General features: G+C 43.8%; 3 protein-coding genes and 2 non-coding genes across 7 annotated transcripts; 3 read left to right on the top strand and 2 right to left on the bottom strand.

The window, feature by feature from the left end:
- The first annotated feature begins 5221 nt into the window (after nucleotides 1-5221).
- Nucleotides 5222-8377, top strand: GNRH1 (gonadotropin releasing hormone 1). The gene is made up of 3 exons (XM_006193988.3): nucleotides 5222-5639; nucleotides 6969-7064; nucleotides 8210-8377. The coding sequence occupies exons 1-3, from the start codon at nucleotides 5475-5477 to the stop codon at nucleotides 8246-8248; spliced, it is 300 nt and encodes a 99-aa protein (XP_006194050.2). The 5' UTR covers nucleotides 5222-5474; the 3' UTR covers nucleotides 8249-8377.
- Nucleotides 8378-9678: 1301 nt separating this feature from the next.
- On the bottom strand, nucleotides 9679-9750 carry TRNAA-GGC. Its single transcript has one exon. It is a non-coding gene; the product is annotated as a tRNA-Ala (tRNA).
- A 2120-nt stretch (nucleotides 9751-11870) lies between these two features.
- On the bottom strand, nucleotides 11871-188473 carry DOCK5 (dedicator of cytokinesis 5). The gene is given in 55 exon segments (XM_032471059.1): nucleotides 11871-15987; nucleotides 16567-16670; nucleotides 17601-17739; nucleotides 18412-18580; nucleotides 24142-24308; nucleotides 25740-25877; nucleotides 26512-26595; nucleotides 30496-30672; nucleotides 32627-32713; nucleotides 33151-33235; nucleotides 34380-34423; nucleotides 34425-34462; nucleotides 35463-35493; nucleotides 35495-35605; nucleotides 39226-39330; nucleotides 40812-40901; nucleotides 44266-44385; nucleotides 45694-45784; nucleotides 46448-46488; nucleotides 47275-47434; nucleotides 49586-49671; nucleotides 50433-50587; nucleotides 50890-50948; nucleotides 53395-53495; nucleotides 54832-54910; nucleotides 56151-56245; nucleotides 59652-59750; nucleotides 64330-64425; nucleotides 66329-66409; nucleotides 66411-66466; nucleotides 68343-68449; nucleotides 69080-69150; nucleotides 69832-69943; nucleotides 73954-74088; nucleotides 76445-76545; nucleotides 78151-78240; nucleotides 78474-78571; nucleotides 82345-82528; nucleotides 83554-83657; nucleotides 86092-86164; nucleotides 87475-87573; nucleotides 88969-89093; nucleotides 93426-93551; nucleotides 95785-95927; nucleotides 99626-99698; nucleotides 101897-102026; nucleotides 104416-104497; nucleotides 104705-104862; nucleotides 105923-106058; nucleotides 108560-108708; nucleotides 118689-118785; nucleotides 120644-120699; nucleotides 125986-126026; nucleotides 141050-141133; nucleotides 188343-188473. Coding segments are annotated over 55 exon segments (5610 nt in total). The 5' UTR covers nucleotides 188386-188473; the 3' UTR covers nucleotides 11871-15882.
- Nucleotides 74319-74391, top strand: TRNAT-AGU. The gene has a single exon. It is a non-coding gene; the product is annotated as a tRNA-Thr (tRNA).
- LOC116660798 (vegetative cell wall protein gp1-like) lies at nucleotides 188381-189583 on the top strand. Of its 3 annotated transcripts, none has more exons than XM_032471067.1 (3): nucleotides 188381-189035; nucleotides 189140-189242; nucleotides 189444-189583. In XM_032471067.1, the coding sequence occupies exons 1-3, from the start codon at nucleotides 188384-188386 to the stop codon at nucleotides 189559-189561; spliced, it is 873 nt and encodes a 290-aa protein (XP_032326958.1). In that variant the 5' UTR covers nucleotides 188381-188383; the 3' UTR covers nucleotides 189562-189583. The 3 variants fall into 3 exon arrangements, with proteins under 3 accessions (XP_032326958.1, XP_032326959.1, XP_032326960.1); XM_032471068.1 differs by having other exon boundaries at nucleotides 189447-189583; XM_032471069.1 differs by having other exon boundaries at nucleotides 189361-189493.
- The last annotated feature ends 98775 nt before the right edge of the window (nucleotides 189584-288358 follow it).

A 288358-nucleotide genomic window follows, 5' to 3' on the forward strand; every position in this document is an offset into this window, starting at 1 on the left:
TTCCATTAACCCTAGCAATGAGACACGTTACTACACGTAGTTTAGTTTACGTAAAAACAGAGTTGTTTGGGGAGGGGTGGGAAAGGGCTAGAAAAAGGTTTAACCTAAATTACCTAAGTATCCACACAGAAAATTCAGTACTCGTGCAATTGTTTAAAGCGATGCATATTATGCTGTAATCCAGTCTTTCAACTACAGTTTGACATTTTAGTAGGAAATATTGTAAATCCATTTTCTTAAGAAGTTTACTGTCATAAATCCAGACTTGGAATATTTTCTCCAACTGTTCATTTTATGAATTGCAAGTAAATCTACCCCAAGTCAACTTTAAATCATCTTTAACATACGAAAAGCCCTAGAATTTTCTTAACTCTCCAAGGAAGTACTATCTTTAAAAGGTACCACTCTACAAAGAAAAGCAGTTAACGTTACTTTCCGTATGAAGCATCTTATGCAAGGATTAATTCTCTAAAACCTTTTCACAACCTTGGATATGTCAGCAGGAGTTCATGAGTCCATCCTGCTGAGATTTTACATCAGGACAAAAAAGGTTTCCATCTGTCATTCAGCAAGATTACTAAATCATTTTTGTTCCATTTTACTATTTTTGAGGTGCATCCCTTGATGCTGAAAAGCCATTTTCTCTCTAAAGCCATACTTCAAAATTTGGGAAATTTCTAAATTTAGGGGGAAAATGTATAATTATAGACATCCAATTATTTAAACCCAATTTACTAAATTCAGCTTCATGGTCAATTGCTCCATCCTTGGAGCTATGAAAACGATCTAAGTTTGTCACTAAACATCCAAGTTCCATTCATTGCATATTTGTTTGATACCCTATTTGTGTGCTGTAGAAAATAAGACAAGTTTGGCTTTGCCCTTGAGATCTATGGCCATGCTAAGGCAGACTTTGCAGGCATGAAGCGTATCGAACGAATTCATAGACCATGTGGCTACGTTCATCTAAAAATTTCAAAGCATTTTTCAAAAATTTAATACCAACTGATAGAAATAACCTACAAGAAATCCAGTGATGCTTAACCAGAGATAAGTGATTAATGTGACAATAAGGATCAGCAGTCTCACCTCCCCGTTCAGGAGCCCTAAGGAAAGACCATATCTGCTTGAGCAGCAGTCACTGTCAGAAGCGCATCTCCTCCAGCAAACAGGAAATCAGCTGGACAGTTTAAACAAACACCCATTCAAACATAATGGACTCTTGTTGAAAACCAACCTCTCACTGCCTTTATCATAGTGAGATGGGATTCTACCACTTCATGTCAGAATGGCACTACACATTTCTCCAGTGAAGACATACAAATGGCCAATAGGCATATGCAAAAATGCTCAGTATCACTCATTGTCAGAGAAATGCAAATCCAAACTACAATGAAGTATCGCCTCACACCAGTCAGAATGGCCATCATTTAAAAGTCCACCAAACAAGAAATGCTGGAGAGGGTGTGGAGAAAAGGGAACCCTTCTACACCATTGGTGGAAATGTAATTTGGTGCAGCCACTATGGAAAATGGTAAGGAGGTTCCTGAAAAAACTAAAAATAGACTTACCATATGATCAGCAATCCCACTCCAGGCATATATCCAGGGGAAACTCCAATTTGAAAAGATACCTGCATCCCAACATTCACAGCGGCACTATTTACAATAGCCAAGACAGGGAAGCAACCTAAATGTCCACTGACAGATGACTGGATAAAGAAGTTGTGGTACATATACACAAGAGAATACAAAAGCCATAAAAAAAGAATGAAATAGTGCCATTTGCATCAACAAGAATGGACTCAGATTATCATACTAGGTAAAGTACGTCACACAAAAACAAATATCACATGATATCACTTATATGTGGAATCTAAAAACATGATACGAATGAACTTATTTACAAAACACAAACAGACTCACAGACATAGAAAACAAACTATGGTTACCAAAAGGGTAAAGTGAAGGGGAGGGATAAATTAGGAGTTTGGGATTAGCAGATACAACTACTATATATAAAATAGACAAACAACAAGGACCTACTATATAGCACGGGGAACTGTATTCAAATTCTTGTAATAACATATAATGGAAAAGAATATGTAGTCATTTTTATGGCTGAATAGTATTCCACTGTATAAATATATCACATTTTCTTTATCCAGTCATCTGTTGATGGATATTTAGGCTGTTTCCATGTCTTGGCTATTGTAAATAGTGCTGCTATGAACATTGGTGTGCAGGTGTCTTTTGTGAAGTAGGGTTCCTTCTGGATATATGCCTAGGAATGGGATTACAGTATAACACCATTTGCAGCAACATGGATGTCCCTGGAGAATGTCATTCGAAAGAGAAAGAAAAATACCATATGAGATTGCTCATATGTGGAATCTAAAAAAAAAAAAAAAAAAAAAAAGAACATAAAATACAAAACAGAAACAGATTCATAGACATAGATACAAACTTGTGGTTGCCAAGTGGGCGGAGGGTGGGAAGGGACAGACTGGGAGTTCAAAATTTATAGATACTGACATGCATACGCAGAATAGATAAACAAGATTATACTGTATAGCACTGGGAAATATATACAAGATCTTGTGATAGCTCACAGTGAAAAAAAATGTGACAATGAATATATGTATGTTCATATATAACTGAAAAGTTGTTCTCTACACTGGAATTTGACACAACATTGTAAAATGACTATAACTCAATAAAAAGATGTTTAAAAAAAAAAACCGGACACCCCAGTGAAAACTGGATGCATGTCATACGTAGATGATTCAAATTTACTTAGAGTCAATAGTAAAAACTACATTTAAAATTGACTACACTTCAATAAAAAAGTAAAAATTCTTCAAAACTTGCAAAAAAAAAAAAAAAGAATATGTATATATGTACCACTGAATCACTATGCTGTACACCAGAAGCTAACGTCACTGTAAATCAACTATACGTCAATAAAAAAAAAATAATGGCACCTAAATTATTTGAAGTTTCTAAATGAAATAATTAAAATAATTTAAGTGAGATAAAGTAAATCACTTATGCTCTAGTTTTTAATTCCTCCTCTATTTGCATTTATACTTTAAAGTTTATCCTCTTCTTTATCCTACCACGGATCTGACAACCTCCACAGAGGTGTCTGGGCAAAGCAGGAGTTTCTTTGGGCAGAATAAATATTGCTCTTTATGCTGAAATCCTGGCAACTGTAATCATTCCAAAGACACTGGTCAACAACTGACTCATTCAGCATCCTACTCAAGGAGAAATGGCCAATCCCAGCTCAGAAATGAACAAACATCCAGTTATTTTTAAATGTTCTATTGCTTGGTTAATGTAATAGGCCTGACATCCAATTGTACATGAAGGTTTAATTCTGTGTCAGATAAAGCACAGCTCTGATGCAGAAGTAGAGGATGGGTCTAACCTGGTTAAAAGCTTACTTTGCGGGGGGTGGGACAGCTGAGTGGTAGGGCGCATGCTTAGCATACACAAGGTCCTGGGTTCAATCCCCAGTACCTCCATTGAAAAATAAATAAATGTGGAGAATTAAGAGGTACAAATCATTAGGTGTAAAATAAGCTACAACGATGGGGAATATAGCCAATATTTTATAATTACTATAAATGGAGTATCACCTTTAAAACTTTGTGAATCACTATACTGTATACCTGTAACACATATGGTACATCAACTATACTTCAATTAAAAAATATGATATTGTAAAACAAATACATAAATAAATTTTAAAATGTTTTTTAAAAAATAAATATATAAGCCTAATTATCTCCCCCCCAAAATAAATAAAATTAAAGAGGAAGAGCAAATTATTCTTTTTTTAAAAAAAAGTCCTTACTGTGTATTCACTCATTCATTCATGTATTCTTTCAAATCTATACTTACTGACTGCTGACTGTGCTATGGATTTGTTAACAGATACTTAAATAAGATGGGGTCCTTGAATATCCTGAGTTACAGCCCAGGGGTAAATCAGGGGAAGACAATCATGTGTTTAAGTAAATGTAATAAAGAGTAATGTTTCTCGCTTTTTCAAATGCTTGTGCTGTGTAAATAAAACGTCCAAGGGCTCACTGCTGGCGTGGGACATCTACCTGTAAAATTTGGATAATGACCCCCCTTTGCAGGACTATAATGATGAGCGAGGCTAGTCTCACTCACATGCCAGGTAACTATTATTTCTCATCTTTGTACTCCCACCGCCTTCAGTACAGGGATTCACATGTTTTAACTCAATAAGCATCTCCCAGACATCCTGACTTGACGTCTTTAATTATTACATGGCCTCGTCTGTGAAAACTTCTATGTGAGCATTTAACATCACTTATTCTAAGACGGCTATCTTCCTTGAACTCTTGATGGGTCTGTCAGTTTTCTCAAGGGAATCCTACCTGGCTAGATGTTAATCTCTCTGAATTGTAAAAGCCTTAGTCATGGTTTTAATGGCCAAGATTTAAATAAATTTACCAGATACAGCAGTGGGTGCTCCAATTACATACACCATTAAAGGGTTTTATGTGAAGATTAAAAAACATTTACTATTAAAACAACAACAGCACAGTCCATGTGCAGTGCAATTTACCAGCAGGGGAGATTTCAGTGTCCTGGAAAAGTTCCATATAAAAAGGACGCTAGAAAAATGAAAAGTCAGATTCAACACACTCCAAAGGAAGCTTGAGACGTTTTCAGCTCTCTACTCTCAAACAGGTAAAATGCTTTGTATTTCTAGCACTTTTTTTAGACTGCATGCCACTGTCTGTCTATAGCACATTTTACACCCTAAGGGCCAGGAAAGGTGTCTAAAGAAATCTTGAACTTCAGGGTCCTTGCCACCCCCAGCTACACAGATCCAGCCTTTGGGAAATTGCAACAGCTCATCAACCAGTGTTGGATTTTGTTTTTAGCCTCTTCCCCACCAGTGAAAATTCATTTGTGAAAACTCCACATGTCATCAGATAATTCAAGGCTGCCTTGGCCAGGGAGGCAGCTGGTCTGGGACCCCGTGCTTTGAAAAGTGTTGAGTCCTCTCTTACTTTCACAGATGGTCCAGCCAGCAATAATGTGTGCAAGACCAGGACAGATACTCAGCAAAATGTAATTAGCACCGCAGTGCAGTCATTTAATGTCAAGCAACTTACATTAGCCAGAGATTCCTGGGAGGAGCCATTTTCCGAGCAGATGGCTCAAGTCTCTTATTCCTGGAATGAAAACCAATCACAGAGTGGGGGGTGGGGAGTGGAATATTAAGGCAAAAAAAGCAAACTTGATAAAGGAGGAATCCTGGGATTTGGACAACCAAATAAATAAGAAACATTAAGACAGTTCAGTTCTAAAAACTACTCAACATGTGAGTTTAAAAGACTGACTCTAGATGCCTCCCACTTCCATCTTCTGCAGAGTTAGTGACACAAACCAGAGGTCTTTGCTCAACCCGGTCTGGATCTATTTTTGATGGTTGCATTGATGTTCCTTAGAATGGAGCCGATTTCCAAACTTCTAGCTGGACTTATTCTGCTGACTCTCTGTGTGGTGGGCTGCTCCAGCCAGCACTGGTCCTACGGATTGCGCCCTGGAGGAAAGAGAAATGCTGAAAATGTGATCGATTCTTTCCAAGAGGTAAGTGGTAAGTGTGTCTCAGCTTCAAAATGAAACGTGGCTTATGGGATTCCATCGAACTAACATCCTGTGTGCCTTCAACAGTACTCTCGGCTCTAACGTAGGGATTCCAGGGGAGATAAGGCACTTACAAGGTCCCATTCCTGCTGTAATGCAGACAGGGACCAATGAGACAAAGAGCGGGAAGAATTCCAAGAGGAGCAAACGCAAGGGAGTGTGCCATTCTCTGAGGATACAGAATTGCCAAAGGAATTAGGAACCATGGGATGCAGTGAAGGTCTCTGGTGCAAGATGATCCTTTGGGATTTGGAAAGAAAATCTCAGAATTTCTGCTTATTTTTTTAAAATTTCTATATAACCTTTTAAAAAATCTATATTAGGTCAGCAGTACATTTTTAGAACATAAATAAATATCCTTATTAAAGGGGCATGCGCTGTAATATTTTTAATGATATGAGCCCTCAAGCAAAGAAGTTGGAGCCCCTAGAAAAGAGGAGTTAGCAAGCTCAAGGAGACAAAATATATACTGGAAAATATGCTGAGTCTGACTTCCTATAAATCAGATTTCAGCACTAGTACCAACACCAGCACAGAGTACTTGATTTTTTTATCTAGAAAATGTGACTTCTTGGGGCCCTGTGAGGATTACAGAAGAAAGGCCATGTATCTTGGCTGGTTAATCCAAAAAATGTTAGTGGATTAATGAAAAACATTTGCAATTTTTTTTTTTTTTTTTTTTAGTTAATGGGAAACAAACTAGGCTTTCAAGGATGAATGATTCAGGGCTAGACACTCAGTATAGGTTGGAGAACGGCAAACATAAGCTAGAGAAACTTAATACTATTTAATTTTCATTAAAAAGAAACCTCTCTTTTTATGAGAAATAGTCAAGATAATAATTCAATAGGAGATAAAGAAGCCCAGAATTTGAAAAAGTCTCCTTCCCACAGACTATATGTGAGCAACTCTCTTAACTATGACATATTTAGTAAAAACTAGAAAATAAAACCAACCCTATTCATAACTATAAATTCTTGTATTTTTTATATACCAGCCCCTCCTGAGGCTCCAAGTGCTTCATTCTCGTCATCTCCAGGGAGAAAATTTATCCCTCCTTACCCTTGCCCATTTCCTCCAGAACCGCACACCAACCTATAAAAATGCCTGACAGCAAACCGACGTTCTTTTGAAGTCCCCATCCCATTTCGCCGCCTTCTCAGCCCCACAATCCCCATGACTTCACTTTCCAGACACAATTTTTGGTGGAAACGGAAAATACCATTTCACTTCTTTATCTCCATCTCCAAGAATCACGTTCTTTTTCTGCAGATAGCCAAAGAGGTCAATCGACTAGCAGAACCTCAGCGCTTCGAATGTACCATTCACCAGCCCCACTCTCCCCTCAGGGACCTGAAAGGAGCTCTGGTGAGTTACAGTGTTAATAACATGGAGCTTTGGAGACGGATGGGCCTTGGGTACCACCTTTTGGGTCATCCACTTGGGACAACCACCTCTCAGCCACTGCGATGCTTACCTTCCTGATTGCCTGAGTTCCTCCTGCACTGGGCCCTCACCATTTCAAAACACTCTTTCTCAGTGGTTAGACAGTACTAATGGTTGGAACCTTGTTTTTCTTTCTTAAACTAAATTGAAATCTTGCAACCCGTATCTCCTAATCTCGGCTCTCGCCTTTGGGATGACTAACAAAAACCAATTTCTTCCCACTGCTACATGTCAGTTCTTCAGGTATGTTCATCAAACCCCCTAGACTGTTCCTCCCTAGGCTAATTCATACCTTCCCACCGGACGCCTCAGTACTTCTTGATATGACATGGTTTTGCCTAGAAATGTAGAGATCAAAAAAGGTGTTCTAATTGTTTCCCCTTTGCAATAAGCATTTCCAAACTAGTACACTCATAATTCAGAGCCACAGGTTTGACTTCCAGTTTGCTGACTGGACTATAACAATTTTCCAAATTCCCACCAAAGACGGAAATCTACTAACCCAATGTAAGTTTTTGATTAAAAAATTAAATATATATATATATAAAGAGAATTGAATATAGAAACTGAATCTTGAATTCAATGTTGGTGTTCTCGGAGCTCCGTGGCCCACTTATTTGCAGCAGTTAGAAGGCATTACAATTTTCAGTTACGCCCAGGAACCGAGAAAGTCTGAATAAATCATATACGAAGACGAGCGAGTTTTTATTTTCTCCATTGACTTCAACTTCTACGCCCATAGGACAAAAGAAAATGTGGACAGACAGCTTTACTTCCCCTTTTTAATCCTGCTGACCTCATGAGAAAAATGATAGCAATTAGTGAAAATTTCTAAACATGACGTTGGAAGGAAGGAATTGAGGAGAAAGCTCAGTTAATAACAGATGGATAAATTCGACCTTTCTTTTACCTGTCTTCACACCCTTCAAACTGTTTATTAAACAATGTGTAGACAAATGGATCTATTCTTTCTATATCAGTACATTAGAAATTAAAATGTCACAAACATAATGAAATTCAGCTCATAAAATCAACCTTGATATATTTGTTACTCACGTATTTTTCAGGAAAGTCTGATTGAAGAGGAAACTGGGCAGAAGATTTAAATCCGCTGGGCCAGAAAATTTGACAAGTACAATTCTGACTGAAACGTGTGACTCACTTAATGTCTGTTAACTGTGTGAACTTCAGAAATTCTTAACACCAGGTTGCACGTTTCATAATCAAGTGCTGTGCTGTGAATAAAGTAGCATAAATGTGAAGTCTTCCTCTGACTCAGAACTCTGGTGGGGAAGGGACATTGGAAGCCCACACAGGGGCCCCCAAGTGTGTCTACAGTGGGTGATGGAAGGTGGGATAACAAAGTCAACGTTATTATTGGCTACAGGTATCTCAAGGCTCACCTCCACCACCAACACCCTGCACCCACAAGGACAATGGTCACATATCGGTCTGGGCCCAAAACTGATTCAGCTACAGTTTTCTCTGCGGTTGTAGCTTTATCTTTGACCATACCCTTCAGAAGCAAGATGGCGCCACGGCCAAAGCTTCCTCCCCAGATTGTCTCCAATCCCTTTGAAAGTCAATGGAGGGGGAGGGTATCGCTCAGTGGTATAGGTTGAGCTTAGCAGGCGCGAGGTCCTGGGTTCAATCCCCAGTACTTCCATTAAAAAATACATGAATAAGTAAATCTAATTACCCCCCAAAACAAAACAAAAATAAACAAACAAAAATCATTCAAAAAAAAAAGAAAAAAGAAAGAAAGTCAACCGGAACCTGAGAGAGGCCTCGGGGAAGAGGCTCCACTAGGCTCCTGGTCTGACGCTCCTTCTGGCTCCACAGGGTCCAAGTTCACCATAGCAAGCCGTGCACACCAGGTTTGGGACCAAGGCCGAAAAACCACAGTGTGCCCCTGCCTGATCTCTTCGGTATTTCTCTTAAGTGACACTATGGCCTGCAGTCAGTGAAGACAGGATTCAGGTGTTCCCATGTCCCCGGGTCAAACAGCACCGCCACCACGCATCCTCCAGAACAGGCTAGAATATGTGCTGAAGTATTTTCATTAACCTTCACAGTGACCTTGGAAAATAGATATTATTGCCTCTCCTTTAAAATGAGGAAAACGGGGCTCTAAGAGTTTACAAGACCCACTCGGTTCTGTCGGGTTCCAAAGTCAGTGCTCCTGTAATGCACTGCGATAAGCAGCCAATGGACTTGAACGTGGAAGCCCAGTTTTTTGGTTACTTGGAGTTGAAACAGGATCCTGGGGCGCCTGTGTCAACCTAATTTCACTGGTGACCACTTCTCCATGTGGCCCCAGATGCTAGGACACTCCTGTTCTCCTTCATCCTCACAGGTCCCCAGTGACTATGAGACCATTTGAAAACCTCAAATTTCAGATAACTTGCCTGATGTCACAGGAACTACTTATGCCTACATCTCATGGCGAAGACCTAGCTAGGCTTTTTTTCTTCTTTTAATCAGACATTGGGAACCTTCTTCCTTCCCTTCAAAAAAAGAATTTTTTTTTCCTTAACGGAGGTACTGGGGATTGAACCCAGGACCTCGTGCATGCCAAGCACATGCTCTATCACTGAGCTATACCCCCCAGGTGCACCAAAAAGACTTTAAACAGGCGTCAGAAACCCCCCATGGGGGAGAAAACCCCTACTTTTTAACACAAATAATTGCTACTGCACAATGCTAGATTTCCCAAATATCTCCATTTGAGAACTCTCTAAAATGGAATCCAAAAACTTCTCCTCCCTCCTTAATGAAATTAGGCAGTGAAGTGGTCCACAATCACCTTAGTTTTTTTAATGGAACAGAAGGCAAAACTGCATTATTTCATTAATCAGCTCATATGACACAGGATGAGAGGCTTTTACGTTGCCAAACACTCAGGAACTATTTTTTACTATATAAAAACAATCTAATTTACAATCTTTACATGAGTTAACACATTACAAAATTAAGCCCACACACCTGTTTATCTAATGCATCCTGTTTGGAAAATCAGGTTTCCTTGGCCAAAGCTTGTCTTTGGGACAATTTCTTTGGAGACAGCTGTGGACATTGCTGACTTGGGTACCAAAAAGATGCTCTCAGCCCAGCTCCCTGATGCTGAAGTCAGAGGCTGGCGATGGCATCAGGTTATTCGCAATTTATGTGAACACGTCAGATGTTTGATTCTCCAATGGCCCAAATTACTAGGGGGAAGGAGAGAAAATGAGCCCTTTATTAAAATTTTAAACATTTTCCTGAATCTGAAGAAGTCTCTAACTCATCAACGTAGCTTCAAAAAGAAGTCTGCATCCTTTCAAAATAAAGGATGAGGAAACATACTGAATGATACACTTAAAAAGTTCTCAAACATACACAGCTTTAAGTGATCAACTAACAGAAAGAACGGCTTGAAGATAGACCATTTCTAGCAAAAGTTTTAGAAGCGAGGTGACTGGGGCAAAAAGCTAAGAATCACTGCATGGGGTAACAGCACTTACACATTTTGACAGTGGAAGATGCTCTCAAGTAGCATTTCTCAGTGGGGACCCTAGATCCTAAGATTACCCAGGTTGACTGACTTAGTCTTTGGAGCCCAAGCCATCTGCATTTTGAACAAGCCTTCTGGTGATTCTTATGTACACAGACAGTGGAGCATTATTGCCCTAAAAAGCTATAAACTGTACAAGTTTTAAAGCACTGGGATGCCTTCTTTAAAATAAAAAAAAAAAAATCTATGCATAAGCCCAGGATTTAGAACAGCAGTACACTCATAGACATAGAAAACAAACGTATGGCTACCAAGGGGAAGGCGGGGAGGGATAAATTAGGAGTTTGGGATTTGCAGACACACACTACTATATATAAAACAGATAAACAACAAGGTCCTACTGCATAGCACAGGGAACTATATTCAATGGCTTGTAGTCACCTGTAATGAAAAAGAATATATATAACTGAATCACTATGCTGTACACTAGAAATTAACACAACATTGTCATCAGCTATACTTCAATTAAAAGCCAAAACCAAAAACCAGTGGTGCTACGCTAGCTGGAATGCAGCTGCCCCTTCTTTCCAATCTGACCCACCAGCAGCAGGGAGTTTAAGAAATGCACCTTGAACACCAATTTTCTAAAGCTGCTCTTTCCTCTAAGGCATTGGTTCTCAACCTTGGCCTAATACTGGAATAACATGGGAGAGACTTAAAAGAATACTACTGCCTGGGTCCCACCCCCTTCCCTTGGATATTCTGATCGAATTGGTCTGGGCTGTGGCTTCTTCCCAGGTTCAACCTAGTTTGTTCAACTTAGTTTGAGAATCAGTTCCCATCCTTTCCAGGGAAGTTATTACTAAATATCCCTTTTAACCTCTGCATTTCTCCCTTTCCCTCTGCCTAGTTATCTGTGGTGAATGAGTGGAGAAATAGAACTTCTGTATTAAACTAATTGTTATAAGAAAACTGTCAGATCAGATGCCAAACGGATGAATGGGGTGTGGGCGGAGGTGGGGGAAGAACCAAATAGTTTGCAGTTTTTATTGCCTCCCGGCAAAGATGACTCGATGACCCCACAGTACAAGTTGAAACAAACAGGACCTGTAATGAAATGAGACCAGAAGGAACAGTGGGTGTGAGGTTGTGAAGGAGCAACGGTAAGAAAGAGTTCAGGAATGATTTCATTTCATGAACGTAAGAGTAATTAATAATAAGCTAAGTACACAATGAACTTGAAAATACATTACCATTTTTAATTTACAAAATAAATAACAGCAAATCTGAACAAAAATTCTCTAGTTCAATGCACATCTTCTTAATGGTTCATGTTTGAAACCCAACTCATTTACAAAATCATGGCTACTGAGACTTTTGACAAAGTTTGGATGAACAACTCAGAAAACGTGACTGATGGATGAGTCTGGGCAGCATAAAAAGATGAGGCTTGCCTGGATTATAAGAATCTGCCTGAAGTCATCAACCTGAAAACTTTTACCTTCTGTAGATTAGAACTGATGGTTGCACTCTCCACCCACCCAAAGAGGAACTTACCTTTTCCAACTTAATTTTAAAATCCCACTTAGGCATGGTGTATAGCTCTAAAAGCCTTTGAACAACAACTTTCCTTCTCTCTCTCTTTGATTTACTTATAATAAAAGAGAGCTAGGGCTGGAAGGATTCTAAAAATCACGTAACCTCAAACATGTATTTTTTTTACACGAGGAAACTGAAGTCCAGGGACTGACTACAAATCGACTTGCCCAAAGCTATATTCATTAGAGTTTTGTTCTGTGTTGATGGTGCGGTTTTTCTTCCCTTTTCATTATACCTGAAAAGTGAGAAGAAGGAAGATACAAAATTGAAGGGCCTTTGAAATACCTTTTATAAGATGACAATACCTTTTATAAGGGACACTTCTGTGGTGCCGGAAGCAGTCCACGGGTCTGGGAGGTGGTGACGTGGGTGTGCGCTAACAAAGAATTCCATCCATCTGTACACCTAAGATCTGTGCCTCTAACTTGCATATAAGTTATATCTCAGTTTCAAAGCCCATAATCTGGGGGAAGGACTCTCGAAACTTGGAAAGAGTCAGCAAAGGGAGATCGTTATTTCTAACCCGGCTTCATCTCTGGTTTTGTCTTAGGGACCTGAGGGTGGCAGTTGTTCTTCATGGGTCTCTCTGATTGAAGACAATGACTGTAACTCTGGAATCAAGGTGTGAAGGTGGAGGAGGGGGAGGCAGCCCACGGCCCAGCAGCCTTATTTAGGGTTTCACTTTCCTTGAACGCCATTCTCTTGCCAATCCCACGGCACACCACAGTCCTTGTACACTGGGGCTGTTTCCTTTGGACATGCTGAACCGCCATATCCTGGGGGTCTAGGATGGTGTCTGGCATTCAGTAAGAGCTTAATATATGCTGAAAAAAACAATTCTTAAAAAATGACCTCAAAGCAATACAAGTCACCAGGATAGAGAAAGAGGGAAAAAGGGATTTAAAAAAAAAATCCCATAAATCAATACCCACAAGGTTGTGACAATTTAGGGGCTACTTCCAACGTCTTTCAATATTTCAGAAAGCTTACCAAGGAAACTAAAGACCAGGTCTTTCTCTTTTCATTCCCTGGCCCTCATCTCTCCTAGATTTACAGTAATCACAAGGCATTTCTTTGCCGTCTCCATCTTTGATTTCAGGACACACATTACTTAGGATCTTTTGTTAAATATGACTCTTTCTGACCCAGTGGCTTCCCAAGGAGATGACCCTTCCAGTGTCTCCCTGTGACCTACTGTTCACAACATTACTTGGAATCCTTTGTATTCAGCCAGGAGAGATCTAGTATTTCCATAACTGTGGGAAGGGAGTCCTATGGAAAAACATTTTTAAAAAGGGAAGGCATTTGGGCACTGGTGTATCTGATGTCCCAAGCCTCTGACCAAAGCCAGGCTGCAGGACTCACCCCCACTGCTCGGAAGGGATGTGCTTCTGGTCTGGTTTCTTTGTGACCTAGTCTACATCCTTCTATTTTAACGGCAGCCTGGAAAGTGGGGTGAGGTACACGAATCCCTGCCAGCCAGTCTGCCCAGCAACTTCTCAGAAGCTGCTCCCAGCTCCACGTAAGCCCTGCAGAGCCCATCCGTTCCTTCTCATTCTCTTTTCTTGCCACTTAAAATCCTCTTCAGGTCTTATTAATGCTTTGTCTCCAGTTATAATTACATGAGATGCCACCTTTTGAAGAGGAACTGTTACGCGCAGCGCTAACCTGCACTCACGTTCCAAATGATCTCGAAAAAAAAAACAAAAACAAAGAATCTCAATCACGTGTTGAAAGTTCCCGATCTTACTCAGGCCCAGCAGAGACCACCAGAAAGGCCCATTTCATGAGTACCTACTGCACATATTCCAACTCAGCTGAGCCCCAAAGCAGCCTGTGTGGCAGGGATGAGCCCTATTCTGAAAAGCGAAGAAATGAAAACTCCAGAGAATTTCAAATAGTTTGCGGGAGTTTGCAAAGCTGAGAGATGACATAGGTGGGTGGACTCAAACCTGAATGGGTTACTTCCAGAGCCCAGGTTCTTGCCTGGTACAACACCTCACTCTCAGGTGGAGCAAAAACAAGAAAGTAGCACTTTTAAAGATGCATATGAATTTCTTGAGTAAGGCTGGACACATCTCAGAGGTTTTTTTGTTTGTTTTGTTTTGTTTTGTTCTGTTTTGACTTCCCTGACCCTATGATGAATTAACACGTCTCTCCTAAAAGAGGTGGAGGCCAGCAAGCCCTGATTCTCGGAGGTAAACTCTCTCCTTCTCTCTCCACCTGAAAGGAAAGGTGACCTGGCCAGGCTGTCCCCCAGAGAGCCTACCCAAAGGGTGGCCCCCGGGATCTACATTCAAAAAGTTTTCTATTTTGCTATAAACACCTAAGTGGTATAGAAATAGCTGGGACATTTCCACTGCTGTTCCAACTCGGGGTAGGGATGGAAGAATCTGTCAGGTTGCCTTCTAGACGTCACCTGGGGATAACTCTGGTCAGCAGGATGGATTAGTAGTGAGACTCAATATTGCAATTTTTTTTTTGTGCGTAGCCTCAGTTTCCTTATCTACAATGTGAGGGTGTGTTTTGTATGAACTTTAAGTCCTTTCCAGGTCAAAATGTCTTTAACTTTGTGTGGCTGTTTCTGTGTGTGTCGATAGTATTTGATCCTCTCAATTACCCCATTTTTTCCTTCCGAAAAGAATATTGACATTGGTACCATAAATATGTAATCAAATCAATTCCACAATCAAGAGGAATAAATAACCAAAGAGAGATATTGCACTGTATTCTCCAGGGCAAAATCAGGTTGCAGCCAGGGGTCACCGAGACACCCAACTGAGATCTGGAAGAGAAGCAGTTGAATCCAGGCTGCCAAGTCCCTCAGATCCAGTGATTTGAGCTCAGATGAGGTGACGGGGAACTGTGTACAAAAAAAGGAGCTTCAAGAGTCCGTGGGAGGAAAGAGTGACTGTTGGGCAGTGAGGCCATTAGTTGGGAGTGTGGGGGACTCCTGGTGGGGGATGTGAGGGGCAGCTTTCCCAAGCCACAGGTGGATGGGGGTCAGGGATGCAGGAGCTCAGGGCTCATGATGGAGTCCAAGTTCTTTCAACGATGATAGCCATTCTTACTTGAAAGCAGCCCATCTCCCTTAAAAGGATGTTCTTTTCCTCCAAGAAGACACAGCAGACCTCAGAAAGATAGACTATTCTGGCTACCAAAGTACTTGTCTCAGTCTCTTTCAATAGGTTCTGAGGAATAGGGTATGTCCACGGGAGAGAACTAAATCTTACGCACAGCTCTTCAGAAACCAAGCGAGAAATTCCTCCAAGGAGTAGGTTACGGGGGTGGCTCCTCCACCACCACGGTGGGGGAAGAACTTCTCCAAGTTCTTGGAGCCCCCGGTGGCTCTGCACCAGAGGCTGCAGTGTAGTAACGGGGAGGGAGATCTCTCCTTTGAGAAACACACAGGATCTGGCCAATTCCAGAATTCCACATGGACTGGAGGAGATGCGGCAGGGACCCAGGCATCAATCAAAGGGAAGCTTTCGAAAGAATGAAACCAGTTCTGAGCTGGTGAACCTCAATCCCAGATCAGGAGAGGCAGCCAGCGGGGGCCCCATGCAATGAGGACACTGCCTCCCCGAGGCCAGCTCCCAGGCATCAGTGGTCCAGGGCACTCAGAGTTCCAGAGAGAGGACGAGATCCTTACTGGGATCCAGGCTCAGAAGAAAGGATGCCAGATTTCCGAGCTTTTGGAGGTGGAGGGGGTGGGGCTTTGGCTTCTCTTCGGACAGGCAGTGGGGGCGCAATCTGGTGGAGCAGACACACGGAAGGAGAAATGAGTCTTACCTTTCTCCCTAATTCTGCCGTCTCCTCCACATTTCCGACTTTCTGCGTTAGCTTCTAACTGATCTGAGTTTATCTACACAGCCTTTGCAAGGTGAAAAAGGAAACAAGACTGATTCCATCTCCCCCTTTCTCTTTGCGTTAATGAGATATACACCAACACTGCTGCATCCCCAGTACTTGAGGACTCAATAAATATGTGTTGAATGAATGAAGGAAATCCATCAGAGGCCATTCCAGAATGTTCACTCGGAGGAAGTAAACTCTTTAAATGTGAACCAGAATTCACTTATTTCACTTGCCTGTACCCAAGGTGAGGTACAAAAAAAGCTCTACCTTCAATGTGTGAAAGGTCTACTTGCACATGGTTCCTTCCCACTGAAAACTCCCCTTTCATGGTTTCAGGATTGAACCAAGACTCGATTAGAGTGAAAAATGGATGAGAAAACCTGCCTACTAAAAACCTTGGGACATCCAGTGCTGCATCCCCATGAGTTGGGGGGGAGGCGCTCTGGCCCCCTATGACCGCTGTGGCCCCCCTACCTCTGTGGAGTTCCTCTGGCTGCTCTCGTAGGGCTTGCTTTTGGGGGGCGGGGGCGGTGGGACAGTAGGAGTCATCTGCTCATCCGTCTGCAAAGATGGGGAACCTGGAAATGACACAAAGTGGATGAAGGCAGAGAGAATTCATCAAGGAATCTCATGGGACTTCCAACCTGGTCTATCACATCACTAAGGTCACACTCTATTGCTTCTGTGGACAGAATGGAAAAGATCCCTTACCCTTTGTGAAAAATGCAGCGCCCTTCACTCACCAGAAGGCTTCACAAGACGTTCTTGAGTAAAAAATCCCATTTTGGGTTCAGGGCTTTTACTATTAAGCTGAAGATGAGAACACTTTCTAGAACTCAGAGTATTACTCTGTTCTCTGACATATCCCAGTGCTTAGAAAAAGCATCCATCACATACTAGGTAGTCAATAAATACTGGTTCAATTGAACTGTCATAGTTCTATCATGTAAAGGGGGCAAGATCCACTTGCTCCAGGAAAACTTGCCTGAATTATCTCTGACTCTTGGCTGACCATTGTCCCCTGTTTGGTACGATGGTTTCCCCCTCTGCTGTTCCTTTGTGCCAAGGGGACCTTATAATTCTTCTCAGGCGTTGTGTGCTGCTGATTCCCCAAGCTTGGCTCTTAAGTACTATATAGAATGGGTCTATTTCTTTTCCTTATTTTGGACCCTTGGCTACATAAAGTACACGGCTATCTACCCAACAGTTCCCAGGTTACTCACTTCCTGTCTGGTCCTTGTCCAGATCTACCTCACTGATACCTTCACAACTAGAAAAGGGACAGTGAGACCCTGTGGATCTCTGTACAGAAAAGTTTAATGACTCTTACCATCCTAAGGACACCTTGCCAGACTCTAACTGAATTCTACCCACCATCCCTGAATTAAATCAACTTCACAACAATCTCATACACCTTGTGTCTATTTTGGCTAAAAATGGTCCAGATTCACCCACATACTCCATCCCCTAAAACCACAAAGACAAGGGGTCTCTATAGGGGAACTTACTCAGGGTCCTGGTAGCTTTAGGAGTGAGTGGGGGTGGGCTGAGGGATGTCGACTGAGGCGGCGAAGAGCCATGAAACGGTGTCAGCCGATTGTCCGATAGCTGGAGACTCTTCGGCCTTTGTGCTTTCCTGGTTGGACTCTAGTCGGGGGATGGGGTGGGGAGACACAGCGAAACGTTCTCATGGTGAGGAGGGCTGAGCTCATCAATGCTCGGAACAACCCTCTTACGGGGCGGAAACTTGTTAAAAGGGCAAAACTCCAGGAGCCCTTTCTAAGCTTATCGCTGTTGGGGGGCACGAGGGCAAAGACACTGACAGGGAATCAGGGGACCAGGGGACCACAGACAATTTTCCAGCTGGCCACGGACTTGATTTCAACCATAGTGTCATTTAGGTTGGAAATAAGCTACGCTGACTATCAGAGAGAGCTGGTCCTGCCACACTTAACAACTTGATGTGGCTTATGGAAGAAAAAGTACCTGTTTGGTTTTTTTTTTTTTTAAGTAAAAAGAAGAGAAATGACAATGTTTGGACAGCCTTATGGAACACAGTGGCAAGAACCACACTCCAAGCATCAGCCCACATGTTACACTGTGGGTAAATCTTACGCCACTATTGATTTAGACTCTGATCTCTGTCTGCACTTTTCTCAGCACAGCCTGAGATCTGACACCCTCACAGGCTGCCACGTCCTGAGAAACCACACCAGGCTTCCATCTGGTGACCCACAGCTGTGAAGTGGTTGGTGAGGTGCCCAGCTACAGGGAAAGCCCTGTAAACCTGTGGTGCTGTGTCTGGCTTGTTTCGTTTACCAGCAGATCAGGCTCCAGCGCTTTCTCTGCGATGACCTGGGACTTGCTCAAGCTCCAGTCTTTTCTCTTGAACTTGCTGACCCGGCTCTCGCCGTCCTCGCGGAGGGCCAGCTCTTCCACTCGGGCACCGGACGAGGCCCTGCGCTCCAAAAGCGGCTCCAGGATGGACCTGTCGGCCACAAACAAGGACAAAATCAGAAAACACTGATCACACGACAGTCAAAACTGACTCCAAAAAGACCAGGGGAGATGCTCCTCAGCCTGAACTTGACCCATAGTTTCCCTCTCAGGTTCTAAATCCGAACTCTCAACTGCCAGTGACTATCTCAGGGTCTGCGTGTACAGAAATGAGACCATCGAAGTAGGGAAAGAAAGCACTAGTGGATATTTATCTTATCCCAGGAAGACATGGTCTTGTTAAACTCAGAGGTAAAGACAGAATTCACACAGTAAAAGATGAATAGGCAGCTTTATGCAGTGGGTAAGAACACATGCTCTGGAGACCAACAGCCTGGGTTCAAATCCTGCCAACACTTACTTATTGGGTGACCGTGGGCAGATAGCCATTGTGTGCCTCAGTTTTCTTATCTGTGAAATGGGGGTAATAATACTACCTACCTCAAAGGGTGACTATAAAATGTTTAGCACAGTGCCGAGCAGCTAGGCGTACTCCTCAAATGTTTTTTAATGACAATGAGATTTTCAAGCACCACAGTGAAAAGTGATTCATTCAAGAATCATAAAACTGCAATCGAAGGGAAGAGCTTGCTGAGAAACAGGAGTGTTTCAAACTATCTCCCCATAAAGTACTTATTAATTACAAAAGGGAAAAATAGGAAGTACTATTTTATTTTAAATTTTTTTATTTGGGGGGGAGGAGGGAGGTAATCAGGTTGATTGATTGACTGATTGATATTTATGTATGTATTCATTTATTTTTAGAGGAGGTGCTGGGGATTGAACCCAGGACCTCAAGCATGCTAAGCATGCGCTCTGCCACTTGAGCTATACCCTCCCCGCCAGGAAGTACTATTTTTAAAATAGAAAAGACAGCGGGCAAAATCTTACCCTCATGGTCCATTAACATCACCAATAAGGGATGAACGGACATGATGGGTCTCTGGATATCATACTTGAAAAGGACACGACATTGCACAAAAATGGATAACCTGAATCCTAAGCACGAGGAAACATCAGGCAAACCCAAACGAAAAAAAATTCTATAAAATAACTGGTCCACCATCTTCAAAAATGTCAATATTATGAAAGACAAGGAAAGGCTAAGGAAACGACTTCAGATTAAAGAGGAATGAAGAGACATGGTTACTATAACACGTGATCCCGACTGGATCCTGCACCAGAAATTGCTACAGAAGACATTACTGGGACAGTTGACAAAACTGGAATATGGGTTGTAGCCTGAAGTATCGTGTCAGCGTCAAACTTCCTGAATTTATAGACTGCGCTGCATGTAGTAAGCGGCCATGGTAAGACGATCCACTTGTTCTACAGCCATGATTTACGCAACCCCCTCTCAAAGGGCCGAGTTGGGGAGTGGGGAGAGACAGAGAGAGAAGGAATGAACGTGGCAAAACGTAAAAAAAAAAAAGGGGGGGGGATGAAGGGTTAGAAATCTATCTTTATGATGTATATTGCTAACAGCTTCTGAATGGGTATTTAATGAGCTCTGGTTTGATTTTCAATTGGTACAGGAGGGGAGGGTACAGCTCAGTGGTACAGCGCATGCCTAGCACGCACGAGGCCCTGGGTTCAATCCCCAGTATCTCCATTAAAATAAAGAAAGAAATCTAATTACCCTCTCCCCAGAAAGAATCACTTCAAACAGTTAATTGCTCAGGGACAGAAAAAAACCACCACCCAAGATCCTACTGGGTCTATTATCACTCTACCTGAGACTGAGAATGAGAGTGAGTGACTGCTGACACCAGCTCGACAGGCGAAGATGTGAGTTTCAGGAGGGCCCAATTACAAACCAAACCAAGCCATGAGATAAAGACAGTGTAGGCTCACAGTGTCTGTGGTTTTTTTTTTTTTTCCTACACTGACTACTTCAGTGATTCTCCTGAAATACCAAAGACTAGTCTTTTTCTAAAAAAATTTTAGTTTGGGGCCTCTGCTCTGCTGGTGCTCTGGGCACGTTCTGAGTGGACATGCAGTGCAATCCCTTCCGGCTTCCCTTATCACAACGCCCTCTGTTTCAGCAAGTAATTCTCTTTTGGGGCCTCAGCCGCCCGTTTGCCAAACTGGACGGGTGCATCCTAACGGGAAAGAAGTGACTGTTTCTAGACGGCACACCCAACAACCACCATGGAAGTTTCAAGGAACACTATGACGTAACACTGCTAGTAGGAGAATCAAGGTCATTAGGTGGGGATGTTTGAGCTAAAGAAACATCCTGATTAAATGTTGGAAAAGAGTATCAGTGATGCCTTCTTACTCGCCGGGCAGATGTGGGCAAGAGCAGCGACCCACCTGTCTGGGGTCACGGCGCACAGCGGACCCCAGGCATCTATCTGTCTGTTCCCTGCCCTAATGGAACAGCTATTATGGTGTCTCTGATTCTCAACAGCTGCTTGAAAACTTCCCTTTTTTTTTCATGATACAGAGTTTATTTAAGAAAAGAGTCTTACTGAGCAGAAGAGAACTTCTATGCTTTCCACAAAGTACATAGTAGCACATTATGGCATGAAAAAAACCACAGAAGGAAAAAAATAAACAAGTGAATCATTACTTAATACATCAGAATTCACAAGATTAAAAATAGTCCAAATACTTAATATGGGTGAATATCATTATGAAAAATTATATAGTCACTCTGACATTGCATATGGCATCGCACGTTGGTATTTGTGTGATTACTGAGAATTTAAAAAATAATTTCACCCTCTGAGTAGGTAATATATGCTTCTGGAAATGCACCCTACACTTGCCCTTAACCAAAGGTGGAGATGTGATCTGGGAACATATCCCAAATAATCATAAAACTATATGTACACATGTGTTTGCTACAATTCTTAATAATATAAATGCATGTTACATTGGTGCAATCGAAACGTTTTTGTATTAAGTTTAGAATGAACTTCTATGATTATCTGTTTAGAAATAATGACATGATAGCTAAAATATCCTATAGTAGGAAGAAGAATTAGTTACGACCCATTCATATGATGCAATGGTAGATAGCCATCAAAAATGACAACAAATAATAAAAAAAATTATATAGCAACATGGCAAATGCTTATAATAAAAAGATAAAGAGGAAATGCAAATGCCAAACTGTATCTGTGCTATAATTACAACTCTGTAAACATATTTATGTCAGTGGGGAAAAGAATGGATAAATTATTTAGGAAGTAATAAACATTTGATTTTTAGGTAGAAGGCCATTCGTACAGGTTAATTTTTGTGGTATAATTATTATTATACGGAATATCAAAATTATAAATAAATGTTGAGTCAACTGATTTAACTTATATTCAACACTAAAATACACAATAATGCTAAATACTCATCATGTATATTAAATGAGGCAGTGGGTCACGAAATGGTACATGCTTTTCCCACTTGAACACAATTATAAATTGACTCTTTTAAAATATTTGAACATATGGAAAGGCACTCCATGTTTCTGGCAACGAAAGCTCAACATCAAAAAGCCATAAGTTTAGCCCATAAACTTAACAAGATCCCAATAAAAATAACAATAGGGTCCCAGACAAGGTAGTTGAAAATAAGCAATGAGTAAAACTAGCCAAGTTCTGGGGAAAAAAAAAAAAAAAAACCTAGAAATTAAAGACCTTTAAAATATGTAGTAATTAAAACTGCATTAGCAACGTACATCAACTACACAGGTAGATGTAAGAAACAGGAAAAACAAAAGTCCATAAACTGACTAAAGGACATATTGGAACTTGATTTTTTTTTTTTTTTAATAAGCCTGACATTTCAAATCAGTAGAGAAGACAGTTTGCTCACTAAATGTTTCAGGGAGAACTGGGGTAGCCTGTAGGGGAAAAAATTGGTGCTATACCTCACACTTCACATGAGAATAAATTCCAAAGAATCACAGATTCTATTGTCAATAGTGAACCCCGAAAATTAGTTTTTTGTAGTCTTATCGTGGGGAAGGCCTTTAATTATGATATAAAACCCAGAAGCCATGAAATCAAGTATTAACTTACCTGACTGCATAAAAAAAATTAGCCCAACTAAATAAAAACTTAGAAGTGAAGTCAAAAGAAAAATGGGGGGGGGGGGAGGCGGATATTTCAACTCATAATACAGACAAAGGGCCAACATCCAACAGAAAAATGTACAAAATATTTGACCACAGTTCGCAGAAAATAAAATACATACAAGCTATTAAACGAATGAAGAGACTTCACACAACTTCACACAAGAGAAATGAAACAAAGACACAACATAACTGTAGAGCACAGAGAAATATATACAATATCTCGGTGAAAAAGCATGTGACAATAAATATATGTATGTTCACATATAACTGAAGAATTGTGTTCTACACTGGAAACTGACACAACATTGTAAACTGACTATAACTCAATAAAGAAAAAAAATAAAGTTTTCAGAAAGCAAAACCCTCCCCTCCACAAAAAAACCACAATGTAACAAAAACCCCATTCCAAGAAATTATTTTCCATCTATCAAATTGGCAAAAATTAAAAGGACTGATAAAGACACAATTTAGGGGCAAGGTGTGAGTGACCAGGCACCCTGTGTGTTGCTGGTAGGACTGTAAATGGGTATAACCTCCCTGGAGGTCAGTTTAGGAATCATGTTGAAAACTGCACTTATACATGTTTGACAGAGCCATTTCACTTGTGGAATTTTTCTCATATTGATATGCTTGAATATTTATAAAATAATACACATATATTTAAGGTTACTCATGGCCATCACCGCTATGATAGGAAAAGGCTGAAATCCACTAAGTGTCCATCAACAGACACTGATGAAATGCCTCGTGGTACAGAGATATGGTAAGATGTCTGCAGCTCAAAGAAAAGAGGAGGCTCTCTCTGTTCTGAAATGGAATGGTTTTCAAGATACAGTAAGTGAAAAAAAGCAAGGTAAACAGAGTATCATATGCTGCCATTTATATATCAAAAACACATAGGGAAGGCTATATATCTAGGAATCGCTCTGAACAGTACAGAGCTGCTGAGAAAGCACCCAGAACAAGAGCCTGAAAGCCAGCATCACTTGCCCTGGGAGCAGTGGTCCAGGTGAGCGGCGAGTCAGGGACGGATGGGAGATTTTTCATGATACATCCTTCTGTACCTTTGAAATTTCATATGTGATTATATGACCTATTCCTAAAGTAAATGTAAATTTTAAAATTACTTATGAAAAACTGAAATAATGTAAAAAAAAAAATCAAGCAGTAACTGCAAGTTATTGTGGAAAAAAAACAAAGTCAGGATGTGATGGTGGGGGTGACTGGATGTGATAGGATTATGAGTGATTTTCCCCCCCATTTATCATAACTGTTGTTGCCACCGTGTAAATAATGATATTTCTCACGAGGGAGATGAGGAGAAAGACTCAAAGGCTAATAACCTAGGAACTTGGAATTATTTCCCTTATGAAGATGCTGTACCCATACTGACCAAGTCTCACTCTGGTGACCAAAGGCAAACATCAAGGAGTTTCCCCACCCCTCCTGGCCGTTAAAGATCAAAGCCTTACCCATTAGAGCCTGGTCTGGAGGGGGCATTATCCGATGAGTTAGAAGAGGTGGAGATCACAGAGGAAGTCACCGAGGTGACGGACAGTCTCCGCAGTGTAGACAGCGTGATGTAAGGAAGCACCATGGACCCCGTGCGGCTTTGCTTCCTCTCGGTCAAGTTGGGCGGCTGAGGGAGACATGATCCCTCAAGGTCAGCTGGCTGGGAACTCAGCCCATATGAACTGGCACAGCCCCCGTCTGTCTGTGGCGCATGCCTCCTGATTTCGCCGGGACCCCCTTCTGACGGCTGGTGCCTGACACACATTAGTTGTTAAATAGTGCCAATACTTCTATCCTTAGTTACAGACACAACTTAGGTTAAATCTTCCTTGTTTCTAAGACTAGAGAAAAATTCACCCTCATTTTCTGCCAGCCCCATGAGAAAGGAAAACCAAGATTTCATTACCCACTAATAAAACACAAAACCCTCTGTCTGCTTCTCCAGATTAGCTCCTATCAAGCCATTTAAAAAACAGAATAATTGGCCTAATAGAAGGGTTTTGGGTTGAAATGGCACACCTGACACTTAACCTGGTGACTTTCAGGACGTAAAGGAACACTGATTTACTCTTAGGAAATTTGTCTTTGTCAACTAGGAACTTGTATAAAAGACAAATGCTCCTAAAAGAAAACTCTCAACCAGCAGTAGGTTAGAAGGTAAATTCGTAGGAAGGCATGACAATACTTGGATGGGTGAGAGAGATGATCAAAAAGATTCTCGGGAGAAAAATGTAGCGGAGATGGAGGTATGGGGACAGGGGACAGGAGTACATGAAAAGAAACTCAAGAGTTTTGATTTGAGGAAGGAGAATTTTTGAAAACCTAGATTCAAGAAAAAGACTTCTAAAGAGAGCAGGATGAACTCCTGTTTTACAAAGAGCAGACAAATGAAGCTGGAACCAAGCATAGCACAGCTGTCAGAGTGAAAAGGTTAGCATACAAAAGCACCCCTCCACCTAAATTCTTGGGAGGAAAAAGGAAAATTCTGAGAAATACGTTACAACCGTCCAAAAAAAAAAAAAATCATGAAATCAGCTACATGCATTGTAAAATGTAATTCACAATTCTTTCTCCCCTTCAAAAGTGTGAAGGATATGAACATTTCACCAAAATAAAAATAAAGATTAGGGAAAAGCTCTAAGAGTAAGGCTGGACAAGACAGGGATTAGCGGTGTCCGGCATTAGGGAAACCTCAACTTTAGTAGGTGGTCCCCAGACCCAGCAGTAGCACCACCTGGGGGCATGTTAGAAATGCAAATTCTTGGGCCCCATCCCAGACCAGCTGAATCAGGAACGCTGGGGATGTGGCCCAGAGAAGCGTGTTTTCACAAGCCTTCCACGTGGCTCCGACCATCATTCAAGTCTGAGAGCCGCTGTCCAGCACAACAGTGGCTGAAGGACACCCAGAGCAGACCCCGCCTTCTCTGACCTGCACCCCAAAGTGTTTTCCTGCCATTCCTTTGCTACTTTGACTCAATTGGCATTTGAAAAACTGATCAATATCATAAATGGTACAAGAGACCAGAGAAAGCTCACAGGCTATGTAGACAAAGCGTACCAGCGTGATAACCCCATACAGCTTTTCCACTTTCTCCTTGAGTTCCCGAAAGCAAGAAGACAGCCGCTCGTGCAACGGCTTCAGCTGCTCTGTCAGCTTCTCCCCGTGGATGCGGATGCCCTCTGTCAGCAAAGGCATCTGGAAAAAGGGGCATGAAAGAACAGAATATGGTTTAGGAAGAATTCAGATTGGGAGGTTGGGGAAGGACGGAGGGTGGGAATGGGCAGATAAACCGGTGGACAGCATTGTATCGAACGAGAACGCTGCTTCTCAGTGTAGGGCTTGGGAACCGGACGCCCTTGGGTCAGTGACGCAGAGGAACACGCACACCGAGGACACAAGCAGCCGGGGAAGGGCTGATGGGCAAGGTAAGTCCACGTGAGCCCAGGGGCCCTTCCGTGCAGGAGAAAGGACAGGTTTCAGCCTTGGACTGAACTGGACGGCTGCACTTCCACTGTTCATTGAAATAGTGACAGAGAGAGAAACAGAGGCCGGCATCTCTCAGCTGGAAACACAAGCCAGCAAACCAATTTGGGGGCTTTAATCTCCCCTCTAGGAAGGCCTCTCCCAACACTGCAGCTTAATGGAATATTCTTCCTAGGTCGCTTCACCAGATAAATAAATAGGTTGTGATTCCAAGGGTTAAGGAGAAAAAAAGTAACCCTAAACATGGGCTTGTAGATGGAGCCCTAGAGAGTATCCTGGTGTCATGCGTTGTGATGACCCACGGACTGCGGAAAGCTGCCCGGCCATGCACCTCCCCTGAACATACCTGCAGCGCTATCAGTCGCTTTAGCAGCTCAACCTTCTCCTGGTCTTCAGGGTGCTCCTGCAGGTACTTTTCTGTGAAAAAAGCCTAAAAGCAGAGCATTTGCAAGCAGTGATTAGAACACATTCCTATCTGTGTATCTGACCCGCAAAAGAGGCGGAGGGAAGCCTGGAGGGGTGAAAAATGTCTTCTGCTCTGTCTGATCACCCAGAAATGATTAAGTAAACACTCATCCCTTTCTTGGCAGAGACCCGCAGCCACCAGAGTGGACAAGTCAAAAAGGTATGGGTCACCGTGTCGTCTTTCTGGAACCATGCAACTCCTAGCAAGAGTTCATTCTCAACAGCAGCTACACACGCACACACGCACACATGCACCCACGCACCCACGCACCCACACACCAAATCATCACCAGCAGAGCAGAACGTCATTCATTAAAATAACTTCCCCAAAGAACTAAGGACAGACCAAATGACAACATCTAAAGGTTCTTCATTAGATTAAGGGCCTAAATAATTATAAAGGAAAGAGCAAGACATTAATAGGCCGAGGATGGGGCTGAGAGCTCATCTGCTCTGTCACAGGTTCCAGGCTGCCTCACCATTTCTGAAGATTCAAACCTGCACTTTTTTACTAATCACCTATCTGAAAGGCTACTTTGAGGACAACATGAGAAAAACGATAGATGTGAACATGTTCTGAAAATGTTAAATGCAGGATGCATTTATAGGTCAAGACCGTGTCACCCATAATATCATCAATAAACATTCATGGAAAGGCCCTAAAATAGGGAAGTAAAACCCAAACTCAAACTATAAACATACGGGTTACACAGAAGACCATTTTGAAGACAGAATTCATTAGAAGAGGAAAAATTAAAGTCTGGAGTGAACATCTGAGCTCCAAAGAGTTCAGAATGGGAGTTATCTATTTTCTCCCTTAAGCATCATTTCTGAGAGTGCTTTCAAAGACCAGTCTTCAGGGGGAAGGTATAGCTCAGTGGTAGAGCACATGCTTAGCACGCACGAGGTCCTGGGTTCAGTCCCCAGTACCTCCATTAAAAAAAAATCTCAAAGACCAGTCTTCAAAGTTCCCCCTCACTCTTCTGCTCCACTGCTATGAAAGTCACCCCATTACATGAAACCCCAGAGTTCCTGAAACTACATGATACGGTAATAAAAGTGCTCAGCCCACTTTACATGGAAAACAGAGTATGTATAAACTCTTTACTGTGTGGGAAGATGTTATGGGTTGAACTGTGCGCCCTCCTCCAATTCACAGACTAAAGACCTAATGAGCCCTGGAACCCAGAATGTGACCTCAGAAGGACACAGATTTGTTGCAGATGTAATTAGCCAAGATGAGGTCACACTGGAGTAGGAAGGACCCTTAATCCAATCTAACTGGCTGTCCTTACAAAAAGGGGACACGAGGAGACAGACACACGTAGACAGGGAGAACACCAAGTGATGAGCCAGGGAGAAGACAGTCGTCTGTCAGGCAAGAAATGCCGAAGACAGCCAGCAACCCACGGAAGCTAGGAGAGAGGCCGGGGACAGACCTCCTCAAGGTCCTCAGAGGGAATCAACCTGCGGACACCTTGGCTTCAGACCAGTGGGTCAATTCCTATTGTTCAAGCAGCCCTTCTAGTTACTGCAACACTAATTCAACAGAGAATATGGATCTATGGAACCCAAGTATCACAAAAAGGAGGCACATTCACAGAGCAGCTCACTGTAGCACATTCATACCTGGAGGGACTGTCAATATAAACGGAAACGTGGTATTAGATTAAATCTTCATCTACCTTTACCTTTCAAAATACAAACAGTTTAAATTCTAAAAAACTTTTTTCTTTGTTGCTTTTTTTTTTTTTTAAGGGGAGGTGGTAAGTAGGTTTATTTATTTACTTGATGGAGGGACTGGGGATTGAACCCAGGACCTCATGCATGCTAAGCATGCTGCTCTACCACTTGAGCTATACCCTCCCCTCTGAATTTTTGAAAGTTGAAAAAAGTTTGATTTTTTTTTTAAGTTTTTTTTTTAATGAATTTATTTTTTAACGGAGGTACTGGGGATTGAACTCAGGACTTTGTGCATGCTAGGCATGCACTCCACCACCGAGCTGTACCTCTCCCCTAAAAATGTTTGATTTATGATAAATGCACTGAAATTCCCAAAGCATCAGTGGAGTCGGGGGACATTAGAGCAGAGTGCCCTGAAATTAATTTTTCTAGCTGAGTCCTGCCTCACAACAGAAAGGGATGATGAATTACAGCAAACAGCTCCTGGGTTCCGTTCATGCAGGCAATGATTAAAAAGCTGCCTGAAAATAGGTCGCCTGCATCACGTAGGTAATGATGGGCTCCCCAGTTGATTGTAACAGTTCAAGGTGATCGATGAGTTTACCTCTTTCTTATGTTTAGAAATGTACAAAGTCATGTATATTAATTAAAAGTATAAACTATATTTTTTAAAAGTTCCTGAAATGTATTTGTTTATATCTTTCTTTTCCTTTCCTTTCCCCCAACCATTTTAATTAGAAGATGGTCATGTTGGAAAAAAGGTCACGTACAATTATGTAATATTCACAGATATTGGCATATATGAATCAGAATTCAGGGGCATTCTGAAAAAATATGAGTACTTGGAAAGATACATCAAAATTAGTACCAGACAGCTTGTAGTGAAAAACACACACTGACACGATTATAGCATAAAACCTGTATTGTATTTTGGGTCCTAGTTTTGTACTGAATTCCACTGTAACACTGGAAATTATTACTGAAACCTAACATTGGCAAAGTAGAATTTCTCTCTGGTGTTGAGACTTCCCTGGCTGCTGAGAATAATAAGACTAAAGGAGGCTGAGAGGTTGACGAGAACAGAGAAGAAAGATCACTGTAGCAGCAGCCAGAGCAGAGGTAAGCACCAGACATGAAGGACACTCAAACCACACATCTGTTCCAAGTAGGCAGAAGGAGGGAGGAAGCAATCCAGCATCAGTCAAGCCTCAACTACATGGCAGGCGTTGTATGATGTTCCGTATTTTAGGATATCTCCCTTATGCCCCACGTCTCTCCTATGAGTTATTTATTTTCCTTGCTTTTTTTGAATATGACCCTGGGGCTCAGAGAGGTTACATATCTCGCCCAAGAGCACACCATGGCCAATGGGAAGCCAGAACCAGTCATAGAAGCAGCTGATTCTGAAGCCCCCGGTCTTCCCAGGACACTGTGTACAGATGGAAATAAAAGAATCAGCCCACTTAACCCCTGCTCGCCCTTCCCATCTAAGTCCTTTCCTTTCCACTCACTCTCCACGCTACTCCGCAGGGGTGTCTTGTTTATTGATATTCAAGAAGAGGACGCCAAAATTATTTAGCCACTGGAAACATAGTTAACAATGAAAAGTCTTGTCTCTGTTAGTTATATATACTTCACTGAATGTTACTTACTGAGTACATTACCTCCACTTTAAATGGCGCAACATCCAAACCATAGGCAATGGATTCCCACGTGGTGAGCATCCCTGTCCTGTTTTTCCAGAGTAACAGACACAACACGTAGCTGAACTAGCTTAACTGTAGGGCCAAGGCCAGCATTTGTCCATACAACCAATGGCACACCAAGTCGGGCCAGAGGTTCCTAGAATCTAGTTCTGAGTAGAGCGTGGCTCTGCGTTTCCCATGGACGCTGCTTCCCTTCCAGAGCACCCTCAGGTCTGAGGTCCACCCGAACGCTTTCTACCTCCCAGGGGAGAGCGGGAGTGGGAGAGCGAAGAGCAGGTGAATCAACCCGGGCTGGGTGGCTGATGGTCTCCAAGGGGTGGGAGGTGAGGGATAAGTTTTCATTAATTTCATTTGTCCATTCATAAATAGGGGAGTGTGAAGTTGTAAGAAACGAATGCTGCACAATGCCACCGGAAGAGGCGGGAGAGATACGCCAGACCTGGTGGCCCTGGAGGGGATCCCGGGACACAGCCTACCTTCTCGTAGTTGGAGTACCCCCCCATGACAGCCGGGTCCACGATGCCACTGAGCAGCATGGAGAGGGGGTGCACGGAGAGGGACCGGTCCCAGGCGTGCTGCTGGACACAGTTGCTGATCCTCTCGTTGGTGAGCTCCATGGTTTCAATGGCGTTTTCCAGAGGACTGATTTCCTCCTGGGACAGAGTGCATGGGACAGGAGGGACACTGTGAGCTCCACAGCCAAGACCAGAAAACACCTAAGTGTTCCCCACAAGAGGCACACAATTTCCACCAAGTTATGGAGGAGTGGTGTTCTGCTTTTCAAGGTCATGTTTCTTACTTAGGACAGCACACTTAACTTGAAATGGTGTTGGCAAGCTGCAAAATAAGCTTTTTAAAATCTTGTTAGAAAGTACAAGGGTGATTTAAAGGTTGGGGCTATGGTAATGATTACCTCTTGCGGCAAAGCAGCCACAGAAATTTTGAGAAGGCAAAATTGGAGCTGTAATAATGATTGTTTCTTAGGTAAATCTTCCTCAGTGATTTTTTGAGAGGATCACTGACAACAGAGTAGCAGTATTATCTGATCCAAGATGCTTCTGCACAACCAAAAATATTCACTGGCAGGCGGAGTTGATGTTCCTTCCATGAGAAAAGGTAAGTGATTTTGAAAGACGAACATTCAGACCATACATTAAGTCACCTCAGTATAGGTTCTGTGGTTTACAGAAGTCAGAAATAATGGGATGTATTAGGTGTCACAGATGTATTGGGCTGAATTACTGATGAAAATGAAACAGAATGCAATACAGATTCAGAGAGAGGTCCTCCTGTGGAAATGTCCTCCAAACCAGCTTTCAAGAAAAATTAATCTCCTTCTTCGTTTTACCCATTATCAGCCAGCAGGAGCTTCTCCAGACCTGATTCCAAAAGTCTCTGCCCAAAATCATATTCATGCTTGAAGAAAAATAGCTTATTACTAGTGGTATGGAACACATCAAACTTCAGATCTGTTCAAGACATATTTCTTGAATGCTTATTTTATGCAAGTTGTATGCTATGCACCACTGTTACGAAAGTGATTAAGATTTTTTTTTAAGTGACGAAGATATAATTCATGGCTGGGAAGAGGTTATGGTTTTACAAGGCAGTGGGGCGGGGTTCGGGGCACAGTGTTTCAAGACATGTAAGCACCGTAGGTCACTCTTTAGAAATAAGCCCAGTTGTGACAGGGTACAGAGAAAGGGCATCTAGCCCAGCTTGGGAGTTTCAGAGATGGCTTCCTGGAGAAGCTGGTACCTAAACTGAATCTCAGTGGGCGTTAGGTTGAGAAGTGGTGGTGAGAGGGCACTGTGGGCAGAGAAAATGACCCAATGTGATGGAGGATTGAAATAGCATGGAATGAGCAATTTAGCTCCAACAGACTTCACGGGAGATGAAGTGGAAGAGATGAGTCACAAAGATCCCGTACGTGTGCGCTAAGGAGTCTGGGCTTTCTAGTCTGGGCACTGGGGAGCCACAGCAAGGTTTTAACCATGAGAACGGAATGGTTTTCACCACAGAATTCACACTCTGAGGCAGTGAGGAAAATGGACCTGAAAAGCCAAAGCAGGGAGGCCAATCAGGAGGCACTTTCAATGGCATCAACCAGAGATGAGTGAAGCACTAGAAACAGGGTACCATCGTAGGAGGGGCCAGGGGAAAACAAAGACAAAACGGATTTAATAATAACACTAAAAAGGTAAAGCGAAGAGCTCCGGGGAGTGATGAAGACAGAATAATCTAGGCTGAATGGTGATATGATTAGCTGAAAATGAGAGGAGATGTTCTGAGAGAGAAGAGTGTGACTGACAGGAAACATGAAGGAGGAATTCCAAAAATGTTTTTGGGCGCTGGCGGGATGGATGTGGAGACAACACTCATTGGGTCATAAAAGACTCATTCACTGTGGGTAACCTTTAGGGCTGCGGTTGTAACATCAGTTTTACAAAGGAGTTCTATTCTACAAGCATGTCTTCTATTTCTCTTTTGGAAAATGAAGAAGGCTGGCCGACCAAGCTAGGGAGAACCAAAGGGGGAATTTAACAAAGGCTCTTACTATGTTTGGAGACAGATTTTTTTCTGAGTTCCCATTTTCAAATGACTTACTGTTGAGATCTGCTTGACTTCAAACCACTTGAGGATCCCAGGGAAGGTATAGGCAGTGGTATATGTAGTCCTTTCAATCCACATGGTCTGGTGGAAGGAAGGAAAGTAGGATATGCTGGTTAATTCCCAGGCGAAACAGAAGACTCACCGGTTTAGTGGAATGTGATTCCATTTTCAAATGCCTCCGTAGTGAACGGGGCATGCGTTCTCCCAAACTTTGAGGATGCTGAGTGTTTAAAGTTGAAAGGAGTTATCTACTGGGGCCCTCTCACCCTCTTTGATGGGAAATTTGAGGTCCAGAGAGACATGACTTGCTCACGATCTCAGTGGTTGCAGGCTCAGAGTCCAATTTCTGGACCCCTAATCCAGAGGTTTCCACTGAGAGGATGGGCTGCTGTCTTAAGCTCATGGAACCTCTACCCCCAGGGCTGCCATCATTCCTGCTGCAGACACCGGGGAGGTGGAAGGCTGCCGTTTTGCATGTCAATGTCATCTCGGTTGAGAGGGAAAGGGGGTGCACTCACCGCAAACTCATTGTCGGGGTCCTTCTCTCCTTTCCGGAACGGCCGGGAATACGTGAACTGCTGCACTTCATTGGCTCTGTAGTAGCTGGGGAAAGACACGGCCACCACGCTGTCGCTCCCTCCTTGCAACAAGCACTCCCTGACCTGACTCCAACAAAGCCTGGGACGCACCTCGCACAGACCCGGTCCAGCCCACCACACTATCTCAAAACTCACAGTCTCCACAATGTAAGGCTGGAGGTGGTGCACAATTCAATTTCACTGCACATCTTGATTTTATTATTGATGGCTGCACATCACAGCTCACAATTTTGAAAGGTCTATGTATTTATGTCCATGTTTGTGATCTCAATTGTGCATTTTCTTACTTTGTTTTTTTTAGAGGGGAGAGAATTAGGTTTATTTATTTAATGGAGGTACCAGGGATTGAACTCAGAACCTCGTGCATGCTAAGCACATGTTCTACCACTGAGCTATACCCTCCCCCCTCATTTGTGTAGTTTTCTAACAGTTCTATCAATCCTACTAGCATTTTAGCTTCTCAAGAGAAGGAATTAGGTTTTTAATCATGGGGGAACTCACCAGGCAAGGTGAGGTCAGCCGCTGCTGACCAGTGAATGCCTCTGAGAGGAAATAAGGGCTAGGGGGGTTGAAACCTAAGAACGAAATGCCTTGTTTCCATCCTTCTGCTTAAAAAAACCAAAATCCCCCAATTCCTTTGCGTTACCAAGCTCTTATACTGAAAATGGAATGGGCAGTCGCTATGGTCCATATGTTTGCATCCTCCCCCAAGTTTCGTACGTTGAAATCCTAATGCCCAGTGTGATGATGATAGGAGGTGGGCCCTTTGGGGGATGATCAGCTCATGAGGGTGGAACCCCCACAAATGGGATTAGTGCCCTTATTGAAAAAGAGACCCCACGGAGCTCCCTCACCCTCCCTACCATGTGAGGACACAGTGAGAACGCGACCATCTGTGAGCCAGGAAGAAGGCCCGCGCCAGACACTGAACCTGCCAGCGCCCTGACCTGCACTCCCCAGCCTCCCAAACTGTAAGAAATAAATTTTCGTTGTTTATAAGCCACCCAGTCTTTGGATTCCTGTTACCACAGACCACTGGATGAAGACGACAGGTCTTCCCAACTGAGGCTTTGGTTTTGATGAACTTGCTACATGAAGTGTGCGAGAGAGGCCAACGGTTTAAAACAGAAACCCCAAACCCCACTTACTTTAAGATCTGCTCCGGAACTGGTTTATCCTTATAGCCGGGAGGGCAGGCTCATTACAGGCTTCACGGTGAAACACTGCATGTCTGAGGAGCTCATTAAGGAAGGAAAAGGGCGGGGCCAGGCAGAAAGGACCGCCTGTTTCTCTCGCTTTACCGATGGAAACAGCACCTGCGCTGATCATTCCTTTGAACCAAATGCCAGGACTGCATCGAAAATCGGATTCCCTTAGGTATTACCAAAATGCCTCAGTAAGTCATAATCTCAGGACATCTTTTGGTCAGACACATGGGAAGGAGAAAATAAGGATTTATCCCAGAAAACCTTTCTTTCCCAAGCATCCACGATGTATTAACAGGCCACTGATGGCTCTTGTTCGAAAGGCGTGTCTATTCCATCTACCATTATTACCGTCTTTCTGTAGCTGCTAATCAATCTATATCAATAATCATTAACATATACTGAACTTTCATTATGTACCAGGAACTGTTCTCAGTATTTTACATACAATCTTTACAAGAACTCCAAGAGGAAGATCATTCCCACTTCATAGATGAGAAAACTGAGGCACAGAGGGATTAAGTACTTTGCCTAAAGTGACACAGTGACAGAACTGGGACTCGAACCGAGGCAGTTTGCTCCACAGGCCCTCTTATTTCCACCCTGCCACACTAGCCCTGTCTCTCTGACCTCTTTTAGAACACTGTTCGGTTTTATAGTATCTTTATGTTTAAGAAAGGATGTAATTGATTTTTCAATAAGACATTATATGTTACCAAAAAAAAAAAAAAAGCTATGCATCTTTATCCAGAATTCAGAACAGGAAGTCTATATTCTCCTCCCCCTGTGGCTATAACTCACATCCCTTCATATTCAAGACTTGATTATCATCTCTCTCTCCTTTAGTAACTTTGTAGCCACGAGCTAAGGACATTAGGTTCCCAAAGCTTTTACACAGAATGTGAAACTGAGTCAGGATGGTTAAGCGAGTGGTCCATGGACAGGACACGTCTGCCGGCAGGGATGGGACTGAACCCTCAGCCTCTGGGGCCAGGCTGGGGCTGCAGGGGCGCGGGACAAGGATACGCTGCTTGGGGGAGGACTTGACGTCCTCTCCCTGGGGGCGTGGTGCTGGTCATCTTCTCGGCGTTGGGGAACTGGGTCAGCAGCCGCAGGCTGAAGTCTTCCCGCCTCTCGTACTCCTTCCCTCGGTAGATGAAGATTTTGTTCTGCGGGTCAGAGACAGCAAGGGGAAGAATTCAATATGAAGATGAAGGGGCCCAGGGGGATCCTGGTCTTGAGGACAGCACTGTCCTCCCCAGGCGAGATGCAATCCACCACTGCGTTCTCACTGAACACCTGCCACGGGCCCCACAGCATCCATCCAGACCACATCACCAAAGAGCTCGCGGTTTATTTGGGGAGTTAAGTCCCAGGCATAAAAATGCTTTGTGCAAATAAGTTCATTTGTGTCATTTTTTTTAGATTCCACATATAATGACCCTTGTCTCTCTCTGACTTAGTTCACTTAGTATGATCACCTCTAGGTCCTACTGTACAGCACAGGGAACTATAGTCAATAGCTTCTAATAACCTATAAAGAAAAAGCATATAAATATATATGTATAAATGAGTCTCTACACTGTACAACAGAAACTAACACAACATTGCAAATCAACTATGCTTCAATTGAAAAAAAAAAAAGTTAAGCCAATAGGCACATGAAAAAACGCTCAATATCACTAGTTACCAGAGAAATGCAAATTAAAACTACAACGAGGTATCACTTCACACCAGCCAGAATGACCATCATCCAAAAATCCATGAACGATAAATGCTGGAGAGGGTGTGGGGAAAAGTGAACCCTCCTACACTGCTGTTGGGAATGTAGTTTGGTGCAGCCATTATGGAAAACAGTATGGAAATTACTCAAAAAACTAAAAGTAGACCTACTATATGATCCAGCAATCCCACTTCTGTGCCTGTATCCAGAGGGAACTCTAATTCGAAGATACATGCACCCCAATGTTCACAGCAGCACTACTTACAATAGCCAAGGCAGGAAAACAACCTAAATATCCATTGACAGATGACTGGATAAAGAAGCTGTGGTATATTTATACAATGGAATACTACTCAGCCATAAAAAAGAAGAAAATAATGCCATTTGCAGCAACATGGAGGGACCTGGAGATCGTCATTCTAAGTGAAGTAAGTCAGAAAGAGGAAGAAAAATACCACATGATATCACTCATATGAGGAATCTTTAAAAAAAAAAAAAAAAAAGGACACTATGAACTCATCTACAAAACAGAAACAGACTTACAGACTTAGTAAACAATCTTACTGTTACCAGGGAAAGGGGGTGGGAAGGGATAAATTTGGGAGTTTGAGGTTTACAAATGTTAGCCATTTATATAAAAAATAGATTAAAACAAAATTAGGAAAAAATCCTGTGGGGAAAAAAATCTTTGTGCAGTGCTTCTCACAGGGCAGCCCCAGGATGACAGCTGGTATGCAGGCCACACTGATCCACAAGGAGGCACGGAGTTTGTGCCCTAGTGGGCAACTGTGACGTCACCAGGTATGCTGCTTAGTTTAGCTGATGTTTCATGGCCAGAAATTCTCAACGAAGGAAGGAAGGGCATTATAAGGTACAGGCTCCCTTCTCATCATGGTCCACGAACAGTCAGGGAACCAGCACTTTGAGTGGCACTGCTGGAGAGAACTCAAAAGTACGAGAGCATCCAAACAGCCGATGCTGGACAACACCTCCATCTCCTGAAAAATAACTGCTCTAAATACCTTTCTCTCCGTTCCCAACTGCAGTTTTCTTCTCTTGAATAAAACGAATACAAATTGCGTTTTTTTAAAAAGAAATTTTCTAGGCCCCAAGCGTAGGTGGGATTGGCCTCACAGCGGTTGTAAGTTCAAATGTCGTCATGTTTCGAAGGTTCCTGCTCCTCTGACCATCCCTCATGTAAGTACTCAGCATTTAAGGCCCATACGTGATCCATTTTGAACTAAAATCTGGGCCCACGTTGTCCCATAAAATGTTTTTAAAAATCACCTGTCCATTCATATAACAAGTACGTATCGAGCAGACAGAAAATTTGAGAACTTTCTCCGAGCAAGCAGAGAAATGCTAGATGCCATGAGTATGATGGTGACCTTGCTTTCACAAAACTTACCTTCCAGTGGAGAGAAACAGGAATCAAACAAGGAAACAAGTAAGTAAAGATGATAATTTAGACAATGTAAGTACCGCAAAGGTAACACCCCTTCTAGGCTCAGCACAGAGGGTACTGAAACTTGCCAGAGCCTTTGGAAGAGATGACAAAATGCTTCCAGGCTGGGGAAGAGTTATGTGACCGGTACGTGCATTACGAAATTCCATCATTCAGGCCAAACTGTGGCGGGCAAGGGACCCGAGTACAAGAAAACACTGATTGTACGATGTGGACAGTAACTGAAAGGAACCCGACGAGCTGAAGGTCGGCACAAAGCAGCTCATCGCGAAGGAAAAGGTTTCAAGGAGGACCTGGATGGACGGCGAGGGTCAGGAGAGGACAGGACCACCTGGCACGGAAGCGAAAGGAAAGGCAACACCCAAGGCAGGAAGCTCAGAGTGCGCGCAGAAGAAACAGGCTTGGACAAGCCAGGTCATGGGAGGTCTTGAAAGGCAGGTCGGTGGTCCCAAGGCCCCGGAATTCACCGGAGGCTCTGGAAGGAAGGAGCAACGTGATGAAGACAGAAGCGCAGACAACCTGATCTGCCCAACAGTAGGGATGCAAGGCAGGACCCAGGGGGAGAAGGAGGAGCTACGGGGCCTGGCGTTTGGTGAAGGGAAAGGAGATGGAGGCGTCCGTGAGGATTTCCCCTTGTCATCACCCTTGAGGGACGTCTGAATTATAGCCAGTCTTTGGCGATTATGAATAACAGTGCTGTAAACAATCACATACAATTTTAATGCGAACATAGGTTTTTGTTTCGCTTGGGTAAATACTCCTTGCTTAACCAACTCATCCAGCAGAGAAGACTTTTACATCGGTTTGTGTGATTATTTAACTAACATCTCACCCATTAGATTGTGAAATCCAGGAGAGCAAGGACCATACCTTATGATAAGCATAATGATATCTCTAATGCCTAGTGTGTGCCTGGCACACAGTAGGCCCTCAGGAAACAGTTACCGAATGAATGCATGAATAAACTTCCTTACTAGGTGCTATAAAGAATGTAAAGTCCTTTCCATTTTTTCTTGTCTCTTTTTAATTAGGGGAAGGAAGATGCATAATACATGTTTAAACATAGCTCAGCACTGAAAGAGGTTTCTTTTCTGTGGGAGAAGGTAAGGGTTTTTCGTTTGTTTTTGTAAAATCAGTATCACATTATAGAAAACTTTGAGAAGGAAAATAAACATGGTCCTTCGCAGCCTTACAACAAAACCATTTTTATTTTTGTGAAACTTTTGCCGTCTTGTCCTGGAGATTATTTGCTTTCAAACTAGCTCTGGCTGGAAATAAAATAAACAATCAGCTACATCCATCCACACATTTCCCCAAGCCTGACCTGCCGCAGCAGACCCTCAGAGGGGATGGTTCTGTTTTTCCCTTTTTCATTCCACCTGGGAAAAGTCATTTTACAAAAGAGCTGCCAGAATACCAGAGGTGGCAGGGGTGCTGGGGTGAAGGGACCGGCCGCTCAGGAAGTGGAGTCCCTCCCCGACCTCCCACAATGAGAACACGGTGCTCCAGCTGCTAGCACTCCAGACGCATCTGGGAAAGAGATGAACGCCTCCCTCCTTGAGACTGCGCGCGGCTTAACGGACCACCCTCAGGCTCCTTACCCGCAGGAAGGAAGGAAAGCCCTGTCCGTAGTATCCAACAGCAAAGTATTCAGGCTGGGGCCGCATCGCCTTAATGATGTTCTCATAAAACGAGGCCCTTTTTTTCTGGAAAACAAAACAAGCCATTCCTTAGGGAGGTTACAAGGGCACCGTTAGGGTGGTAAAAAAAAAAAAAAGATCAGGTTATTTGCTTTGTTATTTCCCATGTAACACACAGAAATGAAAGGTCTTGGAAAATATCTTGTGGGCCAAAGAGTTATCCTTTCCTTGGCTCGGAGGTTTTGGACCTGCGTCCACAAGTAGGCCTGGGAGGGTCTGGGAATCCCTGCAGTTGTTCAAAAACACACGTGTGCAGTCATCTCTGGAGGGAGGCAGGGCTTAGCTTTGGCCAGTTTCCTGAAGGGGGTTCAGGACCCCTTAAAGGTTAAGAAGCACTTTCTGAGATTCCCGGAGGATGGCTGCACATACGAGAAAAGAAGTTAAAGAACTTTCTGGTTCATGCAGGTGGTTTGGATTAAAGTCCTCGGCTCAGCTCCCAGTGCCCAGAAGGTGGTGGTGATGCTCTGTTTTTCAGTATCTGGTACCACTCCTGTCTTTAATTCTTCCCCTGGGGAGAGGCTTCCCAGCTGAGACGTAGAGGGTCAGCCTTAAAGAAAGTCTAAATAGCCAGCCAGGACGGCGGCTTGGAGAGCCGTCTCCTCCCACAACGGTTATAGCTCGACTGTCCATGAAGGTTTCCATCACAGTGTTTTCTTAGAAGGGTAACATGTGACTAACATCTCAGCTCAGTGTAGTTCACGAAATTCACAGGTGATGTTTTGCATGCTGGCAGGAGCTGCTACAACACACTAGCAAATTCTTTTCAAAGTCATCTTGACAACTACCTCGTTCGATTATTACACGACAATGGGTGACCTGACCTTTTGTGATTCCCCCAGTAAGAATGACCACGTGTAAATACTGTGCTGGCCTCCCGTTGAGCATGTAAAAGCGGATTTTCATTTTGCTTGACTGTTTTGTTTTTGTTTTTGGTGGGGAGGTAATTAGGTGTATTTATTTATTCTTAGAGGAGGTACTGGGGATTGAACCCAGGACCTCACGCTTGCTAAGCATGCACTCTACCATTTGAACTATACCCCCCACCTGGTTTGCTGTTTTGAAATAGGTGACCTGTTTCAAATAGGTGACCAGGCGTAACATACAAGTTCAGGAGACTGGAAGGGTAGAGCACTACAGTGACATTCAGAGCAGGAGGAAGGCAAACTTTGAGAATCAAAATGAGGCAGAAGCATTTTACAGCTTACTATAAATGTGCACCAGGGCATCTTTGAAACGGCAAAATAAGGCTCAAAGATGAGCAGTTCATACATTCAGGGCCCTGAGGAGGTGGACCACAGAACAAGTCATCTGGGGACTCATGATCACAGCTTTCAGATCTTATCTTTCTTCATTTTGATTTCAAGCAAGGCGGACTTCTCCACTGAAAAGAACAGCCTCGATGACCTTCTCAAACTGACGAAAACATTTTCACAATCACCATACTCAGCCTCCCTGCCGGAGGCGCGACATCTCCAACCAGGACTCACCAGGAGATTGCCAAGGCCCTCGTAGTCAAACACTTTGCTCTCGTAAGTCTCAGCCAACTCTTTGCTCAGCTGGATTGCCTTCTCCCACATCTTCAAAACAAAAAGAAAAGCAGGCTTACAAGAAGAAAGAACGCAGCAGTCAGAGACCCAGCCACAGAAGCCACTCAGGAGTCCCTGGCAGTGACAAGGGAGGTGAGGGGGTTGAGTTTCTGTGCAAATTCCCGCTATGCCTCACCTCTTGGATCAACGAAACCTGCCCTCTGACATCATGAAGCTACTGTTCCCTGGTGGCTTTGCCGGGGGGGCATTTTCTGTTAACTCTGTTTGTATCTTGTGTCCCTGAACAAAGGCATACTGAGCTTAAAGGGCAAAGCACTAAATACCATTGAAGGCGGAGGGGAACCAGTTCCAAAGCCTAGGTCTTGAGAACAAGAAATTCTTGTTGGAGGGGAGAAGTTGGTGTGGGCTCTCGTTCTGCTTCTGGCATGTGCGTGTGTTGAGTTAGGTTGCTGGGGAGGAGGTAGAGTGAGAGAGAGAGGTCTAATCGTACTGCTGTGTGGAATTTGGGAAACTCTCTCCAATTTAGGGCACTGATTTCCTATTTCTAACTAAACTATCTACTTAGTTAAAGATTAAGAGCTTCGGGAAATGCCCAAGAGCATTTATGACCATGTAAATTACAGCCTATGGCACATATCTGGTGTCTGAGGCTGGCGTCCCAGACTGACGGTCGCCTGTTCATTTGGGTATCTCATAAACATCTCTTAGCTGGATGCTACTCACAACGCAGCATCTGGAAATGCCCTACTTTAGTCTTATTAATCAGGTGCTACGTTCCATTGTTTCTGGCTGCTGAAGGAAATGTGCCTGCCATACACATACAACTGTATGTGCCACATACAGTTGGAAAACATTCTAAACTTACATCTTTTAATATTATCGTTTGCCAAACTTGCCCCTTCTGAAATCTCCAGGCCTGGATCACTGAAAAGGCTCTGAAATGTGCCACATGGAAACCACTCCAGCTCAGCTGGTAAAGGAACAGTACCATGGGGCCCAGTTCTCTCCTCATTCACCAAATGCTAAGTGATGTGGGAGACAGCCCAGCATAGCGGTTCTTAAAGTGTAGTCCCTGGTCCCTGACAGCCCCCAAGACGCTTTCAGGTGGTCCATGAGGTCAAAACTATCTCCTCAGTAATACTACTAAGGTTTGCCTTTTTCCAACGCTCACTCTCTCATGAGGCTACAGGTGGGAGTCTCCCAGAGGCTATGGGATGTGTGATGTCACGGCGGATCAGATGTAGCAGCAGACATTTGAATCTTGTTGTTTCTAACGAGCCAGATGAAACGGAGGCTTGCAGAAATGGCAAACGACGTGTATCACTAACGTTTTGGAGGATATAGTCATTGTTCATAAATAGGTCTGATTTCTATTAAGAGGTAGTAAGTTTCTTACTGCTGTTAAAAGAACGAGCAACTATTTAAAAATTTTGTTTTAATTTCTAAGTGTATAGCCCGTCAATACACATAATGCATGTGAACAAAACCTCTTGGTGGTCCTCAAGGATTTTTAAGAGGGTAAAGGGATGCAGAGATCAAGAAGTCTGAGCAAATATACTTGTTCTTGGGGCCTCAAGTTCTTCATCCGTAAAATAGATGTTGTACCTACCTTATAGGGTTATGGGGAAAATTAACTTAGAAACAGTCTGGAAATCACTCCAAATAGTAACTTGCACTAAATAGATGGTAGTTATTTTATTGTAATGATTGTGTGGCTTATTTATTCAATCAACAGTTTTCACTAATAAAACAGGAATGGTGACTAGGAGAGGCAGCCCTCAGAGCCTCCAGGCCTCTGAAAACAGTCAAATATGGAATCTGCTTTGTTTCCATAGCACACACATTTTTACTTTCTCCCCCTACCCTTTCTATGTTTTGTTTGTTTGTTTGTTTATTTTTCACAATTTTCAATTTAAAAGCCTTCCAGCTGGACACACTTTTCTCCAGCTGATCACAGATTCCACAACTTTGTGGCCTAGTTTACTTGGTTATTTTACTTTCTCTGCCTTGTGGGCATTTAAGTTGTTTGTTATGTACAGACTATGGGGTGAGGCAGGAAGGGACCTGGGGACGGGATGTGCCCCTGGTGTCAGCCAACCACCTCTGGAGAATGCACTGAAAATGATGGTACTAGCTCCTGGCCCTCAGTGACATTTAAAATGTAAAATTATGATTATGGGGAGTGGGGCCCTGGGCTGCCCACTGTATTCTCCCACTGGGTTAAGTTAACTTAAGATCAAGATACTGGGGTTGGTGGGGAGGGAGGTATAGCTCACGTGGTAGAGCACATGCTCAGCATGCACAGGGTCCTGGGTTCAATTCCCAGTACTTCCTCCAAAAACAAGTAAGTAAGTAAAACCTAAGTACCTTCCCAGAAAAAAATTTTAAAAAAAAGATCACGATACTGATCTCTATTTACTGTCCTTTCTTACCTTAATTTATCTATTCATTTTCTCTCCCATTAAAAATACCAGAATTCAAAGATACATAAGAGAATAATAAAGATTAAGTCATGAGTCATTGTTACATAACAAAGAATAATCTGTCTGGTCTTTATCCTGGATTCCTGGGAGGAAGCTTCTAAACTCTTGGAATTTCCCCAGTGACAGAAGTGTCTTTGTTCCTCATGGTGAACCCTCAGACCACCTGGGAGTTCATGCTAATGACGCGAATCATGGTGGACACATAGCTAGTCTCAGAATGGGGGCTGGCCTGGCCAGCACCACCGCCCCCCTTGTGATTGGAGGGCTGACGTCTTGAGTGACACCATATCAGCCAGACCTCCAGGGAGGAGATGGGGATGTGGGATGTAGGGGGAGGCAGGAGGGGTGGGAGGTGAGGGGGGAGGTGGCTGGAGATGGAGTTTATTCATGTGGCTGATGTTTCAGTCAATCCAGCCAATATCATGACACCCCAATAAAAGCCCTACACTCAGAGCTCAAATGAGCTTCCTGGTTGGTGAACACATCAATTCGCCAGGAACATGATGGGCCTGAATCACGGGGAGGGGACACAGATGCCATGTATTCGGGACCTTCCTAGACCTCACCCTGTGCATTTCTTCATTTGGTTGGGCCTGATTTCTGTCCTTTAAGTTAAAACTGCAATCATTAAGAACAGCATTTGACCAACTTTTGTTGGTTATTCTAGCATATTATCAAATTGGGGGGCGGGGGGTTTATAGGCACTCTCTCCCCAAATTTATAGTCAATTGGTCAGAAGTGTGGGTGGCCTGGGGACCCCCTGAACTTGCAGCTGGCGTCTGAAGTTTGGGCTGTCTTGTTGGGGACGAGGCCCTTAACCTGTGGGCTCGGCACTAACTCTGGCTGGTGAACGTCAGACCTACAGTAGTGCAGTCTTCGCCTCGTACAACAACAAACCACCGAACACTCACTTTGCCTTTGTCAAAATATGATATGATTTCTTGGTACAGCTTCTCTTTCAGCTCTTGCTGGGTGTACACGTAGTAACTGTCCCTCTGAAGCAAATGGGGTACACAGGGCTTGTCAGACCACTGAAAAACACACAAAGCAACGAAAGAGATTAACGGAAACGCATCACTTCATTTAATTAATTGAAGGCGATGAATGTAACAAATATTCAGCTGAAAAAATTCACAAAAATATTGGTATGTATCTTTGACTCACCCCTACTGTGTTTTCGATGATTTAGTAAACACAGAAATTGCATACACTCATACACCATACACACGCCAGCTTCAAAGTAAGCGTCATGCGAAATGGACACACCCTCAAATCATTTCCACCAAGGTCAGGAACAAGGTGAGGCTGCCAGTCAGCATGACTGTGACTGTGCTGGAGGTTAGCATGCATACAACCAGGTGAAGGAAAGAAATCAGAAGTACAAAAATGAAAAAAAGGGGGTAAAACTGTCACATGATAGCAATGACTGTTTTCTTCAAAATCAATCCCTTTGCAGAGGGTGCCGACTGAAAAACCGCCACAAATAAGGAGAGAATGAAGCAGTGGGATTAAAAAAAAATTAACTCATTTAGAAATCATTTAGAGACAGACTTCATATAAATTATAAGTGTGCTGAAGACACCAGAAGAAAAGACCCCAACAAGAATAAATCCACAATGACCAGGTTCCCAGGCACAATGATGTGAATACACCTAGTGTCACTGAACTATGCCACGGAACCACTTAAAAATGCCTCAGATGGTCAACTGTCTGCTATGTGTATTTTACCATAATTAAATTAAAAAGAAAAAGATATCTAGGAATCAACATAACCAGGAACACCCAAGACTTCAACACAGAAAACGTTAACATGCCATCGAAGGGCACCCAAGCAGACTGTGACAAATAAAAAGTCACACCACGCTTTTGGATAAGAAAGCACTCTTTCATAAACATGGAAATTCTCCCTAAATTAAATTATTTGATATTAGTTAGAGCTAGAAATAATTATTTGGGATTCATGATGTATCGATGTATTTGTATCCATGACACGGTAGAATTTACTTAGTGAGAGAGCATAGATGGGCAAGTACTTCTATGGTTCTATTTTTATGTACAACTCTGCAGTTTTACACATTTTTTAAACATATATTTAATTAGCGTGTGCTTTGTTTTTTAATTAGCATGTCAATACTAGCAACCTGAAAGCTGTGCTCTGCTTCTTAAATAAAAGACATTTTCCCAGCCTTGGTCTGAAAATTCAGCTGTGCTGCTAGAGAAGGTATAAAAATATTCTTGGATGAAAGGGTCCCCCCTTCAACAGGGATGGCTTCCAACAAAATCATAATGTGGCCCCAAAGGGCCGGGCAGCTGACATCCTGCATCCCTGAGCCCCTTACCTGCAGGAGCTCGGCGTGGAGGAGGAGCGTGTAGGCAGCTTCGGTGTAGTTCTCACAGTCCCGGTGCAAGTCCCGCAGCTTGTACAGGTATCTGGTGAGGAGCGGAGAAAGGAGGCGCTTTGCCGCAGGGGGAACCGACAGAGTGTTCAGCCCGCGTCCCAGCCGGACGGCAGCTAACCATCCTCTCTCCTCTGCTCCACGTGAGCGCTTCCTTACTCTTAGGCAGAAAAGAGTTCGTTCCTATTCCTTAAAGTCTCTGTGCTGCTTCCGGGCTTTGTGTCTTTCTTAATCTACTGGTTCCACTTTGCACTCTTCTTTTAAGGCAATGATACTTTTTATTTGCTCAAAAAAATTTTTTTTAATGTCAGAGTCATGAGAAGTTCAATGAGAGCTATGGAATCTCTCCCCAAGAAGATGCATATCGGTTACGTTCAAGTTTGTTCCATGTTCAGGGCTTCCTGGACCCCAGGCTAACAGACCTTGACAGAAGGTGAATTTCCACGTCTCCCCTTTCCCGATCGCCTGGCCAGAGTCCTCTACCCTTTCCCCTAAATCCCAGCACAGTCCTCCCTCTGCACTTCTCTGTATCGTACTTAATTGTATAAAGAGTTCACCCTTTTAGGAGGCAGGGAGCATTTCAGATACTTGTTGGTGTCTCTCAAAGCAGGAAGCATGGTATTGGGGCTTATTATTTGTTTAATGGAGAAATAAATAATAGAGCCAGATGCAAAAGCAGAAATTCCCTCCATCTTACCTTATGTAGATGTCCTCTCTCTTCTTTTCTTTGTAAAAATTCTACAAAACAAACAAACAAGTCACAAAATACCAGTGTCAATCTGTTATTGATGAGCTTGGCACAAAAATAGCCAACCTGTGACTTGCATTTTTCAACACTGTCCCTTTTCCAAAGATGCTCTTCTTTCCCTTTTAACAAATACTCCCCCCAAAAATATGGAAGTGACAGTTTACAAAGAAGAAAAGTTGAAGGACGTTTTTAGGACCATGCTTCTGAGAAATGTGAGGGAAATGTTCCGCGTGAACCGACAGCCAGGGCACACCCATGTCACACGAGACTCTGTTTTCTCGGGAGGTCAGAGGTGGTAGGTTCTCGATTTATCTTAAGCAGAGGAGCGTGTGGCAGCCTACACCTCCGAGGTCTGTGGTCCAGGTACAACTGTCTAGGGAAAGGCAAGACCACAGAGCTCTACCATTGTGAGGACTGCATGGACTAAATCCTCTACTCAAGCTATGCTGTTTCTACTGCATTTTTGTTGAGTCATTCTAACAACAAAGCAACCACATATAAACAAGACAGAGAAACAGGCTGAGGGTGGCCTTCAGCAAGAGAGTTAAGATCTGATGCTGCATTTTGCATCCCTGTTTCTGCATTTATCCTCAAGGTCTGAGGCAGCTGGTATCTGTGAGTTCAAAGCTGAGTTGGCCATTCTAATTAGACTCAGCAGGACACGGACTCCAGAAAGGTGGTCCCGAGGTGCCTGCTGGATCTACTTTGTGCTGTGCTGAGGGGTACAGGCGTGGCCCGGCCCTGCCCTCCCGCCATCTCAGGGGTGGGGCACGTACCAGCACATTAACGGTGCAGCTCATGCGGTTCTCTTTGCTTTCGTCATGCATGATGATGGTTCTGTAGTCTAAGAGATTCTCTAAGAGGCTGCTGACCAGGAGCGCGAATACTTCCCCGGAGCTGGAGAGGTATTTATGTTTCCGGCAATGTTCTAGGAGCCTGGAGGGTGTGAAGGAAGAAACAAAAGCCCACATCCCACTTCGCCATTGCAGCACCACTTATGAGCGCTGTCCAAGGTCCTAGCAGCAGGTGGCACCAGACGAGGAGACACACACCCTTCGGTAACTCCATCCTATCCTACCCCGGGGCCTTCACGCACAGGGCTCCTCTCTGGTTCTATGTTTTCTTTAGGTCTGTAGCTCAAATCCCACCGTCACTGAGAATCCCAGCCCGTGATGACTTTCTTTGAACTCCTATGAGTATCTGTTTATTGTTTTTATCTTCTGTCAATACCACAGAAATGAGAACCTTTGCCCAAAAGGTCTCTGTGTACTATCTGATCCTTCTATTCATTTAAGAGATCATCTTTTCTCTGTCTTTATTCTCCCTAAGGCCGAGTACCTCAGGGCATCCTGAAGGCACTCTGGCGAGCCTCGGATTGCTGCCCAGCCTAGAGGAGCCTAGGAATCCAGTACACATCCAGACATATGGCACTTCAGATAAAAGTGTTATTTTTCAGGAAAAAAAATGCACAGTTGTAAACAAATAGACTGAGGTTAAACTTTTGGTCTAAATCCTCTCCCTCTGGACCCAAATAGAGCAAAGCTTCTATAGAAGCTTCCTAGATTAGGCAGTTAGAAGAAATCTTGCAGAACAGAAGAAAAAAAGAGGGAAAAAAAGGGTTCAAAGCATTAGTCCAGACTCTCAGAATTATTCTTGTCCTTGAGCACTGGAGATTTGTGCAGTCACATTTTTCTGCATGTGTGATCCAAGAAGAATGAAGAAAAAATAAGATCTCCGGGTGAAAATTCAACTGTAGGGTTTTTTCAAAAGTGTAGTTTTATCATTTGTAAATGTCGTGTGTGTGTGTGTTTGTATGTGTGCATAACTTCTGCATTTAATTTCTGTACAAGATCAGAATTGGAGAAGTGATAAGTTAAAAGGTTTGAAGCTGAAAGGCAGACCTAGTGCAAACAGGAGGAAAGATCTATCATCCATCACAAACAAAGTAAGAAGGACTCCTAGTTCTTTAAAATACAGATGAGTCATCAGTTGCATTTCTGAGTACCCAGTGTGCTGGTTTATTAAAAAAAAACATTTAAAAAAGAAAAACAGAGCTGAGAGTCCCTGTCCTCAGACTCAGTCTAGTGCCCACCACCCCACAAAGCAGGTAAGTCCTAGAGCAACCTAGGTACCTACCCAATCAGCAGGTTGCCTGATATCGTAAGAGTTCAGAGAACACAGGAAATGGACAGTCTAGGGTAGTTACGACCCAGGAAGATGTGAGGATCCTCAGATAATGACAGTAACAGACACCAGAGCAGCTGACGCTGACATCAGCCTGAGCTCCGTGGCAGACGCTGTGTTTATGCATCATCTCACTTAATCCCCACTAAAACACAGATTCGACTATCACAGATGAAAACATTTAAAAAGGCGTCAGGATAAATCGTCTGTCCAATGTCAAAATCCTAGTATGTGGAGAAATGAGATTTGAAGCACAGTCTCTAACACCAACATCCAAGGGTTTTTAACCACTCTTTTTATGTTGTAAGTCCTTGTGTGCAAAGGGGAGTAAGAGGACTGGAAGGTGATGGGGTGAAGGTGTGTGGGGGTGCAGGGCGGAGCAGTGGGGATGATGTGAGCATAGGGAAGGAATGAGTATGTTGGGTTGAGCAGAGGGATGGGGGACGGGGGAGCGGGGAAAGGGCCACCTGGCTGGAGATGTCCCTGGTGTTCTCAGATATCCTTTACTGGGCATGAGGTATTTTTAAATGTAAGTGGACCTTGAAATGCTTTTCCTTTCTCCTTTAAATTATTGTTTTGAAGCCATAATTAGAGGCGCTAGCACTTTTGTTAAAGTTCAGCAATTCAGACACTGGGCTCGATGCCACCACTCTGTCCATCCCCCCCTCTCCTCCATCTGCTCTGTTCTCCAGGGCCGGGCTGGCCAGGGGAAACACAAACATGTGACTCACATCAGATAAACACATGTCAGCAGTGGATGGTGTAAACTCCATGAACCCCACCGAGCACCACTTGTGGTGGTGGCCCCAGCGATGCTAAGATTACTCAACTGGCCTGTTAAGTGCAGCAGTTGATGCAATCAACTTGAGATTTTGTGTGTGTGTGTGTTTCTGAAATACTCACAGTTTTTCCAGAAGGACCTTGTATTGTTCATCTCCTCTGCCTCCTTCTACCTCTTGGTCCAGCCTTGTGATCAACTCATTCTCAAACTGAAAGCAGAGTCAGAATTTCACAGAACGCCATATTCTTAGAAGAAGACACGAAAGACATCCAGCCAACCTTTCTAGGTCTGGTCTGACCCCTTTACTGAATTGTGAACTATTTCCAACATGCACAGAGGAAGACCGCACTTCACGTCGTCCATTAACGGTGCACCAAGGCCCCAGCAAAACTTCCTAAAGCAGTACATTCTGCTACTTTGTCCTCTGCTTTATGTTTTCAGAAAAAAAAAAAAAAATTTACCCTAAACATTATTTTCCTATCACAACTATGAATATAAAAACAACTTAATGATTTTAATTTCTTATTTTATTTTTGGTTCTTGTCGATGTCTCAACCACAGGATTATTCGTGCAGAACTTGGTGGCTGTAAAATCTTCCCTTCAACATGAATATACTGCAGAGATAAGGAAACTGAAGCATCGACAAAATATATCAGACAAACTTTGGTCTCAAAACTAGAAATCTCTGCACCATTCCCTTAATCCACTGAATATTTGCAAGAGATAGGATTGAAATGCAAGAAGTCAAATTTTAATTATCCAGAGGTAAGAGTGATGGTTTAGGAAACACAGGTAGCAAAAAGGCTGCTTCTAGGGACCGAGGTGGAATATCTGATTCTACGTCTAGTTGCTTTACAAACTAAAATGCAAAATAAAAGTAGATCAACTTGGATTTACATTATTTAGGCGACTGCTCCTCTATGTAAAAGAAAATAAATAAGTAAGATTACAGGTCTACTGCTCCTTACCATATGGAAATTGCCATTTCCACTGAAATTGAACTCACACTGCATCATATCAAAGAAAATGGGGATGGTAGCTTTCCGGAGCTCGACTTCGGGGGTCAATGTGACCTCCAGAATGGGACCCACCATGGATGGGATGAATTTGATTTTGTGGGGACCTGGAATGAAAGTTAAGAAAGGGTATTAAAAAAAATAATTCACTGGAAGTAAAGTATTAAAATCTCCCTCCACAGGGCCCGTAAGAAAAGAAAAAGCTTATGTGGGTAAATCAACTCAATTCAGAAGTGAGTGACTAAAGATTGTATTCTGATTTAACATATGGATGTCATAGGAGACTCACGAGTCAACTTTCCCTTCCAGACACACACAGACTAAATAAATCTCAGGGTTCTTGGAATTACAACGATAAAGAATTCATCGCGGGATGCATGTCTCACAGGAGTTTGGGTCATTCACTCACCCAGGTTATACCACATGTCCCGGATCCTAAAGCCAATCTCCTTTCTCATGTCCCCGTATCTAGGAAGAAGATCACACACCACGAGAAAGATTACAGAGGAAATGAGTACACGTAATACAGTGATGAAGGGAGCAAAAAAGAGCCTGCATTCCTCTCGGTCACAAATAAGGCAGGTTTTGAGGCAAAGTCATGTTGAAAGATTTGGTTGCTACCTAAACAAGCCCCCAAAGAACTGAGCCACAGAGAAGTGGGGGGAACTTTCACAGCAGGAAGAGGACCTAAGGAAGTGCTGAAAATGACTCAGAGGGTGAGACTGACAGGCTTACTGAAGGGAGAAGAGAGAAACACGCTGGTTGCTCTTTTCTTTCTCAAATTTTTAATTTAATTTTAATTTTTTGGAGGGGTAGGCAATTAGGCTTATCTATTTACCTAGTACTTTTGGTGGAGGTGCTGGGGATTGAACCTGGAATCTCATGCTTGCTAAGCACACTGCTCTACCACGGAGCTATACCCACCCTCCCCCAACGAAATAAAACATAAACACGCAAGAAGACGAAGATGAATGAGGTGTGATTTACATAGTAATGTGGCTGATGTCTAACAAACATGCTGCCTTTAAAAAATATATATATATATATATATATATAATTGAGTAACCCTTATCCACACCAGTTCACTCTTCAAAGTGCTCACACTGGAACACAGTAGATACACATTCTCAGTGGGAGCGACAGTGTCCCCAAAGGGGTGAAAATTGGTTTTGGAGAGGGCAAAAAAGCTTACTGTTTTTCCATATCAAGTACAGAAATACATTTGGTACATAAAGGGATAAACAGTCTATCTGTGGTATTCATGTTTCAGGGCAAGGATGTGATTAAAAAGCAATTTCTGAAAAGGTTCTTTACAGGAGTCGATAACGAAGGAAAAACAAGTAGAGATCTAGACAACGGTGCTTGGGTGGAGGTGAATCAGAGTCCCCTGGAAATCTCTCAAGGAATGCATATGCCTGGGGCTGCCCTGGACCACATACCGTATCAGAGGCTGGGGGCTTGGAAAACTGCATGAGGGTGGGTCAAAAGTGGATACTGAAAATGTTCCCAGGGAATTTGAATATGGACCTATGACCCATCCTATCAGCATGGTTCCACATCTTCTACTTACGCTATTATTGTACCAAACATTTTTTTCAAATTCCTGCTTTGGAAATGCCTTCAGAAGCTAGTATAAAAACATACTTAGAATTTTTAAAAATTAGAAAATAACAAAAATCCTATTTAAAAATTTCTCTTACTACTCCAATTTAACAAAAGTACCTAACCTAATTTTATAATTAATATTAGACAACGTTATGTGGTCCATGTCTGCCTTAGAACACACATTAAATGATGACTATTCTTATTCTTTATTAATAGTACTGTTGATGCTACTTTTAATAAAAATAAGAGGAGTCCTGAGAGAAAATTCACTCACATTCCTATGACCTTAATATAAATGTTATTTCCCAAGGTTTATCTTTGCCCAGATGCATATATATTTTAACAAGGATTGTACTTACAGTCACACTTCCCTTTAACCAAAACCAGAACCATTAATCACAACTAGCCACTTTATTTACCAGACTTGGTGTCAACTCATTTCACTTATGGTCACTGAACCAAAATCAAATCCAGTCCTTGAATGAAGTTATGTCATTTAAGGCATTCCAAAGAATGAAATTAAGGTATTCATCTTAAAAATCAAATATCTCTTGATGCCCACCCCACAGGGAAGTCTACAAAACAGGTTTTACTTTTATCTTTTAAAGTGCAATCACTAAATCTCAATCTCTGGGCCACCAAATTTAGCATTTTAGGAACCAGAGGGGTCCTAAATAATGTGCCTAGAATTCCAGACATGCTGGCAAGGGAACAGAACTAAAATTTCCCAGCGCTTTAAAGGATACATTTTCTCAAGTTCTTTTTAACTACAGTCTTTGAGTTTCCAGACTCTCAATGAACTCTGAAACAGATGTGAGATGAAAGCAATGAAAAATTTCCCTACGTCTCTCATCACTCTTACACACAAGCCCGTTTTGAATTCTGAGCCAGGAATCTGGAGGGCATTTTTACGTTACGTGTTAGTTTTGGCTTCTCTGCTAAGACTGAGAGGTAGATCAACGGTGCCAGAGGAGCCTGCTTTGTGAAGAAATGAGTGAGAGAGGCACTATGCCTGCAATTCGGAAAAGCTGCCAGCAGAGGGCAGCTATTCTCGGAGACAGGAGGACTGGCTGGCCTCAGTGCCTCCCCATGTAGAGATTCCATGAAAGAAAGCGATGGTTGATGGGAAAATAAACGGGGCCTTGAGAAAAGAGATGTGAATCTGGGAAATCTGAGGTCTGCTAAATGACTGTTTTAAGACCTACATCACTAACTACCTGAATAGCCAGTGAACAGTAATTTCTGTGACATCAAAAATCCTGCTCTAAACAGAAATGATAGAATCAAGCAAGTTTAAGAGGACACTTACTTTTTTACAATTTTGTTGCGCTTGGCTTGAGAGAAGGTTTCCAGCTGAAGGGACTCATGGGTGAGAAATGCCACTGCCAAATGGAAGTAATTATTCCAGAGCTGTTCAAAATTAATTGTGTGGGTGAAAAGAAATGGAAAATCACATTAATAAGGGTCATAATGAAACAGTGCCACATGGTAGATTCACTTGCCAGAAATTACAGAAAAACAAAATAAAATCCTGCAAGACTTCTTTTCCTCTCTAGTGTTTCAATTATTCAGCCCTGGAAGTTTTAACACTTTATTAATATTAAGGTTTATTTTTTTAAAAAATTCAAACTATGATTATTTGTCTTTACTCCTGGGATAAAGAAAAGTTGCTGCCAAGAAGTGTACCTATTTTGTAGGTAGTTTGGCCATACGTATCAAAAGCCCTAACTTGTCCTGCCAAAGTTTTGAACTAGTAAATACTTCAGGGCTTTCTCCTGGCAAAATAAAAATGGGTATTAAAAAAATCTGTTTAAAACAAGGAAGGCCATCACAGTGCTATTTAACATAACAGAAAATGGGAACAATCTAAATGTTCATAAGAAGGAGGGAGGGTAGAGCTCAGTGGTAGACCACCTAGAATGCATGTGGTCCTGGGTTCAGTCCCCAGTATCCCCATTAAAACAAAATAAATAAGTCTAATTACCTCTCCCTTCCCCCCCCCAAAAAAAACAAGCAAACAAAATGTTCATAAGAAGAATTTGGTTAAATAAATCATGATCCAGCCATATAATGGACTGTATTCAGCCATTAAAAATGTTGTGAATGTATTTATGATCATTGAAAAGATTACAGAAAAAGTAAATAAAAGCAGATCAATAGGTAACCAAAGAATTGTATAGCTTGATTCTGTTTCAGTGTCTGTGTGTGTATAGACACACACGTATGTATACCATTTTGACATACATACACATACAAACACACATGTGTATGCAATATGTATATATAATCTCCTCTGCTTGTGACTCTCCACTTGAAAATATCCACAAATACAAACACAGGCCATGACACAGCAAAAGCATGTCACCAAAATACACGCTGGAACGGAAGCTTCATGAGAACTGGATCTTGTCTGCCTTCACCAGGGCCTAGACTGGTGCCCTGTACATAGAACTCGCTAATATTTGCTGGATGAGTGAATGAAGGAAGGAAGGAAGGAAGGAAGGAGATGGCGCAAGTTGTCACCTGGATTGCTATCACCTGGACTTTGAAACAGGTGTGTATACGAACCGCTCTTTGCACACTAAATTGTGTGCAGGCAGAGGGATGCCTGAGTGCTTACCCGCAAACACGCGTGTATTTGTGTGCTTTTGTTATGATAAAATCTGGGGTGATGTTTTCCAAAATGAAGCAGTTCTCTTGCTTTGGCTGAGAACTCAAGGAACCCGCAGGGGAGTCGCACGCCTACCTGAAGTTCAAAGCTTGCCTGATCCATGAAGAACCTTGTGAGAACCTCAGCAAACTGGTTTATGGCACGGAGGAAAACCCTGGGGGAGGAAAAACACACCAGATGGAGAAGGCAACTTCATGCTCTTTGAAACATTTTCCATACACGTTAAAAACCGAAGCCAACCACACCTGGACCTGGCAATGTAAGACCCGTAGGTCTATCAAGGTCCTTAAGACCAACAACAGCACAGTCGACACAGAAGGTCAGCTTCTAGAACTGACTACTAGCACCGCTCAAGGCTGCACCTCGATGTAGCCAGTGCAGGGTACAGCTGAGGGACAAGCCAGGGGGCGCCTGGTCCTCAGATCTCTCCCTCTGTAAGTCTCTCCCTCCGTCATGATTGCTTGTGCTTAAAAGTCTAGGACTTTGGATGCAATTGTTCCTCTAATCTGTACATAGATGGGAAGGGTTCTTCTAATCAAGGATCAGGGCCATGTAGACTTAATAATGTTTACCATAATGATCTCCTCTATTTAGCTCTTTAAAAATCCCAAATCTCTTTTAATAGAGTATCTGTATTCAGTTCACTTTCCTTTCATTCAACACAGCTTTGTTGCTTACCAGCAACTGCAAAGCGCTGGGTCAGGTTTTGCTTTGAAAGAGGTGGTTCCTGGTCTCAAGAAGTCTACAACCTGGTGAGGGTCATTTGCAACCTGTACATCTAACCACGACCCAAAAAGGATATGGAAAATTCTATGCAGGGGTGTCAAAGAGGTATGGGGAATTAAAAGAAGAGAAGATGACATCCAGGCCAGACAGGCTTCTTTTGGAGATGGCATTTGAGAAGGACCCCAAGGAATGGGTGGCGTATTGATGGCCAGAGACGATGGGGCAGACACTTCAGATGGAAACGGCAGCTTGAGGGGAAGTACAGAACATGTTCAGGGACAGAGAGAGGCCAGTTTGGTTGGAGGGCATGGAGTATACACAGGGAAACAGTGGAAGATAAGGTTAGAGAAGCAGGGTGGGCGGAGCTTGAATGTTGGGATGTCAGGATAATGATGGCTGCATGGAGCCACTAAAAGATGCCACGTGGGCTGACACTGATAATCAGCACGGGAGTGACAAGGAGGTTATAGTAGGAAGAAGAAAGTTGAGTCCAAGTCAGAGCAACGGCAGCAGCCAGGGTGAAATCAACATGAACCCACAAACCAGGATCACGAAAGCGGGAGGACCCTTACTTTCCAGACGACGGACTTGAGCTGAAGAGATTCACAAGGGTCAGAAAGCTCATTACCAGACCCAAGTGCCTCAGGACCCATCACGGGCAGTCTCACCTGCTCTGCGTCATATTCATGACCATCCAGTCTTTGGCATAGACATTCTTTCCAATCAGATCCTTAAACATGATGAAAGTTTCCATGAGGAAGTCCTGCAGAGAGCAGAGTAGAAATGGTTGGGGGAAAGCTGAGGTTACACTTCGTAAGTCTCTCCCCTCTGCACATGGGCATAAAGGAATGCTGGCTGTGTCAGAACAAGTGGTCCCCTGTCCCCCATGACAGCCTGCCTTTTGAGGAAGGTTTACAGAGCATTCTTACAGCCATCACCTGATTTGACTTTTACACCAGATAACCCGATAAGGAAGACAAGGATGAAAAAATTGTCTACATCACACAAATGGTAAAACTGAGGATGTGAAAAATTAAATGACTTGTCTGAGGTCATGGAAACCAAGCAGCAGGGGAGCTGGGAAGAGACCGTGGGGCTCTGGATCCCAAGTTTAGAGCCATCATATCTGTAGTTCTCTGCTGCCATGTGTTGTCTGAAAAGATCTACTGCACTTACAGCGAATCCACCAATAACTATTGATTAAAAAAACCTGAGACTTAAAAAAATAATCTTTAAAAAATTGAGTTATAATTAATATACAATATTATATTAATAAATTTCTGGTGTACAACAGTGATTTGATAATTTTATACATTATGAAACGATCATCGCAGTAAGTCTAGTTGTTTTTTATATGGTTACCATCTGTCACCACACAAAGTTGTTACAATATTATTGACTGTACTCACTATGCTGTACATGACATTCCCCCCGATTTATTAACTTTTGGCTGGAAGTTAGGACCTCTTAATCTCCTTCACCTCCTTCATCTGGCTCTCTACCCTCCTTCCCTTTGGCAACCGCCAGTGTTTGAGTCTGCGAAAACGGATACTTCTAACAACTCTGAGTCCAATCCTCCTTTATTATTTTTAGAACAAAACAAAAATGCTATAAAATGAGAAACAAAGCCATGATTCTTCCTATTCCAGGAATGTTACCACATGTAGCCTGGGAGAAGGCTCCTAAATGGCCCTTAAAAAAAGCTTAGGCAGCGGACCGTGATGGCTGTAACAACAAATAAGGAAAGTCCAGCATCGGGAAAACAGCTGCGCTGCTTGAAAGGGGGCTGTAGCGAAAAAGGAACTCAGAACAATCGGACTGAAAATCAGAACTTCTAAAATTTATTCGTTAGTTAAATTTAGACATTTTCCACTTAGATTCCTGAAACGAAAATCCAGTCCAATTTCTCAGGCACTAAAGCGTGCCGTTCTAGCGTACGGATTACATCACGTACAGAAAGAACACGGTGCTTGGGAGGCAGGGGGCCTGGGTTCTGTTTCTAACAATATCCCCCCGAGACACTGATCAGGTTGGTTAATCCGGGCACTTTGGATGCCAAACGGCCCAGGAATGGGAGCGATTCTGGCTCTGAAGTCTGCACCACCCTTGAGTCTTCCCTCTGCTTCAGGGGAGAGTCAAACTTTTCTACCCTCCATTCTGAAATCAGAGACAAGAGTTCACAAGTTTTTCCACTCTTCATCATACATTTTACATGCACCCATTATTTATTAAGCATTCTATTAACTTGTCCCGTCAAGTCGAGGGTTCACGGTTTGTGAAGCAAGGATGAAATGTGGATGCCGGTTATCTGCTTCTGACACCAACTCAACATGCAACGCTTGATGCTCTAAGTTAACTGTAAACAGTGAGGGCTTAATAGAGGCAGTTCACAGATAATGCAGGATCACTTTATCTGCCACTTCCCCAAATCTTTCAAGTGATTATTCAGAAAGCAGCAGGAGAGAGAGAAAGGACAGTCTATCAGAAGTCGGGAGGCCCAGCTCCGCCACTGATGACCGTAGTCCTTCACAGGGACAACAATCCCCTTTTAATTAGGTGGTACAGGAGGAAGAGCTCACCACTGTCCTGGAAAACAGGAGTTAAACCTGGGTTTTCCTGCCTGCTAAATGGAGCCCAATTGTCAAGACTCTGGATTTAGTATAACTCCTATTCTACCTGCTTTCAGATGGAAATATGGGGGGGAAAAAGTCACTGAACCATTTTTATATTAATCTGTTATACAAAAATAAAAAGTAATTTTAAAAATAGTAAAATTATCATTAGCAGTAGCTGGCCATCTTAAGTATTAACTACATGCCAAGCACAAAGCTACATATTTTCCAAGTGTCAATTCAATCAAAATTGATGTTAGCCCCCAGGGAGGGACTATCTTACAGATGAGAAAACTGAGGTTTAGTGAGGTGCAACAGATCTCCCAAAATTTTGTAGAGGAAAGTGAACCACCCAGAATTCAAACCCAAATCTGGGGTTTCTGAAGCCTGTGTTCTTAAACCAACACCACCATCTTCCCATGGAGGAGAAACCCTACCACCCTCAGCTCCCACCTGTTTCCACCTCTCCCCACCTCCTAATCCTCTTGCCTAGATCTCTGTAAGTACAGCTACATAACGCTGTGTGTTCCTGTATCCACGCCACCCACAGAGCGTGGCCTGAATGGAGGCCCACCTAGCCCTGCAGATTAAGCCACACGGTCCAAGGACAGCATTCTGAGAGTTCATCACTGGGTCAATGACAACCAGTAATAATAAACAGTACTTCCTCTGCCATTCCTTGTGTGTTTTTCCATCATGTGGACCTCACAGAAAGGAGGGTGATTGGCAAGGAAGGAGCTGGATATCCTTGGCTGTACTGGTCACATGCTATCAGCATAACATAGGCAGAAAGTGGAAAATCTAGAGCATAAGGAAGACTTGAATATGCACGAATGACGGGAAGTTCTCCGGAGCAAAGACCAGTGCAATGAGACATCAGACTGTTAATCCAGTACCATGTCCAGCCCACCGCTTCACCAGACAAGACGGTACCTTCAGGGATGTTTTAACAGCCGGTAACAATTCCCTGAAGAGAAGGATCCTGGGAAGCAGCCAGAGGCCTCACTTAGCCTCTGAGGCCGCCTTGGGTTGTGTGCTTAATGGTAACTATCAGAACAATTTTCTTGTTAAAAACAAAAGACAATGGAGTGTGTTCCACTGAAGATAACTTACAAACGTTCCAAAGGGCAAGCATTACCTCCGTCTCCCTATCCAGGGGATACGGAAAACGATGACACCAAGCACATCTTAGAAGCCCACACACGCCTCTGCCTCCTAAAATCCTGGCCACGGCATGAGTACCTACTGTCCCCGAAAATGAGGGCAAAGAGACCTCCCAAATGTTTCTAAATACGGGCTCGCTCTAAATCCAAGATCCTTCGTGGGGCTGCGTGAGGACCTCCTGGTCCATGCAGTGTTGTCTTCTTCAAATCCTACTGCAGAGAAACAGTAAGAATCAACACGCTCCTTTTCATGATCTCTGTGGAAACCACGCAGCCCTGGAGGTGTATGGGGAGAGAATCTTGAACTGCTGATGATGCTCAGTTTTGGTCAAGTGTTTTTTTTACCAAATACAGGAAGTCTTAAAGTTTCAAGGACCCAGTGAAGTCAACTTACAATGATGTCCTGTCTGGTTTTGAAAGTGCTGATGTAATGGCTGTAGTGGCTGTCATCCATCTGCCGCAGGATGGCAATCATGCAGGCGACAAAATTCCCCTGGAAGGAGACAGAGAACACACATCCAAGCTCCTCAGACCACCGACAAAATAAGATGCAGGTGAATGTGCTGTGGTCTCCCCCATCCAATAACCCACGCAGGGACCCCTCCACGCTGCAAACACACTGCATTCTAAAGGTCCAAAGGCACGTGCTTGGCTGTTTCTGCTTAAAACAAGCTCCTTCCAGGTCTGAGTTAAGGAACGTGGAGGGCTTCACCCATCCTGTTAACAGCTGTGATCTGCGAAATCCTACAGGTCAGGGGATACGGGCTCTTAAGATCTCAGCCACATTACTAGTTAAGCTAGAACAACTTGTAGACGTTGAGTTTCTCGTTGAGATAGAGGTGTAGCAGAGAAGTCCGCGGAGAAATGTCTGAAATACTTAGAGCTTTTAAAGAAATCTGAGCTTAGAGGAAAGCAAAGAGGAAACAGAGAGGTAATCACACTCAGAGCGGAAGAGCAGAGAAGAGGGCAGGAAAGGAGAGCTCCCTGCCAGAACACTTCAATGTCATTTCTCCAGCTCCAGAATCCTTTAGCCAGGGATGCTGGGCATCACTGGTATGAAGAAGGGGACCTGGTTTGAAGAAAGGGGTTGGAGAGTTGGATGATTACCATCATTTCTATTTTTGAGGTCAGGAATTACGTATTTAACTTGCTTTCCCCTAGTCCAACTATATAGGAATCATAGATTTAGACCTAATAGCTTCCTGTATTCATACAGTTACGAAAACAACACACATTTCAATGAATTTGGCACGGAGATGAAAATACAGCTGCTCTTGGGATGGAGAGAATAACTTCCTAAATACGAAAGCAGTGAAAAGACTATCCACGTACACCTCTCTGAATGAATGTCTGAATTAGCCTCTTTCGTTTAGAAAAGTTTATTCTTCTAATTATAGAGTAATGTAAATTCATTGCCCTAAGGCTTTGATATCTATTGCCAAACCAGCATATAGCTTGCATTACCATCAGCACCTAACACTGGTCGTTTCTCCAGGCATTTGCTATTCTGGGCACTGGAGTTTTATTTAATCTCATTCTTGGTTAACTTGCATTCCCTTTGTTCTGAATGACACATTCTGTCCATGTTTATTATCCATATGGCCATTTGTGTTTTTTTAACTTTGCTTTTTGCTTATATTCTTTACCCATTTTTTAAATTAAAATATCTTTTTTTAGTGGTTTGCAATAGCTCTTTGTATATTAAGGCTATTAGCCATTTTACAATGTTTATAGTTTGGTGCTTGACATTTATTTTACATATATTTATCACATACTGGGGTTTAAATTTTTTACTTAGTAAAATCTAGTTTTTTCTTTTATAGTAGCCTTTCAATTTAAAAAAAATCAGGAATCTCTTTTCTCTTACAAATAGGTATGTACTTTTTTTTTTTTTTGGTATGTGCTTCTAGCTGCTTATGGTTTAATTTTTTTTTTTTACCTTGAACTCTTGATTACATCTGAAAATTTTGTGGGTACAGCATGAAATAAAATGTCAGACAAATTTTTTCCACATTGCTCATATATTTTGCAAATCACATTTATTAAATATCTTCACTTTCCCTACTGAAAGGTACCAAAATTTCCATATAATCTAAAGTCTCTTTAAAGTTTCTTCATTTCGTTCTACTGATATATATCCTCCATTCATGAGTCCAACACATGTTAATTAGAGTAACATTGTAATGTTTTAAAATCTGATCGGCAAGTCCTCCATTTTTACTTCCGTTTAGCTATTCATTTATGTGTATTTTTTTATTTCTTTTTGCTCTCCCACTTTTGTGAGTAAATTAAATGGAAATTTTTTTTTTTTTTACAATCTCTAAATAGGTATGGCTGCTATACAGAAAAGCCACTGAATATTATTTGTTTGAGACTGGTTAGTTTAATACACTGCTCATTAGTTTTATTAAAATTTCAATTAACTCTCTTGGACTTCTCAGATATGGTAGTCATCTCAGATAAAAATAATGACAATTATGATCTTTTTTTTAATATTTATATGCACTGTATTTTTGTCTGTCTTACTACATGGGCTAGAATTTATAGAAAAATGCTAAACAGTGTTGAGGTTTGACATCTTGATTCTCCTTTTTATGACCATCAATATAATGTGTTACCTGTTAACTGTATGCCCAGAACATCTCCTATTCTTAATTTGAAATAGATGTTATATCTTTCAAATATATTTTGGCATTCAAGGTGAGAGCCTTTTTCCTTTTATTAAATTGATAAATTTTATTACTGGATCCTCTAACATTTAATTATTCTTGAATAAGAAAAAATTTACTAAATTTATATTCATAAGATATAAAAAGTACATTATTGCTTTATACATGTATGGCATATTTCTCTTTGGGACTGCCTGTCCCTTGTCCCTCTGTATGTCTGCCCCTTGCTTTTTCCCTTCTTGTGTTTCTCTTTCTCCAGCATGCTCACTTGACTCCAGGCACCTCAGCCACGTCCCCTCCCTTCCTCTTATTTTAACAGAAATGTGACGGAGATTCTGCCAGTTTTACATTCAAACATTCAAATCCTAACCCTTCTCTTGGAACACAGTGAGCCAAGGTTCTTGAGTTAGCTTAAACAAGGGAGACAACGGATGATTTCACTACTAAGAGAAGCTGAATGGGTAAATTTAAATTAAGATAGTGTATTAAGTGTCACCTGTAAACCAATATGTCATTTCCTAAACAGAGTTACCAGTCTGCCTTTCTCTATAAAAAATTTTAAATCCATGGCAGAAATGGCCTGGCAAAAGCAAAATGGTACACTGAGTGTCTATGCCTTGAACACAAGATCTGAATCCTCTTGTAATGTGTTCTGGATCACCCTGAGTTGTAATCTAGCAGAGAGACACCCCCTTACTTGCAGTCATTTCTCTGTATTCTTCTTTGGGTCTGCTCTCTCAATTACATGTGAATCTTCTAAGACACACGTTAGGGTTTCTAACTCTGGCTCTTGCCTCTGCCTGGAAGGCCCTTCCCCATACATCCACGTGGCCCTCTACTTCGCTTCATCAAGTCTTTGTCCAAATTTTACCTTCTCAGGAAAGCCATTCTTAACCACCTTACTTAAATTTGTAACTCTTCTACCCTGACCCCGCTTACCCCACTCATGTTTTCTCCGCAGCACTCATCTCCTAATACCATGCAGTTCATTTTTTGTTATTGTTATTGCTAGAACACGGCTTTTTTAAGGTAGTGACTTTTTTCTGTCCTCCTTTGTTTCCTGATTTATCTCCAGGGTCCAGAATAGTGCCTGACTCACTGCAGTTTCTCAATACATACTTTTGAATAAATGAATGGTTTTTATTTACTATAGCAATTTGGGATAGTTCTGTGTCTTCTAATTAAAATCTAACCATAGCTTTTAGTAATCCCAAGTAAAAGATACTTCATTTTAACATGATATAACCTGGCCTTTCAACAGTTACCTCTGGGCTCAATCACACTTTTTATCTGACATTTCCCAGACACAGTGGATGGAGAATAAGAGGCCAGGGCAACAATGGCGTTCCTAAAAGCACGCAAACCCCAAGTTCTTTCAACGTTTTTTTCTTTGAATCAAAAAGGCTGGATGGTAACAGGGCACTGATCTAAGAGCACACCAAATATCAGGGGAAACGTGATGCAAGGGGGAAAACTGGATTTATCAGAACTCCTCTCACGGTGACTATGGCACATAACCTGCTAAGCTGCCGAGGGCTGGGCACGGCCACACGTGCAGGGCTCTCCATCCAGACTGGCTGCCTGGGGCCAAGGCCACCTCGGTCCCCTGGTGCTTGTGTAACCTAGGGCAGGCTTCTGCACATTTCCACATTTGAAAAATGGAGGCTGGTGGGAGCTTTCAATGAGATAGAAAATGCTTAAAAGGGTTTCGGGCACACACACAGGAGTGCGCTAACAGTGACCACCATGGTTTTCATCACGTGGCTGGACGTACTTATGTGATTACTGTTACCATTCTAACGAAGGTGGATCAGACAGCACGCACACACTGAGAATCACAGCCCAACTGCTTGAGGTGACAGAGGAAATGCTGAGTGCGGTCAGCTAAACCTCGAATTTTCTGCTCACAAAGGCTCATATTGTCATTAAATAAAATAGTAAATATTTAAAGAGCGTTAGGTGGAGTGGGTCTCGAGTTCTCAGTCCACCTAGGGTGCTCATATATCTCAGCGGGTCTCTGCTTTTATGTATTTTAAGAGTCTTTTGTTTCACCTTCCATATAAGCAAGGCTCCTTAAGAAGGGGTCCTTAACCCTCCCTCATTCGCCTTCCCTACCACCCCGTTGCATCATTTTCCCACAAGGGAAAATCAGCGTCAGATTTCTGCTCGCAGCAGTGACCAGGGGTCAGGCATCCGAGGAGGCTGTGAAGTTCTGGACTCCCCTCATTTCTCGAGGGAGCTATACACCCCAGCACACAGTGCAGACTAGGAGCTGGAGGTGGGCGGTGGCGAGGCCTACGTGAGTCTGGTCTCAAGATGCTGGGCCCCGAAGCCTCCCAGTAGGCAGGTGGGATGGGGCACCAGGACGCAGCAGTGGCAGCATGGCCCCTGAGCAACACTCACGATGTGGGGAGACTGTCGGCTCATCCCGATCACGGTCCGGTTGATCCTTCGCAGCAGCCGTTCCATTATCCGCTGTATGTGCGCATCCATGGGGCCCTGGGGGCGGGGGGGGGACACAGGAATGCACTCCACATCTTCAGACTCAGCTTCACCTTTCTTAAGGAAACCTTGGACTGAGGAGTTGCACCTTTAACTCTTATTCTGGTTCTTCCCCACAAAGCAACTGCTTGTCCAAAGGGGGAAATGCTTTCATAGCATGACATATAATGTTATTAAGGAATCTGTTGAAAATAATTGGTTCCAACATTTAAAAGAGGAATGTGCAGATGTGGGGAAGGAATGCCTCCCTGATGAACCAGATCATCTGGTCTCACTGAGAGCTCACCGTGGCCACCGACTCGACAAACAGTTTTAGGGGGCTCCCCGTTAGCACGAGGTACCCAGTCCTGACACTGAGTAGGTTGCCCTGGACAACTAGGCACATGTGTGGGAACGAAAGGCAAAAGTACAAAGTTCTTGCCACCTTCTGGGTAGGAGGAAAGAAACCAAGAAATTCAAGTCAAGGAGACTTGTTATGGACCAAACGTTTATGTTCAAAATTCCTACGTTGAAGCTCTGACGCCAAATGGGACGGTACTTGGAGATGGGGCTTTAGGAGGCAGTCAGGACGTGAAGACAGGGCCTGGACTGATGAGTTAGTGTCCTTATAAGAAGAGACACCAGAGAACACAGAGGAGGCAAGGCCATGTGAGGACATCGTGGAGCCCTGCCTAGACCAGAGTGTCCACCACCTTTTTTTCAATCTAGTAGGGCTCGGAGCTCCATTTTACCATTTTAATTACTGAGTTCGAAGAGTTACTTTTAAAAAATACTGTCGTCGTGACATGTTTGGTCACATGTACTTATTTGCTGCAAAGCACCTGGTTAGAAATCAAATTCCAATCACAAAATTCCTTGGGAAAATTGATTCTACTTGACAATGTGGCTTCTAGGAACACATGTAAGCCAAGAAGAAAAAAGGGAGGGGGAGTGACTTCTAATGAATAAATAGCAAATAAATCGCACAAATACTACGGAGGGGCTGCAGGAGCTCAGGGGAGGGGAGAGACAGGGGGGGGTAGAGAAAGCAGGGGTGTCCTGTCCTTCCACCGCTGAGGCGGGGACCGGCAGGGCTGCCGGCCTGCCCGTGTGACAAATAGCAGGAGGTGAGGCAGGCTGGTGCCAAGCTGGGCTGGATCCCGGACGGGGGGCTAAGGATTTAGCTACAGGAAAAGGTCCAGTGCTCTCCAGAGCCCTCAGCAGAACCGAATCTAAAGATACTGGCCAGAGAAAGGGCTCAGGCGAAACCAGGGGAGGTGTCTGGGCTCTGTGGGAACATGGCCATCATGGGGGCTGGCGACTCCGGTCTGTCTTCAACTGAACCCAGACTCGGGGGCAGGCTCTGACAGGCCTGGGAGCTGTGCAATCTCTAGAACACTGGCAAATCCAGGCAGTGGGGCCCTCAGGTACTTGGAGGGGAAGGAGATGAGATAAAATTAACAAACCAACCAACCAACCAACCCACAAAAATAACACATCACTTCCACTAGGCTCCAGAAGGAAGAATCAGTGTCAGAGAGAGTAAAAAACTGAGACCCTCTCAGAAGCTCAGGAGTATCTACAAGAGTACTGACAGGTACCAAAGGTAGAAGAGGATAGAGGTTTCTATGAAACAAGTCCAAACAGGGCTCTGGTTCTGGAAAGTCTCATTGGGGTTTTTAGTGATGGGCAAACTGGGCAAACTGGAAACACCAGCTGGGAGCAGCCCCAGCTGCAGGTGGACCTCCCTGGACCCAGATCCGCAAGGCGGGCTCGAGCCAGGAGAAGCCCCTCTAACCACCTCTGATGCAGGGGGCAGCCGGCCCCAGCGCCCCTGGGACCACGCTGCCCGGGGTCTCTCCCGTCCGCGGCCGTGGGACCAGCGTATGCCGTGCTCTGCAGCAGCGACGCCACGACTCACCACATCCTTCCGGTCCAGCACTTCCAGGATGCAGCTCAGAAGCTGCGAGCTGGCCTCGTGGTCAGGCCTGCTGGAGTTGTCAGTCTAACTGGCCGCTGAGCTGGTCTGTCAGCAGTGGCAAGAGCACGTCTCTGCACTCTGGGGGAGAAAACGCGGCCAGCTCACCGCCCGAACGGCCCTGGCTCCTTCCTGCCGCCCTCCCTCTGCCTGTTCCCGCAGTCCCCCCGCAGGGGCTCCCCCGGCCACCGACGAGCATGTGGGTTCAGGCCAGGAACCTCAGCCCTGCACCCTGATCTTAAAAACAAACAAACAAAACACTCCAAAAATTACACCTATCACAGGTATGTGCAGCCAAAGGTCGAAAGTATTTAACAATTCCTTTAGCTTTCAAAAAAAAAAGTGCCAACTTGATCTTTGCAAGCTAAGTCATATGAAACCAATAAACTAAGGAAGTTAAATTGCTGTAGTTTTTTTGAAATTTTCCACCTAAGGGAGAAAAGCTACTCTAAAATTCCTACAAATCCTGAGCTTTATCAGCACATCGCAGTGTGTTTCACACCCTGTTCCAGTCTTCGCAGGCACGAGGGCTTCATAAAGTAAGTCACCGCCTTTCTGCTCTGTCTTCCTCCCGGCATCTTCACGAATATAAAATGTTATTCCAATGAGTCCGGGATTCTGGGCACTAACAGAAATGACTGTGAATGGTGACAGTACTTCCTCTAATGGAAGCATCCAGTGCAGGCTTGCTCTTCTGCTCTGACACCTCATCTTTATTTTAATCTTCAGGTATGCCTTCTGCATCCTCAGAGGCAGAGATGATCACAGCACATTAAGAGATGTACTAACATTAGGTTTTCTACTTAAGAGCACCCACGAGCTTTCTGCACTGCCTCCATCCGCGTCCTTGTGCCAGCTAAAACGCACAGGATCAGAAAACACCAGCACCGAAAGAGGCTGCTGGTTCAGTCTAGTTCAAGTCCGTCCTTCCATGGAGACAAAAGCTGAGACTTAGAGAAAAATCTCTCATTTGTCTAAAGTTACTGTAACTAGCCAAGGGCAAGGTCAGGAGGGTTCTCCCACCAACCACCCACACAGCCTTTCCTATTTCTGGGGAGTCCTGCTGGTCCTCAGACCCGCCAGCAAATACATGCAGCATGAGTCATCCTCCGGGATCCCCGGACCTGGTGGTGGCTTCAAAGGAAGCTCCCGCAGCTGCCCCACCCAAGCGAGCCTGGGGTTGACTGGGGAAAGACCAGATACTGGACCTCCTTCCCCATGCCAACTTTGGGACAGGAACAGAGATTTACACTTGGTGGCTACGCGCTTGACTCTAGTTACAAAATGAAGAGTATTTTATCAGGGTCGAGTTTTCTCCCCTCCATCCCTCCCTCCCCTCCCAGCAGTATGCTGGTAATCCGGCTCCCCCACCAGACCCCACAAAAACCTCTCTGATTCATAGCAATAGCCAGTTTCCGTGGTGTAAGGATTTCCACCACGAGCAATTTTCAGCTACTAACGTGACTTGACCGTGACGGAGTCGAGGAGAGAGGCGCACAGCAGATCTGCTGAGCCAGCACCAGTGGCGCCGCACACACCGCTGCCCCACTGCATGTCTGCATCGCTGCCCCGCTGTATCCCTGTCTCTATCCCCCAGCCCCTATTTTTGAGGTTATGCAATAAGAATAAGTCAAAAGAGATGCATTTGTTTAAAAGGACCATCTTTCCTGCTTGCCTGTTACTCTCCAGGGTTCCAATTTTGAAGACAAAGTTTTCTAACGAATGAAAACACTTGATTCTTCGAATTAAAGATTAAAGAACACAGATTTTGCTCTTTGAGGAACTATGGGCAATACTGAACTGATTTTGCCTTCTCCTTAAAACTGGCTTTCCAGGAGGTCCTTAAGTACCAATAAATGACTGGCAAGGACATTACTGACATTAAAAAAAAAAAAAGGGAGCATTGGCTGAAAAAGACGCAAGACTGGAATTTCCGCAGTGTTTGGTGGAGACTCACCCGACTGCCGAAAAAGACTGCTCTCTACTATCTTGGTCATGCAGTTCAGTTTCTGGCGAACTAACTGGTTGTCAGGGATGCTCTGAATGAACTTGCAGAAGAGCATGCTGAAAGAGAAACCCCGGGGGTTAGTGTTCTCATTCTGCCCAGTCGAAGGCAGCATTGCACACCTCCCCTCTGCTGTGAAGTTGATTTGGGCATGGAGAGGTTTACCTGGAGTTTGCTCCCCAACGACCTGAGAGTCTGTCTAGGGAAGGGGAGGGGGGAAGGGGGAAGGGGAAGGTGGGGGAACAGGAAGGCTGTGTTCCCTGCTCACTCCAGGGCTCAGCCTGGGAGCAGAGTGGGCTTAAATTGCCAAAGTTCAGTCAGTTCCATCACTGCTTTGCAGACCCTGCTCTCACACTCAATTTCCGCACAATCCTTTTCCAGCTCACTCCACCCTGTGTCAATCACCATCTGACTTTGCATTCCTGGGGTACTTAGGTACAGGGCCGGAAGCACATGATTATGCACATTTTTCTGTAGGTAATTGTACGTCTGTGTGTTTTGTTTCCCTGGAGACAGTGCAGACCTCTCTCAGGGGCCGGCTTTGTGTCTTTGACATCTTTACCCAGAACTGAGTACAAACATGTAAGCAGTCACCACGTGTGAGAAACACAGCACGGGCTGCGGCCCGAGCCCAGCAGGGGAGCTGCTTCTCTGTTCAAGTCAGGAAACAAGGGTTTGGGGCTCTTTACCTGAGCTCAACAGGATCGAACACAAGTTTGACATCATTTATTATGCTCGGAAGGTACTTCAGGGCTGCCCCCTGTAAGAAAAACACCAAAGGCAAGCTCAGGGCAGAATCCACTGCTCGATCCCAAAGAAACGACAGATGCTGGGATCTTAAACAGTAAACTGGACACAGACGCTCTCGCGATGAAGAAGACAGCTAATGTTGCTAAACACGATCTCCCAAGATCATTTCCCCGAAAAGTCAGGAGTCAAGGCTTTCTGTCTTTACTACCAACAATCACTGTCCATTTGGAATTCATTTTTCTATCCAAGGAGGTAATTGAAAACTTGACGTTTCCCTCACAAAGTTGCCATCGTGAGCAAAAAAATAAAGTTCAGATTTGAGTCTTTAGGGATAACAGATCTACACTTAAAAAAACTGATGATGGTGATTCTGGGAGGCTGGGAAGAATGGGAGACCTAAGGATAAAACCTGTTCCCTGAAGAATCATCAGTATCGCTTGGCTGAATTCACAGGGGCCACAAAAGCATCCAAGGGACGTCTGAAAGGGTAGCTTGTCTTTGGCAAATCGACATTTGCAAATATAAATGCTCATAAAAGTTAAAACGCAAGGATTTCCTTTCTATAAGTCATTCTAACATTAACAAGCTTTCTGGGAACTAACTTTCATTTTTTTTTTTATCTCCCACCACGGCCAGTTCTCCGTTGTCCCAGAACAGCCTCCCCACCAACATAGGAGCTACCCAAGCTGACCTTGATCTTGACAGCTTCCTCCAGGGGCCTGTCCATCAGCGTATTGAAAGCGATAAATAACTGGCGGATTGAATTACTAAATTCATCTCCATCTTCGCTTTGGCCATAAAATCTTAACAGGAAAAGGAGAAAAGCAGTCAGATTTTCCATCTTTAAAAGAAAAAATTTCAAATAGATTTGTTGCTGAAACGATGCTGGAGGCCCAGGGCCACCACTTCACGCTGCGCATGGAGGAGTCCCAGGATGCTCTAAGGTGGCTCAGGGAGGAGCCCGGTGGCTAGGACGCTGTCACCACCTGGGCAAAAGGAAGGGAGTGATTCATAAGTAAAGTCCTACAACAGAGCGCTCCCACTGGCCCCCAGAAGCCATCTGAAGGCCAGCCCTGGGGATGTCCTCCATCCCCGTGGCGAGTGGGCGGTTCTGACACAGAAGAGGGGACAACAGGAAGCTGCTTTGCTTCAAGTAGCAGGTGAGCCCCACCCTCCTTAGCTCATTAGCGGAACATCCAATCAGCAGGGGCCCCCTCCCCAGCTAACCTGCCTGACACCCCACTCTGGCCACATCTTCCCCTCCCAGCCTCCCTCATTCTCTTCTAATCATTCTGTCTAATCACTCTGGCACTGGAACCATTCTGCCTCCTCTGATCCAGCCCTGACCACTTGAGCTTAAGTTTCCGACAGTGGGTAGAGAAACTCCTCAACCCAGGAACGATCTGAACCCAACCCAGTCTGCAAGCCCAGTTAGTGTCACTGTATCCACTGAGCTGGCCATGCTGGCGCTGACCTCCTAGGACACAGGCCACCGTGGTCTTCACTGGTTCCTGCTTGTTTGATTAAAGTGCTCTGCTTGCCTTGAAGACCTGTCCCTCAGCTGGAAAGCTGGTTCTTTCTCAGAAGCAGAAATCAGAAGGTCTTTGTCCCGTTTCTCAGAAACACAAAAGTCCCCAAATAGTAATTTAAATGCATTTACACTGGTGGCAACTTTACCACCAACTGGTCAGAAGTAAGGATGGTTTGAACTTAGAACTTCATACACACACTCAAATGCATACGTACAGGCATGTACAGTATTTATATTAGCTTCCTCTTTTCACCTACACCTTATGTGGTACTCAGGGAATCTGAGCTCCTCTGAGATGATGATTCAATCAGAGAGCAGGTAATTCTCAACTCAAGCACCCTGCAGAACCATAAAAGAACTTCATTCGCAATTTTGTCCACAAAGTGCATCAAAATTAACACACCTCAAATGGAACTCACTTGATTTCTTGTTCATCTTTAAATCGTCCAAGTCTCGGCAAACAGCACTCCAAGCCTAGAAGTCATCTTCCCTTTCTCTCGCTCCCCCACCAAATCTAACAGCAAGTCCTATGACCTCTTCCCCCTACATCAGTCCACTCTGCACCTCAGTGGAGACAGAGTCACTGCATCTCACATTTGAACTATAACAGCCTATTAAGTGGTCACCCAGGTTTCACTCTTAACCCCTGATAACTCATTTTCCACCCAAGAGATGAGATGATCATTTAAGCTGTAAGCCAGACAGCATTGCTTCTCTAACTGAAGTCCTTCAGTGGCTTCCCATTACACCTGGATTGAAACCCAGACTCCGTACTATGGCCTAGGAGAGCCCCCATCATGTGCCATGGCCCCCAGGCCCTGTCCTACCATTCCTGACCACCATGCCTGCAGCAACACCAGCTTCTCTTAATTCCTCCCAAATGCCCTCAGTGCCCCTACAGGACCCTTGCCTTAGCAATTCCTGCTCCCCATAGTTCTCTTCCGAGAACTTCAGAGGCCACCTCCTCGTCTTTCAGTCTCTACTTCAGGGCCAGCTCCCAGAGAGGTCTCTCCCACCGTCTCCCCTGGCCAATGTCACATCAGCACCTCCCCTCCCAGCCCTCATCCATCTGAAATGGTCTTATGGGTTTCTTTCTTTATCAACTGCCTCCTTGGCCTTGATGTAACCCACAAGCACCATCAGAGCAGGAACCTGCTCTCATTGGCTGCTAGGTTCCCAGCACCCAGAGCCCTACTAGGTACCCTATGTCTGTGACTTTAAAAAAGGGAACTAGTGTGACACTGAGGGATTAAGATCAAGGTTCTTGATGTTCTACTGTGTCTATCAAATCCAAGCAATCGGAGAATGCAGATTGCGACTCTCTTTCCCAGATCAAGCTCTTCTAGTTAATTTCATGGGTTAATTAACCTGGCTCTTCCCTTGTTACCATGTAATCTGACGCTGAAAACAGTGGCCCAGATGAATGCAACATTATGAACCGTCAAAGAGCTAGTGAATCATTAATGGAAAATATTGTAAAATGTCATCAATTAAGGTTTTCTGTTTATGTTTCTATGAGGATTTTTATTGCTGGACATCGGGGCTTGCTATACAAACTTTAAGGCTAAGAGAATGTTAGGACACCCTAACTGAATATGCAAAAATTCAACATAACTACAAAATACGAGGAACTCACTATAGGAGACCATTTGAAGAGGAGAGACTACAGAAACTGCGTATGACCTGTGCTGGGCAAACACTGCTTGCTTCTACTAGGGAAGGAGTTGTTGTTCAACCAGCTCAAATGTTAAGTCATTAAGCACGTTGAAAACCTATAAAAATGTACAAATTCATTGCAGAAACTTAAAAAAATGCAGGAAGAATAAAATGAAAACCTATGCAAAACTCTCTTACCTACAGTTTTACTCCTATTAAAATTTTAGCATCTTATCTACCAGCTTCCAGACCTATAATATCATATCACACTGGTGTCTTCTAAGACCTGGTTTTATTATTTAAGAACCTATCACGGTTATCTTGCCTCATTAACATACCCTACAATGGAAAGGGCTGAATATACACACTTTAACTTTCACCTCTGTTCATACCTAATTGATTTTTTTCCATTAGATAAATTTTCAGACAGGGAATTACTGGACAAATGTGATATTTTCTTTTGCTTCGTGCGTGTGTTTGCTTTTTACTCATACTGCCAACTTCTGTTGTTAAGAATTTATATTCTTATCAGCTTTAAAACACAGGGCCACTTTTTGCCCGACCTCAGCAAAGAATAAAGATTTTTCACCTTTATCGAATGTATAAGTAAAGATGCTGTGAGTGTACTGCACTTTAATAGTATAAATACATCTTTGTTTTAAAATTTATCTGACCATCTGGATTTTTCTTTTGTACATCATGTTTTTGTTTTCTACTGTTTATGGATATTTATCATGGGATTAATTAGAGCCTTTAAACAGTAAATCTATTGACCTCTGATCTATACTATATGTGGCAAGCTTTTTTCCCATGTTAATTAAGCACCTTTAATCTTATTTATGGTTTTTAAATATACAAAGTTAAAAAAATACACATGTTCAAATCACAGGCTGGAAACCCTCTTACCTAAAGTTTTACTTCTATTAACATTTTAGCATGTTATCTATTCAGTTTCTAACCCTACCTTAGAAATATATTTGAACTATTTGGAAATCCAACCATTACTGAAGGGTAGAGATGGCACTGGAATTGTGGCATTCCCAGAAAAATTATTTACTCATTCTTGATTTCTGCTGTTTTTGATAGAGCTGTTATTCTAGGAATCCAAGCTGGGAACTATCATATCTCTAGGGCTTGGCTTCACCAAGTCCCTAAGCAGGGTATCAGCAAAGAAACACACGTCTCAGGCAACATCTCCCCCCAAACACCTGCCACTCTTCCACCTATTACCAACAACAGCTCATGATCCCGGATTGTACACCCAATATCACCACCAAGCCCCCTGCGGTATTAAATACAATCTTGCCACAGACACCTGACTTCTGAAAATTACTGTCACCAACAAGGGCTTTCAACAGGTTGCACTGAAGCTCCAGCAACCCTAAGTTCTGCTGTTGTGACTGCCCAAGAAATTCTACTGATCCAAGAGGACTCTGCATGGACCTTCTCTGATGGCTTCACAGTCCACCGTTATCTTCAACCTCATCTTCAATTTCAGCCCTGAAGTTCTGAAATTTGGCAGATTCACACCCCGACAGCTGATGGGGCTGAACATGACAATGAGGACTTAGGAGAACTACGTGAAGAGAGGACGGAGGGTATCGACACTTCATGAGTCACCATTACCTCAGGTAGAGCACTCTAGACTGGATGATGAACCTAAACAAGTACTTTAAGGCTTTCAAAGCAGCGAAAAGCAATTCCGTCTTGCTGGAGTCTTCTGCATTTGCCACGTAAAAGTTCAGTACCTTGGAGAGTTTCCTTAAAAGGATGAGAAAGGAAAATGTCAATGGGGCCAAGTGGTACTTGGAGGGTTAGGGTACCCTATATAGAAGGGAACATGGCCTCCTGGGGAAGCAGAAGTCACAACCACAGTAACTGTATCTTCTAGAACATGCCCTGAACAGAGAAATTAACTCCTTTGCAGTTTAGTTTCCTCACTGCTGTCTAAGTTTAGAGCTTCCCTTCTGTTTAGAAATGGAGGATGGGGGGAGGGTATAGCTCAAATGGTAGAGCGCATGCTTAGTAAGCATGAGGTCCTGGGTTCAATCCCCAGTACCTCCTCTAAAAATAAATGAATAAACATAATTACCCCCTCAAAAGAAACTTTAAAAAAAAACACACACAGAAGAACTTAGAAATAGAGGATGGTTTCTTCCCCTTTGCAGGATTTTTTAAAAGGATCAAGAAATGAAAGTTGAAAGGACTCGTACCATGAGCATGTTTTAATCTCTTACGTGTTAGACAGGCATCTTCAGATGTTCCTGAAAGGAAGGGATTGTCTCCCTAACGTAGTCATCTTAAAAGAAGTCTAATTCTGTCCAACCCGCCCTAACTTTTTTGGGGCCCATAAACTGGAGCCAGATGGACACTTCACTGAGTGTGGGAATAGGAGGATCCCATGGTTATGAGTATCTGAACAAATAAAACTGCTCTGGGATTTTATTTGTTTGGTTTTTTGTTGGGGAGGGGAGGTAATTACGTTTATTTTTTTATTGTGAGAGAGGTACTGGGGATTGAACCCAGGACCTCATGCATGCTAAGCACACACTCCACCACTGACCTATACCCTACCCTCCGCTCTGGGATTTGAGGTTGCTCTTTGTGTCCTTCTGGAGTCCTTGGACTGGGCACTGTCTTAATCTTGGGCTAATTCACACTTTGAAGGCACTGATATTTTGAATTTTCCTTCTGGGAATCTCTGAGTTCTCCTAGTTTTAAGGAAAACCCAGAGGAATCATGTAGAAGTGGTCAATTCTTGCAAATAAATCCAGATCACCAGACACATACCACCTGGACTGCTGCACTAGGCTCTGTGGGATAAAGACCCAATGATAGGGTTTCGTCACTTGTAGATACCGCTTGCTTGGAAAGTGGGGCTACTTGGGGGAAGAACCCTTTCACTGGAGTGTCTGCCGCTTCCCCCCATCCAGGGGGCATGATATCCATCGTGTTAGGGGTCATGTTGATGACACCTCTTTTATGTCACTTATGTCTTATTATACTTCTGGACCTTCCTGCAAATAAAACCAAGAACTTTCTCGTTTAGTTCAAACACGGACAGAAGGGCTGGATGATCTGACCTGACAGAGCAGGTCAGCAGCCAGCCTGATAGATCAGCCAGCAGCAACTGGCAGCAACTGGCACGAACTGGCACAGGCCACTGTCAGAAAGATCTCTGCCCGTGTCAGCTACATTCCTGTCACTGTCACGTTGCTCTGCACAAAGGAGGGGGTGACAGGCCACATCTAACACCGTGGTGAGCTGACCACTCCAGGGAGAAGCTCAGCGTGAACATTAGGTACTTTCTTTAGTCAGGGGCTCATGAACCAAGGACAGAAAGAAGGTTATACCATGGAAAAGGGAGAGACCACTCTTTCTTATGTGAAAAGAAAGGAAGGAAGGAAGAAAAAAAGAAAGAGAGAGGAAGAAAGAAAGAAAGAAAGAGAAAGAAAAAAGAGAGAAAGAGAAAGGAGGGAAGAAGGAAAGGAGGGAGGGAGGGAGGGAGGGAGGGAAGGAGGAAAGAAGAAAGAAAGAAAGAAAGAAAGAAAGAAAGAAAGAAAGAAAGAAAGAAAGAAAGAAAGAAAGAAAGAAAGAAAGAAAGAAAAGGAAAGAGGAAAGAAAAGAGAAGAGAAGAGAAAAAAGAAAAGAAAAGACATCTTATATCCTCTAAGTAATCAATGCTACAAAGCACCTGTGGGGCAGGGCTGAGGGCACGAGCCTCAGTTCCATCACATGTGGTCCTGATTAACCCACCGTCTGATGCCCTTGGGGCCTCATGCTGATCCCAGTGACATCCACCTCCTAAGATCCTGGGTAGGGTCCTCTGTCCTTGGCCCTGCTCCTAATGGCTTCAACTCCTCACCTGCAGATGCTCTGGATTCTTAAAGAAGTACACACAGCCTTCTCGCCCCTTTAACTTCCAGAAGGCAGCGCATGAACACCATTCCTTTTCCAGGGTGAGGACACTGAGATGGTTCCCACCTGCCACCAGGAACCTCAGAACAAGGTCCTGCGCTTAGAGGCACAGCTGCTCAGCTCCCGTCCCCTCTGGTGTCCCCAAGAGCACACACACCCCACAACCCAACAGCGGGTCCCTCGCGGGCCTCGTACTTACACATAGGCCAGGGTGGCGCTGAAGTGCTTGTAAATGTAGGTCTCCAGGACAGGGTTAAAATGCTGGAACTTGATGTCTCCTATCAGTGAGATAATGAACACCTGCCAAAGGTGGCAGCTATAAATAGCGCAGCACCTCCCCAGGCTCTTCCGGCCTACGAGCCGGGTCGGAGCGCCCGGGGCCTCCTTTCCTTCCCGCTCACTGTGGCAGCATCCCCACGCAACCCTTCCAGAGCTGAAGGCCAGTCTCGGGGCTGCTTTTGAATTGAACGTGAGCAGAGACTGTGAAGGGCCAGGCACTGGGCTAGATGCTCTGAGGGAACCAACCCCAGCCAGCACCCCAGCTGCCGGGGAAAGGGGACAGTACACGAGGGATCAAGTCAGGGATGACGAGGGGACGGGAGGGAGGAGGGTGTGGGGAGGGCTCTCCTGTGGGAAAAATAAACACGAACCCCAGGATGCAGCTCATGACATCCCCCCGGGACACGGGCCTCCTCGGTGCAGTGGACAGGCCCCCAGGAGCTGAACCTCACCAGACCTTCCTCTCAGCTTTCCCCTCCCATCTTCACTCTTATCACCACCAGACACGCCATCTACAAATAACCACTTTGCACCTACTTGTGACAGAAGAGGACGAAAGAAGGGGCCCCCGGGACGTGCACACATGCCCAACGCCGGTCAGCCACCCCGTCCCCCAGGAATCTGACTCCAGACCTTGTCCCAGCAACTCATCACCATCATCTCCCTTGCCTGTAAACCTGACCAGATGTTTCACCAGCTGGGGGCCCTTCTCTCTTCATCTCATATCCTCAGCTTCACTATCCTAACCTCTTCTTTTTTTTAGATTTTTTTTTTTAAGTGGAGGTGCTGGGGATCGAACCCAGGACCTCGGGCATGCTAGGCATGTGCCCTACCACTGAGCTATACCCTCCCCCTCAGCCTCTTCTTGAATCTCCCAGTCTCTCCAAGCTGATGAATGACCTAAAGCTGCCATGTACCTTCCCCTCCTTTGCTGCATCTTTCAGGTCAAAGTCTGCACTGAACTTTAACCCCGACCATCAGAAAACGATGTCTAGTTTGGATGTGCTGGCTTCGTCCACTCCACCGCCACCTCTGGCCTTCCCAGAGTCTGACATCCCTTCCCCTCACTGGGGTTTCAGTTCTCGGAATTGGCTGCCTGTTTTAGTACTTTGTTTGGCAAATGTAATTGTCTGCTGGGTCACCTACTGTACAGAAGGACACTAAGGCTCATCTCTGACTTGCAAATCCAGTCTCCCTTGCAGGAACACACCAATGCACACATACACAACAAGCCACAATTGCCTTCGTAAACAGCATCTCCTGGTTTAGGACGAGATGCTTTTCAAGTGAGTTAAAATGTAATTTTATGTTAAAATTAAAATGTTAAATGAATCCTGTTTTAATGAAGTTAAAATGAAATCCTGATTTCAAATGTAATAAAACACCTCATCTTCCCTAATGAGAAAGAGAAAGTCTATCAAAAAGTCAGCTCTAACAGGAAACAAAGACTTAAAGGTCTTGACTGTAAGTAAGCTACTTCTGGGAATTTAGCCTAAAGAAGTCATCAGAGAGATGGAGACAAATATTTCTGAGGAAGGATTTGCATCACAATTATTCATAATAGTGAAATATCCCAAACTACACATTTGCGAGCACGAACACCCGTGAAGACGTTTAACTGCTTACCAGTGCATCAAACACAAGGAAGTCATAGGTTTCATTGTCCGACATCTCCATCATTATGTTAAACAGTGCATCTAGTGTATCCTGCAAAAACTGAAGAAAAACAGAACAGTGATTTGGTGCTTTCGGTTCAGCTCCATACTACAGAAATTGGGGGATAATTAGCTTTCAGTAGAACAAGTTTAAGCATAGTGTTTTCTTAAAAATTGGCACACTTGCTTCGCCAGGTAGATAACAAGTTTTATGTTTACAGTAATTGGTTTAATTTAAAATACTGAACTAATGATTCGGTGGCTGTGTCTCTAACCATGCATATATAAACGTACCTTAACAATCTCTCCTCCGTCCACCTCCATCAACTTCTTTAAGTTGTGTTTAATGTTCTGAGAGTTCGAACGCCAATTTAGCAAGCCTAACAGGTCAACTAGGAAGAACAACCACAAACCATAAACGTGAGACACAGATCAGCAGAGCAACCCACACCGTTTCAGGACACAGCTACAGAGCTCTCTAGAAAAGATCACAGCTCCTAATGGTGGCTAATACCTTATGCAGTCTTTTAATTTACTATCTCCTACCTAAATCAGAGAAAACCCTGTGGTTTTCTTTCCTTCCTCACAGAGGAAAAAAACCTAACCACTAATGGGCAAGGACAGAAAAGGATGCCTGAATAGAATTCACCTCTCTCAAATAACCACATCACAGACTTACAGATGGAACACTCTTAACGTCCTACCTTTCATCCGATGCATCGCTTAACGTTTCCCTTGCTACTACGTGTGCTGTGCTGGATTCTGGGGCAGTGGCGGGGACTTACGTACATGCATTAATTCATTTAAACATCACATCCATGCTGCAGATTTTACTTTTTCCATTTCTGAGATGAGGAAACTGATACTTTGTGACATTAAATTACTTGCCTTAGGTCACACAACTGCCAGGGAGTTGGTATGAATGGAATTTAATTATAGATTACTCTGATTCCAAAAAACCATGTCCTTGCTACCCTGTCATACTTGAAGTTTCCTGGAGTTCTTCAAAGAAATAAACAGATGAGCAAATCAGATAGGTTGCTATCTTGAAGGCAGGCAGAGCATTCGATGAGTGGTCCTTAGGGTAAGTCTGAGACAAAAACCTTGACATGTTTTTGGATTTAAATTGCAGAATCCTGCACCTACTGTCTAGCACAAGGAACTATATTCAATACCTTGTAATAACCTACAATGGGAAAGAATCTGAAAAAGAACAGACAGATACATGTATAACTGAATCACTCAGCTGTACACCTGAAATGCTGTAAATCAACTAGACTTCAATTAAAATTAATAAATAAAATAAAACGCAGGCTCTTGGATCTCTAAGCTACTTACAGCTTTAATGAACGTCTAGATTCTAAAAGCGTAACTAGAAAACAGAGGAGGCATCTGGACTGTCACTCTTACCATTTTGTTTAGTGCATCACTACTGTTAGCATTTACAAAGCATCACCTAGTAGAAATGGCAATATACTTTTTAATCAATGGATTTGTATGTATATACAAATATATATGCAGCATATTGTGTGTGTGCATGTGCGTATATGTATATAGCTGAAAATGTATTCTGTTCATTAGAAAAGTCAATGTGTTTCACAGTCTGTCTGTTTTATTGGCTTACAAACTGTTTAGTCCCTGGGAAGCCTCCAACGCCTAGAAACGTCCCACTGTCAACAGAACAGGGTTCCAACACCACTCACAGAGGGCAGTAAGGCCCCAGCCACGACCCTCCTATCAGCCCCATCGCAGTCAGACAGATCAACTCCATACTCTCCAAACTATGAGAAGCTCCGGAATGACTCCATGTCTTTGCATGTATCTTCCTATTGTCTGAAATGCCTAGAAAGATCATAATACTACGTGTTTGGTCAGCTCCTACTTATACTTCAAGACCCATCTCCAACTTTATTCCCTCTGGGAGGACTTGCTCAATCATTCTGTTATCTGCACGCCCTCCTCCTTGTACATATGCATTAGAACAAGTAATTAACAACACACTTGGTATCTCTTGGCTCTTCCCATAGATCTGAGACGCTTACGGGAAGGGATCATACTGCACTCATTCTTCTAGCTCATCTGAGTGCTAGGCACCTGTTAGGTGTTCTATACATGTTTGACCACAGCTTGAATAGATGGATGGAAACAGAACCAGTTGCTCCAAGGAAGCCGGCAGTGTGCTCAGTACAATGCTTCAATGTATTCATTCATTCATTCATTCAGCACCAGTCCACTAGGCACTGTCCACTTCCATCTCCCCGTCTTCTATCTCTGCCACAGGTTAGTCAACGGTACCATTACACTTGTTACTTCATGCACTGCCGCCTGAGGAAAAGGATTTCGATACTTCACCAGGGATGGAGAGTCGCTTATCAGATTCAAGTGTCTGCAAAGAACCCACTGATCAGCCTAGAGGTTTACTCCCTGGAGATACTAGCATGCCACACCACTGCTCATACTAGGAATATACCTGGCACCTGGTGAATCCTCAGGTCTCAGGGGTGTCACAGTGTTACAGAAACAGCCCCGGACTCCCCACATCTCTGGGATTCACACAGGTCAATGCCTCTAGCTCGAGTGAATTCCGTTTCCTGCCGCACAGGATTCAGCCCGTTGTACGGATGTACCGCACTTTGTTTATCCATGCTACTGTCAGTAAACAGCCAGGTGGGCTGTTCCCAGTTTTCAGCCATCACAAACAACCCTGCTGAGAACATTCTCATACGCCTCCTGGTGTCCAAGTGCAGCAGCTTCTCTGACATATAAAACGAGAGCAGATTAGATTCTAGACTATCAGGAAAGACTACTCCACCCATGTTAGATGCCACCTAAATGTCAGCCACACTGGCCCCAGTTTACATTCCCATCAGAGGCAGGTAAGAATTCATGGTCCTCTGAATAATAATCCCCAAATTTAGGGTAGTGTATACCTCTTTGGGAGAGGATTAGGGACATTTAAAAAGGAAAAGAATGACAACAGAAAAATCCTAAGTTTTCGGGTTACAAATAACTATTTTTAGACCTGAGTCCATCACTTGTAAGTTTAGGCAAAGTATTCTCGCACTTGAACTCGGCTTTCCGCTCAGTCAGCCGAGGTTAGTAGCGGCGACATGGGTGTCTGCGCATGCTAGGGTGCTGGCATGGGCCCCACACCTGCAGACCCTCGAACTCCCCTCTCCCTCTCCTGGGACAACAAATCTATTCTCACCCTCCATACGAGCCCAACAACAGAATGATCCCACATAAATCAGTCTGTTCTGGTTTGGAAAAAATTCATAAAATAACGGAAGAGCCTACAGGCTCTGTTTGTAACCAAGCCCAGGGGCTTTTAACCTTTTGGGACTGAATAGCCCTCCTCAGGCTACTTCCTGCCTTTGGTCACGGTCTCCGTGTGAAAGGAGAACCACTACCCTCTTGATCAGCAAACACGCTCCTCAGCATCCTGCTTCTCATGACACGTCGAACTGGTTCTTTATCCTTCCCATCAAATCAGAAGGAAGCAAACACAGGAACAGCCACGCTCATGGTCTGTGGCTGGGAATGCCCTGTCTCCTCTGATGTTCACGATGGCGACCCATCTTCGCACGTCTCTGCCCCTTTCCTGTCCCCGTCCAGGCTGACAGCAGGCCACTCCCCTCCGGTTTTGTTTTTGTTTTTGGGGTGGATAATTAGGTTTGTTCATTTGTTTGTTTGTTTAAATGGAGGGACTGGGGATTGAACCCAGGACCTTTCTACTGCTTGAGCTGTACCCTCCCCTTGGCATCTTTTGTTATTCACATCACACAGAGCACAATATTCGAGTTCTTTGCTGCCTAGAAGTAAGGAGACATCAGACTTCTGAATTTTACAGCCTCTGCTAATGGATGCATTGATAAGTTTTTACCATCAATGGTGTTTAACGCAATGGTTTTACCATGGTGTTTAAAAAACACCAATGTGCTTCTCATCCTGGTTGAAAGATGAAGAAGCCCCAGAAAGAGCTTCAGCTATCTGATCAGTTCTACCCAGGATGTCATGTGCAGAGCAGAGAATGGAAGCCAGAGAGCCCAGGATCCCAGCTCAGAAGACACGGCCCCATGTGGTCCAGTCCCCTGAGGCTGACAAAGGAGCCCAGGCGGATCAAACAGAAAACTCATTCCAGTGCCCCGCAGGTCACCACACCTACCGTTCTGTGTGAGCTTCGTGGAGCAGATGAGGGTGGCAATCTGAAAGCTGTCTTTGGTGCTGTCCTTGGCTGGCGTGAAGTTGGCGAGGGTTTTGGATGCTTGCAGCTCCTTTTCTTCCATCTCTACCTTGGTTCCAGGCAGGGTCAGGTAGAATTTGGCATCTTCCATTTTCTTGTTGTCGCCCTGCAAAGGATGCATGTGAGGGACACCCGATGATGGACAAAATCCCTTACATGCAAATAAAACAGCATCTCTGACGGGCACGGTGCCTTTCCGGGAGCATGAGAAACGAACTCTTATCTAATTAGGTCCCTTCCAACTCTGAGACACTATGATACCTTTCCAGAGTCGGAGCCCAGAAACCATCTCAGCACTGAATGAAAACAGAGTAAGTTATGAACTAGAAATCAGTAGCCTTGTCTCCCTTTATATGTAAATAAATACAATAAATATGTAAATAAATAAGGTTGGATTTCATTTTCTTGAACATACAAATGGTCCCAATTACTTTATTGGGTCCACTGAGGAGAAACAGCTTGCCATGGCTTCCAACACTATTTACAAGCTAAGGAGAAATTACACATCAGGTATGAAGGGAAATTCACAGCAGGGAGACTCATCTCAAAAAAGCTACCCACTGTGTGGAAAGCCTCCCGAATCCTGCTGGACCCATGAGATCTCCCAGCGTCTACTTTCTAACCTACAATCTCAGGGAAGCAACAGATCTGCAGCAGTTAGAGGGGAAGAATAAGGACCAGACTGTTAGGGAAGGAAAGGAGGTCCCACAGCAGAGGAAGGGTGCCTGGCTCACGCTGATATGAAACCCACATCCTACCACACGCACCACACGCTACCCAAGCCCAACAGTGCAACTGTCAGTGCTCCACAAAGGGTGGCGCAAAGAGCAGAAGCAGAAGGGAAGCCCTGGGCTGCTCATCTCCCCGGAGGAGATGCAGGAGATGGAGGCACCATCCCTCAGAAGACTACCTGCTAAATGCAACTTGCTCTTTCCAGAAAGGGGATGGGAGACCAAGCAGCTGGTGTGACCACAGCCCTCCAGGGATCTAGACTTGAAGGGGCAAACCCGTACAGCGCTAGGGAAGTTTCTGATGTTTATATACATCAGTCTGAAAGGAGTTTTCAGAACCAATTTCGGGCAGAGGAAACATCTCCTCAGCAGTTTGTTGAGCCTCGTTCGTTAGTACCACCTTATAAACCACCAGGTCGTGCCTCCCGTCCTGCAGAGTGGTGCCATCCGGGTTCATCAGTTTCACGAAGGCCACCCCAAAAGCTCGCTCCGATTTATCTCTGGCTGAAAAGACAGGAACACACGTCTGAGTGGTGCAGAAAGATACCAGGAGGTGATGTCCATGAGAGCTGATCTGACATTTGGCTCTGGGGTTTGGTGTTCAAACACAGTTTGGCGAGATCCAATGAACCATCAGTACCACACACGTCACAGGCTCCTTAAATGCAATATTCCCCTAACTGAAATCTTCTGGTGCCCTCAAATCAACTCCTCTTTCTGCGTTTGTGAATAAATGAGACCAGCATCCATTCAGTCGGCCCCATCAGAACTTCAGGGTTGACACTGACCCCACTCCGATGCCAACTCCGAGTCCTGAGCACCTCTGGTTGCTCTGCCCTTTCTCCCCACCCTGCTGTTCCCACCTAAGTCCAGGCCACCCTCACCTCTTGCCTGTACCCCCACAACATCTTCGTCACAGGTCTCTCCATCTCCAGCCCTTCTCCACGCAGCACTCTCTCCACACTTCTGGGATTTCCAAAATCAAACCTAATTAGGTCACCTGCCCTGGTCCCAAGCCCTCTCATGAGATATCTCACTATTGCTCTCTTAAGACAGACTCAGTATGTATTTTACTGATTATATTCTAAGGTTCATGGTGCCACCTAAGGCTTCTACTCTCCTTTCCAAGGTGGTAGCCCAGGTGCCAGGAGAAGTGGGTATGGGTGCCTCATGGCATTTGGGGAGGGGGGTCCAGCCTCCTAGGGAAGCCAAGGACCTCCCCATCCTGGTCTCCAGGTGCGGGCCTCCAAGCTCACTGTGTCCCCTCCTTAGACGTCTTGGCTGCGGTGACTCATAACCTGCTCTCACCACAAGGACAGCCCCTAGGTCTGCTGTGACTCAGTGTCCCCAGGTGGGCTGAGCAGGAATCTGCCATAGGATTATACAATACTTTACCTCTTCTCCTGTTGATGGCCGTTTGAGCTATGTCCCACTCAGGGGCACGATGACTAAGCTGTTGTAAGTATGTACCAAACCACCACCACCACCATCACCCACATAGCGCTCTTAACTAGCTCCTCCATAACATGGTTCAAAAGCAACTTCATCCTTCATGATCCGTCTCCAGCCTGGAAACAGACTGCTCAGCTGTCAATCCAGGTACTTACTAGTCCTGTGACCTTGGGCAAGTATTTAACGTCTCCGTGCCTCAGTTTCTTTATGTATGAATATGGATAAAAGTAGTGTGCACCGTATCAGACTATGGTAGACCCGAAACAAAATCGTGTACATACAGAGCTTCACATCATATCGGGTACAAACTAAGAGCCTGACAAATGCTAGCTTAGTGTAACTGAATGAGACTGCTGGTGACTTGCTGACATTTGACACTGATCGATTAAAATGGCAATTTCAGATGGTCAATCTAATATTTCTTTTTCCAGGTTTTTTTTGGGGGGGGGATTAGGTTTATTTATTTACTTATGTTTAGAGGAGGCACCGGGGATTGAACCCAGGACCTCGTGCATGCTAAGCATGCGCTCTACTACTTAAGCTACACCCTCCCCCTCAATCTAACGTTACGACTGCTCCACTTCAGCCCTACCAAGCTCACTTTGCTTTTCAGACACGTTTCTCCACCATCAGTCTTTGCTGAGCGGACTTCTGCTCACCTTCCAGGCTCAGCTAGGACGCAGGAAATCTTGCACATAAACCCCCAGACGGGGCAAGGTGCCGCGCTACGTGCCACCTTACAGCCTGTGTTTGCTGCTACAGCACGCATCGTGCCAGGCTGCACTTCATCGCCTGTTTTCCTGCTCATCATCCTAACGAGACCACAGAGACTCTTCGGAGCAGTGGCTGGGTCCCATTTGCTGTCACACCCCCCAGGGCCTGGCCTGCGGTCTGGTATGCAGGTGGTGCTCAGAACATTCAGCCTGGAATGAAGGGCTGCACTTTTCTGCAGTGCTCAGCGAGAGTGACACTTCCAGAAATTTGGGGAACAATCTGAAAATAACCAACATTCCTCCCTGTTTACACCTTAGAAAAGTCAATTCATGACCTGTGACCTAAGGCTTGACACAGTACTTTCATGAAAAAAAAATTATAATAATTTTGGAAACAACAGAGGAAACAGTTCTCTCACGCCAGGACTTCTCGGCAACATGGCAACAGACGTTGTCTAAGGCGGGAGCCATAACATACAGCATTTCTTACCCCTATTCAAGTGGGAAACCCTCTCAGAGATGTCAGAGAGCACCTACTAGCGTGTGTAGAACCTTAGAATTCACAGAACACATTTTTGGGGAAATTCTGATATAGAATGATAAACACCGATCTTGGAAGCCCAGAAAACTTCATTAAAAAAATTTCTTTAGTAGCTATGAATCTTGAAATAAAAATGTCAAATATTTCGTTCTCCAGACCTACGGAAGTGCTGTCAAGCACTGAGTAAATACTTTTTTGATGGAAATTATTTCGTCAACCTCCTGATACTTACATTCCTGAGATGACCGGTGTCGGAAGGTAAATCTTATATGACAGTGAGTGACCTCTTCTATAGCAATGGACACCTACACAATAATAAGGAATTAAGAGGTTATATAAATACAGTACTTTGCCCTCATAGCTCATTTTATAAAATGAGGCTCATTTTTGAGTAATTCCTATAGAATGAGATTTGGGGTAGGGTTTCATTCAAAGGAGTCTGAGCTATTTTCAAAAATGAAAGCATCTCCAGAGAAGATCACCCTTACAGTTTATCATAGATTCTGAAATTGGAGACAGTACGCATTCCTAGTGCTTTCTCACGTATGAAATAGGAATTATTTCAGAGGGAAAACACAAGTCCTTTCAGGTCTATACGGGAATAATTAGGACCCATAATAGAAGGAAAAGATAAAATATTGGGAACAAGAAAGCTTTTTTTTTTTTTTTTTTGCTGCTTACCTATATAGAAGGGGCACGGGAAATAGATTCATGAGGCAGTGAAAAGAGCAAAGAATTTCTGGCAAATAGTTAAAATATTCCATTTTATAATTATGGCAGGATTATAGACTGGAATATTATGCAAGTTTCTAAAAACAGATATCTAAAGAATTTTTAATGCCTTAAGCAGTTTGAAAAAGGCACCATATACATTTGTATGAATAACATGATTCAAAACCTACAAAGTATATAAAGTTGGGGGAAATGGTTCCTTCTGAATTGAGACATTAGTGATTTTTTTTTTTTTTTTTTTTAGTTTTCTAAGGAGAGCTCACAAGACTTTGAAGATCAGAAAGATCTGATGGAGCCTGGGGTTCAGAAGAAGTGGGCCCCAGTTTAGACTGTGACACTAAGTACCCAGAGGGTCTCTGGGAATCACTGAACTTCTCTGAGGGTCAGTTACCTCGACAGCGAAAAGGCAACTCTGTCTGTTTTAGTTGCAGGGCTGCTGAGAGGTTCCCATGAGACGACTGATCTGAAAAGCACTTTGGAGTTTGTAAGACATATATTTAAACTGAAAAGAGGCCCAGAAACCTTGGTGAGAGGCCAAGAAGGGGGAAAAAAAAAAAAAAAGAAGTTAGGAAACTGCTTGCAGAGTGTGAAAATCTCCATTTGGTTTTGGACCAGCTTGGCAGCCTGTTACATCATCACCGCCACAAGTTTCTCCCTTCAAATTTCAACACATTCGCGAATGAGAATGTTATTTAAGATTTCTGAAGCCTATGAAAGATTAAATGCTCTTATGCAGAATTACGATGGTCAGTTCAGTTCTTACTGCACACCACAGACAGCCCACCTACAACATCAGGATAAAGGAGGAACGATTTGGGGGTGAAAAGAAGGTATCTCAAAGAGGTTTATTACACGACCGGGTTTACAAATAGCACAGTCTCACCTTGACAGTCTCATACCAACAGGGCTGTTTGACTTGGTAATAGACCACTGACTTGTACTCGGAAATGCCTTCATATCCAGCTCCGGGATGAATCGCTTTCTTTGGATGGAAAGAACGAATTAGGAGGGGACAGTATTATCTAGAACAATCTGGGTTCTCCATGTGGCCAGCACACCCCTTACACTGGCAAACATAGGCTGATTCCATCTAGGGGTGAGGAGCAGAGTAAGACTGAGTTTCTAAGCACTTTGAGGGTCAACGTGCATAAATGCGGTGGTCGGCAAGGCTCCCAGCACCCCACTTCCTCCGTGGTATCACTTTTATTCCCTCTTCCATCCCAGCCATTCTCCTCTTTCTTTCTTTCTTCCTTCCTCAGGGAACAGAGGCCAAGTGAGGGTGTCCAGGAGCTACGGCCCCTGTGCAGACGCACCACCGTGGGAGGTCCTGTCTACACTCTGCTTTGAGGACCTGGTGTGTAGGTACGGCACGTTCACTAGAACTCAGGGCTGCGTCTCTTCCTAGCAATGAACCACCTGGTTCAGCAGAGCCGGGTCTCCAGGGGGGCACTTCCAAGCTGGTGAGCAGAGCCGTGGAGACGTGCACTTCAGCTCCCAGACCCAAGGGCTCCCCCCAGCGGCACGAGCAAACCACTCCCATCCCGTGGCGACACCAGTCTGCTTACGCCCCTAAGCAGAATACAACTTGACTTGGTCGGCTGATTCCTTCAAAGTTGATCATACCCATGGGGAAGTGATGGGGTGTGTCCCACTGACTGGAGTGGATTACAAAGCAGGTAACTGTGGCTCATCCAGGAGGGACCAGAGTCAGCTGAGCCAGTGAAAGCATCCCGTAGCCACCCCTGGCCTATCCTTCTCTTTCTTTCTTTTCAAAAAATGTTTTTTCTTTGATGTCAGAATCAAGACTCACTTCCGTTGGAGCAACAGTGCACTGGGAGCCAGGACACCTGTGTCCATTCCTACCATCACCGCTAAGTCCTGTGCTTCTCCTCTCTGGGCTGCAGTTTCCTGATCACTGCAACTAAAGAGCGTGGCATCTGACCTCGAACCAGGAGCCCTTCCAGTTTCACAGCTCCAGTGGGCACATCTCCGCTCACCCCGCTGGAGGACGTGGCCCCCACATCTCATGGGGCGGGAATGCCACTTTGCACAAGCCTCAGAGGAACTTACCAGGCTTGAAAGTGACTAAGTAACTTGAAGATGATAAGAAACCACTGCATCAGAAGCGTACACATGACATCCCTGGTGGCCTGAGGTGCTTCTCAGCACCGGAGAACTAAGAGTCTAAAATAAGGGTCTAAGTGAATTTACTAGCAAAACTGGTCATTGCTAATCACAAATTCGACAGGTTTCCTATTTTTTCCTGATGAAACATCAAATGCACGCCACAGAGGAGAACGCTCAACATCGCGCCCAAAGTGCTCATTACTGGAAGGGAGTGTGGGAGGGACGCGGGATTGCCGGGGGTGCCACCTACCTCCAGGAGCCTGCCCTCCTCGTCATACACAGACATGGTCACCTCCACATTCTTAGGCGTCTTCTTTTTCCCTTTGTCAAACTCCCCATGGATCAGGGTGACATAAATATCATTGCGAACATCTCCTGCAACATGACAAGCCAGCCATCCTGTAAGCAGTGCTGAGAGGAGTCATTTTTAACTTTCAGGATGTAACATATAAAGTGTAAGTAAAATATGAAATGCTCTGTCTTTATAATAAAACTACTCATATAGCAGAGGTTTTTATGCGTACTGTTACCTTTAGCTCACCTCATTCTACCCTTCTGTACATACCATAGTGTCTCTGAAGTACGGTTTAGTGGTCCATCAGGAGATGAATGGATAAAGAGGATGTGGTATGTATACATACACAAAGGAATACTACTCAGCCATAAAGAAGAATGAAATTCTGCCATTTGCAACAACATGGATAGACTTGGAGGGTGTCAGGCTAAGTGAAATATATTAGACAGAGGAAGACAAATACTGTATGATACCACTGGTATGGGGAATCTAAAAAATAAAACAAACCAGTCAATATAACCAAAAAGAAACAGAGTCACAGATAAAGAGAACAAACTAGTGGTTACCAATGGGGAGAGGGCAGGGGGGAGGAGCAAGATAAGGGGGGAGAAGTAAGCGGAACTTAAGCGGAACTATTATGTATACAATGAATAAGCGACAAGAATACGTTATGCAACACTGAAAATATAGTCAATATTTTATAACTATAAATGGAGTATAACCTTTAAGAAGTGTGAATCGCTATGTGCGTATCTGAAACTTACTTTTTTTTAATTTTCATTTTTTTTTTTTAAGGGAGGAGGTAATTAGGTTTATTTATTTGTTTTTAGAGGAGGTACTGGGGATTGAACCCAGGACTTCTGCATGCTAAGCATGTGCTCTACCAGTTGAGATATCCCCTCCCCCTAGAACATATTTTATGTCAAGTACACTGACATAAAAAATATGTGAGTGATGCTTTATCCACGAGGATATTCACTGTAGTGTTGTTTGTGAAAAAGACAACTTGGAAACATCTTCAATTTCCGGTCACAGGAACAGGGGGCTGAATAAATGATGGCACAATAAGATGAAATAATGTGCATTTACTCTTTGGAAACTGGACTGAGCACCGGCTGTGTACCAAGCACCGTGTTAGGTGTTTGGGGGACGGTGAGCCGTGCAGCAGCCACGTTCCCACACAGCTACAGTCTGGTGGGCGAGGGAAGCACTATCAGAATCACACGATGAGATGCATTGTTACAAATGAAGGGGAAAGCCAGGCTCGGCGAAAACATAACACCAAGTCCCGACCTTGTTTGGAGGGTGTGGGACTCCTTCCTTTGAGCTAATATGGGAGAAGTGAGTGAGAGGGAGCGACAGCAGCATGTGCAAAGGCCCAGGGGTAGGAGACACATGCCTGAAGTCTTCTAAGTGCGGGGGAATCTGGTGTGAGACGAGCTTACAGAGACACACAAGGGACAAGTCTCCCTGAGGCTTGCAGGACAAGTGAAGAATCTGTATCTTCTTCCTGATTATAAACAGAAATCATCGACATGTTTTTGGCAAGGAAGGAGTGGGACGGAAATCAGGGAGGCATTTATAAAAGCTCCTTCGTGCTACAGCATGGAGAAGAGTGCATGAGGGAGAAGGAGCAGAAACAGGAAACCAGTCAGGAAGCGATGGTCGATGTCCACGGAAGTGATGACAGTAGCTATGACTCGGGTGGTGGCAATGGGACTGCAGAGGAGGAGGTTTCCTCAAGGGAAACCTGGTGGGGCTTCTCCACGAATTTTGTACAGGGTGTAAAGGGAAGGAGGCGTCAAGGGTGACTTCCAGGCCTCTTGTCTCTGCAAGGGGATGGATGAGGGGCGATTCTCTTGGAGAAGACACAGGAGAAGAGCCAGGTCTAGATGCACAAGGGTTACACATTCCAAACGTGGGTTCTGAGTAAGAAATAACCCACTGAAGAGAAGAGTGAGCCCATCGGAGGGGGGCATGTACCTGCTAAAGTCCTGAGGCAGGAAGTAGTTGGATCGATGGTAATGGGGTTCAAAGGAGGGGTCCTGGACCTAGAGATCGGGATTTGGAGGCAATGAACACACAGAAGTGATCACCGAGGGAGAGGACAGAAGGGAGAGAGAAAGGGGCCTGTTACGGACTGAACTGTGTCCCTCCCTCCCCGAAAGTCATACGCTGAAGTCCCAAACCCTAGTACCTCTGAATGTGATCGGATTTGGAGACGCCCTTTAAGGAGGTGATCAAGGTCAAATGAGGTCATATGGTGGGTCCTGATCCAATATGACTGGTGTCCTTGTAAGAAAAGACTGGGTCACAGATGACACACAGACCGGCGGTGACCATGTGAGGCCACAGCGGGAAGGGGGCCTCCTGCAAACCAAGGCGAGAGGCTTCAGAAGAAACAACATCTCGACACCTTGACCTTGGACTTCCAGCCTCCAGAACTGTGAGAGGATAAACCTGTGTCATTTCAGCCTCGCAGCCTGTGGGAACTGGTTATGGCAGCACGAGCTGCCCAACAGGGTCAGAAGGACTGAACACTGAGGAACCCCAATATGCCAAGGTGAGGTCGAAGAAGATGAGGTGGCAAAGGAGTCCCGGGAGAGGCTTCAGGGGAATGAAGAAAAAGAGAAGAGTGTGGGGTCACCGGCAATGAGTGGGGAACATTCTAAGGAGGGAGTGGCCAACCCTGTCACGGGCTGCCCAGTGACGATCATTAGGCTAAAAATACCCACTGGACTTAGTGACGCTGTCATCTTTGCTGACTCGAGTGACAGCCATTGTGGATGGAATAGAGGGTGGCTGGCAGGTGGGAAAACAGAACATCATCACTTCCAAGAATCTCAGCTACAGGGAAAAGGGCAGCAGAGGAACCTGGAGCCTGTTTAAATAGTGATGAGAGGTGAGGGACGATGGTCCAGATCTGTATTTCTCAAACCTGGCTGATGACCAGAACCCCATGGAGGAGCCCTGGTCTTACAAACTGAATCAGAGTCTCCGGAAAAATCTGGGAATCTGTAATTTTAATGTTTCTCAGGTGATCCTAACGCGCTGATACCAAAAGCAGCATTTGGGAACCACTGTCAAGACGGTGCTTTATGCCTCTGACAGGCCTGGCAGTCTCTGAATGAACACTGTTGATTAGAAAGAATCTTTCCAGACAGATGTCAAAGATAAATTCACTTTGCCCAAAAGATAACCCTCCATATTCGATTTTGTCAGAATTCTGTCTTGCTGTAGCAGTAAGACTGCCTTCAGTTATAGGAATAGCACCATTACTCATTTCTATAAACAAGAAGAAGACAACACATTTCCCCAGAATGATGATGAGTATGTGTTAGGGTGAAATGGCTCCGGAAGGGATGAAAAAAGCAGATGGAAAACTACTCTTCATGAGAAAAGGAGAAGATAATCTCCATTCTATGGGTCTTTCATTCATTCATTCCACAGATACTCTCTTTAACACTCACTATGTACAGAAATGTGTTACACCAGGAATTGACACAACACTGTAAACTGACTATATACTTCATGTAAAGAAAAAAATACATGTAAAAAGAAATTTGTGAGGCATCAAGTTATTACTGCTCCTTAATATCCCAAAGGAGGAATAAGATCTTATAATAGTTTAAGAGAAACTGAGTTTTTAATGCAATGGATAATAGCTCAGTTTTCTAGAATTTTTCTAACATGCCAAAGATTGTTTATTCATACAGTCTATCTATAAAATATACAATGTATTCATATTTTAATATCTGTAATACATATATTTTATATAAAGTTCCTTGAGGGGATGATTGCCTGTTACCATTATAACGATCAAGAGAGTAAATGAGTTAAACCAGTGAATTCAAGAGAACGCACATGCAGATCACCAACATGTGGTGACAAAAAAGATGAAAGTAAAGCAGGAAACTGCAGAATGTTTACAGTCTTGTCGCCACAAGTACAGTGAGAGCCAGGAACACAGTTGGAGCTCAAGCCAGTGGAGCAGAAGGTCCAGCTGCATCTGAACCGGGGACGCACCGCGCCGGAGCTCCCTGGCGAGGAGCACATGGTGCTGGTGATGTCATTGTGAGAAGAGCGAATTATGCTCCAGGCAGAGAATCTGAGCTGTGTGGCTCTACTTAACGGGTGGTCTAGGAAAGTACTTCGGAGGGGCTTGTGCAGAACACGGAGAGAATGCAAACAGAAATTTCTGAGTTACTTTTAAAAGCATTAACTTAGGCTTTTCCATTCGGCAGTTTTTTAAGGTATGGAAACCCTGTCTGTATTTCCCACTGTCTTGGTATCACTGAATGCAAATAACGAAATCTTATGGCTCCAAGATTCCCATGAGAAGTAACTGCTGCCTGGAAGGCAGTCCTACAGGACACAGAACAGGACACAGGTGAGTCAAGCACAGTGTTTACCTGGAAGGATTATTTCCGGAAAGCCCATTTTCCGGGCAATCGCTGTTGATCTATCCACCAAGTGTGAAAAATTTTTCTGAACCTGCGTGAGGTCACCCGGCAATAGCTTCAAGGACACCCAAAGTCCTTTAAAGAAATAAAAGGTAAACTTTCAGTTCTTTGTTAGGATCTATATAATAAATGCACATACAGACGCTGAGAAAAATAAAGGCGTGGTATTGATACACAGACACATGATTATAAAGATGTAAATTCTCTCCCAGTTAACTTAGAATTTTAATGACACTCCCAACAAAATCACAGGACTTCTTTGAGAATTTGAGAGATGTGAACAGATGTTTAGATAGCCCCCATGAGATACCAAAATACTGTAAAGTTATAGTAACTGTGATATTAGTAACAGAAAAGATATATAAATCAATGGAAACAATGAAATCAAGTAAAATTATATATAGCAATTAACCATACAGAAAAAGAGACATAACAAATCATGAAAAATGGAACAATTTCAGACATGTGCCGGGATAATTTTCTACCTACTTAGGACAGAATTAATCTAATCTCTCACCACACATTCTCACTAAAATAAATTCCTAACACAATAGAAAAAAAGATAGGAAATTAAAAGAAAAATAAGTGTACAGCTATTAAATCTCTCAGAATGAACCATTTTTCTAAATAGAAAAACAAATGCATAAATCATAAAAGCAAGAGTTATCTATACAAACTGAAATTCTGATATTCATAAAAAAGTACAAGGCACAGTCCACATGCCTATAAAAGGCCTGGTGAAATCCTTGTAAGAAATTACGAATTTATACTCATTAGAAGAAAACCCTTAAGATTCTCACAAATGAACAGAACGTGAATAGACAACCCACAAGGAAGTACAAGAAGTTTATAAATATTTGACAAACCAGAAATTGAGATGCATGCGTCCTAAACAAGACAGGTTGTTATTTTCATTAAACAAAGAGCTCACAAAAACTGAGAAGGAAAACTTGAGAAACAAATATACATGAGGGCTAGAGAATTCAACATCAAGTTGTTTCTTAAAATTTGAGAGCGCTTTGGAAGTCGACTTTTCCCCTTTCAAACAGGTAAAGATTTTTAAAGATCAGTTTGCAAAGCAGGCAGCTGGGAATTAGTGCCCACTGGAAGAAATCTATGGGAAGCTTCTGGCAATATGTTTATGTCCAGGTTTAAGCTTGTTCCCATCGTTTGACCAAGAAATCCTACTTCTGGAATTTTCTTAGGGACGCAGTCCTAAATACAGAAGCTTCATATATAAAAGTGATCATAGCAGAATTATTTTAACTTACAATGGTGACAAATTAGAAAGGACTTAAACGTTTACATAGGGGATTCCATGCTCTAAAAAAAAAAAAAATCCAAGCAATGGACTATTACACAGCCATTAAAATTTTTTATGAACAGCATAAAAACATTCGAAACTGTTTTGTTCAGAAGGGAGAGGAGGAATGGTATTTTTTTCAATTTTGTTAAAAAAAAAATTATACATCCACAGCAATCTATCTAGTGTAATGGTCTTCTACTCTAACAAATGACATCCTTAGACTAGGAATTCCAAAACAACAGAAAACACACTGAGTTATTTACTTTCAGATTCTCTGATGCCTCACATGTATTCCTCACTCAGGATCATTGAGACTACGCGGCAAACTAAATATGCTAAAGATGTGTTTTCTAATTGCTTCCACTTTGGAAGACAATTATAGCGTAGTATAAAAAAAATGATTCAATCTTCAAAATTATCCCCAAGTAATCATCATTTTGGTATTTGAATTTTGAAATTTTAATTATTTTCCATTTCTATTTGAATTAAAAATGCACTTTCAATTAGCAGAACTTCTCTTCATTAAAACTATGTCAACAAAATGATATACAGAGGTGCTAAAAACAACGAAAAAAGTTTTGCTGGATAACCCATTATTTTATATTAATACGTATTCATTTGCATCCCTTTGGTCTCCTTCTCAATTAGAGGCAATGGAAGGCAATAAACATATTCAGAGAGTGGAACATGATGATCCTTATAACTCTTTTTCTTTGTGCATTTACCTAGAGACAGCACTGGGATTATGGGGCAGACAAGAGTGAGGAAAGACTCACAGGGAAAGAATTTGTTCTACAGAATTGACAAAATACACCTGTGGTCCAACTCCAGTCTCTTTAGTCTCCACTGCCTTCAGCAGGAAGCTGAGGTGGACAGTCCCCAGCACGGTCTGTTTTATATCAGAGGAAGATAATGAATGGGCCAGAGTCCAAGGACTCAGCTCGGAACGCCACCCCTCCCCTCCCAGAGGCCCCTCCCAGCTCAGTCCACAGGGCGGTGTACCTTGTCCTTTGTGATTCACTTCCTTGGCTGCGATCACTTTATTCAAGACTGAAGTCAGTGGCTCATTCTCTCCAATCACGTGGGATGTTATCAGGGGCGACATGATTAGCTGCCTCTGCCGGATGTAGGTTTCCATTGCAATTCTGGGAAAGTCAGAAATGATTGGTAAGGCAAAAAGAGGACCCCTCTGTAGCACAGCCTCAGATAGTGGTGGGTCCGACAGGAATAACTTGGAAATATAAACACTAAACGAGGCAGGTGAGTATAGCTCAGTGGTAGAGTGTGTACTTAGCACGCATGAGGTCCTGGGTTCAATCCCCAGTACCTCCATTAAAAAAAAAAATTTCTTTTTAAAAAATAAACACTACACGAACCTAATCACAGGACACTTTCTATCTTTCTTTTACTTTCCCACCCTGTGCCTATATCTTAGACACTGAATTCATCTTGAGATAACCTAGGGGGAAAAGGAAAAAAAAAAACCAAGAACAAACAAAACTGATGGCCACATGTTAACAACCAAAACTGAGGCAGCGCCTGACGCACTTTACAAGGTGGGAGAGGCTGTGGTATTGGAGTCAGAAGGACGGGGAAGGGACAGGAGACCCAGTTCTGGTTCTACTGGACAGTGAGCTCTTCCAGAGTGGGCCCTCTAGGGCCTCAGTTTCCTCATCCGCAAGGAAACGGGTCTGGATCATGAGCCTTGAAGGCCCCCATCCTGTGCCAACCCTCAACGTACACGAGCAGGACATATGCAGCGGCTCCCAGATGTTCTTAGATTCCAACGTGATGACAAACTGTATTTAGGGTTGTAACGGCACAGACAGCGGCAAACAAGTGTCACTTTAATGATCACATCGGGCTGAGGCTCGTACGGCGTGACCAAAGAGCCCAGCACAGCCCCCATTCTGCTGTAAGCAGCATTATCAGTGACCGAGGATCAGCCTGGTGCAGGACAATGGTCTCCAGTCTTCTCTGCTGTGGTTCTGTTCTCCGCCCAGGACACACAGGCCAGCTTTCTCTGCAGGGCTCCGATCTGTACCCTGACAATAAGCGGGGGAGCACACTCCAAGATGTTACTGGAATGTGGGACTGTGACAGTCTGAATTGTTTTCCAACGACTCTCAGACGGACTCGCAGGATGCACACACAAAACTCCCCCAGGAAAATCACTATAAAGTTTTGAGCTAAGTTATGAAAGCATCTGCCGTCAATCGTAGGAGTTAAACGCCAGAGGCTGTGATTTGCATCGTGAGAGCTTTACTGTGGCTGCTGGCCGCCCAGTGAGTGGTAATCAAATTAGGGCTGGGCTCCTCGGAGATTCAAAGCACGTATTATTATCCGGTGGAGATGATCTGAGGGCTCACTGTTCCAGCAAGGCTGCCAGATAAGAGCTGGTTCCAAAAGCAAGCAGGGAGGCACGTAACCAAAGGAAGAAACTCACAGCAGCAGTGAAACAAACATATAAAAGAAACACATCTGAGATAACGCGTATCTATAATGCTATTCTTATTCCATATATACTTATAATATTATTTTTATGGAGCAGAATAACTTTCATACCAATGAATGCTGCCCCTATTATTTACATATACATATGTAATATTATATATCAGATTATTATAAAATATTCCATAACTTTCACATCCATGATGTTGCTCTTATTACATATACATATATAACATATCTTATACATAATACATACATACAGCTATATGTGGATATATAATAGAAACAACATTCATGGATATAAAAGTTATTTATGTTTTATCGTAAGTATAATATATTTATATTTTATGTATTTATATATTCATATTTATGCTATGTATTTTATTTAATTACATTTATATAAGCTATAATATACTTGAGTTAATGTTTAAAATCATTTATATTCAATATAGTAATATCAAAGTATAATATATTTTAATATATCATATTTACTTGATGTATTTAAATCTATATGTATGTATTTATTCTGGGAGCAGCATCCATGAACTTGAAAGTTACATCATAGTTTATACTAGCACTGAGCTACAAAAAGTACTGACCTCACCATATTCTTGGAGGGTCGGTATATAGGTGGTAGGATACTGGATAAGTATATACTTTTTAAAAATTTAATAGCAGCTTCTGGATGAAGGGGAGAACTATTTAGCATAAGCTATTTGTACTGCGATATTTAGGAATGGGTCCAAAGGTGCTGGACTTTAAATTGAAAGATAAAGATTCCTATATTTTAAATAAAATTATATATAATATTTATTGTAGAAAAAAATAGAAAACAGAGTTAAACAAAAAGAGGGGCAAAATCTCCCAGTTACACCCACAAATAATCACTGTTAATTACGGAGTATATTCTTTGAAATTTCTAAATTTTACGGCTTTCATGCACTGTAATAATTTGTATGCTTATGATTAATGTTTCTTTACACCCACCAAATGCTGGATATCATATATATTTTAAAAACTTGGCCAACCCAAAAACTAAACCCCATTGTTTAGTTTGCCTTTCATTGATTCTGAATGAATTTATCGGCCATTTCTTCATATGTTTCCTTTTTATGTCCTTATGAACGCTTCCATTAATTCTGTATCTATTAAGAACATTTACCCTTTTTCATACACATTGCAAAGATTTTACTACATTTTTTTCTATGTGTAAGTTGTTTAAGAGTTTTGTGCGGTTAAACCTACCAATGTTTCTTTCTCAGTTGAATCTTTGGCGTCTGACTCAGAAAGGCCTCCCGCATGTAACTAACATGTAAAACTCTCATTTTCCCAAAGTTCCTGAAGGTTTGGCTCTTACATTTACATATGTTATCATCCGGAATTTACAATGTTATAAGTTGTGAGATGAGGCTTTAATTTATGTTTCTTAAATGGTTAGCTAATTTTCTCAATGTTTTTTTACAAAGTTTATCTTTCCCCATTGATTTTAAATTAATTTTTAAAAAATCATATATTACTTATTAGTTAATAAAACTCTGTGTTAATTCAAATAGCCTCGGGCTGGTTTTGGGAAAGCTGAGTTTGTCACACTGATCTGTTATGGTGGCTGCGAGGGTGACCAAGACAATCATCTTCTCTGACGGACAAGACCGCCCTGTTGGGAGTCAGATCCAGCACTGTCCCCATCACTCGTGCGAGGTAAGTGGCACACGGCTGCTGGAGCCAGCCAGGACGTTGGCACGCATGCTCCTTCAGAGTTATGGGGGGTGAAAGTCATTCTCCATCAGCCCCGCGGTGGCCCACCCAGGGCTCCCGCCCCTGAAGCTCAGTAAGGGGAACTCAGCACAATTCTGTGGGGAATCCTTCCACCCACTCCCGAGCTGGCTTTCTTCCACTTGTAGGAACCCAAGGATGAGACCACCCTTCACTCTCGCATCTCTACACCCCTGTTACTCAAAGTGTGGTCCCCAGACCTGCAGCAGCAGCATCCCCTGGAAACTTGCTAGATGCAGACTCCAGGCCTCCTGGATGGTGTTTGCGCTCCAGCAAGATCCCAGGGGGTTCATATGCAGGTTACAGTCTGAGAAGCCCTGCTGAATCCTTGTCTTCCGTGACACCTGTTCCTTACGACAAAGTCCAGCTAGACTTTGGCATTTCTGGCACTTAAATGATACCATCCTTTGGTAGATTTGCCCTTTATGTTCCTTTGGTCATTTCTGTAGAATCACTCAACTTCAGTTCACCCTCTTATATTGGTGTCCAGTAGGAAGGACTTTGAACAACATCTTCTGTTGGCTTCTCTCAGACAACCTGGCTCTGTGCTAACGCGCCACCCAAAGGCCTCACCCAGGTCTCAAGTCACCCAGGATAAGTGCCCAAGGAGTTTACTTACTGCTGAAAGGGAATAAAATGTTGCTTTTCTTCATCATCCACTTTGCCATGTATGATATCGGTAATATCCATCACTAGGAAAAAGAGAAACTTAATTAAAGATACTAATTGCTTTCAGGCCCCAGTGCGTAACTATGGAAAATTACAGCATCAGCGACCGCAGAACGCTGCAGGGAGAAAGATAGCAAGCAGGGACGTTTCTTTCATTTCTTCACCACCAGTGACTCCCGGCGTGCCCACGCCCCGCCGAGCAGGACAGCAATTCATCAGGAGCTCAGGCCGGAGCTTGAGGGTTCGCAGATCAACCCTGCAGACCACGCCCCTTTAAAAAATTCTGCTAAACCAAGTTACTGAATTCTTGAGTAACTTGACACTGACACTCTGTAGTAAGCCTGCGTGCAAAGGCAAGGGAACACATATCTTTGGCAGGAGTGTCAACAGAATAAAAGATTTGGGAGAGGAACTTAAGGCTTGAAGTGGTCCACTGTCCCTCTGACATCTGCTCACCTGGGGTCCATATGAACGAAGGGCAGGCAGGACACGAGCAGAGCAGACCAGGGGATCACACAGGGACCTGCTCCTTCGTGCATAAGAAGAGCAATGGAGAAAGCACGGGTCTAACCCTACCGCGCGTGCTAGCCCATTTATACCAATATTATTAGTCCTACTTTAAGAGATGAGGAAACTGACCACAGGAAAGGCAGGCAGTGTTCCCTAGATCAGAAGTTTTAGGTGAAAAAGCCAGGGTATGAACCCAACAGCAATTACAAGGCCAAACCATTTAACCTAACCATGCCTGCTGCCCAGAGAACGAATAAGAGGGCCACTCACTCTACAGTTGCTGAACTTACAGGGCTCCTGGCAAGAGGCCATCCCTTCATTAATAAATTACCATCTGGCCATAAAACACACGCCAGTAATCCCCTCCCCCAGGTAACCCATTGGGAGATTAGAAGAAGTACTGACAGAATGCAATACTATTCAGCCATAAAAAGAATGAAATTTTGCCATTGGCAGCAACTTGGATGGACTTGGAGGGTCTCAGGCTAAGTGAAATAAGTCAGCCTCACCATCCACCTGACCCACAGGTCGGCCCTGACAACATGGAGTGTCTGGGCCCTCGTTCAAGGAGCAGAATTATGACCTTCCACTGATGGCTTTCAAAACCACTTCGTGACCAACTGTCAGGGTAAGACCGAAAAATATACGTCCTCAATTTAACAAACTCCAGATGAGAACAGAGGGCCTCTTGGCAGGTTAGGGAGTCTGATTCAAGACAAGAACCCTCCCTGAAAGCAGTTCCTCTGAAGAGGAAATTTCCTAGACAGGCAAACCGCCTTCCAGGGAGAATTCTATTTGATTGAAATCAGTTACGCGGCCGCAGGCAGGCAGGGAAGATTCCAACAGTCCCACGGAGGCTTTACGGAGAGGGCCTGCTGTGCGCAAGACACAGTGCTGGGCAGCCAGGGAGAAACAAAGCAGGGCACCCAGGACCCACGAGACACTCGCTGGCCATTCCAGGCAGTAAATGCTGTGTGTCTGATACTGACGTTGACAAGCAAACCCAGCTCGCGCTGTCTCGGGGCCTCCCTCCCTCCCTCTTCTTTCTTTAATTTTTGTGTTATTGTGGAAAAATATACGTAACATAAAATTGACCATTTTGACATTTTTAAATGTACCGTGCACTGGCATTAGGAACGGTCACGTGGCTGTGCAGCCATCACCACCCCCACCTCCAGATGCTTGCATCTTCCCAAAGGGAACCTCTACCCGTTACACACTGACTCCCCGCTGCCCCTCTCCCCGGTCCCTGGGCCCCCACTGCTCTACTTTCTGTCTCTGTGCATGTGACCACTCTAGACCCCTCCTATAAGGGGCATTGTACAGTATTTGTCTTTTTTGTGACTGGCTTATTTCACTTCACATAATATCCTCAAGGTTCCTTCCGGTTGCAGCATATGACTGAATTTCCACCCTTTTCAAGGCTGAATGACAGCCCGTTATGCGGACATACCATTTCATTATCCACTCGTCCATCAACAGACAGCTGGGTTGCTTCGACCTTGTGGCTACTGTGAACAATGCTGCTGTGAACATGGGTGTACAAATATCTCTGAGACCCTGCTCTTAATCCTTTTGGGGGTACAGAAGGGGAATTACTGGATCACAAGTTCTACGTTTAATTTTTTGAGGACCCACCGCACTGTTTTGAGGACCCACCGCACGGCTGCACCGTATTACATTCTACATCCATCTCGCGGTCTTTCCATACCTGCAACCCCAAAGGGTCTTCGGAGCCCACAGGTGTGCTTTTTGCCTTCCTTGAGCTCCATGTGGCCGACCCGGACGATCTGGCACACGAGGCTGATGCGAGGCCGGATGAGGTCTGTGCTGCTGAGGTCCTAACGGGGCAGAGAGCACAGGGAGGCGGTCACACTGCGTCACTCTGCCACCTGCACTTTTTACTTCTTTTTTCTCTTCACTCTATAACACAATACCCTTCAGAGCACACTTCCTCCTGCTGAAATATCAGGACGACTCCTCTCTTCCTTGACCCACCCAAGATTATCAAGGCATCAGAGGAAAATGGCTGGATTCAAAAAAGGAATTAAAAAAAAAATTCCTCGGCTCTTACTTCAAATTTATAAATCAGATCGTGTTCAATCTCAAGTCTCTAGTTTATGCAGGGTACTTAAAAATCGGGTTGTTGCTACTTTCCACCCTGCCAAGGCATATCTGAGCATCAAACGCCTTTCAATGTCAAACGAAATTAAAACTTGCAAGACACTGATGTTTACTTGGTATCCACACGTGCTGGTGATGTTTCATTTCATCTTCCAAATAATCCTGCGGGGCAACTATAACCCGGAAATTCACATGCACTGCTTTCTGTAATTATTTACCTATTTTATGAGAGGTATCCACTGAGAGCATCTGGGTGTGTGTTGATTCATGAGAACCTTGTTGATGAAATGTCTGTCTTTTTGTGGCTTGTGTTCTATGCTTGTTTATAGCCTTAAAAACGGGTGAGTAAACCCACAAATGAGCTCACGTGTCTCACTCGCATGAACAGCAGAAATGATGGAATTGCCCCTCAAATTCTTTCCATGAAACAGCTGTCCAAGGGCCTCTTTACTGAACCAAGACTTAAACTTTTTAAGTTAATCACTCCAAATTCATCCTCTGTAATCTAGTTAACTCAGGCCTCCAAGACAGGAATATATACCAATGGTAACATCGGCCTTGAACTTCTACTCTAGGTTTTGTGAGGCTACCATTAACAAAAAAAAAGGACTCCAGGTGACAGGTTACATGAACTGTGGCACACTGATAATATTCAGTAACAGATAATCATTTAAAACGAAGTTTTTGTAGAACATTTAATGACCAAGGAATTAGCCACCTTTTATTTCATTGAAAAAGTTGGACATGGAATTTGCATACAGGAAGGGCCTAACTGACGGGGGAGTCGGGTAGGGGGATGGATTGCAGCTCTTCTAAAACGGTGTTGGTTAGAAGATGGACCACAGAGTCAGTAACACGTTCTTAAATGTGTTTTTGTCAGTGTAGACATTGACCGATAAATGCCTTCTGAGCTTAGGGGAAAAAACCTCTGCAGATCTTAGACGTGAGGAGATACTCTGCGTGTTGCGGAGAGGTTTTGGAAAGAGGTCTAGGTCTTCCTTGTCAATGTTTACTAGGTGGTGAAGATGTGGGTGGGTCAGCGCAGGGACAGTAATCAGACCATGCTTATCCAGGGGTGGGAGGTGTAGAGAAGAAATGAAGAATAATAAGGAGAAATGAATGAATGAGCCAGTGCTGGGGCCACTGCTCCTTCCTATCACTTCCTTTGCTGCTTTACCGTAGACCCTGCTTTCCTTGCTGTGAGGGCGGGAGGAGAATAAGGAGGTACAATATGGGCGTGACTTAAGGGAAAAGGGAGAAAAGGAAGCCGGTATCTCCTTCAGGCCTGATGGGAACTGGGACACCTGCCCATCAAAGCTGCTCAGAGCAGGTGACAGCAGCTCCAGGGCATGTCAAGCACTGATGTCATAAAAAAAAAGTGAGAGAGCCCCCAAAACGTTCCGAGCCCACAAGAAAGAGTCACCAGTCTCCAATCTATAGCCCAACAGTCTTCCTTGCCCTTGACCCACATACAGCAGCACCCCTCCAGCCTTGGGGATGTGGAGGAAGAGAGGACAAAGCCCATTAGAACATAAAGCAACAGGGAAGTCTAGCCCAGTCTTTGCTGGGACTGTCCGCTCGCCCTGGAATGCTCCCCGCCTTGTCTGCACCACTCACCCCTTTGCCAACTGGAAGTTCTTGCACAAAGGCCCCTCCTCCCCGAGGTCCGCCCTGACGCACCTATTTCAGACGGCAGCCCTTCCCCAGCCGGGAAACTCCCTCCCAGGCCCCCCAGGGCACTCGTAACTTCTCCCATTGCACAGAATGTGCTCGTTTGTTTGATTATTGTTTACTCCTGTCTCCCCCATTAGGATGAAAAGCTCTTTGAGAAGTGGGACTTCTTTTTTTTTTTTTTTTTTTTTTTTAGAGGGACATTTTTTTTTCTGATGTATCTCAAGCCCCTAGATCAGAGCCTGGCATCTAACAGGTGCCACTAAATCTTTGTTGCATAAATGAGCGAGTTACTCCTGCTGGAGGGATGATGATGAATATTGTTTTCATGTTTTCTTTCTTTTTTTTTTTTTTTTTAAGTTTTCCATATGGTTTACCACATGCGCCCACCAACACCATAAACAAAGGGAAGTGTTAAACGCAGCAAGGACTCACAGTGAAGACGGCTTGAAGGTTATTGAGTTTCTCTATTTCCTTGGGCATCCCGTTGCTGCCCCAGCGAATCAGGTAGTTCTCACTGGTGAAGAGGACAAAAAAACTCTCAGTGAGGGCCTAACGGGGGTGGAAACTACTCTCAGTGCAGACTTAATGGGGTCAAAAGGCGACCCCGAAAAGCTCAGTGAAATTCACCAGGCAGAACTGAGACCACGCCAAGGACCACCCTCGGGTCTCCTGGCTGTGGCCCGACCTCCTCCATGAGGGACACCCAGAGGGTCCCCACTACCTGATGAACGTGGACTGGTCCGGGTCATAGAGGGCCATGAACAACTCTGCATCTTCCCCGATGTTGCAGACAAAGTTCTTGAAGTTCACATAGAGGCCGTAGGTGTGGACAGCACTGAAGATGGACTGACCCCGCAAGTCCAGATTCTGCAGAATTGACTGAACACAGCAAACGAGAGAGAAAAGCATCTTGGTTTCAGCAAACGGGAACAAACTGGCAAAGACACTGGCCTGCACATGGAGGACAAACGTTATCACCACCCACGAGGAGAAGCGCTTACTGAAAACAAAACGCATGTAAGCAGACGGGGGACCGAGCGAGCCCCAGCAACTCAACACGTGCTGTTTACAGAGCAAGCATCTGGACGTTATGATAATTCACGGTTTTAGCGTCTTCAAGAAGTTCTCATGTCTCACAATGGCTTCGGGATAAGCCTCAAAAGCGTAAAAGTTATGGCCCATTATCCTTCTGTTCGGGCACAATTCTCAGTGCAAATAAGAGATTCCACTGGAAAGGTCCACCCTCAGGCATGGTTAGCCGTTGGAGTCAAAGACACAATTAAATATTATTACAACTGCGCTAAAGAAATAAAACCTATCAACTAAAGAAAATAACAGAAACCTTTACTCATCGGAACAGAAGGACTGGAAAAAGATAAACCAAATCATCAGTTGGGTTGGGTAGCCACATCGGTGATTTTTTTTTTCTTTTTCTGTACCTTTCTAAGTTTTATTTACTGGCCAATTGATACTTTCAAAATCTTCCAAACACTTCATTTTATAAATATTATTTTGGGAATCGTAATCTATGTACTAAATATAGACATTTACACAGTACAAAGTCTTTCCTCCCACCCAGCTCTCTTCCCAGAGGCATCCATTCGTTGTCAATTTCTTGTTCATCACTCCAGAGTGATCTGCATGTAGGCAAGCACACGTCTGTCTATTCGTTTTAAGAAACACAAATAACACTATTTTATACACACCATTCTGTATCTTGCTCTTTTCCCCTTAACTTTGCAACCTTTGCCATCTTTCCAGGTCAGAACATACAAAGCTGCCTCACTCTTTCTGTCATATTTTGCTTCTAAAACCAAGAGAGGGATGTTTTTCTAAACAACATTTCCATCTCTGTTGTCAACGACTCCCTTTCCCTCATTAAAAACAAATGCAAAAATGGAACCTCCACGGCCAGAGCCTGCTGTGCGAGGAAGCGTACCTTCTCTTCCTGGATCTTCTCCTCAATCCTTCTCGAGGCCACTTCATGGGCCTTGAAGAGGGCGACGGTGCTGGTCTCATCCGGGTCCAAGATGTTCCCGTTGTCGTCCCGCACGACCAGATCCAAGCCCAGCATCCTAGAAGGAGAGGAGTGGTCAGCTGGGTCTCCTCACCAGGAAAGCAGACCCTTTCCTGAAGAGTCTGCAGAGAAGAACCCAGAGGATTCAGGTGAAAGGTTGGGTGCTGGACAAGCCAAGATGAGAAGAGCCCCCTGACTTTTCTCCTTTCAATTTCTGCCTCCTTTCTACACAACAATGATGCTAAAAAACTTAAGATAATGTTACCCACACTCATATAATGATGTGCAAAGTAATTTGGTCCACAGAACCTCACAGAAAAGGCAAAACTGGCACTACCTCCAACCAAAATCCTCTGACCGACGCTTCTTCCCCCCAAGCATGTGTAGTTTGGCACGGGAACCATGAACGACGAATGCGCAGATACTGGTGAGGGGGTTTGCCTTGATTTTCTTAAGAGCACAGTCCTTAATTCAAGACCATCTTAAAGGAGATCCAAGAAGTAAGTCCTGGTTGCTGGTATCACAAAACCCATCTCAGAGCCTGGGCTCTGGTGTCAGCTGGACCAAGAGTCACATCTTGGCTTGAATACTTGCTAGCAAGGTGACTTCGGATAATCTACTTCATTTTGCCAGGCCCCGGTTTCCTTAGCTGTAAATATTCCCTACCCCTCAGGGCTGCTGCGTGCCTTGAATGAGAGGATGCATATAAAGCACATAATCCAATATCCAGCATAGACTGTACTCTCAATGAATGTTAGTTTTCATGGCAGAAACTGGCACGAGGAAACCCCTGGCTGCATGAAGCGCTGAGCGCTGAACCACCGAGGCTTTTACGCCCGATGTGTGCACAGAAGTAGAAAGAGTTTTGCTTAGTTCTGAGAAGTCCGGACCGTGGTGGAAACAGGACACTGCAATCTGAATGCCCAGTGTGCATTCCAGGCACTAGCAGTTTGGGAGTGGGGCTGTCCAAATGGCCAGAAAGCGCAGGGGTAACAGTGACCTGGGCCAAGTCTTTGGGAAGAAAGCACAAGTGCCTGATTTCCCTCCTGTCTGTTTACGGCATCTCCATCAATTGATTCACTCCGGTAAGTCTCCTGCTACGGCAGCCAGACCCACATGCCACCCACACTGATGAGCGAAGAGACGGGCCTCGCTGGCCGCTCAGGCCGCATCTCTGATGTCCCGATGCAGCAGCTTCATTTCTTGAGTGGCTTCCAAGGGCTGAAATGGGAAGGCAAACGCGTTCTGCTGTTTGTGGGATGTGACCATCCTGTGCCAGAGACCGGGGGCCTCCAAGCCAATGCCTTACTGTGCCAAGACCCAAAACTCCAGAGGCTGCCTATGTGCAAGGAGGGAGCAGCCTTACCCCAACTCAGCTGTTTTTTTAAGCATCTCCCCAGCACGACATGACTGGCAGTGCAACTCCTGTGGTTGGAGTCCTGAATGTCCAAGCAAGGAGGGAGAGAGAGATTAATTCCTAACCCTAGGAAGGGAGCATTAGACGCGGACTTGAAAGTCTTGGGTTCAAATTAAACTTCCCCACTTAGCAATGTATGCGACATGGAAACAACTCACTTAACCTCACTTGGTCTGTTTCTTTAACCATAAATGGAAGTAACAGCTACCTCACAGAGTTATAATCAAGGGCTATATGCGAAGTGTATGCGGAAGATTTCAAAAACAAGGGTTGAATGCTGATGTACACTCTTTACTCCAGCTCTTCCTGAATACAGCTGTCAGAGTCCATAACACTTAAAGGAGGAGGTAATGAGCGGTATTTAACAGGTCTTTGAAGTACATCCCAGGGTCCTGAAGTTGCAGAAACAGGGCAAAGAGGGAGGAAAAAAAAAAAATCACACATGCACATGTTGAAGAAATTTAGAAAATGAAACTTAAGGTCAAACAAATCATCCACAAAAACTGAGAAACCAACCCGGGATTTTAAAAAGAGCTGATCGAGAGGGATGAATCCCAGGTCACCATCAATGCTGATGAACTGACTGAATTTCTTATTTTCCAAAAAGCGGAATAATATACTTGCCTGAGCCAGTGGGAAGATTAATGAAGTGGTTAACTCTTTAGAGGTTACTGGAGACTTAACAGGCTAAAAGCATGTTTACTACTCCAGGTAAATCTGGTTTTTACACAGTGGAAACAGTGGTCCCAGTTAGGGGAAGACAGAGAGAGAGTGAGTCTGATTCTGATGTAAAATCCATTGTTAGAAGAATAGAGACAGTCCCAGGTCCCCGAAAATGTCAGCTTCAAGTGCTCGGACACTTTGAGTCTGTTTGGCAGTGCGTTTGCTTCCATCCCAGCCCCAGTTTCGCTACTCATCAGTCAGGTCCTCGAGACCAGAGATCCAGCACAGGGTCTGGTCCATGGCCGCTGCTGCCAAATTTTCTTCAACAAAATTCAGTGTTTTCCAAGGCAGAAAGAGAGCAGTCAGCACTATTCTTTGGCAAGTCTAAGATCAAGAGCTCGTGGGGAGCTGTGTCCTTAGTTAGCATGACTGTGCTCGGCTCCTTCTAAGTTCCTGGGATAAAGTTATCCCTGGCTTACCTGTTCCCGTGATCGATTTTGGCTGTGACCTTCTTCTTGAGCTCGGCCAGTTCGTCCTTGGGGAGTGTTCCAGACAGGATCTGCGACCGCCACTCGATCAGGTTGTACGTCATTTGCTGCAGCTGGCGGAAGAGTGTGACCTTGTTGTTCTAAGATGGGAAAGTGAGGCAGAAGAAAGGACCAAAAAAAAAAAAAAAAAAAAAAGCTGTGATGAAAGATGGGAACATCTTTTGACTTGATTCTTTATAAAGTGCTATTTAACCAATTATTTTTGCCATACAATGTGCTGTGCACTCTGAGTGGACCTTTTTATAACACTGAGACAGGAGGGAAGAGGGTAGGGAACAGCCATCTAAAGAAAGACACAGCAGTTAGGACCAAGACGGTGGAAGGTTCAACTCCCAGCTGACCATGAGCTCAGATACACACTCATTGAAAAACAACAGCTGCTAAATGGCCCTCCCACAGGTGCCATGACAGTTTCGAGGCTGATCGTAAAAGGTCAAAAAGTGGGTGATGGCCCAATTCCTGGGCATCCCAGCCCCTTCCACAAAGTAGTTGGAATAATCCTCCCACTTGTCAGCATATGAAGTTACTGAGCCCATAAAAACTAACAATCGCTCACCTTGTGGCCTTTCTCTTGCCTTTCGAGATGGCCTGCACTCAGCCTACGGAGCGTGCATCTCTCTGAATACACCTACTTTGACCCAAACATGGCTGGCTTTTGAATTCTTTCCTGCGCGAAGCCAAGGACCCTCACTTGAAGGGGCGCGTCCCAGGGACTTGCCTGGGACCTGGAACGTGGCCATCCCCTCGTGCCCCATTTTTCTCCTGTATCAATAGTAGGGATGGCTTTGCCCTGATCCATTCCCACTTCCTCATCTGTTGCGTCTTTTGAAGTAGACAAGCACTGGGAGGATGGATGGCTGGTCCTAACTCATCAGTGTACCAAGTCACCTATGCATTCTAAAATTCTGCCCAGGTCCCTTCTTTGCTTAAAACCTTCCAGTGATTTCCCCTGTCTTCCAGATACAGTAGATCACACTGTAAGTCCCCTCCTATCCTGTCTCGAACCTGCACTCCCACTGCTCTGTGCACCATCACCACCTCCAAAGTCTACACCCCTTCCACACAAAGCTCTGTCCATTTCTCCCAAGCGCTCGAGACCTTCTCAACGTGTGACTCCTCCTCCCCCACACCGTCCCCCTCTCAGTCACACACCACACCCTCCTCCAACTGCTAATTCTGATTCTACAGTCAACACTTAGAGGTCTCTTCCTTGAAACCGTAACTCTGGGTTGGCTGTCTCTCCCACAGCTGCTGGAATTTACTCCCATCACAGCACTCTGAACCCGGACCACCTCAGCTTGCTTTAAGTCTCCCATTAGATGGCAAGAACCCACAGGACAAGGAGGTTGTTCTGTTTTGTATTCATAGGAGCTGATACAGAGTAGGCACTCTGTAAAATGTACTGCATCCACGAGATATGGATGGAGAAATAACTGTAATTTCAGAGATAAGGGATAATCAAAAATAGAGCATGCAATATTATTTTAAAATCCTCATAAAACTGTTAAACCATCTCGAAAAGTGTCAGATCTAGAATAATTAAACCATTATTCAGGGCTTCAGGAAGGACTTCCTGTAACTGAACTAAATTACACTTATGACCCACTAAATTATTTGAGCCTCAGTCATTTTAAAAGTCTAATACTTGATGTGCATGCCATGATGATCTCGGTTCTATCTAAAAGACTGACTGATTCATTGTGTTAAACAAAACAAAACAAAACAAACAAAAACAGTCAATAAGCATCTGCTATGTGCTGGAAATAAAGTTCCTGCCCATTCTAGAAGGGGCAAGGCAGCCATAAGTAAACTTTTATACATATGTAGGTAAATATATGAAAATATACAAAATAAACGTATATACATTATGTGTAAACAATATACCTCATCAATATCATATATAATATTCACATAATGATATATAATACATATACATGTACAGACACACAAGATAGTTTCAGATTATAAAAAATACAAGGAAATAGGTCAGTGGGATAAGTGGCGAGGAGGTCGCTTTAGACAGAAAGGTCCGGGGAAAGTTTTGTGTATCCCTTTTGATATACAAATACACACTATCTCCCCCTATATACTATGAAACACTTCTTTTTTATTTATTGGCAAAAAGTCAAGATATATTTATATAGCCATAAACTTCTAAAATGATATGAAGTATTAGGATCTGCTATAAAAACAATGAAAAAAAAAAAAAAAAAAGGCTACACAAAGAGGCTGCCGATGGCTGTAAGGCATGTTCTTTAGTGATGTTATTCCACAGGAATCAGGGCTCAAAATATCTAAGATAATCCTGAACAAAATAGTCATGGAGGGAAACAAGCTCAGCTCAGGAGCAGGGACAGCGGAGGCTGCAGTGGCACAAGCAGATGTGCTAAGAGCCCCACAAGAAGTTCAAGGTTCAGTGAAAACACAAAGAGACAAAGAACTCATTTGTGTTTTTTGCCTCACCCTCTCTTAACACCACTGATCTGAAAAATACAGAACACGAAAAGCAGATGAGAACTGCGAAGCCACCTACATTTAATGCCTTTAGCATTTTCTGAGTTGCCTCCTTCTCATCAGCCAATCTTTAGAGAAAGCAGAAAAATAACTTAAAAAACAATCCCATTTCAGAAAAGCAAAGGTTAAAAAAAAAAACACCCTGCTTTTTCTTCATTCAATTCTGTATAAAATGTTTCCAACTCCTTTCCTTGTCTTTCAAACTGAGAGATTAAGCCCATAAAATTTTGCCTTTCAAAGCTGCTAAGCAGAAAGGGATCTTTTTTTCCTTTCTTGCAAGCCATTTGTCTGTTCCTAGTTGATTTTTCCCCTCAATGTTTTCTCATTTTAATTAAGATATTGGGTCACATAATACGCAAAGAAAACGCTCCAAAACTCAGGGGACCCTCCCTGAGAGACAGCGCTTTGTCTGGGGTGCTCATTCAGAAGTTCTTGGTCTCAATTATATTAGACACCACCCAAGGCAATTTAATTATTGCCTGTCCATATCAGCCTGGGTTGCCAAGAGTTCCCCCAAAGAAGGACTGAAGATGGCCATTCTTCCCTGGCTCACTGTGCCAAATTAATTCTGAACAGACAGGCTGCAACATGCCAAGGGAAGCAATTTCCCCACTGACTTTATGGAAATGGCTGTTGCCGCCACATTTCTGAGGCTGCTCTAAGCAGATGTTCTGTGTGGCACTGGCCCCTGACACTTTGTTCCTGGGGAAGCGAATGAGGACAGGTGAGGAGAAAAGAAAGCCTTCCCGTAACGCCAGGAGCCAAGCCATCTTCTCCCCCGTTACGCCCCAGCCTGCCCAGGGCAAGGTGCCTTCCCTGCCATCTCCAGCCCTCGGTAATCCCAGTCTTTTTACACCAGCAGCCACTGTCACATCATTTAGAAGGGCAGAGAATGTATGTAATAATTTCTTTGGTCCTTTCTGCAGAAGTCAGCCCAAGCCTGGGACACAGGGGCAACCATAAAACAGAATTTGACAGCAGCAACTTAAAATAACACTCTGGTTTCAATTTGAGGAACAGCTACAGAAAACAGAGAAATCTAAATATTCTTCTAACCAGGCAGTAAAGGTCTTCCTGCATCTGCTTAGAATTTCTCCTGCTTTTCTACTTGGAGATCTTAGAAGTCTCATTTTTTTATATTTCTACTGTGGGTGTCTATCTTTTTTTTTTTTTTTAAAGAATGTCTAGAGATAAAAAAACAAAGTGGCAAGAGAAAAAAACAGCTTTGCCTTCAATACCTTCAATTACTCAATCCACTGAGTAACTTACACGTTCTGGGGGCCACTGTGACCACGGCATCACCCTACCGAGTGTCAGAAAACCTGGATTCTAGTCTTACTTTCCTTCCCAACGAAAGCAGACCACAGTCAAAAGCCTCTTCTCTGGTCCTCCACCTCATTTCTCTCTCTGCTAGAGAACCAGTACTTCCTCTGTTCACCAGCCTTTCCTCTTCCATGTAAAAGTTCTCTGCTGAAAGTATGGGGACTTGGCTTCTATCGCTAATTCTATCACAACGTGCTAAGGGACTTTGAGCAAATTACTCTCTCTGGGAGACGCATCTGCAGAATAAGGGGGCCAGCACTAGGATCCATCCAAAGGATAAGCGACGTCGAGTCTACGGTTGAAACATAAAACTCAATTACTCCTCCAAGCAACTTCCTGATTAGCTGTATCTGACTCCAACCATCTCACCCCTGATGGACTCACACAGTGGGGTGGCTCTGTATCAAATTTCCCCCAATTATAGCTTTCTTCACAATTCATTTCATGTCTCTTCCATGTATCTCTAACTCCTGGGATCCCGAATGGTTTCTTGGTCCTTGCGTCCTTGCTGCACTGACCCTCTGAGCTCTGGGAGGACACATGGGCCCTGCCAGTCTTCCTCTCCACCTAGTGCCTTTTCTCTCTGCCAGAAAAAGATTTGCCTGATGAGCAAAAGCTTGATTTTAAAGGGAAAAATCTCAGTAAAAGACAGCTTTACCTCTGGAAGTAATGCAAGAAATCCTGCAAGCCAGGCACCAAAAATCAGAGAAAAACAAAACTGGAAAAACACCCAAAGCACCCCGTCTGCCCCGTTCCAGGCATCTCCACGTCTCCTCCGGCCTCCCATGAGAACCAGGCACCCAGGGAGGGCTTGCAACTCACGGCTGCAATGCCCTGACACCAGGACGAAGCTCTCTGTGGGAATTTCTGTCCTTGGTAATAAGCGATCAGATGCCGGTTTTAAGCATGAGGCCAGCTTCATTACACTTCAGAGCATGTGCCCCAGCAGCCAGGAAAAACCACCAGTTTAAAAAGATTAGACTTGAATTGCTTTAATCTGCCTGGATATGCCAAGATAGGAAGAAAGAGCGATTCATTGTGTCTGGCAAGTTCCCCCACCCCCACCTCAGTTATGGGTCCTTTTTCTGCCCTAGATTTTTATGGAACTATAGACCCACACAAGGTTTTGCTCTGCTGGCAAATTTTAAATGAGAGGGTATCAGTGCTCTCGATGAGCTGCATTTTGGCAATTAAGTTCACTAGATTCAACAAGGTGTACCAACCACCTTCCACCCCCAGGCTCTTCTGCGATCTCTTTTCCGTAAGAAGGCAAGGTTCAGTCTCCCAAACTTATATCAACAAAACAGCCTGGCTGACCAAACCTCACCACACCATTCCTCCCGTTGGGAGGCAGGGAAACAGCACTGAACTTAACCTCGGGGTGAGATGTTCGAGAGGACACTGTTGACGACTGAACATCTCAGAACTTCCAGGACAGCCCCTCTTCTGAAAATTCTTGTCCCAACGTCCCCACAAATATACCCGAACGTGTCACTTTCCAAGACCTGATTTTTAGTTCAGAAAAGAGGATAACTAGGACTTGGGGATAGAGATTTGTGCATATTCAGAAAGTATCACTGGGTTGTCACTGGAGAGGTAAACTTAGATACGATATCCATCCAAGCACATTTTTAAATCAACACACCGGCATCCGCCCTTGCTGAGAATCCTCGCATGCAAGCAGAGAGATGTGCTGTTAGCAGAAAAAGCAGCCGGAGTTCAGCTCACTGGATCCACCTTCCCAGGCTGAGGAAAACCCTAAGATCCTGCGAGGCAGCAGCAAAGAGAGGATGGAATACGTATATACTCTCCACCTAGCGTAGCTCAGTAACTCTAGGGCTGGAAGGGAGCCCACCCCGAGCCCCAGCTGGAGGACCAGTGCGCGACCCCTTCAACCACCTCAGGGCGAAAGTCCACATTCATCTAGTTCCTCCTCTGACGCTGTTCGTCATCAATCAGCTCTTCCGTGAAGCAGCGCCATAAGGGGACAGTCAGGAGCTGTCCCATTTTGACGATGACATGCAGGCACTGTCCTAGGAGCCTTACACAGATGACCTGTTGAATTCCACAGCAGATCTGCAAGGCGTGGGTAATGCATGCCACTACCACAGCAGCTGAGGAAAGAAAAACCTCGGAGGTCGAAGGGCTTGCCGTAGGCTGCAGAATCAGTCGGCTGGCGGCACACCCTGAACCAAAATCCCTGCCTACAGAATCTGCGTTTTTCTGTTCCAGTTTGTTTGTCTGCAGTAACTATTACCGGGTTTGTAAGTTGTTTCTGACTATAACTACATGCCAAGGAAGGGAGCAGGTCAGAATTTAAGCATCACCCACCTGACTGACCCCCATATCCAATTTAGCCACCTCACCCGGCCACCACCTCCTCCTTCCCAGCGTCCCCTGCGTCTCCGGTCAAGCCCTCAAAACACACCCAGTCAATGGAGCTGCAGGAGGCAAAGCGCATCTGAAACTGCAGGGAATTTACACGCTGCCCTGGCGTGCTTCCCCTTGTGGTTCTGGAATGATCCACGCCTCCTGGACTTGAACCTAAGCTAAGGAGGCTCAGTCTCCAGGGGGTGGAACAGGCAGCCTGGTTACTGAGTAGTCAAGGCCACTCCACCTGCTATGACAACACATGACAAAGGAAGTGGCCTTGGATGGAAGGGTGGACACAGATGGAGCTGCAGAGTTTCCGCGTCGGGTCAGAGGGGCACTGAGCCACGGCCAAGCGGTCCAGGGCGGCTGCTGCTTGCAGCGAAGGCGGCGTCAGGTCTCCCGGGCTCACGTGCGCAGAGCCCGCGGGGGCCTGTCTGCACCGTGGCTTCACGGCCACCGCCTCTGCTCGTACCCTCACGACTCTATGGAGTCAACGAGTCGGACTTCACAGCACTTCTACAGAGAGGCAAAATCCAGCAGACGTATGGACATTTCAAGCGCTTTGCCCGAGACCAGAGTCGGCTAGGGCGGGGCCGGGACGTGAGACCGCGCTTCCTAAGTTCGAGTCCCCTGTCCGTCTCCTGAGCTTGTTTCTTCCCCAGAGCAGGAGGCCAACATCCGCTGGGAAAAACCATTAAATGAAAAGTCAATAAATAATATTAACGTAGAGGGGAGGGTATAGCTCAGTGGTAGAGCGTGGGCTCAGCATGTGCAAGGTCCTGGGTTTGGTCCTCAGTACCGCCATTAAAATAAATAAACAAACCTAATTACCTCCCCTTCCAAAAATTTTTTTAAAAATCTAATACAACAAAGAGAAAAAAAAGGAGCGTGTGGGAGTCTCCGTTTCTTCTTTCTACTCTGGACTGGGGGGGGGGATCCCCTCTCCTCAGCACAGCCACCCCCCATCCCCTTTACGACACATTTATGGTAGTTTCACAAGGTTGCAGTCTGCTGCTAAAAAGAAATCAGAGCTCTACAAGTACCTTTCTTTTCCAGAATAATTACCGGCGTCTGCGGGGCTGGGCTTATCTGGTTAGTGGACCACATCTTCCCCTCACTCAGGACTTTAGATCAACCTCATAAATTTCTCATGAACTCAAGACTGGAAAGAAGAGAACTAACGAGGGTGTGGTAGAGAAATGGGGAGGTTCCAAGAGGCCCTTCAAAGTCACCAAGCAGAATGCCTGGCTTCATAATCTGTGGGAGAAAATGCATGGGAGATGTGAGTATTGATATGTACGAGTAAAATCTGTGTTTATCTTTACACAGACTGCAGGAACTCACACACGGAATCAGAAAACAAACACTGCTAAGTGAGTGTGTGTGTGCACATGCACGCGCGTGTGTGTGCACGCGCATGTGTGAGTCAAGGCGGGGGGTGGGGTGGGGACTGAAAGCTACAGATTTGGGCTTCTTTTACTTTCCCCCCAGTGAAGCCTTGTATGTAAGGCTTGCTACCTTGACAGACACATTTTTGAGAAAGCAGTTCAGAAATTCTGCCTGGAGGGAACTGTCAGCGCTTTGCGAAGGGGTAGGGAAGAACGGCGGAGAGCCACAATTTCCATTGTAAGTGGATGATTTCTTAATGGGTGAGCCTTCATTAAAAGCAGCAGCAGACTCTCAGCCCCATCGACTGACTCAGATCCCCACCACGAGGGTCTTTTAGTCAGCCGACAGCAGCTGTAAGACATTTCTAAATACTCGCAAATAACAAAATTATGTTATGAGATGTCAAAATTAAGATGGAAAATGTGCTGCCCTCCAAGAGGAGGGTGCATTTTGTTTTAAACTCAAAATCCAATCCTGCTGTTAAAGAGTGGAACCTCCACGTAGGAAATCCTCAACCAAAGCTTATCACCGTTCAACTACTGAGATTTGGGAACCCAAATGCATGAATCACATTTCTTCCTCCCTGGCTCACTCAGTTCTCACTTCCAGTCAACAGGGGACTTGGTACAATTGCCCGTGGACACATATTAGACACAGATAATGAACTAAGCACAGTTGTGTTTTAGCAAGAAAAAACGGTAGCTCCTTCACCCCCCCACTCTTGTATATTACAACCATGAAAATCTCATTTCCCAGCACTTATTAGCTAATACATTTCACCACCTACCGATTTCCAGAAACAATGTGTTAAGGAGCTAACCCATCCATCAACCTTGTTACATCTACCACTAACCAATCAATTAACCGGAACCAGAGAGTGCTTTCAACAGAAGGACAGGATGATGGATGTAGGCCAAACGGCTTTAAACAGCATCTCTCTCCTCCTCCAGCCCGTGATTTAAGAACTTACAGGTTAGCTCTCTCCTCGATTAAACATAAAGAGATCAAAAGATCACTTGCATTACAAGACACAGCCCAGGGGACCAGATGATGGGTTCAGCAGTTAAGTGTTCCTGTAATCCAGAAGGAAACATTATGGGTTGGCAATGTATAGAAGACACATTGTGAAGAAGAAAGACTTCACTGGGGCTTTGAAGCATGGGCAGGCAGAGAAGAACAATGTGCTTTTCCATGGAAGGGGTTGGTGACATCTACTGCTCTGACCCATCCTGGGAAACCACACAGCCCTGGGAAATGAAGCATCTTACACTATGTCTTAGAAGTTATGCTAGAAAGAGTTTTGATTCCTGTTTCTAGTATGGAGGGTCTCGAGTGAGGTGCTCCCAGTTACTTATTACGATTGGCTTTTGACAGTTAAAATGCAGAATCAACACGGACTGAACAAAAACTTAGATGAGCAAAGCCACATAAGGAAAGAGACTGGCCCCCAGGCATCGAGTTAAGTCCCTTACCTCACCGACCTCATTCACACGTCGGGCAAGGAAGTTACACCCAGCAGAAGTCCTGGACAGTCCCCGAAGCCTGGAAGACGCTTACAGAAGGCAAGACCTAGAGGTGCTTATCTGCAAGGCCTCCAGGAAAGAAGGAACTTTAGAAACCAGTGACCGTGCACTCCAAAGTCGAGCAAGGAGCTTCCTGAAGTGGACAGGGGTGCAGGCTTGCTGCCACCAGAGTCTCAGTGCTCTTGGCCTCCTGCAAGGTGGCTGCCCCAGGTGTCCTCAGTCTGATAATTACCAAATGCTAGATTTACCTTGTCTTGGTTGCAAACCCACACACAAAGCACGTGATTATGGTTCATCAGGGAGAGAATGTGCTGGTTCTTGTGTGATTTCCCACTGATCCTGGCATATCTTATTAGCATTCTGGCGTCTAACCATTGTTGGGAGAAACAAGACTATGAATTGGCCTCAAAAAGAAGACTCTTCAGAGCATGGTTCAACACGGCTTAAGTTTCCGCTGACCAAGGCAGAAAATGCCACCCTCATGGCAGCCCTCGTGTGGCTGAGAACTGAAACCAATAACAAATGTCTATTCACTGGGATACACAGAGAGGCTAAGACCATGACCTCCCATTTCCCCATTGATAAACTGGTAACAATTGCACCTACTTTATAGGAGTGTTGTGAGGATTAATAGTTGCCGGCACTTAGTCGGGATGACGTGTTTGCAGCTGTAATTATCCTTACAGGATCGCGATCAGCGTATCAGATCGGAAAACACTGTCCTGATGGTTATGCCCACTTCCTCCACTGCCCACATCACCAAGAACCCTGCTCCAGGACCATGGGAATCTGCTGGTTGTCAGCCATCGCCCTGTCCAGGTGAGACGCACCCCCCTCCATGCAGAGAGCTAACAAAAGGCCAACCCCTTGCAGCAGAACAGACAGGCTGAGGGCCCAGGAAGAACGCCGCCGGCTCCGAGCCCCAGGGATCAACTCACCACGTAGAGCTTGCGCCAGATGACAGCCCATTCTCGCAGCGTCGAGGTGAGCTCCTGCACCAGGGGGAGCTCCCCAGGAATCACCGTCTCGTGCTGCCTAAAGAGAACAGACAGACGCTACCTTCACTCTGGGCACTCACCGCTGCTTTTATTGAGATGGAGGTCATGATCCCCAATACTCAAAGATGGGAACGGGGCTGCTGGGGGCTTGAAACAAAGCATAACTTGTCTGCTTAGGGCAGGTTTCAGTAGGGACTCTTATCACATCTAAGAACCTGAGAAAAGAGAAAAGAGCTGAAAACACCCCAATTCTCAAAATGAAGTCAGTTTCTGCGGTGGAATGGTCCAGAACCCAGCCTCCATCTCCCCATTTGGCATCTTTCCAGCAGCCTCCAATACCAGGCTGGCTTCAGCAACTCCCAGGGATAGCAGCCCAAGTCCAGTACTTTAGCTGGTTCTGCCAAGCAGCCATTTTAATGAGGAAGGTGGGTGGAGACGTGTTCACAGCACAAGGGTCCTGGGGCTTGTCATCTCACACGGGACCTGCGGGTGGGATCGAGGCAGGGCCCTCTTCTGCAATGGTACTAGCTTTGCCTCTCATCTGCTGCGTCACTGCCAAGAAAATGTATATATACTGAAACCCCCACTGACTCCCAGGAGACTTCCAACAAGGGAGACCTGACATTCATTCCCATAAATCCTGTCTGGTTTTACAATTAGCAAAAGGAGACAAGGAGGGAGTGAGAGCTAGCAAACGAATGGGGATTATTGGCGGGGTCATCAGACCTAAATAGAAAGCAAGCTGTCCGGCTAGGTTTGGATTTCCAACAGGTTAAAATAATTTTTAACTGTAAGGATGTCTCATGAAATACCTGGGACACACTTACTTGAAAAAAATGGCTTGTTGTTATCTGAATTTCAAATTTAACCAGGCATTCTGCACTGGCTTTACCTGGCAACCCTAGTTCTTGGGAACATACCCCCACCCGGCCTTTCCACCAACGTGGCTGTGGCTAGTGACACTGGAGGCTGCCCGGGAACGGTCCATCGGAGAGAAGATTCTCCAGGAAGGGAGGACCCCTGGTTTTCAGTCCTGATTCGGTGTGAACTTGGGCACATCTCCAACTCTCATCTATAAAACACAGGTGCGCAACTTCTGGCTGAGAATGCTCTCCGCAGCCATGAGGCACTCTACCCCCTAACAGCCCTGGGATTCCGGGGCTGCTCCAGGCTCTCATTACTCCCTCCTTAACTCTCCTGCCTGCCTTCTCACCTGTCAAGTGGCCTCGCCCCCACTTCTGGCCAAGTGTCTCACTCTTCTGAGCCATCAGAGAGACAGTAGTTCCCAGGACAAATGGGAAGGTGAGTAAGAAACAAGGATACCCAGAACTTCATGGGTTTTATCGGCAAAGCACGTTCACACACATTATGTCATAATTTCACATCGAACTCATGACCAACATAGGGCCAGATCTGTTTTCCCTGTGCAGGGGGAAAGCCCCAGGGGCACTGAGGCCAAGTACCTCGTCCAAGGTTCAGAGCTGAACAGCACAGTGGGCAGCCTGCTCACCTGTCACCCAAGGTTCCCAAACAGGGGGCTCTCAGGTCTTAAAGGCAAAAGAGCATCAAATGGTCGTGCGTGTGCACACACAAGAGCGTGCACGCGATCGCTGAACACCTAGTGCAAGAGGAAGGTAAAGGCCCCTCCCTGTTCATTCATCCTCCATCCTGACTGCTCTGGGAAAGGATGCCAGGGAGGAACAAGCATAAAACGAGAAGACAGAAGAAGGAATTATGTCACGAAAAGGTGTTTATTCCTTCCTCTCTCACCTGAGACGTGGAACCGATGAGAGGAAACCACTAAAGCAGGGGCACTATTTCAAGACCTCATAAAGTCTTTAATGCTGTTTCACATCCTCCTCACCCGTTAGGGGTCTTCCTCCCCTAGAACTTACCCGCGGTCCTCCACAGTCGCCTCTTTCAGATGGATATACGTTTCGGGGAAAATCCCCTGCAGAGAGAAGAGCTTGGGTTACACGGCGTTTAAAAAAAAAAAAAATCTCAGCCCAAAGTCAAGAGCAGAAGCAGCAGCAAGAATGAGCTGGGGAGGGGGCAGGCCACCAGCACAACGGCTGCAGCTGGCAGTCAGGGTGGAAGGACGTCATTAGTGGCATGGCCTGGCTACCGAAACCAAGGCAGGGCTGAAGCCCCGGAAAGGCAGGCGTTAGGACAGGGGTTCAGGGCGCGTGAGATAAACGCTTCAGAGACGACCAGGCAAACACGCCCGGGTCAGCTCACACCTGCGATCATGGTGAGGAGCTGGACAGCGAGATGATCCTAAAACCCGTCCAGATCCCATCCGCCGAGAGATGCTTCCCTTAAAGGGCTTCGTGTAATTAGTGAGATGGAGGGCCATGTACTGAATGGCCCGTAGAATTACACTGATTTTTCTAGACTAATGCCTCTCAGCACTTCACTTAAACAAAACGCACCCAAAGCAATTAGGACTAGTTATCTGGTTATTTTTAGCACTTCCCAGTCTCAAATTGCTCTCCATTCTATATCCCTAAGAGGCAACCCGACCTCGTAGGGTATGGTGACATCGCCTTTGGGAAAACTAGCGCTGAGAAAGATGTAGGAGAAACCCTGGAGACTGGTCAGTAGAAACTGCAGGACTGGAGATTGGAGCTAACGAACAGGAAGCAAGCCATGGGTGTGAGTTTTCTTAAAAGCCAAAAGCTCCTGTTGTTCAACTGTGTGATATGCTCATCAATAAACAGAGAACGCGCCATCTGGAAAAGGCACCGGCTGTTCCCCGGTTTGTGGTCCTTTGCCTGCCAGACCAGGAGAGGCAGGGGAGGATGCTGTTTAACAGGCACCATGGGCTCAGTGGCTCGTCGCCTGGCACCTGTAAAGGTGCGACCATGACCGTGCAGACGCTCCATGCCACGGCAGGCTGACCCCAAAGGTGGGAGAGGGACATTCTGCTCCCTGGGGGACTGGGTCAAAGATGCGTGTGCACCCAGTGATCCGTAAGCCATTCAGAGCCAGAGACCTAGTGCATTTCAACCAGGGCTGCTCTTGTATCTCGTTCCATGTGCTATGTTTATCTGAGCATGCACAATTCTCTCCTTGCTCCCTTTTAATCCTTCGCCAATAAAACAGGAAACAGCAAGAAAACTGGAGATTAAGCTGCTCCCAGCACTGGTGATGACAGGGAGGATCCTGCCACTGCTGGAGTCACAAGCAAAACAGCCTTCCTTTCCCGCCAGGCAAGAAGAACCAAAACACAAGTACAGACGTACCTGCCCCTCCTTGCTCTGAGAAAGGGGCAGGCGGGGGGCATACGAGAGAGAAAATGCTACCCCAGTCCTGTCACTGGTAAATCCCAGGGCACACACAGAGACGACGTAACACTGACCTCTTTCAAGACAAGGACAGGATTCAGAATGACTTTGGAAAACCGATCAAATAGTTAAATTCAACCCAAAATTCAATGTGCATATCATTTCTTTGGGGTCTGACTTCTGGGGTTCTGAAGCTCCAGGTTGGTCCTGAAGATGCCTCAGGAAATTTGGGTGTTTATTCTGTTTGCTAAGCTGAGGCCAATGTTTGGCTGATGACCATCTTTAGGGAGAACCCAACAGCTGTCCAGCGCTCACCTTGAGGACAGGAGGCTAAGTGAAACAAGCCAGACACAGGACAAATACTGTCTGACCCCACTTGTATGAAGGACCTCATGCAGTCAGATTCATAGAGACAGAGTAGGATGGGGGCTGCCAGGGGCGGGGGTGAGGGAGGAATGGGGACTTGGTGGTTAACACGTAGAGTTTCAGCTTGCAATAATGAAAATGTTCTAGAAATGAACAGCGGTGACAGCTGCACAACACTGTGAACGTATGTAATACCTCTGAACTGTACGTCTTAAAACATTTAAAATAGTGACTTTTTTGTTAAGTATATTTTACTACAATAAAAAAAAATTGTCCATAACTCATAAAAAGGTGGAGCATTGGGTAAGAACGAACCACTTGAAGTAGCAGTTATAAGGAGCCATATTTGCAGGTTAAAAGAAATATCCTTGTAGATGTTTTAAATCAAGAAGATAAAGGACTGATTAATTTTTTCATGCATCTATCATGTGATGACTGGTCTCCTCCTAATAACAGGGAGAATTCCAAAACAGAAACATTCGCAACATAAATGGCTTACTTTGTGAATGTCTCAGCAGATCATAAGCAGATCATTTATACTGGGTATACAGACAGAATGATTTTCATATTAAGAGAGTATTTATTTGATACATAACTGAGACATTGTGCTGTACACCAGAAATTGACACAATGTAACTTACTACTTCAATTAAAAAAATTATTTGCTTGCAAGTCAAATAAATAAATAAAATTTTTTAAAGAGAGTATTTATTTGGTTGCATTTCCACTGTTACCACTCTGTAGGCATCATCTTTCCATGACAGCACATGTCCGCTTACAGCCATTTTAATTGCTCTGATAAATCCAAGGCTGTAGGCACAGAAAGCCAGAATAAACCCAGGCAATACATTTCTGATTTACAGCCTCTCTCGCAATTTTGCTTTTGCTTTCTCAATGCAGGCTACTCATTTGAGTAGGGGGGGAAGAAAAAAAAAAAAGAATGAATGACTTTCTAGCTATTGTCCTTATCCATATTGCCACAATCCTACCAAGATCAATAATCGGTTTCTGCAAAGCTCTTGGCTTCTTCAATTTGTAAAACCACTAGCTCATTTCATCACCAGTCTAAATGGCTAGGTCTGCTTGTAAATGACACCAAAAATCTCCATTAAAACAATAGGCCTTTCAAATACCTATTCCCCTAAAGCCTGGTAAACAAGGAAACCCCATTAGGAGAGCATTCCAAACAGGCTGGATCTCTTAATGAAGGGGTGTCAAAGCTGAGCTCTGAGTTCCCGTTTTTTCCTGGACCTTTCCACCAGGAAGATATTTCAACGTAAAAATCAAGAAGTAAATGCAGAGCCCCTGTTTGTCCTATTATTTCATTGAATCACAAAGTTTAATCTTCAAGAACTAAGAAAAGCTCTTACTGAAGTAATTCTTCTCAAGGGTGAGGTTTAAGTTTAAGTGAGGATTGTAAGAAAATAAATACCAAAAAAAAAAATTGAAAAAATAATGGAGACCCTGTCATGCAGACCCTAGCAAATCACTCCATCTATCCACTTTCCAAAGCAGACAACACATGAATTCTGATGTTTTAGGACATCCCAGGATGCCTTAAAGATGCTTGAGAAAAGAGCCTTACAAACCACAGACTCTCTGCAAGGGAAAACTGTGGTCTGGGACCTTGTTTCACTGCAATTCACACTCAGTAGTTAAAAATAAAAAATTCTGAAGGGGATGAGAATAGCTCAGTGATAGAGCAAATGCTTAGCATGCATGAGGTCTGGGGTTCAACCCCCAGTACTTCCACTAAATCATAATCATAATCATAATAAACAATAATCGTAATAAAAAGTAAAAACTTCTGTGTGCTCTTTAAATTCACGTGATCTTATCTGAGAGTGGAGTTTTATGTTTTAAAAAAATTTTTTAAAGGATTGGTAATTAAGTGACCTAAGTATTGTTGCTCTGTAATAAATGTAGAACTTCAAAATTGTTAACGCCAATCATGCTTTGAAAAATGACTACCACTTTCATAATTTTAAGTAAAATAAACATCGATGGGGTTAAATCCCAACCAAGAAGAAGGAGAGGTCGTAAACATGTATTCTTGTTAAGAAGTACCAGAAACTGACACATTGTAATTGACTATACTTCAATTTTAAAAACAGAAAAAAAAAAAGCAGCAGCATCTCAGAAGGAAAGGTCTTGGCTTTAGCCCTATCACGTTCTCATTCATGTCAGAACATCTGTCATCTTAGGTCCTTATATGAAGGCCTGGAGAAACTAAAGTCCACAAGAGATTATTCATGTAATCAAATAACGTATAATTATTTTCACTAGAATTCAGCTGCAAATGAAGACACAAGAATCTAACTGTGGGTCGAAAAATTCAGCAACAGGATGTGGGGAGGGATAAAAGGGCCCAAATTGTGGGAGTTGATTCTCGCATGAAAAACAAACACTCCTTTATCGTGGCAGATTATTAAACTGTCAGAGTTAATAAAGTGTGTGCATATACACATACATGAGCAAATGTTGAGTGTGGTCTGAGAGTCAACAACCTAGAAAGCTTGACTAGGGCAGTCCTGGCTTTCAGTGGCCTCCAGCTTACAGAAAGGTGTTTTCCTGCCCTAGGGTCCCTTCTGTCCTGTGCAATATGTGAAGAGTAAAAACTGGGGGTGTTTTGTTTTTTTGTTTTTAACTCAGCTCGTGACAAATTCTGACATGTCTTCGCTCAGCCCTCCTAATTCACTATTTTGCATGTGACCTAACTGTGAACCAGGACGGCCCTACCAACTTGGTTCTTTCAAAAGGAATGGCTGATGCGCTGTGCGGGCCCCAGCCAGCTGCATCACAGGAAAAGCGCTGACCTGACCTAAAATCAACTGAAGGGGTATTAACATAACCCACAGATTTTCTTTAGCGTGATCGTTCGTGGCTTTGGCACTGGGAAGAAGAACCCATTGAAGGTCAGTATTTTTCACTATTTAGCCACCAGGAGACAGCCACCCAGGACTACTGTCACAAAAGAGAATTCAAAATACCCAACATACTGTAAAATATATACCTAAAACAAAAGTTTCACAAAACAGTACTGAGCATGGCACTCCATTTTCTTTTCTATTTTTCAGTTTTGTTTTCGAGAAAATGCTGGCTATAACCCACGGTATTGATTTCATGTGAGTTTCACAGTTTAAAACCCACTGCTCCAGTTTATCCATTTTACAATGAAAGAAAGAGTCAAGTGCTCACGGGGAGACCCTCGAGTTCGGGATTTCAGCCCTGGGAGAAGCCAGCATCCTTCCCTGGAACAGACTGCCAACTCCAGCCGCGTCCCAGGACCCCGCTCGGCTCAGCCTGAGGGCCCGGGGGCAGGAAGCCTGAAAGGCCCCGCCCAGTGTGTCCAGTTCGCCTCTGGCCTTTATCCTCGAGTTGCCGGGTGGGAAACGGGGCCGGTGGGACTTGCACTGCCTTACCTAACGGTGAGATCAGAGGATTTGCTTTCAAATCTAAAGAACAGCCAGTCAGAGAACGCAAATGAGGTCTGGGGATAGCAGACAGCAGAGAATGGGGTCAGATAGCACAGCACAGAGCTAGCAGGCAGATTTCAAACTAAAAAACTGCGCGATATGCCATACCTTTTTAGACTTATTCTGGAGGGTATATCCTCTGTACCAACCTGTCGGGACAGAAGAGAACACAAAAATCCTTCAGGTTATCTGTGAGCACATAAAGACATTCGCAACACACACCCACAAGTTGTGTTAGAATCCTGGGATGGAATCCAGGACACAATTAGCAGACAATAGGAGCATTCTGCTTTACTACACAATAAAAATCTAGATCTATTTCAGAGCTTTAATCACTGCACAACTAAAAGATTAAAAATTCACTTAGAACCACGCCTCACCCTCTACTCCTTCGGAGAAAGGACAGAGCGAAAAGACAAGACAGGAGGCAGCCCAACATCTTAACATCTTACACCTTACAGTCATTCCGTAAGTATTCTTGCCTGAACGAATATGAACTTTCACCCATCTACATACATTTGGCAAGTTACCCCTTATACTATTCAATTAGGTATTTTAAAATAATTTATACATATTCTTTCTCGCCTTCCTCCCCACCCTTACTTCCCTCCCTTCCACGATTCCAGGTTAAGAATCAATATTCTGGAACAATTTTAACTGCAGTAGCAAATCTTATATAAAAATAATATATATATTACCTAAAAAGAAACTGAAACAAACAATAAAACATTGTAAACAATTCTTGGCAATACTATACATGCCTCCCACATTGCATAATGAGGCTTTCACTAAAGACTTCAACTTCTTTACGATTGCAATAAAGACACACAGAGCTATGTCTGTCCCCCACCCCCTATCTTATAGAGGAGTACACAATTTAATTTGTCCATAAACAGGTATTTTATACCAAACATTTACTGAATAGCCACCATACGTAACTCACTGTAATAATTTTCCTCATTCCTCACACCCCTGAGGCATCAGCGCGGCCATCATGCCCAAGTACACCCTGTTGGGAGCGGTCCAGGTGTGCGAGGCAACCACACACACACAGTGAGCAGACGGAAGCTGTAATTAAAACTGCAGGCACCTGCTAACAGCGTTCTAGAACTCCCCTGTAATCTGTTCTATGAAAACCATCCCGAACTGGACACACAATCTATTTTGAATACGTTACAAGTAGAAAGTTGAATTTACCTTCTTTGAGCACAGATTTATTAATATTTTCACAAATTTTAAACTGTCGGTAGTCAACAATTTTTTAAGGATTTTGCTTTTTTTTTTTTTTTTTTCGGGGAAGAATGAGGTATTATGCTGTGAATCAGTTACAGGTTTGCATCAAGGCTCACGGTTGAGGAAAAGATATCTGAATAGGAAACACTGCTCCTGATTTAGGATGCTAAAATGCACAAGAGATCCAGCTGAAACCACGCCAAACATTTCTCTCAAATCTCAAGAGTCCTGACCATCGATTCGCACTTGCTTGGGTCTGCTGACATGTCCAAATGGCTTTTGCATGACTAAATGGCTTCCACTTCATCCCAGGATGGGGAGGGGGAGGCCATCTGAGAAACAATACCTTACTCTTTTCCAAGCAGTTCTCATCTCTCTCTGTCCTATAAAGCCAAGATGTTACAACCCAGACTTGCCCCACTTTCAGAAGGGAATTTATCTGTCCATGTGTAAACAGTGTTTTTGCACCACCATTCATCACAGAATTCAGCTTCCAAAACCTGTCATTTTTGAATACTATCTTTTTTTTTTTAACCTCCTCCATCTTCTCCAGAACTGGGGTCTGTGCATAATAACTCTGATCTAAAGGCTCAAGATGACCACGCAGAATTTCACAGAAGTGAGCGCTCGCGTTCCTTGGCGTTAGGCAGCAGCAGAATACCACTTCTAGAGTTGTAATTACGTAGGGTTAGGACTCTGCAAATTCAGTTGCTAACCAATGCAAGGGATACGGTCATAGTCCAAGAGTACATTTGCTCATTTCCACATTACAAACTGGGGTTGTGACACAAGCAAGATCATAGTTTTCCAATTAACTCCAATATTTAAAGCAAGCTAATTGCAGGTAAATATGGCGTGCTACTGGCTTCTTAATGCATATAAACAGGCAGTTATAATCACTGGAATGTGAATGGGTCAGAATCTCAGATGCTTTCTTTTTTTTTTTTTAATTGAAGTATCATCAGTCACACTGTGTCAATTTCTGGTGTACAGCACAATGTCCCAGTCATGTGTATACATACATATATTTGTTTTCATACTTTTTTATTAAAGGTTATTTCAAGATATGGAACATAGTTCCCTGCACTATACAGCAGAAACTTTTTAAAAATCTATTTTTATATATAGTGTTTGTAAATCTCCCAAATTTATCCCTTCCCATCCCCTTTCCCCGGTAACCATAAGATTGTTTCCTATGTCTGCGAGTCTGTTTCTGTTTTGTAGATGAGTTCATAGCGTCCCTCAGATGCTTTCTTAAGTGAGCACATTATTAAAATGAAGGGGACAGTGGGGGCTGGTTATTCCAAAGGAGTAGCCTCACCTACCTGCAGGGGAAACCACACTCTCTGAAGTAAGTTTCCAGCAACCACAGGGAGCATCGAGTGATTCTGTGCTAAAGGCTGCTCTTCCACTGGGGAAACGAGTCATTTCCGTTTTCCTGGGACTGCCCCAATTCAGAATACAAATCTGTCCCCTCCAACTTAAAAATATCAGAGAGTTCGTAATTCCATGGTCAAAGCTGCTGGCTTTTATCTGGTTTCTCAGATCATCTCCATCAGCCAAGACTCTATCACCAGCTCCATTTCCCCTCACTGGTCCAAACGCATCTCCGGCGACTGCATGCTTTCCTGCTCCCATCGGACAGGTCCCTTACTTGGCGCTTTGCCCCTTCTACAGGCAACCACTCAACAAATGTTTATTAAGCATGAGTTTAGATGCCATGGGGCACTGGGAAGCAAGAGTGACTGTGAAGACTATAGTCTAATGTGAAATGTATATATGATGATCTCAGACAATGACGGCGCAAGGAAGATGCACTCTAGGGGAGTGGTACCTGGCAGAAAACAGTTAGTAACCTGGGACATTACCTTAGATAATGTGACCAAGGAACCGCCACTCTGAGAAGATAAATGGAACCAGTCATGAAAGGGAGACAGCAGTAAGAAGGTGGCCAGAGGGAGGCATGATTCTCAGCCCTGGCTGCCTAGTGGATAGAAAACACTGATGTCTGGGCCACATCCACAAATATCCTGATTTAACTGGACCCAGGCTTAGGGCTTCTAAAAAGTTCCCCTGGCGATACTAACATCAACCCAATATATAGGTATCTTGGGCCTGGGAGGACCTGGGGTTTTACCCTAAGCACAGTGGAAGCCGCTGCAAGGTTCCAAATGACATCACGCCTCGCAATTTCAAAAGATCGTCCTGGCTGCTCTCTGAGGATGGACAGTGGAGGGAGGAACCCAGGGAGGAGACTGGCAGGTGCAGTGACGATGGGGAGAGATGAAAAGACGCAGGACAGATTCTGAATCAAGAGGAGTTGCTCATGACTGAGCTGGGAGTAGCCAGGAACTGGGGGAGGGAAGGCAAACACTCAAAGGCATTTCAATCTTGGGCGGCAGCAAATGAGCCGATAGTATCATCCCCCGCTGGGAGAAGATTGAAAAAAGTAAAACACTGGTGAATGGGAGACAGAATCAATCAGGAGACCTATCTTGGCCCTTTTGCTTCCCATCCTGAACTGAGCCCTGAGCTCTTAGGTAGGACGGGGCAACTCAGGCATCTGCAAAGGCGTGAGTGGCGGGGGGATCCACGTAGGGGCCAGATGGGCACCGCATGTTGGAGCCTGGGCAGAACAAGGTGGGCATCCCTGTGGGGGTGCAGGGCCCGCATGGGGCACCAGAGTCTGCGTGGGGGGAGTGGGGCATCCACCCAGCACTCGGGGTGGCGGACTCTCACGGGCCCTCAGAGCCGAGGAGGACGTCCACGTGGGAGAAGGTGGAGATGGGTTTACACACAGAGGAACTGATCAAATACGTAAACATAGTAGAAACACTGACAGTCAGGCTTCTTTCTGTCACAGAAGGGAGTTACAAGCACAGAAAAGAAAAAACGAGAATGAACCCTGTGATACTGGGTTAGAACGGAAGTCATCCCCCGGTACTCACGATTTTTAAAATGCGCACTTGGTGCGAAGCTCAGTGGTAGTGCGCATGCTTGTGGTAGTGCGCATGCTTAGCATGCACTAGGTCCTGGGCTCAATCCCCAGTACATCCATTAAAATTTTTTTAAATAAATAAAACCTCACTCCCTAGCTAACATGCCGAGATGTGCTCTGGTCGCCTGCAACAGATGGTGACACAGGACTCCTCCTGCTAACCAGCCAACACCTCGGACGGACAGAGGGACCTGGTCCAGGGAGCGGACCAGCGGGAGGAGCAGATCCAAGTCCCAGCCCACAGAATGGAGCGATGACACAGCCAAACATCCCCCGCAAACCTGGGACATCGCTGTGACTTCACAGACACCCTGCCGCCCAGTGAGACGGAGGAAATAACACTTCCTCTCGTCTCATCAACATCATTGCTCTACTCTGCCAATTTCCTTTCTGTTTTCTGGATGTGGCTTTTTCTTTCTTTTTTAAAGCCAAGTAATCTCACCAGCTGTGAGTCCTTCTTGCTCTTGGCTCCAATTTCCCTCTTTTCTGATCCATTTCTCTGACTTAACCAACAAGGTCAAGCAAGCCAAGATGAACGGCCACAGCACAGGGGTTTCTCAGGGGTAGCAATGAATCTGCTGTCACTTACTGGTTTTGTTATCACTGGCACCAGTTTGCAAAACGACGTGAGGGGTTACAGGCGTGCAAATGAGGAATCACCTTCTCTAGCAAGATGCATTTAAGGAGGCCTGCTCTCCTAAGGAACTGTGCCAGGCTCTGAGGGGTCTCACCCAGGGAGTCTGGGATTAAAATAAACCCCAACTCCTCATCTTCCAGAATGTCTCCTCTAACTGCTAGTGGAACAGAGAGACTCCAGAGAGGGGGGAACACAAACTTGCATGGCTAGTTTACCAGGATTTCTGGCATTTCAGTGCAGACTGCTTTTTTCGGGAAACCACCTAAGCTTCCCGAGAAGGACACTGAGATTCGAGGCGAGAGGAAGGTTGTCTTCATTTCTGAGGGGGAATGGAGGCTCCAGAAAGAGAGGAAGCTCATCCTGCGCAGAGGCACTGGAAATCCGCGCATCTGAGCTCAGAGGACGAGTCAGGGGAAGTGAGGGAAGTCCTCCAGGGTGACCCTGCACTGGACCCAAAACCCTGTCAGCCTGGGTCACGTAGAAACCTGCTCCATGCTCTTCAGTGGAATGCCTCCTACAAGTGAAAAAGCCAGGCTACGTCTTTGGGCTCCAAACGTGAATCCAGGGGCCCCACTTTGTGGACCCGGACAGCTGAGGCCGAGGAGACACGGCCAGGGGTGTGACAAGACCAGCAGTGACAGAAGCAGCGGTGGCACCCGGGGGCGGTGACAGCACGAAGAGCCCCGCTGGCAAAGCACCGGAAACAAGAGGAAGAATATGAACCTCGTGGGACCATCCGAGAGCATCAGAGCTTAAGACCACTGAGTCTGACACGCAGGCCTCTTTGCTATGTCAGGGACCCGAATCCACTGCCACAGACACACAGGGAGGGAGAGACAGGCTGGGGGAGTCAGCGACCTCTCTGCCGATTTTGTCCTCCCTGACCTCCCTGCACAGCGAAGGGGCCCGGATCGACTGTCAGGACAACTGTCCACCACCTTGGTAATTCTTCCCGGGAGTGTGCGGGTTGCAGGAGGGGGATCAGCATCTCCTGGGGCGGGGGGATGATTCTGCCGTGCTCCCCCGGAACAGAGGTGCCCACCTGCTCCGAGAAAGCCAGCGGCTGAGAACAGGCAGGGGAGGAGATGCGCGTGGAGGGCAGCCGGGGAGCCGGCACTGGGGCTGAACGGCATACAGCGAGCTCGGAGGCCGAGGGAGGGGACCACCAGCCAGAGCAACAAGTTGGGGGGGGAGGGAGCCACAGATGGGTGTCAGTTCCGAAAGACTGTGCCCTGATACGCCTCTGGGCTGGCGGGACACCTGTCTGACAGCCACTGAAAAAGCAGAAGAACCTCAGCCCCCGTGGAAAACTGTATGTTACGTCCCACATAGAAGCGTCATGTCCTCAAGGGCCTTGAGATGTGGAAAGAACACTCGAGTTGGATTCCGTGGGACCCCAGCGGGAATCACAGCCCAGCCATTTAACAGCCGTGTGAATGTCTTCCAGTGTCCTCAGCTTGACGTTCCCATTTATGAAACAAGCACCAGTCACTCTGATCTCCCAGGACTGTAACAACTGAGATGCAGTCTAAGAGAGCCCCCAGCTCAAGGCCTGGCACACAGAGGCATGGAAAACGCCAGCTAAAGTGAGCACTGCGGGTACCCAAAGACAGAATCGCGGGACTGGCTCCTGCTCTCAGGGCCGCCATCTGGCCCCTGCGCTGGTGACCGAAGGAGATGCTCTTCGGAGTTCTCCTTCACTTGTGTCCGAGGTATATGTCTGTGCTCCCAGGGAGGGCGAGTGGAACCTCTCTAAATTACCGTGAAATGACTGACAATGAACAAAAAGCAGGGAGCTGGAGTCCACGTGGGGGGAACTTCACTCCAGAGTCCTCAGGACTGATCAGAAGGTGGACTTTGATTTTCCAACAAAGCTCCCCCCTCCAAGAAAATGATACAAAATACAACTTTAAGGGAAAGAGAACAAGAAAAAGAAGAAATAACGTGGGTGATTCAGAAAAAAAAAAAAACCCATAAGACAGTGGTGAATACCCCAGGGCCTGAGCGGAGACTGAATGCAGCCCCCAAAGAACTCAAAGGTCAAAGGAGAGGTGACGTGAGGGCCCAGTTAAACAGGCAGTGGGCAATGAACCTGACAGGAGGCTAAAGAAGAAAAAGTGCCCCCCACTCCCCACCCATATCCTTCAATTCCAACCCTAATAACAAGATTCCTGTCCCTCATGGTGAACGTCACACCAGCACTCAAGGTTAGGAAGTTAGCACTGATTGTTCATGCCACTTAGCAGACAGACTAAATTGCCAGGTACAGTTATTTAAAGCCTTCTGTTTCTGCTGTCAAAATTCTACACACACACATACAATCTTCTCCTTCCAATGACAAACTCTGAGGATGCCCTGACAGAATGGAAGGGTTAGACTCATCCTCTTTAACAAGCATCCTTCCTGTCTTGCCACGTCCATTTTTCAGCCTGAAGCCCAGGTGGAGGAGAGAGATGGGAAAGAATGGAAGTTCTCACGTGGCAGGTGTGTTTTCTGCTCGTCCAGTGCTTTCTGTAAAACGACTCGCCTCTGCAGGTTGAGTAAAATGGGGGCATTCTAGCAGAGAGTTAATATTAATGAGGCCTAAGTCTCCTTACATGCTTTTAAAGTTCATAAATGACTCGATGGCCGTGAGCAAAGCAGAGGCATCTATTTCGCCTTCTCTTTCCAGACATAAGCAAGAGGAGAAGCATCTTATTCCGACGGGCCCTCGATCAGTTTTGAACTTTCCTCTAGGCCTTTCTCTTCACATGGATTCCTCACCGAGTCTGACCCAGCCCAACAGTGATTGATGCCCTGAGATCCGTAATGGGGATGAGATAGCCAAGGCACTGTTGATAAAAGTTACACACCCAGTAGCGTGAACGGCCAGCATCCAGAGGTGGGAAGGCAGCCAGGCGTGGGCATGTGCGTGCATGGGAATGCAAGGAGCCTGCCCACCACTCTGCCTCCTTCTCGACCCCTAGATCCCACCAAGATCCCTCGGAGACCAAAACGCACGGGACACCAAGCGCTCCCGAGAACCTTCCTCCAGAGCAACCCCAATACATCTTTGCGTGCAGCCTGCGCTTGCCTCCTTCAGCACATGGCCAGCTGCCCAGATGGGCCAACGCCAAGCACCAGTTCATGATGAAGTAACTGAATGAAGGCTGAAATCAGGAAAGGGTTCTGACTCTGGTCCTAGAAGATTCCACACCTGCCCAGATGTAAATAAAAAATTTTAAAGGTGGAATTTCAGAAGCCTGTCCAAATGTTCCCTCCCCCAAGAAAATGGTAGAAAATGGGAGGAAAAATAAGAGCAGATATTCTCTTCTCTGCTAATTTTTTGGGGGGTTTTTTGGGGGGGAGGTAATTAGGTTTGTATTTATTTGTTTGTTTTTAAATGAACGGAGGTACTGGGGATTGAACCCGGGATCTCGTGCATGCTAAGCACACACTCTACCACTGAGCTATACCTTCCCCCTGGTAGCGTCTTCTTGATCAACCTGGGATAAGATTGTCATCTGCTCTACTTTTTAATCAGTTTTCCTCATCAACACATTCCTACCGCGACACGCACCTACTGAAAAAACACAACTCGGGAACATGTGTCCTGCTGTACTCAAGGGAAAGGTCACACAGATGTGGGAAGTGACCGGCACATTCACCAAAATGCCACGGGGCCTGATTTGCTTTCAAGACTCGAGCCAAAATGTTTGCACGCAATCCTGGTCATAAAATCCGAGCCGTTGGGCTCACTGCCACTTAACGTTTGATAAAGGCAGCTGTTTTCCCCACTAGAACACGGCAAGACAATGGATTCTGAATTGCAAATCAACTTTCAGTTATCTTGACGAAGGGGGTAACAAAAGTCGATGAAAGCTAATGAAGACATCGAATGTCTTATTTCAGCTTATACACAGTCAACTTGCACACATGCTGTCAGGAGCCAATTTTTAAAAATCAGTTTGGGTTTGGCCTCTCGTTTGTTTTATGGTCACTGGGTGCAGCTGACCACACAGAGAAGGAAGTGAACAGAAAAGAGGAACAAGAAAGGGGTGACAAGGCTGCCAGCTGGACTCACTCTTGCACAGGATGGTAGGAGGTGATAGTCCAGTTTCTCGAATCAGACATTGTGAAGAGTGGGAAGACTTTACTGCATCATGTGGTCCAATGCAAGGTTTGTACCACCGCAGCTCAGAAAGATGCTCATCAGGCCTCTTCTTGGAAAACACTCTTCAAATGCCCCCTCTTCTTCTTTATGCCTCTGCTGGAAAGTTTTGTCACCTATGAAGCTCAAATTCGGTGGCAGGTAACTTCACCTATGCATCATAATCCTGCCTTTCAGACTTCCCAAAAAAAGCCTACTTTATAAGGACAAGATGCAAAACATGTCCAGCCCAAGTCAGAGTCCAATTTTTTCTTTTTCATATCATAAGGGAGTGGATTTCTTGATGAAGGTTCATTTTAAAACTGGCTTCATTCTACACAGAAGACATAACCTGGGTAGATTCTAGAGGCCCTCTTAGATAGACACAAACGCTTTTTCTTATTGCAACTTTTCAGGATTGCCCGTTTCCTCAGGTTCCAATCCACTCTTTTGTGCTTTCCTCTGGGTCTTTACAAATCACACTGAAATAATATAAAAACTACGCCATGCCTGCCTCTGGAAAGCTTGGAACGCCTCTGAGACATTATCTCACTTTGTTATTTCCAACAGGGGCCAATGGTGTCATGCTCACCCCCAGAGATCACTGTTAACACCACTCAACCTCTCTCTCGAGCGTGAGACTGGTTGATGGAGCTGAAAACAAGTTAACCAATGGACAGGAATCAAACACAGGAAACCTGCATTCTGCTGGTGGAACAACAAACCCGGGGCATGAAATGACTTGTGCCTGGAACTTGGTTACCCCAGGGCAGGAGCACTTCAGGGCAGCAGGGATGCTGAAACCTGAACTTTCAAGTCCCTATCATTTAATCACTTTCAATTCCAAGAGTGACCCAATTTTAGATGCACTGACCATGACACAAAGAGTTTAAATGGTTTGCTCAGGCACTGTTAAGCCAGATAAGATAGAGACAAAAGCATCCAATCTAAAGTGGTCCTTCCTCCTCACCTTCTCTGTCACCCTCATCTACCTCTGGTCTACGTAACACCATCTTTTTCTCACCATGGCACTTTTAAGTATCTCAATGCTTTTGTTTATATATTTAGGTCACTTGTTTTGTCTACCCATGAATGAGCACCCTACGTGAGCAGGAACCTTGCCTGTTTGTCACTCAGGTGACCTCAGTGCCCAGAACGTCTCCTGTGCTCAGTAAGCATCCTTGGCACCTGAGGGCACGATCCTTGCTCAGCCAGTCCTGCTGAACGCACAAATGGCCACAAGTGGAATCCCCTCTGGGTATCCACACTTCTTCATGGATCTGGGCAGGGGGAAAGAATACTCAGACAGAGAACAGCTGTCTCGCTGCCAAACCTTCTGTCTGGTTAAAAAGCAAAGACTCGTCAATGACCACAGGCGGGCTGGTGCCAGACAGGAAGAGAGGCAAGAACGCTTGCTTCGATCCTTGAAGATTTTTGTCCCCTGGACAAGTTTCTGCAAGTAAACAATTCTCGGGGCTCTATAAAAGATGAACAGCATACAATCTTTCAGTCAATTCCACCTCCTTCTTATTTTTAGCAACAAATGACGTTCAAGGGCAAGGTTACAGAGAGAAACAGCGATAAGGGATGAGGGATGGAAGCTCTCTCATGTGGACTGTGGTCTCCTGTTTTTGGAGCCAAAGCTCAAGCAGTCAGTCTGGCAGTTCCCCAGAAGGTTAAACACAGAGTTCCCATACAATCCTGCAATTCCACTCCTGGGATACAGCCCGGAGAAACAAAAACATACGTCCATACAAAAACTTGCACACAAAAGTTCAAGGAGGCAGCATTATTCATAATAGCTAAAAAGTAACAACCCAAATAGCCATCAACTGAAGGATGGATAAATAAAATGTGATATATGTATACAACGAATATCATTTAGCAATAAGAAGATATGAAGTAGGAACACATGCTACAACACGGATGAATCCTGAAAAGATTGTTTTTTAAAATTTTTTCATGAAGTATAGTTGATTTACAATGTTGTGTTAGTTTCTGGTGTACAGCAAAGTGATTCAATTATATATATGTGTGTATATATATATTATTTTTCATATTCTTTTCCATTATGGCTTATTACAGGATATTGGATAGAGTTCCCTGTGTTATACAGTAGGACCCTGTTGTTTACCCATTTTATATGTAATAGTTTGTATCTGCTAATCCCAAACTCCTACTTTATCTCTCCCTCACCCCCTTTCCCCTTTGTTAACCATAAGTTTGTTTTCTGTGTCTGAGTCTGCTTTTGTTTTGTAAATAAGTTCATTTGTATATTTTAGATTCCATATGTAAATGATATCATCTGGTATTTGTCTTTCTCTTTCTGACTTACATCACTTAGTATGATCATCTCTAGGTTCATCCATGTTGCTGCAAATGGTATTATTTCATTCTTTTTTATGGCTCAGTAGTATTCCATTGTATATATATGTATATGCAGTGTGTGTGTGTGTGTATCTTCTTTATCCAATGATCTGTCGATGGACAGTTTCCATGTCTTGGCTATTGTAAATTGTGCTACTATGAACATTGGGGTGCATGTATCTTTTTGAATTAGAGTTATCTCTGAATATATGCCCAGGAGTGGGATTGCTGGATCATATAGTAGCTCTGTTTTTAGTTTTTTAAGGAACCTCCATCCTGTTCTCCGTGATAGCTGCACCAATTTTCATTCCCACCAACGCTGTAGAAGGTTTCCCTTTTCTCCACACCCTCTCCAGCATCTGTTATTTGTAGACTTTTTAATGATGGCCGTTCTGATCAGTGTGAGGTCTGAAAAGGTTATTTTAAATAGAAGAAGCCAGTCACAAAGGACTACACATTAAATGATTCCATTTACGGGAAATGTCTAGAAGTAGCAAACCTATAGAGACAGAAATTAGGTTAGTGGTTTCCTGGAGCTGGGGTGTAATAACCACTAATGGGCAGAGGGTTTCTTTCAGGGATAACGAAAACATTCTAAAAGTAGACAGTGATGATGATTGCCCAGCGCTGTCAATAGCACTTTGTAAATAACCGTTGAATTGTCTACTTTAATGGGTAAACTGGTGTTAGAAACCTATCTCGATAAAGCTGTTATTTTAAAAAGAAGCTCATGCAATAACCAAATCCTTCTGTAGTCTGCACAGGGCTGGAGATGCTGGCCTGTCATGGAAGGAGAAAAGCAGCCCCGCCCTGTACTCTCTGGGGCTCTGTGGCGGTGACAACCCCCTGACCCTCCACACTAGCCTGCCTTGGTCTCCTATTCATCTGAACTCGTCCCAGACTCGCCGAGCACCTACTGTCGGCTAAAGCTGTGCAAGGCACGTGCCCTACAGATGAAGGAGGAACAGCCTTTGTCCTCAAGGAGCTACCGCTTTCATAATCATTCATCTACCACAGAGCAGGAAACAACAAGAGGAGAGTTCTAAATGGTATCCTGCTGTGGCCTGTGGGCAGAAAAGAACTTATCAAGTCTGGGTTCCAGAAAAGTGGACTCATGCCACACTGGAAGAGCACACACAGGTCTGGTGTGCAAATATCTCAGAGGCAGGGTGCGGCAGGGCGCGCAGGGCTGGGTGGGGGACACCCCTGGAGACACAGCCGACAGGAAGCTGAAAGGCACAACCCCCAGGGCCATGAAGCCGTGCCGGCATTACCCTTAAATTCCATCGGGCAGTCCTGTGGGTGTTTGCAATTTTGTTTACTTTTTTTTAAAGGAAAGAGGAGATGGGGGAGGAGAGATAGAACCCGAATGATTACTCAGCGTTTCCATCACGCTGAACGTTTGCAAAGCACTCCTGCCCTCACTTCGTCCTGAACTGCCTGGAAGCAGCAAGGAATTTGAGAACCCAGCCAAGAACTCAGAGTACTCATCAGATAGAAGAACCTACCACTGCATCTGGCAAGGCGCATGCACTATTAAAAAAATTAATCCCATAAAATAAACACTATTTTAAAACGTAAGCCAGTCTAAGAGTCTCTGTAAAGCTGACGCGCCATTTGGTAGTTAATGAACTGAATGAGTTCATATTCTAAGTCTCCCCTTTCCTTGGCACACGTCCACTTCTACAGATTGGGTACTGGCGTCCTTCTTCGAGATGAAAGAATTCTGTGTCTGGTCAACAGCATAATGCTTCAGTCATACCTGAACATACATATATTCATTTTCATATTACATTGTAAACTGACTATGTAAAAAAAGAAAAGAATTCTGTGTCTGGCATCCCACATATATTATGGATTAATAAGAAAATAATAAGAAAAGCGGGGGAGAGGGTACAGCTCAAATGGTAGAGCGCATGCTTAGCAGGCACAAGGTCCTGGGTTCAATCCCCTGTACGTCCATTAAAATAAATAATTAAATAAACCTAATTACCTCTCTCCCACTGAAAAAAAAAAAATTAAGAAAATCGGCTTCTTGCAGCCAGGACCTATAGCACCTGGATCATCACATTCCAGATGCAGCCATGATAAAGTAACAGCTTTTTGTATGATTGTCTATTAGCCAGGCCAGCACTTCTGGCAAGCGTACCCCTGTGTGAGTCACAATACATTAGATGGATGCAGGTGGCTTCTGGATTTGAGCCCCAGAAGGTATTTGACATGGACGAGCTTGTGTGTTTATATTTATATTCAGCTAAGCTCAGTGACCACCTCAGCTTGTTCCGCAGGAATGCCACTTTTGGGAATGCTCACTGGTCAACTCAGAGATTGCTCGGTAAAGTATAAATAGTACACACACTTAAAATTGCCACTAATACGAACCCTATGAGGACAAAGTGCTTCAATTAACTATTTCAAGAAGCATGTTGGGGTCACATAAAAATGAAAAAAAAAAAAGAATACAAAATGTATTTAAAAGATACCATCTACTCAAATTCAGATCAACTCTCCACTCTGTCATCCCACACGCCGCAGGTCAAACAGAAAAGCTGGAAAACACAGACACACAGACACACACACACAGGAGCTCACATGGTAAAGTGAAGAATTACCAGGTCTAGATCTGAAAAAGACCAAACTCGGAAAGATGAGGCCAGCATTGGGGGATGCTTTCCTCTGGGGCAGCTGCTGAATTAAGAAAAGGTTCCCGAGTGGCTGAGCAGTATTTCTGATAGCCTTGTGGGGCCAGAAGGACAAAAAAACTGGAACCCCGGCACTGCCAGTGAACTGGCTGGAATTTCAGACAAAACAGAATAGGGAAAAAAGCATCAGTGCAGGTGAAGGTAACGATTTAGAAAGTTTTACAGACAGGAATTAAAAGTTGAAATTATCAATCAATCAATCGACAAAGCTGGAATGATCTAATGTACCAATTCTAAAGTTGTATACACCTAAAAACAGGCCTGAGAACACAGAAAGCACAAAACTGACATCATTGTAAATTGATACAAACTGCAATCGTGGTGGAATATTTAACTCAGTTCTCTCAGTGACAGAAAAAGCAGGAAAAAAATGTTAGCATGTAGCAAATCTAGGGGGAGAAAAAGAGAAACAAGATCAGAAACTAATTCTCATCCATAGAACTTTGTGCCCAGTAACTGTAAAATATACATTCTTTTCAAGCCCATGTGGAATCTGAACGTGTGCCTTTTACCTGTACAATGAAGAAAAGTGTGTCATCAAAGACTAGAAAGAGTGGTTGAACCAGGCCCCTGACAAAGCGATGTGACCGAGTAAGGCTTGGGGGACCCATGGTTTCAACAGGCAAAGGAGTTCAAGAGGATAAACAGATGGTCCTAGTGTGCCGGTGACTTAGGGACACCATGGAATTGATATCATCAGTAAATCTCTCCCTCACTTCTTCCCCAGTCTGGCAACATTCAGTGCTGAGTAGAAAGAGCCACATAACCAGCAGCGCTTCGTCCGAGCTCCTGCCAGCCCGGTGTCCCTCGGAGCCAGCACTGCATCCGTTCCTTCTGCGTCCAGTGGCTGGCGCCCCACAGAGCCTTGTACTTTGATTCTGGGTGTCCAGGCACACCTGCACTTAACGCACCCAGCTGGCTGTTTTGAAATCGCCCTCCGTATAAGACTGTATAACCTGAGCACTTCCTGGAGTGTTACCACCCTGCTTCAGGAAACAAAGTATGTTGCTGTCTGCTCTGAGTGCGTCATTAATAAGTAACATCCCCTGTTCCTGCCTGCCCCTCCCACCCCCACCCCCGTCTGGCAGAAGGCCATCCAGACTTACCCTCATACATCTCCAGGATGTGAACTGTGTCTCCAATCTGCAGCGACAGCTCCACATCTTGGGAGGCATTGAAGTTATAGATGGCTGGAAATGAGAAACAAAAGTGGGGAGAAATGGCGTCAGTGGCAGTTAAGACACAGGTCACCGAAGAGCACATCCAGCAGTGAGCGAGCCACTTCTTGAACACATAACCCTCTCTTTCATCATTTCACGTGAATCACCCACCGCGAAGCAGAGAACGTCCTCCTGGGCCCCCATGACTGGTATTTTACTGTCATTCCTCCATCCAGCAAATACTGGTTGGCTGCCTACTATGTACCGCAGAATCGTGCTGGAGACCAGTGACGGAGTGTTGAAACACACATGCATGGTCCCCGTACCAAGGGATTTTTAATAATCTAACATGGGAAGAGAGATCGTAAATATATTATTACAGAAACAACAACAGAGTTAAAATGGTGATGAGAGTTAGGAAAGAAAAAAAACCAGGCTACGATGAGACTACATTGTGGGGGTCTGTGGGTCAGTCCTCTTGTGGGTCAGACAAGAGCCAGGCTACACCACCACTGAGCTTACCAGCTTCCCTGACACAGGGGGCCGCTTGTCAGTCCCACCTGCTCTCCGGAAACAGACTTAAGCAGGCTTCAAGGCAGGGGTGGCTGCGTTGCCCCAATTCTAGGCACCCTGGGGAAATGGGCTGCCCCAGCACATCCCCATCAAGGTGACCTCAATCACCACAGTCCTTAGGATTGGTAATGACTGGACCAGATCATGAAAACCAGGAGACGACCTCTTAGAACTCGAGAAGAAGACAATCCAGTTTTAAGATGGGTAAGAGCTCTGAAGAGACACTGTGCCGGGCGTCACAGATGATGACTGGTTAGCACAAGAAAAGCTGCTCCCACACCGTTAGTCATCAGGGAATGCGAATTAAAACCACAGATGAGATTCCACTTCACACCCTCTAGGATGGCTATGATTTTTAAAAGGCAGACTTGGCAGGAATGTGGAGAAACTGGAACCCTCAAACACTCCTGGTAGGAATGTAAAATGATATGCCTCTTCAGAAAAGAGTTTAGCGGTTCCTTAGAAAGTTAAACATAGATTTACATACAATCCAGCAATTCCGCACCCAGTTATCTACAAAGGGAAATGGAAGCATGTCTACACAGAAACTTTATGTGAAAATTTTAGCTGCTGTGGGAGACAGAAAAATCGCCCCCAAAGGATATCCCCATCAGATTGGTTTTTTTTTAATTGTGTAGTCGGTTTATAATGTTGTATTAATTTCTAGTATACAGCATAGTGATTCAGTTATATACATATATATTATTTTTCAAACTGTTTTTCATTACAGCTTATTACAAGATATTGAATATAGTTCCCTGTGCTATACAGTAGAACCTTATTGTTTATCTATTTTATATATAGTAGTTAGTATCTGCAAATCCCCAACTCCCAATTTATCCCTCCACCCTCCCCTTTCCCCTCCGCTGTAAGTAAGTTTGCTTTCTATGTCAGTGAGTCTGTTTCTGTTTTGTAAGTAAGTTCATTTGTGTCATTTTTTAGATTCCACATATAAGTGATATCAAATGGTCCTTTTTTTTCTTTTTCTGGCTTACTTCACTTAGTATGATAATCTCCAGGTCCATCCAGGTTGCTGCAAATGGCATTATTTTCTTCTTTTTTATGGCTGAGTAGTTAGTACACATCAGATTCTGGAACCTCTGAATGCTTCCTTATGTGGCAAAAAAAACCAAACAAACAAACCCTGAGCAAGTTAAGGGTACTGATAGGAGGTTATTCTGAATATTCAGTGTGTGTCCTCAACACAATCACTTGCACTTTGATGAGAGAGAGACAGGACGTTCTGAGAGACGCACAGAAGAGAAGGCAACGGGAGGATGGAGGCAGAGGTAGAAGTGATGTGACCTCAAGTTGAGGTACCACAATCACTAGAAGCCAGAAGACACAAGGAATGGAATCTCCCCTACAGCAGCTGGAAGGGGCACAGCCAGTTGACACCTTGATGTTAGACGTCTGGGCTTCAGAATTGTGACAGAATAAAATTCTGTTGTTTTAAGCCACCAAGTTTGTGGTAGTTTGTTATGACAGCCACAAGAAACCAATATAGCAGCCTTATTCACAATCACCAAAAACCAGAAACAGCTCATCAGGTGAAGGATGAATGGATGAATAAATGGATGGTATATCCCTACAGTGGAATATTACTCATCAATAAAAAGGAATGAATCACAAACACAGACCACAATGTGGACAAACTTCAGAAACGTTACATGAAAGTCTTATGCACAAAACATATGTTAAGTTTCCACGTATATACAATGTCCAGAATAGACACATCCATCAGAGATGCGGGGCAGGTGATCAGTTCCTGAGGTTGGGGGTGGGAATGGTAACTGAGCACAGGAAGCACAAGGGAGCTTTACAGGAGAGACGGAAACATCCTAAAACTGGACTGGCTTGTGGTGATGGTCATGTAACTGCGCACTTATTAAAAATCAATGGACTATATGCTTAAAAATGGGTGGATTTTATGATATGTCAATTAGACTTCAAAAAAGTGTTTTTTTAAAGTTGATTTCTTTCTTTTTTTTTTTAAACATTTTTTATTGATTTATAATCATTTTACAATGTTGTGTCAGATTGATTTATTTCTTGCTCTCACTCAGGATGAGTGATCTACATTCTTCCAGGGAAAAAGAACCATCTTAAAGATTCGGTTCCACCCACTGACCTGACGATCTAAGGAGACCACGATGCTCCCAAACTCTGCAGCTCTGATGAGCAGAGGAGGCTGGTCTGGTCACTAGATCCATCAATCCATCTGCCGGATCCCACAAGGGCCATTAAAAAGGGAAGAAAGGTGTCCCTGGCATTTGCCAGTCATGGAGACCTACCGATCCTCCCTGAGCCAGCACCGCACCTTGATCTGCAGCCTCACTGTGTGCTTTTCCCTTCAGCACAGTCCATCTGTCCGTCAAAGGTAGGCGCACACCTCCAGCCACCTTTCTCAAGTGGCCTCTCTTTTTGAAGAGAATCACCCAAAGTCCAGAGTCTTGGCACAGAAACCTAAACAGATACTGTTGGAATTGCTTTACTACTGAGCTTTTGGACTATACCATGCATTCAGAACAAGGACTGACTGATGAGGTGGGTGAGGAGAAACTGCACAGAATTCAGAAGGAGAGGTTAGTTCTGGGTGTTAGACACCTTTGTGGGCCATAAGCCACAGCTACTATTCCACTGAAGTTCACTTCCTTCGTCTGACAGCCAGTTGATGCAAGTGTCTGCCCACTAAGGACGTAGCTGGTTTTCTAGAGAAAATGTGGCTCTCCCATCCCTGACTCCCCCGAGCCCCCATTCACCACCTCCCACTGAACTGGTTCCTTCCAGCAGCCCCACCAGCAGATGGAATCCGGAAGTAGTGAGGTCGCTGTGTCACACTGTGTTGTGTAATGACCAAGCGTCACCTCTCCCTTGCTCTTAGTCATCAGGAAAGTGAGCAGAAGCTCTCAGAGCTGGCCCCCAGCAATGGCAGCTCCAAGCACAAACACCTACCAAGGACTGGTGTGAACACACACAAACACGAACGCACACACTCACTCACACACACACTCACACACACCATAGACTATTAGGTTTCCCGAAATCCTAGACTCCAAAGCCTGACAAAGTGCTCCCCAAATTATCCCCTCCTTAACTATCCACCTCTGCCTCCAACATCTGCCAAATTCCACCCTCTGCTCCAGGCAAGACTTTTCTATTCTCCCCTAAATTCTGTGCTCAATTCATGGATTACCTCTGCCTGGAACAACAGCATATCTTTCTCTTCCTAGCACTGAGAAGCTCACATTCACAATTCCATAAATGATTACTGATTCCCCATCACCCTGCAAGGATCTCCTGCTTCTCCGAGCCCCCCACCTTTTCCTTCCAACACAGTTTGGGTTTCTCATCACAGATAATCTGTGTTATCTATCATCTGCCAGCAATCAGAAGGTAAACTCCTCACCAGTGGGGAACCTGGTTACGCAGTCATCTGTGTCTGTCACATTCCAAGGCACTGGACGAGGCCCCACGAAGGTGCTCCAGGCACAAGAGTGACTTTTATAAAATCCGCCGATCAATTCAGTTATTCACCACTTCTTCCCCAAACTTCAGGGCACTTCTGCCTCCCTCGGGAGCAGCAGCTGTGGTTTCCCACCACCCAGGAAAGGGGTATCAGATCCCCTCTCTGGCCTCTTTTTGCTGATTACAGGAGAGAATCTGCCTTTCCAAGCCAAGCCTTTGAAGAGACTCACATGGGAAACACATCCTTCGACAATGCCTTTCACTGGAGTGACAAGTCACCAGTTACAGGACATCTGTACCACCTGTTTGATGTCTTTGGGCAGAAGTGTCCACAAGTTTCCCATCAGTTCCAGCCGTCGTCTCTTCTCACTCACCGCAGACCTGAGAACCGAGTCCATCCTACCCTCTCTACGCACCTCGTTGCCGCTGCACTTTAGTTTCACTTCCATAGGCGATACAGTAACTGTGTCCGGTGGGCGCTAACTAACCACATTATTTAATGAGGAAACTGAGACTCAGAAGGGGGAAGCACTTTGCCCCCAAGGAACCCAGCTTTACAAGCAGCAAAGCTGGTACCAACGTGGTCCTGTGATGCCCCATTCATCTCATTTTACCAGGCTGGTCCTGGATGGCAAAGGAATGCCCTCCGATAGCCCAGAAGCAGAGAAAGGAGCCTGACAGACTCTCATTATGTTGTCTGCCTTAGAAGTCTCTCATTCAGTGAGACTCCACTTCCCAAATCAAGCCAGATCATACAAATCAGTGACTGGGGAATCATGTCTGCTTGTCTGGTACTGCTTCCAGAACTGGCACATAATTAATACACTCCCTGGAGCGTCTTCTCCCTGGGATGTGAGTAACTGTTACAGAGAAAGACAGAGAAAGGGGGAACGAAGGAAACCCTCCGGATTAAATAAAAATGAAGACTCGAGGAGGGATAAATTAGGAGTTTGGAATGAGCAGATACAAACTTCTATATACAAAACAGATAAACAAGGACAGCGAACTATATTCAATATCTTGAAATACACTATAATGAAAAAGAATATATATATATATATAGATAGATAACTGAATCACTATGCTGCAAGCCAGAAACTAACACAACATTGTAACTCAGCGATTTCTCAACAGAAAACAAAGACTCAGCTCCACCACGTACACAGGCATGACCTTGGATGGGTTAGTCTGGGCCTCGGATTCCCATCTGTAAACTAGACATTGGACCAGATGTCTCTAAAGGTCCCTGTGGCCCCGACTTCCTCTGATTCATGAGGTGATGATAAGAGGCGAGAGAAACAAGTTGTGCATTTTGAACGAGCAGGCACCACTGCAATCTCTTGCTTCGTCTGAGGAAATTAAACAAGAACCGGGAGTCGCTGTGTGGGAGCCGCCGTGCTGGCTGCTGAGTGCGAGGCTGAGAGAGACACGCTGTGGGAACTCTTCCCTGAGCAGCGTGCTGCTTACGTCCCAAAAGCACAATTTTGCAGAGCCAACCAGACAAGACAGTATGTCTACAATGTAGAACAGTTTGCGTTTCACCAAACCTTTGATTTGGCCTGGACTTCCTTTTCACATCAGGCTTACATGAGAGAGGGAAAGAAGAGAAGAAATTTGAGGTCTTAGGATTATGCAACAAGAAACCAGCAAAACATACAGGCCCCCAAATAAGGATTGGTTCTGACAATGAAAAGTCAGTGGGTAACTGGTAGTTAATCTTTCTAATGAATTCAATTCTTTCATGAATCCTCCAGTTACAACCCCCTGAAGAATAACTGAAAAATGACATTTTCTACTAGTCTTTCGGTAGAATCTAAGAAAAGAAAACCTAGAAGATCTAGGTAATCTAGAAAAGACCCCACAAACACAGAATGAGGTCCCAATTTGAGTTGTTTACCATTCAAAATACTATCAAGACGATCAAATTTCATTTTTTTTCATTACTATCTTAATCTGCCTACTTTCAGCCATAGAAACTCTGAAAACTAAAAAGGCACACCTCAACTTTATTTTCTCCTGGATTCAATGCAATGATATCCAAGAAGGCCGAGTAGATTTTTTTTTCTACTTTGTCTTTGTCTTTTTTAGATTTTTAAAAATTGAAGTACAGTTGATTTACAATGTTGTGTTAGTTTTAGGTGTACAGCAAAGTAATTCCGTTACATATATATTTTTTCCATTATAGGTTATTATAGGATATTGAGTATAGTTCCCTGTGCTGTACAGTAGGTCCTTGTTGTTTATCTATTTTATGTATAGTGATGTGATTCTGTCAATCCCAAACTCCTAATTTACCCCTCCTTCCCCCTTGCTTTCCCCTTTGGTAACCATAAGTTTGTTTTCTATATGTCTGTGAGTCTATTTGTTCTGTAAATAAATTCACTTGTATTTTTTTAGATTCCACATGTAAGTGATATCATATGATATTTGTCCTTCTCTGTCTGACGTACTTCACTTAGTATGATCATCTCAACGTCTACAAATAATAAATGCCGGAGAGGGTGTGGAGAAAAGGGAAGCTTCCCACACTGCTTGTGGGAATGTAAACTGGTGCAGCCACTTTGGAGAACAGTATGGAGGTTCCTTAAAAAACTACAAATAGACATACTATAATATATGATCCAGCAATCCCACTCCTGGGCATACATCTGAAAAAGACAAAAACTATTTTTTTTTGAGACATGCACCCCAATGTTCATAGCAGCACTATTTACAATAGCCAAGACACGAAAACAACCTAAATGTCCACTGACAGAGGACTGGATAAAGAAGATGTGGTATATGTATATGTATATACATATACACACAATGGAATACTACTCAGCCATAAAAAAGAATGAAATAATGCCATTTCAACTTTTTCCTTTTGCTCTTTAATTCCAGTCTACTACCAGGATCAGAGAATCAACTTCAATAGGAGGTACGACCCTAGGAATAAAACAAACAAACAAACACAGTTTTATGCTGATCATTCCAGTTAGGCTCCAAACTAGCCATCCAGACCAGGGGCTCTCAGATGAGGCCGTGAGCCTGACTTCTCAGCAGCAGTCCTCCCTCGGAGTCAGCTCTTACCGGAGTCTCACCTTTGTTCTCCAGAGCTTCTGGGAGAATGGAGGAGTTCATGACCGGTTAGTTGGCTATTCTTTAGAAATCCCTCTTTTCAGGATTAGATCTATCTGTGGCCAGAATAGATACATATATCTTTAATGGGAGAGCTATTTCACAGTTATAAACTCAACTACAGTTTATTTAATTCCTCACTGGTGCCAAGTGATGACCTATAAGCCATCTCATTTAAATTAATGGGAAATTAAGTCTCCTTAGAATATGCAAAGGAGGTAAGCTAAAAACAAAGCAACTCGAAATTACAGAATAGAAACTCTGTTCTAGAAACATGAGGCGCTTTCCCCCAAGGCTTCCCTAAATATAAAAACAGAGGCAACAGTTTATTCTTCCTTTGGTTTTGCAAAGCCCACAGAGGAGAATGTATACAGAGCCCCTGAGACAATGACAAGCCCTGGGAGACACGGAGTAAATGACACCTTCCCCTTTCACCCTTCCCCTTTCTGGCCCTGTCCAACTTCCCACTTTGAGTACGGTGGCAGCCACATCCTCAAAGATGGACACCACCACCCTCACCAATAGGACAGTGGAAGCCATTCAACACAAACTGGGATTCAGGAAGGGACTGCACAGGGGACAGAACAAGCTAGCTTCAAAGGCCCAGCCAAAGTCAAGGGATTGGACAATGGAGGGCAGATGTCCTTAAGGACAGCAAACCCATTTTACTGCAGGCAGCTAAGTACAGAGCTCCCCCAAGAAGCAGCATGAGAGCAGGGGGATAGTTTAGTCATTTGAACTATTTTCTTGCTGCCTCTTCCAAGCATCACTGCAGTGATTCAACTGAGGATCCAGGGTGTTACTCACTATCACCCTCTCAGTCCGGATGTAACACTAGCGGTACACATTCGAATGTCACCACGCTTCAAGTCCCGGTAGCTTATGTTCTTTTCAACTGACCTCTTTCTTATTAAGGAAAAGTTAAAAAAAAAAAAAATCAGAGGGCCGCTAAGGCAGGGTTTTAATGACAAGTAAAGAAATTAACTTAGTAACAAGCGCAGAACACCTTCCCCCACTCAAATACGGCATTATCATCAGGTTCTTTCTGCTATACAGATAAAAATGAAACAGATCTGTGATAATAATGGTCAGATGTAAGACTGAGTTGAGTTTGCAGCATCTACCTAATGGACAGAAATCATCACTGAGGAACAGAGATCCTAAACATAAAAGCCACCGATCACTGTGGAATCTGGACAAGCACTTTGAAATGACAGTCAAAAATATTCCGGGGCAGGGAGAGCATAGCTCAGTGGTGGAGTGCATGCCTAGCATGCATGAGGTCCTGGGTTCAATCCCCAGTGCCTCCATTAAGTCAATCAATCATTCAATCAATCTAATCCTCCCCTCGTTTAAAAAAAAAACTCCTATTTTTCTGTATGTACATGAATTTGAGGCAAAACACATTTCAATTTAATAAAAAACAAAAATGCGGTTCACTGAGGAAAGGAATGATCCCTAACCAGACTGGAAACCCTGTAACTTAAAATCACCAGCCTGAAAATGCAAATAGGACAGCAGCAGCTTTGGACCTGGACTTCACATCTCCGCAGGACCTGTCCTAGGACAAACCCGACAGGCCTCCCTTACCCCACAGAGGTCACCTTCAGGAAGGTGTCAGAACTGAAGCCCGGCTTCTCCCGTGTTATATACTCCAGAGGCATGTCCTACTGAAAGCACCATGAGAAAACAGAGTGTGTGTACATGTGGCTGGGAGGGAAGCGGGCACCAGAACAGCAAAGAGCTGAGGAAGGAGCTAGACACTGAAGAGAAATCTCGTCGTGCCATAAATAAAGAAATGGAAGCCCCGTGTGTGACAGATCAAGGTGAAACCAAATTACAATCCAGCTATCAAAGGTACTTTCTGCAGCTTGGCCCAAAAGCTACCATTCTGGATTCTCAGGTGAGTCACTGCATCTTTTTGTCTTCAGTTTCCTCATGAATAAAGTGACATTTGTAAACTGGTATTTTGTCTACCTCTTAGTTTGTTGTTAAGACCAAGAAGATACAACACAGAAATAGATTCACAGACATAAACAACAAACTACGGCTACCAGTGGGGAAAGAGGGGAGTGGAGGGAAAACTGGGAATTTGGGATTTGCAGATACTAACTACTATATATAAAAATAGAAAAACAGTAAGGTCCTACTGTAGAGCACAGGGAACTGTATTCAATACCTTGTAATAGCCTATAATGAAGAAGAATATGAAAAGAAATATATATATATGTATAACTGAATCACTATGCTGTTCACCAGAAATTAAATGTTGTATACTGACTATACTTCAATTTAAAAAATTAAAAGAAAAAAAGAATAAAATAAGAAGAAACATAAAAATGGATAACTATTGGTAATGTCTTTGGAACAATTATCTTTCAGCATAACAGAAAACACAAGTACGAAATCAAAAAGATACACAACTCTGAGCTAATCTTTTGGAACTGGAAATACAGTAAGAATTTGGAATATTTTTTCTCTCTTAAAAGAATACACGTTCGTTTTTACTTGTGGCCATAATGGACCAGAGGAACCATCAGGGATCACTGAACTACCCTGTCTTCAACACCCAGAAAATGGACAAAAATATGACACAATGGTCTGCAGACATTGAATAGTATTCAGTGCAAGAGAGTGATGCCTGACAGACGAGAAACAGATGAGGTCAATCTACAAATGCATATTCAGGAAAAAGTGCAGGGAGGAGAAATGCAAACAGAACCCAGCAGTCACCCTGAGATGAGGAAAAGGTTGAGAAGTCAAGGAAGTCATGACGGCTGAAATGTGCAGGGCAGGGAATCAGCAGAGGAGGAGCTGCAGAAGTTTCTCTTGGAGCCTGCACGTGACTCCCGGTCAGTGCGTGCACATGAAGAGAATTCCTGAGGGCAAGGAAAAGAACCACTGGGAAAGAACAGGAGGAACAAGTCCCAAGCCTCACGCAAGACTGGGAACAGGACACATTCTTCACAACCTGAGTCAAGAAACCCTGGGCTACATGGCCACCGATCTGAGTACTCTGGAGAGTATTGCCCTGGTAATGCAACAAGCTGGCCGGAGACTACTGGCTGAGCTGGTCCCACTGAATAAAGATCAAATGCAAACCTGATAAGAATGTAAGTTTCCTCATAACTCAACTGCATCCCAGAACAAGGCTCAAACTCCCAGCAAGATAAAATTTACAATGTCCGATACCCAGTTCCCGATTACCAGGCAGGGAAGGGAAGGAGGGAAATGTCACCAATAGTTAGGAGAAAAATCAGTCACTAGAAAAAGACCTAGAAATGATGGTGGTCAGGCAACAGAACAAGTCCCAGGTAACCGAAAAGAATTCAAATCATCCAAAGCATTTTCTCTGACTACAATGGAATTAAACTAAAAATCAATATCAAAAAGACATTTTTAAAATTCTAGAATATCTGGAAACTAAATAACACACCTCTAAATAGCCCCAAGACCATCAAAAATCAATGTAATCCACCACATTAAGATGAGAAAAGAAAAAAAAAACATAGGATAATCTCTACAGATGCAGAAAAAGTATTTGATAAATTGATATTCATTGATGATAAAAAGAAAAGGTGTGTCAGCAAATTATGACTATCTTCAACCTGATAAAAAGCCTATGTGATGCCTATGTGATGCACCTATAGCAAGCATCATATTGAATCATCAAATATTAAATGTGCTTCCCTAATACTGGGAACAAGGCAAGGATGTCTGCTCCCTGTTCTGCACTTTAATGGTGGTTCTAGCTAGTGCAATAAGGTAATAAAAGAAATAAAAACTTATTAATTGGAAAGGATGTCATAAAGCTGTGTTTATTAGCAAACAGCATGATCATCCATACAGAAAATTTTAAGGCATTTACAAAAGTTACTAGAACTAATGAATGAGATTAAGGAGGTTCTAAACCCAACTTTGGCCAATATACAAGAAAATCCATCATATTTCTCTATACTATACCAAGCAAGCTGAAATTGGTGGGTTATCACATACAGTGCACTTCTTCCTATAGATTGCAGGTTAAACAGTTTGAAAACCAGTGCCCCAGAGAAACTCTTGCACAAGTGTATTGAGAAATATCTGTAAGAATGTTCACAGTAGCAGTGTTTGTAATAGCAAAAATGAATCAAGCCAATGTCCATTGAAAGGAAAATGGAGAAATAAGTTATGTTATGGTCAAATACAGAATACAGCAGGGAAAATGAATGCATTCGTCAAAGTTGTACACATACCACTAACAATGTTGAGCAAATTAAAAAAAAAAAAAAAAGCCAGGAGAAATATTCACAAAAGAGTGCCTTTCGGTAAAATTCAAAATCTTGGAAAACTAAATGAATTCGGTTTTTTAAATACACATACTATATGTAGGTAAAACTATAGGAAAAATTATGAAAATAAAGTACCATAATTTCATATTTTTACATCCAGGGTGGGGCTGGGGTGTCAGACTATTGGGGAGAAGCAGGGATATGGGGCTAACATACAGAAAACTTTTGCAATTCATTCATTAGATGGGCATACATGGGGATTTATTAGCTTCTTTTCATTCAAGTGTTGTAAATATTCTACGATTTCAACATTACAGTTCCAGTGGTTCACAAATTTTAGCATCCATCAGTATCAGCAAGAGAGCTTGTTAAAACACAAGATTCCTAGGTCCCACCTCTAGAGTTTCTGAGCCAGCAGGTTAGGAATAGGGCTCCAGAATTTGCATTTGAACATGTTCCCAGGTAGCAATGACACTCCCGGTTCAGGCCAACACTTCAAGAATCCCTGCATTACTGTATTTGAGTCTCATACAAACCAGCAAAGAAGGAGTGAACGTGGGCCTCATTTTACAGATTAAAAAAGTAATCTCTGAGAGATTAAGCGATCTGTGGTATTAGACTGTGGTTAATCACGCCAGCCCTGGACTCAACTATCTATGTCCAAACACGGGCTCTGTATTTACTGATTCTTACTGGAGGTGATTTAACCTCTTAGTGCCCCCAATTTCCTCACCTGTAAAATGGGTACAATTATAGCAATTCACATACAGGGTTCTTGTGAGGATAAAGGGATTATAAATGTAAAGCACTTAAATCTGTGCCTGGTACATAGTAAACCCTGGGTAAATGCTCACTAACTTTATTATCAATAGGTTAGTTAATTGGTAGAGATGAAACTCAAATCTCGGTATTCATATTCATTTTCAATCACTGTCAACACAAATGCAGTTTGGTACTGCAAAACAACGTTGGTGAGTTCCACAAAACCTATCTTTAAAAAAAAAATGTTTTAGGAACCTTTAAAACTAGAAGACTTTCACAGAAATTGAAGACCCAACTGTTCTTTCCACTTACAAGAACCTAGGACCTCATGATGCTAAGCATGTGCTCTACCATTTGAGCTATACCCTCCCCGCTAAGTGGTCTTTATAATAAATTTCACCTTGTATTGGACTACTTCTAAGGTAAACAATTAAAACAGTGGAGGAATAAAAACCATCAATTACCATTTATGCAATAAATGAATGAATAAGCAAGCAAGCATTGGGGTCTATGACCGTGAGGAGCTAACGTTCTGATTTATCTGCCTTCTTCATATATTTATTTTAGTAACCAAACAAAAGTTTCTTTTTAAGATACGAATAGTTAGAGTTAATTCAATGCAAAGATACGGAAAATTCCTTTCCATCTCCTTTCTTCTTCTCATCTCTAGAAAAGTAAATACAATATTTCTATGATTTAATTTTAGAACAAAATGAAAAATCGAAATTTCACGGGTTGTATGCCAGTATTACCACTTTACATTTCAAAAAATTCACCTGAATTCCTCTCTCTTTTCACTGACATTTGAAAATCATCAAAAACAGAGTAGCATGCAAATTCAAAAATGCCTCTTGGGTTATCCCTAAAGCATTAAAATATTTTAGGCACAAATATTCATACAGAGAAAATATTGTTCATAAAATATAACAGCCTAACTTACAGCACAATCTAAATATTAATAGCAAAATAACATTTTTCCAACCAGAAATCTAGCCCTTCTTGGTTTTTGGCATTTTAAAATAGAAATCACTCTAAAGCTAGTGGAAAACTTATTTCCTGGTCTTCTACACAAGCATGTTATATTTTATTTCAATATACCCAATTAGTCAATAAGCAGTGACCTGCAGTGTAGGAGTAAAAACAAAGCTCAGTTTATTTAAGAGCGATGACTGGGGACTTCACTCTTCTGTGTCACTAAGGCTTGACACCAATGGTCAGTCATCTTAGACTTGCTGTTCTCCATTTCCAGTCCCACGATTTTAGTCTTTCCTTCATGATCTAGGACTCAGATGAATGCCCTTGGGTCTTTACTGACAGCCCAGCAGGCAGTCTCTCCTCATATATAATATGGCACGTTAAAGAGAAAAACCACAGGCCCAAAATGGCGTCACTTGTGCTAAAGCCCAAGACACCAAACCGAGATTTAATACCCGACTGACTGCAGTTTCAACCTTCACCAGAAATGTAATCTTAATCAACAGACTGGGGTTTTCCGGTCAGCAGCAGCGAGGTCACCCGCCAGGTGGGCCCCCTCCATCTCCCAGAGGGAGAAGAGGCCACCTGCGTGGTAACACCCTTGCTGTCCTCTTCCTCCCGCAAAAGAAGACTCCTGGCTTCAAATAATCCTTTTTTAATTTCACTAACAGCCCCTCACCCCACCCTTCTTCCTATAAAAATCTTCCATTTCCTACAACCTTCTGGAGCATCCATCTAGTTGCTAGGCGGGATGCTGCCGGATTCATGAACCACCTAATAAAGCCAACTAGATCTTCAAATTTACTTGGTTGGATTCTGTTCTTTGACATGGGTGCCAACATTTGTATCATAGGGCTACTGTGGAGATTGAATAACATTTCTAAAACATTTACCATGGGAAGAACTACCTATTATTGGTATTATAATGCTATTTTGTATAACTGTGCCACTCTAACTTAACACTACTTAGAACATCTTATTCCTCAGCTCAGAAATCTTCTGGTAGTTATTTTCTACTCATGCATGTGATTTAAGAATCTTCAAACTCGTCCTGTCTTGAGTCTTGTAATCCCCTTGCTTGAATGGCCCTCTCTACTTTCCTCCACTGGACCAAATCCTATCCATAAATTAAATTTACAAAAGGCCAACTTCAAATAAAAAGGCCAAAATCAAATAACCATTCATGATTAAGATTCTGAATAATCTAGGAACAGAGAGGAATTTCCTCTGTTTGATAAAAGAATACTTGCAAAAAGCCTACAGCTAACGTCACATTTAATAGTGAGAAACTGGAAGCTTTCCCACTAAGATCAGGAACAAATCAAGGCTGGCTCCCGTCATCACTCCTTTTCAGCATTGTACAGGAAGCCCTAGCTAATGCAGCAAGGCAAGAAATGGACATAAACAGGATACAGGCTGGGGAGAAAAGAAATTAAATGTGTTTGTTTGCAGATGACATGATCATCTATGTAGAAAATCCAAAAGAATCTAGAAAGAAAGAAAGCAAAAGAAAAGAAGGAAGGGAGGGAGGAAGGGAGGAAAGGAAGGAAGGAAGGAGAAAAGAAAAGGAGAAGAGAAGAGAGAAAGAAGGAGAGAAGGAGAGAAGGAGAGAAGGAGAGAAGGAGAGAAGGAGAGAAGGAGAGAAGGAGAGAAGGAGAGAAAGAGAGAAAGAGAGAAAGAAAGAAAGAAAGAAAGAAAGAAAGAAAGAAAGAAAGAAAGAAAGAAAGAAAAGGAAACGAAACGAAACGAAACGAAAAGAAAAGAAAAAAGGAAAGGAAAGGAAAAGAAGAGACGAGACGAGACAAGACGAGACGAGACGAGAAGGCTCCTGGAACTAATAAGCAATTATAGCAAGGTTGTAGGATACAAGGTTAATATACAAAGGTCAATCACTTTCTTATATACCAACAATTAACAAGCAGAATTTGAAATTAAAAGCACAATGTCATTTATATTAGAACCAAAAAAAGAAAGACAGAAAGAAATACTTTAGGTATAACTCTAACAAAATATATACAAGATCTTTGGGAGGAAAACTACACAACGCTGATGAATGAAATGAAAGAACTAAATAAATGGAGAGATATTCCATGTTCATGGATAGGAAATCTTCATACCTTCCTCTTAGTTTTGCTGTGAACCTAAACTGCTCTTAAAAAAAAAAAAAGTCTTTAAAAAAAAGTGATGACGTATATGACAAAGACAGAAAAATATATGACATAAAATATAAGTTATCGACCATGAAGGCAAAGGAAGGTTTTTACCCAAGAGAAAAAATGAGCAAGTAACACAAACAGACCAAACAGAAGAAATATCAATGTCCTATAAAAAAAAAAGTCCATTAGAAACAAGAAAGTGGAAATTAAAGTGGCAATCAACTTTTTTTCTATTAGAATTAGGAAATATTTTAAAATATGGGAATTCCCAAGGTTGGAAGGGTACGGAGACAGGTACTTAAAAACATGGCTAGTAGGAATACCAATGAGACGTTTTTTGGAGGCCACTTTGAAAACAAGCATTACATTTTAAAAGGAAACATTCTGAAAAAAGGAAAATGGTAAGGGATTTTCCTTTCAACATCTTCAACTGTAGGCCTTCAACTTACACACTTATGTCAATTATTAGTAACACTGGGGGAAAAAATGATCATAAAGTTTCTATATATGCAAAACCAATTTAGCACTGATACAGAAATAGAAAAATAAATCAGTGGAATTAAAGAGTCTGGAAAAATATCCAAATACACATGATAATGGCATTTTAATTTAGTGGGGGAAAATGGTTTCATAAACAGTGCTGACATAACTGGCTATTCATCTGAAAGAAAATAAAATGAGACTTCCTATCTTATTCCATACACAAAAACAGAAAAAGAAAGAAAAAAAAAAAAAAGCAGAGTTAGTACATTTTAAAAGATACTCAACTTCACAAATACCATTTTGAAAAATACTAGCAAATCATTAGCCACCAGCAGATTGCAAAGCCTGGTACCAGCAGGGAGGTCAACAGGGTACCATCTCACACAGGACTGCGTGAACGCGCAGGGTTATAAACGTTTTGGAAAACAGTCTGACAATACTCTTGACTGAGCGATAATTTTTGGAAGTCAGCAGAAATAATTCAGCTGTTTATAAGGAAATACGAATAAAGTTGTTTACTAAGGTCTCGTCTGTAGTGGCTACCAAACTGAAAACAGCCTGACGGGTCAGAAAAAGGAAACATTAAAATAAATCCCAACACACACATCCTGTGGATACTCAGTCATCTTTGAAAGACACATGACTCAAATCCATGTTTGCTGATCTGAAGAGATATACATAATATGTCTTTAAAAGGGTTAAAATGGAAAGCAAGTTACCAGTTACTGAGTAATATATGTAATATGATCTCCCCATCTTTTTTCTTTTTTTAAAGCAAACAGGAAGCAAGAAATAGCCTGACGTATTTGGTTTATATGAGCACTGACACAGGTGTGGATGATACAAACTACCTTTCTTCGTTTTCCTTAAAAAAAAAATTTTTTTTAATTGTGGTAAAATACACATAACTGAAAACTTACCATTTAAATCATTTTAAGTGTACAGTTCAGCAGAGTTAAGTATATTCACACTCTTGTGCAACCGATCTCCAGAATTCTTTCATCTTGCAAAACTGAAACTCGGTACCCATTAAATAGTCACTCCCCGGCTCCCGCTCCCCCGCAGCCCTGGTAACCACCCTTCTACTTTCTGTTGTTACGAATTTGACTACACCAGGCACCTTATGTACAAGGAATCAGACAGTATTTGCATTCCTGTGACTAACTTATCCCTCTCAGCGTGAGGTCCTTAGGTTCATCCATGTTATAACATGTGTTGGAATTTCATCCTTTTTTTTTTTTAAGGCTGAATAATAATACATTGTAGAGATATGTCACATTTAGTTTATCCATTCATCACTGATGGACACTGGGGCGCCCCCACCTCTTGGCCACTGCGAACAGTGCTGCTCTGTACACGGGTGTACTCGTATCCACTGGAGACTCTGCTTTCAATTCTTTGGGGTACATACCCAGCAGTGGGGTTGCTGCATCATAGTGGTAATTCTCTCTTTAATTTTTGAGGAAATACCATCCTGGTTTTCTACATTCGCTGCATCACTTTACAACCCCATCAACAGGATACAGGAGCTCCAACTTCCCCACACTCTCTCCAGCCTTGCTATTCTGTGTTCTTTTCATAGCAGCCATCCAAATGCGTGTGCGGTGACATCTCAGGTGATCCGGATCTGCATTTCTCTAATAACTTGCGATGCCGAGCATCTTTTCATATGCTTGTTGGCCATGTGTCTAACTTCTCTGGAGAAATGTCTTTTTAAGTCCTTTCCCCGTCATTTTTTTAAACTAGGCTACTCAGCAGGCTTTTTTGCTGTTGTTGTTGTTAAATTATAAGACAGACTATCTCCTTAACATCAGTCACCTGAGAGGGGTGCCAGGGTGGCCCAGGGAGAAGTGGGGGCAGAGAAGCCAGGTACTTTCATTCTACAGATCTGTATTATTTGAATTGCTATTTAAAAAAAAAAAAAAGATTACCTTTCTGATTGTTTCTATATCTAATGAATTATAGAGAAAAAAAATGAAGCTGTGTCTCCCACTGCAGGGAGGAGCTTCCCATCGACCCTTGCAAGCTCTTGCCCATCTTCCTCAACCTATTTCAAGTTCAAGTTTCTCTCTCCGAAGCAGACTCACAGATGCACAGAGAACAAACTAGTGGTTACCAGGGTGGAGAGGGAGGCAGGGGAGGGGTGACACAGGGGGAGGGGACTAAAAGGTGCAAACTATTAGGTATAAAATATGCTACAAGGATATATTGTGCAACCTGGGGAATAGAGACTATATTTTATAAAAACTATAAATAGAGTATAACCTTTCATAATTGTGAATCAGTATATTGTACACCTGTAATTTATATAATATTATACAGCAACCATAGTTCAGTAAAAAAGAATAAAAACAAAAATTCCTACGGTTAACATACTCACTTAAAAAAAATAAGTTTCTCTCTCAAGAGTTGAAGAAAGTTTGTTTTCAGCTTATTCATAGCTTTTCCAACTGCAAGGGAATAAGATTCAGAGGCGCACGCTTCCTGGTCTTTTTCTTACAGTTATAAAAATATCCATAATATTTACCATAGGGTAAAAAAAGAGATAAAATTTGTTATTATATAGATATTATTAAAAATACTAAGAACTCAAGGATATTATATAAATCTAGGAAGCTTATTGTTAAAGGTTGCAGGGGAGAGTATAGCTCAGTCGTAGAGCACATGCTTAGCATGCACGAGGTCCTGGGTTCAATCCTCAGGACCTCCATTAAAAAAAATTTTTTTACTGTTAAAGGTAAAAATGCTTTATACATTCATTCAACAAATATTAACTGAATGCAACCTGGTCCTGTTCCAGTTGCTGGGGATATCACAGTAAACAAAACAGAAAAAGCTGGAAGGTGGTAAGTCCGATAGAAAGTAATGCTGGGTGGGGAGGGTGGGATAGTATTTTGGTAGAAAGGTCAGGGAAACATTCTCACATGGTGAATCTCAGGTATGACAGGCTCTGAAAGTCCCTGCTTCATTCATGAGGTACAGAGTCCCCTCAATTAACAGAAACTTTAAATAAATAAAGCCTCTTTTTTAAAAAAAAACTTAATTCTCAGAAGGATTTTGACAAATTTAAACAATCATCTACCAAAATGGGCCTAAATCCATCTGAATATGTAACTGTGTACTTATAACAATTTTTTTTAAAAAAAGAAGTTATTTGTCATGGAATGACTGCGTCTCTCCCAAAATTCATATATTGAAGCCCTAAGCCTCAGTGTGATGGCACTGGAGGCATGGCTCTGGGAGGTAATTAGGTTTAGATGAGATCATGAGGATGGGGCCCCCCCCTGATGCAATAAATGCCCTTTATAAGATGAGGAAGAAACCAAACATACCAAGAAGGAGGCCGTCTACAAGCCAGGAAGGCCCTGACCAGAACAAGATCATGCTAACATCCTGACCTCCAACTTTCCAGCTTCCAGAACTGTGAGAAATAAATGACCATTGTCCAAGCCACCCAGTCAACAGTACTTTTTACAGCAGCTCAAGCAGACCAAGATATTACTTCTTGACAATAAGAGCAATCCATTCTTTTTTTTTCTTTAATGGAGGTACTGGGGATTGGACCCAAGACCTTGTGCATGCTAAGCATGCGCTCTACCACTGAGCCATACCCAACCCCCCAACAGCAAATCCATTCTCATCGCTCATTCTGACTTCATTTTTTGTTTCATTGTGGATATACTGAAAGTCCTTTATTTATTCATATTTTCATTTATAAACCATTCCACAAGGTTCATAGCAGTACTATATACAATAGCCAAGACACGGAAACAACCTAAATGTCCATCGACAGATGACTGGATAAAGAAGTTGTGGTATATTTATATAAAGGAATATTACTCAGTCATAAAAAAGAATAAAATAATGCCATTTGTGGCAACATGGATGGGCCTGGAGATCATCATTCTAAGTGAAGCCAGAAAGAGAAAGAAGAATATCACATGATATCACTCATATGTGGAATCTACAAAAAAGGGAAAAGAGGAAACTGAAGAATTCATCTACAAAATAGAAACAGACTCACAGGCACAGTAAACAAACTTATGGTTACTGGGGGAAAGGAGGTGGGAAGGGATAAATTTGGGAGCTTGATAAATTTGCAGATGTTAACCATTGTATATCAAAAACAGATTTTAAAAAATGCTTCTGTATAGTGCTGGGATCTATATTCAATATCTTTATAATAACCTTTAATGGAAAAGAATATGAAAACTCGAATATATACGTACATGCATGACTGGGACACTGTGCTGTACACCAGAAATCGACACACTGTAACTGACTATACTTCAATTTAAAAAAAAAAAAAAACCCTTCCAGCACATGTGCTTTGTTCAGACAACTGAAACTCAGGATGTATATTCCAAAATCTGGGCCTGTGAGTAAACCGCTGAGTCCAACAAAGACGAGGGGGGGTTGGCACCTAGTTACAGCCCTTTCCATGGAAAGGCTCGGCTGACCAGAGCAAGGGCCCCAGCACTGGAGCCTGAGTGAGCAGTGGCCTCATAGGAGGAGAGGGCAGCAGTTAACGGGGTCACACAGTGTGTCGTTTGCTGGACAGGCCAACATCAGTGGCTCCAAGTACGCAAGACACTTTGGTAAATTTCCTCCAACACTTCACGCTTCCTATAGATGGAAAAGTCTGCTTGTAGTAAAGGAAATGCTGGTGGCCGGCAGCATTTATAAAAGTCTTTTTTTTTTTTTTTAAGCTGACTGGGCTATGTGCTTGCTAAAAATAAACAAAAGCATCCCAGGGGTCACCAGGTGCCTCTGCGGAAAGGTATGAGCAAAGATTAGATAGAAAGGAATGCTTTCTAAAGAGCTCTACCTCGGGGTGGTAATGTGCCAATAATTACGATTCCTGGCCTTCATCCTCTCTGATTAGAGGAGGAAAAAAACCAAATTTACGGGGATTCTCTTACTTATTCTCATGGAACTTCTGTGAAACAGCGAGAGACAGGGCATATTATTCTTTTATTTATATTTGAGAAAAGAAAGGACTGTCTGAGTCAGGGGGAGATTCAAGCCACCTTGTCTCCTAAGATCTATCAGATCCACCCATCCAGAAGTGAACATGATAGGACCAACCGACTTGTATTTCCATTTATTTTAGAGATGGGGTTTGGGAACTATTCCTAAGCAATAAGGCAGAGGCCCACAGGGGTATGATCTGCCTCTCAGATCCCCTCTGGAATAATACTGGAATTATAGGAAGTAAGAAAACTCTGCAGCCAACATAGAAACCAAACCAAAGCGCTCTGCACATGCCAGAGCCTTGGAGAGATTCTTCCTATGCTACAATGCAGACCGGGGCTGCAGGAAGAAATCAAGACCACCAATTCATAGTTTTTCCTTGAGAGAAAATGTAGTGTCCTCAGGAAGGGCCAAGACCCCAAGCAAAAGACTACACTCCTTGCTAACTTGGAGGGATGGAGGCAAGAGGGAGGGTAAGACTCTGAGCATATCTCTTCACTCCCAAATGCCCTGAAGATGAGCCCTGATAAGCAGGAGCAGAGAGCAGCAGCCCTGGGGACGGTGTGCTGACAGGATCAGCAGAACTATGCAGTCAGGGCATCGGAATAGGAGTCCCAGCTCTGCCACCTACCAGCTCTGGAATTCTGGGCAAGTTATTCAACTTCTCTAAGCCTCCACTTTCTTCTCTGCCAACCTTCTAGCAACAGTGCCTTCTGCACAGGATTGCTGTGAAGATGAAATGAGATAAGAATGTAAAGTGCTTAAAACAGTCCCTGCAGGTGCCCACTGAGTGATGATCATGATGGTGCTGATGGTGATAGATATGATGATGGTGATGGTGATGGGGTGAAGAAGATGGTGATGATGAGGAATAGGACGATGGTAGTGATAACGGTGGTGGTGAACACACTGATGGTGGTGATGATGGTACTGACGAATATGCTGATGGTGGTAATATATAGGATGAGGATAATTAGCAGTGGAACTGGAATTTGAGATCCGGCAATACACAGCTAAAGCTTTCAAAAAGCTTCAGATATTTTAAATATTCTTACTCTTTGATCCAGTGATCCCACTTATTGGAAATATTCTTTTGGAAATAGAAATAGGCAAGAGAACTTAAAGTTTAGTTGTAATTGAAAAAAAAAAGTTTAGGTGTAATTGGAAAAACAGTAAACAAGTTAATAAATATGTAACAACTGCAGAGGTTTTTGGGGGGAAAAAAAAAACCTGTAGAAATAAAGTGATCTAGATAGACGGGCCCCAATTATGGACAGACTGGAGAAGCCAGCTGTCAAGATGGGGAAATTTGAGAGGCTGGATAAATGAATGACATCCCTACCCGCTCCACACGTCCAGAGAACAATCCCTTCTCCACAGGACACAGGAAGTTTGTCCTCTGTAAAAAATTGAATGAGAGATGTTCCAAACTCAGGGACACCAGGCAAAAGAGAGAGAGAGATGCTGGAAACAGGACAAAGCAGTTTCCATCTTAAATTGTGCTGATCTGCCCAGCTCTCTCCTCCCACTGATGTCCTCGAGTGCTAACAGCCAGGCGTGTTCTCCCTAGGTGAGAAATTAGAACCCCCCTTCTAGGAGAATCTGAACCTTCCCAGACAAAATCCTACAGATAAAAACATTTAAAGTTCTTAAAAAGACAGAGAGTTCCGAGTTTCTCATTCTTCTAGACGAACAAGCAAGCAAGAGATCAGCAAATATTTGAGGGAAATTCTCCAACATGAGGACTACAGCACAGAAAAGAAAAGAGAAGAAAAAGGAAGAAAAATAACCTGGCAGAAGAGACAACACAGGTACCAGAATCACAGTCTCAGTGGCTACAGTAGCCAGCAAGGTCACGCCCTGAGACTTTCTGTTGGGTGAAACCAGGGCTATTGAAAGACAATTCAAAAGGAATCATTTCCTCGCCATCTGATTCATTGTTACATTCACGCCACGTACCACGCCATCTAAAAATCCTATGAAGTCACAGACACGGCTGCCTCCTTACAAGTGCTGGCCTCGGGCAACGATAGCCCTTCCCAGCCACCTGGAACCACTGCCCTCCACCAACACATCCCTGCCCCAAGCACCCAAGCTTGATTTCTGTGAACTGGGTCACTGAACTCACGGCACCAGAGCTATACTATACGCCTGGCTTCTGGTCTGTTCGATGCTGACATCAGCCGGCATAGAAATAAGAACCCACAATTCTCAAATAAAATAATCCCGCGGATCAGGACTAGCGCCATGAGGGGGAAGTTCAGAAAACTGATGATGACCCAAATAGCTAACTCGACTGCTCCTTTCTAAGATACCCACTACTCAGGTGTCCAGAGAACATCAGCGTAATTAGTTGTTTTAAACACAAAATAGTTTTAAAAATCACCTCTCAATTATTATATGAGAGAGTTATGAGAGTGTGTGAGTGTGCAGTGTTTCCAGGGTTTGAAAAGATTATAAGAAAAATCGGGGATTTTATTGGGGGCAGCAAGGAGGGTAAAGTAAATAGGTTTATTGATTCTTATTTCTTTATTTTTTAACAGAGGTACTGAGGATTGAACCCAGGATCTCATGCATGCTAGGCATGCACTCTACCACAGAGCTATATCCTCGCCCTGAGATGTTATTTTTAGTAACAATATAGAAAATATAATAAGCTTTTACTCTATCCAAATTAGGGGAAGTGATATCAAAGTTAATAGCTGTCACTTTCTATTATTGTAAATCCTTTAATAATAGGACAATGTTGCTTTAGTAAATGGTCTTTTCATGGTTTAAAAAAAAAAACCACCCTGTGCTCCAATGTTACACACACTGTAGTCAGAAACGTCAGTTGCCATAAATAGAAACACACAAAGTCCAGGAGACTGAGTAGGTTGTCAGTGGCTCTCCTGTTTGGGAAGAACAATTCTTTCCCCCCATCTCTGCCCTCCTGGAGAGGCACTGCTCCTCCCTCAAAATGAACCACCGCCATGACACAGCGCGTAAGTGGCCAAGGAGACCCTCCCAGCGTGTAAGTGGCCAAGGAGACCCTCCCAGGACCTGATCACGGGCCAGGTGCTGGGGGAGGGCCTGGAAGAAGCAACTCCTGCTCTCAAAGGACTGAAATGTCTGCATCGCTCTCTCCTCGATGACTCCGGATGCGGGACACAGGGCAAAAGAAACCTTCCCTCCATGCCCCCTCCGGTGACTCTGTTTTGTTCAAAGGTGCTCCGTTCCCACAGAATATGCTGACTGCCATGTCACTCGAGCTTATCCAGGTTTTAACGCTGAAATCAAACTGGTCACCCAATTCCCCCACGCTTTTCAAACAGACACAAAGAGTCCAGCTGACCCACTGTGAGGGCGCTCCCTGGTCTGAAGAACCGTATCCCAGCGGCGGAGACAATGACTCCTGCTCGGAAACAAAGAGTCCAGGACTTCCCCCAGCTCAGCGTCCTGCTCAGTTTCTCCAACCCCATTCACAGATCATGTCCCTTCCCTCAGAAGACTCATCAGGTGATGCTCAGGAGAAAGACGTCCAGCGGAATCACATGAAGTCTTTTATTCCAAGCAACTTCACCGGGGGAAGTCCTGTTCAAAGTTCAGCAAGTCACTGGCTTGCTGCTGGTTGGAGGCAAATGGGAGTTGGCCAGCAGAGGAGAAAAACAAAGTTGGGGACACTGACCCAAGGCAGCCCATTCTGTTTCCTCTGAGCTGTGTTCCGCCCCCTCAGGGCCTCTCCCTTCCATCACAATCCAACACCCCATTCATCTCTGTCCCCTTCACACGTACTCAGGACACAACTCATAGGAGACGACCAGTTGACCAATGTCCATGGAACTGACAGGACCTGCTTCCACCTAAGGCAAGAGGAGGGAGGGGCTGGCATTTACCAATGCTCTAAGGGACCAGAGAACCGCCTCAGCTCTGTAGCCCTGACACCAAACGCCAACTGGCGGGGGCTGGGGGGTTGACAGACTGTAGGGATGGCTTCTCTCGGACCCTCAGACACTCCTACGGCGAGAATCGTTGAGCAAAATTAGAGATATCGACCGTGAATGTCACACCCATGGAGGTTGAAGGGAAGATCGAAGATGAGATAAAAACTGGGAACTACCAGATCAGACGTAACTGCGTGTTCAGGTGTGAAAATGCCACTTCCCCTTTATCAGAGGTGCTCAGCACCCCACCCCCACCGCCGTGGGTTACTTAACCCCAAACCACTTCCCACTCGCAGGCCATGCCCGGGGTCCTGCTCATCTGTCTACACCCGCCTGCACACCAAGCTCACAGGGAACGGGAGCCAAGCACTCCAGGTTACAATCAAAAGAGGAACAGGCAGAGCGAAGTGAAAAGTTCGTTCTCTAAAAGCAGAGGGGCAGGTGGGAGAGCAAACAGGACCCAGGAGCAGCTCTGCTCACCCAAGCATTGGCCTCCCACCTGCCCTGAACGTGCTAAAGGGACCTCCTCGCCAGAGTCAGAAGCATAACCTTGCCCAGCGCCACGGCACTCATTTTCGAGAAGAAATGTGCTTTTTAAAAAAAAAAGAATAAATGTGTTGATGACTGCAATCCTGGATGTGCATTTAATGTGTGCTACTCCTTCTCCCTGGAGTGCAGGGAGCTAGTCACAGAGCATGCTTCCTCCTCCAGGAAGGCTGCCGGCAAGACGGCTCTAATTAAGCCCTGCTGCAGCACCAGGAAAACCCAAACTGGAGTCGCAATGAGCCCTGCCTCCCGGGTCGCCAGCCTCTCACGCCTCGAAAGCCTTCAGAAAAGAACACGATGCCCACAGGACACAAAGGAGAAGCCATGCTCCGTTTTCCCAGCCAGAAGGGCCACAAGCAACCTAGAGATGATCGGCTTTGCTCTGCTACATGTAATGTGTTTTTCTCAGGCAGCTCCTGACTTGTGCATGGGACAAACAACTGTGTGTAGGTGAGCAGAACGCTGAACAGGAGTTCCCCCAGGGAAGTTGCTGGAACCCCCACCCCCTTTTCCACATTGTCAGTTCATTTCAGGCCGGAAATAGAGAAGCCGTCCCCCAACTCTTGGGTCTGGCTGGATCCACAGGAAACTTCTCTCTTGATTACACTCCCACTGAGCCCGGGGTTCGACTTTCCATCTTTCATTCCAACCCACACACACACCTCCCTCCACTCCACTGGGGCCCAGCCAAGGGGGGCCTTTGCAAACAGACTTGCCCACCCACATCCACTGCGGACCATCTACAAAGCTCAGGCTAAGAAGCAACTGTTCCTTTTTCTTGGAATCAAGAAATGATCCTTGGAGCCTCCAGGGAATAGTCTCCAAGCAGCAGATTAATCCTCATTCGGTTTTGGCAGTCACGATTCAGGGCTCAGTTAAACAGAGCCCAGCCCCAGTGCCTTACCCTGCTTCCCGAGCGCTGACAGGCGATACCGGAAGAGAGTGCGGCCCTCTGTCAGCCCCACGCGATGCCTCGCAGGGCCTTCCCCTTCCCAGGCTTCCCTCCAGCCTAGCGCACACAAAGGGGGTTCCAACCCTCACCCACTGGCAAGCGTCAGCGTCGGCAAAATGACTTAGACTCTCTAACGACTCTGAATGAAGCGATCGCGGTCAAGTGACCCGTATGGCTGTTTCCTTTTAAAACAGACTTTCCGAGGCAAATGGGATCCAGATGTTGTAAGCGCCATGGGTATCCAGTGCCCTTCCTGGGTGGCACCAACTGAATGAAGGCTCAGCTTCATTTGACTTTTATGCGTACGTCTTGTTTCCCCTCCTATGATGTCAGCGTCTCCAGACCTCGGGCACGGGGCACGGCCCCTGCACTGAGCACCACGCTTGGCCCACGAGGGGGTCGTTAAAAACTGGTCCAGTAAATGAAACAATAAATAAAGACAAGGAAGATGGTTCAGATGTAGCAGATTAAACCCCAATTGATATCAGGAGCAAAAGGTTTCCTGTATAAGGTTATGCAGATGGATTTAGATTCGGAAAATCTTGAGCCCTTCATTAGCCAGGACTATTCATCCAGCTAACAGTCAGACACTTCGCCCCCCTACCTTCTGTTGTAGCTGGCTATTTGAATGGCCCTTTATATGGAAGCTTTATTTATAAAATCTTTATTAGATGATAAACTACGTAGATAGAATTTTCTTTTTCAGAAATCCTAGCCATTCCTTAAGATCCAACTCCAATAACTGGTCACATTCATCAAGCACTTGCTACGTGCCAGACCCTGTTGGGAAAGCTCTCAGACACCTCCTCACTTTGCCCTTACAACCCTCAGGGGTGGATTCTGCTAGAATCCCAGTTTCACGGGTGAGGAAACTGGCTTAGCTGCTTCTTGGGTTTCCTCTGTCCTCTCCAATACACAGTACTCACTTCCTCCTCTGAAACCCTCTTTAGCACGTTTTGTGCTTCTCTTATGAAACATGCACTCTCCCACGAACATGCAACAATTCAGGGTCATCCCGTCCCCCCTGCTCCACCGTCAGCTCCCCGAAGACGGGGCGACCTTATTCCAAACGTACTTACTCCCAAGACAGGTCCAGCAGCCACTTATCAGAACGACCTGGAAAGTTTTTGACACCAAATACAACAGCCTGGAGACGCTGGCCTCGGCATTCTGGAACCTTTATCTTCAGGAAGATGTCCAGGTGCTACATACACACACCGGGTCTGAGGACCACATTGTCTTATTCAAAGTGCAACTGCCTTGCACTTTGTGGGTAACGAACAAAACTTAACCAAATGGCTCAGTGAATAACCCACTATTATGAGATGTCACTCAAGATATTTTCAACTGTTTTTCAAGTGCTCCAGAACTCCCCACCCCCCAACTCTGCGGACCCCTCCACCTACCTTCGATCACTCCCACTCTGCCTCCTGCCCTCTCTCATCTCCGCATGCACTGGCCCTCCAGAGTGTTCTCAGTTGTGCCAAGCCCTCTGCCTGGACTGTCCTTACCCTAGATTTTCATGGCTCATTCCTTCTTTTATTCAGATCTCTTCTCAAATGCCACTTCCTCAGAGAAGCGACCTCTGACGGCCGGCACTGAACCAGAGCACCCACCCCCATCACTCTTTATAGTATAATCACAGTCCTTTATCAAAATGCCCATGGTCATTAACATTAACTGACACTTTATTATATCTACTTTGCTTTTATTTGTTTAATGGAGGTACTGGGGATTGAACCTAGGACCTCGTGCATGCTAAGCATGCGCTCCACCAGAGTTATTTCCTTCCCCTCCACATGATACATACTTTAAACATACTGTCCATTTCTTCCCACTTAGAATGCACACTCCAGGAGGGTATGGATTCTTTGGGCAAAACAGACAAGCTTTCCCTACTGTTTAAGCCTTCTTCTGTCTGAAGTGTCTCAGAGGAGTCTTGTTTCTCACTGAGATAGAAAGGAGGGGCCTGGCTTACTTTCCAGGTCCCTTCCAGGATCCGAAGTCTTAGAAAAGGAATTTTTAGTGGGGAGGGTATAGCTCAAGTGGCAGAGCACATGCCTAGTGTGCACGAGGCCCTGGGTTCAATCCCCAGCATCTCCATTAAAAAATAATTAAATAAACCTATTTACCTCCAACCCCATCCCAAACCTCCCCCCACCAAAAAGAAGAAAGAAAAAAGGAATTTTTTAGATAGAAAAAAGCTCAGGCATCATCCAGTGCAAGACTTCTTCTTAACCTGGAGTCCATGAGTCCTGGAAGGTGTGTAAACTTCCTAAAGTGGTCTGGGAAATTGTGTTTGCACGCAGGTGCACGATTTTCTGTGGAAAGACTCTGTAGCGCTCACTGGAGTTTCAGAGAAGTCTGATTTCTCAGACAGAAAGTTAAAAGTCTCTTGGCAAAAATTTCTCATTCTGGGTGAGGAACCTGAGGTTCCCCAACAAAGCAACTTACATAAGGTCAGCGGGGTGGTCAGTGAGAGAGTTCTAAGCAGGATCCACGTTGGCTGATTCCCAGGGGTCCCCTCCTCCCCCTGCATCCTCCCCCTGCAGTGTTCCTTCGCAATGCCAGATTGCCCCTCCTGGACCATTTGACTGCCGCAGTAGCTACGGTCAAAACAAAGCCCTGAGCCAAAACAGTGAGGCACGCCTTCCCCTTCCTGACAATTTAATTATTCACAAATTTGCATATGGTGAGAACATCAGACAGGGCTGAAGGCTCCAAATTGCCCTGAGCCTCCATCAAATGGCATTTCATCCCAACGTAGAACAGGGTAGAACAGGGCATCGTCACACAGCTACACTCACCAGATGCCCTTAGCAAATAAAGAACTCCTTTTCTTTTCTGGCTAATGGCTCCAATTTTCTCATGGTTTCCCATAATGGTAAGTGCCCATGAAACATCACCCCGTCACATGTCCTACTGGCTACACTTTCGACACCGTGGATTCCAAACCAGCTCTGCGGGAATGAAAGAAATAATATTCACAAGCCACTGGGGAGGAGTGCGGAGAGGGTGTGCAAGGAAATAAGAGGCAATAGCATACTGTCTCCTCAATCAGAAGCAGGTGATCAGTCCGCTACTCTTAAGAGATGTGCTGTATTCATGAAAAGTTCTCCAAGGGGCTCCGAAGTGCTGTGTAAACTATGCCAGTCAGGTCACTGCATTGCAAGGAACCGAGACCCTCTCAGGTGACCTGAGGGAAAGGTATGTTTTAGACCTGAAACTGGAACGTCACTGAGAACAAGGACATCTCTATGGCCTGGATGCACCCCCTCTCTGCCCCTCATCCTCCCACAATGGTTGTTGGGTGTCCCTCCACATCTGCTCCCTTCTATCCATCAGCTTCCTCAGTTTCCAGTTTTTTCATTCATAACTTTGGCGGCCACATGACTTCAGTGTGTCACGGATCCAACTCTCTTAAATGCCATCCTTTTTTGCTTTCGCCTCAGTGGCAAAACACTTTTTGGGATTCCTCCATTCAAATTCCCCAGGCAGGGAATCTAATGGAATCTACTTATTTCTTTGGGCCAACACCTATGTCATTGTCCAGACTCCAGAATGGCCTCCCTGGGGTGGTGCACCCATCCCTGCACCAATCCGCGTGGCCGTGGGAGTCGGATGCGGTGCACAATGTGACTCCAGAGCCTTCCCCAGGTCTTCTGCAGAGGCTGTGCCCAGACAGGTACAGCGATGGCTATTTGTTACACTAACATTTGTCATACAGGCACTAAATAAGCCAGGCTGTGCCACAGTGTGCTTATGCTGGCGTTCGAGCTGTTCAATTTCCCAGAATTTTGAGAGCTCTGCGTTAATTCACAGGTAACTTGAAATCGGCCACAGGGGGAGTATTTACACCCCAGATGTTGGCAAATGCTACAAATGAGGGCTTCTCTGGCTTTCCTGGAGAGCCCGCTTGCCAGCACACCACTGCGGCACTCATGGTCAAAGAGGAAGACAAAAAACATCAAGGCAAACGAGGCTCCCCAACAACCTGGCGTCACCTGCGTCCTTTCCCTCTTCTCCTCCTCAGCCAGCCTTTGGTCCAGCCAGGATGGAAGCTTCCTCATCCTCCACTGGCCAGAGGACCTGCCTTACAGCCAGCACTCCTGCTAAGCCACACCCCCAGCCTTCCCAAACACGAATACCCTTCTCGGTCAAGTTCAACCTCTTCCCTGAAGCCAACCGAATTCCCTCTGATAGAACCACCTCTGCTTCTCTAAAGCCCTGGAATCCAAAGTGTGGTTATCTGCACCCCTCTCACATTCAGCCTTTTACTATGGTTATTGCTGGCTGCATACGGTGGGGTCCTTTCCTCCATTATAAACTTCCCATGAATGGGATCTGCGTCCACTTCTCTGGATCTTTCTAAATGCCAACTATATACCTGCTCCGCACTTAGCTACTCGGAAGCCCATGGTGAATGAATTCAGAAGACTTATTTCACAAGTCTGCTACCTACAATTCTAGGCCTGCTAACCCACGAGTTCCCCAACAGATCTGAGCCATGATAACCGAATCAGGATTCGAGTCTGGAAGGTTGCGGAAGGCCCGGATCTGGTTGGGGTTGGGGGGGGGGGTGTCAATTATCCTCACTAGAGCCGCTAGAGAAGGAAAAAGTCAGGGTTAAATGTGGAGATTAGACTTTGATCTGACAACATCAGATTCATGCTTCACACCCCCCCCAAGCCCCTGCTAAACCCGCTCTCCCTTTCAGACTCTGGGAAAGATGACTGGGAGCATTAAGGGGAAATCTCAGACCTCAAAACCAGATGAACAAGATCACAAGCTCACTGTCAAGTGGAGGACATTAGTTTTTCATGTCACGGGTCACTTAACAGCCTGAACAGTATATAAAAGCCGCCAAGAAATTAGAAGGAAAATGATCAGATTACTTGGCATGTGAAGGGAAAGGCCAGGAAGAAACGGGCTTCTCTGCCCCAGAGCTTTTTCTAGACAAAACCTCCTGAGCTTGTCTTCAGGCACAAAGCTCAACCTTGGATCTCAGCATTCTAGGGTCCGTGCATGTAGCCTGACCATTTCTGCTTACTTTACAGAAAGATTCAACGTTTAAAAATTCTTCCCACTCTGAGAATTTGGAAGGAAGAAAATATTATCTCTGTTTTACAGTTGGAAAAGCTAAGCTAAAAAGAGTCAAGGCCACCTGACTCTATGTAACCAAGACTGAGACACAAACCCGGCTTCCTAATGCCTGGTTTCGGTACCTCTCTGTTGGCTTCATTCCACCCCCACCCCTCCAAACCCTAAATGCCCCCAGAATATAAAAAACAAGTGACCTTTATGAAACGGATAATTCCTAAAGCTTAATCCAAACACATGGTGTTAAAAACTAGCAAAAAAAAAAAAAATTCTCAGAACTGAGGCAGACAAAAGAACACGGCAGAGCAAGAAAGCAAGCCCTTTAATCTTCCCAAAGTATAAAACCCTGTCACTCAGGGCTGCCGATAAAAGCAAGAAGATAAAGACATATTATGGCGGAACACATGTTTTATTTTAGATATCACTTCTATTTCCTCCGTCTGTCATTTCTTGACAGGAATTTTAGGAAGACAGGACCACAGAGGTACCGTACTTTCCTAAGACTTTATAACCGGTAGCCAAAGCCTCCTCACCATGCAATTTTGCCCGCCCTCCCCTCGGGATCTCAAAGAAATCAAACTAAAAGTAAAGAAGAGAAAAAAAGGAAATAAATGAAGGCAAAAACCCACGTGTCCAAACATCCACCCTAACACACTGATCTGCTCCTTAAAAATGCAGTCCTTTGGGCAACAAATGAGGGGCTCTCCGGTTTTCTGGTCTAAAAAGCGTCAATGCTTTATGTCAGCATCAAAATGCCACCAAAAGAGAAAGGAGATGGGATGGTGGGTTGGCTTCAAGGGGTGAGCCATTTGTTTCTGACGTATTTCACATCTGACCTGAGCAAGCAGACGCACACCTAAGTCAGCAAAGCAGCTAAGACACCGGTTGAAAATGTCCAAGGCTCCTGGCTTAGATCAGAGCTCGAACATGAGAAGAATTCTTCTACAGACGCAAACCGTTTCTAAATTTGTGCGTTTCTGAAAAGACCTCCTTGACACTACCAAGCGGTCTGGAAACCAGCTTGAGTGACAGCCCTCATGGTGCCAAAGACGAAGGGGGAACCAGCCTCTCCCAGGGCAGGTAAGGTTCTTCTGAAAAAGGCCTGCAGAGTACTCCGCATGCAGACAAGGCTTCCGCTCGAGCAGGTTCCGGCTTTAAGGAAGGCTGCAGGCCCATAAGCAGGACCCTGCCCTCGACGGATTCCTACAGTCAGATTCTAAGATAATGTGTGGTTGGACCAGAGGCGGCCGGCCCAGGGCTACTGGTCACGAACGTCTGAGTTCACCAGGCTGGAGGTGGTATATTCTGTGGCTCTGTCAGGCCACAGCGAGGAAAAGCAGCCTTCTGTGAAGCCCCGCCTACCCCTTCTATGTAGTTTCTATACATTTCTTATCTTATATAATCCTCACAACCACCCCCATAAGCCCCTGGAACACAGTGGGCGCTCAGAGATTAGTCTCAGGGAATCGGATTCAAATTCCAGTTGGACTGACTCAAAACATCCATGTCCATTAGTCCAGTTAGTTATGTGTGAATTTATTATTTATTGCTATCTCTCAGGATCCCAGATTATTCTGAGCCAGTGAGTGCTACCCCCTAAAAAACACAGGCACAGAGACAGGAGACCCCCATCGCCCAGAGACTCCTAAGAATTCAAACACGTTCCATGGAGATTCTTGCAAGGCCAGGCCATCTCCAGCCATAAGGAAAGGCTTGGAAACTGGAAATAACTACAATCCAGTCTAGTCTGGACCTTCAAGGATGAGTTCAGAGCTAACCAAATTTCTTTCTTTTTGGGGGTGGGGGGTGAGGAAATTAGGTCTATTTATTTATTTTTAGAGGAGGTACTGGGGATTGAACCCAGGACCTTGTGCATGCCAAGCATGCACTCTACCACCTGAGCTACACCCTCCCCCCTCAACTTGCTTATCTACCTAGGAATCAACCCTGCTCTGCGAACAAGGGCACCTACTGGGGGGCAGGCTCCCGCGTCACAAACCTGCAGATAATGACTGCCTGGTCCGCTGACCCAGGACGCGTACAACTCTTATTCCTCCTTTCTCACTTGGCTTAGAGCCTTCTATGACTTCACAAATGCAAAGAGTAATAAAAGTGAGAAGACGTAGACTTGAAAACTCCAAACCTAAAAGCTACTCCCCAAAGCTTCACTCTGCAGCAGATGCCTCTTGCATGTACCCTGACGATTCTGATCTTCAGCACAGCTTAGCCACAAGGCACTGTAACAATGGTCTGCAGGACATAAGTAGCACCCACGGTTCTGATGTCAGCTCACCACGTGTCCCTGAGCGAATCAACATCTTCATCTCCAGCTTCTCAGCAACTCAGAACGTGGTTTATTTTTTTAAAAGGCATATCATATTAGTGATGCTGTTAACTATAGAAATAATTATATATAAATGTTTCATTGGTGAAATACTCTATTTATGTAACACAAGACTTTGTGTATTTGGGATGTTCATTCCCTTATCAAAATAAAACAGTGACATCACACTTTATTATCTTCCAACAGATAGAGGAGTCAAAGTCTGAGACTACCATAAAATAACCACCATAAAATAAAATAACCGTGTAGACCCTGACAACAACCAGCACATTAAAATTAATGACATGATTCCGCAAGGTTTTTGAAATTTTAGGGTTATAAAGCGATGAGACTAGGATAAACATGGAAATTCCATTTTGACCTTAACTGAAGCAAAATCTTGGATCTGGCTTTGATTACAAACAAAGAGACAGAATGTGTCATAAGTAATTAACTGAATGGTCGAAAGCAAAGTGTATGAAATTACGGACAGTCATCAAGAATAGAGGAACATATCAAGTTAGACTGTTTGCTAATAGACTATGCAAGAGTCAGCACAGTTTGAGATACCGGGTGGAATGCCTATTTGCCAAACCCAGCCAAGACAACCCGTGTGATCTGGGGCAAATCACAAAAAAATTGTCTGCTTCAGTTGCTGGATCTCTAAAGCAGGGGTGACAACAGCTGCTGCCTTTAGCTCACAAGTTATATTACTAGTAATAGGATTGTTAAGTTCAATTTATTTATTTGTTTAAATTGGTCATCCACTCACATTGCACAAACTTGAAAAGGTGCAAAAATATTCCGTTAAAAAATGCTCCACACTCAGTCAGCCAAGAAATAATGGGCAATTTCTTATGCACGCTTTCAGAAATAATCTAGCACTTACAAATACACAAACATACGCTCTTCTTTGTCTACTGCCTTCAGTGCCTAGAACAGTGCCCACACAGTGGGTACTGTGTAAATATTTGTTTAATGAATGAAATTAATGCTATATACACTTTTTGAATCTTGCCTCTTTCCTCAAACAGACCTTGGAAATAGCCCATATCAATGTATAGAGGGCTGTCCCGTTCTTTTTCTTTAAAAATAAATTTTACGTAAGTGTAATATACATAGCGTGCACAAACCATACATGTACATTTCACTAACGTTTCATAAACTGACTGTGCCCGCCTAACTAGTACGCAGATCAAGAAACAGAACAAACATTACCAGTAGCCTAATGTCCTGCTCATCCTCCTTCCAGCACAACGACCACCCCTTTACCCTGCAGACATCGAGGGGAACCACGATCCTGACTTCTGAAAACAGCCAGCTTTGACTGTACTGGTATTTACAGAAACTGAATAATGCAGCGTGAACCTTTCTGTGTTCGCCTTCTCTCACTTAGCCTCATGTTTGTGAGATTTATCTATTTTTTTGGCATGTGCATGTCAATTACTCATTCTCACCATCTTATAATATTTCCTGGTGTGAGGACACCACAATTTATAATCCATTCAACTACTGATGGCCACGAGCACGGTTTCCAATTTGGGGCTATTTTGAAGACTGTACTAGCAACCTTCTACCCAAGTCTTTTTGTGGAAGTTTTTCATTTCCCCAAGAGTGGAACTGCTGGGTCACACTTTACTAGGAACTACTAAACAGCTTTCTGAAGTGGTTAGACCAATTTACAGTCCCACCAGTGCACAAGGCTACCTGTTGCCACACATCCTACCCAAAGCTGGAATTTCCATTTTTGGCATGTGGGTTTTTTCCCCACCCCCCATTTAGCCCTGCTGGCAGGGCTGCTGTTGTCCGCCGTTGTGTTTGCATCTCTGTGATGACAAATGGAGATCAGCACCTTTCCAAATATTTACTGGATGTTTGGATATCATTTTTTTGTGAAGTGTCTATTCAAATCCTCTGGTTTTTGTTTTCTCTTATTTATTTGTAGTTGTTCACATTTTCATAACAGAGCTATTGGTCAGATATGTGTATTGAGAATGGCTTTTACGCTGTGGGTTGTCTTTTTAATCTCTTCTTCAGGGTGTTCAAAGTTCTTAATTTTAATATGACTCAGCGTTAATTTTTTTTTCCTTTAAAGTTAGTGTTTTTCTGTGTCCCTTTAAGAAACCTCTGCCTATTCCAAGGTCAAGATGCTCTCTGATGCTTTTTTCTGAAAGCTTTCATTGTTTCACATTGGGACATTTGAAATCAATTTTTTATATGGCACTTAGTAGGTGTCCAGTATATTTTTTTCAATATAGATAACCACCTGACCCAGTACCATTTTTGAAGAGATCAGCCTATAATCACTGCATGCCAGTATCATCACTGCATGCCAGTATCATCACTGCATGCCAATATCATCTTTAGCAGACACTTTGTCACTGAGTCTGATTCTTTTTAGTGGCTGTATAATATTCCATGGTATGCACATGTCTACATACACATAGCTATATCCCCCACTGATTCAAATTTAAGCTGTTTTCATGGTTTTGCTATAAATAATGCTATAAGTAATCCTGTCCATGTAACACTCCTCATGTGTGTTCATTTATCTGTAGGACAAACTCATAAAAATTGGATTGCTAAGTCAAAGGGTATGTGCACTTTTAATTTTAACCAATATTTGAGAGATACTATACCAATTTTAAATGGGTTTTTCAGATCACAGTGAACTGTACACACAGTATGGTTATAAAACACAGCACATCAGAACTTCAATTATACCAAAGTCCCCAATATTTCTAAGCCTTAGGAGCCCTTTTTTAAAGGATGACAGATACATAACTACGCTTTTAGTAACTACTGATGGAGAAATATATATAACCATGTGCAGTTCACAGAAACTGTGCCTCAGAATCCTGAGAGATGGAAATTAAAATGAATCACACTGTCATGCTTGGAGGGGCAGTGTGCTCTGCTTCACACAGTGAAGAGCCGGGACACCTGCTATTTGTGCCTGTTCTGAAGGAAGCTCAAAGCCCAGCACGGTCAGAGCAAGGAATCTTACTCAGACTCCTCCCACATCAAGTGTTTAGAACAAGACATCATCATTTTGTTCAAAATACAAGCCTAAAAAAAAAACCCAATGTCCCCTCACTGCCGGGTCAGTATTCTAATCCCTTATGATCAATACCTAACCCTTCATTCATCAGCACCTTGTAACCACAGTAACACTTGTTCTCAAACATGCCTGTAACATCATGAGAATGTCACGCTACTTATTAATTTTGCGACTAACATCATGTCAGTACCATGGTGCTAAGGACCAGAGACACTGGCCCATCGCCGTCTGAGACATGGTGACCACCATGGAACCCACAGCGTGACTTCCACTTTGCAGGCTCAAACCTCTAAACACACTTCCTTCTCAGAACTCTTAAAAAGGGGAAGGTGATCAGCAAAAACCATCAAAAAAATGAAAACACAACCTACCAAAATGAGAAAATACCTGTAAATCATATATCTGACAAGGGGATACTATCCAAAATAGGTAAAGAACTCATAAACTCAATATCAAAGAATCGAAACAATCCAATTTAAAAATGGGCTGGATCTGAACAGGCATTGCTCCAAAGAAGACTCATACAGGTGGCCAACATGTGCCTGAGAAGATGCTCAGTATCTCTAGTCATCAGGGAAATGCCAATCAAAACATGAGTGAGGGATCACCTCACACCTGTCAGAATGGCTATTCTCAAAAAGACAAGAGATTAACAAATGTTGGTGAGGATGTGGAGGAAAGGGAACCTTTGTGCATGGTTGGTGGGAATGTAAATTGGTGCAGCCACTAAGGAAAACAGTTTGGAGGTTCCTCAAAAAATTAAAAATAGAACTACCATGTGATCCACCAGTTCCACTTCCGGGCATTTACCTGAAGGAAACAGTAACCCTAACTCAAAAAGATGGAATAGCCAGAAAAAAGAAGGAAATCCTGCCATCTGCAATAAGATGAGTGAACCTGGAGGACATTATGCTAAGCGACATAAGTCGGAGAAAGACAAGCACTATATATTATTACTAATAACACAGGCTCTAAAAACAACAACATAAAATCAGAGTACAGACTGGTGGTTGCCAGAGGTGGGGACGGGGGGCAAGAAATGAGTGAAGGTGGTCAAAAGGTACAAACTTCCAGTTATAAGATAAATAAGTCCTGGGGATGTAATGTACAGTATGGTGACTATAGTTAATAACATTGTATTGTATATTTGAAAGTTGCTACAAGAGTAGATTTTTGAAGTTCTCATCAAAAAAAACAAGAAAGTAACTTGTAACTCTGTGTGGTGACTGATGTTAACCAGACTTACTGTGGTGATCATTTTGCAATACATGAATATCAAATCATGATATTGTACACCTGAAACAGAAATAATGTTCTGTGTCAATTATCTCTCAATAAAAAGGGGGGGCAGATATTTAATAGCTGGATCTTATAGAACAAAACCTCCACCTGGACAAAACCCAGGGCTGACACAGGCATTTTCCTGGGTGGAGAGAATGTACTCCTCAGACTCTCAAGCAGACGTGATTTAAAAAACATGCCGTCTCCAGTTATGAAGAAAAAGGAAGCAGCCAGGAGACAACAAGTTGAAACACATTTGCTACAAGCTTTGGGATTTTAGTTAAGTCATTTTATGCCTCCGGGACATAGTTTTCCAATAAAATGAGGTGTTCGCCAAGAGGTGATACATAATGAATCTGGCTCTTAATGTTTTGTGAGTCTACACACCAAAGGGCAGCAGGGCAGTTAGATTTCCGTAACTGAGACTTCTGACTTAGTCTTCGAACCGGTCTCCTGCAGGACGGCTGCGGAGTGACAGCCCTCTGGTTCCAGGCTCACAGACAGTCCAAACACAGCACAGACCGTCCTGCCACTGGCACCCAGGTAACACGCCAGCTGTTAGGGTGCGTTCTCCCTCACCTGGGTTGAGTCAGCGAAGAGCTATTTTCAAGAGGGAATTAATCTCTGCTGCAATTTCCTACCTTCAAGTTGTTTTAAAAGGCAAAAATTGGACGCCTGAGGTTCTCAGAGGACATTGTGGGGCTCCAGTGACTTCAGCTGACCTGGACAGTCCCAGGGGGTGTGGAAAGGTAAGAGAAAATGGCCCAACCCGGAAAGGTGGGTCCATCTGAACAGCAGCAGCTCTGTGATGGCCCAGAGGTTTGCGACAACACAAAGACCACTTTTGTCTCTTGCTGGGGAACCGGCTGCCAGCAATTCAGACAATGGTTTGCGTGAGCTTGGGCTGCTGGCCCGGGCTCCGAGAGGACGTGGCCTGGACCTCGCTTGGAAAAATTACATTAGCCCTGCTTTTCCTTGCCCACCCAGATCTCTGCCTCAAAATCATTTCTTAGCCTGTTCTCCAAAGCATGTTTTTAACTCTTTTTTTTATAAACTTCTTTTTTCTTTTTATGGGTGGGGGTGATAATTATGTTTATTTTTTTAATGGAGGTGCTGGGGTTTGAACCCAGGACCTCCTGCATGCTATGCATGCACTCTACCACGGGGCTATACCCTCCCCCCAAAGCACTGTTTTAAGCTTAAAAATAAAACCCCCTTATTCCTGAGGTAGGCTGGACGCCACTTCTAAACTCAGGACAAAGGCTGCCCAGAGGATGTATCACACCCTTCAATGTCCACACACAGTAGGCATTTCTTGGGTGATTCCACCTGATGACGGAGAAAACTAGCTTTCCCACCTTTGAAATATTTACTGAAGAAGAAACTATGTGACCTTAGTCAAGTTTCTGGGCCACAGAGATATGGGTCAAATTCTTACAATTCTATTACAGCTCATTTTGAAGAACTGAAATGAGGTATGAGATTCTGACCCACGGTCCTCTTTTTGTCCTTTGGACAGTACTAAAATATTCTACATGTATAAACTTACTGTTATTATATTGGATATTGCTGGGGATACACTCAAAGTTGGAAAACGTTTCCTTTACAGAAAAATTCATGGCCATGAGATGATTCCTTACCCTCAAACCCCACTGGTTTGTCTCCTAAAATTCAGATGAGGCGAAACCGCAAATTAAGTTACGTGTCAAGCTACTATGATGGCAGATCTGACCACTGCAAAAAGCCTTCTGTTGATACAACATTGTAAACTGACTATACTACCAAAAGAAAAACAAAAGTCTTCTGTAAATTGGGACAAACTAAATTGTAACCATGACCTTTGCTTCCAAGCCCCTCGCCGGTACTCTAAGTGACGTTTTCTTTTCCACGTTACTTGTGATCTCTTACCTTCTTGGTTTAACTACCCTGCACACAGTCTGCAGGTGCTGACTGAACGGCTTCTCGACTCCTTCCTGGTAATGCGAAGGGACGGGTGACTTTAAACGCCTGGTTCCCTCCCTTAGGTTGCATCTTCTTTCCTTTCCAACTCGTGCTCAACACGGCGCTAATCCAATGAGTCAGAACCTCCTAAACCCTATTCACCACTTTGGTCAAGCCTTTTTCTTCCATTTAGCCAAGGCTACAGTGCATTTTCCTCCACAAAGCCTCCACCAATAATGACGGGGGGGGGGGGAGCAGTAGCCACAAAGCGCTCCCATTTCCCTCCTGTCTAATAAATCATCGCTTAGGATTTCCATTCCTCTCCCGCCATGTTTGCACGATCCTTTCCTTAAACAACTTATTAAGCCAATGTTATCTATCCTTTCCTTTTTTTTTTCTTACAGCCTTTGACTATCTCACTGGAGGCGCACAGAGGGCAATATACGTGGGGAAAATTCCCTCTCATGGCCCACAAGACAGGTTTCGGGAGGTAGCAGCATTCATTTACTCCCTCAGTATTTATTTGCTGAGTGCTGACCGCGTGCCAGGTGCCTTCCCCGGAGCTGGGGAACACTGATGACGAGGATAAAGTTCCCGTCCTCATAACCCCACATTCTAGTATGGGAGACAGACAGTAAATACAAACAAACAAACAAATAGGGCAATTAGGGAAAAGGCGAGATGTCGAGAGCTGTGGCCAGACAGGCTGTGGGCCAAGACAGTAGTACCTTTCACTAGGCTTCTCAGAAAGAGCTAAGAATGGAATGTGATTCCATTTTTAATTCTCTATCTAAATCAACTACGGTTGATCCTCATTATTCGCAGATTCTACAGTATTTGTGAATTCCCTCACTCACTAAAATTTATTCGTAAGCCACAGATCAGCACTCCTGGGTGCTTTGCAGGTCACTCCGAGGTGTGTGCAGAGACACGCAAGTTCCCACTCGAGGTGGGACACGGGGTCGCCCCCCCACCTTTCTGCTTCAGTCCTCATGCTGTAAACAAGAGTCCTTCTCAGGGTCTTAACTTCAGTGCCATGTTTTAATTTTGTGCTCTTTGCTAAAGATTTTGCTATTTAAATGGCCCCCAAGCTTAGCATTCAAGGGCTGTGTCGTGTTCTCAAGCCCAAAAAGGACGTGATTTGCCTTATGGAGAAAATACACAGGTTAGGTAAGCTTTGTTCAGGCTTGAGTTATACAGGGTTCTTGGCCTTGAGTCGAATGTTAGTGAATCAACGATGTATATTAAATGAGGTCTTTAAACCTTAAATAGAAACACAAAATAAGGTGACATATTGATCAGTTGATGAAAATGTGACCAGAGGCTCCCAGGAACCTGACCTTGTATTTCCCCTCGGAGCAATGGTTCAACACGCACGAAGTCAGTGTCTGAGGTGGCTTTATATAATTTTAACTGCCGCAAATAGAGAGAATCCACAGTAATACACCAAAGAGAAAATTTCAGCTGGGCACCAGCCTCCTCCCTCTTTAATGGAGAAAATGGCTTGACAGGCAACGGCATCGAGCCAGAATCCAATACACTGCTGTCTTATCTCTGCTGCCTTTACTTTGAAGGTGGCCTCTTTTTAAAGCAAGTGATGCTGGTTCTCCTTTAACGGTAGGAAGGTAAGGTTTTCTTGTTCAATAAATTGTTGTAGGTAAAAACAAAAAGCAGGCAACATAAAGAAAATATTAAGTAAAAACATAATAGAGAAGGAAATGGGTACAGCAACGGGCAAGAAGCAGCTACACGAGGGTACCTGGTGTAAAATTTGGCACAGAAACAGAAACCTCTATTAGAATAGTCAGGAGGCCAGACGTGGAGGGCTCCTGCCCTGCGTAACGGCAGAACCCAACAGGAAGAAGAGCCTTCCTCTTCTTGCCTGGCAGGAGCTCAGCCAATGGGACCGATCACAACGCAGCCAATGAAAAGCCACTACGCTTCAAACTCTCAATTCCTCCAGTGGACTATTTACTACAGCCCTTCCTTGTCCCCTCTATGAGAGGGTTCTCCTCTCCTGGTTGCAGGGACCTACTTGCATGTGGCCTGCAGACCCACAGGGCACTTCTGACCCTGAATTGCAATTCTCCGCTGATCCCGAATAAATCCATTTTTTTGCCGGAGAAATGACTGGCAGTCTATCTGTTTAAGGTCAACACGGCACGTGGCAGAGATCAAGGTGACGGATGAACAATTGAAACTGTGTGTTTGGGAAACACACAAGGAGGAGAGTTTTGGCTTATAACGAGATTATGTGGACATGGATGAAAAAAATGTATATTTCTTATCTGGGATTTCTTATCTGCAGAAGGACACAATCTGTGAGAACTACAGCATTATCCCAAAGATTTAATGCAATAATGTGTAAAGTAGCAGCATTGAAAGTTTTAGTCTCAGAACCCCTGTAATACTTTTCTTTTAATTAGTTTTTTTAGGGTTTTCCCCCCCATAACACTCTTAAAAGTTATTGAGAAGTCCAAAGAGCTTTTGTGTATGTGGGTAACAGCTATCACTATTCACCATATCAGAAATTCAAGCTGACACACTTAAAAAATATTTTTCGTAATTAAAGTAACCATAACAAACCCAATACATACTAGCAAATATATATACATCTATTTAGAGCAAATCTACTTTTCCAAACAAAAACACTCAGAAGAGTTGCATGGTTTTGCATGTTTGTAAATCTCTTCGATGTCTGGCATCACTAAAGGCAGTCAGTTTCTCGTATCTGGCTCTGCATTAGTCCATCCCAGTATCACACTTGATGCCACCCCTGGGAAACTATGCTGTATGCTCATGGGAGGACAGAGTGGCAACAGGCCAATGACACCTTAGTATTACTGCCCCAAAAAAGTTTCAATCTCATGGGCCCCCTAAAGGGTTTTCTAGACCCCTACATGTTTCTGGAACATACTGAAATAAAAGGTTCAGAACAATGTCACAAAGTGAATTCGTAATAAATATTAATTCTCTATTCCTTCTCTTCTCAGCCTCAGTGTTGTTAGAACACAGACGCCTTAAGGGGAGGATTCCTCAATTCATTACAAATGTATAATGTCTAGCACCTGTGTGTCACAGTGGACAGCTGATCAATGTGTTACTGTTGTTGCTTGTATCTGGTTCTGTAACTAATTAACTATGTGATCTTTACAGCCAAGGATTCTTCATCTGTGTGCAAATTCCGAGGAAACATGCACTTGAAGAGGGAAAAAAATTACACCTCTGTTTTCTGAGACTCAGCATTTACTTCAATTATGACCGCAGGCAATAAGCCACAGGCGTACTCCTGGTGCTCGGCATCAATTGAAATCACAGGTGTTTTCATTCGCATTATGGTGATTACAGACATCTTGAAAAAAAAAATCGTACGTGCTCATCACTAATTCAAAAGTACAGCAGTTATTCTGCATTAATAAAGAACACTTGTGTTACAGTATCACAAATTTTTACCACTAACATTCGAGAATCTGCAAAGTTAAATGTTTTTAAGCTAACTGGGCCTACCCAGTACACGAAACAGTTGAAAAGCTAATAGCGAAGCAAACATTCCGTCCCAAATTGCCTCTCATCACATTATAACAATATATATGATGAATCCCAACCAACAATAAAGAACGATTTTGCAAAGAATCCATCACCAATAAAATCTGGGTCTGTTCGTGATATGAATAGCTTGTTAGGGAGCAGACAACTCTGATGAAGAAATGTTTCAATCATCAGAAGGCTACGCTGAATATACATCACTAATGTTTGCTTGACATCTAAATAAAAGTGTTTTACAGAAACAGACTCACAGAACTACAGTTACCCAAGGGGGAAAGGGAGTGGGAACGGATAAATTGGGAGTTCTAGATTTGCAGATACTAACTGCCATATATAAAATAGATAAACAAGTTTCTACTGTACAGCACAGGGAACTATATTCAGTATCCTGTAGGAACCTATAATGAAAAAGAATATGAAAAGGAACATACGGATGACTGAAACATTATGCTGTACACCAGAAACTAACACAACATTGTAAACTGACTATACCTCAATTTTAAAAAAAGGTTAAAATAAAAATAAACATGTTTTACCCTCATATCCTAAAACAGAAAAAAATTATAGAAAGACAGAAAGAAAGAATAAAGGAAAAGAAAACAAGGAGAAGAGAAGGAGAAAGAAAACAGTTTTCCATGGCAGCGGGGCGGAGCACTTGTTCCTAAGAACTTAGCACAGAAGTTTAAAGAAGCAAGTCTGTGGTCCTCTCGCCTGAAAACACACAGAGGTCATTTCAGCCCACCTAATGCTAGACGTCCAGCCAACGTCTTTGAAGAACTAAGAAAGCCCAGACAGACTGCACGTCGGTCCCTGTAGAATAATCTAGGCTGTCAGCGACAGCCAATCGTGGCCCTAAGTACAGGCTGCTGGCTTCACCGTGCACAATTCAAACTGAGATCAAAGCGCTCCCCCCACACAGAGTGGCTATGAGTCATTAAAACGCTTCAAAATGTCCATCACAGAGTTTGCTTCATTTCCCAGAAATGAAATCTGTCCAACAGACACTCAGAAGTGAACCCCACGGCAAAGGCTAATAAGCCAATTTTTCCAATCGTATTTTTAAAAGTCTGTCTATTCTGTTTGTTTTCTCAGTAGCATGGTTCATTTTTTTACTTGCAAAGACGAAGACCGACTAAAGGCTCTCACTTCATCCATCTAACAGAACAAAATAAATCTCATATTGGAGTGAGTGAGATGCTAAAACCTGATTGGGGAAAAAACTGCATTAAGTCATAGAAATAAGGCTGGTGCTTCGGAACACCACCCCAACACCAAGGACAAGTACCTGCTGAAAGCATGCTCTAAACTGAGGACCCCTCTTGAGTCACAGGGACACAGAACCATAACCTTCTCGTTCACTGAACCGCAAGATAGGATAAGCAAGAAAATGGAGGAATTGTGAGGCAGCGGCGTGAAGGTATGGGGTCTGGTGAACACCCAACCTGAAGGAGGCGGTACCGATGGGAGCCCTGAGCGGAAGGCTGGACTGTGGGACGCAGAGGTGGGAGGGCACGCAGAACAGGGGACAAGTACAGGGGGGCAAAGTCCCAAAGGAGGGACTCTCCGTGGTATATTGCACAAGAGCAAGAAGGGCAGTGTCTGTGCGGGAGGGCTGAAAGAATCTGTGAGAGAGACAGTTTGGGAAGGTCTGTGGAACTGGATTATCAGAACCTTGAAAGCCGGGCTCAGTCCAGACTTTACCCTGTAGGCCAAGGAAGGCTTCCCAGCAGGGAGGTAACAGGAACAACAATGTGTTTTAGGAATAAACAATGGAGATTTGTCTCATCAGCTTATCTGTCCTAACAGTGGGTCCTTTTGTCAAACCAGATTAATCAGAATCTATTGTGTCTCTGGAAATTCTCCCAAATTATATCGTGGTGCAATTTGGCTACCACATTCTAAGGGCATGTTTGCATTTAATGATGCCAAAGTCATAATGGTTTTGGAAAGCTTTTTCCCCTGTTGAACGAAGTTAGAACTGATAACTTTTTTGTGAGTAGACTGGTTAGCCATTGCTAAACATACTTTAATTTAGGAGTTAGTACCCAGTAATACTCACAAATAAACTGACTCCAATTCACTTCCACAACAATTGACTAGCTACTTAACTAACGTACACCTGATCAGGAGTCCCTGTCTGAAATCTCGCGACCAAATCACAAAGGGGTCGTCTGGGACAAAAACATCTATATAACATCGGAGATACAGCCTTAGGAGAGTGCAAGGATTCCAAAAGAAATTTAAAGGGAAAAAGGTTTTTGCAACATATGGAAAATAAGGAATTATATATATATCATTATATACATGACCACATACATACATAAAGGATCAGAATCTAAAAGTAAGAAATATGAGCATGTTTGTTTTCTTGTAACTGACTCATGGCCACAGAGTTTAAAGTCACCTAGAGATGGATGATGTTAAGAGTATCTCTGAAGGAAGGGTCTAGCTCAGTGGTGGAGTGCACGCCTAGCACGCATGAGGTCCTGGGTTCAATCCCCAGCACCTCCATTAAAATAAATAATTACATCTAATTACACCCCCTCCAAAAAAAAGAAAACCAAAAAAATAGAAGTATTTCTGAAATAGCCATCAGAAAACAGATTAACAGGTTCAAAGAGGGCTCCCTAGTTAACCACTAAGGTGAAGGGGGGAAAAAACTGGGGGCGGGGTGAAGCGGAAGGCTAAATTACAAATAGGCCAAATGAATGACCCTGAGAGGAAGTGATAAAATTTCTCAACGCACACAACCGTATATACCAGCGAATCGCACCCAAGCCTAACTGGCCACTGTTATAATCGCCCCGCTAATGGCAGAGTTTTCCCTCAAGACCTCAGCAACCCTACTCCTTGTTAGTGGAGAAGGACCATTTTCACCTGGGTCAAGACCCTGCCCAGCCACTGCTTCGGATCGAAACCCAACACGACAGCAACCCCGCGCACGTCGTGGGGACTCTCTACACCGTGGTTTACAAAATGCCAAGTGCCCTGCACGGGACCTGTCACAGTTTTCTTAATAAAATGTCCCCGACTTATTCGACAGAATTGGGATTCAGAAGGCAGTCTGCAACCCTCTCCTTCCATACACGCTCCGCTGGGGGCCAGTGTCCGCACAACCTGCCCCGGGGGCCCGCCACCCCCGTTCCCATGCCGCACACTTCCTGTCGCTTCCATCACCACACCACAACTCGAATTTCCCAATCAGTTTACAACTGCTATCGGGATCCTAGTGCCTGGGAGGCGTGAGGGGAGGGCGGCTTCCCAGCCCGAACTCTTTCTTCACTCTGGGCTTCGGAGAGAACCGAAGAGGGAAGGCACAAGGCACCGGGCCGGCCAGCGGACTCGCGTTCCGCCGGCCTCGGCCGGTTACAAACTACCGAATGAAGCCACACGGCCGGGGAGGAGAGGGGCGAGCGGCAGAGCTGGTGTCCCAAACCAGCCGCAGGCGAGCGCCCTCGCTTTGCGCGTCTCTCCTCCGCAGAGCGCTGGAGCTTTGGAGCCGGGGGCAGGATGGCCAGTCCCGGAGCCCAGAAAGCACTTTTAGCCACTGGATTCCCCGAAGCCAGCACGACTTCCCTCGCCGGGCTCCCGGAGCGGGCCCCGGCTCCCACCGCCCCCGGACGGCGGCAGCCGGAGCCGAGCCCTCCCGGCGCCCCCGAGGGCAGCGGGAGCCGGACCCCGGTCCCCCGGCGGGCGCGCACCGATGGCCCGGCGTCCGCCGCCCAACTCCGCGCGGGGCAGGGCCGCTCCCGCGAACTTGGCGGCGGGTGGGGCAGACACTCACCAACCCCGTACTTCTGCCTCTTGGTCGGGATCCAGCGGGCCATGGCGGAGACCTCGCCCCGCGGCGGCGGCGGCGGCGGCTGCGGCGGCTACAGCTCCCGGGGCTCCGGCCGCCGCCGCCCCGCGCTCCCGCGCGCCCCGAGCTCTTCCGCCATGTTCCAGCCAACTTCGCCGGCCCCGCGCGCCGCCTCCCAGCCGCGCCGCCCGCAGTCCGCTCCGGCCCCGGCTCCAGCCCGCGGTCACCTGCTGGGCCCGGCGGCCACGCCGCCGTGCGCGCCCCTACGGGCGCCGCCCCGGCCCCTCCCGCCGGCCGCGCCCTCCGCCCGCCCAGGCCGCCTCCGCGCCCCGACCCGCGGGCACCCGCCCGCCCGGGACTCCGCGCTCCCCCGGGCCGGCGCCGGCTCCGCCTCGCGCACTTCCCGGGAGCAGTCTCCCAGCACGGCCGGGGAGGCGTTTGTTTTTCCTTTCTGTGTTTTGCTTTTTTTCTCCCCGCCTTCCCCACCCGGGCTAAACCCCGGAGGCTGGATCCCGGGGGGCGGGTTCCCCGCCGCGGGAGGCGGGAGGGCTGCGCTGGAGGCACGGGGCACGCCGTGCGGGGCGGGGCGGGCGGGCGAGGAGCGCGGGGTCCGCTCACACCGCGCGCGCGGGAGCCTCTGCGGGAACGAGGATGAGTTAACAGGAACTAAGATCCTGCGTGAGTTACTTCTCGCCCCCGGGGCACCCGCAGTGCCCGGCACTGAGCGGGCGCTCAGTAAATATTTGTTGAATGAGCGCTTGATTGCTGCGTTCACCCCCTAGAGCTTTCAGTGACACCACGAGAGCTGGAAGCCCGACTCCAGGACAGACAAGATCTCCTGCGGCCACCGATTATAGCCTTCAAAGCAGGAACGTCTGTCTTCTGGTAAACAGAACTGATGCAGGGGAGACGGGCTTCTCAAAAGTATCAGATCGTTTCCTAGGGGGGCCTCTGTGGGAAAATGACGTAGGGAGCCCTGACTTGGAAATCCTGTCTCCCCCAGACACCGGGAGCCCTCCCCAGCTGAAGACAGTCAGACCCTCATGCTCGAGGGAAAGGTCCGCCCCACAGATCTCCCTTTTCCAGCAGCCCAGCAGCCCAGAGAGCATCCCTGCGGAGAAGGGGGCCGGGCACAGCCAAGCCTGTCTCGTTCATCGACCGTATTGTTTGGACGAAGAGCCAAACTCAGGGGCTGCTCATTTGAACGGCCCCAGGCTCCTCTGAAACTCTCCTGGATCTCACTTCCTCCTGGAGAGACGTCAAGAATGAAGACTGGATCTGGATCCGAGGTGGGGGTGGGGCGCCTTGCTACCTCGCACACAGAAGTAAAATCAGAGTAAATGACCAGCTGGTTTGTGTTCACTGCCTCAGAAAATGTCTCTTGAAAGAAACTGGTTTGTCCTTGCAGGCTGGGAAGGTTTTCTGGCCTATTTGGAACATGAAGGGAAGATGTAGTGAAACTTCATTGAAGACTTAGTGCATTTTAACTTTGGTAACTTTTTGCAAAGTCAGATCTGAATTTTTTTAAAGGTCTTATTCATGGTGGGTCACTCCTAGGACTCCCTTCGCCATCGACGAACAGGTATTTATTCACAAAGTGTAATGATAATTTCAAAAAAATCTGTCCCTTTAGACTTAACATTCAGAAGGAATCCTACCATCTCTCCCCAAATTTCCCTTCCTCTGCCAGTGACATCACAATCAGCCTGATCTCCCAGTTTCTACTTTCCTTAATTTCTTCTTTCCACAAATATTTATTAAGTGCCTACTAGATGTCAGCCATTGTTTTAAGAATGGGCTCACAGCAGTGAATAAAGTTAAATCCCTACCCTCAAATAGAGCTTACAGTCTAAAAGAGGTGAGCTGGGCAATGAACAAAGTATGCAAACGAGGCTAAGCCTGTAGAAAAAATCCAGAGCAGGGAGGACAGGACAGGTAGGGGGCCCTGCAGTTTTATACTGAGTGGTCTGGGAAGGCATCTCTGATGCAGTGACAGTGAAGAATAGACCTGCAGGAAAAGAGGATTTCAGAGGAAAGTATTCTGGACATCAGGAACAGCAAGTGCAGAAGCCCAGAGGCATGTTTGGCAGGTTCCAAAGACTGCGAGGAACAGCATGGATTCCCGGGTGGTGAGAGGTGTTAGTAAGGGGCAGAATACGGGAGGAAACTTGTTCCAAGAGGCACAGGGCGATCCAATAAAACAGGATCATGAAAGGCATAGCAAGGGCTTTATATGTTGCTATGGGAAAAATTTGGAGGATTTTGAACCGAGCAAGGGCATGATGGAGTTTGCCTGCTGTGGGATGAATAGACTGTAAAGACACAAGGGAAGAGGCAGGAAGATCAGATGGATGGAAGGCTGTTTCAGTAGTTCAGGCAAAAAATGAAGGTCGTTGGGTCCAGGATGGTAGGAGTGGAGGTGGAAAAGAGGCTGGGTTCTGGACATAAATTGAGGGTGGAAACAACAAGAGGGCAGTGTGGGCACTGAGGCTTCTTACTATCCTTTAATCAGCATATGTTTTTGGAAAGTTTGGTGGCTAGATAGATCTAGTTTAACTTTCTGATGGTGTTTTGAAGAGGGTTATTTTAGTTTTTTTTAAAGGTTCTGAAACATTCAAAATAGTTAAAATAAATATGTAATTGCATTTTCTGTTTATTGTAATGTATACTAAATTAATGCAGAACCTTGCGGAAAGTTGCACTAAGATCCACCGCCAGATTTACTTTCAGTATCCTTCTTTTCATCTGTGTAATATTCTGGTTAAAGCATTTTTTTAGCTTATATAACATTTGATTTGCTTGAAGAGGGGAGCTCTGTTTTCTTCACCAGAACTGGCGCTAAATAGTTCCCAGTAGAAAGCTGCTTCTTTCCATTCATGGAAAATTCATCATAGTTTGTATGCTAAAAGTTTTCTCCAGAAACTAGTGAAACTTTCTGTTCAGCTGCATTTGTAAATAAACATGCTGATGTATTGGGAAAAAAATACAAGTTTTTTTTTTTTTTTAAGAGCCTCACTCTATAGGCTTCAGGCCCCAGATGCTCTGGATCTTGCCCCCAGGCTGTGCGATGAAAGATGGGTCAAGGGTAATTCTAAGGTTTGGGGCTTGAGCATCTGTTACCAAACCAAACTTGGATATACTCGCCCAAATGCAGTAGAGCCAATCTGCTGGCACCGGGTTGCAGTGAAGGAAAGTACAGCACTTATTACAGGGCACCAAGCATGGAGTGCAGGACAGCTAGTGCTCAAAAAGCCCAAACTCCCCTGTGAGTTTCAGCAAAGCATTTTTAAAGTCCAGGTGAGGGAGGGGTGTCCCCAGGTCTGTGATCAGCTGTGCACAATTCTCTGATTGGTTGATGGCAAGGTAACAGGGTAGGGTCATAGAAGTTAACATTTTCCATCCTCAGGCTCCAGAGGGCTGGGGACTGTGTGCTCAGGGTCATCAAGTAGTTAACATCTTCCATTTGGTGGGGGTTTTAGCATCTGTAAAACAACTCAGGAAATGTTCATCAGATACTATCATCTGGGTACTTCAGAGAGGAGCTACAGCAGAGGATATGGGGGAGGGGTCTATCCCCGGAGGGCCGGTCACGCAGCTACTAAAGAGAGTTGCCACTTCTTGGTCACCTGGGATATGCACCTCATCTTCACCCTTTACATCCAAGTTGTTCTGTGCTGAAGTCCTCCTTTGACATTTCCTTAGGATTCACCTCTTCACAGCTTCCTCAGCAACGCTTCCATGAGGACCATTAGGAACAGAAGCATTTTGCCTTGCGGGATTAGAGGCTTCACAGTTTTTTCAGTGTCACCTGTGTTCAGGAAGATCGCATAACCAATGTTCTCTAAATTTAACCCACATCAGAGTATTAATGCTCATTAAGTAGAACTGGATTTCAACCAAAATGATTTCAGCTGCCTCGTACCCCCCCCCACTCTTCACCCCCAGCCCCATCCCCACCCCTACCCTGCCGCATTGAATTGAAGGCTTTTTGCAAAACTTAAGGTTTGAATTTGGACACTGGATATTTCAAGTTTGACAATAATTGCAATAAGAGGGTGGGAGGAAAACGGAAAATTGTAATTACAGCTTTCAGGATGTTTATTCTTTTTTCCTCTGAAGACTGAAGTCCACCCACTCTGTTATATCAGATGGTTAAATCCCAATTTGAAAGTCCATTTAAATCATAAAAGCAGAGCTATTCAGAGTCTTTTATTAAAATGTGGCTTAAAATTAGAGCGTCAACAAGACAGGTAGGTGGAATAACAGCATGATTCCCAGAAATACCCTTTTTTCCCCTGATATCTTTTCAGAAGAAACATTAAGCGTATTCCACAACCACGGATACTCAGATGCTAAAACAAACACTTAAGCACTCATAAGCACTAGCGTGCTCTGTCTGAAGGTGCCTTGGAGAAAGAAACGAGGATAAATGAATTCAGAGGCTGCTTTGACAGGAATATTGTGATGATCCCTTACAATGCCTAAGAGAGTAGACGGATGTGAAGACAGTTGGCAAGGGTTTCACTTCCTCCGTTGATTGCCAGGTTTATTTGGCCAAATCTGGCTGACTTAATTGCTTCTCCCAAAGAAACTATGGATTCTATTAAAGGAAATCTTGCCCTCTGCCCAGATGGAGGAGGCTCCTTTGATCGATCCTCCAAATGACTGAGTGTAGTTGCTAGAGCTACAAAAAATGGGGGAGGGGGATGTATTTAGCTCTCAGTACCACTTTGCAGTCTTCTGAGGGCAGCTGCTGTGAGACTGGGCGGTTCTATGCAGGTTGGGAGCAGGTTCCATACAAGTTCTATTATCATTTGGGCCCCATGAGCTACCCTGGACTGAGGAACGGATCTCTTCAGCCCTAGAAACGCCTTTTGCATAACTTGCAGACACATCACTATTGCTCTCTGCCCCCGAATGACTTGGCTGGGAGCATCTCGGGGGTCTGTCCGTGGCTGTGCTCTGTGGCCTTGGAGGTCCAGTTGCTCTGAATGAATGGGGAGATGATCGTCAGGGCACTCACGCTGTTCACGTTCCCATCCCCATCACTGTGAGATTCATGCTTGGTGAGCGCTTTTGCAGCCAAAAGCTTTTAGTTTTGTTTCTAGAATGCTCTTGGCTGCTCTGAGATCACCTTGGGGAGAAGTTGATGACATGAGCAATTTGAAGTCATTAGTTTAATGAAAACTGGGTTGATCGATAGGTGAGAAGGAATGAAAACTATTTGAATTTAAAAAAAAGCTATAAATATATATATCTTGAAAAACGTATGTTGAAAAATTATCTTCATTAAACTGCTTAACACAAAAGATGAAAACTAAGAAGCAATGTGGAAAATTACGATGTCAACTTAAGTAAAAATAATTCGGCTGCATATACCATAAGATGATTATAATTACATAACATTATATATTTACATGGAAAATAACTATAGGGGAAAGTGGGAAAAATTTTTATATTCAACCTTCTTCAAAACAAGATAAAAGACACTACTTGGTTGCTGCAATTCCCTGGACCATGCAGAAAAGCAGGAAGTTAAACGCCTAAATTTGACCTCTATTTGTGACAGGAGGGAAGTTTCACTTTGCAATTCCCTCTTAACAACGACACTTCTCCTATACTGTTTAGGTGACTTATATTCGGCAGATTTTTCTTCCTATTACTTTGAGGTCAGTTAGGAAGCAAGTCTGATCCAGAATGTTTACTTAATACCAGGCAGGTTTTCCATGGTCACCAGCTATCGTGTAACAATAATAATTAACATCTACGTCCTGTGCCTGGTAGGGTTCTAAATCCACTTGCTTTAATCCCCAAACAATCTAATGAGGTCAATAGGACTGTTGTCATCCCCACTTTACAAGTGTGGAAACTGTGGCTCAGGACATGGTAGGATGTTACCCACGTAGTTAGTGGCAAAACTAAGTTCAAACCCCAGGCAGACTAGCTCCAGTTTCCACGGTCCAAACCAAGGGTCAGTGAACTTTTAAGGGCCCCTTTAAGTATTTTAGACTTTGCAGGCTGTCTGTTCTCTGTTGCAAACATTCCACCCTGCAATTGTAGCAGAGACGCAGCTGTAGGGCAATACATAAGAAATAAGTGTGGCCGTATTGTGTCAATAAAACTTTATTTGCAGATGTGGCATTTGAATTTCATGTAATTTTCATATGTGATAAAATATTATTCCTCTTTTGATTTTTCAATCATTTAAAAATATAGTAAACATTCTTCACACACAAGCTGTACAAAAACAGGCGGTGGGCCGGATTTGGGCTGACTCTGCCAACCCCTCTCTGCACTGTGACTGCCGCCCTTTGAAGTGGTGGGAAGGCGGGGGTGGAGGGTGGCTGGAGGGGGCCTCCCGGAGAGGGGACAGGGAACAAGGGAGGCACCAATGTGCCCACATGGGACTGACCCACCAGAAGCCTGTTGCATAAGGAGTTGGTAGAAGCTTCTGGGAAAGAAGTCATTAGGAGAACTCCAAGTAGTAACGGTTGCCTTAGAAATCAGAGGTCAGGGTACTTCTGAGAGCAGTGAGAGTCTGTTTTGGGGAACTGCCCTCTGGCCTAGCCCCTCTGAACTCTATTCTGAGTGATGGAAACTATAAAAAGATAACAAAATCTCTGTAAGCCAGCAGCACAGAGTCACTGCTTTGGTACCCACTGAACAAGCAAGCAGACTTTTAAAGAGGGGAAGGAGTTTGGGATTAACAGATACACACTGCTACATATAAAACAGGTAGACAACAAGGTGTCCTATGGCAAATAGCACAAGGAACTGTATTCAACATCTTGTAATAACCTATAAAGGAAAAAAGAATCTGAAAAAGAATAGGTATGTATATCTATGTAAGTATATATAGATTAGATATGTATGTATGTATAACTGAATCACTTTGCTGTACACCTGAAACTAACACAATGTTATAAATTAACTATAGGTCAATAAAAAAAGGTTAAAAAATAAATAAAATAGTTAAACAACAAGGACCTACTGTATAGCACAGGGAACTATATTCAATATCGTATAATAACCTAAATGGAAAGAATCTAAAAAAGAATAGATATATATGTATAAATGAATCATTTTGCTGTACACCCGAATCATCGTAAATCAACTATACTTCAATAAAAAAAAGCTAAAAACAAAAAGAAAGAGGAGGAGCGAGGCCTGTTCACTGCAGCATTATTCACAGTAGCCGAGAGGTGGAAATGAAGATGTGGTAGATACAAACAATGGAATATTATTCATCCATGAGAAAGAAGGAAATCTTGCCATTGGCAACAACACTGAGGTCCTTGAGGGCATTATGCTAAGTGAAATAAGTCAGACAGAAAGACAAATCCTGTGTGATCTGTGAACTCACAGAGACAGGGTAGAATGGTTGCCAGGAGCTGGATGTTGGTCAAAGGATACAAATGATGCAAACTTCCACCTAGAAGAGGAGTTGAGTTCTGAGGGTCGGATGTAGGGCGTGATGCCCACAGTTAACGATGCTGTGTTATATCCTTGAAAGTTGCTAAGAGAGCAAGTCTTAAACGTTTTCACCTGGACTATGTAAAAAAAGCATATGATAATTAGGTGATGCACTGAAGGTGTGAGCTATAGCTGCGGTGGTAATTGTTTTGCAGTATAGACGTATCAGATCAACACGTGGTCAGGGGTGAGGGTGAACAGTTCAAGAGCTTAGCATGCGCGAGGCCCTGGGTTCCAACCCCCCAGTACCTCCATTTAAAAAATAATGAAATAAATAAAGTTAATTACCTCCAACCAGCCCCCCACCACCCCTTCCCCCAAAACCTGTTGTCTAGCTTAAACTTACACAAGGTTATATGTTAATTATACCTCAGTAAAGCTGGGGGGGAAGAGAGTGGAGGGAGGCATTTTTGTGGCTGTCCTACTGGAAATGGCAGCGGACCTTGGCTGAGATCATGGTGCTCTGGAAAGAAATGTGAAAACACCTGCAAAAAGGTTTGCAAGGCCATGTAGATACTGGTGACACCACCAGGTCAGAGTAGAAAATAAAAGAGAATGGCCAGGGGAGGGGACAGCTCAAGTGGTGGGCCGTATGCTAGCATGCATGAGGTCCTGGGTTCAATCCCCAGTCCCTCCATTAAAAAATAAAAGAGTAAAATAAATAATAGTTAAACCTAATTCCCTGCTCTCCTCCCAAGAGAGGCTATAGGTTTAAAAAAAACAAAAAAGGTGACTCAGAGTTTTAGGGATGGTTCATTTGGATGGCAAAATTTTAAATTTGGATATTTTGTAGGTTTATTCTTTGAATCAAGCAAATATGTGATTACAGCACCTATTAATGACAGCTTAACAACAAACCATTAATGTTAACGCGTTGGCAACGTTATGAAAGAATTTTTCTGGTATGGTCTTCAATCTCAAAGTCTGGCTTCATTCCAAGGTTGTTTGGCACCACATCTGGGCGATATTCTGAGCCCAGTTCTTTCACAACAACAGGTTATCTTGAAATGCTTTGCAGCGATCACCTGGCCCAGCTGGACAGGACAGCGCCCCAGGCTTCCTTACTCACAGAGTTTCTTAGTCATGTTCCTGTGGCATAAAGTTCTTATGTAAACAGGCCCTTCCCTCCATAAAATTATGCCTCTGGGTTTGTTTCTCAGAACGACTCAGGCCCCAGACACAGAACGTCCCTTAGGAGGAGAAATAAGCTCACTTGGGTTCTTTCTGGAGGCAAACTCCATTTAGCAATGGAGTCAGCGTCCGTCCTTGTTAACTTTGGGCCTGGCCCACACTTCAAGTGCCAAGAGGGAGCTTAGCCCTGCGAGGTGTGTTTTGATTTCTCCTGTCATTTGCCAAAAAGGCCTCACTTGACTTTCGTCCTCCTATTTTTAAAATTGTCATTGTAATTCATGGTCTGGGTTCTAATGTTAGAATTCTTTGGGATGGTGTGCTATTTGAAGATAGGAAACTTCTGTCTACCTAGAATATGGACAACAGGGAAATTCAAATGGCCATATATTTTCCTTAAATTTCTGTAAGCCATTTTAAGTAGAAGTATACTGATAAAATGAACAGACCTGGAGTGAATCTAGTCAAAAGTGAAAAAAAAAAATACTGTATACACAGTTAGGAATGTGAAAGGACACAGGACCGTAGATGGACAGAAGCGAATTCATGTAAGACTATGCCTTAGAGCTCTTAATTATTAAATTGTACAGATCACAATGAAAGACAGAATTCACTAGGAAAACAAAGATGAACAAAACTGAGCCAAGAAATAGAATATCTGAGCTGACGAAACAGCGTAGAAGGCATGGAAAATGTGGTCCAAAAATTACATCTAAAAAAAGTGCCTAGACGTAGAAAATAAACTTACGGTTACGGGGGGGTGGGGTGGGGGTGGGGCGGGGAGATGGAGTGGGAAGGGATAAATTGGGAGTTCGAGATTTGCAGGTACTAACTAGTACATATAAAATAGATAAACAACAAGTTTCTAGTGTAGAGCACAGGAAACTGTATTCAGTATCTTGCAGTAACTTATAATGAAAAAGTATGAAAAGGAATATATGTATGTATATGTGTGACAGCAATGTGTTGCTGTACACCAGGAATTGACACAACATTGTAAACGGACTATACTTCAGTTTAAAAAAAATAAAGAAAAAAATTAAAAATTAAAAATTAAAAACATGCCAGCTCTACATATAAAGACATGTACTTCTGTATATTCAAAGACTAGATCCCTTGAATGTAATACAAACTATTCCGTAGAAAAAGATGCAATGCTTCCGAATTTATTTTGTGGAACAACATAACCCTGGCAGAAAACTGTTAAAATGTAGACGAAAATAATAAAGAAATACACATGTGTATTTGTACAAATACAGCTATAAATTGGGATATGAAATAAACCATTAGTGAATCTCATCATACAATCTATGACAAGAATACAGAATGACTTACATAAGTTTTATTCTAAAAATACAAGGGTGGGTCAGTAGTAAGAAATTTATCAACAGAATTTAGTTCTTTTAAAAGGTCTCCAAGAAAAAATCACGTGATCATCTGGGTAGCTGTGCCAAAGGCAGTTGGTAAAATTAACATTCCTTCTTGATCCAAACTCTTAGTCAACTAAGAAAAGAATATAGTCCTTAACTTGATGAAGAGTATACATTGGAGACCAGCAGCTAGCATCGCAGAGTGCGAACTGTCATGCATTCCCACTCACCAGAAAGAAGAAATTAAGTCCCCACTGTTAGATCAGTATTCAGGGCGGTTCTCTCCAACGCAAGGAAATGTGAGACAGGAGTTGCAGGAGAACAAATTGTCTTTATTTGCTGGTCACGTAACTGGCCAACAATGAATCAACAAGGAATATTTTCAAATAAATCAGAATTTTATCATATGTTTAACTGTTCTCTCTTCTTTGGATATACACATGAAGGAACCTCATAGGCCAAAAAAAAAAAAAAAAAAAATTAGGGCCATTTCATTACATTTATTACCCTACTATGTATGTGATATTTCAGTGTCTGACAAGTTTAGTCTTCCCCAGCTAAAGTTAGCCATCTTTATTTTTTTAATTCTTATTTTTTTATTGACATGTAGTTGATTTACAATGTTAGTTTCAGGTGTACAGCAAAGCGATTCAATTATACATATACATACATATATATTTTTTCGGTTTCTTTTCCGGTACGGCTCATTACAAGAAATTGAATACAGTTGCCTGTGCTATACAGTAGGTCCTTGTTGTTTATCTGTTTTATAGATAGTAATGTGTATCTGTTAATCCCAAACTTCTAATCTATCCCTCCCCCTCTCCTTTGCCCCCTGGTAACCACAGCTTGCTTTTTATGTCTGTGAGTCTATTTCTGGTTTGCAAATAAAATTGTGTTTTTGTTTTTTTTTTTAGTTTCCACACATAAGCGACATCATATGACATTTGTCTTTCTCTGACTTAAAAAGTTATCCATCTTTTTTTGTTTGTTTTGTTTTGTTTTGGGGGGGAGGTAATTCGGTTTATTTATTTATGTATTTATTTATTTTAATGTAACTTTACTTTTAAACCGAGGTACTGGAGATTGAACTCAGGACCTCGTGCATGCTAAGCACACCCTCTACCACTGAGCTGTACCCTCCCCCCATGGTACTTCTATTGACATAATCAAAAAAAAAAAAAAAAAAAAACAACTTACTGAGTGCCTACTTTGCACCAGACACTATTCTAGGAATGGGGGTTTGGGGGGCGGGAAATAATTTTTCCTCTACCCTTTTAGGTTCTTAGCTGAGAATTCCCTGTAATAAAAAATTAACAAGAGAAAAACAAACAGAAGTTTAACAGCATGAACACTCCTGTATACATGAGAGGTACCCAGAAAAACAGAGCAACTCCCCTAACGTTATCCATCTTTAAACACAGAAGAGAATTTAGGTTCAAAATCATTTCTCTTGTTACAGAGAAGTTTAAACAGGTCGACGCAATTACTGTTCTTTTGTCACTACTGTACTTTCTTGGATGGGATGGGACTTTCGCTGGGTTGCAGGATGTCGTTCTGAATTCCTCCCCCAAAGCTGGTGCCATTGCTCCCCTAAAAGGCATTATTAGCAGGCCCCTCAGAGTTCACCTTCCAGCCCAGTGTGAGCTGACAGACCTGCCCTTGTGGTCGATCTCCGTTAACACCACTGTTTGTTCTCTGACCGCAGAACTGTGGTTGCAAACGAGACTTTGGGGTGTGGTTGCACATTTTGCACAGAGCCTGTCGTTGCCTTCGGTTGGCTCTGAGTGAGCATCGTACTGTGAAGGGCTGAGTTCACTCTGAGACTCCGTAAAGTCTGTGATGCAAGGAAGCCCGGGGCCATGCTACAGTTGAAGCCTGATGCAGCCCAATAAAAGTCAAACCTTGGGGCTTTCCAGCTGGGCTGGTGAACCACCTGCATTACTGCAATGGCAGCCACAGGTAGTTTGCCTTTTGCCATGCTCAGAGTCTTTTCTTCCAACATTCCTTCCAAGAAGTGTACATCCTATGGTTGTCTGGAAAAAGGGCTTGAAACTTTCTTAGGAATAATGGAGACCACAGATGTAAAATATTCTTCTTTCAGTGTCCATAGGAAAACAATACAGTCAAATTTAAAGAATGAATTAGAAAGAGGGCAAAACTTCAAAATAAATGTTTAAATTTCATGAAATCAGCCCAGGGCAATTTGTGCCTGCATTAAAAATATTAAAAATAGGAATAATTTACTATGTTATGCTATGCTACTTAAAATAGCTTACTAAACCTTAAAGGGATAAAAAAAATTTAAAAGATCAAGGGGGAAATGCTGCTATTTCTGGAAAAGAAAGCTGAAAAGGAATACTTAAAAAAAAAAAAAAATCCAGGGGCAACGTAGTACTGGATAAATGTGGTACTAGTGCCACCTGCTGTTGGAAATGTAAATTGCAGCTGCCCAATAGCGGATTTGTTCTGAATATTCAGCGTTCTTTTAAAATCTCTTCTTTCAGGGCAGGAACAGGTAGATGTTTTTTGTTGTTTTCACTGTTTCCACTTACCCACATATTACTGTGCACTAAGAATTTCACACAGACCATCCCATTTACTTGTTAGAGCAACTCTACCAGGCAGGTAGTATTTTTATCCCCATTAAATAGGTAAACAGAATAGACCTTGAGAGTCACTAGGTAGCTTACCCAAGGTCAGGTACGTGGTGAGTGGCAGAGCCAGGGTGAGAACTTGGACTGTCGGGTCAGAAGCCAACCTCAAGGTGGTTATTCTGCCTTTTTATGCTATGTTACTTTGTCCTGGGAGCTCCCTTTTGAGAGATCTTTCAGAATATACTTTTCCATCACTTCAGCCTCGGTTTATCATCTTCAAAAGGATTCATACAGAGGAGTGAATCATTATAAAATACTAGTAGAGCCAAGAAGAGCATCTTTTGGGTGGTTTTTTTCCATTTTAATAAAAAGTGCCCATCAAGTTTCAGACCCTTATCTGCCTTTGTGCAAATTGGCGTGTCTGACCCGAATAACTTGTACTTGACTGTTTTCAGACTACCACAGCTTAGCTACAGGCAGGTGGGTCAGATTTTCCCTGAAAGGCGCCCCGTTAGATGGAGGAGTCCACAACCATCGTATTTTTCTATCAGGAGGACAAGAAGGGCTTACTGGTCCTTATTTTGTGTATATGGCTTGTTACGATCAAACCTTCTTTGGTTATTGCATGCAGCTGCTAAGAATTCTGAGCCCTACCTTCTAACAAACCCCAGAGTTTGTTGCTAAATATCAGATATTTTGTGTCCGAGGTTTAAAAACATAAAACAGAGAGGGCATGAAGCCAATGGAAAATTGTATCAATAGATGGGAGCCCAGCAGGGCAGAAGGGAAAAGTGGAGGGAGGCACAGGCAGGGTAGCAAATCCAGTCGGAGGACAGAAGCAAAATCAGAAGCGCGTGCCCAGGTGCCAGTCACTGGAAGAGCAGAAGCTGGGGATGTGGTCCCGGCAGCTACAAAGCGCAGCGCAAACAGCTGGAGGATGTGGAGCCCAGCCTGATTACATGGGGACTCCGTGACAGTGCGTGCTGCTTCTTAGGGGAATGTCTCTGCGATCAGGAGAGTCAACATCCAACCTGATTGAGCCTGGCGTATGCCAAAGCCACAGCTTTGTTATCTAGTTACAGCTTAGATTGGCATCTCAAAGCCAGGTAACTGATTCCCGGGCCAGCATCCTCCTTTTCACCTGGAGAATTCTGCTTCTTATGTGTGTGGGTGTGTGAGTTGTAATTTTTTCCTTTTCCTTTTAAAGGTTGTTTTTTTTTTTAATTTTTTTTTTTCTGGCTGGGGGAGGTAATTAGATTTATTTATTTGTTTGTTTATTAGAGGAGGTACCGTGCATTGAATGCAGACCTCATGCATGCTAAGCTTGAGCTATACCCTCTCCCCTCTTTCTTTTATTATGGTAAAGAACATATAAAATGTACAGACCCACAGATACAGAGAACAAACTAGTGGTGACCAGTGGGGAGAGGGAATAGGGGAAGGGAGGGGATTAAGAGATACAAACTGCAACGTGTAACATAAATAAGCTACAAGGATATATTGCACAGCACAGAGAAGACGGCCACTATTTTATAGTAACTATGGAAAACAATCTATAAAAATTTTGAATCGCTATGTTGTACACCTGAATCTAACATAATACTGTACATCAACTCTACCTCAGTGAAAAACCACACAAAATTTACCCTCAATCATTTTTAAGAGTACAGCTCAGTAGCATGAAGTGTATTTACATTGTTGTGCAACAGATCTCTGGGACTTCCTCATCTTGCAAAACTGAAACTGGATACCTATTAAAATGAATGCCTCCTCCCTCCAGGCCTTGGTCACCACCTTTCTTTTTTTTCTTTTTTTTTTTTTTTCACCTTTAACATTTTTTATTGATTTATAATCATTTTACAATGTTGTGTCAAATTCCAGTGTAGTGTAGAGCACAATTTTTCAGTTATACATGAACATATATATATTCATTGTCACATTTTTTCCTCTGTGAGCCACCATAAGATCTTGTGTATATTTCCCTGTGCTATACAGTATAATCTTGTTTATCTATTCTACAATTTTGAAATCCCAGTCTATCCCTTCCCACCCCCCGCCCCCTTGGCAACCACAAGTTTGTATTCTATGTCTGCGAGTCTATTTCTGTTTTGTATTTATGCCTTTTTTTTTTTTCAGATTCCACATATGAGCGATCACATATGGTATTTTTCTTTCTCTTTCTGGCTTACTTCACTTAGAATGACAGTCTCCAGGAGCATCCATGTTGCTGCAAATGGCATTATGTTGTCGGTTTTTATGGCTGAGTAGTATTCCATTGTATAAATATACCACATCTTCTTTATCCAGTCATCTGTGGATGGACATTTGGGCTGTTTCCATGTCTTGGCTATTGTAAATAATGCTGCTATGAACATTGGTCAGCACCTTTCTACTTGTGTTTCTATGATTTTTGATTACTTTAGATGAGTCCTGAGAGTGGAATCGCACAGTGCTTGTCCCTCTGTGTGCTAGCAGTCTAGGGAGTCTTGATGGAAACTGAGGCAGAAAGATGGTAGCTAAATGTCTCAGGAAACAAACAGAGCCCGTGGGAGAAATCTTGGCTTCCTTGCCTGACTGCCTGTACATCCCACTTGGAAAGAATAGTGTCGCTTTTAGCGTGACCTGTTCGGTTTATAGAAAGGCAATGTTGTAACAGAGGGCTAGGTCTTTCTTCAGTAATTCAACTATGTTATCCAGCTCGTGTCTGCAGTGTCCTTGTTAGCACCCAGAGGGGTTGTGAGTCATCTCTGCCTGCTTCCAACGTGGGGACACGTGTGCTTGTCAAATTCTGCCAAAGGAGGCATGGAGGCTGGAGGGGAAGAAGGAGTATGGATTCTGAACTCTGGAACTTGAGGACACTAATTTTAGTCCTTGTTCCTAAACTTGGGTAAATCGTTTAAATTCATTACCTCTTAGCTTTCTCTTTTGTCACATAAGGATGGTGATACAGACAGCAATTTTCCTGTGAGGATTTAATGGGAGGAGCTGTAAAAACATTTAAAAAGTGTTATACACACACTGACTCCATTGGTTTTAATGAGTATCAGTCTGGTAGCCTTTCTAGCACATTTCTGTTGCAACTTGTCTTTTAGTTGCTTCTTTTCTCTTAACTCAGAGGAGAGTGAGTTTCTTTATCTGATCTCCTTCGAGGGTTCTGAAAAGTGACTTCTCTCCTCTGCATCCTAATGGAAAAATGCCTGGAACCTAGGACTGATGACTGCGGGATTTGTAGCTACTTTGAATACAGAAATAGTTACTGGATATTTATCAACTAGTGAAAATGTCTGTGGGTGTGTTAGAGATTGCAACTTTCCCCTGGATATCCATTCTCCACACTCCTTTAATAACAGAACTCCCAGTTTTTGTGTGTCCCAATTGGACACATGGCTGCCTGGAAGACTTTCCAACAAGTGGGCATCAGATGCTAAAACCACCCCCATATGGAAGAAGTTAACTACTTGATCATGAGCACGTGGCCCCTGGACCTTCTGGCGCCATAGGATTGAGGATGTTAACCGCCTTGTTACGTTACCACCAGCCAATCAGAGAACCATGCACAGGCTGATCAGGTGCCCTGGGGTGCCCCTTCCTTACCTGGCCTTTAAACACGCTCTTCCTGGAACCCTCCTACACTGTTGGTGGGAATGTAAGCTGGGGCAGCCACTATGGAGAACGGTATGGAGGTTCCTTAAAAACCTGAAAATAAAGTTACCATATGATCCAGCAATCCCACTTCTGGGCATATATCCAGATAAAACTCTAATTCAAAAAGACACCTGCACCCCAATGTTCATACCAGCACTATTTACAACAGCCAAGACATGAAAGCAACCTAAATATCTATTGACAGATGAATGGTTAAAAAAGTTGTGGTATATGTGTATACAATGGAATATTACTCAGCTATAAAGAATGAGATAATGCCATTTGCAGCAACATGGATGGACCTAGAGATGATCATACTAAGTGAAATAAGTCAGACAGAAAAAGACAAATATCATATGATATCACTTATATGTGGAATCTAAAAAAATTGATACTAAAGAACTTATTTATGAACCAGAAATAGACTCATAGACGTAGAAAACAAACTATGGTTACCAAAGGGAAAAGGGGTGGAGGGTATAAATTAGGAGTTTGAGATTAACAGATACACATTATTATCTATAAAATAGATAAACAACAAGGACCTACTGCATAGCACAGGGCACTGTACTCAGTATCTTGTAATAACCTGTAATGGAAAAGAATCTGAAAAAGAGTAGACGTGTGTACAGATAGGCAGACAGGTAGATAACTGGACCACTTTGCTGTACACTTGAAACTGACACAACATTGTAAATCAACTATACTTCAATTTAAAAAATTAAAAATTTTAAAAAAGAAAAAAAATTCAGACCCATAGAAAAGTTACAACAGTAGCACAAGACACTCCCATATACTTTTCACAGATTTCCCAGTGGTTAACATGCTGCCACCTTTGCTTCCTCATTCTCTCTCTGTGCATACAAGGTAGATAATACTTTCCAAAACTGGTCAGCACACTATGCCACTGTTCCATACGCTCTTCTAGAACCTGGCCGCTCCGCTTCAGGAGGTGTGGTCCATGTCCCCTCCTCTCGAGCCTGCATGGGTGTGTGTCTGCTGCAACCAACAGTCTGGGCCGAGTGAGGTTATGTGACTTCTCAGATTAGGTCATAAAAAGGACACACCTTCTGCCTAGTTATCTTCTTGAGACACCCTAGAAACCCAGCTGTCATTTTGTGTGGAAGCCCGGGCCATGTGATGAGGCCACATACAGATTTTCTAGCCCACAGCACCGGCATCAGCTTGGCCGACAACCAGCATCACTGGTCAGACAACAGACTGATGCCTGAGCCCCCGGGCTTCCCGTTTTCCAGGTGAGGTCCCAGGCATCATGGAGCAGAGACAACCCTCCCATGCCGTGTGCTGTCTGAACTCCTGACCCGGAGAATCCACGAGCGTGGTAACCGGTGGTTCTATGCCACTAAGCGTTGGGGGTAATTAGCTACTCAGCATAATAACCAGGACAATAATAATCTCTTTTTTCTGGGTCATTAGAGAATACATTACAGACATGACACCCATTACTTCTTGATGTTTCCTAAAAGCAAGGACAGTCTCCTGCACAACCACCGAGCAGTCATCAGTCAGGAAATTAACATCCAGAGAGCCCATTCGGATCTCACCGATCGTCCCAGCGATGTCAGGTAGGGCTTCAGGACCCACGCCAAGGTCGCACGTTGCAGTTGGTTGTTTTATCTTTTCAGTCTCTTTCAACCTGGAACCTTTCCTCAGTCTCCCTTCGGCTTTCCCGGCTTTAGCAATTTTGACAAGCAGAGGTAGCTTACTTTGTGTAAATGCCCCTCAGTTTTGGTTTGTCTGATCTTTCCTCATGGTGACATTCAGACTGTATAATATTTTCAGGAATACCGCAGAAGGGATTCTGTGTTCTTCTTAGTGCACTATGTTAGGAGGCACACGATTTTAACATTTTTCACTCGGCTAAAATCATGCCTGCCATATATCTTTATTGTAAAGTTAATAAATGTTTTTTACTTAGTACTTTGTACAAATTTATCAAAGTTTCCCCTACTAGTTTACTGCTAGTTACCTATTAGCAATTCTTTGTTTTAATCCGTTGTTACCACAGTGGCTGCTAAGTGTTGATTTCCTAATGCCATTATTCCTGCTACCTGTATTAGTTGACATCCCATTGTCAGGTAGAGTTGTCCCTTCTTATATATGTGTGTATATCTCATGATTCCTACTTTACTGAATGCATTGTAGTCTGTTACTTCATCATTTTTCATCTTAATGATCTGATTGTCCATTGGGACAGTGGAATGTGTTTCCTTCATTCTTTGGGAGCTTCCTTTCTCCCTGGCACAAAAAGCTGTTCCAGACCATAGCGGCAAACTGTAGTCCATTGGCCAGGTCTGGCTCGCCAGCTGCTTTTGTAAATAAAGTTCGCATACCATCTAGAGCTACTTTCACAGCCCTGTAGCTGAGTTGTATGATACCTATTTACTTTTTAAGAAACTGCCAGAATTTTCCCCAAGGTTGTTGTACCCTTTACATCCTCACCAGCAGTGTGGTAGAGTTCTACTTGCTACCTATTATTGACAACACTTGGTATCGCTCATCTTTCTAATTTTTAGCCATTCTAATGTGTGTAGAGCTCTGTTTCATTGTGGTTTTAGTTTGCATTTCTTGGAAGACTGCTGATGTGGAGCATATGTTATGTGCTTATCAGCCATTTGCACAGCTTTGCTGTTGTGACGTTATCTGTTTGTCTTTTTTTTTTTTTAAATGGGGTTGTCTTTTTATCATTGAGATGTGAGAGTCCTGTATATATTCTGATACAACTCCTTTGTCACATATGTATTGTCAGTGTTTTCTGTCACTCTGCTGCTTGTCTTTCCAATGTCTTAATGTTGTCCATTGTGAAGAAAAACATTTTTTATTTTATTTTTTTTATGGTTCGTGTTTCTTCTGCCCCAAGACAACATTGCCTCCCTCAATGCTGTAAAGATGGGCTATTAAGTTCTCTTCTAAAAACATGGCAATTTTTCACTTTTCACTTAGGCTTCTGATACACATCTAATTTTTGGGATGGTGTGAGGTAAGGATTAACGTCCAGTTTTTTAAACTCAGGTAGCCAGCTGTCCTAGCACCACCTGTAGAAAAGACTTTCCTCTCCCCACTGAATTGCCTTGGCATGTCTGTGGACAATAAATTTACCATTTAGAAGTGGGTCTATTTCTGGAGTCACTTTTCTGTTCACCTTTATGGCTCCTCTTTTATCAAAACCACATTGTCTTAATTGTTGTAACTTCAGAGTCAATCATGAAATCGGATCGTTTTCTCCAACTTTATTCTTTTTTCAAAATGAATTTTGTTCCTCTAGGTCTATAGGGATTTTCATTGCAAGGTTTAGAATTAGCTTGTCAGTTTCAGCCAAAACGCCTGCAGGAAATTTGATCAGGATTGTGCTGATTCTGCAAATCAGAATTAATAATATTGAGTTTTCCAATCCATCAACATGTTATATTGCTCTATTTACTTAGATCTTCTTTAATTTCTTAAAGCAATATCTTATTCTTTTCAGTAAAGGAGTCTTGCACATCTTTTGTTAAGGTTAACATGCCCAGTTTTTATAGTTTTTCTGTGTTGTTTGCTATTATTATATTTTTTGAAACCTAATTTTATTATTGTGGAATCTAATAATCAAAGATTTGGGAATTGTCCTTGTTTTTTTTTCTTCATTTCATGTTTTCTAAAGATTGAATTGTATAATATTTTTCAAAAGTGTCAGTCCTTGAGAGATTGTCATCCACCACAGACAGAGAGGCGCTGGTCTGTAGATAGAAAGTCCAGGTCTGGTGCTTTCAGTTCTCATCACCTTCCAAGCATTCTTGGGAAGGGGGCAAGTGCCAGGGCAGTGCACACCCAACTCTTTTGAAAAATGATCTGCAAGTGGCACTATCAATCCTGCTCACATCCCGTGGCCACACCTTGCTACATGGGAGGCTGAGAATGTAGCTTTTGCTGGCTGCCCTGAGTCCGGAAACAGCTATTACTCTGGAAGTGGGTGGCGGGGCATGGATATGGATCTGGTCCGGGGGCTGTGAGCACTCTGGCACTGTCGATCCTTCTGGATCCCTAAGTGTTAACTCATCTTTCTCTTCCAATGCAGGGAACGTACTCACAGCTCCTCAGGTGAGACCCCTCACACGGTTGAATGGCTGGATTCTCCAGCTGCCGTGTATTCTCCTCCATCACGTTTGGATGCGGCTCCTCGTGATCTGATGAGCTGTTGTGGAGCAGAGTCCCGGGCACCACTCGCCAGTCCCAGGGGAGGACCCCAGCTACACGCGGTGTAGCAAAGACCACCACTATGCCAACCACCAGGAACGGAAGCCCAGACTTCTTCCTGTTGCATCTTGTACAGAAGTGGCCAAAGAAGACAGCACTGGATGACTCAATGCTTCACTTACATAGAGAGGAGACGGGGCAAGATGAGTTTCCTCTGTGCACCTCTGTGCCCCACGGCCAGTGGCTCTCTCCTGGCAGTGACACGGGGCCGCTGGCCTGTAGTCACCCTTCTGGTGCTGCAGTTGAAGGAAGCCTGTTCCTTCCCTGCAGAGAACGGACATAGCAGTGGGGCTGGCCAGGTGCCACCTGCCACACATGCTTTAAGCAGAGACAAGAGAGTGTCCACTGAGCCTGAAGCCAGGAGAGAGATCCCCACACGGGGCGATAGGCCGGCAAGGCTGCGTGGGCTCACTGTCTCTTGGCAGGAAGAGTTTCAGGCCCAAGGCCCGTTTGTATGTGGGGGCCAAACCTGCCTCTCCCAACACCTCCAAAACAAAACCCACATTGTTTGTATCCCCTCCTGGAGATGCATTATGAAATGGTAGACCAGGACAAGGACATCTGCAATAAAACTGTCCCTTATTTGGAAAAAAGAAAAGAAAAGAAAAGAATTGGAAACACACAGCGGCCAATGTCCATGGCATTGATTCCTGCAGGACCCACTGTGAAGGCTCCCTGCCCCAGCGGTGGGGTGGCTTTGAGGCCAGATTCCGGGGCTCCACGCTCTTGTCCATTGTTCTCTCTGGTCCCTAGTTTTGTAATGAAGTTGACCCCAGGGAGTCTGGGCCACTTAAAGCCTGTGTCACCTTTACTACCTGCTTCTTGGTGCAGGACACACTGCGCCCCTCCTCAAGGGAGACGGCCCGAGGTCGATCAAGCCCTTACATCTGGGTCAAAACCCCGGACTTCAGGTGGAGGCACAGGCCTTTCCACGATTTGCTGGAGGTTTTATTGTCTAGACCAGGAGGTAGCACCTGCTGTTTCTCTCCAGTCTCATTGCTAGAACTCTTCATGCGGACCCTCCTGGCTGCAAGGGAACAGGAAGGGGAGACTTCAGCTGGGTAGCTGGGTCCTCAGCTAACACTCAGGGGTCCTGTTTGGAAAGATGCTGATGAAGGATGCTGGTGAACCACTGGTCAGTCTCAGCCGCATTCAGGCATGAAGTGTCTCCCCTGCACCACGCCAGTCCATCCACGGAGCTCAGCATGCTTCTGTGTCTTACACACACACCCAAACACATGCACACTTACACAAAGCTTTTGCTGGTGCTCACAGACTGCGTATGCCCTTTGGGGAGATGGGTGGTGTTTATGTAATAAAATTTAAATGGTAAAAGTAGACTTTCTTGTTCTTTAAAGAAACCTCAGCCATTTCACTGCGTTTCTCAACCTCCAAAATTACTGTTCGTTCCTGTTGTCAGGTGGTTTGGCTCTCCTTCTGTGGCCTTGACTGTTCCTAATGCCCTGACAGTCTCACTTCCCACCCAAGTGATATTATTAAGGAATTTTGCTAAAGGAAGACAGTTCCCCTTTAAAAGGAATTCAGGGGCCGTACTGGGAATGTAATTAAGGTACAACATGGTAAATACAATGAACACTGATATGTGTTATGTATGAAAGTTATTAAGAGAGTAAATCCTAAGAGTTCTCATCTCAAAAAAATTTTATTTTTTTCCTATTTTGTTAATTTTGTATTTATATGAGATGATGGATATTCACAAATTTATTGTCATAATGATTTGATGATGTATGTAAGTCAACCTGTTATACCGTACACCTTAAACTTACAGTGTTATGTGTCAATTATATCTCAATAAGACTGGAAGGAAAAAAATAAATAAAAAGACGACAACTGGAAAAAAAAGAATTCAAGGGATATTAAAATTATGATTTTCTTTCACCCCGCCCAGAGTTTGTGTATGGTATAGAAGAGACTGGAAAGGATCTAGACTATATAAAATGCATTTTGTTGAACAGTGAGATTATGGAAATTTTATTTTTTTCTCTATTTTACAAGTGTATTATTATAGAAATATATTTCTTTCATAATCGGAATATGACAGATAAATTAACAGATTGATAATTTTTTCTTGAAAGTGGTGACCATGTTTTGTCAGTTATATCCAGCCCAGCTTTCTATCCACATTTGTATGTGTATGAAAACAGAAGAGATCAAGTATTAATAGCAAACATTCACTGAATGCTTACTACGTTGTAGGCAATTCACTACATACTGTTTGTTAATTAACTAAATCAACACTTGTAATAACCCTAGAAAGTAGTTATTATTTTTATTTGCATTTTATAGATGAGGAAACTAAAGCACAGAGAGGTTAAGTTACTTGTGCAAGCTCACACAGCTAATAATAATAATAACAACACACACTTACAGTGCTTACTATAATCACAGTTCTGAGTACTTTATAAATAATAATACCATTTAATTCTCGCCTGTGTGATAGCTGATCACATGATCCCCATTTACAGATGAATAAACTGAGGTCCAGAAAGGTTTAGTAACTTGCCCAAGGTTACACAGCTAGTAAGTGGCAAAGCTGGGATTTGAACCTGCAACAGTCTGGTCTAGGTCTATGCTTGTAAACTTACCCTCTTAAACACTCACATTCACAACCTGAGTTTATATAATAAAATTAACGACTTTATTCTGTCAAACAAAGAGGTCCCGGCAGTCACCACCTTTGAGGATGCCAACATCAGGCATGTAAAGGCCCGGGGAAGGTTCTGACTGCGGGGTGCTGACGTGTGTTAGGTCTGTGGAATTGGGTGCATCCCCTCACAGTGGGGTGGGAAGACTCCTAGGAGGGCAGGGTTTGAATTACAGCAACGTGAAAGCGGAGTGAGGCCCTCGCCTGGAAAGTAAACAGCAGAATGCTTATTCAGAAAGCAAAGCCTGGATTTGCTGGGCTCTCTCGAGAGAAGCCACCGTTATTAAAGGCCTTCTACCAGATGGCTCTCCGTGCACAGCAAAGCCTAATGATGCTGACAGGTCACATAAGCTTGCACTAATGGGCTCGTGTTTTATTTATTCAGGTGCTGATTTGACATTTCCCAGCCCCGATGAATCTATGGATTTGGAAATAACTGGGTCCCCTCTCTCTCTACTGTGATGTTATCTCCCCCAAATGAAGGAAATGAGAAACAGAAAAGGCCCAGAGTCCCTGCAGACAGCTCTCAGAGTTTATAATAAGAATTTCAAATGCTACAAAAAGCATTAGCCAAAATCTAGAACACAAATCATTGGTGTTTAACATGATATATTGCAAAGAAATTTCTGGCACTGAAAGTCTCTCTTTAAGCAACACTTCCACACAGTGCCAACTAAATAATGTAACAGCATCTGGACTCCTTCTAAATCAGGTATGAAATTATGTATTTCTCCCGTGACACAGATGAGACCAAAAGGCAACATTTCCTAAAATAAAAAAAAAAAAAAAATGAAGGGTAAATTAAGCAGGGGCTAAGGAAGATTCTCTTGTGCTTTCTTCCTTTTATTTTTTAAAATATCTTTTGTTATTGAAGTAAAACATACATACAGAAGAGTGAAGAAGTCATGGATGTTTATTTCATATTTTTACACAAATCCAAGTAACCACTACTTAGACCCCAAATGAGAATGTCGCCATGTCCTCAGAACCTTCACGCGCTCTTTTAAATCCTCCTCTCCAAAATTAATCACTATCCTAGATTCTTAAAAAAAATTTTTTTAAAAAAATATACCACAGATACATAAACTACACCAAACAATTGCAAATAATGAGGAATGATTATAAGGTGAACACTTGTAACTACCACCCAAGTGAAAGGATAAAACGTGACCAGCTACTCAGGACCTAACCCATGCCCCTCCCTCTAGAGGGAAGACAGAGGCTTACCTGTGCTCAGGTAATAGAAAAATCGTTTCTTTGCCCAGCTTCATAGTTTTACCACCCAACTGTCTGTCCCTAAACAATGAAGTTTAGCTTTGTCTGTTTCTAAAAAAAAAAGTCACTCAAACCTCTTTCCATGGAACGACTCCCCCTCTGGTATCATCATTACAAGTGCATTGTATTTGGTGAAGAAACTGGGCCTTTTTCCACCCGGACTTTCCCATTAGGAAGTGATCTGACTCGGAATTTCAAACGCGACTATGAGCAAGCCTGTAGCTCCAGATGCCGGTTTCTAGGAAACGCAGAGGACGGAGGGATTTGTTAAAATACTAGTGGAGACGCACTCAGGCGTAGTATCTGGTACAGCTTCCAGGGGAAAATAACTGGCGGGGAGGGTACAGGTCAGTGGTGGAGCGCGTGCTCAGCACACCTGAGGTCCTGGGTTCAATACTCAGTACCTATTTAAAAAAATAATAAAATAAACCTAAGTCCATCCCCCACCCCCCAAATAAACAAAGATGTTAAAAAAGAAATTAGTCTAAAAATTTATTTTTAATTAAAAAAAGAAGATAATAGGAAATGCCTAATTCTTGCCCCTCTCCCCCCACCTTTTAAAGAAAAACCAGTATTAAAAATAAGGAGTTGACTCCCTACCATTGTTCAGAGATAGCCAAATTCCTTTTTATTTTTGGTGGGGGAGGTAATTCGGTTTGTTTGTTTGTTTATTTATTTATTTAGTGGAAGTACTGGGGATTGAACCCAGGACTTCGTGCATAATAGGCATGCGCTCTACCACTGAGAGAGAGCGCCACGTTCTTAAAGTGTCATTATGAACTCATGTATTTAACTTGCACCTTAGATTAGGGTGAAAATAATGACCCTAGAATTCCAGAAAACAGGCTGATGTATTGAAGAATATATAAAATGTTTCTTCAAAGTCTTTCCTAAATTAGTGTATTGTTTTACAGAGAAACTTTCTTAATGATGGATCATTGAAAATATTTTAGGGGGAGGTTACAGCTCAGTGGTAGAGCGTGTGCTTAGCATGCATGAGGTCCTGGGTTCAATCCCCAGTGCCTCCGTTAAGGAAAATACATGGATAAATAAACTACTTACCTTCCCCAGCAACAACAAAAAAGTATTTCAGGCCTTTTCTCCTAATAATCATCATGTCCACCTTCGGCCAATGGAAGCTTCTTCAACTTGCTCCTGTGCCCTTTTGATGACCCCCCCAGTCGTCTTTGACACTTCTTGACAAAAGGCACTACGCTTGTTTTGTGTATTTCTTGCCCAAGTCCTGCAATTGGCTATTTCTTCTTTCTTTGATTTCTTTTGAGTAGAGAGTGGTATTTCAAGACCACACCCGGGGGCTAGAGGTGCTCATTGCTACTGCGCAGGTCACCGTTATTGTGCTTTGTCAGTGGACAGAACTAGAAAAAATACATTAACCCCCGCCATGAGGCCAACTTAATATTTTCAATACAAATACATGACTACAGGGTTTTTATTTTACCTCTTCTGCTTTTTTTTTTTAAGTGTTTTTTTTTGGGGGCGGTGAGGGAGGTAATTAGGTTTATTTACTTATTTTTTTAGAGGAGGTAACTAGGGGTTGAACCCAGGACCTTGTGCATGCTAAGCATGTGCTCTGCCAGGTTGAGCTATCCCCTCCCCCTAACCTCTTCTGTCTTAAATCTTAAATCTTTTCTTTCACACTGAGAATAGTTCTCAAGGATACAGAGGACGACAGAGCTAGACTATCACATGAGCACACACTTACTTTATCCCACCTTACACACGTAACGGTCCCAGGACAGACTAGCAATACCACCAGCACCAACATGATTACAATTATTTTTGTGCATCTGTTCTCTCTGTTTTTCTCCTATTAAAAAAAAAACATAATTGTTGTGCATGTAGCCATTCCTACTATATTTTCTTCCTTATAATCCTCATCTGGTCTCAGTTTTCTCAGTAGCTACTATGTATTTAACATTCAACAATGGTCTTTATAACAAGGTCCTGCTGTATAGCACAGGGAATCACATTCAGTATCTTTAATAACCTATAATAATGAAAAAGAATATATATATGTATCTATATGAATCCCTATGCTGTGCACCAGAAACAAACACAACATTGTAAATCAACTATACTTCAATAAAAAAGTAAAAAATAAGGGTCCTACTGTATAACACAGAGAGCTATATTCAATACCTTGAAATAGCCTATGATGGAAAAGAATACAAAAAGGAATATATACAACTGAATCACTGTGCTGTACTCTAGAAATTAACACAACGTTGTCAATCGACTATACTTCAAAAAAAAAAAACAATCCCCCACTGGTCTTTACATCATGATCTCTCAGATCATGTTGATGGTTGAGAGCTCTTTCTCTAGCAGATTCTTTGAGAAGCGTTCATTAGCACAGCTATTGCCCAAGTCCTTGAAGGTTAGTGAGAGCTTTTTATTTATTTCCCTTTTTATTTTTACTGGGGGGACTGGGGATTGAACCTGGGACCTTGTGCATGTTAGGCATGCACTCCACCACTGAGCTATACTCTCCCCCCCAAGTTCTGGGGGAAAGGTAATTAGGTTTTTATTTATTTTTCTTTTAATTTTATTTTTTTATTGAAGTACAGTCAGTTACAACGTGTCAACTTCTGGTGCACAGCACAGTGTCCCAGTCGTGCATATACATACATAGATTCATTTTCATATTCTTTTTCATTAAAGGTTATTACAAGATATTGAATATTGTTCCCTGTGCTATACAGAAAAAAAAAAACTATTTTTATACATAGTGGCTAACATTTACAAATCTCAAACTCCCGAGTTCATCCCTTCCCACCCGCTTTCCCCAGTAACGTAAGATTGTTTACTACGTCTGCGAGTCTGTTTCTGTTTTGCAGATGAGTCTGTCAGTGGTAGGGGAGCACATTAGTGAAGGAGAACTTAACATATTTTAAAAATCAGAATTTAATTGAGATGCCAGATTCATAGTAATTTACATCTTTACATTTCTAGATAATTTGGAACTGAGTTTTGTGTTAATATCAGAAAGTTATTTTGGCTAGATGTTAAAGTTCTTCACATTTTCACATTCTTCACATTTTCTTTCCTTGAATGTCTTAATGTTTTACTCCATCTTTTTCCAGGATAAAGCATCACTGTTGAAAAGTCTGATGACAATAGATTTTCTTTCCCTTTTAGGCAACTTGCTCTTTTGCTTAGCTGTCCAAAGGATTTTTTTTTCTTTAAAATCCAATAATTTTACCAGAATAAATGTTGGTATTGGTTATTCTAAGTTTATTTTCTCCGGCATGGGGTGTGCCCTTTCCACATGATGACTTTTGATTCACACGCGTGCATTTCTGTAGGTCAGTACCGGAAGTGAGAGTTAGAGATGCGAATTATGCATGTGCTCAGATTTATTGGATATTGCCAAAAAACTTTCCAAAAGTGGTGGCTCAATTTAACTCCCATCAACAGCATGTGAGAGTTATATTTGTCCCAAATCCCCTTCACCTGTTGGTATTGTCAGCCCTTTTAGTTATTTTGATGAATGTGTAGGAGTAACTTATTGTGGTATTAATTTGCATTGTCTTAATAATAAATTAAGTCTAGTGCCTTTTCATATGTTTATCAGTCCAGTTGATTATCTTTTTTTATGACACTTTTTTTTTTAGTATTCAGTTTTATTTTTTTAACATTTTTTATTGATTTATAATCATTTTACAATGTTGTATCAAATTCCAGTGTAGAGCACAATTTTTCAGTTATACATGAACATATATATATTCATTGTTTTTGACACTCTTATCTTGCTCTTTGACTCTTTTTACTGTATTGTTTATATTTTTCCTATCTATTTGTAAGAGTGCTACATATATTCTAGATAAGAGGTAATAATTATATGAATGGCAAATATCTTTTTTTCGCTCTGGGACTTGCTTTTCTACACACTCTTAATAGTATCTTTGGTGAACAGAGTCTTTTGGTTTTAATGTACAGCTGACCTTTGAACAATGTGGAGGTAGGGATGCTGACCCTCTGTGCAGTCGAACATCCATGTGCAGCTTTACAGTCAGTCCTCCATATCCATGGTTCTGCATCCATGGATTCCCCCAGTTGTGGATCGTGTACTACTGTATTTACCATTGAAAAAAATCCATTTGTACCTGGACCTGCAAAATTCAAATCTGTGTTGTTCAAGGGGCAACTGTACTTGAACTTATCAAAAATTTCTTTTATGGTGTGGATATGTGTTGTTAAAGAAATGTTTGACTCCCCAAGACGGCACAACACTGTTTTCTTGTGATCTTTGCAAATTGGATTAACAATCAACTAGAAAGCACTTCCGAAATGGCAAAGTGAAGACCTCTGGAAACTCGCTCCTCTGTAAAAGCAATGAGAACACTGGAAAAACAACCACCTTAATAACGACTAAAAAAAAACCCTATGGAGGGCGCTCACCAGCACCAGTGTCCACGAGGTGGTGGTGGGCTCCCGAGAATGGATGCTGCTGGTGTCTATGTCACCAGGTAAGCAGCAGTTGCCTCCAGCCTCTCAGGTGTTTTGTTTGCTTTGTTCTCTCTGATTGCCATGCCTCACAGGCAAGCTAGGCGTGGCCATCACAGAGAAGAGAGGCAGCTGTCTATAGAATGTCGATGTGCAGTGCAGAACATTAGGGGCTGAAAGCATCTTAGCATGCATCCTGTCCCATCTCTTCAACTTGGAAATGCAGAACTGAAGTCCAGAGAAGTGACCCGGCCAAGGTCGTGGGTACTGGTGGTGGAAATGGGATGAGAGCCTGCTCTTTTCATCCACGGAACAGAGATTCCCATGGCTCTCGCTCTCGCCCACTTTGCCACTGTGCCCCACCAGGATGGCCAGATGGCCAGAGGATAATGTCACTTTGGGGGCTCTATGACTATTGCAGGTGAACCAAAGTCAAAATTTTCACCTTTAAAATTTTGCCTTAAGACAATGCACTTTTTTTTTCTGGAGTACAGCATAATGTTGTAGTCATACATACACACTTACATATTCCTTTGTAGTCAGAACGGCCATCATTAAAAAATTCACAAATGATAAATGCTGGAGAGGGTGTGGTGAAAAAGGAACCCTCCTACACTGCTAGTGGGAATGTAGTTTGGTGCAGCCACTATGGAAAACAGGAGATTCTCAAAAAACTAAAAATAGACTTACCATTTGATCCAGCAATCCCACTCCTGGGCATATATCTGGAGGGAACTCTAGTTCATAAAGATACATGCACCCCAGTGTTCATAGCAGCACTATTTACAATAGCCAGGACATGGAAGTAACCTAAATGTCCATTGACAGATGACTGGATAAAGAAGTCATGGCATGTTATACAATGGAATACTACTCAGCCATAAAAAAGAAGAAAATAATGCCATTTGTAGCAACATGGATGGACCTAGAGATTGTCATTCCAAGTGAAGTAAGCCAGAAAGAGATAGAAAAATACCGTATGAGATCACTCATGTGTGGAATCTTAAAAAAAAAAAAAAAGAAAGGAAAAAAAGGACACTATGAACTCATCTACGAAACAAACAGATTCAGAGATATATTAAACAATCTTATGGTTACTGGGGGAAGGGGGTGGGAAGAGATAAATTTGGGAGTTTGAGATTTACAAATGTTAGCCACTGAATATAAAAATAGATTTAAAAAAATTTCTTGTCTAGCGCAGGAACTATGTTCAATATCTTGTAATAACCTTTAATGAAAAAGAATATGAAAACGAATATATGTATGTATATGCATGACTGGGAAATTGCGCTGTACACTAGAAGCTGACACATTGCAACTGACTGTACTTCAAAAAAAAAAAAGAATTGTTTTGATGAGGAAGTCACTGTGATACTGTGATACGCTGACTTACAATAAGAAATACTTAATTGCACAACACTGTAAACTGACTATACTTCAATTAAAAAAATTAAAATGAAAAAAAAAGAGAAATGCTTAATTGGTTTTGGTTCCGCTTCCAGGCACAGAGCTGCTAAACCCTTGGAATTCCCTAAGTGTTGAGAGCAATCAAGGTGTCTTTTGTTATGTAAATGAGGTGACCTAAGGAAAGATCCTGAGGACTGGGGCTTGTTGCCAGGAGAACCAATGGTGCCAAGAGAGCATAAGAACTTTTGGTCCCTGCCCCGCCCCTGTCATCTCTGACCTCTGTGGAGGGGAGAGAGGCTGAAGATTGAGTCCAGCCACCAGTGGCCAATGATTTAACCAGTCATGCCTATATAATGAACCCTCCTTAAAAATGTAAAAGAATTGGGTTCAGAGAGCTTCCAGGTTGGTGAGCACATGGAGTCTTGGGAAGAATGTTTCATTTAGAGATCAGAAAATTCTTGATGCTCTATGCATCTCCTCCATCTCACTGTTCCTGTGTTATACCTTTTCATAATAAACTGGCAATCTAGTATGTAAAATATTTCTCCAAGTTCTGTGAGCAGCCCTAGCAAATTTGTCAGAAGCCAAGGAGGCGTTAGTGGGAGCCTTTTGATTTATAGCCAGTTGGTCAGAAGCACAGGTACAAAATTTGGACCTGTTAATTGGGGTCTGAAATTGAAGGACAGGGTCTTGTAGGATTGAATGTTTAAATTGTGGGATCTGATGCGATCTTGGGGGAGGTAGTGTCAGAACTGAACAGATTTTGGACACCCAAGTGATGTCTGAGAATTGCTTGGTGTAGGGGAAAAAAAATCCTACACATTGGAATCGGTGATGTGGATAATCAGAATTGGTTATCCCCGAATATTCCACTTTGGCATATTGATTAATTTGAGTTAAATGTACTTGAAAAACAGCCAGTACAAGAAGGACACTATGTGACCCTTCTTTGTCCCCCTGAGAGCGAGAGATAAACCTCCCATGTGTCTACCCTCCTACAGGAGGGTAGACATCATGAGAGACAGGGAATTTAGGACCAAAGAAGGCTACATAAACATCTTCTGTTACTTCTTCATCATTTTACTACCCTTAGCCCGAACCCTTCTGTCTTGCCAATTCTTCACAAATTCATTATTTCTTTGTCTAAAAGGTATACCATCTCTGGTTCTTGTCACTTCTTTGAGTCTCATGTCTTTGTGAGGCTTCCATACATATGCACACAATTAAATTTGTTTTTCTCCTGTTAATCTATCTTTTTTTTGATGGGGGTCTCAGCCAAGAGCCTAGAAGGGTAGAGGGAAAACGATTTTTCCTCTCCTACAGTGCTCAGAACCTAGAGTCCCTGATGGAAAGTACTCCTGGAATCTTTGGGTGCTGACCCTACACCCTGTCTGGTAATGACACACGCGGACCTGACCTTGAAGGGTGAGGAGCAGGGGGCTCAGGGGCGTAAGTGGTTTGCTTGCATGGATGGAAGCGAGGACTAGAACCAAGTCAGGTGACATCTGTTCCACTCTCCTGTGAATCTGAGCCTTTCTGCTCTTGCCATGAAAATGACTGTCTTCACAACAATACAACTAGAGAAGGTCTAGAGAAAATCAGGCCATAGAAAGAACTCTAACACGCTCTTGGCCTCTTCTCTTGTTGGGGATGGAGAGGTGGAGATCTTCGTATGGGAGGAGATCATGATGGCTTCAGTCACAAGCCGTGTTCTCAGACCAGTTCTGAAGGTGACAACAGCCTTTGCGGTATTTCCCTCCCCTGCTGACTGTTAGCGGAACACGAACATGCTGAAATGCCCTAGGATCTGTGACCCTAACATAAATGTGTGCAGTAGAATAAATCATGTTTATTGTCTCCTTTGCTAGAAGTAAGCTGTGATGTAAGAGCTGGCCCCAAAGAAGGGCTGAGTCTGGAGGAAACAAACAAACACTTTCTTGGGTTCTCATTTTTGGCCTCAGACTAGCACTGGGAAGAAGGGGATGATTCCCAAGAGTGAAGGAAGAGAAACTGGCACGATACCAACCCTTTGGGCCAAATGGAATTCAGAAAGCACGATGTGTTTTTGAAAATGCTTGGCAAGGTAGTTATTTGAGATCCCCTGGGGTGCTAGTCAAGCTAGGCTCAGAAGCCTGTTTAGATCTGTCTGGTCAAGACCATGAAGATGTTTAATGACTATTTGCATTTCCTCAAGTGACTGTCAGAAAAGTGTTACCATTCCCTGAAAGATTTGTGAGGTCTTTTTTGCTGATGCCACAGGACGTGCAGAAACTTCAATCGTCAATGCCAAGTTTGCACACACAGACAAATCTTAAAAAAATATCTTCCTGCCGGCAAGAAAAATGATTTTTGACATGTTTCCCAGAAGCCAGAGTTTGTTTGCTTTTTCTAGGGCTTAAAACCAAGGCTTTTCCTCTCCTAGTGCAGTTGACTAAGGGTATGAATGGAGTTGAGTTGGTTAGGTCAGTGTAGTCTGGCTAACTTAAGCAAAATATGAATTCCTGGTTTCAAGGACAATGCCAGGGATGTTCTGGGATCTTGACAGCAGAAACAAGTCAGCTCTCCCTTTGGGGTGAATCGTGGAAAACCCGTAAATCTCTTCGTTTCCATATTTCAGCCACCAGTTTAGGATATGCCATGTGGCAAGAGGGGCTCTGGTTGAGCTGTGGAGACTCTGAGTCCACCTCTTGATGGCAGTGACATCAGGACCATCAAAAATAGGGAAGGGGTAGCTCCCCAAAGAACAGAAGAAGTGCAGAGTGAGCACAAATAGCCCGTGTCTCCTTCAAAACCAAGGGAGGAAAGTCTCTTTCCTGGACCTCTTGGAAGAGAGCGCAGCGCTTAACGTGAAACGAGGGCGGCACAAGGGAATCAGCAGCGGAGTGGGAATTAGGGGACCCGGCTCCACCGCTGCTGACTCTCTGTGACGTCCAGGGAAAGTGGGGAGCCCTGTGCCTGTGCTTTGGGGCCCTGTGATTTGACCTCTTCTTTTCACCTGCGGAGCTGCCCTGAGACTCGGAGGAGAAAGTGGACGTGAGAGCGCTTTGCAGACGACAAGGCACTAGAGGATGAAGAGGACCAGGCCAGGTGCATCAGACAGCAACATGCAAAGCGTAGCACATGAGGAGACAGGCTCACAAGTCCAAGTTCACAGGGGACGGTTTTGGGGCCGGGGGGGTGAAGAGACAGTTTATCAGCTGGTTTGGCCCCGAGGTGGACTATCCCCTCTGTGTCAGTTTCCTTCCATGTTTTTGCTTCCCAGGAATCTAATTCCTTGCTCAACTCTAGCACTCTTGGAGCCCTGCCGCCTGGTATATCAGACAGCGGGTTTGATCCTTGGTGCAGAGAAGATGACTTGTCCTAGTCCGATTGTGGCTCCTCTGTCTCTGCCTTCTGAATGGTCCCATGCTTTCCAGATTAACACGCAGCATTTTATTTTGCCAGAATGCTTTTCAAACATTCTTGCGCGATTTCTTTTAACTGCGTCGGGATGTGTGTCGCTGGGATTCCCAGAGTACCTCACTGTGGAAGAATTTAGCCACAGGCACAGAAGTAAGGAGCCGCCCCAGGGAGACCAGGGCTGGACTGCAGGGCTGCTGATGCGGCCACTTTCTCATCTCTCCTACGTCTTGTCAGATTTATGGCAGTTATTGTCAAAGAGCGCTCAAGAGACAAGAGTTCTAAAGTCATATTTCAACTCAGTTAATGAAAATTCTGATCTGCTCTAGGGGGATGATTGGTCGGGGAGTCTATTACAGCAAGTCAGCAAAAAGATCTCATCGATGATATGGTGCAGTTCGCTGAACGCACTCCGTGGAGACACAGGGTTTGGCATGAATCATGCATATTTCAGCCTCATCCACGGGGATTCAATTACCTGTAGGGCCTTGTGATCATGTGCCTTCAGGGAGCTATGATCTTCAGATAGAGCGGCGTGCTTTATCACAAAGGACTGCACAGTCATCATTCAGAGGTGATGTCTGAATCTTCTGCAGGGGCAGGACCACTGGATGGCACGAGAGGCCAGAATCTGAGAGTGAGAAAAGTCTCGAATAAACAGGAAAGCAAGTCAAAGCCAGATTCCAGAGGTCCGAGGGGAGCAGTAGGTCAGGACCCGGCAAGCTGGCAGATGAGAACAGAGAGGACCTGGACACTGAGAAGCCCCAGGGGACAGTCAGGCAGGGCTATGATCATGAAACCAGCCAGTGAGGCAAAGCCCGTCAGAGGGGAAAGGCCCAGCACTCCCTTCCAACTTGTTTTAGTCTCTCCAGTTTCTGCAACAAAACACCACGGCCCAGGGGGCTTAAATGACACCTTCTTAGAGCTCTGGAGGCTGAGAGTCCAAGATCAAGGTGCTGGCAGAGTCAGTGTCTGTTGAGGGCTCTCTTCCTGGCTTATAGCAGCCACCTTCTTGCTGCATCTTCAAATGGTAGAAAGAGAAAGGGCATCTCTTGTGTCCCCCACTTAGAAGGGCACTAATCCCATCATGAGGGCTGCACCCTTGAGACCTAATCACCACTCAGAGGCCCCACCTCCAGATACCATCACATTGGTGTCAGGGTTTCAGTATGTGAGTTTGGCAGGGGAGACACCCACATTCGGTCCATAGCCCTGTCATAGATGTATTAGATGCCAGTAATCGATGTCTGCCCTTCTTTTTTGGTTGCTCATCACTTGGTCCCCATACCAGTGTCTCCAGTGTGAAGCAATCTCTGCTGCATGAGTCTTTGTGGGAATCAGAGCCCACCTGCCCTCATGGGAACTAAAATTGCACTTGTGTTTCCAGTGTCCCTTGCAGTGAGGCCATGATCACATGACCTAGGCACTGCCAACCTCATACCCCACTGCCCTTGGATTTGAACCAGGAGTTGGGGACACCCAGAAGCAAGGACTCTAGAGAATGGGCTGGTGGTGGGGGCAGCTGCAGCAGGACTGTGTCCCCAGCACAGGGTGGCTGCACTGCTGGAGGTGTTGCTGGATGTGGCAAGATTAAGATTCCATGGCAGCAGTGGGGGCAGTGAGATGGGAAGTAGCCGCTGTTTGGAGGAATTGCTCACTTGGGCGTGGGAAACAGGTCTGTGGGGGATTTGGGGATTCCTGACCTCTCTCCTAGTGATTTCACAAGATGCTTAATATCTTTTCCATAAATTGCTCTTTTCTAGAAAGAAAAATATCATATACTGTCACTTGTATGGGGAATCTAAAAAAATGAGACAAATGAACTTACTTACAAAACAGAAGCAGACTCACAGACATCGAAAACAAACCTGTGGTTATCAGGGGGAAGGGGGGGTTCCCCTCTAAATTGGGAGTTTGGGTTTGCAGATATTACTATATATAAAATAGATAAACAGCAGGGTACTACTGTGTAGCACAAGGAACTGTATTCAATACCTATTCAACATAGTAATAGCCTATAATAAAAAAGAATATGAAAAGGAATATATAGATATATAACTGAATCACAATGTTGCACACCAGAAATTAACACAACGTTGTAAACTGTCTATACCTCAATAATTCTAAAAAAGTTAAGTATTACCTTAAAATTGTATGTTAAATGAGTTTTTTTGTAAATAAATTAATAAGTCTTAATTTAAATGTGGAAAAAATTGCTTTTTTGCTTAACTCAGCCAGAGGTGATTTCTTTTGCTTGCTGCCAATGGTCCTTCCTAACACATTGCTATGTTCTAGACGGCAAACAGACAGAAAGTACACGGAGAAATCCAAACATCCAGGACCAGGAATGTCAGTATGTAACAGTAGCTCTTGCTTGTTGAAAATGTATTTTTTTTCCCTGCTTCTTTAAGCTATAACGCTGTCAGGTTTCCCTCCTGGTGAAACCTCAGTTGAGAACGGACCGTCAGTAAGCCCCATGGGGCTGGATGCCCAGAGTTGGTAAAACTTCCTTAAGGCCTGGGCTGCACTGGCTAAAGCACAGAGTCGTGCCTTGCTCTGTATCAAGAATGGGGGCTCGTGTTTCTCCTGGTCTCTTCTAAACTCACGTAAGGGCGTGGCTTGCTTCTTTTCTCCCTTGACTTAAAAGAACGCTTGCAATGACCACAACTCTGCCTGGTGTTCGTAGAATTTCTTTCTTTTTTTTTTTAGGGTGGGAGGAGGTAATTAGGTTTATGTATGTATGTATTTAATGGAGGTCCTGGGTTCAATCCCCAATACCACTCTACCCACCGAGCTATTCCACTCCCCCCCCACACCCCCACATAGTTTCTGCTTTTCGCTTCCAGAGCTGAGTCTTCCTCCCCGACCCTCCCCGACACCTCTCCAGCCCCCGGCTGGTCAGGTCTCCTCTTGGTGCTGGCCTGGAACCAGGGCCTGCTCATGGGTTCTCGGTCCCTCCTCAAGATACTCCTGACCCTGACCCTGTTCCCCTCTGCCCGTCATGTCCCATGAAAACTTTCCTCCCTATGTTCCCAGCAGTGACCCCCAACACCGGTGCGGGGGATCCTGACAACACCAAGGAGACTTTGATTCTGAGGCACAGTCTCGTCCTGGCCAGAGTCTCTTTCCATGCTCCCTGATGTGACAAATGCCCACCCTGGAGACAGAAAAGAGAACAAGGTCAAAGCCGCTAGCAGAAACTGACAACTGTGATTTTCCTCAGATTACCACGAATGAGCACGAATGACAGCTTTTTGTTTCAGGCATTAGAAAACAGGAACGAAGAAAGTGAAGTCTTAAAGGCAGAGAGAGAGAAGAAATAGCAAATCAAAATCTGATCTATTACATTCTTAATAGCAAATGCCAACATCAAATACCTGATCTGTTACCGGCATCCAGAAACCCCGGCGAGGTGCTTTCTATTTTTAAATTGTTATTATATTAAAAAAAAAAAATGGAAAGGAAAATCATGCCTAAAGGGAAGCGGAAACAGAACTCAACATCACCATTTTTGTTTATTATCAAAGGAGTCATCCTCGATTTATCCACTGTGATCCGCTCAGCGCCTGCAATGCCTTTCCTCTTGTATTTGTCTTTGCAGCTAAGCCCTTAATCTAATCAGGGGTCAAATTAGGCAGGAAACACATCTTTGCTGGGTAAAGAGAGGCCCGTCTACTAAGCTGGCAACTATCCAAGCCTCATATCCTGTATTATTTCAAATCATGTTGACTGTAGGAGTCCCTGCATATGTTTAGCTTCGATGAACTTGGTCTAACGAGGTAAGTCTCCAGTAGTTTTAATTAGTTGGTGTGAAAATGCAGACTTTTCATGCCGCGTTACGTGGGCTCATCTCGGAGAGAAAGAGCAGTACATCTTTTTTTTTTTCCTCCCTGTTTCCTGATTACCCAAGTCTCAGTACAACATTATCCCTTACCTACTTATCAATTCAGGAAGAGAAAGCTGAGTGTCTTTACCAGCAGGTGTTGTAAAACTCTAAAATTAGGATCACTGAAACCCGATAGAGTGGCAAATTAGGCCCCGTGGGGCTAGAAAGTTCTGAATGTTCCCCTAGTTGTTCCCCAAATGTCTTTGTTTTCTGGAATTCACCAAGGCCCACTTATTCCTGACACACTAGATATGAAGGAGAGCCCTGGGCCCCCACTTGATGGAAGAAATCAGGTTGTGAATAAATTAATTCTCAAAACTTGGCTAAGTTTTGTTGTCTAGAAGCAATCAGTAATAATTTTAAAGGTGCTTGGCCTTTATGAGACACTGCAGAGAATTGGCTTCAAGAATTAGCCAAGCAAATCAAAAAGGTGTGCCTTTCTCAACGGTGGGAGATACAGATTCAAGGAGTGTTTTAAGTCTGGGATCAAAAAACTGTTGAAAAGTTGGCTTGACCTTCACAAAGCCTCAGGGATGAATAGAAAAAAAAAGAAAACTGCTTGGGGATTTTTTTGCTTTTGTCTTTTAATTGGTTCCTAAGCACGTTCAAGTCCTGTTTTCTTACTCCATGACTGCTGTTATGCTTAATTGTCGATAATTCTTCCAGCTTGGAATTCCACTTCCATCCCAACTATTGGGACCAGAGGCAGTGTGTCCTCCAGGCTTCGCAGGTGCAAAAAGAGAGCACCTCTGGTTAGTCTGAGCAGAAACGGGATGTATTGAAAGGGGATCAGAGAGCTCACAGGAAGGACAGGGAGGTTGGAGAAAATAGAAATGGTGCAATAGGAAGAGGGAAGCGGGGGGTCGAAGCCCCAGAGTGAACCCAGGTAGAGGGTCCGGAAGCCCCAACACTGCTGTGGCCACCGGAAGCCACACACCATCTTCAGTCTGCCGCTGACCCCACCACCAGGGAGACTTCTTCAAGGGTCCCCTAATTTCTTGCATCACTTCCTCCAGAGCAAAATTCTGGGGGATCACCCAGTTGGCTGAGTCCTAGACCGAAGCCCAGTCGATAGCTGCCAGGGCCCCAGGGCAAACAACCATCCACGTCTGGGGCGAGCTGACATCTTGTCAACCACCGAGAGTCCCACAGTAGGACCTGGAGGAGCCGGGTAGCTCAGAATATTGACCTTGCAAATGATTTCCAAAATGGATTTGTGTTTTGGAGCATAACAGAAGGAACACCAGGGGGATGCAAAGCTGGAACTGGGCTGAGTCCCTCATCGAGGTGAGGGGTGTGGAGACCCAATTTGCAGACAACAACCAGGAAGTTGAAGGCACAGGGCCCTACGCTTACCCGGCCCTCCAGGGAACAGTGGTCAGTGCTGGTAGATAATTAAGCGTCACTCTCACTCCTGGTAGATTCCTTTTTCTCTCACTTTACCAGTTTCCAAACAGGCAATGAGCTTGGACTTGGTGGTTCCCTAATTCTTCCTGCTCAACACCTGTGGGAGTCTTCTGATTTTTCAGATTCTGATTTTCATTTTGATCTTCATCCACTCACTTGGACATCACTTTTAGTAGATCCCAACAGTTTGGGCTCACTCTTCTTTATTTTAATCTATGTCTTGACCCCAGTGACAATGACCTCAGTGTCCAGTAGGAAGGATGTTACAGACTAATTGTCTGTGTTCCTCTCCACCTCCACACACACACCTTGGGTTGAAACCCTAACCTCCAATATTGACTATATTTGGAAACAGGGCCTGTGAGGAGGTGATAAAGGTCAAATGAGGTAATGGGGTGGGGCCCTAGTCTAATAGGTGCCCTTGTAAGAAAAGGAAGAGACATGGGGGCCCACTCTCCCCACCTGCACTTAGAGGAAAGGCTACGTGAGGACAAAGGGGTCCTCGACAAGTCAGGAAGAGAACTCTCACCAGAAATGGACCCTACCTTTGTCCAGAAATGGACCAAGAGCCTTGATCTTGGACTTCCAGTCTCCAGAACTGTGAGAAAATGAAGCAATGACTGTTGTTTAAGTCACACAGTCAACTGTGTTTTGTTATGAGAACCCGAGCACACTAATACAAAGGAATAGAACATATACCGTCACCATCCAGTATTTACTTTCAGGATGTGTTTTCCCTCTGCTCATCTGTTGGTTTCATCAGATTTCATTGTGGTCACTTGATCTGTTGAGAACTTCTCCCCCTGCAAACTTTGATTACATTCCAGTGTTCATTTAACAATAACAAAAGTCCTTCTAAGTTTGTGAGCCTTCATTCGTGATGTGTCTTCTGGAGTGGAACTGAATGTGACATTGTCGTTGGGAAAGTCATCTTGGAAAAACATCTCATTTAAATGAAGACTGTAATTAAGTAAAGAAAGCAAAATGCTGGGGAAGATTGTTGACATTTTTTTTCTACCCTTAAAGGCACAGTTAAAGTACGTGGTCTATAAAATGCTGTGACCAATTCTTTAACAAAATCCCAGAATCTGAACATTCCAATGGCTTTCTCTCTCATGCTGGGAACATTGCGAGCTAACACTTGGATTATACCCAAGACGCAAAGTACCTTGGAACTTTTACATTGGAATTGTTTTAGTAAAGAAGCCTATTTTTAGGGGAATTCTCAATAGATAGATAATGTTTGACTTTTCAGATAGCTGTTAAAAATGGTCCCAAACTCACTGGTAACTCACTGAACTGTGTGTATGTTCTTTGGTCACAAAAAACAAGTACTCTGGGAGGATAGTGACTAAACAGATTTTTTAAATTGAAGTTAACATTGGTTTATAACATCACATAAATTTCATGTATACAACATTATCTTTTGACTTATGTATATACCACCAAAAATCTAGGTTTCATCTGTCACCCTATAATCGACCCCCTTAAGTTAACGATTTTCACCCTCCTCCTGCCCCCCTCTGCTTACCACTTCTCTGTTCTCTGGATGTGTGTGTTTGTTTTGTTTGTTAATTTTTTTATATTCCTCATATGAGTAAACTCATATGGTGTTTGTCTTTCTCCATTTGACTTATTTCACTGAGGATGGATCTCAAGACCCATCCGTGTTGTCACAGATTGCACGATTCCATTCCTTTCTACGGCTGAGTAGTAAAAAAAATCTGTATCATATTTTCTTTATCCATTCAGCAGTCGTCAGTGGGCACCTAAGTTGTTTCCATATCACGGCTCTTATAAATTATACTGTGATGATCACAGACATTTATGTATGTACATTTTTTTTCAAATGGAATAGCTGGATCATGCGGATGTTCTAGTCTTTATTTTTTAGGGAGTCTCTATACTGTTCTCCACAGTGGTTGTACCAATTTACATTCCCTCCAACAGTGCATGAAGGTTCCCTTTTCTCCACATCCTCGCCAACGCTTGTTATTTCTTTCCTTTTTGATAGCCATTCCAAGGGGTGTGAGGTGATATCTCACTGCAAGTTTGATTTGCATTTCTCCAATAATTAGTGATGTTGAACACTTTTTCATGTGCCTGTTGGCCACCTGGAAGTCTCTTCAGATGCTCTGCCCATTTTTCAATTGGGTTGTTTTGTTGTTGTGGTTGAGTTGTATGAGTTCTTTACATAGTTTATATATTAACCCCTTATTGGATAGATGGTATTCAAACATCTTCCCCCAGTCGGTAGATTGTCTTTTCTTTTTGTTGATGGTTTCCTTTGCTGGGCAGAAGCTTTTTAGTTTGATGTAGCTCCATTTGTTCATTTTTGCTTTTGTTTCTCTTGCCTAAGAAGACATACCCAGACAGATACTGCTAAGACCAATGTCAAAGAGCAGGTTGCCTATGAAACTGTTTTTTTCCCATCTTCCCTCTCTTTTTTTCTTTTTAAAAAACTTTTTTTTGGGGGGGGGCTAATTAGGTTTATTTATTTATTTTAATGAAGTGCTGGGGATTGAACCCAGGACCTCACACATGCTAGGCAGGCACTCTACCACTGAGCTATATATACTCTCCCCCTAAACTAATTTCTTATGGGTCTCTGAAAGTGGCTCAGAAAAGGTTCAGAATGGTCCCCAAACACTCGCAAATGGCAGCATCACTGAAATATGTGTGCTCTCTCCTGTGGGGATTATTTTGAAGGACAACATGCATTTGCACTGTCATTTCACTGCCACTCCTTCTGCGCTGTCTCTCAAGCATTTTGGGGTTTGCTTCCTTTTATAGACTGATTTCCCTGAGTTAGGAACAGTGATCAAGAAGGCTTTTAAAATGGATACCCGTCAGGATGGCTGTTAATACTGGTTTCCAAAAAAAGATGCCTTGATTTATATAAGGCTTTGACGCTGAGCAAAATTTATGAACTTTTCTTTATACCATGACTTCTCAGTGCCTAGGAACTAACTGTAAATCCTTGAACTAATGTATTTATTTAGACACATTACACTGCTGTGGAGGTGAAGTCTAAAAAGCAGTTGGGTGGATCCAGGCTCAGAGACACCTCACTTCTCATCCAATCCAAAGAATTCTGGAGCCGCAAGATCGGAACTTTTAAGGTTGAAGTTAATTTCTTTCCATGCAATTGAGGCATTGAAATAAGAGCAGTTTCGAGAGGAACCATGGGTGAATCAAAGCAAAAGACACTGGACTCAGGGCCCTTGGAGTCAGGCTCTAACCCCTCCCATTTTTGGGCAAATATTTACCATCTGTTTTTCATTTTTTAGTCACAGAAATGAGCTCTTTTGCAAGAATCAATGTGGATTTATTATGAGTTTTTGTGTGCTTGAAATCTTTGGATCAGAATGGTCTTTGAAACAAAGGATTGTTAGAGAAAGGTTTACACATTTATAAAACAAAGGGTAGGACCAAAAATAGCACTATGGCTAATATTCTAATATAGTAACTGAAATGACATATTTCCCCTGAATATATTCAGTGTTGCAGAAATTACACGTTTAGTTTCAGAGCCTGAAATAATTTTACATTATCACTAATAAGGGCATAAGAAAAATGTGAGTCCAAACATAGATTTATAAATAAATTGGCTTTCACTTCGGGTTAAAAAAATATCATAATACTAAAACAGAAAACTGAGGCTGGGAGACCTAATTGTAAATATTAAAATGTGGGCTGGGCATTTTCCTACACAAAAATAAACTCAAATGGCTTAAAGACTTAAACATAAGACAAGACACCATAGACCTCCTAGAAGAAAACACAGGCAACACATTCTCTGATATAACTTAGCAGTGTTCTCCTAGGGCAGTCTGCCCAGGCAATAGAAATAAAAGCAAAGAGAAACTAATGAGGCCTAATTAAATTTATAAGCTTTTACACAGCAAAGGAAGCTATGAACAAATCAAAAAGACAACCCACAGATTGGGAGAAAATAATTTGCAAATGATATGACTGACAAGGGCTTAATTTCCAAAATATACAAACAGCTCATACAACTTAATAACAAAAAAACAAACAACCCAATCCAAAAATGGGCAGAAGACCTAAACGAGCAATTCTCCAGTGAAGACATACAAATGGCCAATAGGCACATGAAAAATGCTCAGTATCGCTCATTATCAGAGAAATGCAAATCCAAACTACAATGAGCTATCACCTCACACCAATCAGAATGGCCATCATTCAAAAGTCCACAAATGATAAATGCCGGAGAGGCTGTGGAGAAAAATGGGCCCTCCTACACTGTTGGTGGGAATGCAGTTTGGTGCAGCCATTATGGAACACAATATGGAGATTCCTTAAAAAGCTAAAAACTGACTTACCATATGATACAGCAATCCCACTCCTGGGCATATATCCAGAAGAAACTCTAATTTGAACAGATACATGTACCCCAATTTTCATAGCTGCACTATTTACGATAGCCAAGACATGGAAACAACCTAAATGTCCATCAACAGATGAATGGACAAGAAGTTGTGGTATATTTATACAACGGAATACTACTCGGCCATAAAAAAGAGCAAAATAATGCCATTTGCAGCAACATGGATGCACCTGGAGACCGCCCCTTCCAGAGGCTCCTGAAGAATGGAGGGAAACTTAAGGTGCATCTCAGCAAAACTGGATTCTTTGGAATGTTAGGCTGTCAAAATGCTCTAAGACAAAAGGCTTTACAGTTAAATGACTTGGGTTAATGTTATGTATCGTATCTTTCTTTAGATTATTACAAGGCTGCTTCACACATTACAGGCTCTGAGAATCCCTGCATAAAGAAGCAATTTTTTTAATCATTAAAAAAAAAATGGAAGTATAGTTGATTCACAGTGTTGTGTTAAGTTTCAGGTGCACAGCAAAGTGATTCGGTTATACATATATATAGTCTTTTCCAGATCCTTTTTCATTATAGGTTATTACAAGATACTGAATATAGTTCCCTGTGCTAGACAGTAGGACCTTGTTGTTTAAAGACGCTTATTTTGGTTTAACCTGGTTCTTCAATCTACATATTTACAAAAGCACCCCCATGTTGCCAGCACACTTTGCCCCCTACCCCCAACCTATTATTTCCCTGCAAAACAGTGTTCCCCCGGACAGAGGGTGGGGAAACACTGGTCTGACAGAGAAGGAAGCTGAAGCCAGAGGAATTAGGGCTGTGAAGTAGAGAGAGCGGGACCAGGGCCACAGATCCTATATTTTCAGTCCAATCTTCTTCCCACGCATCATTCTCTCCACCCAAATGGAGTTTCTCGTGAGAACCCAGGTACCCAGCACTGAGCAAAGCATTGTGGAGGGTGCCATCCACAGACGGTTTCTGCCAGCTTCAGGTGAAAAGGAAACAAAGCAAATCAAAACCCCATTCTCTGACCCACGTCACACAAACGTGCTGGGAATGAAGGATGCTTTCCAATCTTGAGCAGGGACATTAAGCAGATATTAGCAGGGATTTGGGGCAAATGTGCGGTCCCTGGGATGGGCCAGCCCTCCAAGAATAAAACCCAGGCAGGGGCAAGGAAAACAAGGTTCCATTTCCAGAGCCTGGTGGAAAGGGAAGGACCTGATCTAGGGTGATCGGGATGGACCGTGGCCTCAGAGGGACACAGTAATAAAGACCTGGCTCTGATTCTTAAGTCAAAGGCAGGCCGTCTGAGAACTAGGGGAAGACTGGAAATCATGGCTACTCGCTGGGATGCGGTGCTGGCAAAGATGAAGCAACTGGATCCTGTTAGCACGTGAGGGTAGGGAGGGGGTTCCCTCATAGATGTCAGTGTCCTGGGGTGCGTGTGGCTGTGCTTGTGCACGATTCAGTTTCTCAGGTGTGTATGTGTGTGGATGGGGCCATGTGGGGAAAATATGGGGATGGGGCAATCCAGGATACTTCCCTTAAATAAAGGGCAAAGCAGAGCAGGTCCTTGCCCTCACGGAGATGGGGGAGGCGGCCAATGGAAGATGGTTGCAGTGATGCTCTGTAAGTCCCGGCATCAGAGCCCTCAGACGCACATCAGAATCACATTGCCACCCACACAGATACAAGAGTTACAATACAGTTATAAACACTGATAATTGGAACAAAGGAATAAGGCCAGGTCTGATCTAGCTTGCTGGCAGCTTGCCTTACCTTAATGACTGTAATAACTAATTAGATGCTGCGTCCCCGCTGTTTTCATAAAGTGGTGTCATTCCTTACCAAGATCCTTGAATCCCTGCTTCTTGTTTCTCTCCCTTCACATCATCCTAAATTAGCCGCTGTTGGACTCATCTTTCTTCATGGAGCTCTGGTCACACGACTCGCCCACTCAAGGAAATCAGTGATGAACGTTCTCCATCCTCTTAATGAGAAACATCCAACGGTGTGGCATTCGAGGGCCCCAGCCCGCCTTTACGAACCTTACTGTGAGTCCTCCTCATCATCCTGTGCTCTGAGATGATGCTCAAAAGTGTCACAGTGGGTAAAGTCTGGGCGCCAATCAGCCCAAACTGATGGGACCACAGCCCTGCTGTGTCAGGGAAAACTCCGGTCTCTGGCCGGTGGGGAGGTCCAGGGAGCCCAGGTGGTGGCTGGGATGGCAGTGTGAACATTCGAGGCCAGGACTGGTGGAATTAGTTCCAAAGTGTTTCATTGTTTTAGCAATTTGCACATCCTTCCAGCTGACTATCAGCCCGGCAGCTCCAAGCCCCACCTCCCTTTTTCTCCCTCTCTGTTCCTTACATGGAACATAGTCTCTATTTTCTTGCCTTTGTGCCTAGTTTTTACCCCCACCACATGCCAAATAAAATTTATCTCTGCATTTCCGAATCCTAGAGTCTTTTAAGTTCCATTTCAGAAGTTCCCTTCCCCATCAAGCTTTCCCTAATCCCTTTTGCAAAAGAGCGGTGAGCTGGCACAGGACTTCATCTTCCCCTCTTGCGTGTGGTCACTGACAGAGACTGCCCAGACGCTCACCAAACAGTCCTTCCTGGACAAGGAGCCAGGCTCCCTCTCCCAGCATTCAACGAGGGCTGGCCATGTGGTGGGGTCCGGGACAATAGAACGCAGGCAGAAATGATGCGAACCGCTCCCAAGTCTGGCTGATAAAAAAACCTGCCTGCAGTCCTCCACTCTGGTCCCCGGAATCTTTAGCTGGATGCTGAAGAGCCAGTGAGGGGCCAAGAGGCTGAAAGAAATGGTGGAGCCGTGAGAAGACGGAAGCTGGGTCCCTAAATCACCATCTAGAAAGCTGCACACTGAACACCTGCTTGGAACTGGTAAGAGAGTGAGAAACACACTATTTTTGTATCCCAACCAGGACCTTCAAATTTACATTCCCATTGCTTACATAGCTCTCTTTTTCCTGCATCTTGATTGAAGATTTCTTCAATTTAGAGTCCAAGTTGAATTCAACTTAAGTGAAATATTTCAAACACATTTGGAAAGTATAATGATCCAGCCACCATAGGCACTCAGTAGCCATACTGAGCAAACGTTATACTTTACCCATATTTGCCTCAGATCCTTTAGTAATAAAACTTCTCAGATACAAAGTATCTGTGAAGTAATAAAACTTCACGGATACAAAGTTCTCACTCCTCCATTTTCACCAAGCTCACTGCTTTGCAACTAGTAGGTGTTCAAGAGATGCTTTATGAATGAACACATGAATTCTGACATCAGTCAGTTGCTTACTCACTGATGATAGTTGATTTAAATTTGATGTTCTTTGGGGTCGGCTCTCTGTATTTCTGTGATCACTTGCTAACTTCAGTATCGTAGTTTGGCTCCATGAAACGCAATGAAGCTAAATAACCCAGACTCCAATGGAAACCCAATCAGTTACCTCTACTGGTATCAAGACCACCTCTTCCACCTGTAATCTTACAGGTAAGGGCAACTGGTTTTCTTCTAAATGTGGAAGTCCTGGACATTCCCTGCAAACAAAATTTATTTTTCATTGTGGACTAGTCAAGTTCAGACTGAGTTTATTTGAATGTAAATCTTTATAAACTCTGGGACTGTACGTCTTTCTATAGTTCTATTATTATATGAACTTATCCTAGCAGTGGATATATAAAATATAATTTGATATAAAATATAATCTGATTTTATACTATCTATTACTCTATTAAATGTTCTGTATCTAATCTAGTTTATACTTTTATTTCTTCACTTGTCTTTGGACACACCAATATAAGTGCCTCTAAAACAAAGCCCTCATTAACGCTGAGTCTCAAATATGTGATAAATAAGCTTCACTTTAACCGTGTACTCTGGATGGAGGGACGTAGCACCATCTAGAATGAGTTTCTCCAACGTGGCTGCCCATTAGAATCACGCGGAGAACTTTCAGAATCCCAGTCTCAGCCTGCATCTCACTAAGTCAAAATCTCTGGGGATGGGACTTGGGTTTCAGTATATTTTAAAATTTTTCAGATGATATCAACATGCAGCCAGGTTTGAGAAACAGGGCTTAGAACTTTTAAGATTTTCTTTGTGGTTTCCAGAAAGTTCGTAGATGGTGAGAAGAGAGTTGCCTCCTTTATATCAGGTAATCATTACTTGATACATTTCAAGTGAGTCAGAACATTATCCTGTTTTGACCGGTCCTTCCCCATGGCAACGCACTGTCTCATTTGAACGCAAATGGGATTTTATGATCCTCAGCCCACACTCTGGTAAATTGCTTAGTAACCTTCTCACTGAATAATAAGACTGCAAATAAAATCTTTATTATTACTATTATCAGAAATTACACTTCGTAATGCTGGTTATTTTCTTTTCAGTTGGTATTAAGAAATGAAAGTCTGTTAAAATCTAGTAACAGGACTCTTTGCTATTCATTTCCTTTCCTTCTAGAAGAAAAAGTTCTCATAAATAATTTCTTTTCTGAAGCCCATCTTGCCATTCTCATTAAATGACACTTGAGTGAACGTGGAAATATCCTTCTAAGCACAGAGACAGAAATGGCTAAATTAGGGGAAGTGCCATCTTTGTCACCTAAAAAAAGTTCAAAGCAAATATCTCATAAGAATAAAGGTTTTCTAAAGGAGACCTGAGTCTGGGGGATGAATTCCAGGACTGAGCAGGATGAACCAAAGTCAGACTGGTGTCCCTGCTACCCAAAGACGATGCCCTAGAGAAGCATTGCTATTTCTGGTTCTCTGAGAGGTCTTAGGGGTATGTTTTTACTAATAGTGACATGACCCCATCAGGGCTACGTGTTGCACAATTCCAAGGAATGCCATTCACACTGAGGTCTTGTGACAAAAGCCTGCTGTGTTGAGCACAATAAAAGTGATTTTGCACCGAGGCCCCTGGTCTGTCCCCTCTAAGCAGTGTCACACATCTGTAAAGCAAGTCCTGGAGTTCTTCCAATGTGACTGGCTTGCCTGCTCTCTTCAGCAGCTCCGGAAACTCACTGTGGCTGGGGGCATTCTGATTCTTGGAGAGCAATATTACGACTTTAGGATAAAAGAGGAAAGCTAGGTAGTGAGTGAATTTGAAACGAATTTGCCAACTTCTTCCTTTGCGCTGGACTTTCCCCTACTAAATATTTAACCCAGGCTTATGGATCACATTCTAGAAGATTGCAAAAAGCAAGCCACGGTGACAGCAGCAGAGCCGGAGTGAGGCAGCGGGAGGAAGGCTCCGCTGGCCACTGCTGGCTCTGAAGACAGAAGAGGTCAAAGCCAAGGCGTGCGGCAGCTCTGTGTTGGAAAAATGGATTCTCCCCAAGACTCTCCAGAAGGAAGGCAGCCCTGCTGACACCTTGATTTTAACCCAATGAAACCCAGTTTCAGATTCCTGGCCCCCAGGACTGTGAGATAATACATTTGGGTTGTTTTAAGCCATCAAGTCTGTGGGTAACTAGTTACAGCTGCCCTGGGAAATTAATACATAGGATTCCCCCCCCCCCCTTATAAGAAGGCATTACCTTTACTAAACTTGAGAGTCACTGCTTATAGGAGATGGATGGCTCTTAAAACATAGAGAAGGAATTTAAGATGTAAGTGTTAGAAAGGGTACTCCGGATTGGAGGATAAATCAGACAAGGTGAGGATTATAGACAGACAGATTCAAACGGAAGCTATTGTAACAGCTCAAGAAGAGATGATGGGTCCCTGAACTCAGGCAGAACCAAGTGAGGTTTCAGGATAAGGGCTGGATTTGAGAGGTTTAGAAGGAAGAATCAACGGTGCTTATTAAGGGATAGGAGAGGATCTTGGGTGACATTCAAGTTTAAGACTAGGGGAACAAAGTACCCCCCCCTTTTTTTTTTAACAGTATCAAGAGATGAATTTACTCATGTTACTTACAGAAACAAGGTTTTACATGGAGGGTAACTTTTCTGGGATATTTAATTAAAAGTTTTTTTTTTTAATTTTTAAAAATTGAGATATAATTGACATGTCACATCTTATCAGTTTAAGGTGTACCACATAACTATTTGCTCAATGCATATATTGCAAAATGATCACCATGAACAGTTTAGTTAACATACATCACCACATATAGTTACGAATTTTTTTCTTATAATGAGCATTTAAGATCTGTCTTAGCATCTTTCATATACGCAACACAGTATAGTTAACTATAGTCACTATGCTGTGTGTTACATCCCCAGGGCTTATTTATCTTATAACTGGCAGTTTGCACCTCCTGATCTGCTTCACCCGTGTTTCCCGCCCACTGTCCCCTACCTCTGGCAACCACCGATCTGATCTCTATGACTTTAGGTTTTCTTTTAGATTTCACATATTAGTGATATGTACCATTCCTGTTTGGTATCTGAATTGAAAAGAATCTGAAGTTCAGGAGGGGAATTTGAGATGGAAATACAGGATTAGTGTAGATAAATGTGGGAGCCATGAGCGTGGGTGGGATCACTCTGAAAAAACAAAAAACAGTAAAATGAGGAAACAAATGGAGTTGAAACTTGGATTATCCACCTCACCTCCAAGACTTCCCCAATTATTTTATATAAATAGAAAATATTCACTCAAATTAACCATTTTATGGTGATGCAACCATTTAATGGGAGCAGTTACCAACACATCTCCCAAGCCAGGGATGGGCCAGGGCCCATGTGATCTGGTTTTTGAAGATATTGTTACTTCTGGCACATTTGGGGGAAAAAAAGAGAGACCACATCTCAGTGCATGGGGCTTGTGTCTCTTGACCCCCCTCGCCCATTTTGCCCCTCCCCACCCCCCACCATGAAGCACACGAAACTTTAGAGTTTGTAGTGGGGGTCACATGGGTCAGCCTGTGACCACTCTGTGAAATTACTGCCCGTATCTAATAACTTAGCAAAATGGGCTGTTATTTATTTAAAACTTTTTTTTTTTTGAGAGGCAAGAGTCAACCGGAAATAGGTACAAATGTAAAATACTAGCACATAAGGGAAAAAGTCTTCAAACTTGCTGTATTTTGTGGGTGAGTCATTGTTCCTCAAACAGGTTACATATGTTCAAAACCAGAAATTTTGAAAAGATACATGAACCCCAATGTTCACCGCAGCACTATTTACAATAGCCAAGACATGGAAACAACCTAAATGTCCATTGACACATGACTGAATAAAGAAGATGTGGTATATATACAGTGGAATACTACTCAGCCATAAAAAAGAATAAAATAATGCCATTTGCTGCAACATGGATGGAGCTGGAGATCATCATTCTCAGTGAAGTAAGCCAGAAAGAGAAAGAAAAATACCATCAAATCTAAAAAAAAGGACACAAATTAACTTATTTACAAAACAAAAAGAGACTCACAGACATAAAAAACAAACTTACGGTTACTGGAGGCTAAGGGGTTGCGAAGGGATTAACTGGGAGTTCGAGATGTGCAGATACTAACTATTAGATGAAAAATAGATAAACAACAAGATCCTACTGTATGTCACAGGGAACTATATTCAATATCTTGTAGTAAATTATAATGAAAAAGAATATGAAAAGGAATATATGTCTGTATATGTATGACTGAAACACTATGCTGTATGCCAGAAATTGACACCACATTGTAAACTGACTCTACTTCCAAAAAATAAAAAGCCTATGGATTTTCAAGCTGTTCTCCTATAGACTATTTTGTGACACAGGCTCAGATGTTTTGTCTACAGTTTACTGGGGAAATTTCACAATTTCTGGAAAAATTTAACCAATAATAGAGTTTTTGCAAGTTTTTCTCTTATATTTTTACTAAAACCTTTTGTCCCTGCTACCTTTGTGGGATAAAATGAGTGAAAATGTGACACACAAACACACACACGCAGCAAGAGGCTCAGAAACACCTAATCATTCTTAGTCTGAGAGCTTGTTTTGTTCTGGAACGAGAAATTAGAGTTGCAATTTTTAATGATAATTAATAGTCATATTCTCTGCTAATAAAGATGCTCCCAGGTTGGAGGATAAATGAACTCTGTCTTCCAGTGTACATTTTGAATTCCATGGGACTTTTGGCTCACACAATAGAAGTCTTCAGTCAAATAAATCTGGGGAATATTGGATTAAACAAAGCTAAACTGTTTTCTTGGAGTCTGTAAAATGAGAATGTATCCACAAATCTCCAGGAAAGAATGAAGTTGCAGTTTTTCTCAAAATTATTTGACCTCCCCCACACCATATTTTTTCTCCAATCTGTCCAGTGGGACTAATATTCCATGGGAGACATTTTTTGAAACACTGATATTGAGAATCTCATGTTCACATTTGGGCCATGATTCCTAGGTGATTTACCTCCTAAACAAGCTTGAGAATCACTGTTCTGTGGTACCCAGAAAAAGCTGAGAGATCACTAAACAGTTGACATAATATGGCAAAGACTGCTAATTGTTCCCCAGTATCTATTCTCACCTGCTCCCTTTGATAACAGAACTTGTAAATTTTAACTACGCACAGAGCTGCCTGGAATAAAGTTTGCCTATCAAGCCCTCTAAGTGAGAACATTGACTGCATTCTGGAGGAACCGATGTGAGAAATCTCTGTGTTGTTCCCTCAAAGAAAAAGGGCATATTTTCAACTTCTTCCTCTCCTGTTTCCACTGGCTGGAATACAGCTGTGATGGCAGGAGTTGGAGCAGCCATATTGGCATAGGAGATGAAAGCCTCAAGAGAAATGTGATAGAAATAGTTTGGGACTCTTATGACTGTGGAGACACTACATCTCCCCTGGAGCTCCGACCTAGTGTTTTACATGAAAGAGACATGAATCTTAATCTGGTTTAAGCCATTTTTAAATTCTGTTTTTTGTTACAGCAACTGAATCTATATGCTAACTAACCACTGAGCAAATGGATCCGAAGGAATAAGGAACATGCAGAGAGTGTGACAATCCTGGGTTCCGAACATACTTGGAACAGCTCTAGTTTGCTGGTTAAGGAGCTGAAGGGGGCGCTTTTCCTTTCTGATTACGCACGCTGCCGTCTGGTTGCTGTGACTTTCCGTAAACCGTATGCATATTAGCTGTGACTTTTCTTCCTGGGGCTGTTGTTAAGCCTATTAAAAGAATTCATTTACATCATTTTCTTTTACAGCTCCCTTCTTCAGAGTTCAGGGTGGAAAATTTATTTTTATTTATTTATCTCAATGTGGAAAATTTGACTTTTTTTTTTTTTTTTTGAATTCTTTTCTCGGGCCAATTTTTGGAAGAAATAAAGAACCCACAGGAAGGGTGACAAAGCTGAATTGTCATTCCCATCTCCATGTCACCTGTTGCAGAAGTTCAATTAACAGAGCATCTGAAAGGGAGAAGGGCCCTGAGGGCTCCCCCACCGCCCTTGCCTCTTGTATATGGGAAAGCTGACGTCTCCCCGGCCTTCCTGAGTCTCAGAAGAGCAGATTCAAGCAGTTGATCAAGACAAGCCTGCAGGCGCTGGGGGATGGCAGTGACTCTGACCACCTATCTCAACCATTAACTGGGATTTCGCCCCCATTTCCCTTTAAAACTTTCATGGCTAAGCAGACTCTTTAGAAAATTTTTTTTCAGCAGTGGGGATGCTGGGTCCACCAGATCGCAGGCATTCTGGTTAAAAGCAATTTTCTTTTTTGTAACCAAGTCTGTTGCCCCCAGGATGATGCCCCCACCCCTCCCTCAACTAAAAACCAATTACTCTTATCTAAGTCTCAGGAGGCAGCTGCAGAGAAGAAACAAGAACTGGTTAGAACTGATGGGGCCCAAGATGGCGGAGGATTTGACTTCCCGTGGACCTGAGCTGTCATACACTCACTGTAACGTATTAGCATGTTAAGTGACCACCCCCCTCCCTCAGCACCATGACAGTTGACGGTTGCCATGATAACAACCGGAAAACCCTGTACAAGGACTGATGGGTGCCATCACACCCAGATGGAGGACATGATGGCAGAAGCCTCCTATAAAAGTCCACACGGCCCACCCCGGGCCGGAGCTGCCTCCACCGGCCACTGTGGCTGACGGCTCCCCAGCCGAGTGCTTCTCTTCCCCCTCCCTGCTCGAGCACTTTCCTTCCTTTTCCCCTGCTGAGCATTCAAAAAAAGCGCCATCTCTCTGCCTGTACTGTGTGAATTCTTTCACAGCAGCGGCAAAGACCCACACTTCGGTGGGCTTCCTAATTTAGGGGTCCCTCTATCCACTAACACATCTATTGAAAAGCTATTAAACACTCAGCTTTATGTAAGATGCTGTGGATGTCAAAGGCCCCACGATCAGACTGCAGACTGGTGTTCCTGCTCTGCAATCATAGGGTTTTTTTTTTTTTTTTTTTTAAAGCACAGAAGTGCTCTATACAGCTCCCCCTTTCCAGGTACAATGTTTCCAAAATGAGAATGAACCAATCAGCAAGTGCCGGACACCGACTGTGTATCTAGTGTTGCTGTAGATATTGTGGATGTTACGAGATACAGAAAACGTGATCCTTTAAGACTGATGAGAGGATCACATGTAACAATTAGCAAACAATATAATACAGTGTATAATTAATTGGTGCTGAGTTAATGGCTGTGGGCATCCAGGTGGTCAGTGTGAGCCAATGCATGACAGATTTCTCATAATCTCCCTGGCTCAAATTTCTGTAGTTCTCTGTCAAAGAATGAATTCCCTTACAGAGGAAAGAGTCAGGAAGAGTCAGGTGTGAGAGAAGACTGTGATGGAGATGGAGAGGGTTCCCCCTGCTCCTTGCCCTCTGCAGATCCCGTCTTAATACGTCCCATTTGTCACGCTCATTGTATCCCAGGTTTGCAAAATGACTCGCGGCATCAGAAAACTTGTCCGTACTGTCAGGAGAGAAAGAAGGCAACCAGCTTTGATGAAGATAAACAAGCCCTTTTACTAGACAACTTGCTTGTGTCTGCTGGTGGTGTCTGTGCTTTACTGAACTGCCAGATCCACATTTTCTAGATGAGGGAAGCTCATTCTGACACTGACTGCATCACCTGGAGGCAGAAATAATCACAGATTCTTGCTTCACAGTCGTTTATACCTCCCGGAGTCCCCAGGCATCCTGCAGATTTAAGGCAATCTTTCTTTCTTTGACTCTCATGATTCACCAGCTCTCTACAGATGTGTGGAGTTCTAGGATTCCAGGAGAGAAATGATGCAGCAAAATTTTTAGTACAGGGTTGAGAATTTGGGGAGGATAAAGTTGAGTCTTTTGTATGCGCACGTTACAAATGCCTCAAGAATATGCACTCTGACTTTCCTCTCTTGGCTGCTGATCAAGGACAAATTATTTTGACCCTTGTTAAAACAGTACGGTAGGCTTTATTTAGGACTGTCGCCATCGGTGTGGGATTACTGCAGTGGGGTTTTGCAGAGAGAAATTGGGCTCAACTCCGAATATAACAAGGAAAAGTGGGGGTTTACAGAAGGGAACTGTAGGTGGAGGTGGGGTGGGAATTTTCCGTGGATGGCAGGTTGCTCAGAGGGTCGAGTAATTCTTTGGCTAAACCGACCTAACAGGACTCTTGCTGCAGGCAGGCCTGGGCGGTCAGGCAGCCCCTGGGAGATGGGGGAGAATGAGGAACTGGACTAGGTGATAAGGGTGATTAGACAGTGAGGGTGGGCGATTCTGGCGAGACCAAGTCAGCAGGACTCTTGCTCAAGCTGGGCTTTTGAAGGTGTGCTCAAAGATGGGATCTTGTGGGAAAAGGGACCGAGAGGAGCCTGAATGGAGTTTGAACAAGAAGAGTGGATTTGCCAACCCCCAGGAGAAAGCTGGGGACCAAGTAGGAACAAACAAGGGCAGCGTGACTGGAGGCAGTGGTTTTATGAAAGGAAATGCGGAAACAGGGAGAGAAGGCCTTTGAACACCTATGTAGCTGACAGGACCCTGTGGGGCCTTCCCGGGACAGACCCCCTCCCCCACATCATCCTCTTTACCTCCCCTCTGAAGAACCCGGATAACAGTCACTGATGCACATTTCCTGAGTTGCTTTACAGATGCTAAAATCCCCACCAAATGGAAGAAGTTAACTACTTGATGACCCTGAGCACACAGCGCCCCGCCCTCCTGGAGCCTGAGGATTGATCATGTTAACCCCGTGACCACGCCCTCTTACCTCACCATCAGCCAATCGGAGGGTTGTGCACCGCTGACCACCCGCCCTGGGATGCCCCGCCCTCACCTGGCCTTTAAAAACACCTCCCTGAAACCCAGCGGGGAGTAAGGCTTTTTGAGCATCAGCTGCCCCGCACTCCTTGTCTGGCAACTTGCGATAAACACTGCACTTTCTTTCACCACGACCTGGTGTCGGTAGATTGGCTTTCCTGCCAGCAGGCGAGCGGACCCAAGTGTGGTTCTGTAACACCCATCCTATGTCAGGCCTGCACTTCCTTCCTCTTAATTTCATTTAATCCTCATAAGGTGCAGATCCAGTGATTGTGTGGTGTCAACCAAGGACACTTGAAGAAAGCGACAAGTAAGAGAAGAGCTTCTCTGGGGGGATCTTAAAGATTGCAGTTTGGGAGACAAGGAAAGAGTGCTCCGGGGAAGAGAAAGAGTCAGGGGCTTATAAAGACAAAAAGCCACGAGGCTGTTAAAAATTGCCCGCAAGAACTGTGGTGGACTGACGGGAGTGAGGAAATATTTGCCCTTAACGAATCACGGGGTGTTTTAGTGTAGGGGTCCCATAAGTAGAGAGGCTGTCCGGAGTTATTTTAGGGGAAGGGCCCGGGTTTCTGGCAGCTGTTCTGGAAGCCTTCATTAGGACAGTAAGTGGCCCCCAAATCAGATTCTGTCCAGGATGAGAAGTGCACAAGTCACCTTCCTTGATGGGCTCTCGGTTCTGTTTTAGAGAGCTGTCTTAGCAATACTGACACCATTTTGATTTTCCTTCCATGATGCAAAAGGAAATTGAGATTCAGGGAGATTAAGTGACTTACCCAACCAACACTGAGCTGGGGTTCAAATCCTTGTCCACCTGTATCCTGGACAAGGAGCAAGTCAGTGGTGACCCGAGTAGGCTGGAAAAAATGGAGAGCACTTGCCTAGATGCCCTGCATTATGTAAGATCTCTTGAGACCTTCTCAAACGATAGGTTTGAGAGTTGTGGGGAGAGAACACATCCAATGCCTGAAACAGAATTTTTCTGACAACCTAATGGGATGGTGGATCCCATCGGGTTATTTTGGGTTTGTTAAGTAGTTAGATAAGTGGGGGCACTGGGCAGACAGGTGGAGGAGATGGAGGATGGTCCAGAAGATGGCGTTGTGCCCGCCTTTACTTCTTCTAAATGAGCGCCAGCAAGAAACGGATTAGAACCCAACAGCCACAACTGCACAGTAGAAAAAGGACTTATAACCAGACAGGACCCAATGTTCATCGGACTATAATTAACATTGCGATTTGGGCCCCCTCCCATAGGCTTGTCTGTGTGCATCACAGGTAAGAGCATGTGCAAAGGAGATGGGCATCCCTAAGCACTCAAGGTGTTGCCGGTGGATCCAACCAGTGTTCCAGGTTCTTGTCCCGTCCCAGAAAGAATTCAGACATGACTTAGAGGTTAAAAAAAAGTAAAGTGAGGATTTATTAAAGGATGGATATGACACTCTCGAGGGGAGAGCGGGCAGGCTCGGGTGAGCGGCTGCCCTCAGTTTCTTTGGCAAGTTGGTTATACAGGGTGTAAAAATGAGCGGGCGGAATATTCATTGAGGAGGGAAGGGCTGGGGTCCTATTTCCTGATTATCGTCCTAACTCCACCTTCCCAAAGGGAGGAGGGGTTTTTGTCCGTATTTAGTCTGGATCAGAAGTGTCATGGTGTCGGTGCATGATGGGTACTTCTGACCTGCAAGGCTAATTTTATTGAAATGAGGGCATAATGAGCAAAAGGTTACATTCCTGCTTTTTCTGACCTTTCTTTGTTGGTCTCCAGGCCAAAAGGTGTAGCCCCTTATCAGCCCAAAGATTCCTGCTTTTCTTTCTCTGCCCAGGGACCCCTGGTGCTCACATGATGTGTGTTTCCCTGCATTTGGCTTGTGCCCCTCCTTTCTGCCCAGTTTCTGCCATTTGGTCTGTGTCCCCCTTTCTCTGCTTATATCTAGCTATCTGCGTGCTCTAACAAAGGGACCTAAACTGTCAATCAATCACCAGAACACCCCTAAAGCCAAGAGGTAAGGCAGGAGACACAAAGAAGCTGGGCCATTTTTTCTTTCTTGGGTTGGCCCGCCTTCAATTCTCGAGGGCGTACTATACTGACTTTTGCTCTACTAATAAAATCCTTTGTTTATGTCACACTTTCAGTCTTCTGTTTAAATTTTTTTTCTCGGATAAGACAAAGAATCGAGGTTTTTCCCTTCCTTCCCCACTGTAACATTTTTAGGGGGAAAAATGTGGCATTTATTGCACACTGATGTTGTAGATGACAACTCGTGTATCACCCATGTAAAGTGACCCAGCTGTGGTCATTTATGAGTATTGACACAATGTTGGCGCCATCAACAGGGAGTAGCTGATCTTTACCTCGTCAACTCTAGATGTCACTCTAAGACCGCGAGTTAGATGCATCCAACTCCCCTGCAGAGGTCCTGGCTTTCTGCATTCTTTTTAGCTGACTCATGGTGCAGCTCTGTGTTGATCACAGCTGTTTTATTTGAGGCAGGAAGTGATGCAGAGAATAGTATCTGTTAACACAGCCGTGTAAGACACCCCGAAGGGTAAGACGAGGAAATTGAGAGTTTTCACGGAGATGCCCATGTCTGGGCTGTTGCTCTGACCCCCACTACGAAAGGTCAGCAGAACACAAAACAGGAAGGGCTCCTCATGATACGCTGCAAGCTTTAACCGGGCAGGGTGTTTGTCCTGCAGACAAAAGCTCTCTAAGAAAAAAATTCCTCTGAGAAAAAGAAGTTTCTGGAACTATCACAGATGGGGTGATACACTTGCTTAACTTCATGGTGGGTATGTTCTGTGCTTTATCTTGGAGGAAATGCAGACAGAGGATAGTGATGGAGATGAATGAAGATTCCTGGTATCAGGGAATGAGTCCTTTGCCCCCTCACCCGGGTTCTATTTTCAGGCAATTGCCTGAGTGAAGGCTGCTTCCTGCCAGGGTCACTAATAGCAGACAGATGGAGAGAGAGTGAAAGGCCAAAGGCAGGAAAGAAAGAGGACTGGTCAGCTTCCTCCTTTATTCTATTCTTCAGAGCCATGTAAGTAGTCTGCATATGGCAGGCAAAGGGTTCCTCTTCCTTCCTCTCTCTGATGATTTAAAATTCTCTTCTACTCTTTTGCACTGAATCTTTGCTCTCAGAAGAATTGCAGCAGACTGCAAAAAATTTTGTTCTTTTGATTCACAAATGGGGTGTTTTGAAGTTACTACTGCAAATGTGTTCAAACAGTATGCAAATTAGGACCTCAGTGATTGAGTCGCTGGAAACAGTCTGGTAGCACCATCCTGCCCCAGATTTAGATTGGACTGTACAGCAGGCTAGTGGCTAGAGGACTGGACTGGTCCATATCGGGGTGGACCTGGGGGGTGGGGAGCCGTGAAAGAAGACAAGGAATTTGAGTGAATTCTGGAGCAGTTCAAACCCCTAGAGCTTCAAAGATCACTCACAACTTCCTACTAACCAGATCTGCTGGAACGTCTTACTTCTGCGACTTGAAACCATCTACACCACACAAGTTTTATCTACATGAACTTGACGGTACTATTTGCCTGCTTCACTAATATAATGTTACTCTTATCCTATCTTCATTAATGTGCTTTACCATTCTGGAAACTCTTGCTCCAGAAGAAGAAAGCTGCAAATAACTTTATTATTCATTTCAGGAAATTTGTGAAAAACTCATTTAACGAAACATCAATCAGACATGCATTTTTTTCGATAGATAGCATCAAGTCAGCATTTACTCTATAAGTCTCTTCAAAGCTCTCAATTTAGTGTCCCAATCCTAAACTATTCTATCGTGATTCTTACCTAATCCTACCAGCATTGAAAGTCTCACCTTAAACCAAACCTCAGATCTCATATACATTCTAACCTGTTCTCACCCCTCTGAGGTTAGATCGCGTTTTTCTTTTGCAAATGAACTCAGCTTTGACACATCAACAGGGTATTTGGGGGGTGTTTCCTGGAAGCTGGCAATGCCCTTGATCTCTCAAATGCATCTGCTTACTGATCATTTCTTTCACCCCAAACTCTCTTGGCTCTTGGGATCCCACACTCTCTTAGACTCTTTCTACTTGGAAAGTGTCTTGTTTTCAAGACTTCCCAAGAATGTCTCTGCACAGATGACTATGAAATTATACCTTCAACAAGATTTGTTTCTATTTTCTCCCTACAATGAAAGATTTCCTCTTGAATATTTCTTTGTCATCACAAATTCAACAGGTTCCCAATTCCCTTTCCTCCTTCCCCTCTGCTAATAGCAGTGTGTGATAATCAAATTTGAAATCTTTTCATTATCTTAGACTCATTCCTTTCCTGAATTATCAATAAACAGTCACTGAGTCTTACTAATTTACCCCCAAACATTTGTATTCATCCCCTTCTTCGTATTTCTGCCACTGTCCACCCAAGTCTCAGCTTTTATTTCATGGTCCTTAAACTTTTTTGTTGTATAGACTCCTCTGTGGTTTCATTGGGAATTGAAGACTGTCTTTTTTCCCAGAAAAATGTGATTGTGCACATACACACATTTTGAGTATGATATCTGGAGGTTCACAGAACCCCTGAAATCCAAATTCTTGTCCTAACGGCTGCCTCTGTGTCTAATGTCATCTTTCCCGCTTCATCCGGTCTCATGCTGACCTTTAATGATGTCGCTCCTTATGTGTGACCGGCGTTAAATGACAAAAATTCAATCAAGTACCTTTTAAAGATCTCATTGGCTTTATTAAATGATTCATGAATTGGGCAGCATCCCATCTAGCAAGTAGAGAGGAGCTCCCAGGAGCTGCACAAAACAGAAGGCTTTTATAGCCAGAGAGCACATGACCTCATCTTCCTTTGGGGGATGAAAAGGGGTCTATGTGGCACATGACCTCATTGGTGGTGACCAGAAAATTCCAAACTGACTTGTTAAGACTACATTCCTGGGGGAGATTGAAACTACAATTAAGTTAGGGATTAAGTTTCAGTTTGGTGACAGGGGCTTAGCATATGTGACTCCATTTTGGACCTGTTGTCTCTTTTTTTAACACTGGCTTCTTAGAAATTTCAGAATAAAATCTGAGGCTCAGTTAAGCATTCCAAAAGCCTTTCTCAATCCTGTCAATGGGACTCAAACTACATTTTCAGTTTTACTTCTTAAATATAGAAGTAAAATAAACCAAAAAAAAGGGGCATATATTAATTGAGCTCTTAGTACATACAAGGGTGCTCTGTACTGGGTACAAAGGTGTCAACGACTCTCTCACTTAAGCCCCCCACCTTTGCTCTGGTACATTCGTCTCCTTGTTGCTTGCAGGACACAAGAGAACTGTGTGGGCTCTGGGATTAGTCAGGCTTGGGTTTGGAGTGAAGGGTAGCAGAATATACCACCCCAAGTATGCTTCTTTGGTGTAAGGATTATTTTGAGAAACAGTGGATACAGGAGAAGCTTTGAAAACAGAGTAGAAGTTACTCTTTTCTGTAGTAAATTTACACTTACAGAGGGAACCTCCACTTGTAAGGATGCTTTCCTCTCTGTACCAGGAAGAGAAGGATGACTAAGTCACAAGAGAACCTTGCAATGGAGATGGCAGATTTGAATCAGCATAAAGAACCTTCACCCCCTTTTTTTTTGCCATCTTTTCCTGCTAACTCCTATGACTGCCCCCTCTGTCCCCCAACACACACACACACACACACACACACACCGCACATACACCTTTTTTCTTTTGTCTTTAGTTGAAGATGGTATATAAGCCAGAGTTCTAAGCCATCTCTTTAAGTTACTAATTTTCCCCTGGGCCTCTCTCATGTGCACTCGAGGTACCCATGTTAAGAAACTTGTTTTTCTCTTACTAATCTGTCTTTTCTTACAGGGGGTCTCAGCCAAGAAATTCAGAAGAGTAGAGAGACAGTGATTTTTTCTCCCCTACAGAAACACCAGTCTGTACTCTGTCAATCTGACCTCTGAGCCTCACTTTTTCTTTTGGAAAATAGGGATAATTGTAGCTATTCACAGGTTTAAGGTGAAGATTACATAAGATAGCACAAAATGCCTGGAAGAAAGCCTGGCACCTAGGAGCTAGTCCACCTGCCCTAGCTCTTTCGAAGCGCCACATAGAATTTTAATGCCTTTGGAGCGAATAAATTATTGCTGCAGTTTTCCAACAGGTGAATCCCTCAGCAGAAGATACTTCCCTCCCAACTGACCTGCCCAAATCAGAAAATTGCTGAATGCCTTCCAAAGATCAGCTAGCATCTATGAGCTTGTCAGCAAGCCCTGTACTGTGCCACCTTCCAGGGTGAGGAGTAAGCAGTGAGTCCACACGTGAGCCCCCTACCCTTTCAGCATGTGACCTCTTCCAAGTCTAAGCACAGAGTAACCTTAGATCATTCAGTGGGAGGACTCAGGACAAAGACTGCAAGCCCAAAAAGGACTGGCTGAAAAATCCTAATGTGTAACCAGGAGTCACCTCATTACTTCATGCAGATTTCTCGATGATAAAAGCATGTTGATTTTTTTTATTCATGTTCTCTGATTTAATTAAGGGGGTGGGATTTTATTTTCCCCGTCAGCAGAGGATGAATCATGAGTAATGAGAAATGTACATATTTTGTTACATTTTTAACCTATGAGTTTATAACTCATGGAAGAGAAACATGCCTTTAATAAACCCCAAAGCTGTGCTAAGTGCTTCACCTCCCTCCTGGGGGAGACTTCTGCAGGGACTCTTAGAAAGGGGAGTTTTAGGGAAAATAAAAAGCGTAGTCATTAAGCTAAAATGGTTTGTAATCTTAATGAGAAGACAACTGATTTCTGAACTAATTGGGCCACAGTTATATTTTAAACCAAAGAATCTTAGAACTGACTGTCAATATGATTGGCTTTCCATTATTTTATGGGATTGAGAGCATTATTATGAGATGCGGTGCACAGGGTTCACCAACCTGCTCCCCAGCCTCACCCAAAAAAGGAGTGAGGAAAAAACAAAGGTTAGAACCAGGTGGTGACTTAAGCACCCACTCTAGCCTGGGATGCGGTGGGTGGCCTTTCGGGCAACGCTTTCCCAGTACTCTTCCGCATGGGGTGGGTGTCTCACTCTCTACTCCTTTTGAATCTAGGACCTAAAGGTATTGAAGTCAGTTCCCCTGGGTCTACTAGGCTCAGTACAAATACAGCAGAGCTTCCTTCCAGAAACAGCCACATCTAGCGGGGAATGCCTCCCTGCTCTGCCCCCATCAGCAGCCGCATGCAGCTGATTCAATCATAGCCCCTCCTGGCTTTGAGTGCAAAGCCGTGACAAAGGAGTTGCTGAGCTGTGGCCCTCCTGGCTGAGTGAGATAGAATAGTTACTCAGAGGTAGCAGCTGAGATGGGGGGACCACTCTCTCCTCCCTGCAGGGAGGAAGCAGGGAAAGGAAAGAATGGGAAAATGATGCTGGCAATGACCAGGGATTCCTGAGTTTGAAGGCTGGCCTCCCACTTCTGCCCCATATCCTCCATGCTCAGAAAAAAAAGAAAAAACAAAAAGAAAAAGAAAAAGAGAAGAGAAAAGAAAAAATTGAAAAATAGCTCTAGCTGTCTCTAATCACTGCAGAATTGTAGCAGCTTTCCTCCTGTCGGCAGGAGAATGCATTTCCTTATCCACCACAACCTTCAGATAACCCGGTTCCTGCCTTACAACAGTGTCATCTTGTCCACTGGCAAATAGATTTCAATTGTCATTCACCTGAGCTGCATTTTAAAATGAAATGCCAGGGGCAGTGCAGGCAGAAGCCCCTCCCTTCTCCCCAGAGAGAGGCTGCGGTGGATGCTGGGGGTGATGTCTTTGTTTCTCCCTTCCTGGGTAGCTTTGCATCTTGAGCTCAGGTTTGGACTCCTTCCCGTGAGCTGGGGTGTCTTTCTGATCAGGACTGAGTAAACGGTGTTTGGCGCTAGGGTATCTGAAAGCTCGGGGGAGACGCAGTAGGGAGGCTGCTACCATCAACCACACCTAATTCCTGAGATGGCTCAGAATGTTCAAAACAAAGCGTTCCTACCTGCTGTGACAGTCCTGGGTGTCACCGTGTCTTCAGGGCTGGTGAAGCCCAAGTCCCCTTCTAGCTCACATCTAAAGGCTTTAACATCCCAAAGTCAAAGCTAGGGTCAACTCTATTCATGTTCAGAGGGAGATATTAGCCAAACTGGGTAACCACGTCCTTCCCCCGGCTTAACGAAGTACATCTGATCAGCACGTGGCATTCTTTTTTTTTTTTTAGCTTTAATTTTTTTTTTCAGCTTTAATATTTTTTTGAGCTTTAACATGCCAGGTGCTTTTAAACTCACACTGAACGAGGACTGCATGTTGAGTCCATTATTGTACAACAGCAAAAATCCCATAATCACACCCTTCCCCAGCTGCTTCCTAGTATTTAGATCAGATCCCAGCTCTTCCACTCAGCGGCTGGTTAACGGGTTAAATCACTTAACTGCTCTGAGCCTCCATTTCCTCTGTAAAATCTAGGACAACGGTCCCTCTCTTATCAGGGGTTTTGCAATGTGGAAGGAAAAGATGCATCTGAAAACATTCAACCGCTGTCCAGTATCTAGAAGGCATCCGATGTTAGTCCCTTCCCTACCTAGCAGTCTACCACCACATCACAAATCCACGATGGTTTGAGAGAGATGGAGTCGGAAAGAAAGTTTCTGCACCAGACCATGTTCCTGATTCAGGAGCTACTATAAAAAACAAACACAAAACCAGAAACAAACCAAACAAAATAAAACAAGCAGAACAACTTTAGCTCCAAAGACAACAGACAGTAAACTGGAGAATTCTGCCTTTTGGTATCTGTTTCTTTTACTGCCATAGTTTAATTATATTTAGCATGAATATAGTTCTGTGGTATGTGTTTTTAATCATCTCTACTGAGCCTGGGAAGTTGTAAATAATCAGACGTATGGTGGTCTGAATTGTCTCCGAATTAAAACAGACCACGCCTTGGGTAAGCTCTTCAGCTTGTGTGTTTATATGTCATCGTACCCACCAAGATCTCAGTATCTTTGCTTCCTTTTTTGCACATTCCTCTCCAGGTGTAATTGGTAGTCATCTAACACACAGCAGCCTACCTGAGCCCATCCAAATCTTCTTCTCCACTCAGATTAGGAGAACAGACATTCTCGATCTGTTGAATCTCTCCATTAAGCTCACAAACTGAGAGTGACTAACCTTCTCAACATCTGGTTAATGGCAAAGACAAAACCCGAATCTAGTTTTCCTGATGAGCGGAGCACTCTATTTCTTTTATGACAAATTACAGAAGGAGTCAATCGTCTTCCCTCCATAGACTTGAAAAAAACCATGCTCAAGCATCCTGTACTCTTGTACCATCTTGCTGTGGGAACTCGGTTGCAGAAACCAAGGACAGCAGACAGTTTTTGAATAGTTTTGGTCCAAGAGAGAAGTCCACCAGTTCCCTGCTTTGGGCTTTGCTGTGGTGCGATTTGACCATAAGGTGGCAGGAGTCTCCGTGTAGTGAATCTAGGCTGGAAAGGAGGCACTGACGATGTTTGTGCCAGGACTGTACATACGTTCAACTATATTAAGTCCTCTCATTCTTTTGCCTCAGTTCTAAGGGTACTCTAACTAGCCACTTGCAGAACGAATTCCTTGAGGAAAAATGCTCCAATAAAGTAAAAGTTTGTGGGACCCTCACCTCTTCCCTTTCTACCTAAGTTTTGCTTCCATCATAAGGGCGTAAATGGGAGGGATATGTATGGTGGAGCATCCTGCAATGGATCGGAACATTCAGTTCTTCTATGAGGACTGCGCCACAGGCTAACTTAGGAGCCAACAGGAACAGAGACGTATTAATATCTTTGTTTCCTTTTTAGAGCATCTCTCTTGGGGTGTAATATGCAGTAAAGTCATATATAGCAGCCTACACGGGGCTATTGGAGAGACCTGCTATTTTAACTTGCTTAATTGGGCTTGTCATTTTTGTGAGAGCGGGGAGGTGTGGGACGTTTAGAGATGGGAGGAGGAAAAGCACTTAATTGGTGCTGTGCTGTATATATCTTTATGTAACAGCAGGTTCCTGAAAGGGGGGAGCAATCATATATAAAGGACGTAAGGAAGATTGATCAAGCGAAGATCCGGGCGAGTCCTCCCAGCGCACACCAGCTGTGCTAGAATTACAGCTAACATGGCAGTGACGTTATGATCAAGAACCTGTTTCCAGGTTTGAGCATTTTATAATCTTGATATAATCTCGGCATTCTTTAAATGAGCACAGCTTTTGCTATAAAATGTTAAACAAACTCACACAACAGCCATGTTGGAGAAGAAAATTTTCCCAGAGTGCGAAAAAAAATCAATAAAACAACCCATTTGCATCCAAGGCTTACGCCTGAGACTTCTGTCCAAAGCACAATGTCATGTATATCTGCAAGGAGCTCTGATCTCAGCTTTAGAAAGTGCTTGCTCCCCGTGAAGACCTCGCCTGTAATTAATTGTTGAATGTCTGGAGGATGCCTGTTTAAGGAAAGCAGACTTTGGGCCATTCCTCACCCGTGTCTTAATCTGTAGGCACCAGGAGCTCAGGGCAGAAGCAAGGCTGAGCGATTCACAGGTGGTCCTGCTGCTGGCTGTCAGGGGTGTCACCTCCGGGCATGGGCTCAGCCTGGGCACTGGGACAGCATCCGCCCAGCATCCAGCGCTCACTGCAGAGCAGACTGCAGCATTTGGGCTGCACGCCTTGTTAAAGGCACAGCCCTGAATTCCCTCCAGCCAGGCTCCATCCTCAGCTGCGCCTGGAGGAATCCAGCACCACCAGAGGAGAGCAGGCCTTCAGCAGGGGCTCTGGTGGGTGGGGGGCTCACACAGGACCACAGTCTGTGTAGGGCAGAAAGGTCGTGGTTTTCAGGTAACACTTCTTAGATTTCTTAGCTCTGGTCTGATTGATCTAATTAAAGACCCAGTTTCATTCACAAGGGGAAACAATCCCCGTATTTCCACCTGTGTATTTCAAGGTCATTTGAACTTTTCCAGGAACGTTAGTCTGTATATAAAATGCTAGTGGCCACCGGGTCCCAGTAAAGTCGTCTCCACCGAGGACAATAAGACCCCGCATTCTTTGATAATCTGTCTCCTAAAGGGGGAGAGGCCTGGGCAGTTCCCCCCACCCCAGGACTCATCCCCTCTGGGCACCTGCTCTCTCAGAGGACCTGCTGCCTTAGTCGCAAACACCCGATAAACCTGTTCACCGCAAAGTGCCCGGCATTTCAGGTACTCCTTGCAAAGGTCTTTCTATTTTAAAAGACAAAAGGCTGGAAACAATTTTCTATCCCTCAGCAGAGGATTAGTTAAATAAATGATGATCTATTTATACAGCGGAATGCTATGTAAGCACTGAATACAGAAACAGACAGAGACATAGAAAACAAACATGGTTATGGGGGAAAGGGGATGGGGAGGCATAAATTAAAAATTTTTTTAAAAAGAGATTAAAGAGACAAAGTTTGGACGAACAAGATGAGGGAGTGAGGAAACCTCGGGGGGGGGGGGGGAAGGGACTGGAACCCACAGATGAGGGTAAAGGCCGAGCCGGGTAGGGAGAGGCAGGGGAGATGAGAGTGGCCGGGATGGAGGCAAGATTCTGTGCTGTCATGTTGTCATAGATCACAGAGGACTCCGAATGTCAGAATGAGGATTTTTATTCTTTCCTGATCTACGTCCTTAAGCCAAGAGGGTGACATAATAAAAACGATGCTTTTAGACGATTAATCTGGCACTCTGATGCGGGATGGATTCAAGAGGAAAAGAACCCCAACCCGTTAGGAAGTGACTGCAGCAGTCTAGACGTGAGTTATGTGAGTTCTAAAATAGAGCCGTGCGTGTGTTCAGTGTCAGTCCACGTTCTGCCCACCTGCTACAGGCGGGCCCCAGGACTGCATCAGGGGCTTCCCCAGAGAGATCTTTTTAAACTTGACAACCTGCAAAGATGGCTCCTTATCCCTCTGTTTCAGAGGAAGAAGTTCGGGCTCAGAGAGGTTATGTCACTTGTGAAAATTCTTGCAGTTTACGAACGGCAGATGGGAGGTTGGATGTTGGGTCTTCTAACTTTTGACCCAGTATTTTCCATGTTATACCAGAGCTGACTTTTCTATTAGAAGATTCTGTTGCAGGTGAGGGAGGGACTCATTTAAAAAAAGAAGTGCGTAATCATTTTGAGGATCAGAAGAGGGTGGGAACTCGATGCCCATATGGATCTGGGAGAGGCAAGCATTTCCACTGTAGAATCTAGGAAAGAAAGTGTGTTTAAAAGGTATTTTTTTGGGTGGGTGGGTAGAGCTCAGTAGTAGAGCATGTACTTAGCACGCATGTGGTCCTGGGTTTAGTCCCCTATACCTTCATTAAATACAAATTTAAAAAATAAAATAAACCACCAATGCTTGCTTTCTAAAAAAAAAAAAAAAAAAAAAAGTATTTTTAGTCAAATACAAGGACTTGGAAGCTGCCTGGGAAGAGGAAGCTGCCTGGGAAGAAGACTTTTCACTTCAGGGCACCCGTGAAAAGATGATCTGAAGATAAACATTTGAAGAAGAATTAGAGACCCTTTTGGGGTAACTCATAGGAATTGGATGTTCAAAGAAAAATAAGGCACCAAGGCTGTGCTGTTTCTAACACATTGAGGTATTACAGCACCTAAAACAGCATGTCTAACCTTTGAGTTTGTCTGAAGGACACAATTCAACTCAATCCAACAAATGATTATCAGACACCCAGTGACAGTGGACTAAACAGTAGAAAATATGCAAAGAAACCTGCCTTCTGGGAGGTCACAATAAGGTAGATACTCCAGGGTCTGGCATATAAGAGTGTTTGGTAGGAGTCATTGGATCCAAAGACAAATGATGAACGAATGATGTAGCTGGCTGTATAGAGAATTGCAGATGGAAATGGACGAGAGGAAATGCATGGTAGCTCTCAGCTAATGTATCTAGGAGGGATGTTAAAGATCAGAGAGTGTCTAAGGTCACACAGGCAGCTAACAGCGGAGCATGAATTAACATGATGAATCCGTGACTGCCTTTTTCCTTTCCCATCTTCCGTGAGGCCGAAATCCTATTTCTGTCTTCTCTCTGCACATAATCACGAAAGGGCTATTGTTACATCCTTCCTCCGAGAGAACCAGTTTATCGTCTCAGACCGTGCGGGGATGTATGCGTTAGCTGACAGGAATCGACTCCCCATCCATCATGAAGGGAAGCTTCTTTTGGAAGAAATGAGTCATTTCTGAGGACTGAGCTTTTAATACATAAAGCTCATTGATTGGCTGCTGATTCTCCTGATACCTCTGAACACATGGGTGTGTACACACACACACAGACACACACACAGACACACACAGACACACACACACACACACACACACACACACACACACGGAGCTACCCAACAGCGCGTCCGAATTGAGCTCAGCTGTACTGAAAACCAGGGCTATCAGTGATGCTGGATTACACTGCAGCCTCCACGAGAACATTCATGCAAACAGCTGACTCATTCCAGAAACCATCACAACTCTATCCTCTTTCCCTGCTTTTCCTCTCCCATCACTTCTCTTGCTTTATTGCCCTCTCATACGTGGTACGCTCCCCACTTCTCGTTTCCCATTCTCCCTAATTACGATTCTATCACTGGAGGTGACTACAGGAGCATTTCAATAGCACCGCCATCCGCAAGACTCTTTTATTTCCGCAACCTGACAGCTGAAACACTCCGCGTAATAACATTATTTTTACTAAGTATCCGCACTAAATCTTTTCTTCAAAGAAACGACGGGTGCTTTTAAAAGTGGCTTCCCCTCCTGTTTATCATCCGATCTATAAAACTGCTTCCAATGATGGAAAGCCTCAGGACCAAGCACAGTCAAACCGTTTATTAGAATAGATTAGACATTCCAGATGAGATGGCTGTGACAATCCATGCTAAAGAGTCAACGCTGCTGGCGCGAAGTTATAAAAGAGTCGCATTTTTATTCTAATTCGTTAGCTGTCACCACTCTTAAGGAAAAAAAGTAGTTTCTAGACTCTACGTTAAGTGCCATTCAGCGTGTATGTACTGATAGGCTGTTCTGTGACTTTGTCCTTAAGGACCTTATAGTCTGATTAAGAGAAGACCTATAAACAAAAAATTTCAGTATCATGGGTTAGGTATTTGGATACCAACAAACTCAACATCTTCATCCGGTGAGCCGGCAGATCGGGGGACGGCAGGGGACCTGCAGAGCTGTGATTCCTCCACGGAAAGTGCTCCCTTCCAGCGAACATATGGACAGCACACTTCAGCTTACATGTGCGCCAGAGGCAGGGCTCTCCCTTCCATCCTTTAGGAAGAAGCAAGTGTTACCCCATTCGTTGCACCAGGAGGCAGAAGACTCTGGCCCTGGCTCTGTTATGTCACTTTCTCATTCATTAAATAGGACCAGAGTCCTTGCTCTGTCTGCCTCCAAAAGACTAAAATGAGACACATCTAAGAAAAAGACAACAAAAATTGCCTCTAGCAGGTGAGAGCTTCTAGGTTTAGTTATTCATTTTCAGAGGAGGTAGTGGGGGGTGAACTCAGGGACCTCATGCACTCTAGGGATGTGCTCTATTACTTGAGCCATCCCCTCCCCCAGGTGAGAGCTTCCAGACTTGGTCCTTCCTCTTGGCCTCATACGGAGACCACATTTCCATCATCCCACACAGGTAACTTTAGTTTGTTTAAAACCCCCTAGGGAAGAAGGCTCTGCATCCCCGTTTACAAAGGGCGGAGGCAGCACCGCAAAGTGGAGCAGCGTCAGCACTGGAGTCAGAGGCCAGCTTTGGCGATGCTCCCTGGGGCAAACGATTTGCCCTTTCTGGGCTGGTTTTCAAGTTTGTAAAATAAAAGCGTTAGAGTGGGTGACCAAAGGTTTTCTTTTAACCCTTGACATCTATTGATTCGAAGAAGATGTCATAGGACCCAGAAGGGAGAGAGACTGTAAGTCGTGGGATTCCACAGGGAAGTGATAAAAAAGGAACTCCGAGGCATCATGAAAAGAGAACGCCATGGGGAGTCAGAAAATGTGAATTCTTGCAGGAGTTGAAAACCTGTCTCCACACAAAAACCTGCACATGGATCTTTACAGAGCTTTATTCACGATTGTCAAAACTTGGAAGCAGCCAAGATGGTCCTTCACTGGCTGATGGATTAAGAAACAGTGGTACATCCAGACGGTGGAGCATTATTCAGTGCTAAAAGAAATGAGCTACTGAGTCATGAAAGGGCATGGAGGAAAATTAATGCATGTTACTAGGCAAAAGAAGCCAATCTGAAAAAGCTATTACATACTGTATGATTCTAATTATATGGGATCCTGGAAAAGACAAAACTAGGCAAACAGTGAAAGGATCTGTGGTTGCCAGGGCTTGAGGGAAAGAGGGATGGACTGGAAGAACACAGAGGACTTTTTTGGGCAGTAGAAATATTCTGTATGGTACTAAAATCAAAGGTCGATACATGTCATTATTCATTTATCCAAAATCCATAGCATGTTGAACACCAAGAATGAACCCTAATGTGAACTACGGACTTTGGGTGATCATGATGTGTCAATGGAGGTCCATCAAGTGTCAAAATGCACCACTCTGGTGAGTGATGCTATGCATGTGGTGGGGTTGGTGGTTTATGGGAAATCTCTGTGCCTTTTCAGTTTTGCTCTAAAAAAATAAAGCCTAGTGAAAAATACACTGGTCTGAGGCCTTGACTGTTTCACTGGTTGATCTAAAGCCCAGCCAACTGGGGTTCTGAGCTGCTGGCTCCTTACCTCTGGTCCAGCCCCATGTCCTACCCTACCTCCCTCTCTTAGGCCTATTAAAATCCTCTACTCCAATAAAGGACTTCATTGCTAGGACATTTCCCCTGAGCTCTGGACACTCAAAGCTTCTTGGCAATGCAGAGTTACCTCATTGTCTGAAAAATGATAGGACTTTCTGCTGCTGCCTCCTGTGGCTATTGATCCCACTTTTCATGGTTTTGTACGTTCAGCTGACTTTCATCTGCCATCGAGAAGCAGACATTCAAGGCACTGCCCACAAGCAGCAAGATGGATGTGCATTCACTGCTACAAGCCATTAGGCATCATGGCAGTCTCTGATTGTCTTCCTCATGGAATGCCTTCAAGGCCACTGATGAAGCCAAGTGACTCAACCTGAGAGGGCTCTCAGTTCTGCCTGCAGACCAAATTTCCAGGAGGAGAGCTCGATATGTAAGCTGGGGAATGCTGCACTTCAGAATGACGAATTAACCGATTGGTTCAAGGCCATGAGCCTAATTCTGCCTGGAGTTATTGATGGCCTGAGAATGGCACCCCATCCCTTCAGATGTTTAATTACCTTCACTTAAGACGGTCAGAAATAGGAAAGAAAAACATTTAGCTCCACAGTAAAGAAACACATCTGGATCGGAGGCATTTAGCACAGATGGTGATCTGGGTTTAAAGCGTAACCAGTCAGAGCCAGACAGGCATTGGTTCATCCCACTAGGGATTTACCACATTTGGAACAAAAAGGCTTGAGGTTTTTCCAGAAGGCTCCCTAACTTCATAGCCTGTAAATGCTTTCAGGTCACGGTGAGTCTTCTCTCAAGAGCCCTACAAATCAATCAGGCTCTGTCTCCTCTCCTTTCTCCTTTGCTAAGAAATAATCTAATAACCAGTCTCCTGTTAGGCCCACATAATTGTTAATCAAATATGGAAAGGTGACCAGTTGGCCTTGATCAGCATAATTCATCTTTAAACCATACATATTCAGAAGGTTCTAAGAAGCACCTGGGTACCTTTTTAAAAATGGTTAGTGAGATGATCGAATCAAATACCAGCATAATAAATTAGACCTGCAGCTGCTTATTTTAAAAGAGGGCTGGTGGGGCAGGGTATAGCTCAGTGGTAGAGCACATACTTAGCATGCATACGGTCCTGGGTTCAATCCCCAGTACCTCCGTTAGAGTAAAACAAACAAACAAATAAAAATCAAATAAATAAAATAAACCCAGCTATCTCCCCCACCCCAAGACAAAATACAAAAGGGCCATCCTCCTTAAAAATATTTGTAAAAGATGGTAAATCGCATTAGATCTAAGGGGAAAAAAATTGGTGGAATTAATGGTCAATAATGGCGTGTTTGCTGGAGATGAGGGTCCCTTGCTGGGGTTCCCAGATTCAGCCGAGTGCGTCTGTAAGTGGTGAGCATTTTCAAGGGCTTTGCTGCAGCATCACTGGGGCAGCAGAATAGACCACAGGCAGCCACATCAGAACCATCAGTGTCTCAGGAAGTCAGGGGACTCTGTACGGCAGGTTTTTCAGGCTGATTCATCGATACTGAACAAATTACCTACGTTCACTTGACTTCATGCTGTTTAGACTCAGGCTTATTAACATCAAAGGCTCTTTTATCCGTTGTGCTAGGTACTGAGAATAAAAGGCAGTTTATTGATCATAAAGCTTGAACCGGTAGGGACCCAAAGCAAAAGGCCAGATGGTGGCCAGAACTACACTCCAGGTCTTAAGAACTTGTGTCCTTTTATCCATCCTCAGACCCACAAGCTTTGAAGCAAAAGGCAAACGGAAGTGTGTCCGTGAACATTCACCCTTGTTTTCACTCTTGATTATCTGCTAAGAACGAGACTTGGCTGATACGTGCTATTAGCTAATAGCTCCTGTGATCCATCATCCTCTTCGAGCCAAAGTCAATTCCTCTTAACATATTGAAATTTCAGCAGGGCCTCTGCTGCGGGTGGGACCCGGTCTGCAGGAGATCTGCCGCTGAATGCTAATGGCTGCAGCAAAAACACTGCCGCAGGGCGGAGGTTGTCAGGGAGCAGCTGGGAGAGCCTGTTCCCGACTGTGGCTTTTGTTCAGAATACAATTCGGAGGTGCCCTGCCTGAGAGGTGAACTCATTTGTACGGAAAAGTAGTTCATCTCTGGATTAAATGACACTTTTCCCAGGATGCTATTTCCGGAGGATTCTGAAGTCGAAGACGAAATTTAAATAAAGCAGAGCCCCAGCCATCTTTCTATATATAATGCCTGTGTTGGATGGGTTTGAGTTGTAAGTCCCATTTTACCTCGACAATGTGACATTTAAACAGAGAAACCTTGACCCTCAGGATCTAACACTCAGGGAGCCGGCGGGGGGCTGGCAGGGACCTCAGAGAAAGAGTCCACTCACTTGGGTTGTAGAGAGGAGGGAACTGAGACCAGACTCCCCGACATCCCAGTCTCCCAGCTTCTGGGGCAGAACTCCCTCTTCTTCACCCAGAATGAAAGTCGGCATCACTTGGCCCCTCGGACTTAAGCCGGCAGGTAGAGTAAGACACAACGTGCACACAAACACAGGAATAAAAGGATTTGTACCTAATCAGGTGCCGTCTCTAGGGGGAAGTGAGTTCTAACCTTGTATCGTGCTATTCTGTATCCAAATTTTTGATAATGAAGGAATTCTGAGAACTCAAAATACAACAATAATTCACATTAAGATCAAGACTCATTTTCAGAATCCCCTAAGTGTCTGTCTCACTGGGAGGGAGGCTCACAGAGGGCAGAGGCCGTGTCTCCCTAAGCTTCTATAATCCTCCGACCTGAGAGGAGGCCTGTGGAGGAGGTTTGTTGAATGAGTCAGTGAAAGAACGCGTGAATAAATATCATTGGACAGCAGAGGGCACATCCTTGCGGCCACGTTCCCCGTTGCTCTCAAGCCTCTTGCCTTCATTATAGGAGCTCCTGCTCCAGCCAGAACGTGGCTTTGTGTTCATAATTAGATAAAGGTCAGACTCCTTAAGGAAGATGCTCTAAATAGCATGAAAAGAGCCTCTTTCTGGAAGCTCGTATCATGTGTTCTCTCTTTCCTGGAAGGGACGCATGACCCTGGATTCCTGGTGGGCGGAGGTGGACCTTTCGCCTAGCCCTGCCTTTAGCTGGGGCCATTCCTCAGGGCACCCGGGCCATCGCTAAGAAGACCCTACGCGAATCCAGCTTCAGGATCTTAGGAACCTTTTTTTTTTTTAAATTGCAGCCCCCAAATTAAGATTCTCAGATACAAATAAGCTAGACCCCAGTTCTCCTTTGTAAATACTTCATTTCTCCTGAAACCTGCTGGATAGTTTTAGTCCCGTTGTGTTCTTTTGTTCTCATTCGACCTGACATCTCATCTGGCGATTGACATACAGATGAGGGCATTCTAGACCCTAGAGATGGTGAGAACATTGCACACAAGGGAAATGCAGGAGCCTTTATTGGGGAAGGAGCCAGACATGGGGAACATCTTGTTCTGAGGCCACTCAGAGCATCATTTTGTTTTCCTGTAGTGAAACGGAAGAGTTAAGCTGCCAGCTAATTAGGACACCTATTCCTGGACTGTGGGCTGGTCATTTTCTTTTCTTGGCTTTTTTTTTTTTTACCCTTCACTTAAAAACTTTTTTTTAAATTTGCATTCTTTTTCTACGGAAGCACAGTCAGTTTACAATGTTGTGTCAATTTCTGGTGTATATCATAATGTTTCAGCCATACATATACATGCATATATTCCTTTTCAGATTCTTTTTCATTATAGGTTACTACAAGCTATTGAATATAGTTCCCTGTGCTGTACAGTAGAAACTTGTCGTTTATCTATTTTCCGCATAGTAGTTAGTATGTTAAACCACAAATTCCCAATTTATCCCTCCCCACCCCCTTTCCCCCCTGGTTTTCTATGTCTGTGAGTCTGTGTTCTGGTCATTTTCAAAGGAAATACCAGAAGAGAGGAGGCCAGTTGGTGGTGTTATGTAAGTACTACACTGAAGAATATATACCTCTATGTCTTACCTTGTCCACATTGTTGCTTTTTATGCTCCATACAGCTTTACAAAGAAAACTGCCGATTCATTCTGTTCTTCCCACTGTCTCCAGGATGAGAGAGTATAAATAATTTACATTAAGATACCAAGACAAGCAGTGGTTTTGAATTTTTTTTTCCATTCCTGCCCTGAAATGCTTTTGTGACAATGAATTAAACCCAAAAGGCCACTGATGAATGCTGTGAGCTTTTAGTATGGTGAAATCTAGTCCATTTGATGCAAAGTCATAGTCTTGAAGGTTAAATAAATATTTCATAGTGCCTCTAGTTGGACATGTGAGCACAGACATTTTCAAGGACTAAGACTGGAATTAAATGGAGATATTGGACTGGTTTTGCATAAAAAGCCCAGGTCAGCATGAGGGACCACACGTAGGGTTAAATTGCTGGCTTCTCTGTTATCTGCGAAAGGTACACATTTTAGACATTTAAGATTCAAGCATGTTTGAGTCACTGACTGGAGGAATTCTTAATGCAGTTGTCGTGTAACTCTGATGTCCTCTGAGCCTTGGGGAGTGCTACCGGATCCCAGAAGATGGTCTGGTATGAACCCTGGGGACCCCGGGCTGCCAAATCCAGACTGTAAACAGAAAAGGAGAAAATACGAGAAGACTTGAGGAGGAAAAAAGGGAGCGGAGGCCAGAGACTCATCTTCCCCTGTGTCCCTTTCTGCCCCTTTCTGTTTATCTGTTCATCCTTCTCTCTTGTTCCCTTCTGTATCTTTCTATCCCCAGCGTGTGTCACTCCTTATGCGTTTCCAATTTCACTTCTAGACTCTTCCTTATTCATTTGCTGCTCCCTGTCACAAGACCGTTTCTCATTTGTAACACAGGTTTTTGCTTGACGTGTAGAAAGGATAACGAACACATTTTATAGTGTCCTGGTTTTCGCAAATCTTCCATCGCAAAAGATAATTAGTAGGAAGGTAGGAGATGGGAGGCATCAATGCTACTACATCTCCCTATAAAGTTGCTAATCAAAAGGTACCCTTTCCTGACAAGCCTCAGAATCTTACTTAACAGTGAACACTTAACAGCCGCAAGCAATTTATGAGATGGAGCCAACTGGTTAACCTTAATTTAGTAATTTAGGTGAAACTGCATGGGTTGATTTCAAGGGTCATGTTTTAAACCACTCAGGGGCATCACTGAGTGTTTTAATCAAGGTAGCAGCAGCATGTAAAACAAACAATTGATTGCACTGGAGGAGCATGAACCCATATTGTGATTTGCTAATTGTTCCGACTGCTTGTCTGTCTGTTGGGCTTGTTTCTTATTTCTTGGAGTCCTCAAATTGCTTTGTAAACAGCTAAGCAATACGTGTTCAGTTTTCCTAGTTTGGTTTATTATTGTCTTCTCTTGTTGCCTTCCAGAGATGGAATCCTGCCGGTTCAGGCCCTTGGTTTCATTAACTTGGACTGTCACCATCCGCCAGTCGCAGACGGAGATGTCTCCTCGCAGGGGTGATAGCCAGGCTGTGTTCCGCTCCCCACGATGCCCCAGATAAGGTGGGCCTCTGAGCGCCCATTCTCAACCTGCCGGATCGTCACGTCTTCTGTGATAGGATGTGCCTTTCTCTCTCCCTGTCTCATGCTTAGCCTTTGATCCTTGATCCCTGGGTTGCATTTCGGTTACTCAGTTAAGGCAACTCTTTTGGAAGACACCAGTGGTGCTTTATAAGTCAAATGGCCTGCTCCTAGCTCTTCCGTATCTTGGACTCTGCCGAACTTGACAGTATTGGTGGTCTCCTTTCCCGCATCCCTCACACACCTCTGGCCACTCCCTGTCCCTGTGGAAACTCTATCCTCCTTTGACTCCCACTACATTTCACCCTTCTGGGCCTCCTACTACTCTTCTGAGTGTCCCTTGGTCTCCTGAATGGATTTTTTGCTCAACTTTCTTTGGCTGAAGGAGTTCATTCCATTTTCAAAACTTCAGTTGACAAGGCTCCTTCATTGACCTAAACACATACCTTGTGTTTCAGACACATCTCTGGATCCTAGTCCATCAAAAGGGACATACTGAATGCCTACCTGCAGAAGGTTCTGTGCAAAATGCTTCCATCTCCAAGTCAGCTTTCCTTCCCGAACCCCAGTGCTTTATCTCCAAGTTATTCTGGGTTATTCCACTGGGATTATTCACTTGCACTCCGTTCTCATCAGACTACAGATGGCCGCCTTCTGCCGAACAGATCTGATGTCTTCTTCTTCACTCTGGCAGTGGTATCATCATCTTGCAAGTTACTCAGATTTAACGATCTAAAACCTCCTGTGTGTGACATAATCCTATTTTTCTCTTCACAGTATCTCATATCCTTCCCATCCATCCCCACCTGGGTCCACAGGCCTCCTTACCACTGGCCCAGATTGCTGTCACTTCCTTGTGCTGACACATTTCATCCTGTCCCTTCCCGAAAAAGGCATCTTCAAGACATTTATATATATCATTACTTCATTGCTTCCTGTCAGAGCTTCTCAGTCTGATGTTTAAGGCCATCTGCCAGCCTTTCCAATGTTTTTTTACCGCTCGTCCTCAGCTCACATCATTTGACCTCATCAGGTGGCCAGGCTGCCCCCCCAACTCCCCACACTCAGTGCTTTCATGTGTAATATCACTGTCCTCGCCTAGAATGTCCTTCCCACTGTCATCCGTCTAGTCCAATTAAAGTCAGCATCTAAGATTCTGTTTGCCTACAGTTTCCTCTAGAAAACCTTTATTGATTTCCCTACCCAATTTATCATTACTATCATGCAGTTAATCATTTAATTGTTTGCTGTCTCATGTCTGGTAGTTTCATCTCTCACTCAGTTTGTAAATTTCTTGTTGGAGGAATCCGTTCATCTAGCTTTTACATTCCCTGTGGAGCTCAGTGTAGTCTTGGCAAATAATAGGCTGTCAGTAAATACCTCGTTGATTAACGATAACTTCATTTAACAAACACTTGAGTAGATCATTGGATAAATAAATCAAAGATTAATCGATTGATTAATTTTGTCTACTGAGTCATTTTCATAGTGTGCTCAATTTTCTGTACTTAAATTTGTGGGGTGAGGACCACCTAATATTTTATTTCTTCCCACCTCCAAACAATGCCTAGAATAACTCCCATAAATAAACTGTTGGGATCAAAACACACCCACAGTCATGTTCAGGTAAAACAGAGGGACAGGCCAAAACTCAGATGTTAGTTGACTGAACAGCAGTGAGGTTGAGAAGGAAGCTACAACTGGGTGAGAGCGTAAGCCCACCAAAGCAGAATGGACACCACCTTCAGGCTGTGGATCCAGACCATTAGTAAATGCCTGCCCTGGTCTAGGCCATCTCAGGAACTAGAAATCTAAGTATGCAAGCCCAGTTTAAGGACCCACGCCTAATATGAGGAAAGCTTAGATGATGGTATTAAAAATCTAGGAAGTCAGAGAAATGCATTCAGAAAAGCCAGCTGTGGCTGGAAAGAGTGGGCAACCAGCATTGGTTGAAGGTTGCAGATCACAGGAAGTAGAAAGCTAGCAGGTGCATCACTAATGAAGAGAGGCACCAATTTTGATGTTAATGTCAGATTCTCTATAGCCACCTGGTGGTGTCCCATGGCGTAGTAAGCTTTCTAGTTCTCTCCAAGGATTTCTGGCTAATTTTGACCAAGATATTGTCTGGTGAGAGATTGGGGCTGTCTGGAAAGGGTAGAACACAGGTGCCTTAAGTAAAACATGTTCAATGGGATCATCATATTAAGGGAAGTCAGTCAGAGAGAGACAATTACCATATGATATCACTTATATGTGGAATCCTAAAAAATGACACAGATGAAATCATTTATGAAATGGAAATAGACTCACAGACACAGAAAACAAATTTATGCTTACCAAAAGGGAAAGGCGGGGAAGGATGGGGAGAAGGATGAATTAGGAGTTTGGGATTAACAGATACACACTGCTATATATAAAACAGACAAACAACAAGGCCCTACGGTACAGCACAGGGAACTATCATCAATACCTTATAATAACCTATAATGGAAAAGAATCTGAAAAAGAATAGATACATGTACATGGATCTATAAAATGGATCACTTTGCTGTACACCTGAAACTAACACAACATTGTAAATTAAACTATACGTCAATAAAAAAAATAGTTAACAACAAACAAAGGTAACAGAAATGCTCAAGCAATTAGAGAAATTCGTCTGAGTGGCCTCTTCTGGATCTGATAGTGATGACAATAATGATAAAATAATGATCAACAGTAGCAAAAAAAAAAAATGATGATCATCATAATGGTGAAAGCTACTATTTATAAATTGTTTACCATATGCCAAAGCATTGTACAAAGTTTTTTATATGTATATTTGTCCCTTAAACATACATGAGCAGTCGATATAATTATCCTGTTCTACCAAGAGATGATCTTGGTCGAAGTCATATACTTAATAAATGGCACAACTGGCAATGAATTTACACTACATCTGGCCCAACACCTGTGTTTGTAAATAAAGTTTTATTGAGGCACAGCCACAGCCACACCCACTGGCCATTGATGTGTTTCCCACGAGTCCTTTCACTCTACTGTGGCAGAGCTGAGGCGATGTCATAGAGAACACATGGCGCATAAACTCTATAATATTTAGAATTTGGCCTGAACATAAAAAGTTTGCTAATCCCTGAGTTAGACCCAGACACAGAGATGATTCTGACTGTAGACTTCTAGGATCTTTTCAGCCTTAAGATATCTGCCCAGCTTTTTGACGATGTTCTCTGGCTTTTCCAGCCACTGTCTCAGTCTACAAGCTTTCCGTCTCCACTCCCACCCCAGAAGGGGGCCTTCTTATGACTCTAAGTGATTCTTTCTGGGGCTGGACCAAGGCTCAGACATCCAGGGGTGCTTCTGTTGATGCTGATGGAAGGGTGGTATGTCAAAAAGCCGATTCTTCGGGTGGGACAGCATTGAGAAGCTGAAGCCAAGAGGTAGAAAAATGGGAGCTGATATGGGAGGTGGTAAAAGACCTGGAGAGAAACTGAGAGACTCTCAGAAGAGCTTAACTGAAAAGAGCAGGAAATTGGAAATGGGTTCTGGGGTGCAGTCAAGACTTTTTGCTAAAAGTGCAGTCAGGTGCCAAGAATCCAAAGAGCAAGCAGAGCAAGAATAAGTGGGCTCCTTATTGGCTCCCACGGAAGAACAGTCCCTTGACAGCCGGGCTCATGGTCCCTGGTTGACTGCTGCTCGGATGAGGCGAGGATCCTTAGCTCTTGCCTCCCCTCTACTCTCACCCCAAAATGCAGAGAAGCTTGATCTCAGGATGCAACAGTCCACGACATCTTCCTTTCTCTCCTGGTATCTTCTCGGGGGACACCCCCCCATGCTTACACTCAGATCTGCTGTTCTCAAACCCTGAGACGTTGGGTTTGTGGCTTTGGTTCATCTCTTGAGAATTCTGCATCATAACACACCTGCGCATACCAGAAGGCTCTTCCCTGACCACATCATCCCCTTTTGTGAGTGTGTCAGATCTATTTTCAAACTCCACAAGTTGGAAAACTGTTCCAGGGTTCTGCTTGGCCTCTTTGTTTGTTTTGGGGGTGGGTAATTAGGTTTATTTATTTATTAAAAATTTTTTAAAAATGGAGGTATTGGAGGGGGGAGGGTGTAGCTCAAGTGGTAAAGTGCATGCTTAGCATACACAAGGTCCCGGGTTCAATCCCCAGTGCCTCCTCTAAAAATAAATAAGTAAACTTAACTACCTCTCCCCACAAAAAAATTTTAAAAATAAAATAAAATGGAGGTACTGGGGATTGAACCCAGGACCTCGTGCATGCTAAGCATATGCTCTACCACTGAGCTATACCCTCCCCAGCCTCAGCCTCTTTTGTTTTCTTTCTTTCTCTTTTTCCTTCAAAATTGCATTGTAAAAACCTTTATGAATCTGCTTATCACGTTCCCTTCTTCCAATGTTCTCTTCAGTAAATTATTCCCAAAAGAGACAGAAGTTTCAAGGTTACTCCATAAAGAAAGCAGAACTCTGGCAGCCAAAGAAATGAAAACAAACATTCATTGCAGCTGACAGCTCAGGACCAGGAGCAACGAGACAGGCTTTTGTTTGTTTAGGCTCTATTGCATGTATGCTAGATGCTTTCCAAATATTTAAAACCCCGTGATGGAGATAATAATAAATAATGCATTTCATATAGACAGCATCTGAGAAAGTGATGTCGGATAATGGCCCTGGGATCTGCCAGTTCCAGAAAGTGCCCACGACGGGCACCCGGTCAGCAGTCCCACATGGTGTGTGAGACACCACTTCTCTAATGCAAGGAAGAACAGTGGCTCCAAGCCTCTGTAACTTGAAAGGACAGATATGCCAAGTCCTCAGGAATCTCACTGAACACAAGAAAAAGTCCCTGGAGTACAGCCTGGGAAGTGAGGGCATTTATAATGTGAGTGGATCTACTGATTCTGAGTCATGGTCGATGTCAGGATGCCATTTCATGGGCTAAAACACATCGCTGTGGCCTGGAAGTAACGAAACTTACTTCCAGCTCTTCCGGGGAGATGCTGAAGGAACTGGTGGCTATTGTGTGGGATCCACAGATCTGCAGGCTAGGAAGTTGGCCCTTTGGAAGGAGGACACGGTGAAATGGGGATCAACCAGCTCATGGTTTTGTTGTAAAACAGACGTAAGTTTTAGCCTCCCTTCCTTTTAATGTAAACTGTAACTGAACCTCAAGAAGACGTAGAAAATCTGAATATATATCTATTACAGAAAATCACGTAATCAGGAACTTTGCAGAGAAGGTCCAAGCTTTACTCTCGTAAATGTAAATGTACTGTCTTTATAGTAAATGCCTTTACTGAGAGATTATAAAACAATTTAATGATGAAATACTACCAGTCTTATACAAATCATTTCAAAGGATAGAGGAAGAGGGGTATTTCTCATCGAGTTTAATGTGGCAGCACAATCATGGTATCAAAATGTGACAATGACATTATAAGAAAATTATAGACCAACATCATTCATGGATATAGTTAAAAGGTTATCAACCATTATTAGCAAATCGAGTCCAGCAATAATATGAAAAAAGGATAACACATAATGGTCAGATGAGATTCATCAGGAGAATATAAATTGGTTTAGTATTTGTAAATCAGTCAGTGAATTTTGGCACATTACCCGAATAAAGGGGAAGGCATATCATCATGTTAATATACACAGAAAAAGAATTTGATAAAATTCAACAGCTATCCATGGTTAAAATTCTTACCAAACAAGAAATAGAAAGATTCCTCAATCTGATAAGGCATATCCATAAAAAAAACCTTGTAGTTGATATGTTAATGGTGAAATATTGAATGCTTGTCCTCTAAGATCTAGAAAAATGAAATGAGGTCCACTGTCGCTACTTCTACTCAACATTGTACTGGAAGACCTAGCCAGGGGAAAATCTCCCCAAGGAAATGATAAGGAAAAACTAAAACTACCTCACTTCAGGGCTGACATGACTGTCTGTTAGGGAATCCAAAGAATCTACAAACTGCTTGATACTAATAAGTAACTGTAACAAGGCTGGGGTACACAGATCAATATCTAAAAATCCATGGCTATTTCTGTATCCTAGCAACAAAAATTTAAAAAATTAAATTTGAAAAACAATACTACTTACAATAGCGTCAAAATGCTCCCCTAATATCTGGGAATACATTTAACAAAAGATAAGCAAGACCTCTATACTGAAAAATACAAAACACTGTTGAGAGATCTTAAGGAAGATACAATAAATGAAGAGATATATCATAATCATTGATGGAAAGACTCAAAATATTAGGGTGTCAATTCTTATCAAAATGATTTATAGATGCATGCTGTTCCAGTGAAAATCTCAGCAGGCTTTTGTTTTCATGGAAGTTGATGAGCTGATTCCAAGATGCATATTTAAATGCAAAGGGCATAGAGTATCCAGGAGGGTCTTGAAGAAGAGGAACGCAGCTGGGAGACTTATTTATCAGATTTCAAAACTTATGACCATGAGTTAAATGTTGTCAAAGGCATAAGACATTTAATGGGGGAAATAAAGTTATTTTCAATAAATGGCACTGTAACTTCATAACAATACAAATTACCTTGTTCCTTACCTTACCGTACACATTAAAAATTAGTTTAACATGCATCCTAGGCCTAGAAGTAAAAGTTAGAATTATAAAGTTTTTAGAACAGAACTTAGAAGAATATTTTCATGGTCTCTGGGTAGCCAAGATTACTTAGGACACAAACAGCACTAACCATAAGTGAAAAAAAAAAACCAATGAACTGGACTTCACCAAACTAAGAAAATTTCTGCTGATCAAAAGACAATGTCAAGAAAGTTAATGGAAAGCCACAAACTGGGAGAATATATTAAAATTTATACCTTTGACAAAGGACTTGTATTGAGAATACATAAAGAATTCCTACAAATCAAAAGACAAATAATCCAGTAAAAAATGGATAAAAGACTTGAAGAAATGCTCACCAAACATCTGAAGGCTTCATAAGTATATGAGCAAGTGTTCATCATGAAACAACAGGCAATTGTCCATGAATACAACAATGACATCCCTCTGACATTTTCAGAATGGCTAAAATTAAAGAGGCTGACAACAAAAAAGTTAATGAAGATGGTGAGCAATTGGAATTCTTATATATATATATTTTTTGGTGGGAATAGATTTTGGTACAGCCATATTGGAAAGCTCTTTGATAGTTTCTAATAAAGTTACAAATATATCTATACATGCAGACTTATGGGCCAGCAATTCTGCACCAGGATATCTATTCAAGGGATCTGGTGTGTATGTCTACAAAATGACTTGCACAAAAATATTCCAGTTGAAAAATGGCAACATCCAAATGCCCATCAATAGGGAAATAAATTATACCATATTTCTACGATGGAATACTATGCAGCAATAAAAAAGAACAAAGTATGGAAACATAAAACAACATGACTGAATTTCAAAAACTTTATGTTGAGTGAGAGAAGCCAAACACAAAAGAGTACATGTGCTGTATGATTCCATTGCAATATACAAATCTTTAATATGGATTTAAGAATAGTCAGAATAAATATATGGTGATTAGAATCAGAACAGCGATTGCCTTGGTGTGGTGGAAGTATTAGACTGGGAAGGGGTGGGAGGGAACTTACTGAGGTGTTGTAAATGTTCTTTATGTTGGTCAAAATAATGATTTTACGTTTGTCAAAATTTATCAAGTGATACATTTAGGATTTGTGAATTTTACTGTATGTAAATTATTCCTCAGTAAAGTACAAAGAAACCAAAAACAGAAGACTTAGTGAGTCTAACAAGGCTGCGACGGACAATAAATTCTGCAGAAAATCAGAGGAGAGAGGAATGACTCAACAAGAAGGGCGGATGAGTAAGCCTTCAAGAGTAGACAGAGAAGGAACTGAATTCTGTAGGATGCTCATATTCACAGGGGAAAGGATGAAATGGTCGTGGTGGGTGGTTTCACCTAGACCAACCCATGCAAAACTTCTAGTAACGCCAAATCACATTAGCAATGTGGCTTGGCATGAATCAGATTCACTAGAGAATACTTTAATAGGAGATCTCATTTTGTAGCTTACTTAAAGATGAAAGATTGATAAAATATACCGAAAACTTTAGGCCAACAAATAACTTCAGTGTTTGCAACAGCCATATTCAATAGGAGCTTAGTTTGAAATTATCTTTCTGCTTGGTTGAATAATACCAGAAGTAAGGAGCTGGGCAAACTGGAAACATCTCAGAAACTTTTTATAAGCAGGTAAAATACAAAATACAGATTAAAACTTCAGTAAGATATCAATCTTGGGTTTTAATTTTCCCATTTTAAAAAGTGAGATTTGACCTCATCTCTTCCACTTCTAAGAACAGTGCAATTAAAGCCATAATTTGCTAATTAATCTAACCATATTCTGACATGGAAAGTTCTTTACAATCTGACCCCATGACCCCTTACCATTTAAATCCTGCTTGTTCCTCAACTACTGAAACTTCAGTTTCTCTGAGCACTCTTTACATACCATTTCCCCTCATTGGGAACTTGTTTCCATCTAGAAAGCTCTAGCCACCTTCTCTGCCCGTTGAATCCTGCCCATCCCTGCAGGTCCATTTGCGCACTAAAGATTCCCTTTGCTAGGAGTTCTCCCTCCCCACACTCCTCCGTGTTACTGTCATTTATTTAGCAACCCTCACCTACTGCCTTGTGTTATCAATGCTCCTTTAATGCATGTGTTTTTTCCCAGCAGCTAAAACACAAGCAGAATTAAGGCAAGACCTACAATATATGCCTTTCCCCAAATTTCCTACAGTGTCTAGATATGTTGTTTCTAAAGTTTCTAAGAGGTTCAACAAATACTAGAAGGCTAAATGATTGGATTGGTTCATCCAAGTTAGGAAGGATCCCTCAGATACAATCCACATTTTGGAATTGCAGCTGACCCTTCATCAACGCAGGGAGGAGAGGAGGTTAGGGTCACCGACTGTCTGCACGGTGGAATATCTGAGCATAAGTCAGCCCTCCGTATCCCTGGTTGTGCACCCACAGATTCAACCAACCGTGGGTTGCACAGTAATGTAGTATTTTCTATTGAAAAAAATATTATTTTGGTTTCTTGAATATGTGTAAGCACGTTTGACTGTCCTTTATGATTGGATTACTGCATTCTGTTGATTCTTATTTTATAGTTGGCTTTATTCCTTTGATAACTATGTAATTTTAAAAAGCTAAAGATCTAATCTGTTCTTAGAAACAATAATTAGTACATACATGTAAGCTAAAAGAATGTGCAGTGTACTCTATATATGTATTTACATGCAATATAATGTGGGAAAAGAAAAACCACGTAGAAGTGAACCCATGCAGGTCAAACCTGTGTTTAAGAGTCAACTGTGCATCGTTTTGGAAAAAAGAGGCATCAAATACGCACAAATGCGGTTCCCCCAGGGAGGGCACATCTGCTGGAAGAAGTGTTTTCACGTGAAGTCAGGGAAGCACCGGCAGCGACAGTCTCAGACCCGGAGACCTGGGATTTACAGTGATGTTGATGGATTGGAACACGTTATCAACAAAGGCGGACGAGCTAAATCACAGGTCGGGAAGCATAATAAGCTTTGGCATCTAGTGCGCTTTGCTAAATTAAAGTTTAAAAAGGAAGACATGAATAAATGAAACAGTGAGTTGAAGGCCAGCTGATTGAGTGAAAACGAATCCATTGAAAGTTCCAGAACACACTAGTTTCCACTTTGGATACCACTTAATCATGAAACTAAAAATAGCCTCAAAGCCCTCAGCTCATTTGTGTTTGCTGAGAATGAATTAGACGGTACAAGATGAGAGAAATGCAAAGAAAATTGGAAGCTCTTTGAAAATTCTCCTCTGGTGACAGTAAATCATTAGTACGAAGGCAGAGGCAAGGTCATCGTGGGTGCTCTGATGATGTCAAGTCCCTGCTTACAACATTTTCGTGACTTTTCATGGCCTCTAATGTACAATTCAAAACCCTCCACACTCCACAAAGGCCTGCAAGGAAGCAGGGCTTCTGTCCATCTCTGCAGCCCTGAGTCCATTCCAGTGGCTATAACAAAGGGCCACAGACTGGGTGGCTAATGAATGACAGAAATTTATTTCTCACAGCTCTGGAGGCTGGGAGGTCCAGGATCAAGGTGTCAGTATGGTGGAGTGAGGGCCTTCTGCCTGCCTCAGGCTGGTTCCTTCTAGCTGTGTCTTCACGTGGTGGAAGGGATTGGGGAGTCTCTCTTATAAGAGTGCACATCCCACTCATATGAGCTCTACCCTCAGGATCTAAGCACCTCTGCAAGTTTCCATCTATTCATATCACCTTTGGGGATTGCGATTTCAACATATGAATTTTGGGAGGACACCAACAATTCAGACCACAGCAAGCTCTTCTGACAACTTCCGTCTTTCTCGGTGCGACCACACATTGGTGTTTTGCTTCCCCGAGCACTACAGGTGACTCCCTGCCCCAGGGCCTTAGCACGTGCAGATGCCTTCTGCCTGGAGCACTCTCTCCCTTTTTGCCCAGATCCCTCCTACTCATTCATATCACTTCCTTGGGAGTCTTGGGAAGTTTTCCTGATATACACTCTTATCACACCCTACGCTTCTGTTTCACAGAGCCAACCAAAATCAGAAATTAAGTGAACAAACAATTTTTTTGTTTACTGTCTATCTCCCACACTAGGCTTTGTTCCAGGGCCATAACCTTCCCTCCGGCCTCGTGCTTCCACCTGGAGGTACTTCTGTGGTGTAATCCTCATGCCTGCTTCTCTTTCCCTTCTCAGTTTCGAGAGCTGAGAGGAAGAGCTGGGTGGGCGTGGCTTAGTCCTTTGTGAAATTCTCTTTTCCGGTGCTGGTTGGCTGGTGGGAATCCCATCCTGGATGGCTCTGTGCCTTGGGTAAGAGGCATAGATCCTTGCAGGAAGGAGGGAAGGCCTATAATCATCTGGTAGGGCCAGTGACCAGGTGGAGGGAGATACAATTGAATTTATCAATAACGTTGTTCACGTTTTGATTTTTGCTTCTCTGTTTGCTGTGTTTAATTTCTCATAAAGCAGGAAACTCATAAGGAGATGAAAAAGACGTTAAAAATCCCACTAGGTTATCAGCTTGTCTTCTTCATGAAATGCAACCCCAGCACTCAGCCCAGTTCCTGCAAATAGTGAACGTTCTATAAATATTCATCAACTGTATGAATTATTTAACCTCTCCTAGCCAGTTTCCTCAAATGTAAAATGATGATAAAACCTACCAATCTGGCGACATTATAGGGGCATTCAACATACTACATTAAATCAGTGCAGTACCTGGCATGTGGTTAAAAGGATAATTATACTGTATCTATTATTATCTGCACCAACTGAGAATAATTCCTATTTAGAGCCGCTCACTTCAACCAGCTGTCAGGATAACAATCACAATGTCATTTTTGTCTATCTGATCTGTTCTGGTGTCTTTCTTAAATATACAGTTTTAAAAAAAATCTAATACTATGTAGGCCAGAAGAATAATCTATAATATAATATGAAATATAAATGATTGATTCAATGTGCATATACAGACTTAAAGGAAATTATCAAAAATATGTAGTCTGATTCTGTGATTCCTTACCAATCCTTCTACACAAAATTAATGGGAAAGCCCTCTCAAAAGCACAGTTAGGGCAATATATCTTCTGGACCTGGTTGAAATCCAATTCCTGTGTTATTCTGTGTGAACTGTGTCGTCCAGAGCATTCCGCCCTGGCCCACAGCGCACTAGCCATTCCTGGTAGCAAGACTGATGTGCTGACTGTGGGCATTTGTCTGTCACTCCCTCAGCCTGCAGTTTCTCAGACCCAGTCCCTGCATGCAGATTTTTGGCTTTAGTTATGCATTTCAGCAACAGTTGCAGTCAGGTAATGCGTAAGTGCCTCAGGACATAGATCATAAAACGGGAAAAGATGCATTATTCCTGTGGGCTGGTGGCATGAGGGGAAAAAAGACTTCTTCTACCTGGATATCTGTTGGAAGTCTCATGCTAATAAATGGGGAGTGTCCCCAGTTTCTTACGTGACATACTGATAATTTTATCCGATTCAAGATCAAAGGGAGCGTTGCTTCCAGTCAGGATGAACAAGGATGTGAGAGTTTCACTCTGGAGGTAACTACAAGAAAGGAAAGGGAAAAAAAAACAGACAAAAGAAAAATCAGAGTTATCTGTGGAACTAGTAAAGAGCAGTGGATGCAAGGAGGGCGTGAGGAACTGGCGTGCAGAGGAAAGCCACTCCCTCACCACTGAATAGGGAGTTTCAGGTGCTTCCATCCTTGGAGGTGGATGCCTGGTCTAGTGGAGGTAAGGACGAGTCAGCCGTGGATGGAGAGGCTTTGTGTGGATGAGGAGAATAGCAGTGAGGGCTCAATGGATGCATTGGACTTTGGAAGAACCTCGAATGCAAAATCAAATCATTTGGTTCAGAACTATCCCCCAAGCCCTTCCCCCCCACCTCCACCACTTCCATGCTGAGTTTTGCAGAGAAAGCAACAGTGGTCAAGGGATGGAGAAGAGAGAGAGATCACATTTTCAGAATTTTGTTTCTATTCTGGGGACCTACTGGAGCTGAATTCAAAGACCAACCAAAACTGTTTGAAACTGAAGCCCAACCCACTCTCAGTTCAAATGCTGATGAGACCCTGAAGATCAGCCCCTGGGCAGTGAATGAGGTGCTGGAGTTTGGGTTTATCAGAGGTAACTCAGTCTAGTTAAAGCTATTGTCCAGCTCCTGCTCAATTTGGCTCTAGGAGGAGTGGGACTGGTCAGCACCCCCCTCCCTCAGCTTTACCAGCAGACAGAGAAGAGGACTCTCATTCTCTGGGAAGTGAATAAAACAAAAATATAATAGAAAAATGTAATGCTACAGCCTCCATTCTTTCTTACATACAACAGAGGTATAAGGAAAAAAAGTGAGACACACGAGGAAGCAGGAAAATGTGTCCTTTCATGAAGAAAAGAGCTGTCACTGGAAGCAAGTCCAGTTGTTAGAATTAACGGACAATGACTTTAAACATTAAAACAACTATTAAAAATGTTAAAGAATTTATAGCAAAAAAAAAAAATATCATGGGTAGAGATGGGTGCTTTCAGGACAGAAATGGAAACTTAAAAAAAAGAGAACTGGCAGGGAGGGCATAGCTCAGGGGTAGAGCGTGTGCTTAGCATGCACGAGGTCCTGGGTTCAATCCCCAGTGTGTCATTAAAATACATACATGCCTAATTACCTCCCTGCAAATAAAATAAAATAAAAACCCAAATGGATACTATAGAATTGAAAAATACAAAGTCTAAAATCAAAAAAAAAAAATCCTTGGATAGGATTAAGAGTAGATTGTACGCTGCAGCAGAACAAATCCGTGAACTTGAAGAAAGAAAGGTCAATAGACATTACCCAAACTGAAGCAGGAAAAGAAAAAGGATTGGAAAAAAAAATGAACATCATGTCAGGGACCTGCGGAACAGTATCGCGTGGTCTACGTGTCACTGGAATCTCTGGATGGAGAGGTAGAAAGAATAGAACCAGAAAGGCCATTTCTGGAGAAGCTAAGGATCAACATTTCCCCAAGTTGGATGGAAAATATCAACCCACAATTTCACGCTCAGCAAACCCCAAGCAAAATATATATATAAAGCCAGGTCAACATTTCTTTACGAACAGAGGAACAGGACTGAGAAGCTTCGAGCAAAGCTGTAGACACAGTGCATCTGGAATTCAGCCTGGTGTTTGAGAGAGTCGTTCGTAAGGACTTTGTGGGAAGCTAATGAAATAGAGGGTAAGTGTAAGAGCTGACAGGTAGGTTAATGACTGGCTACAGAGCCATTTTCGCGTTGGGCTAACATGTGGACAGACGTCGATCAGCATATACGGATGTCTGAATCGCTCCCCCTCCTCACCTCTCGGTGCCTCCTTAACCCCCTGTGACCCAGTTCTGCCCACATTACTCAAGGGAAACAAGACTTGCTCAGGCCCCCAAGGGCCCAGTGGTTTCTAAACCTGAAGGGCATTTTATTTTATTTGCCTTGTCTGGGTATTTCGTGCTCTTGAACGCACAGATCTTGCGGCCATCTTCCAAACTTGAATCTGAAGCCACCACCTGTCTTGAATTTCTTCCAGCGGGTTTACTCACCTCAGTCTCCCAGGGCTCTCATACCTAGAAATCCTTAAACGCTGGTGTGGCCCAGGGTCCTGTCCTAGACTCACTGCTTTGCTTCTTCTAATCATTTTCCTTGGGTTTTCTGATTTGCTCACGTGGATTCAACCTTTTGTGTTCAATGACGGTGCTTATGCTTGTGTCTCCAGCCCATTTCTGTCCGCTAAGAGCCGGACACATTCATCAAGTTGCCTGCGGACATCTCCACAAGGTGTCCCACAGGTGGGTCACACTCAGTGTGCTCCAGACTGGACTCACGGCTCTTCCCATCAAAAGCAGCCACTGTTCCTCTTGTGTTCCATCAGTGAATCGCACACTGTCCATCTAGGTACCCAGGCCAGAAACCTAGCCGCCATCCTCTACTCCTCTTTGTCATCTATGCATTGAGTTTTATCTCTCCCAGATCCACATGTTGAGGTCCCAACCCCCAGTGTGACTCTATTTGGAGATAATCAAGTTTAAATGAAGTCTTAAGGGTGGGATCCTAGTTCAATAGGACTGATTTTCCTTATAAGAAGAAGAAGAGAGAGAGAAAGGCCATGTGAGGTGGCCATCTGGAAATCAAAAAGGGGGCTCTCACCAGAACCTGACCTTCCTGGTACCCTGACCTCAGACTTCCATTCTCTACGACCGTGAGAAGATAAATTTCTGTCGTTGAAGACACTCAGCCTTTGGTCTTTTGTTTTGGCAGCTCCGGCAGACTAAGACCCCATAAAAAAAGCCACAAAGCTCTCCCTCATCAGTGCAGAATGCTTTTCCACCTCAGTGTTTCTCACTCCCACTGGCTCACTGGGGGTCTCATCATGTCTTACGTTTATGATCTCCACGAGCACGCCTTGCTTTCACTTTGCTCCTGCTCCTCAGTTTATTCCTCCCCTCAGTGTCAGAACCATCCTCCTAAAAACACGAATATGTCACCCCCTGCTCGTACGGTATCATTTGGTCTCGATTGTTTTTGGGATAAAATGCAAATTTCTTAGCAACATGTATAGGGTCCTGCCTGCTTTGATCCCTGTTTACACCTTTGTCCTTCTCTCTCATCACTGCCCCCTCCATAACTCGTGTTCCAGTCATACCCAGAACATTTACATTTTCCCCATCCTTTAAAGCAATATTTAAATTTTAGTAGATTCCCCCCCCCCCACTTTTAATATCCCTAGTACTCCTGCTTCTTCGATGAAACAGCAGGTTCGCAATCGAAGCTTTCACTTCCTGAGTTAAATATATTTCCTGACCCCTTCATGAGGAAGACAAACAATTACAATAATACAGAATGATCATGTTCACGGTAGAGATTTGTTCAAAGGGTCACGATGCACAAAGGAAGGACATGAGCAAAACAAAATATTATATGCAGTCCGCTGCCTGAGGCTGTAATTGGCATTTTTCAAGAGGAGCTGTTAGTTTTGCAGGATAGGAATTCACCAGACTCTTCAAGGACGGGGAGAATTGTCTCCCGTGTGTTCTGCGTTCCTCCTGCATTCTGATTCCGCTTTGATCATCTTAGTAAAACACTCTTGTCCACTTGTACACAGCAAGACCCTGCCCATCAGTGAATACTGAGCATCCTTCTTTTTGGCTAACGAACCATTTTATTCTACGAACAAGAAAAGTAGGCGTGTCTAATAGGTGTCATTACAGTCCCAGTCAATGATTCAAGTAGCAGTAATGGGAAGGACATTCATATTCATACAATGCACTTTAAAATGCCTGATCTCTGCACTATGGAAATGCCCTGAAAGGCTTCCTAAACCGTATGCTGTGATTTCTCAGTAACAACACGGGGTGATCACAGAGGCCAGAGGCCATGTCTGTTTGGGATATTTCAGGGAAAAGTGTCCAATCTTTATCTGTGTGGTTCTTATTTACAACCTCCTACAATAACTGCATTGATGACATTGATGGTAATTCTGCATAAGAGACATCACACAGCACTCTACATGGAGTCTCAATAAATATTTCATGATACTGGTAAGCAACAATTTTCATGCAAGCCTCATACTAATTTAATAGAGAGCTGTGTACAGCACAGGGAAATATATACAGGATCTTGTGGTAGCTCACAGCGAAAAAAAATGTGACAATGAATATATGTATGTTCATGTATAACTGAAAAATTGTGCTCTACACTGGAATTTGACACAACATTGTAAAATGACTATAACTCAATTCAAAAAATGTGAAGAAAAAAAAAATAGAGACCTGTGCTATATTTTCACATAGAACGTCTATCCTACATGTTAGGACTGGTTTGGGGGAACCTCCAATCAGAAACAGGATACATACCCATGCAATTTTTGCTACTTTTTCACAGTAAAAAAAAAAAAAATTATATAACTAGCAGTGGTATCATTCTTTCCTTTCAAAACAGAAAAAAAAGTAGAGGAAGGAAGTTACAAAGAAAGAAGGAGGGGAACCAATTGTGTATCATCTAGGTGTCAGGTACAATTTACACAAATTGTGTTATCTAATCTTTGCCATCATTCTGGGTTGTGAGGAATTTCTAGATGTGTGGAAATTGAGACTCACAAAGGAAACTGACCAAAGTGACAAGGCAGAGAAAAGGGCAGAGCTTAGCATGGCTGTGGCACCAGGTCATCCACAGCGCTGGTACCTACTGCCTCCCGATAGTAACGCACTGAAAAGGCACACTGCTGTCCAGACCATTGCCCTGGCACAGTTTTGGCAACTTCCCTCCCCTCCGTCCTTCTGTCCTCTGTGCTCTGGCCATGCTTGCAAGGAGAGTGCAGGCATCATAGTATATTGGAAGGAGCCATTAAGAGGTCAAAGTCAGGCACCTTGGCTCCTACCCACACTCTGCTACTAGCCAGCCGGGGTAGGGGCAAGTAAGTCACACTGCTTCTCTGGGTTTTCTCAACAGCAAAATGAACAAATCAGCTCGGCTTCCAGGATTTCCACCAGCTCTATCTCTCAGTGATTAGAAGATGACTGGATGAAGAGATTGTGGGCTGGAATACTACTCAGCCATAAAAAAGAATAAAATAATGCCATTTGCAGCAACATGGATGGACATGGAGATCATCATTCTAAGTGAAATAAGTCAGACAGCAAAAGAAAAATACCATATGATATCACTTATACGTGGAATCTAAAAAAAAGGATCCAAATGAATTCATTTACAAAACAGACACAGGCTCTCAGACATAGAAAACAAATTTATGGTTACAGGAGGGAAGAGGGGTAGGGAGGGATAAATTGACAATTCAGGATTTGCAGGTGGTAACTCCAATACATAAAACAGATAAACAAGGTCCTAGGGAATAGCACAGGGAACTGTATCGATAACTTGTAATAGCCTATAATGAAAAAGAATATGAAAAGGAATATATATATATATATATATATATATATTTATATAAATGAATCACTTTGCTGTACACCAGAAGTTAACACAACATTGTAAATCAACTAAATTTCAATTAAAAAAAAAGGAAAAAAAGAAAATGTCAGGTTTACTGAGGTTCCTAGTAAATTACCCGAACAATGAATCCATTTACATAATCAGGGAGGCGGCCGGCTCCCCGGGAGCTAATGGTTTGCTTGATGGCCCGTGTACCTTACAGCCGGCTAGGATCCTGGAGCTTATTGCTTCCGAGGACGGAGGACTGCAGCAGAGATGCTGCAGCGGGGACGGCGCCGCCGAAAAGCCTGAGTCACGCTTGTCAGGGCTCAGGGGCCAAAGAGGCCCAGAGGAGACAAGGCACAGAGATGGCAACTCCTCCTGTGGTCTGATCCCCAAATAGACCAGTTCCGGTTTCTCCTATTCATAGAAAGTCAGGGAAGCAAGAGTGTGTGTGTGTGTGTGTGTGTGTGTGTGTGTGTGTGTGAAAAAACCTCTACTAGCAGCAAAATGGGAGAGAAAGTTGAACGCTCATGGAATCACAGAATTCTGGATGGCGAGTGATTTTCAGGTAAAGATGGGAAGGCTGAGGGCAAGCATGCAGAGTCCCATGGCCAGACTGGATGCCAGCCTGATGCCCCCTTTGCAAAACGGCAGTAAACGGCACTTACTAACTAGCTGTACTTTACCCACCTCGCAGTGTCCCACCCACCACTGGCACCTACCCCCCAGCTACTAAAGGAAAGTAACTTGTAGCGAGGGGGTGGGAGTGGGAAGAGAAAACTCAGGTAATAACTGAGACTGGGGAATTTTTTTTTTTTTTTTGCTTAGAAACTAAAGTTTTAAGAATTTTTCCCTGTGAAGTGATATTGACCCTTTATGATCAACAAAAAGAAAAATAAGAGTATGAATAGCCACGCTGTACTTCCTGTATAGTCCAGGAAAGGAAAAAAATCTTTGGCCTCCTCTTTAAGTTCTCTTTTTGTCAATTTGCAAACCAGAATGGATGCTGGTGATGTAGGAAAACGGATGTGGGGCATGAGAAGGGCCAGGTGCCAGGCTTCGGTTGAGCCCCTGGGACGTGCCCCGCCAAGCGTGGGTCCTTGGCTTCGCGCAGGAAAGAATTCAAGAGTGAGCCACAGTTGAGTGAAGGTAGATTTATTCAGAGAGATACATCAAAAGGCAAAAGAAAGGCCATGAGGTGTGGAGGTTGGGTGCTCATAAAAGTAGGTACACGCTCCATAGACAGAGTGCGGGCCACCTCCAAACAGGGAGAGAGGGGCAGCCGCCAGGCGCCATGTTGCTGGTTTTTACGGGCTTGGTGGCTTCATATGCTAATAAGGAAGGACCAGTCTAAGTAGCCTGGGGAAGGGGCTGGGATTCCCAGGAAGTTGGCCATTTCCCACCCTTTGACCTTTTGTGGCCAGCCTCCGGACTGCCAAGGTGCCCGTGGGCATGTTATTCACCATGTAAATATATTACAATGAGCGTATAACGAAGCTCAAGGTCTGCGAGAAGTTAAATCTCTCATCCTCCTGAGCCTCAAGGCGTCCTGGGGGTTGAATCTTCCACCATTTTGATGTTAATTGCCGTAGCACCTCTTGTATGGCTGTGCCCTGCCCCCTTCCAATCTGTCTCACTGGGGCTCGGAGACGTTCCCAGCCCTAAGCACTAGTGTGTTCCTCCCTAGTTTAGACATGAGATTATTTGCTGTATAAAGAAGGTCTGTCTTTAACATAATTGCTGTCTCAGAGTGTGAGTTGACTATTAATGCATAATTCTGCGTTTAGAAGCGCGATTAAGTTCTTCATGTGGCATTTTCACCCTAATTCTGATAAACTCGTATTTCCTTTTAAGAAGCGTTCCAAGAGACATCAGGAATTATGCAAGGACCCCTGTCCCGATCATAAAGCACTGATATAAAATGCACAGTCATCGCCCAAAGGAGCAATGGGAGAATTTCATGTTCTCTTTTTCTCCCTGGCTGGGTGGTTTTGAAGAAAAAGACAAGGGGTGGAGAGTAACCCATTGGAGTCTGTTGCAGGATAGCTCAGTGCTTATGGGGAATATTAAATGGAAGTCAAGTGCAAGAAACAGCCCCGTGTTATCAGGTAAGTGGGCTCCCTGCGTCTATGGCATAAAGTGTCTCTTCATCCTTAATGCCCGCAAAGCTTTTAATTAGAAAAGCTCTTCTGGAACAGCTTGAAAGGGAATCAAGAAGTCGCTGACCTCGGCCTGTTCTGCGTTCCTCTTTTCCTTACTGAAGTAGTATTTACCTGTTCTTGCCCGTCGGGTCTCCAGTTCACGGTTCTGGGTGTGAGAACACTACCCCAGGAGCAGTTCCTGGGGTTTAATGCGCTGGGGCATTGCTTTGGGTCCACATATTTTGGTTAGTCTTCCAGTAGCTGGATAATGACTCTGAAAGTCCATGGAGAGGACAGAGGTGTGTCTGCTGTGGCTGAAACACACCAAAGACACATATATAGGCAGGATCTATCCCAGGGAAACTCCTCCATCCCAGGCACACGGGGTGGGCATAGACATCTAGCTACTGGCACTCAGTCTTTTGTGACTTGTTCCTGCTGTTCATAATGCCGGGTTTCTTCTGGATGAGTATGGAAATGAGGCGTGGGGAGAGAGCGGAGGTTGGCCCCTGTGGGGTGTAGGAACAGGACAATCTTCCCTCTCTTTGTTCTTGGCTGCAACCAAGTGAAATGTGAAGGGGGATTCAGCCTCCTAAATTCTCTACCTGCCTGCCTGCTTCATGCCCCTTCTCTTTCCTAAATGCTCACTGTTGCTGGTGTCTGTCCCATCCTCAATTTTACGGAACGAATCTGGACCTAACCTCAAGCGCAGGGTATTTAAGCATCTCTAGCTCCATATTCCACACTCAGCATCTGGTTCGCTCTAACCTGGGACCCCACCAGAGGAGAATGACTTCCACTGTCATTTCTGACCCCTCTTCCCATCTGGGTCGCTGGCTGGGCACCGCATGCCTTTCCTTGAACGGGTCCTGCCTTGCTTTTGTCATTCCCCTTTCTCAACCTGAGGGCGACAGTCTGGTACACTGAGTACTTCTCACCTTAGCCCAGTAGTTTTGATGGCAGGCAGCACGTGGAAATGTGTACTGATGGGGAGGGGAGGGAGGGAGCATTTTTCGTTGTCACAATGGCTGAAGGGCATTTGCTAGCATTTTGAGGCTGGGGATCAGGGATGCTAAAGTTTGTCCTATCTAAAATGCCGATGGCACTGAGGTTGAGGAAGGCTACCCCTGCCTCTGGTGGATGCGTGTCCAGGACTATCCAAGGTCCACTGAGACCCTCAGCCCTGGCCAAAACCTGCTTCTCAGCTTTCCCTCTCAGTGTGAATCTTTTCTTATCTCTACTTGGTTTTGTGAGTTGGAAGTGGAGTCAGCTCCTTTATTCCCCCCTGGAAGAGCAAACTTTGCAAGACTCGGGTCTTAGAAAAGCCCCAAACTTTCTTATCCTCGCCCATCCAACCACGTTTCTCCAACCTCTTATATGGGTCTAATGCATACTGATTTTTCAGCTGCTAATTCTGACTCTACCTTCTCATGAAATTCTGCTTGCTCTCTAAGCCATTTCTTGAGCCCAGACAGGTACACATTACAGGTGTGTGACACCAACTCTAGAGACTCATCTATCTTATAGTCTCACTTCCTGGAGACCCTGGCCTCAGGGGTCTGATAATCTAGTTGAGGAAAAAGACATCCAACAAGAAAATAGGTGGTATGTGCATTAATTTCCTGGGGCCGCCATAACAAATTACCACAAAGTGGAGGGCTTAGCCAACAGAAACTTGTGTCTCACAGTTCTGGAGGCTGGAATACTGAGACCAAGGTGTGGGTGGGGTTAATTCCTTCTGAGGATCTATTTCATGCTTCTCTCTTGGCCTCTGGTGGTTGGTTTGCTGCCAGTCTTTGGTGTTCCTTGGTGTATAAGAGCATCACCCCAATCTCCGGCTTCATCTCCACCTGTATTCTTTTATGCATTTCTCTGTGTCCAATTTCCCCCTTTTCGTAAGGACACCATTGCAGTGTATTGGGGGCCCACCTTACTCCAAGATGACCTGATCTTAAATAATTATATTTGAAATTACCCGCTGTTCAAATAAGATCACATTTTGAGGAACCGGGGGTTAGTACCGCTACACGAGAATTTGGGGGAAGGGACATAATTCAGCTCATAACAGTATTGAAGATGGTGATAAACACTAAGAAGAAAAGTGAGGCAGGAGAAGGGGTCTGGGGAGCATAGAGACTGGGAGGACATGTTGCTCTCAAAGGGTGGCCGGGGAGAAAATCACTGATGCCACCTGAAGGCAGTGGAAGAGGCAGTCATGTGGACATCCGATCGAAGAGAATTCCAGGCAGAAGGAAGAGCCAGCGCAGAGGCCTTGAGGGGGTGGTGAGCGGGCATGGCTGAGGACCAGCAAGGTGGCCGATATGGCTGGTGTAGAGCGAACGATGGGACAGACTGAGAAGTGAGGTCAGAGGCAGCTGGGAGACGCAGGGCACGTGGGTCTTGGATGGGTTAGTAAGGCCCCAAAGCTATTTGATCCTCAACTATCTGCACCACTGGTCCAGGCAGTTTGTGTTGAGTATGATAATAATAACTGCCAGTTATTGAGCACCTACAAGTTAATAGCACCACAATGTGCTTATTTCAATTTATTAGAACATTTCTCCCCCTCATTTCATCTTACTTTATAGAAGAGGACACTAAGGCTCAGGGGGACGCAGTGATTTGCCCTGTATCACATGCTCAGGTGAAGAAAGGAGGCAGACTGGACCCCTGGGATGTTTGGCTTCTCAGCCCTCTTGCTTAACCTCCATGATTTATGGCTTGTTGTGTGTTGCATTGCATCTCCCCGAATTCATATGGTGAAGTCCTAATGCCGAGTACCTCAGAGTGTGACCTTATTTGGAAATAGGGTCATTGCGGATGAAATTAGTTAAGATGAGCTCATCCTGGAGAAGGGTGGGCCTTGAATCCAGTAATTAATGGTGTCCTCATGAGAAGGCGAAGTCTGCACATGCACAGGGAGAACATCATGTGAAGAGGAAGATACAGACTGGGTGACACTTCACTCTTCTGCAGGTCAAAGAGTGCCATGTATCATCAGCCAATCACCCGCAGCCAGGGGAGCGACGTGGGATAGTCTCCCTCACACCCTCACAAGGAACCAGCCTCACTGACACCTTGATCTCAGCCTTTGACCCTCCAGAACTATCAGAAAAAAAAAAAGTTTATGTTGTTCAAGCCACTTAACCTGTGGTCTTTTGTGGGCCAACACAAGGGCTGACTATGGTTATCCGTGCTAATTCATTTTGATGATGTATAGCTTACGGGCTTTCCCATCCTCTGCAGGACCTATGTTTCTAGACTATATCATTATAGTTTTATGAATCAAAATTCTGCACACGGGAATTGATA

This window comes from Camelus ferus, chromosome 31 (genome assembly GCF_009834535.1).
Source record: "Camelus ferus isolate YT-003-E chromosome 31, BCGSAC_Cfer_1.0, whole genome shotgun sequence".
Lineage (NCBI taxonomy): Eukaryota > Metazoa > Chordata > Mammalia > Artiodactyla > Camelidae > Camelus > Camelus ferus.

Bases quoted from the DNA above. Each gene is read 5' to 3' on its own strand.
- GNRH1 (XM_006193988.3), top strand. From the start codon at position 5,475: ATGGTTGCATTGATGTTCCTTAGAATGGAGCCGATTTCCAAACTTCTA. The intron at 5,640-6,968 runs GTAAGTGGTAAG...CTTTTTCTGCAG, and splicing joins TGATCGATTCTTTCCAAGAG to ATAGCCAAAGAGGTCAATCG. The intron at 7,065-8,209 runs GTGAGTTACAGT...CGTATTTTTCAG, and splicing joins GGGACCTGAAAGGAGCTCTG to GAAAGTCTGATTGAAGAGGA.
- LOC116660798 (XM_032471067.1), top strand. From the start codon at position 188,384: ATGGCGGAGACCTCGCCCCGCGGCGGCGGCGGCGGCGGCTGCGGCGGC. The intron at 189,036-189,139 runs GTGAGTTACTTC...TTCACCCCCTAG, and splicing joins AACAGGAACTAAGATCCTGC to AGCTTTCAGTGACACCACGA. The intron at 189,243-189,443 runs GTAAACAGAACT...TCCCTTTTCCAG, and splicing joins GCAGGAACGTCTGTCTTCTG to CAGCCCAGCAGCCCAGAGAG.